The 288358-nt window shown below is 37.3% G+C and overlaps 2 protein-coding genes, 1 non-coding gene and 1 pseudogene across 4 annotated transcripts in view; 1 reads left to right on the forward strand and 3 right to left on the reverse strand.

Moving 5' to 3' along the window:
- Nucleotides 1-26504, forward strand: part of LAMA2 (laminin subunit alpha 2) — a 536992-nt gene extending 510488 nt beyond the window's left edge. The window contains exons 55-63 of the mRNA XM_054697817.1: nucleotides 2136-2312; nucleotides 2533-2698; nucleotides 13795-13907; nucleotides 14207-14396; nucleotides 16566-16721; nucleotides 18013-18166; nucleotides 20676-20806; nucleotides 22686-22908; nucleotides 24268-26504. Of these exons, the coding sequence (XP_054553792.1) occupies nucleotides 2136-2312; nucleotides 2533-2698; nucleotides 13795-13907; nucleotides 14207-14396; nucleotides 16566-16721; nucleotides 18013-18166; nucleotides 20676-20806; nucleotides 22686-22908; nucleotides 24268-24425 (1468 nt within the window). The 3' untranslated portion in view covers nucleotides 24426-26504. The remainder of the gene's footprint in view (nucleotides 1-2135; nucleotides 2313-2532; nucleotides 2699-13794; nucleotides 13908-14206; nucleotides 14397-16565; nucleotides 16722-18012; nucleotides 18167-20675; nucleotides 20807-22685; nucleotides 22909-24267) is intronic.
- A 36434-nt stretch (nucleotides 26505-62938) lies between these two features.
- Nucleotides 62939-235612, reverse strand: ARHGAP18 (Rho GTPase activating protein 18). Of its 2 annotated transcripts, none has more exons than XM_054697818.1 (15): nucleotides 235248-235612; nucleotides 120159-120352; nucleotides 117128-117363; nucleotides 113240-113303; nucleotides 108413-108588; nucleotides 97644-97809; nucleotides 95467-95558; nucleotides 91591-91668; nucleotides 88310-88469; nucleotides 86650-86732; nucleotides 83879-84085; nucleotides 82434-82565; nucleotides 69292-69416; nucleotides 65583-65644; nucleotides 62939-64418 (listed from the first exon to the last, which is right to left on the reverse strand). In XM_054697818.1, the coding sequence occupies exons 1-15, from the start codon at nucleotides 235289-235291 to the stop codon at nucleotides 64327-64329; spliced, it is 1911 nt and encodes a 636-aa protein (XP_054553793.1). In that variant the 5' UTR covers nucleotides 235292-235612; the 3' UTR covers nucleotides 62939-64326. The 2 variants fall into 2 exon arrangements, with proteins under 2 accessions (XP_054553793.1, XP_037376267.1); XM_037520370.2 differs by lacking the exon at nucleotides 235248-235612 and adding an exon at nucleotides 185952-186205 and having other exon boundaries at nucleotides 62940-64418.
- LOC119253584 (U6 spliceosomal RNA) lies at nucleotides 106329-106435 on the reverse strand. Its single transcript, XR_005127122.1, has one exon. It is a non-coding gene; the product is annotated as a U6 spliceosomal RNA (small nuclear RNA).
- A 13034-nt stretch (nucleotides 235613-248646) lies between the features above and the next one.
- Nucleotides 248647-249086, reverse strand: LOC119251531 (NADH dehydrogenase [ubiquinone] 1 alpha subcomplex subunit 12-like; annotated as a pseudogene).
- Nucleotides 249087-288358: the final 39272 nt, after the last annotated feature.

Consider the following 288358-nt stretch of genomic DNA (forward strand, 5'->3'; position numbering starts at 1 on the left):
CATATGAAAAATAAAACAAGATTTAGCTGTAGTCTTTTAGCAATGCCCTTATTTAAGTATTGCAGCTCAGTGAAATCCCCTACTTAATGTTTTCCAATGTTTGAAGAACAGTAGATCCTTGAATAGTCACATTACTCAACATCATTTTTTTGTAATGTTGAGAAAAAGGATATCCCGGGCAGTGTTGAAAGAAAGTGCATTATTGTAGGATCTGGTTTTTTTATATGTGGTTTTTCTTAAAGAAGCAGTTTCCAAGAACCCATCAACAATGAGTATTAATCACTAGCCTGAGGATCATGAATGGATCACTGAAAACTTTCTTCATATCTGGTGAGAAAACCAAAGTATTTAGGTGGAAAAGTCTGTCCTAAAATGCCATCTTACTTGATTTCACAAAGGATAAAAAAACCACACATCTAACTAGAAATGATAAATCAGGGCACAGATATTCTAGGCATTTTTATCCTAGTTTTATAAATAAATGAAATGAGACTAAATAAAAAAAGCGAGATTAAATAACTTGCCCCAAATCACACAGCTAGTAAGCTTCCACACTAATACTTAATTCCAGTCTCTTCCTTCTGAAAGCTCATGTTCATTCTACATCTACATCTTACGATCTAGTAAGAAAGGACCTGTAGTATGTGATCATTGGAGCAGAATCAGACAAGAGTCTATTTAAGAAGGAAGGGAGCCTTTGGCTCTTTAAAAACTCTAATCAAAGAGCAGAGACTTGCTCTCCTTGGACAATCTTTAATGGCTGCTTAAATCCCTCACTAAAACCCTTAAGATATACCCCACTGCTATATCACATTAGAAAGACGGTTGCTTTTGGCAAAAGAAAAAAAAAATGATGTGGGTGGGAGGGACTTCTCAGTGAGTCACTTACCCAGAAGTAAGTGGTTTTCTAAATGTCTCATATAACCACAAACATCTTTAGCAATGAGGTTTAACCTCCTAATTTTTTCCCAACATGCTCTTCCAGAGACATAAAATAACAATATGCCATTTCCTCTTATTTTCCCTTTGAAATGAAATCCAATCTACCCCCTCCACATCCTTGAACAATGACATTTTGAACCACAGCAAAATCAGGGTTTTTTTTTGTCCATTCTCTAATATTTCAGTTGTCCCAAAGCAGACAGATTACTCAGTGCTATTTCACAGCATCTGTGCCCTGATTTATCGTTTCTAATTAGATGTGTGGTTTTTTTTTTCTCTTTTGTGAAATCAAGTAAGATGGCATTTCAGGACAGACTTTTCTACCTAAATACTTTGGTTTTCTCACCAGATATGAAGGAAATTTTCAGTAATCCAGTCATGATCCTCAGGCTAGTGATTAATACTAATGACTAATAGCATCCATGCTGAATTTTAGGACTGAAACTTAAAACCTGTTTCTGTAACAAAAGAGAAAATGCCTTTGGTCCTTTTCCTCATCAAAACTCTGTCTCCTTCTGATTCTTTGCCCTAGGACCCAAGGATTGTTGTGAATAAGTAGCATGAGGTTCTCAATTAGTAGTGTGTGAATTATGTCTCATAAGCAAATTAAGGAAAGTAATGAAACAGTCACCAAGGAAAACCATTGCAAGGGACAATTAGCCTGGTGTTCTTGCTTGCCTCTTCTATTCAAAACCAGTTGCTACATTCTTTATAAAATGTCCTGTGTATGCTATTGATTCCTGCAATCTAAGCTCTCAGGAGTACAGTTTGTCCCCTAGCAAGAAGATAATAGCGCAAACCAAGAAATAAAGAGCCAAACAAAATGTGACCCCATGCTGTGCTAAACCCACTGAGCCTTATATGATTAGACATTACTACACAGTGCAGAAGCCTCTGCTCTATACACTCATGTGTTGGACTGTAGGCCACTATTGTCAACGCCACCAGAGGCTAATGTTGAAGCTACACCATTGCCTCATTTCAGTAAGTTCTCAGGGAGAGTTAATGAGGGAGGCAGATGGACAAGCTCCAGAGAAACTATATTGTTTGTTTTCGTGTAGAATTCCTAATCACCAAATATTGACTCACTTAAAAACTACAAGAGGGAGGGGAGAGGGGTGACAGGAAGCAATATGATTTCCAATGTATTGGACATTATGGTCTATACTTGTTTGTTTTTAATGTTTTATCAGCATCTTTACTGTTCAAGTGGATGAAGACAGAAGGCATATGCAAAACCTGTCGGTAGAACAGCCCATTGAAGTTAAAAAGCTTTTCGTTGGGGGTGCTCCACCAGAATTCCAACCTTCCCCACTCAGAAACATTCCTCCTTTTGAAGGCTGCATATGGAATCTTGTTATTAACTCTGTGTAAGTCAATTTCTTTTTTGTCTGAGTAGCACTGTTGCTACCTATACTACCTAAACCCATGGAGAAAGGAAATAATGAATATCTTCCAGTCAGATTTAGAAAATTGCATTATGAGCTTTAAAGGGGGTGGGGGACAGGGGGACTTGATTTACATGTAAGGAAAAAAGACAATGAAAAATAAAAGAAGTGTGAAACCTTAGTTTTAATTATATTTCATTAGCCCCATGGACTTCGCACAACCTGTATCCTTCAAGAATGCAGACATCGGTCGCTGTGCCCAGAAGCTGGGTGAAGATGAGGATGCAGCAGTTCCAGCTGAAGTCATTATCCAGCCACAGCCAGTTCCCACCTCCACCTTTCCTACACACACACCATTTGTGACACATGTAAGTGTTTATATCCCATTGCTTTGTAATTTTTACGCACAGGTTTAGCCATTTTCAGAAAGAAGTTTATCCAGGATATCTGGTATGGTCTACTGCTAGAATTAGAGGAAGAGAACTTATCTATAAAACACTTATTCTCCTTACATCTTCCTTGGATTCATTTTACTTAGATATCTATTCTTTAATTTTCCAGTTTATAAAATAGCATGTGTTTTCAGGTAAACAGAAAGCACAGAAATATCCATAAATCTCAAGACTAAAATTTGCCTTTAATACCACCACACAGAGGCACCCATGTCAATACTCAATCCCTTTCATTTGCATTTTACACAGAACTCATATCATATATAAATGTGGTTGTAGGATAAGTGAATTGGGCTGGCCTCTGTGGCTATCACCTGCAGCCTTGAATGCATAAGGCGCTTGGGAGCGTGGGCGTGGGGCATGCATGCCTAATGGTGGGCCCTGGGGTGTGTTGTGGGCAAGCATAAGTGGGCACACTTGGGCCTGGAGGCTGAGGCTATGAGGGTCGAGTCACTCAGAGAGAAAGGACAACTAAAGCAGAATGGCTATGAGACGAGTGACTACAGAAAGGTAGGATCACAAGGTGATGCCAAAGAGCCCCAAGAGAAAAGCAGTCAGATTCTCTGGGGGCTGGGAGGCCAACCTCCTGGCCAACCCCCATCTGAAGGCCTCCATGTTTTGCCAACTGGGAGCTTGCCCTGCAACAACTGGCATAGAGAGAATTAAAGCCTGAAAAAAGCCACTGAGGTCTCTAGAACTCTTCTTTATCCATGTGTCCAAACCACTAGAGAACCTGCCCTGTGCTTGCTGCCAAAACAATGGAATTCTGCCTTTAAAAATGATTTTAAATAATGAAATGGTTTCTAAACATTATGTAAATCATATAATCTAATTACATGGGTTTGTACATAGGCACACAGGTGTGCACAAGTACAGACACAAAATTTGTCATAGCACAGGGGGCAATATATACTTTATTAGAACTTGGTTAGAGCTTGATGGGTCCCAGGGTCTGCCTGCCTGGGCTCAAGTCCCAGCACCCTACCTGACCATCTGTATGAAATTGGCAAAGCTACTTGCCAATCTATGCCTCAGCTTCCTCATTTGTACAGTGAGGATATTAACACCTACGACAAAGAGTTATTCTGAGAATTTTAAAAGAAAATGTTGGGCATCCCTGGTGGCACAGGTGGTTGAGCGCCGCACTGTGAAGCTGTCTGCAGTCTCTGCAGCACGGGTTCAATCCTGGCCGGCCGGGGAGAAACCCACATGGGGACCCATAGCAGACCTCTCCTGTCTTGCCCGCTGCTCCCCTCAGCAGTGTATTTTGTCAGTCTGCCTGTTCTGTTCCCCACTCTGTCTCTGGTGAATCCTCTCACCCTCCTGCACTTCTGGCCTGGTTCTTGTATAAATAAATCAATCTTTAAAAAAGAAAGAAAAAAAGAAAATGTTAAATACTTGGCACGTAGTGAGTATTTATTAAGGGCATACTTACTCTATAATAATGTTCGTAATGACAGATTTTAAGTGCTTACTCTGTGCCAGTCATCCTAAACAATATCCATTCAATATCATATATGATTCTCATAACAGCTTCATACAATACAAATTGTCTCATTTTTAGTTAAGTTGATAAGAATCAGGTAGCCTGAATAACTCACCCACTGACATAATTAGTAAATAGTAGGTAAGGAATTTTATTTTTTTTAAAGATTTATTTATTTATGCATACAAGAACTGGGGCAAAGGCCAGAGGTGTGGAGGGGGTGAGAGGATTCACCAGAGACAGAGTGGGGAGCAGAACAGGCAGACTGACTGAACTACACTGCTGAGGGGAGCAGCAGGTGAGTCAGGAGAGGTCTGCTGCGCCATGTGGGTTGCTCCCTGGCTGGGGATTGAACTCATGCTGCAGTGGCTACAGTTAGCCTCATAAAGCTGCGTCTTAACCCCTTGCACCACCAGGGAGGACCCTAAAAATTTTAATCAGTGGGTTTGATGCTATCATCTGGCTCCTTATCTCTGCAACACTCTTTATCTTTACAATTTATTCTCCTGTTTCCCCTTTGTGGGCCATTTTGAATGTTTTTTGTTATGATAAACTATATTCTGTTGAGTGCCTTTAAGCACCAAACTTTCACACCATTTCTGATTTTCTTAAAATAGATTCTTAGGGAATTATGAGAACAAGTGATGAGTATGTTTGAAGTTTTCAACACATATAACTGAATTGCTTTTCCAAAAGATTAGACCAACTTGCATCTCACCGCCAATTTATCAAAGAGGGTGGAGCTTACTACACTTTTGACAGCTAATGCATCATGTTTATAATCTTTGCCACTTGATGGGTACAACATGTCTTGAGTGCAGATTTTGAAAACTCTTACATATTCATTCTCTTCCTTACTTTTCATGATGGTTTCTGTTGTTCTGTAGTAGAACAATATGTTCTTTGTCACTAGAAATATTAATTAAATGAGAAGTTAAATGATACTATTTCAGGAAAACTGATCATTCATTCCAAGCATCATTTGATACTCCACAAAATACGAATATTATATCTACCTTGACTACCACCTGGAATTATAAGAATCACATGAGATAATATAGGTGGAATTTCTTTGACAAGTGGAAGGAGGCTACATAGAGGGGCCCCTTCTATCTACTGAGTAGATGGTACATGTCCAGTACTCTTCTATGCATTTTCTATCCATTCTTTCATTTGCTCCCTACAAGCCATAAATTATTTTATTTATATTTCTTTGTATTGTTAGAAATATTAGTACCATTTCACAGAAGAAACCACCCATGACCATAGAGTTTGCAAGTGAGAGGCCATCACAAGGAGATTCCTTTGAGGCATTGAGTTCTTCCTAAGCCACCCCTGAAGTATGCCAGATTTCGGAATGTTTCCTCAATTCTTTCATAATATGGCATCATGCTTGATTTTTCCCCAGGAAAGGGAAAGTAAATGATCCTCTTTTTCTTCTCTTTCATATACCTTCAAATATCCCCTAGCCTCAAGAATGTGTTTTTAATTGAATTCAAAACCATTACTGATTGAAAAAAAATTTTGACCCTGGATCCAAATGTTCACATATATAAAATTAATTGTATGAAAAAATGACCCTAATTTCTAAACAACTAATTTGGATTTATAAATTATACTTGGCAGAACTCTAAAGATTATCTGGTCCAATCACCACCTTACTACATGAGCTCTTTTTATATGATACTCGATGTGGACTTGAAGCTTTCCCTTGAACACTTCATTGGCATGGGTTTTCCAGTGTTATGATGAGGTAGGCTTCACTTGTTAGAAAGCCATTGGTTATGGTGAGGTAAAACTATAACTTTGTAACCTCTGTGTAACTGTTGTAGTTTGGCAAACATATCAAGTATATAGTATCTCTGTCTAACACTTCAAGAATTTATAAGTAGCTTAATCTCCTTCCCCAGGCTAAATATTCTATTATCTCAATCATTCTTCAGATGACCTGATTTCTAATTTTCATGCCCCCTACTGATCAATATTCTTTATATAATTAAATTGATTTATTTTTATACATTGTTGTTCATTTTTGTACAGTATTTGGATTCTCCCCTCAGATGTAATTCCTGTATTTCTCCAACCCCTCAGCACCTGTGAACTATCACCATAGTGCCTGTGCTCTTCCCTCCTCTATTTCTAGACCTTTCTTCTCCTCCCCTGCTATATGCCTCAGAATTAATCAATATTCTTAAGTTTAATATATCTATTTCAAAATATTGCACCTAGAGTAGACCACACTACTCAAAATAAAGGGCTCAGTTCAGATAATTGCAGGATTCCTCCTTCTGTTGGTCTGTCAATGTATTTTTATTAATATACCTGAGAATGTTTTAAGATTTCTAATAAATGGATCATACCATTAGTTCATCATCCGGTACAATATCAAGTCAATCCAGAGCCTCCAGGAACCTTGTGTTAATCCAACTTCTCTTTACTCAGGCCCAGTCTGTGTGGAATTGTGTGGTTTGCTATTGCAGACCCCTGGAGGTCCCCAGTGATCACTTTTCCTTTCTAAGTGCTCACACAAACTTTGCTTTGTAAGGTGTCTCGAGCATATTCCTCTGTTGTTTGCAGAGATCACATTTTTCCCTTTTTCTGAAAATAAAGATAGTTGCCCATCTGGGACTGGAGATTTTAACACAGTTAAGTTTTCTTATAACCTTCTGTTCTAATTCAAGTTTCCATTTTCTCTCAGCAGTGTATGTTTTAACTTTTCCAAAACAAAGCATTCCACTTAGTAGACAAAACAAAAACAAAAGAGAAGTTGAGTAGCAACCCTGTGGGTTGGATTAGAATAAATCATAGAACATTTGAGCTAGAAAAGATTTAAAGACCTGAAAGATTTTGGCTCTTAATTTTCACATGAGGAAGGAAAGTCCTAGAATGCATGGCATAGCCTAAGGTTTTACATGATATTTATAGTTAGTACTAAAACCCAGATATCTCAATCCTAGCTGTCATTTCCTCTTCTCTTACACATTTACAATTATTTATGACTATGTGATCAGAATTATCATTTTTACAATTTTCCATCTCTTTTGAGTTGTATTGTATTTCAGCGTTTCAGATTATGGAATCAGAGAGAGAGAGAGAGACCTGTCTTGTCATAATTTGATTTTTCTCATTTTCTTTGCCTTTGTTTAAAGCATGTCTACTTTTTAAAGATTATAAAAGGTTAAAGGTTTGACAATTTACAACTAATACTTATTAAGAGCTTATGAAATTCAAAGATGAAAAGATATCATCATTGTTAGCCAGAGAAAGAGAGAGAGGAAGACAGACAGATTTGGGAAAACAGATATTAACATAACAGAGAAAGCGAATATGTAGAGTTCAGTCAGGGTAAGTGCTGAGTGTGGGCTGCAGACAGAACCCACTACCTTTCAAGGAACATTGGAAGCATGGCAAGGGATGCCATCAAACTCCATCCAAACAATGGTTAGTCAGTGGTGCCTAAAAATATAAAAACAGGCAGATCAAATGCAAATTTTAATTTTACCACACTCTCATTTTTTAACTCATTCCATTGAAACAATATAAAATGATGTCCATAGGATGTTTTGTTAAATAGGGACAGCAGGATGTAAAGTTTTATATACTGCATGTCACCTCTCTATATTGATAGAAAAACATAAGAAAACCTTTGCAAGAAATACACCAAATGCTTAACAACAGATACATTATGCACTAGAGATACTTTTCATCATTAAAAAATATATTATTTTATGTTAAAAGATCAAATTGGCTATATTAAACAATGCATGCAATGGGCCGCATCCCATGTAGCAAGTGAAAGATGCTGCAAGCATTGGCCTGTAGTACGTGGGCTTCCCTTAGGAACAGAGTGGGTCTATGTGGATTACCTCACTAGCTCTGATCTGGAAGTTCCAGATGGAATGGCTTAAAATTCCAGTTTTGGGAGAGGCTGAAAGTGAAATTAGATTAGGTATTAACTCTCAGTGGGGGTTGGCATAAAGGTCTATTTTTTTGGACCTTATTTAAAATTCTATATTTTTCAATAAGTTCTGCTTTCATAATTTGATTTATTTTTATTTTTAAAAGATGAATTGAAAGCAGTGGTTTTCCACCTTTATTCTTCCACAAGATACATGTTATGTAAGTGGGTTTCTTCACTGAAAAGAGAGACATGATGGAGTGAGCCTGTCTTGACCCACACCATGTTGAGTCACTGTGGAAACAAAATGGGCCTTGAATCGCATGATGCAAGACTCCCTGCTTTCCTGCCCAGCCCACCTACCTGGACTCTGAACTCTGGCAGATTACTGGTCCCCTCAAATATAAAATAACCCATTAAAAAATAAGGATAATACCTACCTGCAAAGATAGTGGTGACGGAATACATTATACATTGTATATGCAAAGCACTAGCACAAGGGATGACTCATCTTAACTTTCCATCATTCTTCTGTGGGAACTAGTTAATTTAACCTTGCTCCCTTTTAGGGCAAGGATAATTGCTAGGGGAAAAAAAGGGGGGTGAGAATTCCATTTTCAATTACACACTGCACACTCCATTTCAACACGATGTGGTTATTATCTCTTGACTCCCATCATTTTCAATTCACACCATTTTCTTTTCTTTTTTTAATCAGAACTGAGAATTTGTCTAAAAATTAGACTTGCAAGTTAGTAATTCCTAAAGGGAAATTAAATTTTTTCACCTTTAAAAGGCAGACACCCTCTCACAAATTTCTGCCGGTATTTGAGTGCCCTGTTTGTTTTGACACAGTTTGCAAGAAGCATCCCCTATTCTCAGCTCCCATCATTTCTTATTTACACCCAAGCCCCCAACCAACAACAACTTAGAGCACACAGATAACACTCACTGTAGTCCAGAATAATTTAAGAATATTTTTGGGAAGCCCTACCTTGTGAAATGGATTGTGTTGATCGTATTATTAATACATGTCAGAACATCATAGATCAGAGAGCTTTTTATATGCATCTCTTTGTTCTTTCCTATTCTTTAGCCTATATAAAAGGAAGTAAAATATTTCTACATATTTATTCATGGATATTTCTCACAGAAGGTAGCAGGGAATAGGGGTAGATGAATGTAGGTGTCAAATATGACAAGTTCTCTGCAAATATATGCAATGTTTATAGCAAGTCTTCATAACCAGCATAACTGGGTGGATTTGTACATAAGAAAATGGCTGTATTTTTTTTACTTGAGTTTTATTGGAAAGGTGAAATTTGAACTTCAGTGTTAAAAGTGGGTAAACTAAGAAGAGTGATATAAGTAGCCAAGAAGCATCCCTATGTTGATAGTTCTTTGGGAGTTGGAAAGAAGTGAGTAGAGAAGAAAGAAAATAGCAAAGAAAAGCTTTTCTCTAGTAAACTGTAGTGCTATGACTTTAAAAGTTAAGTGCAAACCAAGCCAAAGGATAAATCAACTGGAGACCTATATGTATTTAGAGGGGAAACACACTTTTTCCATACCATGAGGACTCTGTTCAGGAATTAGTATGTAAATTACTGCTGATGCCCAATACTTACCAAAAGAGCTCATATTTGGGAAATTAATACAAGTTAGATTCTCAATAAATAGTTTGAATAGGGATTTTGTATTTCAGAACATTAAAGACAGTGCTGGAAAATGTGTCTTCTACTTAGCATTCATCCACAAAGATCACAGAGAAGCATCCAGCTCCTCAGATAGAATTTTATCCCACAATTGTGAGACTACTGACTCATGAAAGAAAATGAAGCAATTTTTATGATCATTTGTCACTTAGTGAGTTCAAGAACAAAGGTGCCAGTTATAATAAATGCCATTTAAATCACTGCTCTGCACCAATCTAAATTCAAGGAATGCTTATTCACCAATCACATGCTATCCTGAAACCAAGAACTCATTTCCAAATGTCAGCCAACAACCAGCAGTTGGAAATGACCACTGCTTAATCCTGACCTGAAATTAAGTGAGAGGTGGTGTAGGGTGAAAGCAGTCTTGCTCCATTGCTAATCTGCTGCGCTAGGCATGAGCCTCCCCCTGACTTTGGGACACTTGGGCCTCCAACCGCAGCGCTGCTCAAACCAGCAGGTGTCCGGCCAAAGTTAGACTCCCCACTCAGGTGCTGTCTGTCCACAGCCTATCACCTGCCAAGCAAAGATCTAGAAGCCAGCCCTGTCCTTTCCTGTCATTTTCCCCCTTATACACTTGTAGTACTTTAAAGAGTGCCCACAAGGTGGCAGGATTGTTACGTGTTGAGATTGATGAGCTTCTACTGAGACTGCTTTTTTTTTCTTCTTTTATTATCAATGCTGTAACAATTTCAGGGATCAGGCTTCCAAAATAACATAGATGAAGTATCATGTCCTGAAAATGATGATGCCCCTCAAACCTGCATTAGCTTGGAAGAGAAAGATTCATCTTGCAAAGAGCATTCTTTAAAAGATTCTTAAAATTACCTCAAAAGAATCTTCCTCCCACCTCTTTCTTAGCTTAGATTTCTTTGAGAGCAGGGTTGAAAGTCCTTAATGACAGGGCCATTTTATCCATACACAAACCTCTGGCACGTTCTGTTCCACATCACATGTTCCTGTTTAAAATAGTAGAAGGATAAGAGATGCTCTAGGGGCAGGCAGGTGAGCAGCTTTAGCCCCTAGGGGTCTGAGGGAGGAGGAGAAGGCAGCACTGCAGATAAATTCTTAGGAACAGCACTGCCCAGCTCTGTCCCAAGGAAGACTGGTTTCAGATCCTCCCAGGGGAAAGGGATACGGACCAGACAAGATCCAGTTCTTTCTTGCTTAACCAAAGAAGATGAAAGATAGATTTTCACCAAACACATTACTGAATCAGAGTTTGGAGAATTGTCCTTGCACTAAAACCCTAAAGGAGATACATGTAAATGTTCTCTTCTAACTGCCTCTTTTGTAAAGGAAGGTGATAGAAGTTTTATTAAAGCAATATCATAATATCCATCGCACTGCAGTGTTGGAAGTAAACATCAATTCAAATGTGTTTAAAGAACAATGAACTTTGTATAACATTATGTTTTGATGTTACCCAGTGGAGTGATCGGTTCATCATCACCCTCTTCCATAACATCAGCCAATCTGAGGACACTTTTATTAACCACTTTTGCCTGCTTCTGAAGACCTGCCTGTTGCAGGTGGTGGCCTAGGGGTTAAGTTTCAGAACTATTACCACTATAGCCTGAATTGGATCCAGACAGGTAGCTAACCCAGACAGGGTGCAGCAGACCTCTCCTGCCATGCCCACTGTTCCACTTAGCAGTATATTTTAGTAAATCCGCCAGTCCTGTTCCCCACTCTATCTCTGGTGAATTCTCTCATACCACCCCCAACACCTCTGGCCTCCACCCCTGTTTTTCTATGCCAAAAAAAAAAAAAAGAAAGAAAAAGAAAAATCCTGCCTGTTGCAAACAGGACTCTGCTACAAAGTTCCTATTCTTTCCTTGTCTAAGGTTTTCCTAAAATAACACAAGCATCTCCTCTCTCATCTAGAAATCTTTACTATATGCTAGGGAACCCTTTTTCTCAGGGCCTGTTTGGAAATACATACCTGCTCAGTCTACCAGCAAGCAAGGATATGGTGTTCTGGCCACAAGGTAACATAAAGACAAACGCTTGCCACCACACACAGCTGCTGCCAATTAAACACCTAATCTCTACAACTGCCACCTTGAAAACTTTAACGATTATATTTAAAAGTTACTTTATATTAACATGAGTATATAGTAGAACAGCCAAAGGCAGGCAATATTAGCAATAGTAGGGAGATAACCTGCTGGTGGTATCTTTTAGGCTACAGTTATTGTTCCTGTTGCCTCAGCATCTCTTGACCTTTTCTACCCTTCAATTTTCAGAGCTGAGGGTTTAGAGATGTGGTAGCCAATAGACTCACAGCAGGCTAGATTCTCTTAGAGATTTCTGAGGTCTGCAATGGGCCTCCATACAGAAAATGTCGTGAGAGTGGATAAATGAACCCAGTTCTATTAATAGCATTATTGAAGGCAGCAACATTAAGCTACCAAAGCTGTTCCATTTGGGCTTTTTTTTGGAGGCATGTAAGGAGAAAGGTGCCACACATTGATTCCAGAAAAGCCATTCAGCTGTGCCAATAAAGAGCCATTTTCCTGTTCTACCCACTGGGTTTTCACATATCTGTGTGAGTTTCAGCCACCGGCTACTCTTTGTAACTGACCTTCTCCTGGGAAGTAAGAAGGGAAATACTCCATGAAGACCAATTTTTAGAGCATTTCAAAACACTTAAAGACTTTTACCTGCTGTGGCAGAGTGCTCCGTTTGACTAAGCTCAAGAGAAAAAAGAGCAGGGCTCTTCCTCATCAAGTAAAAATTTCCTGAGTGCTGATGAGTCATCTCTGAGGTACACTGTTTGGAAAGAATATTCTGCATCCAAATGCCTGCCTCTGGGCTGCTTGAGAACAGCTGCTGAGTCAGCGCTCAGTGGGGCAGTGGCCCATCCAGAGCTATTAAGTACAGATCTTAAAAACAGATGTGTTGTTGAGAGTGTGAGGATTATTTATTTTCCCATGTACTGCCTGTCCTGAAAGACTTCCTATGCAGCCTGTACATTGAGTTATTTTGTGAAAATAGACAATAGGGGGAAGAAATTGTGGCTTTTGGTAATTTGAAGAGCCTTGATTATCTGAGCTAAGAGTTACAGTAGCCAAATAAGGTCACCTGCCCAAGGCTGCTTGTATAATTTGCAGCACCCAGAGCAAAATGAAAATGCAGGGCACCTTGTTCAAAATCATTAAGAATTTCAAGATGGTAACAGAGTAACCTTAAAGTAAGGGAGTGAACTGGTAGCCTGTCTCTGGAGCCAGCCTGTACCCAGCTCTCCCTGGTAAGCTCCCTAGCAAGTTGATCTTTGAACAGTGGCAGTTGAAATGGTGTATGGTAGGTTACATTTTAAAATGTGCTGGGTTGCCTAGCAACTGACAAAGGGCTTGAATAGGCTGACTTCAAGTTTAGATATACCATCTTGAAAGTCTAAATTCATGGAAACCTTCTAGTAGACTGATACTTTTCACAAAAAAAAAAGTAATATAGTAGGAGATAGAAATGGGGAGGGCAAGAAGGAACATATTTTTCTACTCTTATAACCTGTGTGGCTAGCTTGTCATTTTCCCTGTTCAATCTTCCACAAATAAAACTACTCATAAGTGAAGTAAAAGTGAAAAGGAAATTCCAGTTTTCTCAGAGATATAAACAGTATTTTCCTTAGAGGATAATAAAAACATGATTAATCAATACATGTTTTTGAACACATTCATTTGGCAATTCAAGAGTACAATTTAAGAAAATTGATTCACACTCATTGAACATGGCAGTAGTAAGTGCCGACTATGTAGTAGACTACAGACATGAACAAGTCAGGTTTTCTTCTTAAATAACTTTAATAAGACTATGTGAGACCATTCAGCCAAAGTGAAAGCAACAATTAGCAGCATTACATTTTTACAGAACAGAGTTTATGATCTCTCTTTCTCTTCTTGGTATGGTACAGGGTCCTTGTGCTGCAGAATCAGAACCAGCTCTTTTGCTAGGAAGCAAGCAGTTTGGGCTTTCGAAAAACAGTCACATTGCAATTGCATTTGATGACACCAAAGTTAAAAACCGGTATGTATTCTTCTGAGATAATGGACAAGAACTGGTAAGCAAAAGTACCCAATATTTGCATTTATTCAAGTTTAATCAACTATATTTATTAATTAACGAAGTGAGCTTTTTTTAATTCACTGATTACAGTAAAGAACAGAATTATATTTGTCTGAGCCTGAGTAGCCTAGTTTAAGAAATCAGCAGACCTGGAAAGTCCTCACTCTCCTTTATGAAAATGCACCCATGATCAGATGTCTCTATTTTAGAATAAGAGTCTCTTACTCTTGTGTTTTACTTTGTGTGCTTTTATTTCACAGCCTCACAATTGAGTTTGAAGTACGCACTGAAGCTGAATCGGGCTTGCTTTTTTACATGGCTCGGATCAATCATGCTGATTTTGCTACAGTTCAGCTGAGAAATGGCTTGCTTTACTTCAGCTATGACTTGGGGAGTGGTGACACCAACACCATGATCCCGACCAAAATCAATGACGGCCAGTGGCACAAGGTAACAGTCCCTGGATGCTGGCAGTGCCCTGGGAGGGAGGTCTAGGTGGCCCGACCAGCTTTACATTGGTGCCAGTTCTCTTCAGCCAGTGCAGACACTGGCTCTGATCCTATTGGAATGTGGCCAGTGCTCAAAATAAAGCAAGTGTCATATGCAACTTCCCAGCCTTGGAAAATGTGATCCAAGGACAGGTTTATATCTGACCACTCATAGCCCTCACCATGGTATTCTAAGGGTCAATCATAGCTATGCAGTGTGGCTCCCAAACATCTGTTCACCAATGAGGGCCAGGCAGTTGTAGATTAATGGGTAAACATGGGAAAATAGAGGATGTTAATGATAAAGCTTTATGTTTTCAATTTATCATATTTAAAGATTTATTTATTTATGCATGCAAGAACTGGGGTACAGGCCAGATGTATGGAGGGTAAGAGGATTCATCAGAGACAGAGTGGAGAACAGAAAAGGCAGACTGACAAACACACTGCTGAAGGGAGCAGCAGGCAAGACAGGAGAGGTCTTCTGTACCATGTGAATAGCTCCCCGGCTGGCCAGGAATTGAACTCATGCTGCAGAGGTTGTGGATAGCTTCACAGTGCTGGGTTTACCCCCTTGTGGCACCAGGGAGACCCCTACATTTTCAATTTAAAGGAATAATATTTGTTCTAAATTTATGTCTTCCTTCTAAGACACTAAAATGGACTTTTTTAATGAAAATAATCTTTGAAAAACTTAAAGCTGGCAATATGAAAATGGGCTCTAAGACACCTTTGCCCCATCGTGGTCTGTGAAAGCAGAGCCTGTGTTTGAAGGACACTAGGGTATCATTTCCACCAACAGTCATTTGGAACAACTTTTAAAACATTGGCCTTACACCCAGAAACTGTACTATTATGGGCACAGAAGGCTTAATTGCCAGCTTACTGTCCTCTTTGGCATAACTGCAAATAGATAATATACTGTGTGATTAAAATGAAAACTCAGAATTTGTCTCTGCACCTGTGATAGCCTATTAAGTAAATCTTCCCTGGGTACCCTAATAAAATTTTTAATTTTTAGAGTAAGCTATTATTAGATGCTGCATTTGATATATTAACATACTTTGACTTGTCATATCACACAGAAAGTTAAAGAACCTGAATAAATATAATAAAAACACAAAGTAACCATTTTGCTCTTTTAGAAATAAGAAATGGAATCTTCATATTTGCTTGGGAGGTTCCAATTGGAAAACATATTTATGAAGCAACTATCATTAAGGTTCATTCTCATCTCTGTCTAGTTGAATAATGAGTGTGAAATGAGAGTAAAATAGAAAGTTGGGCAGCAGTGAGGCTGGGATTAAGCAAGAAAGCTTAAATACTATAAGTTGCCAATTGAAGGAAGAATTTTATTTTTGAAGGCTTATAAAAGTTTCTTTCCAGGCCAGAATAGTTAAATGTAAAGTGGGGTCTTAAATTATCCTAATCCTGCTGTAGAAACATTTTGAAATCATTATTATACTCCAGCATTTCATAGGTCTACATACAGGCTCTTTTTCCTAAATTCAGGTTAAAAATTCTTATGCTCAAGCCAGTCTTCACGCCCTCTTTTCACTTTGTCTCAGATGATAATTACTCCACTGCTGCAGTTTCATCATCACTCAGCTCTCCGTCCACCTCCCTGACTTTGTCCTAATCAGCTGCTGCAGAAGCAACTGTGCTGTGTGTACTTCTTTCCTCCACTTCCACCCAACAGGGACCTGGTAGGCAGGAGGGAGCTGATCTGAAATTGTGTTGGAGAGATGAGGCTTTGCTCAGTCAAATTAATACATTTTTGAAATCGGACATGAATTTTGCAGCCCATTAAATTTGTGACAGCTCTCGGTATGCAGGGTGCTTTAACACATGCCTACGTCTTGATATTTATGCTTATTCGTCAATTTAGGGAAAAGTCTTCCATAAAAATCACCCAGGAAGATTTTGAACTCTTTTGGAGATCATAGTAATGGAAAAGACAAAGCTTGAGATATTTTGTAAGTAGGTTTAATTTCACTTAGGAGATTAGCGCATAGGAGGCACTCAGTAAGTTATTTTGCTTTTCCTAATATCCTAAATGTTCTGATGTCTTTGAGATGTCTATTTGAGATGTATCTGTCATTGGCATGAATGACTCCTCCTCCTTTTGTAGATTAAAATTATGAGAATTAAGCAAGAAGGAACTCTTTATGTAGATGATGCCTCCAACAGAACGATCAGTCCCAAGAAAGCTGACATCCTGGATGTTGTGGGAATGCTGTACGTGGGCGGGCTACCCGTCAACTACACTACCCGGAGAATTGGTCCTGTGAGTATCTAATTTGTTTCTTTGTGGCCTAAATGACTGCCTGTGTCATGCAGGTGTTTTGAATTTTTCAGCAGCATGTGACCCCATATGTGCGAATAGGAAATCATCTTTTCTGAGAAGTAACAGAAGGTTTTCTGGACACATTTGACTGGGAGAAAGAGAAGCAATATTACAGAGATGGATCTGGGAGCCCTTCTCTGTCAATTTGAATACCTACCTACCTATTGATCAACTGTGTGATCTTGATCAAGTTACTTAATCTTTCTTTGACAGTGGTTCCACTTTTGAAATATAGGATGATGATAATAATAATACCACACAAACAAGGTTGCTGTAAAATTAATTATTTAAAGTAGTTAGCAGAGTACCAAGCATATGAAAAGCACTATACAGCGAGGAAGATGATAATGATGGTCTATCTTTAGGACCAGACATTCAGCAAATATTGGAGATGCAGTATTTAGTGTATAGTTATCCAATATAGATTCAGAATTTAAAGTTTTCACAATTTTGTAAATTAATATTCAGAAAATAATTGTTAGATCATGTGTGGTGGTTTGCTTTGGAAAGCATTTTTTTTTTTTTGAAAAACACATGAGACCAGGATTTTTATAGAATATACTACGTACAAATGGGATCCAGCTCTATACTCAGTTTACAACACATAATATAGAATTGTTCTTCATCAAAAACACTCATCTATTATAGCTATGATTTTCAGCATTTAGCTTCTCTTGTGAGTGATCAGTATCACTCCCTTTCATGGCTATTAAATACGCAATCTAGGCCAATCAAAATTAGTCCCTGAAGTTAGTGTCGAGAGTGATTAACTTGCATCCCTAAAACCAGATGAAATGGAACATAGCAGAGTTAGACTGGATTTCAAATAGAATATGAACATAGATTAATACAAAATGTGCATATAGTAAGGGTAATAAACTATTAATAGGAACACAAAATCAGGAACATGAGAAACTAATTAGTTATGATACCTATAGGGGAACTCATAGGTCTGTCAAAGTAGTGGTCCCCTTATGGAAATAGTGGACAGTATTTGGCTGGTCAGAACTACCTTATTCCAGGCTAGATACATGCTAGTTGAGAAGCATGGCTCCTCTGTATCTGCGTTGTGAAGCCTGGGCTTATGGGATGGATCCCAGCAGCTCCTGGGGATGCCTTAAGACAATTGCCAGTGATTATATCCATAGAGCAGCACCATCTTATTGTGTTCCACATAAAGGCAAAGATCTGCTAAAACCTGATGTTTTTTTCTTCTGACCTAAATATGTAGGTGACCTACAGCATTGATGGCTGCATCAGGAATCTCCAGATGGCAGAGGCGCCTGCTGATCTTGAACAACCAACCTCCAGCTTCCACGTGGGGACATGTTTTGCAAATGCTCAGAAAGGGACATATTTTGATGGAACAGGTTTTGCCAAAGCAGGTGAGGCTCTGCCATTTCCTTTCTAGTGAATATTAAATAGGTACAAATCTTAACTTCTTGCTTATACAAAAAATAAAGTCCCTGGGATCATAAGCTAGTATCCTTTATGTAAACCAGAAATAAAAACACATAGAAAAAATTTAATTGCCTCTTAAAAATTAATATATCTGATTCTGATAGGAACTAATAGAAGAAATAAAATAAAAGGTTATTTGGAGAGTTTAATCTCCTTCCCTGGAGATTAATAATGGCAAAATAAATGTAATTCTGGAAAAAAGTTAATATATTTATAACATATAATTTATCTATTCTGTAGTCTTCTCTATCTTTCTGGAGATGAGATACCATTTTTCTTTCTTCTCTTCAATTCCTTGCAAGGCTCCATTTCATGGTCTCCTCATCATCACACAACAAACACATACTGGTGTCCTTTTCTTGCTAATGGTGATGGTTGGTACCTTTGCCTCAATTTCTTTAAATATCTTCTCTTTCTAATAATATTCACTGATAGTGAATATACAATTAAGAAAGAAAATTATGAAATAACTTCATAATTACAAAAAAATCTGACAAAATACTTTAAGATGGAATATTCAGTACCATGGTTACCAGAGACTCCTGCATTTGTTCATAAGAGAAAAAAAAAAATCAATGAGAGCTGAATATGTAACCATTATCATGGTAAATAAAAATAAATGAGATGTTGCTTCCTTCAATACTATACCATTAATAGATAAGATTCAATGTGCTTAGAAATCACATGAAACAAGTAAAAATGATTTTTAAAAAACAATGCAAGACATACAAGCAAGGTTATGTGGATATTTGGAAGATTGATTGGCTGAGGAAATGAAAAGAAGCCTTAGGAAGTATTGTCATTTGAGCTAGGATTTAAAGTATGAGTTGCACATTTACATACAAAGGTCAGCAGAGATGGAAGAACAGGGTCCTCCTACAGGATCCTGTAAGAGTGTCCTTTCTAAAAGAGTATAAGGTAAGAAACTTCACTTATGCAGAGGCACAGAACAGAATATGTTCAATATTGGAACATTGGGAGTTATATGACCTTCCAAATTACATGTGCTATAAAAATCCAAACACTTAGCAAAGATTTCTGCAAATTCACAGATGGCTAGCATTATTTTGGTCAAATTTTATGGCAAGCTTCAGCTTTAACTTCTGCAGTTAATAAATTGACTTGCCATCCCACCTGAGTTCTTTGGCTCTGGATCAACTGGACTACATGATTAGCCACTTTTCTAGTTTCCAACAACTCCCTCATCCCCTAATAGTCAATGTGATGCAAGCTTCCTAAGAGTTGGGTGGTTAGGAAGGAAGGTAATATCTTTTGAAAACATACACCTTTAATTTAAATCTTTCATAACTTTGTCCTTAAAAATCTTTCCAGCCACCCAGTTACTGGGGCTTTGTTAGCCCCTTCACTCACTCTGTTCTCAGCTTAACTGCCACATGTTCTTTATCTCTTCTTCTTACTTACCCCTTTAGGAACAGAAACAAAATCTTCCTGTTTTCTTGAGAATTACTTAGCTTCTCCCACCCTTTAATTTTAAAATTTGTTCTTAACCTGCCTTTGCCCATCCAAACCCATAAAAGTTCTCAGGAGAATGAAAATTCTTTCACAAAACAGGGGCTGCCCTTCATTGGAAACAGTTATGTTTCCATATAACATCTATTTCATATCTGAAATGTAGAAAACATGAGTTCCTTCCTAATACTTCATGTATATGATGTGGTTTAGCTTGATCATGATAACTCATTTTGTGTCCAAGAGGCCTGTCTTAAATACTTGCTAAAAGGTTGAATAAACAAATGAATTAAATATGGAAAAATACACAGAAAAGGATGTGCTGTTGAACTAGGAAAGTCTATATACATATATATGTATATGTCTGTATACATGTATGTGTATATGTGTGTGTGTGTGTATGTATGTTCCAGAATCTTCTCCTTCAAAATTGTACTTGCAACTTCTTTAATTTGTAAAATGTTTTGGAACTTTTGAATCCCTTCATATCACTGTAGTGCCACTTAGAGCACCCCAGTAAAATTTTACAGAATAGTCTCTGAAATACTTCTTTCTACAGCAAGGGTTCTAACATAATCATACTGACTGTAAAGCACTTTGAGTAACTATGTTTTTATTCATTCATTTATTCAACAAATATATATTAAACCTGTATCATATGCCAGATATTTTGGGTGAGCACAAGGATATAATGGTGAGCAATACAGTCAAATTCTCTGCCTTCACAGAACTCACATTCAGGAGGGAAGGCAGCCAAGGAAATAAGCAATAACTATATAGTGTGTTATATGATACAGTAGTGGAAGTGGAGGCCATGTGAGCATCTGGAACTTAGAGTTATTACAATTGGCTAACACCTGAATTGAATTCTGGTAAAAAAGAAACATTGTTTTGTACAAATTTGAATTAGCAATCCTTAAATTCTAATCCGCAATTTAAAAAAAAATATTCTTCATTTTACAGTTGGTGGGTTCAAAGTGGGATTAGACCTCCTTGTGGAATTTGAATTCCGTACAACTAGAACCACTGGAGTCCTTCTGGGAATCAGCAGCCAGAAAATGGATGGAATGGGAATTGAGATGATTGATGAAAAGGTGAGCATTAGCTGTCTAAATATTTCAGAACACTTTGTGATATCATTGTTCACATGTAGAAACTAATTTGAAGCCTTGCTATATTCTTTGTTGTATCTTTTCATCTTTTTTGGATTATCTCATTTCATGTGTGTTTTCAACACACTTATTCTGCAGATCGGTATAAAATGTAAAAGCACTAATTTTACAGTATGCCAATTGTGTTGACTAATGATGAACCAAACACTTTTAGATCCCAAGCTCTTACTGTGTTGCTAAAAGTACAGTTATTCTCTTCTTTGTGGTTATATAGCCTGTGACACAACTAATCCCAATGGAGAAAAAAGACTTAGATTGTCTAAAATCAAACTTTGACCTAAAACAGTATAAGCATGTCTCAAGTCAAGGTGGCTAGCTAACAGATCAGTTTCTCAATGTTTAATTAAAAGCATCCAAATGCCATTTCAAAAATAGAGCAAATCTATGTAAATTTATATTGTACAATATAAAGTATTTGTCAGTTTGCTCCCAAAAATGGATAATCTAATGCAGTGTCACTCATCTCATACCTATGAATAACAATCTGCAATGAGATGACCTGTCTATATATACTTTGTACTGGAGGAAGGAGGTAGAAAAGCGCAAGACAAAGAAATACATTTCACAAGTGTCCTAGTTGGCTATTGAATCGGAATCATATTGAATTCTGGCCATTTTTCTACTTGTAAGGAGTTTTGCTTTTCCATTGCTTCCCTCCTGCCTGCTAGTCTTCAAACCCTCATCAAAGGCCATAAAGCAAAAAGATCCAGGAGCAGAGAGGCAAAAGGGAGGAACAAATAAGCAACACAATGGTTCCACCAGATTTTCAAAATCACTTTCACTTCATCTTTCAGTAAACTTCATTTCATCACCTGCTTATAACCAGAGTTACTGTCAACTTGTCAGTTTATCAAGTTCTATTACACTGCATGTGGCTTTCTCTCAGCTCATTTATGTGCAAAAATCCTATTATTACAAACTCCACCCAAAGAGCAAACTCTTAACTAGTATTTATATCATTGTATAGTTTACAAGCTTTTCACCTATTTATTTACTCTTAATCTTCTATTAAAAATCTTTTTCTTTTACCTTGTCAAATGTGTTGCCCCTTGACTAATGTTTTTAATGTTTCAATATGTTTCTTTTCTACATCAGCTTCAAAAGAATTCTGTCATCTTGAATTTCAGGACCATTCTATGTAACTCAAAACAGATTTTTCTCATTTTGACAAGAACTTCCAATCTAAGTTCTTCATTGTTAAGAATTTAACTGTCCTTCTGGCTCAAAGTTCTTGGCACCTGTGACATAAAGCTTGCCAAAAAAAGTAATTTATATAACTCTCAATCCGTTATATGAAATGGAATCCATGGAAGGAAAAAAATGCAATTACAACATCAAAAGCTTAAATTAAAATAATCTTTAAAATGATTTGTAAACCAAATTAATGTATCATGCTCAATGACATAAGAAAATGTTATAAGGTTCACTAACAACTTTTACACTCTAAAAAGATCTCTGATAGAATTTTTTCTCTGGGTATACTAGATTCTTTTTTTGTCTAGGGGGTCTCAAATTGTATTTCACATTTTCTGAAAGCAGAATTATTACCAGACTCACAAATCTTGTCTATTGTTCTCAATAATGCCCTAACATAAAGAACATAATTTGTGATTCCTGGTCATTAAAATTGTATTTTAGTTTTTATCACATTATAAATAAAAATTTTAATAGCTCCATATATGTTTACTCCCAACTATTCCAGCTGAGGTCTTTCCTAGAGACCTGACAATTTCTACTACATGAGCCATGCTGATAGCTGCTATTGAAACCACATGTGACTATTCACTTTCCTTTGTTCTAGCTTATGGTTCATGTAGACAATGGTGCTGGCCGATTCACTGCTGTCTATGATGCTGGAATCCCAGGACATCTGTGTGATGGACAGTGGCATAAAGTCACAGCCAACAAGATCAAACACCGCATTGAGCTGACAGTGGATGGGAACCAGGTGGAAACTGAGAGCCCAAATCGTTCCTCTACATCAGCCGATACAAATGACCCTGTGTTTGTTGGGGGGTTCCCAGGTAGGCATCAGCTATCCCAGAATTTCTTTGCTCTATTATGTTAGTGGTTTTGGAAACATTCCTATTTCTATAAATATGTCCAAGAGTAGGTGCTTAAGTGTACCTGTTTCCTAGCTTTAGACGCTGTTCCCATAAATAACACCTTGCCTGAAATTTCCAGTGTGTAAAATGAACATATTATTTATAAAGAACACATAGTTCTGAATGTTTCATGATTGTCCCTCCCCCCTCCCAGAATTTCATTCATGAGGAGATGGAGGCTAGAGGAAATGAATTTGGCTTATAAAAGATATGAGGTATTTAACAGTAAATGGGGCCAAAAGTTGGAATTCTTTCTGATATTTTAAAAATTAATATGCCAGAGGAATAATAAAATGTTATGGAACTTATTACTTTAAGTTCTGGATATCATTGGGTTAAATGTGACTAATTTCCCCTTAGGTTATTATACAGCTTATATTTATATTACAAAGAAACCCAAGCAATAAATCTGAATTCAAAATCCTTCTCCAAGCACATTAAATATAATAGGTGAACCACAGAGAGTTACCTAAAGTGCCCATAAACAAGAGTACCCAATTTGATGAGAAATAAGCCAAGTGCCTCTTAATAAATACTATAATAACAGAGACTCCTGGAATAGTATTTCAGTATTTTGGCAAGAGAAACTTCTGTCCTCATTTTTATAAAGCTCATCTGCTTCACAAAATAAGCAAAATGTATATTCAGAGGTGGTTGATTGAGAAAACATATAGGAATTACGGGGACCAGTTCAGAACCCTTCCTGAAATGCTTTTAAGTTTTTAAAAAGACCTACTTCTCCTTAAATCAGGATAATCCTCAGGCTGCTGTGAAGGAGATAATATGCTTCCCCATTCACAGTCCATGAGATGGAATCCTGGTCATCACCTAGTCCTGTTAAAAGAAGGGATCCTCTCCTTAATAAGAGAAAGATTTTGCTTCAATTTTCAACTAACCTAAACTTTTGGGATTTATTTTTATAATGTAGGAAAGTAATAAAGTGACCACTAAAAATCCATGTCTTAATTAAATGATTTGATCAGTTGCTTTGTTTCATTACCTAATAATTTTAAATCACAACTATAAGTTTGTTCTTCCTAAACAAATTCTTTGTCTGATGTCTTAAAGTGTGTAACTGTCCATATTTCGTAATACATAACTATAAAAATATTGATCTTTTGCTACAAGTTTTTACTGTTAGTCAAGTTAAGAACAGAATCACTCACTTCACATAACACAGCCTTCCCATACAATCTCGAGCTAACAACTGACTTTGAAACATGCTCTTAACAAAGCAGCTACATTTCAAAACTGAGTCCTTTTTGTTTTGTTTTTCAGATGGCCTCAACCAGTTTGGCCTGACAACTAATGTTCGATTCCGTGGTTGCATTCGATCCCTGAAGCTCACCAAGGGCACTGGCAAGCCCCTGGAGGTTAATTTTGCCAAAGCCCTGGAACTAAGGGGCGTTCAACCAGTATCATGTCCAGCTAACTAATAAAATAAGTTTTACCCCAAGAAGGGTCTTTTAAAACAAGTTTATCAAGTAAAACAAATATATGTTACCTGTGTATGCTAGTGAAACTAATTTGTGCATGTAAATCGAATTCTTTCTGTATTCAGATGGTGCTAATTCAGATCCAAGGCTGAATTTTATTTCAAGTGCTTTCTCAAATTCATGCATATTAAATCAGTTATTTCATTCTAAATAATTGTTTGTGTAAATTTTTAAAGATAAAAAACAACTCACCATAAATTATTGAATTTTCAACATGTCCCAGAGTCATTTCAAGATGAACTCAGATATATATTTGTGTGTGTGTGTGTGTATATATGCATATGCATATGTATTTTTTTAACAAACTCTTATTAATACTTTTATCATTATTTTCCATGTATGTCAGCTTTGGCTTTCTGTCCAGGCCACTTGGAAACAACAGTGGATTTGTCATGTTTGATTGGGAACAAATCAGCTCCCTGACTCCTCATGTTTGTGAAAGCATTAGCAAGTCATTTCCCTGATTCAGGTTCATTATTAGAGAGTTTAACTAGCCGTAAGAATGAATACCTTTTTATGCTGAAGGCAGAGAGTATAGATCAAATTCAGCCTGAGAGCTTAATGACTTGATTTTCTTGTTTGATAATGATTTATAGGCTTTGGGGAAATACCAGAACCAAGTTCCAGAATGACAAATTAAGCATACATTTGATACTACAGTACTAAGGCTTTGGGCTCTACATTTTCAGTGAATATAGCAATCTACACTTAGGAGGAAAGCAGTAATGCTGGAATGTGCTTTTACTTACCAAGGAACAATAAACCAGGAACTTAAAGGCATTCATCTTTGAGTCTTCTTGGAGTTGTAATTTCACCTAACTTCATTTCATTCAAAAACTTCTATTTTGTTGTTCTCTTTTTGCCCACTATTTCAATAATCTTCAAAGGGGTCTGTAAGAGTAGATTATATTTATCACCTTAAGAAGGAAACATTTCATTTGCCATCTTCAATAGAATATTTTAGTCTAATAATGCAAAACATTTAAAAGAACAGACTTACCCCCCAACAGAGTGATAATTTTAGCAGAAGGGTAATTCTCTCTGACAGTGTTGTCTGTTGGGGAAAGAAGGTGCTGTTTCTAAATCAGGAGAGAGGCAACACACTCAGCATTTCATCATTGATTAGTGGCTTGATATGATTTGCTCATACAGTGCATTCTAGAGCAGGTGACTTTCATTTTCCTCCATTTTGAATTACCTGAGAAGCTTTAAAAAGCTGGTGCCTCCATAGTGATTGGACCAGTTTGCACTCCCACCAGCAGTACAGGAGAGTTCCTTTTTCTCCACATCCTCGCCAACATTTGTTGTTGCTAGTTATTTTAATATGTGCCATTCTCACTGGTGTAAGATGGTATCTCATTGTAGTTTTGATTTTCATTTCCCTGATTACAAGTGATGTTGAACATTTTTCATATGCCTGTTGGCCATTTGCATTTCCTCTTTGGAGAAGTTTCTTTTTAGCTCTTCTGCCCATTTTTTTGACTGGGTTGTTTCATTTTTTTTGTTGTTGTTGTTGAGTCTCCATTATGGAGAGCTGTGTGGAGATTCCTTAATCTGCTAAAGATGGAGCTACCATATGATCCAGCAATTCCACTCCTATGTATTTACCCAAAGGACACAGAAACATTACTTCAAAAGGGCACCTGCACCCCTATGTTTATAGCAGCACTATTTACAATAGGTAAGCTATGGAAACAACCCAAATGCCCAAAAATAGATGACTGGATCAAGAAGATGTGGTACATATACACAATTGAATATTACTTAGCAATCAAAAAAGATAAACTCATGCAATTTGCAGCAACATGGATGGAGCTGGAAGGGATCATGTTCAGCAAAATAAGTCAGAAAGAAAAAGAACAATACCAGATAGTCTCACTCATAGCAGGAATTTAGAAAACCTAAATAAAGGACGAGGAAAAAGACTAATTATAATAAAGTAAAAATCAAAATCAACAAGCAACTATCAACCAGCGACACACTGTGGGGTGGTGGGGGGAGACAGGAGTAGGATCAAAACAAGGGAGTGGGAATTGTATGGGGACTATAACCAAGATGAAAATGCATACGTTGTGCAAAAATGAAAAATGATGTAAAAAATATATAAAAGAAAAAAATAAAATTGATAATAGTAAAAAAATAAATAAACAAAAAGCTGATGCCTGATCCTGTAATTCTGCGTTGGTCTAATAATATAGTTTGGGCATGAGGATTTTTAAAAAGCTTTCCAGGCGATTCTAAAGAGCCATCAGGGATGAGAACAACTGTTCTAAAAAGAAAAATTACACAGCCAACAAAGAGTTGTAGGGCACTTGAAAATCTTACTGTGAACATTGGCTTGACCATTTTCATACACAGAAAAAGTTATATAATATTGGTTAATGTCTTTTAAACAACCTTTAAGCAGTATTACTCTTGAAAACCAATGTGTTTAGAAAGTGGAAACGTTACTTCTGCACTGAACACAGATATGATTTTTTAACTTACAAAAAATGAGTGGGTAAACAGGAAAAAAGATGCTAGGTTCCTAGATGAAAAGCTAATGCCTTTCTTTCTTGGATTCCACACAGAAAGACACATAACAAATTTGAAAGCAAAGGTACTTAATTGACACGTATCAAGTTCAAGTCCTGCTGAAGTCAATTTGCAGTTAGGTGCCTTAGAGCAGTAGTGGTAGTTGGTACAATTGAAAATACCCTTTGAGATCAATAAATACAGAGATTCTCAATGCTAGTTAGATATTAAAATTCCCCTGGGTGCTTAAAAAGACCACTTACCTCTGGATGTCACCCCAGACCAATTAAAGTATAATCTCTGAAGATGGCATTGACATTTTCTAAAGATCCCCAATTGACTCTGGTTTTTTTTATTTTTTTAAATTTATTTATACAAGCACTGGGTACAATCAGAAGAGCAGGAGGGTGAGAGAATTCACCAGAGCCAGAGCAGGGAACAGAACAGGCAGATGGACTGAAATACACTGCTGAGAGGAGCAGCGGGCGCGGCAGGAGAGGTCTGTCGCGCCATGTGGGACCCTCGCCCGGCAGGCGGGGTTCGAACCCAGGAGCTGCAGAGGCTGCGGGCAGCTTCGCAGCCCAGCGATCAACCGTTGCTCCACCACCAGGAGAGGCCCTCCCCAATTGACTCTGATATGCAGCTGAGACTGAAAACTTCAGGTCTTCTGCTCTCTCCATATTTTTTTTTCCTTTTTTTTTTTTTTTTTTTGTGGGACCCTCACCCGGTGGCCCGGGGATCGAACTGGCACTGCAGAGGCTGCGGGCAGCCTCGCAAGCCTGCACTCAACAGCTGCACCACCAGGGGAGGCCCTCTCCATATTTTAAGGAGAGTGGTTGGAGAAAACTTGGGGAGATTTGGTGGTGTTTTCCAAGTCCCGTATTAAGCTTTCCAGTGTACAACCAAGAAAATTGTATCTGGACTTAAGCAGAATTTATTGAATCAAGTGTACTTCTCCCTCAGACTCTATATTCTGCAGTGGCTCATATATACATATGGACAAAACTTGTCCAAGCTGTAAGGTGAGAAATAAGGAAATTTTATGAAAGGGAAAAATTTCCCTAGCATATTTTAATTTTCTACCTCAAAAATCAAATTAATTTTTATAACAAAACAAGATAAAATGTTTCCTTTACCCAACCTTATCCCATCAAATTTCCTCACCTGCTGCCACCCACAGCAATCATGAAGAAGACAGAATACTTTTCCTTTATTTTCCAACACCCACTTATACCAGCTTGTCAGCGGTCTTCTTTAAGAAGGTGCTTGGCACTTTAGAAGAAAAACATGTGTGAGGGGAGTTTTATTGAAGTTACCATGGTGAACACGGCTGACAAAGGGAAAATAAGGAACAGAACAGATTTCAGCCCCAAATCACCAGAATACTGCCAGACACTTAAAGCTTCAATTAGTTGTTTTAAAAATCATAATGATTTTCTCCTTCTTTGATTTAGCCTATTGTCCCCAACTCTTCTAGAGTTCTGCTTAACAGCAGAGGAAAAGACTACTTTGACAAACTGAAAATCTCTTGATTTTATGTGAATTATATACTGAATTATTTTGTGTATAAAACTGATATCTGCAATTAGCATGAAAACAAAATACAATAGTCAGTTTTCACAAGTACAGAATTTGGTCTTTTACTTTTATAAAAGATCTGACTTACTGTCAAGACAACTCTTTACCTCTGTTTTTCAATGTATTTTAATCTCTGATGAATCAAGAAAGAAATAAAAACATAGGTTCTACACTCATTTGTTAGACTGAGGTTAACCCGCATCTCAGACTGCAGGAACACCTGAAAGGAAGGGAGACTGCAGAAAGGTCCTGAATTCCATTATTTTGGAATCTTATCATACACAGTGGTAGCTCAGATTCACTCTTTGATGTTTGTGTCAGTTTCCTGACACAAGTTTGACATTCCTGTGCATCCTGAAGAATCTTATGGCATGGTCCATTCGCTCCTAAATTCACATATTAAAGTTCTAACTCCCAGTAGCAGAGAACACGAATGTATTTGGAAGATCTTTATAAACCTAAGCATGGTAAAATGAGTCATATAAGTGATCCATAACCCAACATGACCAGTGTCCTTATGAGAAAAGGAAATCAGGACACAGACCAACAGAGAAAAGACTGTGTGAAGACCTACAGACGATGGTCATCTATAAACCAGAGAGCAGCATCTAGAAGAAACCACCCTCTGGGCACCTTGATTTCGGACTTGTAGCTTCGAGAACTGTGAGAAAATAAATTTCTGTTGTTTTAGCTACCCCATTGTGCATTATTTGGCTATGACATTCCTAGAAAACTAATACAGAGACTTTCTGCATTAATTAATAAATATGTATCTGAAGCAGCAGCACATTTTAGGTATCCTGAAGAGTGACATGCACATCAGAAAAATCTATTTTTTTGAAATGCATCTATTACCACGTACATAAATGAACAGAAGACACTGAGACATTGACACCTTCTAAAAGGTGTAGAGAGGCCAGCTGATCACTTTCTAGATAAATGTATGGAGATGACGGAAGAGAAAAAGGAAAGAAGAGAGGAAGAGTCAGAGAAAAAGAGAATATAATAAAACTTTGGCAGGAAAAAAAAAAGAAAAGAAAAAGAGATATATCTCATTTTAAAGGTGATACCCACGATAATTTCAATGTATAAGTAAAAAAAATTAATAAAACTTTTTGGACTTAATATGCAAAATGTATACTCATATTTTTATCAAATAAATTTGTTACTATATAAGTTTCAGGTATACAGGATGCTATCCTGGTTTATTTATATATGATTGCTGATGAAACAATATTTATCACATTATATGAATATAGTAAAATATTATTGCCTGTATTCATTATACTATGCACTAGATCTCTGTGGTTTATTTACCACTTGTTATAAGTTTGTACTCAAATATGATCAATCTTATTCTTTCCTCCTTTGTATGCTAAAATTTTTATTGAAATTTTAGCAATGTGTTTTACATCAAAAATAGATGAAAACTAATTTAATTATCTGATGTTTGAAAATTTATATTTCTGTACCTTAAAATATCAATTGGCTTATTTTGATACCGTTCATTTTATGCTTCTTGACAATTAAGAGGAATTTTTACATTATTACATACAGGCACTTCTCAAAAATAGCACATTATAGTCTAGTCCCAATAAATAAAGTGTATATTAGATATGCTTATTTCTCTTGTAAGTTGGTTTTTAATGGTTTAGAGGTAATCATGAGGCATCAGATAACATTTTTTAATCTGGATCTGATGGATCTGATTGGATCTGATGAGGCAAATTTGCAGAAATTAACTTTGTAATAGTCAAAACATCAAGGTATCTAAAATCACTGTTAGGCAGTAAACCAACTGAGTAACTGATTTATAATAATATATGCATTAGCTGGTATGCAATCTCACCTGTTATTCACCAGTTTAAACTTACTATGTAATTAGTAAGGGAGAGGTTTTAATAATTATTTTATTTTGATAATTATAATGCCTTTTTAAAATGACAATAGAAATATTTGCCATTTTGCCTTCATGGAGACAAAAACTATTTTGAATATAATCATAAAACCCTGTGAGTATAAAAACCACTAGTGGAAGTACTGTGTTAGCTATAATTTTTAAATTGTTAGACAATCAGTAGATTGTGAAGTCAAATTATGGGATTGTGAAAAAGTAATTTCTACTAAAAATAGAATGGAATAAAATAGAATAGAATGGAATATACTAGACAGCATAAGGTATGTTGTGCAGAGTACATATTATTTTGTGCAACTTTCTTTATATATGTATGTGTGAGTATGTATATATACTGGGCTACAGTGTAAAGGGTAAGTAAAATGTATTTATTTTTATAAGTTATAATTTTTTAAATTCAAAGTACATATTTTCAGAAAAAATAGTATGGGGAAATAAAATGATGAAAAGGAATTTAAAAAGATTAATAGAGAAATGTTTAGGGAGATTAGAATTAAAAATTATGAAAATCAAATATTAACCTGCATAATGCTGGTTTAAACCAGTGTAACACATGGTATTAAACTGAATTGTTAAACTATACTAGAATAAGTAGTTAAAAAGCATAGTTTGATAAAATAGCTTCCCATATGGAACTGTTCTGACTCTACCAGAGAAGACTCTGAAATGATGTGGCAGCAATGAAGAAGAATCATGACAGTCATGGGAGAAGAAAGCTCTGGAAGTAATAATTGAATAAGACTAGAACAGGAATTAAAGACATCAAGATCCAGTGACTAGGATGAAAACTTATATTTTTTAGTTAAAACATTCCCAAAATCCCACTTTCTTAGAAAACTCTGAAGAGTTGAACCCCTAACAAAAGAAAAAGAAAAAAGCAAATAAAAAGATGAAGAGTAAGTTGTTCAAATCAACCTTTCATTTTAGGATAAAATATTTCTTAGGATGTCATGTTGAAACATAGCTAGTGAACATTTATGCAACAAATTGTAGGAGTGCCTGCATGATAAAATATTGGGGAAGATGATATACTCTAGTTGCTTAGGTTTTCACAAAGATAAAAGAAGGGTACATTTATTGAACTTATTGAGTTTTAGAAGATGTCTGCCCCCAATCTATTCCCTTTACTCCTGGGAAAAATTCCTTACATTTCCCATTGTCTCTTCTGCAGAAATGGGTGATTCATCAGTGAATCCATCCCATCCTTCTGCCTACAGTAAAGGGAATGATAAGGAATTCAATCAGCACCAGTGAATTTCCTGTGAGGCCTATTTGAAAAGGGGCACTTCCTCCCTGAGCTAAGGCAGTATGCATAAGGATGTGACAGCTGGGGCTGTTGCATCCAATTTGTTACTAAGTGGGGAGAACTCACTTCTGTCAAGAGATCCTGGGATGGAACCTGAGGATAAAGCTGGCATTGCAAAAAGCAGAGTGGAGAAACTATCTGAAGGCTGTCATAACTCTGGCCTTTTCAACTACATGCACCAGAATAGCTTATTATTGTTGTTAAAGCCAATAGTAGAGTTTTCTTTCACTTGTAGCATTCAGTTTTCACTGATAGACCTGCCAGTTATATGCTAAGCACCACACACAATCTCCAGTTAATCTTCTCAGTCCCTCCATGGCAATACTGTTATCATCTCACTTTTAGACATGAAAAAAACAGAGGTTTAAAATAATTAAACGAGTGGTTGCAAGTCACGGACAGGAAGTCCCAGAGCCATGAATTTTAAACTGAAACATTTACATTAGTTTCAGTACTTTCCAAAAGTACAGTCCCAGACTGTTATTTTTCTTACACTTACCTGACTTTTAAAAAATGGACTTTCAAGATTAAATTTAAATTTGAAAGTAGTAATTGTGAGAATCCAGGGCTGTTCTCACTGAGAAACAAAAGCTATCACTCCTCAGATTTCTTTCCACAAATACTTTGAAGCTCTAAAATATACACTCATTGTTAAGATGATAATCATATATCTTATACCATTTGTTTTAGCTTGTAAGTAAAATGGTTAAGCTCACCAAAGCAACAAAGTTGTGTATATTATCAAACACCAGAAGTTTTCATGGAACCCAAAGAAAAACAGCAGCCTTACCTCAGAAGGACGTGGAGTCAAGGACTGAAAACCATCAGGTTCCCCAGCAGCTATTCTGTCTCCATCTCTGCCTCCTACTGTGTTGCTGCTAGGCTCCCTTCTCTCCAGATGGGATTCCCTGCTATGGCAGAATGTAAATAGACAACTTCTATTACAAAAGTTATTTTCAAGGAGTCCACAGAGGAGTTGCTGCTCTCAATCCAAATTTCAAATTCTCTAAAAAGAAAGCAGGATTGTTTGAGCATAAATAGAGTGTTGACTGCTTGTGATCAAATCATCTGGCCAGGGGAAGCATCAGGTAGTGTAAATATCCTACAGATTACACTGCCAGGAGGATGAGAGGTGGGAGCAACCCTGGAGAGGAGGGAAATTGACTAAACAGAAACCCAAACACTGAGTACAGGATAGCAGCAAGATAAAACAAAACAAAGTCAATGCTAAACTCAGATGCATAGAATATCAGGGGAGAAGGGATTGTGTGGGGTCATCAGAAGAGGCTTTGAGTCCATGGTGGGGATTTAAGATTTTGATTCTGATTCAATTTCTGATCACCAACTAGGATTCTACACCAAACTTCGTATGTGGACACCCCCAACTCCTTCCCCGGCATATCATGAAGCAATTTTCAGATACCAGCAGGCATCCCACAATTTAATTCTGACACTATCAACCTGGAGATAGTATCAGAGCTTACAAGCTAAGGGCTCAATCCTTAAGACCATGCCCCAACTCTGACACCCCCATCCATCCACCTTCAGACCAATCACAAGTCTAAGTTGTCTCTGTGCTTATGACTGGCTATAGACTGTTAGTGCCAATGAGTTCCCTCCTTGGGTTCAATTAATTTGCTACAGTGATTAACAGAATTCAGGGAAATAATTTGTGTTCTAGATCAGTGACTTTTTAGCAAAGGATAGAACTCAGGAATGGTCATATGAGTGAGATAAGTCAAGGTCTAGGGAAAAAGTGCAGAACAATTAAATTCTTGGGATGCACCACTATCCCCCAATCTCCATATCTTCACTAACACAAAACCTCTTGGAGAACACCATCTTTCCACATTTTTATGGCGGTTTCATTATCTATTTTTGATTGATTAAATCACTAGAATTAGCAGTTGATCCTACCTCTAGAGCCTTTCCCCTACCTGTAACAGGGTGGTCCCAGGTAAAGGGGAGTTTCCAGGTTCCTTGACCCACCCAAGGGAGGGTGGAGCTGAGCAGGAAAGGGAGGAAGAAACTGGAAAGTGGAGAGAGAAAGAAAAGACAAAGGATGAAGAGTCAGAAGGAGACCTGAAGGAGGCACATGGAGCAGAGAGACTTGTGAAGAAGCTGTGTTTGCTTCTTGGTCCTGGGTTGATACCAGAGACTTGGAAAAATATGGAGGGAAACACTTGAAACAGAGAGACCCATGAGGAGGTTATCAATGGCAGCGTTTATCTTGATTTTTATTTTGCTCTTTTCCTTCCAGACTGACTTTGCCCTTCTGCCTCTTTTCTGTGGGTCCCCACCAGAAGATGCCTTAGACTTGTGGCAGGATTTCGGGCCTCAGTGGCCTTACTTTGCGCCAACCCTGTTTGGCTGGGCATTTACCCATGAGGGGATGGGTAACTTTGGGTGCTTGATTTGGAAACTATTCTTTCCCATTCTTTTCCTATTCTGTATCGCATGCTAATTATAACAAAGTTCCTTTCCACTGAAGTCTTATGCACTGGAGTATATTTTGTCTTGATGCAGCAGACGGCAGAACCTATTTAGAATGGGAGTTTGGGGGTTCTGGGGTGCCCCTTAGCCCATCCTGTAACATACTCACTGGTAGTGGGGGTTGGGGGGAAAGCTAAAAGTTCCAATCCTCTAGTCACCATCTCAGATTAACTGGGTATTTTCTAAAAGTCACCTCATTAACATAAAAAAACCTTTGTCACTCTTATCTCTTAGGAAATTCCAGTGGTTTTAATAGCTCTGTGCCAGAAACAGGAGAGGAAGAAATAGATATTTCCTACTATAAATTGTAATATCACAACCTTCAACTTGGCCATAAGTGATTTGGGAAGCAGAAGAAAAGGTAATCCAAACAGGGAAATTTGAAATCTGGACTCCCATGACCTGGTGAATGAAAATATCATATTTTAATTAAGTATGTAGCAACAGAAACAGACATTGGGAAAAAATGAACTGATATGTCAAAACTGAACTTTTTGATATTCCCAAAGAGGTTGTAAGAATTATATGATGTCTTTTAGAATCCTTCCAAAAAAGACAGATGATAAATGAATTTCTAAACTAAGCATCATTTTGAAGTGAGTTTTATCACCACAACTAAAGAAATATTTAGTCACTGATTAAAGATAATGAGATTTTTTAATTTATTTATTTATACAAGCACTGGGTACAATCAGAAGCGCAGGAGGGTGAGAGAATCCACCAGAGCCAGAGCGGGGAGCAAAACAGGCAGACTGACAAAATGCACTGCTGAGGGGAGCAGTGGGCGGCAGGAGACGTCTACGCACCATGTGGGACCCTCGCCCGGCTGCTGGGGATCGAACCGGTGCTGCAGAGGCTGCGGGCAGCCTCGCAACCCAGCGCTCAACCACTGTGCCACCGGGGAGGTCCAAGATAGTGAGTTTTTAAGATCCGATCCTTCTTTCTCTCCCTGCTTCTAAACAACCTCATCTGCCCAATAAATCCCTAAATTGTTCCATAATTAAAAGGCCTAGTGTCTACTCAAAATATTTGGTTAATGTGTTTATTGAAATCCACATAATCCAGACATGAAAAAAAAATCTAGTATACTTAAATGATTTAACCTAAAATATCTCTGAAACATTAATAAAGCTATGTTTACTTATGGCAATATGATAGACATTAAATAAAAGCACCTCAAGTGTGAATAGTAATTCTATTTATCTTTTTCTCACTACCTGCAGACACTTTAGAAACACCTACAAGTGGATCCATAGTCACATCTACTGACCTATACTTGATTATAGTCCTCTGAAATAAAATAAAACTTATCAAACTAATCTAATGACCTTAATTTGTAATTTCTAGATCAAACAGGATTCTCAGAAGTGATATTTCAATTCAATTCTAAAATGAGATGCAAATAGCCATAGCATGTTGATTTATAAAATGTCTCCTTCCTCCTTCCCCCTTATGACTTGACTATATGACATTCTAAAAAAGGTAAAATTAATCAGTGGTTGCCAGAAACTCTGGGAGGGAGGGGTAAATATACAGAGGACAGGGGATTTTTAGAACAGTAAAACTATCATGTATGATATTCTCATGGTGAATATATGACATCATGCATTGGTCAGAGCTTGCTCTTTACAACACTACTGTAAACTATGAACTTCAGTTAATAATAATTTATCAATATTGTTTCATCGTAATGGACCACACTAATGCAAGATGTTACAACAAGAGACACTGTGGCAAGTAGGGAGAGGTGAGAGTATGGGAAGGGGTACATGGGGATTCTGTTCTTTCTCTCAATCTTTCTGTAAACCTAAATATGCTCTAAAAACAATATATTAAAATAAAATAAAATCCGATTTCTTCCAGTGAGAAATGTAAGATAAACTAAGATGCATAAGTGGCTAATAATGTATACAGTGGGTGAGAGAAAGAACTAGTAGTTTTCCATTTAATTTGAGATATGAAATGTTACATGTCTATGTCAGTAGGCTGCTGGGTGTGTGAATCTGACACATAAAGAATATATCCAGATGACGTATGTAAGTTTGGGAAGCAAGGACTCAAAAATCCTTGGACATTAGTAAGATCTCCTTCAGAGCATGTGTAGAGAGAAAAACCCCACATTTAGAGATTGAACATAAAAATGACATTGTCAACAAAAGATAATGAGAAGGAACAGAAAATGAAATTTCAGGAAAATGAAATTTCAGGAAAATGAGATTTCAGGAAAATGCAGCATGGATGAACATGACGTGTTTAAAAAATTGAGGTAACATTGGTTTACAACACTGTGTATGACTTAGGGGAATAAGTTCACACCTCCCCAGAGGTAAGACATACTTCACCTACCACCAAAGCAGCCATAGTTCTTTACCATAAACAATTGGCCCTTTTACCCCTCCCGTGATAGATATATTTTTTTGAAAGATAAAGAAGATAGTTCTTTTGTAGACAACATGATGAGCTTGACAAGAGCCATTTCTGTAGATACATAGAGAAGTGCTTTAAACAGTAAATGGAAAGCAAAGAATTAGAGCATTTAAAGACAATTAAATGATTCCTATTTTTCTGTGAATGGGTTATTTTGTCAATTCAATTTATTGCATGTAAATTTTCCTCACACATAAAGTAGAACATTAAATTATTTGAAAACTTCTGATGGAAGATGCTAAACAAGTTTAAACTACTCCACAAAAGCTACAGGTTCTCTGGAGGTGCAGCTCCAGTGAGAGACTACTAATCACATCACATTTGCTTTCTAACTCAGAAACATTTAGCCAGGTTCTGGCTTGGGAATAGAAGGAAGAGCACAATGTTTCCAGATTTCTAGAGCTTAAATAATTCCATTAAAATACATGACTCTCTCCTATACACAAACAATAAATCTGAAGAAGAAGAAATCAAGAAAACCATTCCTTTTATTATTGAAACAAACAAAAAAATCAAATACTTGGGAATAAACCTAACAAAAGAAGTAAAGGACCTATACAAAGAAAACTATAAAACACTGTTAAAAGAAATAGAAGTAGACACAAAGAAATGGAAAGACATCCCCTGCTCATGGATTGGAAAAATTTACATTATCAAAATGGCCATCTTACCAAAAGCAATCTTCAGATTCAATGCTATTCCAATTAAAATTTCAATGTCATTCTTCAAAGAAATAGAAAAAATATTGATGAAATTCATATGGAACCACCAAAAACCCCAAATAGCCAAAACCCTCCAGGAAAAAAAAGAAGGGAATGGAGGCATTACTCTCCCAGATTTCAAACTATACTACAAAGCCATAATAATCAAAACTGCATGGTATTGGAACCAGAACAGATACATGGACCAATGGAACTGAATAGAAAACCCAGAAATAAACCCACAGATCTATGGTCAACTAATCTTTGACAAAGGAGCAAAGAATATGCACTGGAGCAAAGAAAGTTTGTTCAATAAATGGTGCTGGGTAAACTGGGTCACCACACGCAAAAGAATGAAACTTGACTACTCCTCACCCATGCACAAAAACCAACTCAAAATGGGTTAAAGAACTAGACGTAAGACCTGAAACCATGAAATATATAGAAGGAAATATAGGCAAAACGCTACATGACATGCACCTCAAAGACATCTTTACAGATGCATCACCCAAAGCAGTGATAGTGAAGGCAAAGATAAACAGCTGGGACTACATCAAATTAAAGAGCTTCTGCACAGCAATAGAGACAATAACCAAAACAAAGAGAAACCCCACCGACTGGGAGAACATTTTTGCACACAACACTAAAGATAAAGGACTGATCACAAAAATCTACAAAGAGCTGATGAGACTCAACAAAAACAAAGAAAATAATCCAATCAAAAATGGGCAGAAGGGACTCCCCGGTGGCGCAGCGGTTGAGGGCTGGGTTGCAAAGCTGCCCTCAGCCTCTGCAGCACTGGTTCGATCCCCGGCTGCTCCCCGGCCACCGAAGGAGGGTCCCACATGGCGCGCAGACCTCTCCTGCCGCCCGCTGCTCCCCTCAGCAGTGTACTTCGGTCCTTCTGCCTGCTCTGCTCCCTGCTCTGGCTCTGGTGAATTCTCTCACCCTCCCGCACTTCTGACTGTACCCAGTGCTTGTATAAATAAATAAAAAAATAAATAAATAAATCTTTAAAAAAAAATGGGCAGAAGAGCTAAAAAGAAACTTCTCTGAAGAGGAAATACAAATGGCCACCAGGCATATGAAAAAATGTTCAACGTCACTTGCAATCAGGGAAATGCAAATCAACACTACAATGAGATACCATCTAACACCAGTGAGAATGGCACATATTAAAAAAATTAGCAACAACAAATGTTGGCAAGGATGTGGAGAAATAGGAACTCTCCTGAACTGCTGGTGGGAGTGCAAACTGGTCCAACCACTATGGAAAGCTGTGTGGAGATTCCTCAACCTACTAAAGATAGAGCTTCCATATGATCCAGCAATTCCACTCCTAGGTATTTACCCAAAGGACACAGAAACATTAATTCAAAAGAGCACCTGCACCCCTATGTTTATAGCAGCACATTTACAATAGGTAAGCTATGGAAACAACCCAAATACCCAAAAACAGATGACTGGATCAAGAAGATGTGGTACATATACACCATGGAATATTACTCAGCATTCAAAAAAGATAAACACATGCAATTTGCAGCAACATGGATGGCGCTGGAAGGGATCATGCTCAGTGAAATAATCCAGAAAGAAAAATAAAAATATCAGATGGTCTCACTCATAACAGGAATCTAGAAAACCTAAATAAGGGACCAAGAAAAAGAATAACTATAAGAAAGAAAAAAATCAAAATCGACAAACAACTATGAACCAGAGACACACTTTGGGTGGGGGGGGGGCTGGGAAAGGAGGGATTGGGGTCAAAATCAGGGGGTTGCAATTGTATTGGGAATATAAAAATAAAAAAATAAATTAAAAAAAAGATAAAATACATCACTCTCCATCCACCAATAAGTAATACCTTATACACTTAATAGAGTAGACTAAAAACAATCAAGATCAAACATCAAAATAAAAAAAATATAGCTAATCTAATAAAAAGTAGCAGACAAAAATATGGAGTCGAATACAGTATAAGCACTAGTCCTGTTAACCATATGTCTCTCATCTTCTCCACAGACCCACACACAATATTTAGCAGGGCTCTTTAGGATGAGTTGACTGCAGAGAGTGAATGACCACAGAGAGCTTTTGCAAACTCAGCTCCAACTGGAAAGGATAACAGGTAAGTGGAGGTTTGTTGGGAAACTCTACAAAATACAGCAAAAATCTCCTCAGAGAGGGCGTCCCCTGGTGGTGCAGCCATTGAGCGCTGGGCTGCCAAGCTGCCCGTAGCCTCTGCAGCACCAGTTCATTCCCCGGCCACTGGTGAGGGTCCCACATGGCACGCAGACCTCTCCTGCCACCCACTGCTCCCCTCAGCAGTGTATTTCGTCAGTCTGCCTGCTCTGTTCCCTGCTCTGGCTCTGGTGAATCCTCTCACCCTCCTATGCTTCTGACTGTACACAGTGCTTGTATAAATAAATCTTAAAAAAAAAAAAATTTTCCTCAGATAACTTCAAAAAGTATAAATAAAATTGAGTTTCCAAGCAAAGGCCTTACTTGACATCATTGAGATTCCATCTTGACACTCATTGACCAGGTGCTGTGCTAAGGGCAGCCTGTGAGAGAGGACACATGTATTGGGGGCAGGTCAGGTACAAGGACAATTGACAAAGTTCCTGCTTCATGCAGAGCATTTTGAAGGCTGTGTCAAGCCAAAACACCAAGAATTAAATTAGACAATTGGATGAAGAGAAAATATTTGAATGGAAACTTGCTCCGAGAGCTATTTTGGAATCATTCAAAAATAGCCATGTGTCAGATATATTGCAGAGTATTCCTCTCTGAAACGGAGATATTATAGCTTTGTGTGATGGAAAGGTAACCAACCAAAAATGTAAAGACCAAGATTTGGTTTCCTCCACTTAGATATCCGATTTTAGTGATTTATTTAAACTCTTTGAAGTTCATCTGCCTCATTTGTAAATAAAACACTGCTGGGCAGGACACAGAGACTTAAGTTAATTCTTAACCTTAAAGTTTTACAACTTAAAGTTTTATATTTGATTTTTAGAAAAGTCTAAAAAAAAAGTAGAAAGCTTCATCTTAATCCTTTCCATCTTATGTATTATTTTGTATAGTGTCTTGGTCCTACTTGTTTTAAACTCATAAAAATTGGTTGTTGCCAGTTTTTGGCAACTATGTAAGTTTTCTTTTTTTTCCCCTCTGGTAGTTTTTAAGATACTGTCTTTGTTTAGAATATTCTATAGTTTCACTATGATGTTTTTAGGTAGAAGTTTGATGTACTTAAGTAGAAGTTTGTTTATATTTGTGTTGTTTAGTACCCAAGTACTTTTTGAACATGACTTGTCTTCTTGGAACTCAGGGAAATTTCGTAATATCTCTTTGAATATTGCTTCTTCCAAATTCTACTATTTTCTCATTTCAATCCCATTTAAATTAAATTGGAATGTCTCATTTTATTTTCCATGGACACATCTATGTTTGGGGATTAGAAATTCATAAAACCTGGGACATTTTTTAATACTAGGTGTGACTTGAAAATTAGACATGAAGATTTCTTTAGAAAGAGAAAAATAAATCATGCAAATTAAAAACAAAAAAAATACAAGCATAATAAACTCTACAAAAATATAATTCTTATATTTACTGTTGGAATAACTCCACAATACTTTTCTAAAGTCCTTCATTTTAGGGTGCATGATCTTTTATGATTATAAAATTTATGTAATATCTTTCTCAATTGAAGTAGCAGAAATATTTAGGTCTGTTCTCTTCTTTCATTCTTATTGAAAGTTTGTCTTTCATAAATATTTCTCTTGGTGCTACAACTCATCAGTTGTATCTGTGTTTAGGATTGTTATCAAATATAGGGAGAACTCAAGCAAGTTTCTTTTATATGTAAATTATAAGGCCTCCTATTGACCACCTATATATCAAATCTGATTACTATCTCACTGTCATGTGCTATAGGCTATTTTGTGTCATGAAATGACCTCTGACCCTGACCTTCTGTGATATGACGGTGATAGAAGTATTCCTAGAAGCCATTCTTGCTCTTGAAAGCTACAAGAACTTAGCTACACAGAGAAGTAACTACAAACTACACAAGTACATCTCACCAAACATAAACCGAAATATCCCAAGATAACTTTCTCTAAAATGTACATAGCCATTCCACTGCTACCCCAATGTAAGGGCAGTGTGACAGAGACCAAGTGGAATGGGAAGATCTTTAAAATCTCACTTTTGTAAATCTTATAACAATATGAACACAATAAAAAAAAAAGGTGTGTTGCTGGAAAGGGCCCATGCAAGTAGGGCATAGACCTTAGTATCATTATTTCATTAAAATCTGATAAATAGGGCCTCCCCGGTGGCGCAGCAGTTGAGCACTGGGTTGCGAAGCTGCCCGCGGCCTCTGCGGCACCGTTTCAATCCCCGGCTGCTTCCTGGCCACCGGAGGAGGGTCCCGCATGGCGCGCAGACCTCTCCTGCCGCCCGCTGCTCCCCTCAGCGGTGTACCTCGGTCCTTCTGCCTGCTCTGCTCCCAGCGCTGGCTCTGGTGAATTATCTCACCCCCCGCGCTTCTGACTGTACCCAGTGCATGTATTAACAAAACAAACAAACAAATAAATAAAAACATGCCTCTATTAAAAAAATAAAATAAAATAAAAAAATCTGATAAATATTTCTCTATATTTCCCACTTGTCTCCGTTGTATTCTGACTTATTCACCATTATTTTATATTTCATGAACTTTCTTTTTAAATTGTTGATCATATATTCCATCCATTGACTTTTCATTTCTACAATATTACTTTGAACAAAGTAAGAGACATTTTGGGCCTTCCTGGGGCACAAGGGTTAAGTCTCAGCACTGTGAAGCCATTGGCAGCCACTGCAGCATGAGATCCCCAGCCAGAGAGCAACCTACATGGTGCAGCAGACCTCTCCTGCCTTGCTTGCTGCTCCCCTCAGCAGTGTATGTCAGTAGGTCTGCCTGTTCTGCTCCCCACTCTTTCTCTGGTGAATCCTTTCACCCTCCATCCCCACACCTCTGCCATTAGGGCTCAGCTCTTGTATGCATAAATAAATCTTTAAAAAAAAAAGTAGGGCCTCCTTGGTGGCACAAGGGGTTAAGACGCAACCTATGAAGCTGTCTGCGGCCTCTGAGGCACAAGTTCAATCCCCAGCCTGCCAGGGAGCTACCCACATGGTGCAGCAGACCTCTCCTGTCTTGTCCACTGCTCCACTCAGCAATGCATTTCAGTCAATCTGCCTGTTCTGTTCCCCACTCTGTCTGGTGAATCCTCTCACTCCCAACACCTCTGGTCTGTACCCCAGCTCTTGTATGCATAAATAAATCTTTAAAAAAAAAACAAAGTAAAGAAATTTCTATTTCATTGTTTTTCATACCTTCCTATAATTAAAAAAATAATCCATACCCTCTTCTTGACTTACATATTCGATTTTTTCTTCTTTATCTCTAGGCATGTTAAAGATATTTCTATTTTAATTTATTCTAAGTTGCTCTACTACCTACAATTCACCAAGTGGGCCTGTTCCTAATTATTGTGGCAGCCAAGGATCTGAGGGTGGTAGAGTGCCTTCTGTGTCTTGTCATTTTCTGTGTTTGCCATGACAAAAGTCTTAATCCCTGGAGGCATCCCTATGAGACAACATCCTTTGTGAAGAGAGCCCAGATCTGCCACATAGAAGTTTGTAGCCTCTGCACTGATATTAAACCCCATCCCCTTGTTGTAAATAGATATGGGACAATTTGATCACTTCGAAAATAGCAAACAACAAGGGCTAAATATTGTTATCTTTCTTTGGATTGAGATAGGCAGCAGCTGATATATACATATATACAAATATGTTTACCACATATATGCAACCTCAATAACATGTCATGAACCAAATTCTGCTCACTAGCTACCCACAAAAAAAAAAAAAGAAAACAAACATTTATTAGCAAGCTAGCACAAAAATAGCTACATGCTGTGTTCTCTTTCTTACCCAACTTTGCCTTGCAGCACCTTGCATGAAGAGCTTGCTCCAGTACAGAAACAATATTCCCATGGCAGAACAACTTCAATTTATAGTCAAATCAGTTGATTGGATCCCCAGGAGCTGGAGAAATAGGATCAGTGGGGTTGTTAGACCTCAAACACTGCAGTAATTCTAGAAGGTCTTCTGAGTTATCTGGATTTTTATACTTTGTACTTGTACAATGTTAATAACCAAACATGACTCATCTTGAACCTGGGTCATTTCACCAATGAAGATTTTTTCCCCTATCCTTTCATTTAATAATAATCTCCCTGGTAAAGATTTCATTAATATCTAAGCACCCACCTCTAACAATGTGGATTTCTGATGAAGGCACTTCAAATACTGACCCACCATATCTGTCTTTATATTTGTTAGCTTTAGTCTCCCATACTGCAGAAAATTATCCCCATACAACAGGAAAGATGGCCACCAACTCCAACTGTAACATTTCAATGGCTTCATTTCCAGTTTCAGCTTGAGAATTACAGTGCACATATTTTTCTTAAACCAAATGGCTTGATATAAGCCAAAGGTCATCAAAGAAACAAGGTTCTTTACCCACTGAGACAGATATCCTATTCTGGTTACATGATCACAATTTTTTTAGCAGCTATTTGATCTTGAGTATTTAATCACCTGTTATTTTTCACATATGTACAATGTGCTCAAGGTACAAATGTAATTGCATAATTAATTTTTTACTACTAAATTTAGAGTTATATTATCTCTTTTACATTTAGTATTATAACTTCCCCTCTACAATGTCCAAGTTTTGTTTTATTTTTTTAGAATATTTATTCAGCCATCTGCTTGAACAGATGGATGAATGGATAAAACATTTAACATCACTCCACTCAGCAGACCATGCTTTACAATCAGCAATGTTGTTCTAAAATTATTTCAAGCTCTGGATCTTGCTTCTATTATTTCCCTATCATTGCCCCACTTTCTCTGTTTTTTGGATAGAGCTAGCAGTCACTACTAGCAGCCAAGGAAATTTGCAACTCAAGAGAAAAGCTTATGAAGATAGTAATTTAGGAAGTGGTACCCCAGTGGCCTGGATTATTACAGGTTCCCAAGGAGCCGAACACCCTTTGGGGAAGCAGCTTATCCAGTAGGAGAAGCTGATTCAATGCATTTCTGATTCTGCATCCTCTCTGGTGCTGGGTATTCTATAACCAACTCTGCTAAGTGATCAAGTTTCGTGGTACATGTAATGATAGCACAGCAGGACTTCAGCAAACAACAAAAATTAGAGGTAGCTCGGGAAAGCAAACAATATTGGAAAAGTTAAGGATCAGAACGAATTAGCACCTACAACAAAAAATTCTTCCTTCAGTCTTGAGACAGGGGAAAAGAAATACAGTGGTCTGTTGTATACCTGTCCAACAGTAATGGGTTTTTGTCACTACTGGCCCAGAAAAGTTGGTATCAGTCAATCCTAAAAATAATTCAGCCAGTTATTAGTCCCTAAAGCCATCTTGTCTCTTTATGTTAATAATAATAATTTCAAAAGTATTGCTTGCAATAAGATTTTGTTAAATCAGCACACTTGAACTCCTAGCAAAACAAGAAGTGATAAGGGATATAGTATCAGATTACTCATCTCTCAAGTGGTCTTGAGATATATATAGTGTTATCCCCCTGGGTATATGAGACTACAGCTCTGTTAAATGAATTCTTTCCCCAGAGAATAGCTTAACAGGTGTTAAAGACTTGATTCTTTCATTCAATGACTTTTTTCCCTCACAATGTTAAGATCTCCTGTGTGTATATTTAAACTGTAGAATTGGTTGCATCTCCTTTTATATAATCACCCCAAAGGGGGGGAAAAAAAGGCCTGTAAAACCTACCAATGTTCTCTCTTTGTTATCTTCATTTTTTTAAAAGATTTATTGTATTTATTTATGGATACAAGAGCCGGAGTGGTGACCAGAGGTGCAGTGGGTGTGTGAATTCACCACAGAAAGAGTGGGGAGCAGAACAGGCACATCAACTGAAATACACTGCTGAGGGGAACAGCGGGAGAGATAGGAGAGGTCTGCTGTACCATGTGTGTAGCTCCCTGTGCTGCAGATAGCTTCATAGTGCTAATATTTAACCCCTTGCACCACCAGGGAGGCCGTTTGTTATCTTCACTTTTGCTGATGGCTCTTCCATGTGTCCAAAACTTCCCCATTCTAAACTTTCCTTTCCCTCTGTTTTCATTTTACCTTCATCATATCCATTAAAGGATATGATGACTCTGTAGAAACCATTCTTTCTTTCAAAATAAACTGACTATTTAGACTGAGAAAAGAAATCATTATCAATTTTTAAATACATACAAAACCATGAAATCACAAATCCAGAAAAATGGCCTGATGTCCACCAGAAACTTTTAAATTTAATTTTATTTTTTTAAAGATTTATTTATTTATGCATACAAGAACTGGGTACAGGCCAGAGGTGTGTGGGGGGGGGTGAGAGGATTCACCAGAGACAGGGTGGGGAACAGAACAGGCAGATTGACTGAAATACACTGCTGAGGGGAGCAGCGGGCGAGACAGGAGAGATCTGCTGCGCCATGTGGTTTGCTCCCTGGCTGGCTGGGGATCGAACTTGTGCTGCAGTGACTGTGGATAGCTTCATAGGTTGCATCTTAACCCCTTGTGCCACGAGGGAGGCCCAATTTTTTTATTTTTAATTGCCTACATTTCCATTGCCTCTTTTTTCTCATAAAATATCTATAACAAAACATTTACCATGTTTTTGAACTACCATTTGTTTTTTGCTACATGCTTATTACTTTGAACAGCTTCTTCATGGGTCTTAGTTCATGTTTAAAAGAAAGCTAACCAAATTCTTTTCTGAGGAAGATGGAAATTGTTTCCTCTGCCTTAACTCTGGGTTATCTTCTTTACCCTCTTCAGGAGTAGTGAAAGCAAGGAGACTGGACAAGTCAATCAACATGTGTAGACCAAAGCGTCCCAGTTCACATGGAACCATCATGAAGGCCTCCAGTTCACATGGAACCATGCGTTTACATGGGTATAGTGTTATACCCAGGAACTGGTGGTTTTCACATGGTTCCAGTTCATGTGGAACCATCATGAAGGCCTCCTTGCTACCGACAGAGGGACTAGAGGCACAGCACCTGACCTGTGGGGTTTCCTTCCATAGTAACACCTGCACATCCAGGTTTCTCATCCAGGCAGTGATAGCCAGAGTCGTACTCTTCTGTGAGCACATGAGTATATTGGAGCAGGATGCAGAGAGGTGAGTTTTCAGCTCAGAAACTGATGAACCAGCAAATACAGAGAATAAGTATTTTCCCCAAGTAGACAGGTAAGTACGATATTTGATTTGATTACAGGTTGACTAAAATCATATCAGATAGCCTACATTTCAGTTTTTCATTAAGATGAAGAGCCTCTTCTTTCACATTAAGAAATATAAACAGAAAATAAATAAATCTGAAAACTATGCTGACCTAAATAACTATATTCCTGGTCTTCTACAGATGTAATTTGAAGGCGCTGATAAAGAAACTGGCATTCCTTAGAGACTTCCATGTAATTACAAAGGAAACACTCCAGAAAACTAAAATGGCAAATATATTTAAGGTAATTCCCCGTGAATAGGCTGTGGCTGCCACCATCCATTTCATTATTGCTTTTCTAAATTGCTTTCTTGCTGTTCTCTACCAGAGTCTCAGATCAATCTCTGGGTATTGTTGTGAGTCCTTGTCCAAAGTAATAACATCTGGCACAGAGGTGTAATTGTTTTATGTGTAGGGCAAGTTATGCTATGTGCTGTGTCATTTTCTTCATTAAGAGACTTTGAATCTCACAGTAGGCATTTAGCACAAAAGAGGGCACCTTGCAGCAAATGTTTGAGTTTAAATAGATTGTCTCCAGAAAGCAAGGTGCTCAGGGTCACCCTCGTTTCAGGGAGTGAAGCATGTGACCAGACATCTAGAGCACAGTGTGAGTTACCAATTTATTACTTCTCAGTTCCAAATCCACATTTCCGTCCATGATCTACAATAATGGAACTGAATTCTGCAAATCTCTCCCCATTGCCAGCCAACCCAGTGTTCAACACTGTCGGCAGAGGGACTCTGGAGGAGGAAGACATTCCCTGCGTGGTCACTGGCGCTCAGCTTGTTGGGCTCCTGCAGAGCATGAGATTTTTTTATCTGCAATGCCTAGGGTCAGCAAAAATGGCCCCCGCTTGTGGCAGCTTCCCCTGCATGCTCCCTTCCATGGGCATCACAGAGGGGTGCCTGCGATGGTGTGCCTTTCCGGGACCTACAGTCTCCTAAAGGAGGACCACTATACAGCAACTCCCCATTAAGAATTTGTCTACTCTACCCACTCAGCTTCACAGCGGTGCCAGTGGACATAGCTTCCCCCCATAAACATCTTTCCAATCCGGGCCTCTCTGGTGGCACAGGTGGTTGAGCGCCACACTGTGAAGCTGTCCGCAGCCTCTGCAGCGTGGGTTCGATCCCGGCCAGCGAGAATCCTACATGACAAGCAGACCTCTCCTGTCTCACCTGCTTCTCCCCTCAGCAGTGTATTTCCCCTCAACAGAACACTGCCTGTTCTGTTCCCCGCTCTGTCTCTGGTGAATCCTCTCACCCTCCCGCGCATCTGGCCTGTAGCCCGGTTCTTGTATAAAAATAAATAAATCTTAAAAAAAAAAAAAACCTCCCAATCCCACACCCCTGCCTCTCAGAATTCTGAGAAACAGCCCCTCCAGAACGACGGCTTGCACCACTGCTCCAGAGGAAAGATTTCTACAAGACTGTAAGCCAAGACTGTGTCATTTTAGGGAAGGTCTGTGCCTCTTTCTCGGGAAAATTGACCTTCTCCTGGGTGTCTTGTCTCATAATCAGAAGTAATGGTTGCTCCTGTATTGACTAGGTCTGTATTTGCTAACATTCTCTTTGCTAGGATTAGCCAATCCCCCATAACTGAAATTCACTGTGAATCCTTTATGCTAAGCTTTCCTTATTTAGATTGTTAGTTTTCTGCCTCCCTTGAACTCTGGCTGATAGGATCCCTTAGCAGGGAAGGAGAGAGGGGTTCCCAGTGCTTCACAGAAAGTAGAGCTCCTTTATTCATCCCAGGTATTTCTGTTCCACGTGCCCGTCCTACTAACATATCTACTCTCTTGGCCTAAACCCATGGATGGCTGGCCTCCTAGAGCTCTTACTTCACTCACTCCCAGAGTTTCTCCAGATCTCTGCCCATCTTAGATACATCTTAGGAGGGTGAATACAGAAGAATCTCCTTAATTTTTACCTGAAATGTACTAAGGTAAAACATGTACCTTGATCTGTAAAAAACTCACACCTTGATTATTTTGCAGCAAATACTTGAGGAGAACTCTGATTTGATCAATATTGCAAAGTGCTAAGTTAGTGACAGTCCCAGAAAATCATGATGAGAAAAAGCAGAAATTTGTTCAAAATATGAAAGTCAGTCAGGAATTCTAGATTGTAAGGGATAGTATCACAACAACCGTGGCCTGATTTTGACACTGTAATCCATCTCAACCATGGCACCAGAAAATTAGAGCTCATTATAGAATTTTCCAGTGCATAACCAGATAGTGGTAAATTGACTTCCCTTGATGCACTATAACACTTGCCTTTGTGTTTTCAAGCATTGCTGTCTACAGATAAGCTAGACATTAGAATTAGAGGTTCTAAAACATGCACTGCATTCATTCTTTGAGGTGATTCCTCTCTTGGCCACTATCCTTTTAGCCCAAAGAGAAATACATCCCCATTATTCCTCTAGTTGTAGGTAACTTTAATCTCAGCTTAAAAAATTGATGGATTCTTGTATAAATAAATAAATCTTTAAAAAAAAACTTAAAAAAAGATGGATTCATCTGAAAAATTAAAATCTGAGCATAAAACACAAAATGAAAAAATGGACTTTTGCCTAATAACAGAAATGTGTAGTCAGATTCTGTTTCACAAGCAGGCTGTAAAGGATAAACTGTATTTTACTTTTAAAATTAGTTCATGTAAAACTGTAGCATGAAATCTTGTTCCCAAAGTCAACAGAGATGTGATGGATGAGGCTCAGGGCCTTGGCAATATTTAGAAATACCAGTTTCCTTTTTGCATCCACTATATGTTTGTTGAGGCTTTTCAATAAGACTCAGGCCCATAAGGCTCCTCATGTGGTCCTGCCTAAGCAAGGGCCAAAGTGCAGTATCTTACCTGATCCAATTCCAAAGAGCACCATACACACAGGACACACTGGAGCACCCCTGAAGTTGCCGAGGCCCCAAAGAGGGGATGTCCGTCACAAGGAAAATGAGGACCAGATGAAAATTGCTTGTATTTTTCGCCAGGGGCCCTTGAAGGAAGAACTGCTATTGCCTGAGATGGGGATGATTATCATAGGAAGAAGCAGCTGATGCTGAGAAAGGTAAAAAGAGATGAGGTTTTCTTCATTTAAATTCACTTTGCAAACTTTAAACTGGATATTTCTCTAATTTGGAACCCTAAACAGTCCCATTCAGGCTCAGATTTCTAAATGACAATCATAAGCTCCTTGAACTCTCATCATCCAGTTCCCTACACCCAAGACGCCATTTCTGTAACTTTGAGCGGGGTTGTCAGGTTAGCTAATTTAATTCTCTCCCCCTTCCAAAGACAGTTATAGAGAAGCAGCTACTCTGTCATCCTTCCAGGGGGAAACATTTCTACTAGCACAGAGAATAGAACGCCGCATGATCAGGCACAGCAGCTCACAAAGATTACAGCCTTTGATCAAAGGCGTACTTCCTCCTGAGACTTAGTTGTTTCCTTTCTTTCATTCTCAAAGACCCGTTGTCTCACATTGCACAACTCCCCAGTGCTCTGGTCCAGCTGATTTGATATCTGCCGATCAGAGCTAGGCTCCCATCTTCATGGCACATTGGAAGAACATGGAGAACTCTGGACATACTAAACTCTGGATCTCATTTCAAAGGTTATAGTTTCTGATAAACTCAGTAGTTCTGATCATTTGAATTACCTAGAAAATTAAAAAATAAACAAAAACTAATGCTATTTTGATTTGAATTAGAATACTTGGGAAGAGACCAAGCATTAATATAGTTTTTTAAGTTCCCTAAGTCATGATAGTTCATAAGCCAAGTTGAAAAACACTTGTATGAGCTAGTAGTTAGGCACAGATATGAGTGATCCAACACATCTGAGGATATTTCTCTATTAAGATACTGATTGCAGATTTGTTATGAGTTCTTTCACCAGTACAATGGAAGATGAATTGTTTGCCTCTCATCAGGTTTGGAAGAAGAAACCCCCAAAATAACAAGAAAGCCTGAGTGGACACCCCTAGCATGAGCTGTTTAATGAGTGGTGACATGTAATCATTTACATGTATATTGAAGACATCAAGAATTAAGATAGGAGTCATATCAGAGGGAGATGTACTGAGCCAGAAATAAGAGTCACTGAGACATGGAAGGAATGACAGGTTGGGGAGGAGCAGAGAGAGTGACAGAGTACACTGTCGATATCCAAGTGCATTTGTCCTTCGGGAAGAGATGATGGTCTGGAAGCAGCAGTCTTGGAGGACACCTGCCCTGCTTCTAGAGCTAGTGGAACAATAGCTGTGGGGGAAAAAGCACTCCATTTAAGGATACTTCAGGGGAATCGTAGTCCTTAGGGGAGTCTCAAATTTCCCTTAGAGCAGGATGGTAAAGAGATGGTTTTGAAAAGTGATTGAAGGCACAGGAGATTTTTTTTCTCTTAACTTTTAGAGGGCGAAGAGGAAGGGCTTCAGACGTGAGTGAGAATGAGAGGTGGATGGAGCCAGAGTAGGGGATGTACAGAGAGTTGGATTAGAGAGCTGCTGATGAGAATGACCTTGGGGTCTGGGGCTCTCGATGTGATCAACATAAAAATAAAAGGCACTATAAGGCTAATCCAAGTGTATTAGCAGGCAGACAGCAGGATAAGGCTTTATGTATTGAAGGGTAGAGTTTTCCTTTTATCTCACTGTTTAATTTTCTCTTTTCATTGACTTCTTAAAAGTTAGAGGGTTCTAGGTCTGTTTTATCTCTCATCTCCTTTAAATTCATACTCATTTTAATGATGTTTACCCAGTCTTATGAGGAGAAAGATGCTGGTGGCTATCAAACTTACATCTCTATCCCTTGTCTCTCTCCCAAACTTCAGATTCACGTTTCTTAACTGCCTGACACCTCACTGAAATCAATAACATCTCAAGTGTAACATATCTCAAACTGAAACAGATGAGCTTCTATGACCCCATTTTCAACCTTCCCTCCCTGAAATCTCTCCCATCTTAAAAGATGGTGAACATATCCTTTCAGATTCTCAAGTTACAATCTTTGGAACCATCCTTGAATCTTTATTTCTCTCATACTGCATCTTTAGCCTATTGGAAAAATTCTGTTTTTCCACTTTCAAAATATATCTAGATTTGCATGTGGCTTGTGAATTTCTGCCATTCTGCAAGTGACAGCTATGACTCTTTCCTGGCAATTTCTCTCCTAGAGTTGGTGTTTTCAAAATAACCGAAAAAGAGGGAAAGCTAATGAATAAAAGGGCATGGAGTGGGTGTGAAATTCCCATTGCTTCTTAGGACATCTTTGTTTTTAAGGAAATTATGCTTAGAAACATAAACAATTAACAGGAAGAAAAGTTAGAAGTAACACTGTAGATATCATACAATGACTTAATGTTATGTTCTGTGCAAGGTGAATCATAGTGACTAACGAATGCTCTCCGACCCAAATAATAGCATCATACCTTTATATAATGGGTTGTATTTGCACAGTGTTATTAACATCCACCTCATTAAACATATTTACACTTTATAACAACTCTATCAGACTCTGAATCCCACAAGAGCAGAGATTGCTTTGTATCCACAAAGGCTAACACAGGGCCTGCCACACTGCAGTTTCCCAGGAAATGTTTGCTGAATGGGTTGAATCACTAAAACAGGCTTATTGTTCTCATTTTACAGATGACAAAAATGAGACTCAATGACATGATTCACTCAATATTATCAAACTAATAATTGGGAGTAAATTGTCTGCCAATTCCTAGATTAGTGTTCTCTGCCTTAATCACAAGGTATGTATAATTTACAAATGAGTTATGACATCTCTATAAGGTGGAATTTAACATGTTAGAGTAATAATCTAACACATGAGAACTACTAAAGTTAAATAAGTTTGAGGTAGGTATATACTATCAAAACAAAACTAAATGTTTGAACTGTATTTTAGAAGAAATCTTAATTTATTTGCTTTGGATCAAAGGCTCCTAACCCATAGAAGTATCCAAAAGGATCTTCTGACAGATGGGCATTTCATCTCTGAATATTTTCTTAAGACAGCCAACTCAATGTTGTAATTTTTCATTGTTAGAAAGATCTTCCTTATTTATATAACACATGCCTGGAGATCTTGCTATCTTTTTTTGTTTGTTTGTTTTTTGTTTTTGTTTTTCAGAAACGTTCTACTCGCTGGCCTGAATTTCTATTCTTTGGAACAGTACAAAATAGATATTATCCTTGCCTAGCCTTCCCCACCACAAATAAACACACACCCCTCTTTAAATATTTGAAAACTGTTATCAGTAGCCCTATAATCTCTGGGGTTTTTTTCAATCAGGTTTCATGTGATATCATAACCACATTCCTCACCACTTACCATTCTGGTCCTTATCCTCTGCATACATATTACATTATTCCAAGTTCTCTTAAATGTGTTTAGAAGAATTTAATGTAATTCCTCAGGATGGTCTGAAAATCCAAGATTTGGAAGCTGTCTTCCCTGTACTTGCCTCTCCCTACATGTACTTGAATAGCTAAATAGGCGACACCTGAGATAGCTAAATAGGAAACCAGGTTTTATTCAGCTAAATTGGAAGACAGGAAATACAGGAGCACATATTGGGGATGGAAAGGAAACCAATAAAATTGGGGTAGAGAAGTTTTGAGCCAAGAGGCAAGATATGAGAACATGTCAGGGGTGAGATGTGGCAATTCCTTAGGCCCAGTAAGGATTTTGACCCACAAATTATAAGCTTGGAAACCACTTAGGGAACTGATAAAGGGAAGTGGTATGATCAGATTAACATTTTGAAACATAATACTCTTGCAATAATGTGGGGAAAGAATGAGAGAGCAAGAGGAAATGTAAAAAGATTGGGGAGATGATAAAATTATCCAGGTAGAGTGGCTTATTATACTGTGCTTTAGTTTCCTCACTATAAAATTAAGTTGTATTATTAGCAACCTCACCTGACCACAGCAATGATTAAATGAGAATACACATGTGCTAGGCATATAAACTGCACTGGCTACTGGCCTTATAGCTCTGAATCAGACTTAAGCAATCTACTCCTAATACAACTATGGAGATACTACTTAAAAGGAAATAAGGTATTGATTACATCTAACACAAAGTATTTAAAAACCAATAAAACATTGACATGAGCATAGTGGGATAAGGAGATGGCTTCTCCAAGTCTGATTAGGTTGAGAAGACGTGTCTATAAACACCTGCTAAAGAAGGTAAGCGATGACCAGGAGCTCAGAAAGAACTCTAGATCACGAATTTACATAACAATGAAACAAAGAGAAACAAAAAATCACCAGCAGGCCATTGGAAGGCCAAAGACCGAATATTATAAAAATGAGCAAAATGCTGTGAGTTTCAGAAGTGCTTTTCTTACTGTCACCAAGCAGGGAATTATAACAGCACTGTGTACAGAAGCACCAACTTGGGCATGACAATTGGGTTCAAGTCCTAACTCTCACTCGGTTTACCACAGGAAAAGTTATGTAAACTCTGCGAGTCCCAATTACTCTTTCTGAAAATCCACATAGTTAGAGAAATACCTCACACAAGGATCTCACAAAAATTTCAAGAAAAAAAAAATACTTGTAGAGTGCTAACACAGCACATGGTACAGAGTAAGCCAAATAGTTGTCACTGTTATTGTTATAGATTCCTTTTTTGCAAGTGAGGGGACTTATATTTATCAATCCATTGCCTTTCAAGCAATTATAAATCTCATGCTGTGAGTTAGGAGAGGCAGGAAAGAGGCCAGCAAGGAAGAAGCACAGGGAATGTTGGGTCAACACTAAGTTATCTTCACCAAACACAGGACATACACCCCTATGACTCCAGCAAGAATTGTGTTGCAATTGGAGCAGGTCAGCAAAGAGCAGATATGATCAGACAAGGAACATGTCAACATGAGCAAAGGAGACAGAACGAAACTATCAATGTGCCAAGAAAGGCTCATCTCCTGGAGTGCCTGGAACAGCACCCAAGGAAGGGGTGTACTCTGCTGCAGCTGCCCTCTCTGTGAATACATGGGGACAATGACACTCCTTAAATGGAAAAAAAAAAAAAAAAGGGACAAAACCATTTGCAGCTGACTTCAGAGGGCATGGTCAGAGTATGAAAAAGAACCACTTAAAAATAAAAAGCCTGTTATTGTCAACAAAAGCCATTCTGAAGACAATCTCATTAGGTTCTATAAGACAGTAGGAGTCCATGTTTCAGAGCTTTCCACAGATTTGAGCTATTACAGTTTATAAGATGCGTGTGGTTAGGAAAAAAGCTAAGGAGATAATCTACTTTTCCAAAAGCCAAGGAGTAAGTATAAGTCAAGGATGAGAAGGGAAAGTGACAGCTACATAACCGAGCCACCTCAGAAAAGGAGGCTGGGAGAGCCACAAGGCCAACGTTTTGCCTTTTGGTGCCCAATGAACTCAAACTGAGACAAATACATTTTATCTCATGTGAAGGAAGTATTTTAGTTTCATCTCAGCAAAGCATATTAAAGCAGGCACTTGAAATGACTGCCATTTTAGCAATTTTCAGAAGTAAAAAATATTAAATGTCTTCAGAAGACTGTATGTGATTGTGTCATTCTCATATGAAAAAGATTTCAGTGGCTCTGATGAACTACCAATCAAAGCTCCTTGCTCTGATATTGAAAACGCCGCCAATTCTCTATTCAATCTACACCATGGGATAGGAAAACCCCGAGTGCCCCGAGATCAATCCCACCTATGTGTGGGAACCAATAAGAAAATGCTCAGTTTAAATTCTAAATTCCTGGGGGGCAGGGGGAAACCCAAAGGACCATCTGAAGTGTCCAGATTTGTTCCAATCAGACATGGCAAGTCATATACCACAATCATGACTCAGCAAAGAAGAACATGAAATGTGTCCATGCTACTCTTTCCTCTCCTTAGCTCCTGTTTCCTATACTCAGTCACATTAGACAGCATGTCATTCCTTCTACCTCAATCCTCTGGATTTCCTCATGATTTTCTCATGGTTGGATGTCCTTTTTCTATAGGTCTATCTATGGAAAAATAAATCAGACACAGGCTGCAAGGACTTTTGAGGACTGGTCAAAATTCACAGTCAGAAATGTAGACAAATTCTTTTTCACCATAGTCAGCTTACGATCTAAATAAAGATTACAAGAAAACATTGAGTTATCTTGGAAATATCAAGTTTCCAAATTAAAAACCTAAAATTACCCATCCCCTTGTGGGTAACTGCCCAGACAAACAGGGTTGGCCTAAAGCAAGACCACTGAGGCCCAAAAGCTTGCCACAAGTCTAAGGTGCCTTCTGGTGGGGACCCATAGCAAAGAGGCAGAGGGCACCAGACAAGACCGGAAGGAAAAGAGCAAATCAAGAATCAAGACAAACGTTGCCATTGTTAACCTCCCAACGGGACTCTTACCCACGTCTGTTTCAAGTGACTCCTTCCATGTCCCCCAAGTCCCTGGTATCAGTCTAACGATGAGAAGCAAGTGCAGCTTCTTCACATGCCTCTGCTGCACGTGCCCCAGATCTCCTTCTCTCTCCGCTTCTCCTCAGCCATGTCTTTCTCTCCTCTCCCAGTCCCTCTCTCAATCTTTTCCAGCTTCGCCTCTCTGTCCAGCTCCACCTTTCTTAGGGTATGGTGATTACCCTGTCACGCTGTCAAATGCTTGATGAAATGACACAGACATCTTCCTGATGGCAGCTTTAACCAAGATAAAGATACCAACTTCTTTTATTATTATGCCTCTGTCATAGCTAAACTTGCCCATATTCTTTGAACCCACTTAGATTCCTATCTACATACATGTGCCTAAGTCCCAAGTGTTTATTAACCACAAACCCACATTGAGCAGCTACCACTGTACAATAAACAGTGAAGACACCAGATGAGAAAAAACTGGCTGTCTCCTCAATGTGCTAAAAATCTCATTCCTGGATGCATTTTCTGCCTTAACACACACAAATTACTTCACCCTCATGAACCCACAATTTACACAACTTAATGATTAGTAATGATTTCACCTCTCAGTCTTCACATATTCAAACCAAAGCAGCACAATGTGTTGTGTGGTAATAGTCATCATGCCTTCACTGCAAGCCCGATTCTGGTTACATCAACAGAACATCAGCACCTCTGCCATTATCATAACTGATATTCACAGACTGATGGAGACAATTTACAAGATATGATGAAATGTATTATCTCTCTTCCTGTACCCATACTTCACATACAGATTCACCATAGTTTGATGGGGTATAGTCTCTACTGGTTTTGAAAAGCCTAGACACTCAGCAAACTTTTTGGCCATCCCTAGGTCTTCTTCAGTGAACAGCTTACATAGTGTCTACAAAGTTTATACTCTAGGTTCTGACCCAGGCTAATACATTTTACTTTTAAATTTGAACATTTCTCACAACATTTGGCTTTGTATTTATCATCCTTGAAAGTCATTTGTTACCTTTGCACCCACTTACAAATCTGTAAGTTCTTTGCAGTCTAGAATCAGGTGTCCAAGGATTTTCATTACAGGATGATCATATGTTCCCCAGGACTAAAGGGCTTTACTTATTTATATTTATAGTAAGTTTTACTCACTAGCCATATATCTCTGGAATCTTAGTTCACAGTGTTTATCTACCAAGAGTTCATTTTCCTTATTCATTAATGAACCCATAGTCCACAAGAACTCTGGAACACCAAGGTAAAAATTATATAAGGTTTTATGTTTAAAAGAAATCAAAATATTTAAAGACAAATTATGGGAAATCATTGGTAAGGATAATGCTGGTTAACTGACATGTATTACTTAATGTGGGTCAGGCATGCTCCTAAAAAATTGTATAATATTATATAACACATTTATATTCATTCAATGTAAAAATGATAGATCTAAGGGTCTCAAGTACATAGTTTATGTATCAAATATAAAATATACAAAACTATTGCTGTAATAGAAAAATACCAGAGATACCTTTTCTGATTTAAAAATTCATTAATAAATATGAAACATGATTAGTCTCATAATAGTCATGCAATGCAAATTAAAACACCAAAATGTTAATTCTTCACCCATGAAATTAATGTTAAAGAAAATGATGGTGAGAAAATATGGAGATTTTAACTTTTCTGCCATTGATGAAAATATTAATATAGCTTTCCTATAAAGTTATTTGACAACATTGCAGTGAGAGTTTAAGTATTTTTATACTTTGAGCTAGTAATCATTCACTGGCATGCTTCTCAGAAATTGACAAAATGAATGACCACACAATTGGATAACAAATCCCTAACAAATTAGATTATTCCAAATTGTTTGCTTTCAACCATTATGAAGATGGACCTGAAAGCTGTTAAATCATCACAAATATGATTTGGGGATGTCATGATCTTTAAAGGCATTTTTAAATATTGGATCACTGATAAAGCTAAATTTTAAAATTTTAATCTACACTTATACATAAACAACTTTCTCAGTCCCTATGTACACATAGCTAATTGAAAAATAAGTAGAATTGGTGCTGAATTTATTAAGAAAAAATACTAGCTATTCAATGATAGTTAAAATGAGTAAAAATTAAAAACCCAATTCTCATGAAGTCAATAAAATTAAAATTTTGTATTAACAGTAACATTTGTGATGTATTTTTTACCAACAATCATTTTAATAAATATGCTAATTTTCTTGCAAAAAGTATCAGATTTGCACCACTTTGATATAAATTCCTAAGGAAAATGTACAATGGAAATAGGAGTTTAGGAAGAAAAGCGTAAAATTTCTTTCTGTTAATAAAGAGCTCTCATGAAATTCTTTTCAAATAGACAAGGTATCACATCACCATGGTATTAAAATTTCACTTCAAATATTTTGAAGTATTAGAATGTCCTTTGCAATTATTTAAACTTTTACTTAAATCTATATTATTATTTTTATTTCAATTAAAGATATGCAAGGTATTATATAATTCAAAAAATTATTTAAGAAGCCATGTGAATGAAAAACTGTAGAACAGAATTATAGAGGACTTCAGTGCCTTCTGCTTACCTCTTAAAAATTAGGATTTGGAAACAAAACGCACCCTAAATCTTGTTTCACATAGAATATTTCCCAGACTATCTAATATATAGTCCTCAGTTCTGGTATATAGATTACAGTGGGCAGAGCAATGCTTCTTACCACATATGGCATTGCAGAAAGGCCGTGTGAGACCTTAGAGTAGCCTCTCCCAACCACGGGTATTTTTGAGAGTTGCTGATGACATGGAACAAGCTTCAATTTACCAGTCATCAGTTACTTCTTTAACATCAGCTTCCATACTTATTTTAAAATCATTTGCTAATTTACCAGTCATCAGTCACTTCTTTAACATCGGCTTCCATACTTATTTTAAAATTATTTGCTTTAAATTCAGGTGTCAAATTTTAAAGTCTTACACAAACAACATTAATGATGTCTCTTAAAAACTGGCAAAATTTAGGGGGAATTGTTTACCTATTCAATTTTCTTCCAAAGTGACTCAATAATTTTGAGCATTATCCTGGAAAGTAGAAACCAACAAGCTCTTGAATTAACTACACATAGAAATATAGACACCAGATATTAGAAATTGTGTGAAAACTATTTTATGATCACGTTCCCCCTCAGCAAAATATCAAAGAAAATAAAACCCTAATAATCATTATTTCTTCACCCTAACAGTCTCAACTAAATTAATAGCTTCTAATTCCTACTGATAGCTTGCCTATGGCAATAGGTTTCTGCTGTCATCACTCCAAAACAATCTGCTCTATAGGTCAGTCCTGAGCTTATAAATGTCAGCTCCAATGGTTTCTACTCAATCTTCGTCTGGTTTATTTTCCCCAATTATTTGACACAGTTGACCATTTCCTCTTTGCTAAATAATCTCTTATCTTCCTTGACATCTGATTTTTTACTGTTCTGGCACTATTACTATGGTTGCTCTTTCTAAGGCATGTCAATCCTTGCAGTGGTGGGAGTCTTACTTCAAAGTTGTTCTTAACCTCCTCCTGGCCCTTCACTTTCAGGGGACCATCCCTATTATTCCAATAATTTCAGCACCTCCATGCAAATATTTTCTAAATCTACACCTTTCAAAGGAAATCTTACCTAAAATATATCTCATTTCCAACTGCTCATGTCCTTCATGCACAAGTTCAACATATCCTCATTTTCTCTCTTTCATATCCATACCACAACCTTCTCTCTTGCCCTAACACCTTCATCCCAAAACCCAGTACTTTCCCTGTTCTGGGAACCCCCTGCAAAGCACTATGACCTTCTCCTGGGGGCGGGGGTGTCTTTAAAATCTCTCTCTCACTCCTTTCCATAAAAACATCAATTCCTCTTGACCCCAATTCTGCAATATCTATATAACCCATTCTCACCCATTTCATTACCACAAGCCTAAATCTCATCTTAATCTACCTGGTTTCCCATCTGGGTTTCCAAATTAAACATTCTCCTTTAACAATCACCCCATTAGTGGCCTCCTTTCTCTCTGCTCCCAATTTGTTTTATCCACAATAGGCTGAACCCATTGTTGCCCTCCTCAAACCAGAGCTCATTTGCTGACAATATATCCCCAGGCTGTTTCAAGGCTTTGAACACATCTAAATCCAATCTCCTGTGGAAATGCATCATGTTTGATTTTTAAGTCACAATATAAATCACAGTGCAGCATATATCAATAGCAAGCACTAAAAGATTTGGAAACATAAAGGCAGGGAAGAAAGAGGAACAAATGGAGAGCTGTGATTCTTAAAATTGTTCCTTATCATAGTAACATTTTCTAATGAACTTTTGCATTCTTTAAGGAGTACACTTAGTGGCATCTAATAATGCCTAATAATTCCTTAACAATGATGAATGTGGGGCCTCCCCGGTGGCGCAGCGGTTGAGCGCTGGGTTGCGAAGCTGCCCACGGCCTCTGCGGCGCCGGTTCGATCCCCGGCTGCTCCCCGGCCACCAGAGGAGGGTCCCACATGGCGCGCAGACCTCTCCTGCCGCCCGCTGCTCCCCTCAGCAGTGTACTTCGGTCCTTCTGCCTGCTCTGCTCCCCGCTCTGGCTCTGGTGAATTCTCTCACCCTCCCGCGCTTCTGACTGTACCCAGTGCATGTATAAACCAAAAAACAAAACAAATAATAAATAAATAAATAAGACATGCCTCTAGAAAATTAAAAAAAAAAAAAAAAAAAACAATGATGAATGTGAATTCCTTTCCCTCTTTAACAGCAAGATAAGCATGAGGGTGAATGAGGTATGTTTTAGAATGTGTTTCAAGATGACTGGGCAAAAAAGTAATTATAATAAAGTAAATATCAAAATCAACAGGCAACTATAAACCAGAGACATTCTATGGGGGAAAGGGGAGTAGCATCTAAACAGGGGTGGGAAGAGCACAAGGGACTATGGTGATGGTGCACGGGTGAATTGGTGGTGGGAATTTCATGGGCACTATAACTGAGATGAGAAAGCATACATTGTACAAAAATGAAGAATGATGTAAAAAATTATAAAATTATAAAATTAAAAAAATAAATAAAAATTTAAAAAAAGATGACTAGGCAAACAGTGATGCAAAATATTTCAGTGGTAAATTCTTTGTATTCCTAGAATTCTCTCTTGCCAAATACAAGAGTTAACAAGCAAGTGGGTGATAACAAGCAAGTAAAGCTAAGATATCCCATTATTTCTTCCATTGAAATGAGTTTTACACAATGATTCAATCACTTTCCTTTTAAAACAAAGTTACTGTCAAGTGAAAAAAAATTTAACTGATGAATTATTCAGATTTGAGCCATCTGTGACTCTCTCTTCTCTCCCCACTTAACAGGTTAAGGATAAAAACAGACTGATTGAACAAAGAAACTGTAACTAATTATTATTTACAATTTTCAGAATTAGTAATCAAATTGAGAGATCCATGTTGATCTTACCAAACTGCCTTGCACTCAGTAACCTATGAACTTGGGTTCACTTTTAAAATTTCCCAGTTTTGATGCAAAAGAATCCCTGACTAATACTGCCACCTACTGATCGGGAGATGAGAAACATGACGATGAAATAGAACACAATCCAGCTTAAGGAAAACTAGGAAGAGACGATATAAAATACTCCAAAGTTGTAGAATAAAGTGCTTCTCTCAAGAGTCCAAGCAAAAAAATTTACACTGAATTCTACAGCAGAAGTTTTAAACACTGTGTAATTTTCAAGAATCATAATTCCTTCAGAAAAGAGGAAGCATCTCCAAAATATTTACAGGGTAACCAACATTATATAAAAATCAGCTTCTTTGGCTTTTCAGCAGAAATTTTAAGAGTTAAGATATCTGAGATTTAAAAAAAAATACCCTTGCTTTTATTTCCCCCTCACACAAATAAAAAGTAATCTACCCTGAGATTTAACATTTGCTAGGAAAAAAAAAAATAAAGAAAAGTAATTGGGTTAATTCCAGAGCATTTATACTTGAGACCTTGAGACTCTATATTTCTTCTTTTTAGAATTGTAGATACATATCTTTTCTTGGTTATTAAAATGTAATATTGCTAAACACCAATAAATGTGAGTCCAGAGACAAAGGACTAAAATAAAATGGCATTTTCATATTTACTAAGCTTAAGAGCTGATACTTTTCATTATCAAAACCCTCATGTGCTTCTTTTCTTCTCCTGTGGGTAGTAAATTTGATGAAAATCAGTTTACAAAGGCTTTAGGAGGCCATTTATCTAAATAATGACATTGACTCCTGTCTTTCTCTGAAGTTACACACCCCTAAAATGTTTTAAACATGCACTATTGGTTTTTATATTGTCAATTGTTTTCATTAAATCAAGCCATTAGTAAAAATTTGCTAGCTGGAAAATTAATGCAGATTGTCAAAATCAGAACAGAATACGGTGTGTTTTGAAAAATCCTAAAGAATAGAAATTTGCATAAGAAAAAAACTAAAGAAGAAAACAAGGAAACATACCTCCTACATCTTCTCACTTTAAAAATAACACAGGAGCAATAGGAGCAATAAAAGAACAGAAGAGACTTTTAACAAAAACAAAAGTAGTTCATTAGTACACTTGCAAACACATACTCTTACAAGTAAAAATTCCAAGAGAAGATAATTTAGAAAAAAATGCATTTAATTATTAAAAAAATTTAAATAAAAAAGCAATGGCACAAATTACCACAAAGTTATTTAAGTGATCATATCCACAGGCTGCTCTTGTAATTAAATGCTAAAAATTTACTACTGTTCTCATTAACAGCATTTTTCCTCCTAATTAGAATGACATCAAGAGCCTTTGAGAATGTGTCATTTTTTCCTAAAGTACTACTAAAAGTATCATAAACTCAGTTTGTGCAACATTCATTTACATCACATTTTATTTACCACTCTCTAAACGCATATAATATTGAAGATTTCTTTCTCACTCATTCCTCTTATTTACAATACAGAGGCTTATCTTTTATCACAATATGGTTTGTGCATTAAAATCCCTGCAAGTAGCCCTTTCCACAGCATTTTAATAAAGTTACTCTGATTATTTAAAATAAGGACACAAACAAAAGCTTGTTTATATGACTGTGTCATACCCAGAAGAATAATTCTTCCTGCAGACTTATTTATGAGTTGAAAAATGCCCATCTTACTAGAATACATTCTCAACCATTACTGGATTATAATACCATGCATATTTATACTGTGAATATGACAATAGGTAGAGCCAGCTATGACTTTTTCGATTTCATTTTGGAAGAGAACTTCATACATGAAGCGATTTGGCTTTCACTCTCTTGGTATCTATAATCCAGTTATTCCACATGGATGTATTTTATTTATTCTTAGTATATAAGTAATTGGTTCAGTACTAATTGGCAGTCTCTGAAGGTTCTATTTTCTTCATAGTGGATACAGTTCTGTGCACATATGTCAGATGAACTGAAAAAAATGCAAATCACTTCATGTGATACAGCAGGAAGGGGGATATTATTGTTTGAACAAATGACTCAAAGAGATGAATATTAACATTTGATAGTGACAGGAAAATTGTTGAATTCAGTCTAAGATGTACTGTCTTTGCAACTTGCCATACCTGGTATTTATTTTCTTTTTGGTTAAGAAGCAAATCTAATTGGGAGAAGGCAGATGTGAGGAAGAGAGAAAGGTGAGAAAGCATCTATATGATTGTTAGAGAAAAAAGTGAAAAGGATGAGAGCATATTTTCATGTTAAAAAAAAGCTGTCACATCTGGGTACATTTGACTACAATGAAAATAGCCTGCAAGCTAATTAAGCCCCTTTTCCTCTCACTTCAGAAATATCTGTTTTCTAATAACATAATAATAATTATTAACATAATTCTGGCAGCAGCACAAATCTTTAACTTTTTAAGACTTGAGAATGTCACTATTCAAGAGTTGGATACATTTGAATAATGAAGGAACCCTGCCATTCTTTTTATTTACACTCTTGACCCAGCAAGTATTATTAAAGAAGTCCTTGTGGTTATCTGTAGCTTCTATGATGGCTTTGACTTTATAACCCAGTCAGCATTTGGGTTGAGCTGATATAAGTCCTTCATGTGAGTGTCTTCATCGAGGCAGCGTTCTCCTAGAAAAAAGATGTATAATCAGTTTGATACAACAGGTAGATTGCAATGCAATTTTAAACTTAAGTGTAATGGTGCAATTGAAATCTTAGGCTTCAAAATATTTCTCATTCTTTCCCGTATCCTCTAAAGTTACAGACTTGGCCAAAATATTGGAAAATCAATGCATTAGTCTTTTTCTAAATGAACAGGTTTCAGATTAATTGAGGAAGTTGAAAATATTTTGTGTGATAGGACTTTCTAAATGGTTTCTTGAAAGTTCATTGGGCTTTATAAAGAATGGCAACAGTTTAGAAGCCACCTAAAAAAGAATCCACACTAAATTCCCAATGTCTAATGGTATAATGCAAAATCAACTGTGCTAATATTAAAATATTTCTGTTAATAGAGTTAATGATTCCAGATTTCTAATGGAGCTCTGGCTTATTTAAATTTTATGAAAGGTTTCATATTCCTCCATTCAAATTTCAATATTTAATAATATTTTGAAGTTTCATTAAAAATTATGAAAATCATCTTAAAATATTTTCATTAGTATTTTTAACTAACACCATTTCATTTATTTGCTAACAAATTCAGCCATACTATTTTCAAGTACGAGAAAAAGAGAAAAGTTATTTTAATTTTAATAGTAAGATGAATACAGTCCATTAATGATTGTAAGTGATCAAATAAATACAACATAGTCAAACTTAGTCTGTTTATCATATTTCTATTTCCTGAGTTACCTCTGTGTGTGTGTGTGTGTGTGTGTGAGAAATCAATTTTAGTGGCAAAAATAAGTTCTACTTTCACTAAAAATATCCAGTACTATACCATAATAAATGTGTTATCTTAGTCTTAAGAAAGCTCAACTATTTCCTTTACCAAGATGTAACATAAGTGTGTAAAAAAGAAAGCAATTTTTCACTTCATTAACTATTCTAGAAGTTATTTCTATTTTAAAAAACTTGCCTTTGGTGAAGTTTAACATAGCTAGGCATTTTTATAAGGAGCTCAAACAGAACTTGAAGAAAAAGGTTAGATCACTAAACAAAATCACAAAATTTCTGCACTATTTATAGCATGCTATATTTTACTTGCAATTTCTTCCCCTACCTCCAAGGACATAAATAATAACCATTAGCAATGTCATATCAACAAACGGAATATAAAAGTGTGCTTACCAATATTTCCTCCAACTTCATACAAAAAAACTTCCCCTTTCTTGAGAGTCTGGACAATCCCACTATTAGGGATATAACAAACTGATTAGTTGTATTATCATCAAACAGTTTGCAAGTAAATCACTTTAATTGCTTAGGGAATCCTGGTTGTATGGAAAATTCATAACTTAGACACACTGTAATTATCTACATATTTGTATTTTCCCATCTGTTAAATGTGCTGAATAGTAATAAAAATGTCACACCTGTAAATTAAAATAAACAAGTGCTATCATGTGTCTGAAGGCAGAATCATAAATCAGTAGCTAAATTTGTAAAATTAAGAGTTATATAACACTTTAACTGTCAATAAAATTATTAATAAGATCATCTACTTTGCATAGAAACCAAAAAGGTCCTCATGAAACTATAAAGAGAAATGTTTGCACCTTCATTTCACATTGCATTAGTAAAAAGAAGTATTTATCACGGGTTCACTCTGCTAACAACCCTAATACTATAAAGATGAATATAAACAACAGGACATGGTTCATAACCCTCCCTGTGTTGGCCATTCAAATATGGAAAGTATACACTTAAAGTCAAAGCAAATTGTCATTATGACGACGTTAGAAGGATGCCTTTACACATGCATACTCTCATAGAATAAACTCTTCTAGAACATTAAGTTGAAACAATAAAAATTGGTACAATTCAGTGATTTTTCAAAACTCATATATAAATTACCTAAGAAACCTAAATAGATCATTGAATAATAGTGTAAGATGAAACTAAAAAGCTGGCATTTGGATCCAGATGCGCTATAGTGGATTCTAAGTCGTGGATAAGATTTATGAGCCACTGATGAACCATTTATAAGGCCCTGAACACATACACCCTGGAATTGAGAGGAGAAAATCAGGTTGGTCTTCCATTCAAATGTTTTTTCAAAGTATTATAAGGAGAAGCTTTCCCAACTAAGCATTTAAGGATTCAGCTGGTTCCCGTGCGGTGTGCCCTCATACTCAAAATCCACCTGTTGAATTGTATCCAAACCAAGAAGTAAACTTATTTTGTTTCCAAACTGGTGTACGCTTGTTTTTAAATTAAATAATTTTAATTTATTATTCTTAATATACTACATCGCCCAACAACTTATGAGTCTAAAAAGGAGTCATTTCTATGAAAACCAAATTGAATGATATGGAAAAGTTGATGGGAAAAAAACTAGTCACATATTGCCCTCAGACTGCTCTTCACTTTCTATAATCTTATTGCACTATACAGAAAACTCAACCGAATTTGTTGGTATATACAAGATTTCACATAATGTTCATCAACAAACCTATAAATACAGAGAAAATGATAAACTTTACTAAGACTGGAGAATGAATGTCCAACTTGCTGTACACTCATTTTATGTCATTTTCTGCTCATTGGACTTAACAGAGAAAGTAGGAGAGAAAAAGAATGGAACGAACTAGGGTTTCCAACGGCCCCTACCCAGGAGGAATGCATTTGGGAAGAGGGGAAATGTTGTCGAAGGCAATGATACATATGAACATTTATTGTCACTTATTAAATGATCCAAATAGATGGTGTTCATGTACTTCATGTTAATTATCACAAGACTATAATGTAGGTCCTATTATGGTCCACTTTTATAGCTGAGAAACTTTGGACTTAAATAGATCATTAAATAATAGCGTAAGATGAAACTAAAAAGCTGGCATTTGGATCCAGACCATGTTTCCATATCCCGAAACATAAGGAAAGGGGCTGAGAACTGGATGAGAAAATAGAGGCAAAGAGAGAAAGAAGTTTACCAGATTCCCTTGGGATGGGCAGGTTGGGGAAGAGGGAGGAGACGGAAGAAGAGTTCCCATGCCAGGGGATAGCATATGCTTATTTAAGAAAAGCCCCACAAGAAGAAAATGCAAATATGCTGAGGACAATTGTCAAAAAGCTGGTGTTTTCTATAATATGCCCATAGTGTCTTGCTACACCCTAAATATTGAAGTCACATTCCAAAATATCGTACAATTTCGTTGTCATATCTTGTGCTATCTGCAAATAGAGGGACAAAAATATAGACTAGAGGAGCACTTGGGTTCTGAAAGTGAATGCTGTGTAAATTAACCCTGTGTAGCCTGGAAGTCTCTGAATGAAGTCTCGCCATGTTTTCAAGGACACTTCCTAGGGGAAGATGGGAAGTCTCCCCTGGTGGAAGAATGACAAAGTGGTGGCTATGGAGGCACAGCAGGGAGCAGTCTTTGTCTAAACAAAGACACCCTGTAAGAGGCAAAGATGTTTAAGAAATCCCAACTGTTCCCCATACTTAATCTGGAATAATTCTAACTATCTCAAGACTTAATCAAGAAAAAATTCCATCCACTTCCACTGGCTCCACTTCCACGTCCAATGGCTCACAGATCCAGGGTACCCTCTAGATCCATGGGTCAGTGTGGAGAATGGTTAAGGGGCTGGTTTTGGAAGCAGCATTCAAGTCTATCACCTGTGAAGTGTGTGACCTTCAAAGTGTGACCTTCAAAGTTTTCTTATTAACAAAACAGAAGTAATATTAGTACTTACTTCAGAGTGACTTTGGGAGGGAAGTATATGCTGGCTTACTGAAAGCCCAGATATTACAAATAAGCTTCTCTTTTATTTCATCACCATCTGTTAGCTGCACAGGCGTATACCCTTCACCCCCAATTTATAAACCCTGAGGGAAGATACTTTAAAATATGTTTATACCCCCTTCAACATTTGGCAAAGTGTTTTAAACAAAGCAAAGTCATCTTAATACTTGCAGTACTGTACTAAGTTGGAGATATTTGGGCAGAAACTTAACTGAAGCCCCTGAATGTTAGAATGAAGAGATGGAAGTCTATGGAAAGTAACACAAAGTATTTTTAAGCAAAAAAGGTCAATGCCCTCCAATTCCCCTGTCTCTTATAAGAACTGGATTATCTTATTTCAATGAATAAGAGGAAGCGGAAGAGCATTAAAATTTCATTTGAGCTAAAAATCAGATTTCAATGGATAAAAACTGAAAATCCAATACACTTGCTTGAACTTCTAAAATTTAAGAGGTTTCAGATACTCAGGAAGCATCTCCTCTCATATTGTCAGAAGGTATGCTGATGGCTTTACAAAGGACTCCTCCTGCCTCAGCAGGCCTGGAATAGAGGGAGCATTTGGTTCCCTAACAAGGACAGTGAGCTCTTTATCGAGCCTGCCGAGCTCCAGGGAGAGGCTGGCCTCTTTCAATTCTTCATGTCTTCAAATTAAAGCATTTCTTTATATTCGTTCTATTTCATAGAAAGAGTTGTATCTTTTATTTGTTTGTTTTAATCCCACTCTATCCTAATTAATGACTCTCCTAACAGCCTACACATAGTAATTAACCTCCAATCAACACATTCTGGAAAGAATAGTGAGTGGCCTCATGTGCCAAGCCCATATTAGGCAGTGTGAAGGTATGCACAGACATCCTGCTTCAAACAGGCTCAACTTGAACACAAACTACATCAAATCAGCTCAACTCATTCCCGCAGTCTAATTGATGAGCCTGCTCTTCTTTTCAGCAAGGAAGACACATTTTTAAACACTTCAAAATACCCATGGTTTTTTTTGTTGTAATTGTTGTTGTTTTTTTTAAGAGGAGAGGGAAAGAGAGCTAGTGAGTTATACCAAGGAATAATAAAAAAACAAAACAGGCCTCTACCTTTCTTGGCTGAGAAACCTGGCAAGTACATCACTGGCTTTTAGTTCTTCAGTTAGCTGTATTGCCATGGAAACTTTCGAAAGATGGGGAGCTTGCACTCGAATCACTCCCTGAGGAACGTCAGCCTGCAAAGCAATAATGACACTGGAACAAAGCTGGCGGCAGCTGGAACATGTAACTCTGTACAATGCATTACATGGTAAGTGTGCTTAACTACGACGCATTTTACTTCACTACATAAAAACCTTAACTACTGTATAATGTAATTTGCTAAATTACATCAAACCTCAAATATCCTCTTAATGGTGATAGGGGAACTTTATAATGCCTGTGTAGTAATGCTTAATTATTTTTAAAGATGTAAAGAATGACAGCAATAACCATTACTGCCATATTAAGTGCTGATTTCTGAGTATTATCTGCTAGAGGGTTCTTCATGTAGCAATTTATGAAATTGAATCAGAAAGAACTTACATTGCATGATATTGCAATGTATGCATTTTTAAAATCTTTCTGCATGTTCACAAAATTTCACAAAAATTGTCCCTGAGAATAGTAAAAAAAAAAAAAAAAAAAAGAAATAGCTTTCTCTAATACATTTGTATTGGACTTGTTTCTTATTTGGCTCATGAGTTTACACTATGACCATACAGTTGGAACTTAAGATAAACAATCTCAATCCTTTTCCATGGATATTAAGCACATTTTATGTTTTGGGGAGATGAAAGTGAACGATTTGGGGGGATAATAAGGTCAAAATGTCAGCTTTCAAATGTTGCCATTTGAAATATTAGGTTTAATTAATTCCTAAATGGTTCTGCTAAAATAAACACTACTTTATTATTTATAACCATATGTCTTGAACAGATCTTAGAACAAATAGCATGCACAATTATGTTTAAAGATAACACCTTAAACACTACAAATACCCTGTTTAATTCAACCCAAATTTACTAAGCATCTATTTACTACAGGCTCTGTGCTAGTTGTACTTACCTCATAGATAAATAAGACATAAGTTACTGTACATTATTGGTTTGGGACTCAGTACTAGTTTTTAATGTACATGGGCTTGAGTTGCTTTTTTAAAAAAAAAAAACATAAAGCACGATCTGTCACAAGCAGAATTAATAAAATTCTCTTTCTTTCAAGGTTCAGCCAAAGTAATGTAACTTAGAATCAGGTAGCACAAGAATGTAGATAGCCCCAAAAGAGTGAAAATTGCCTCTCAGCAACAGTGAGATATGAGAGAATAACAAAGAAATAATACTACATAAGGCTATACAGGCATCAGGGATTGTGTAAGGCCTTGGCTTTGTTCTAGAAGAATTGCAAACACCTGTTATACCTCTGGAGACACTAGAGGGCTGGACACCAACTGCAGGAACTCTGCCTCCCCCACCTGACCACTCATATAAAGGGCTGTGGGGTTCATTCCCTCCAACCCAGGAAAAGACAGACATAACAATCTAGGACTGCCCACCTCCATCCTGTTGGATGAGAAGCCACATTTCTAGCATTGCTTGTTCAACTTCTACTGGACTATTGTGTTCAACCTGATCCCTGAAGGAGGCCCAATCCTACCCCACACCCACACTGTTCCTGCTTCATCTCTTCTTGATTTCTTGACTTCCAAGTTGACCTAATAGTAGTTTGTAGTTTGACCTGATACCTTATTCTAGTCTCTGACTTCTACCTCACTCTTAGGACACAAGTTTAATTTACTTTTGACCTTGATTCTAAGCCATATTCTATTTTTATTTGTATTATTTCAATAAATGACATGGTTCTTAAAGTGAAAGGGGAATTTCACATGGTAGTGTTACTCCCTTTTTCCTCTCAAAGCAGGTATTAGGAGGTATAGCTCAGTGGTAGAGCATTTGATTGAAAAGCAGGTATTAAATCAATGGTCTAATACCTAGTAACTAGTTTATAATTCAACAGTTATGCTACATGTACTTCTACCTTTGCTTCCATTTCTAACCTATATCCTGCTGGCCTAGCCTCAGGATATCTCTTTCCTCCTAAGAGATGGAAAAAAATAAGCTGGTCCTGATAACTTGAAAGTCGGAGTAAAAACTTAACAGCAACAGTGAAGCACAGAATCTGTGTTCAAAAAACTAACCCGGGGCCTCCGTGGTGGCGCAACGGGTTAGGCACCGTACTATGAAGCAATCCGCAGCTTCTGCAGCATTAGTTCAATCCCCGGCCAGCCAGGGAGCAACCCATATGGCGAGACAGACCTTTCCTGTCTTGCCGGCTGCTCCCCTCAGCAGTGTATTTCAGTCATTCTGCCTGTTCTGTTCTCCATTCTGTCTCTGGTGAATCCTCTCACCCTCCCACATCTCTGGCCTGTACCCCAGCTCTTGTATGCATAAATAAATAAATCTTTAAAAAAAAAAACTAAACTGCTTTGTCTATTTGGGAAACAATTATTGGTATTTTAGATGCTGTTAGTTAATTATTATATTATTGTTAATAACTCAGGGCCCTGAATGGCAGGCTGGGGTTTGCAAATAACCACATGTACTTCATATTGATTCAGAAAATTCTGTTGACGTCATAATGTCAAATATCCTTGTATATGCGTTTTCTATGAAAAGAATAGTGACCAAAATTCTCCTCATAATTACATCTTGACCAGACCTAGAATATCAAAAAGGCGTGCAAATCCTCGCTGACATTTAAAGTGAAGATAATATGATTAAGTTTGTATATGTAGACAGTCCATAATGAACAAGTCACAAAAACAAAAGTGATCTAGAAAAATAACATGTTACCATGGAGAATTCAGTAAAAGGGAACCCTAGAGAGTGCCTGCCTTTCTCCCCACTAGTCCTTGTGGAGCATCTATAGTTTGGGTGAGACAGTCCAATCAAAATCTGCTACAAGCACCCATGCTTTCTTATGTTTACATGTCTTAATAACCAGCTACCTATTTCTCAAGACCCAGATGAAATATCTCAAACACAATAGACACTTCCATGCACAGAGATTCAAAAGGCATTTCCTTCCCCCACTGAATTTTCCTCTGATCTCCTTTCTGGTGAGGATGTTAAATGACACCTATATTCTAGTCACATGCCACATGCCACACGCCTGTCATATCGATAACCATTTATCAACATACATTGATGAGATGAATCACTCAAAAAAATTTGTTACTAAAATAATATGCCAATCATGGTGATATTTCTCTAGAATAAAGTACTAATAAATAATGTATTTTCTTAATAGCAAAAAAATAATTTAAAAAACATTGTCTATTCCATGGTGTTCTTTTAACTGCTGAGATAAGACAAAAAGGGAAAGAGAGGTAAACAGAGGAATTAAAGATGTTACAAAGCATATTTCAGTCATTTATTCCAACCTGGAGCCAAGGAGAAAAGCCAGGACCACCAACATCAGGATGTATGAACTTGAAGAAGCAGCTACTTTGTCCCCAAGCCCCTCATAAACAGCTAAAGGCCTCTAATAATATGATCATAGGTCTATGCTTTCTAAATGAGTTCAGGGATCATGCTTTGGAGAGTGTATCCATGCTTCCTTAATAACTACAGCACTGAAGTTAGCGTGGACATCACTTATGACACAGAATCTAGAAGTGTTCTAATAGTTTGTGTTTGGAAGGAAGACAAGGCCAGATACTAACTTTTGAGGGTACTTGAGAATTCTCATACGTGTGTGTGTGTGTGTGTGTGTGTGTGTGTGTGTGTGTGAGAAATGTCAGGAAATTGGCACTTTGTGATTTTTGCCAGCATGGGAAGTAGCATGGGTATAGGTTCCTTATGCCTATGAAATAAAATATTCCCCACAATCCATCCTCTTTGTGAACAGGGATGAGGCTAGGCCTGCTGTGGTTCAACTTTGACTCTTCTCAAATTAACTATACTTGATTTATTTTTTGTGGAAATGGATTATCAATGTCTTTGAATGACTTTCATTAGACCAGCAATGGGAATAGCACCTTCCTAGATGGACTGACCACATTCCCTAACCAGTAAAGCTGTGTTCTAACACAGGGTATGTGTGGGTTTTCAGGTAGATGCATGTATTAGGGAAACAGAATAATCCTCAGCATGCTTATTTCTGTAGTAATATATCCCATAAAATTTCACAACAATATAAAAATTGAGGATTGACTCAATTTGCATCTACCATGTCTTACTGTTGGAGTTGACTGATAGGTGAAACGGTTAAAGATGAAGCATTAAAAAGTTGTTTCTGGAAAGATTTTTCTGGATATCTTCATAAGGGTGGCCATTTAGTAAATATTACTAAAGGTGAGAAACAATAAATGACACCAAAGTTTCATTTAAAAGGTGTATTACAAGTACTACTAAGTTGTAGAATCATGTTGTATCAAACACTAAAGCTATTGGTATGCTAATTACATTGAGCTGCCAACCTTTGAAAAGACCCAACACACCTGATCATTAAGCCAAAGAGTCTACTCTTAACTTGAGCCACAAATAATAACTGATTCTGTGAATGAATCTTTGCAAACCTTCCTATTACACTTTTTTAGACTAACATCTGTGACTCTGTCTTTATTTATTTATTTTGGCATGCTTCTGAGCTGAAGTTATGTGTTATGCAAGGAGACTGGAAAAGAGTAGCATTTGACTAACACCATTAAAGTTCCATCACAGAGGATTGTACAACTTAAGAATGTTAATTTCTTATGCATGCAAAGACTTATAATAAAGAAAATGATCTCATATGGCACTCAAATATTTTATATCTTGAACTAGAGTATATTTTTAATCTGATATTATTTCCTACAGTTGGTAGGCAATGATTTTAGTATTTTTTCAGGAGTTTTGGATAAACACTACTCATATTTTTGTACTCTGGAGATTAGAAATTTAATGGCAGAGACTTTAGAAGGACATTATTTTTTTCATTAAAAATTAATTTAAGGGCCTCCCTGGTGGCGAAAGGGGTTAAGCACAACATTTTGAAGCAATCCACAGCCTCTCTAGCATGAGTTCGATCACCAACCAGCCAGGGAGTAACCCACATGGCACAGCATACCTCTCCTGTCTTGCCCGCTGCTCCCCTCAGTGGTGTATTGCTGTCAGTCAGCCTGGTCTGTTCTCCACTCTGTCTCTGGTGAATCCTCTCACCCCCCACACCTCTGGCCTGTACCCTAGTTCTTGTATGCATAAATAAATAAATCTTTAAAAAAAAGTTAATTTAAAAGTAAAATTGACATTTTTAATGTCATAGAAATCTCTGTCTTCAAAAGGGAAAAATGGAAATAGAGCTTTCTCAAAAATAAAAAAAAAAGCCAGATGTGACCATGTTTTAGGAAATTAAAGATATTTTAGCAAGGTATCTTAAAGTGGCATATCCATCACCTTAGTTTAAAGGTGGAGATATGGAAGGTATCCTCTACTATCCTAAACTATATTCTGATTATAATTGATCTTTTGTTTATCCACATGCTTAAACTTTTATCCAATGCACAGATTTAGAGAATTTTAAAGAAGGACATGAAATAATTTCCATGGTAATTAAGCATTTAATTTATAATGAAATAAGTTCTGATACTTTTATCTTTTAACATGATATTTTTATAACTATGAAAAAATCAAGAGAATATTTTAAAAAGAAACAAGATTTTGTGTTTGATATTGTAAATTGATTTTCCAAGTCAGTCCCCCAAGTAAATCCAGTTTCCAGACTTAAAACAAATGATTGAAACAATACCTGCAATGATGCTCTGGGTCAGAATTGTTAAATGAACCAAAGATGAAATTCTGAACAGATTTGTGGCTAAATTATAAACAGAGTTGTGACTAAAGCCATGCAATCCCTTCAGTGCAGAGTCTACATTGCTCAGTTGCCAACTCCCTGATTTTTCTGGTGGCAGATCCAAAGCTCTAAACTATAAAATGTTACAAAATCATTTTGGAAATAATAGCAAGTCACATAAACTCTATAAAACCCAAGAGTTCCAAATGTAAGTCAAGAGTGTGATACTAGGTCATTCTGAATTACCACCAAAGTTAACCAGATAAGAGAGAACTTTTGTATGCTACCAATCAGGGCAGAGCTGCTAAGCAGCGTGGCATATTCCGTGCCCCTACTCTTTCATAAATGTACAGCTTCTCCTTACTTTGAGAGGTGAGCCTGAATGACAAAAGAAAAATCATTCAAATCTTAGTTCACAATGGATCTTGAAATCAGCACAATTCAGCAATTCATAACTAAATGCTCATCAAAGCTACTCAAGGTCTTTAGATTGAAAGAAGTAATCTGAGGTATTAAGGGTGAAATGAAGGTTTGTCTAAATTCTTTATACATACTAAAAGGAAAAAAGATGTGGAAGACCAGATGGAACAAGGTCAGAAAAATGGATTTGAGGGCCTCCCCGTTGGCGCAGCAGTTGAGCACTGGGTTGCGAAGCTGCCCGCAGCCTCTACAGCACCGGTTCGATCACCGGCCGCCGGGTGAGGGTCCCAAATGGCACAGCAGACCTCTCCTGACTTGCCAGCTGCTCCCCTCAGCAGTGTATTTCGTCAGTCTGCCTGTTCTGTTCTCCGCACTGTCTCTGGTGAATTCTCTCACCCTCCTGCGCTTCTGACTGTATCCAGTGCTTGTATAAATAAATAAATAAATCTTAAAAAAATAAAAAATAAAAGTCTTGAGAATAAGAAAAAAAATGTATTTGATTATTGGTGATGGATTTAGGGGGTGTTCATATACTAGTCTATCTTTGCATATGTTAGCAAATTCCTACAATAAAATTAAATATATGTGCACACATACACACATATACCAAATAGGGGAAGGGAAATCACTCTTACAGTGTATACATTACACATGCCCAGATCAGTCCTGCTCTGAGAGACTCTGATTCAGTGGGCAAAGGTATGTTCCATTCCTGTGTTTATTTGTTTTAAATAATAAAACAAATTCCTATTGCTCACTTCTGGTTAAATATCATTAATTTGATTCTACTCCCTTCATTTTATAGAAGAAACTGAGGCCTAGAGAAATAATTTATCATTAATGCCTTATTAATGGTAGATATAAGCCTATTCAAGTCATGTGACTTTTGGTGTGTGATGTGGTGTGTGTATACACGTGGATGGTCATGAGTGTGGATGATATCGATCCCACGTACATGGTGAAAGATATCAGAAAATAGTCTTATTTAATAGTCTACAATTTTGCTTTTTTTTACCAAGTGTTTCTTCCTGCATTAATTAACAGATAAGACACATTAGGATTTAAGAAAGTAAGTCACATTTGTACCAATTACTATATTGTAGCCATTAAAAACACTTGTCTTAAGTAAGTAGATTGAGTGTGTCCCTTATAACCTGGCTCAAACTATTAATTTACCTAGCCAGACTGACTTAATTATATGACCCCCTGATTATACAGTTAGCATTAATATCATGCAGAATGCTTTAAAAAAATACTACCTTAATAAATTTTCATGGTCTGCTCTCTTGTGTCTCATTTCAATACCGGGGTATTCTGGCTTCTTTATCAATAGTTAATGAGAATACTTTGTAAAAAGTAACAACTGGGGCCTCCCCTGGTGGCGCAGGCGGTTGAACGCAGCGCTGTGAAGCTGTCTGCAGCCTCTGCAGCGCAGGTTCGATCCCGGCCAGCCAGCGAGGGTCCCACATGGTGCAGCAGACCTCTCCTGTCGCACCAGCTGCTCCCCTCAGCAGTGTGTTTCATCAGTCTGCCTGTTCTGTTCCCTGCTCTGTCTCTGGTGAATCCTCTCACCCTCCCACACATCTGGCCTGTACCCCAGTTCTTGTATAAATAAATAAAAATCTTTAAAAATAAAGTAACAACTGACATTTTAAGTGTTAATCCAGTGGTCTTTTATCCAAACGCAACACTATCACTCTGTAGCATTTGGTACTACTAACCAAGCAGTTCACATGCTTTCCTCTTCAGAGGTTTCCAAAACACTGCAATAATAACTTTATCTTACTTCCTATTATTTCCTGGTGTCTTTTGCCAGCTCTACTTCTATGGACCACTATTAAATATTGGTATTTTCACCTTTTTATTTCTTACCACATATGTCTACTTTGTGTAATAGAAACTACTTTGTGACTTCAACAACAATATCTATGCTAATGTCAAAGGCAGGACTCTAGATCTGACTGTCCTCTGAGACCATGTAGCCAACTTTCACACAGGCATGCCTGCCCCTGATGTCAAAAACAGACTTTTCCTCAAAAGTCTTTTCCTTTTGCATAATGTGTTATCTTCATAAAGTCACCTAAGGTAAAATCAGCCAGTTATTCTACATTCCTCCTTCTTCCACATTCCTCATATCGAATCAGTTTCCAGTGGGTCCTACTGGCTCACTTCAACATTTCTTTCCATTCCCATTGCTGGGACTTGGCTCAGCACAAGACTGATTTAAAAGCAAAATATTAAACATATTTTGTAATGGCTATAATACCTGTTTACTGTACTACCACACTTAAGTCCAGGATTTTCTGTGTATCCTTCTCAGAGTTTATCTGTGATCTATGGGGAAATAGAGGATAATAGTAAAGACACCTTGATTTAAAGTCATGTAGACTTGGTTTTAGATTCCAGCTCTATAATGTTCTAGCTAGATAACCATAGGTTGAGACTGATCTGTACAACATGAGAAAATGTGTTCCAAGTAAATTATTATAAATATTAAATGAGATAGTTGCAAAATGTTTACTTATCATGCCTGACCCCTGGTAAGCAAACAAAATAATGAAAGTGATTACTCCTTACAAATATGACAATATAATATTTGTAGCTTCTTTCTTCAACCTATCTTGAATATCTTCTAAGGGCAATATATACACTTGTCCATTTTCATGGCAATTCATTACATAGATACGCGATCACATATTTAACTAATTACTTCTACCCTTTTGGATTATTTCAAATTCTGTTCAGTATAAAGGGAATGGCGATGAATTTGAGCATAGCTATTTGCATGCTCATCTTATTCCCTTTGAAGGAATTTCTGAGTCTACAGAATACATAATTTTAAGCCTTTGTCAACTGTTCTCCAGAAGGACTCTACTAATTTACATACTCGCAAGAAAAACAAAATTAGCTAACATCCCCTACCTAATGGCCTATCTTACATTCCTCCAATCTTTCCTTTACTTGACATTATATCAACTGCTGTAAAATATAAATACAGTTATGTAACTCTTGGGGTACCAACTTCCAGCTTTTCCCTGCTAAATAAAAAAAGGCAGGCTTCCCCTGGAAGCCCGTTCCTGCCTTTCTTCTACTCATGCTCCTCTACACACCTTCCAAGTATCTTTCAGACATTCCTACTTAGATATCTGATAACTCAAAAAGCCCCAAATTAAAATTGTCAACTTCCCTATACAAGTGTCAATTCCATCCTAATTTCTCTGGTCAAAACTTTTGAAGCATCCTTAACTTCTTTTTCTTCCAACCCATATCATTTCCATCAAGAAATTACAAAGGCTCTAATTTCAAAAAAATTCCTGGAACTGATCATGTTTCCACCTCCAATGCTAGTACTCAGGTTTCTCCTACTTGGATGACATGAGACTCCTAACCGGTCTCTCCCCTGTTCTATCCTTGTTCTCAAAGTCTATTCTTCACACAACTAGGAATCATTTTTTAAAATAGTATATTTTCAGGCCTTTGCTCCAAGCCCTGTAATAACACTTTGCACCCAAGTTCAATTCCTAATAATAGCGTTAAAAAAATGCTGCATAATCTGGTCCCATTGATCCTCTGATATCATTTCATATGGACAGCCACTGCCCCCACCCCTGGCCCCGCCTTTGCTGATTACACTCCCAGTCACTAGCATTCCTTGGCTTGGTAGCTCTCAAATATCCCATGTAAGTTTCTGCTTTTAGACTTTTGTGTAGACAATTCCCTCTGCCTGGAATGCACTTTCTTAGATATATATACAGAGATCTTTAGCTCCACATCTTTAGCTATAAGGGACTTCCATTTCTGATTCCCCTTTCTCTGCTCTACTATTTTTATATTTTTGGAGTATTTATCACAGACTAAGATACTGTATAATTAGCTTATATTTATCTTTAAAGAATTTAAGTAGTACAGGGCCTCCCTGGTGATGCAAGGGGTTAAGCACAGCACTATAAAGCTATCCGCAGCCTCTGCAGCCAGCATGAGTTTGATCCCCAGCCTGCCAGGGAGCTACCCACATGGTGCAGCAGACCTCTCCTGTCTCGCCCACTGCTTCCCTCAGCAGTGTATTTCAGTCAGTCTGCCTATTCTGCTCCCCACTCTGTTTCTGGTGAATCCTCTCACCTACCTCCCACCTCTAGCCTGTACCCCAGTTATTGTATGCATAAATAAATAAATCTTTCCAAAAAAGAATTTAAGTAGTAGGAGAGAAGCAATCCTTATCTTTTTTGTCCAATAATGTATTTCAAGTCTCTAGAATATGTGCCTGGCATGTATTAAGTACACATCAAATGTTTAGGAAATAGATAAAACATCTCAGAAAGTTTCATGCTCTATAATTTTGTGCTGCATATTCATATGACTTTCGGAAGGAGTCCACAAACGTAAACTAAACTAGACAGAGTAGAGGGTTGACTTATAGCAAAGTGCATGCCCAGGTTTCATCCAAGGGAAACAGCTGCTACTCGGATCCAGTCAGTTGTTACCCTGCAGGAAAAGAGGTAACAGGCAAATCCCTACATCCAATTTGTCAAGAGGGAAGTCCAGATTTTTATCTTAAATCCTTTAGTTTTAAATTTTTAAATTCTGGAAACTGATGGAAGCCTAGGTAGAAAACTCTGATTACTTAAAAACTCACCACATGCCCACAGTATTTCATGTTATCTTTAAGAGCTATTGTTTGTGATGGTTTTCTGTGCATATCTACTATCCCTAAAAAACATCATAGCAACTTAGAAAAAATTCTGGCCATTGATTAAAATTTTCAACCAAAATGACAGGCCAAGTGAACCTCCATTGCGGGCCATGATCACCCATGCTCCTCCACTCTGCCAGGAAGCTTCCTCTGCCTGCCAGATGTATCTTCTCATCTGCTGCCTGAGGAACATGTCTGTGCCATCCCATATCTTAGCTCTGCTCTCCAGTGTAGCCTCTCTGATGCCCAATGCCTACTTTGTAGCCCTGGTTCCCTGGGTCAGGCTTCTATCCCCGACCTCCAGCACCTCTAAGCTTAGTCCTCTGCAAACTTCTCCAAGCTCCTTAGGCTGAGCACTGGGCTCCATTTCCTTGGAAAAACTAACAAGGAGAGGGGGCTTGGCACCCAGCAGGTTATTGTTAAATAATTTGCTTAACTGATTGTTAAATGAATCACTCACTTTCTCAGAAGACAAAACCAAAACTAAGAGAGATTAAGTGACAACTAATACATGATAAGATTGAGATTTAAATACAGGTTTTGGGCCTTCCTGGTGGTGCAAGGGGTTAAGACACAACCTATGAAGCTAACCGCAGCCACTGCAGCAAGAGTTTGATCCCCGGCCAGGGAGCAACCCACATGGTGCAGGAGACCTCTCCTGACTCACCCACTGCTCCCTTCAGCAGTGTATTTCAGTCAGTCTGCCTGTTCTGTTCCCCACTCTGTCTTTGGTGAATCCTCTCACCCCCTATACCTCTGGCCTGTAACCCTGTTCTTGTATGTATAAATAAATCTTTAAAAATAAATAAATAAATACAGGTTTCAATCTCAAACCTTCAAGTGACAATACAGCTTCGCATTAGTGTAGGGATAGTTCTTGGACCAGCCCATGCCTAATTAATCCAAAGTACAAACGACTTAAATTCAAGCTAATTCTGCTTTTTCTGTAAATGACAAACTTATTTAAATGCTCCATCTCTAAAATAGTCCATTTTTAATTTTGTTTAAGGATTTATTATTAAAAGGGTACAGTGCAAATTTTGTTTCCTTAGATACATTCTGTGCCTCAGAGCATCACTTTCAAACTGCCTTAGGTAAGACTATGAAATTAATATGAATAAACAGATACACAAAAAGAGATATGCACACATAGGCGATGGTTTTAGAGGTAAAAGAACACAAGTTAAACAAATATAATATCTCAGAAATCTTTTCTAACCTATGGTATCAAGTCATTTCTAAAAATTAAACACAATTTACAATATCCTTCATTATTTTCTTTTTTAAAGACACTCAAAGATTAACCAAAATATCTAATTACAAGAAAATTTTACTTTGTAAGAGAACTATAAATAAATATAGGAGAATTTTTTTAATATATTCCCTGGATCCCTAAGTAGGCCAAAGCAGAGAAATCAGACAAAGGCTGATAATTGCATTTCCACATTATTCCACAAGATGTCAGCATGTAACTGAGTAACCTCCATGGAGGTTATACTGATTGCGGGGGAGGTTTGTCTTCACGGTAAATAGAACAATGGAAACCTTTTCATTTAATAATCTTAGGGTAGAGCTCTGGGATCTCACTTCATAATTGTGTTTTCATGTAATTATTTTATTTGTTTAATTATTTTCATGTTATTATTTTAAACCCAGTTCTTAATATATTCTTATATCACTTCGCAAATGTTTATATTTAGATATTTTTGAAACATTTAAATTTTCATCATTGCAATGTAACTCTCTCCAAATTCTTCATATAATCTAATTAAAAATCTTTAAGTATTCACTAAGGTCCAGGAAGGAGATTCAATAGAATACAAACATTGACCTAGTTGTCTATATGGGTGAGCTTTTTCCCCATTTCACAGATGAGAAAATTGAACAAAAAAAGGATTGGTGGTTCACACAAGGCACTCTACTCACATTACAAATTCAGTGGGCAAGTGGAGTCTCCATGGAGTCCTTTGTATGTCTGTGTTTGGGTGTGTGTGCGCGTGTCAGAGAGAGAACATTCCAGTCTTCTTTTCTTCCTTTGTTGCCCATTAACAGCACTCATGGTAAGTCACCCATACCTGAACAACTGTCAATAAGGATCCCCAATAGTAGTAGGAAGTATAGTTATCATCTCTGAAGCCTTTTACATATAGGTAGTACCATGGCCTACTAGATATAAAGTCACAGCAAAAACATATATAACTCTTTGTTGTGTGTGTGATATTCAAAACAATACTAAAATCTGCATAAAAACATATCTTCAAGTTTTTCTTACATCATTTGCAATCTTATCTTGCTTTTCATATTTTTCGCGGTCATAGGCCATTTTCTTCAGCAATTTCTTCATGGGCCTTCTATCTTTTTTCTGATTTTTTATCCTCACTTGATTGACAATGAACTTGGGGATCTATGGAGAAATAAAATTAAGTTTGCAGAGGCAAAATAAGTGGGCACCATTTTAAACTATCGAAATAATAATTTTTATTTTACATTTAGAAAGAAATAAAGGCTTGTCTATTTGATGACTATGTCATTTTACATGCACTGCTCGTTAAATCTGGGGGGGGAGGGAAATGCAGGGTTTTTTTCATCCATACACCACAAGTACAGAGTATCCACATGATGTGATTTAATATGCAGTGTAGATACAGTTCCAAACAGGCTTGGTGAAATTTAAGGACACAGTCATTAGATGCCTTCCATGCCTCCTCACCTGTAACAGGACAGGAGTCTCCAAAAGGCAATGGCATTAGACACAGTCCTATAGTGGCCACTGAGCTACAAACAGCTTAGCTCTAATCACCTACATTCCCATTCTAGTGGCCAGCTGGCCTCTACTGTCAAATGAGAAAGAAAGCCTCCTCCTCAATAAACAAGAGCTCACAGACATCTAGCAAAATCCTGGAAAATTTGAACCCAAAGACTACATTAGCAAAATTTGAGATTTTTTTAACTTTTATTAAGAGATCTTTTTATTTATTTAAATTTTCTTACATTATTGTATATTTTCGTACAATAGATGATTTCTCCACTCATATGCAGTTACCATTAACTTGAAATTTTTTTAAAAAATTACCGAACATTTCATGAAATAATGCTGGCATTTTAAAAATTGGGATTCAATAAAATGAAATTTTTGAAATTTCATTTTTGAAATTTTTGAAATCACCTATTACCAGCTACCTGTTTATAAAGAATATGATGCTGGATTAAGAGGATTTCAGAATCTAGACGTCATTATTCATTAACAGAGCTGTAGGGTACATGGTTTGGTAAATGGTTTTCAGGTTTTTCTGCCCTCCCACCATTAGGATTGCCCTGCCTGATGGGGCACCTGCAGTTGCTACATTGTTACAAACTATCTTGATTATTTCTGTGGGCCATGGGAGGGGTAATTTGAGATAGTCACCATACTCACTGATAGAAGCAGAAGCAGGAGAGAGAGGCAGGAGAGAGAAGGGGAGAAAGAAAGCCAGAAGAGAGAGACAGAGAGAAGTACAGAGTGAAGACTTGCCAGGTGCTTGGAGGCCTACTGGCCTCCTGGCACCCCTGGCACCCTTGCCTGCCGTATACCTGTTTGCCACACTGCATGTAAAGCTCAATGAAAGCCTAAGAAAGCCACCGAGGGCTCCAGGACTCCTCCTTTACCCATCTGCAGAATCACAGACATCCTGCTCAGTGCCATCCTGCCCCTACTAGAGCTTAAATATATATACTTACTGTCCACAGATCCTTCTGATACTTAATCAATAAGAACATGGTAGACGCTCTCCCGGCTGCCATTACAAGTTCTTGCTGTTCATTGCCCTTTGGGCACAATGTGTGAAACATGAAGAGATTTGGAGCCATGATGACTGCTACATTCATGGCGGTCATCTTATTTTTCTCTCTCTTGTCTATTACTCTTTGAAGAAATTCAAGCAGGGCCTGAAATAGAAATGACTCTTTGAGATTTGTGTTGAACATGAAGATAAGAAATGAAAGCACTGAACATACAGGGATTTTATTTATAAGTAGCACATAACCACAATCCGGAAGAGACATCTGATAGACCACTTGGTCAAAGTGTCCCCACTTGGTTAATGAAACACTTGGCAGCGTTTAGTTTCTATTAGGAACTATGGTGATGGGGCTAAAGCAGAGAAGACACACAGCAAAAGAGGTGGTAGGGACAGAAATGGAGACATGTCAGACCTCTAGCCCACTGAAGTCACTGAGCACTAAATTTAAAATCTTATATAAATATTCACTTGCTTCAGGAAGTGCAGTGCCTTTATCTCTAAGAATTTTTTTTTTTTTAAGATTGCTTTAAAAAGACTCATTCAATCCAAGTTTCATTTGTATTTAAGGGACTCAAAAGTTAGTTGACAGGAAATCTAAAATGAATGGGAATAGTGATAGAAGAGGGAGAGCAGTGACACACCAACAGAAGAGAATGCTTTTAAAAATTGAATGAATGAGTGATGAATGAAAAGAAACTTTTCACTAGAATAGGACTAGATAGTGCTTAGTTTGACTACTTCACATCTACTTGTTGATTTTTGGTCTAGAACAATAATAACTGCACAAATATTCAATATTCACTATGGGTGAGACATTGTTTTAAGCACATCATGGAGAACATCTGGTTTAATCTTTACTCAATTATCACAATTATTGCCATTTTGCAGAAAAGAAAACAATGTTTTAGCAAATATAAATTTCTTAGCATAGGTCATGTAATTAGTGTATGTTAGAGAGGAATTTAATTACAGGTCTAATTTGGCTTTTGTTTCTGAAATCTTAACTACTAAAGAGTCACATTTTCAGGTTTAGTTTAAAAAAGGGGAGGGGTAAAAAAAGAAAACAAAAACATAAAACAAAGCTGTGTTAATCTCTCAGAGAATTTAAAAACAGGTGGGGGTGGGTAGTGAGGTAAGGGAGGTGGAAACAGGGTGGATTCCCGTAGGCACTAACAGGGTGATCATGGATCAAGTTTGGCTGCTTTATAGACCTCAAAAAATTGAAACACACTAAAGGCTTTAGTATCTCGTAACCAGATTTATGCATCTAATTTCTGGTACAGTGCTCATAGAATTAAATTATAATCTATATACAATTTCATAAAAAACAATACATTCTCAAATGAGGATGAAAGATTACTTAGTGAATTTTGGAAACAAATATTTAATTTGTTCTAGACACCCAAATAATAATTTTGGGACCAGTATATCCCTTCTTTACAAGCATAAATTACAGCCATTAGGTAATCAACCACTTTAACTGTGGTGTGAATATGCAACAAGTTATTTAAAATATTACTCCAGAATACTAGAGTGTGTGTATATATGTGTAGATGTGTAACTAATAAAATAGTTTTGATTTTTGCATATAAGGTAACTGGAAGAACACTTTTATAAATAAGGTGGGAAATTCTTTGGGGTAAAAAACTGGAAAATACAAGTAAGTAAAGAAAATCAAGTAATATTATTTATTTAATCTTGCATAGCTTAATTAGCCAGTTTTAATGAAAATTTCAGACAAGTATTAACATCCATTCCATAGGCATGAGAGAATGATCACTCACCTAAGTTACAGATCAAAGAGTCTGAATGAGGAACAGGGAAAATTCCTAAGATTTACCAACTGGTAATTTTGTTTTCCTCACATGAAATTTCTTGACATGAACTTTCATTTTAAATAGAAAGAAATATAGTGGGTAAAAGGGCAAAGTTTCTAACCTTATCTGTATAAAAAAATCTCTAAGGCAACAGCAAAACTTAAGGTAAATATTCTTTCTAAGTTATATTTTTAAAGTTTTCTGTTTTTCTTTATAAAAGTTTATAATTAAATCTTTTATAAATACTTTATTAAATGCTCCCCATTAAAGCAAATGAATTTGTGTGGAATACAATGATTATTATAAAAGCTTCACCATTTTTAAATCACTTTGATATAATGACATAAATCAGAAACTCCATGTAAGCCATTAGAAAAATAGAACAATTTGTTTGAGTTGGTCCATCTCTTGGCTAACCCAACATTATATAATCATCAGAACTTTACTTAAAATTCTACTGCTTGACAATACAAATAATGGTGACATTAGGCAAGAGTGGGTTATATTTGATGATGTTGGGGGTTTTCTTAAACATTCATTTTTTCCTTTACTAATATAAATGTATTTTAAAAATTAGAAAATACAGAAAAATAGAAAGATCCAAAAAGAGTCTACATTTCTATTTACAAATGAACCTCAATAATCTGTTTTGGTAGAAGAAAATCATAGTGAAAATTAAAAACCAAAACACCCTATAATACTAGCAACATGACTAACCAGACAAATAAAGAGTTAAAGACCTACTCTTACCATCTGCCCTTAAATATCGGTCTTTTCTTCACAGACTATTACTACCATTTCCATGATAAACATTGTATTGTTTTGCCACAAATAATGAAAATTCTCTCTGCACAGTTCTAAGGGATATTTAATGTAAATGAATCCAGCTGACCTTTAGTGTATCTCTGTTTGCATCGGGTAGGAGGATGACAAGAAGGTTCAAAGCCTGTAGCTGTTGTCTCCTGGTTGGAAGATCTGCAGACAGATTAAAGATATCTGAACTCTTTTCTTTACTGAACATTTTTCCTTACTTTCCTTTTTCAGTTTTTTAAGAATAAAAGTTATTTGGCATAAACATCATTGTGAAATGTAAGACACAATGACTGAGCAGTGAGCCTTGCTGAGACTGTGTTTGGGGAAGAGAAGGAGCTGCAGCTGTTGCTTTAGAACTTCCTCTCTCAGAATGCTCACTTCCAACTGTGATCATATGATGAGTGGACTTATGTTTGCAGACACACAACCGTGCTTTGGAAATACTTTTAACTTCTGCATTACAATTATCCCCTAATGAAAGCACGTAGTGGCCCTTCCATGATATGGTCAGTGTACATCTGTAACGATTAAGTTTGTTTCTCGTAAATGGTGAATGAACAAACTGCAGGGTCAGAGTCCATATATTCCAACAGAAATAAGTCAAATAGAGCCTGGAACATAATAGGTACTCAATGAACATTTGTGGAATGAATCAGATAACCAGTGAGCATTAAAGAGTCAGAGAGGTGTGTTATTATCATTGGGACTCATCATTTTCAGTAGCCCCATTTAAGCAATGCTTCTAGATATTTGGAGTCATACTGGCATTTGTATTTCAGGGACAAAGTTTGGCCCTTTTATCCCTATCCAAAGAATATATGAAAAACAGCAAAACTTAACCATTAATAAAGTTTTAAACAGATGATTTCAGACATGTTTTTCATATAAATTCTGAAATGAGCTCATAATACAGGATGAGACTTGGGAATCAACTTAATAACATATTTTTAAGATTGTCTGGGGAAATCCTAGTTAACTCTGTAGCTTATCATAGTCATTAGTAGTACTCCCAGGCCCCCTTTTATTCTCAAATGTCCTAATTTGGATAAAGACATGGTCAGTGGAATGTAGTGACAGCATTTTTCCCTTTTGATGACCTCTAGGAGCAAAAGGGATAACAAGGCTTGTACATCAACCTCGTGAGATTTCTGTGCTCACTGAAAAGGAATCAAGAATTATTCAAGAAACTAATTTGGAGCTTGCCCAAGACCATGAAATGGGAAGACATAAGCAGTTTGCTGCCCTCTACCAGTGAGGCAGCCAAATGCTTCCTTCCATGCTTCTGCATGACAATTTTGGAATTTAACTTTTCAGGAAATAATCACAGACTCTGTCGCATATCCATGCGCTTTTATGATAATTGTTAATCCACAGTTTCTCTAGTAAGTGTTGCTTTTAACACTTGGCAAGAAAAATGTATCAGAAATCTTATGTGACTCATTCTATTGTAAAAGAAATGTGAAGTTTCCAGGCTTTAACAGTAAAAGATATTGTATTACTTAAAGGGAATGCAATTAAACTATACCCAAAGAGAACAATCTGTTATCTATTTACTCAAAGATGTATATTTATGAAGGCAAAGAAAGTGGGGCATTTGAACACCCATTAACATCAATGAGTCAGTATGTCTATCCAAATATAGCTGGCTATTGTCTCTGTGATGCAAAATATCATTAAAACAATTAATATGGATGGCACCAGTACAAGGAAGGACTGCTTCAAAGAGGGATGGCACTTACTCTGGACAGCCTGAAAGGCTTTGAGGTATTCTACACTGAGCAGCGGCTGAGGAAGCTCCCGGATGAAGAGCTTCAGCAGGCTGGCTGTATCATGCTGCTGGACACATTCCCAATTAAAAGTCCCTAAATAAAACTTTGTTTCCAGTTCATGGCATAGATTCTGAAAGATAGAATTAAAAAAAACACATACACATGACCAGTAAGTGCATATTCTTCCTACTGAGAGTGAGACAATTCCCAATTTACAAGAGATTCTATCTCTAGCAAGGACATCTTCACGCACTAAAAGCCAATACTTCTCTGTTACTAAGAAAAATACTACTCCTCCCACCCAAAGTGTACTTTACCAATAAAGATTGAAGTCAAAAAAATTTTAAATACTTTGTGCATTTTTCTGGACATTCAATAAACCTTAAGAAGTTTAAGTTTAATTAAAAGATTAGTTAAAATGAGCTTTCCATCAGGGACCTTACTTAGATACTATAATTTTTCATTCAATTTCAAAAAATCATTAAAAAACAAAGCTGTGCTTTAAATTATTTAGAAGTATATTACATAGCAAAATATATAATCAATTTCTGGCCTGAAGCAGAAGCTATCTCTGATTAGTCACCTCGGGAAACGGATACCCAAATTCTATAGCAAATAAAGCATGAAAATACATCAATACACCTGTCTTTAAGGCATAGGCTGTAAGTGACATGGCCATTTAATGCCAGAAAACAGTTTGAGCCCATTGTAGAATTAGAAATACCTAGAGCTCATTTACCTCAAGAACACCACAAAATTTGTCAGGAAAATTATTATTAATAAGTCAATTTTGTTTCATAATTACTATTTTTCTGCATGCTTTTTCACTGTGGCATAAATCCTATTATGTTAGAAATCTTTCCAAGTTTCTGTCACTTCTTCCTACTATTTGGAATTATTCTCCCAAAGAAGGTCCTTTGTTCTTCATGTGACACAAATTATTACACTTTCTCTTCCCAACACAACCCCATCCTCTACCTCAATTATCTTTGTAAATTGGTGAAATACATAAATGAGAACCTAGAAATGAACAGTGGGTGAGAGGGACAGTGAGGGAGGGAGGGGGAGATAGGAGGAAGGACAGGAGGACAAAAAAACTTGGTGACTAGGGGTGAGGAAAGGTAATCAATAACTTAAGCTATTATCTTTAGATTATTTAAAATGACCAGCTGCATAATTTGGTATGTGACAAGAGGCTGGTTTGAGGAGTTGAACCAGCTGAATTCACTTAATTGACCTTAGAAATTGCATTTAGTTGGACTTGTCCTGCCAGCCTTCTCTTCACAATGTCAAATACACACAGCACTGACTTGTCTGTGTTCAAGTGAAAGTGTCCATGACTCCTGTGAGTTGGCCTCCACAGCCTCCAGCGAGAGTTCTCAACAGGGAACTGAGAACCGGGATTCTTGCTGATCTGGATAATATGAAGTCACGTTATCTATTTCTGAGGGATTGTTTCTCTGTAAGAAAGTGTACACAGGGCCTCCCCGGTGGCGCAGTGGTTGAGCGCTGGGTTGCGAAGCTGCCGGCGACCTCTGCGGCGACAGTTCGATCCCCGGCTGCTCCCCGGCCACCGGAGGAGGGTCCCACATGGCGCGCAGACCTCTCCTGCCGCCCGCTGCTCCCCTCAGCAGTGTGCTTCGGTCCTTCTGCCTGCTCTGCTCCCCGCTCTGGCTCTGGTGAATTCTCTCGCCCTCCCGCGCTTCTGACTGTACCCAGTGCTTGTATAAACAAAACAAACAAACAAATAAATAAATAAAACATGCCTCTATTAAAAAAAAAATTAAAAAAAAAAAAAAAAGAAAGTGTACACAGAACTTCTCTCAAAATCATACCCCATGTCCGTGATAGACTGGTGGTGAAAGTGCCATGGATTCTCACAAACGAAGTGAGACAATGGCAACTTATCAAACTTACAAGAGCTTCAGAGTGGTTTGGGGACCTCTGTGCACCAGATACCAAGCCCAGGGGACATAGGTTGAATGGAATGTGTGAGTGGGTGTATCAAATTACTGGAATCTGATTAAACTAAGTATTGAAGAACAAAGTAGGCTGAAACTAGCATCCTACATTGAGGGATCTTATCAAAATAAACAGGAGGTGCAAACTGGAATGTAGGCCTTGGAATTATCCTGGCAGCACCACTGCCATAATCACAGGCAAGAGAGGCTGCCCCTATCAATTGTCGTTTCTTCTTGATTCAGCTCTAAAGATTTCATAAAGAATAGGTCTTCAGGAAGTAGAGCCTCTCCCTTCCTTCTGCCCTATTTTCTCTTAGACATGCACATTCAGAAAGACAATATATTGGATATAGGCAGTGACATACTATCTCAGCTATAGGTAAAACCAGATTTGTAAGAGACAACTAAAAAGTATAATGACTGCTAACCAAAACCCTTCCCTAGATATATGTTCCAGATAGAGTGAAAATTTCAGGTAGGAGGCCCCAGGAAAATGCAGGTCCTCTGGGAGGCATGCGCATTAGGCATCACATCTAAGGTTATTTTCCCCTTATTACACATCAGTGGAATGTGTTATTTCTCAGAGCAGGAGTTGGGCAAGAGAGAGAAGGAAGGAGGACATGCAGCACCCTGGGAGAGTGCAAAGGAAAAGCTGTGTTGAAAGAAAAGAAAGGGAGGGGGTCTCCAACTGTGAAATCAGGGAGTCATCCTGCCTCCTTCACTAGCCCCATTCAGTCACCCTGAATCCAGCATGATAAGGAGCTGAGAGTGATTGAGACAGAGTCTCATCTTGCCAGCTCATTTAGACTAATAATGTTTGGGGACTAATGTCATGTCTCACATTCTGCTCACCTGGTGGAGTTTATCATTCTTCCTCTTCTTTTTTTTTTTAACTCAATTGTTATTGTGCTAATTAAGTCTATGCCCAGGCCCCATTAATTAATATTTTGCTCTCTTCTCTTTAAATGATGGAAACTCTTGCCTTTTGTTTACTTTTGTCTCTATTTTGTGCTTTCACAGTAGAGAAATTACATTTTTGTTCCTTTGCCTTTTGATTTATCATAGTGCTATTACAGGTTAAATGGTAATTTTGAAAAAAAATCAAAATTTACAAAGATCAGAAGATACTGTAAAGTATATATGAAAACCAAATGTTAAAAGGTTTTCTTTTATTAATATTTTATGTATTTTATGATCAATGGGAAGAGAAAGGGGAAGACAAGTTAGTATTTAAAATACAAAAAATATAATTAAACAATAAAGTTTTACATTAATAGAACCAGAGGTCACCTTGATCCTAGCGGTAGCACCAGGTTTTCTTAAGAGGCCTTCAGTTTCCAAACTTCCCTCTTCAATTTGAGAAATCAGCTGTGTATAAACAAAAGAACATTCTGATTTTGGTATTTATAACAGGTACGATTCCAAATTTCACATCTGTTTCACATATAAATAAATGAAAACTGATTACAATGACATGTAAACTGGATTTTGCCAAGTTTTGAATGCTATTGCACTACCACGATCCTTTAAACCAATAAGCTCCAAAACTTCAGTTACAATTTAGAAAAAGTTGGGTTTTATTTTCCTTTATGACCAAAGTCTATAATTTCACACAACAGCTGTGTTATTCCAAACAGAGAATGAAGATGTTCATTGTTTAAAAGCAGCTAAGACCATCCATTTCTCCTATTTTTCCAAAATTGTACATTCTGCAATCAAAGAGATCTCATGAAATTCCAGTATTTGCACTTTTACATTTCATTTTTAGTTCAAAGAAAGAATTATTTATGACATGAAGAAAAAACTGTTTGCAAATATTAATTTTTAAGTTTTTAAGCTTGTGGTGGTAAACCTAAATAAAAAGGAGTGCTTATATAAGACTTCTAAATCCCAATAAATACATACAGATCTATCTCCAGAATCCCACTAAAAGAACAAAGATTTTTTTTTTTTTTTAAATAAGGAAGAAGCCCATGACTGTTAACATTACAATGACTACTGTTGGAGTTAAAAAGAAGATAAAAGATTGGATAGTTTCTTGGAAGTGATCTTCCAACTGGAATGTGCATTCCCTGTGCACAAAGGTTTCATAGGAGTATACTGCTATTTTAAGAGAATTTCCTTGTCCTCAGTTTAAATATAAGGCATTTCTAAAATCAATATAGGATTTTCTTCCTTCCACTCCTCATCCTTTCAGAATAACCTTCTCCTACTTATAAAAGAAAACCCTATTCTTTACTCATTCCCAATCTTACTAAACTTTCTGCATACCCTAAGGCATAAAATCCTCTAGAGAGCCAAGAGAATGGAATTTCAATCATGGAAACCCTTACTGATCAATCAAGATCCCACAAACAACATAAAGCTTACTGTTTTCCCCTTGTTTATAAAGTGTCTGTTGGAAAAAAGCATCACATAAAGGTCTTTTGACCTTTGCCTAGATGTTCTGAAATATTCTGTATGTAACATGCAGACATGAGAAGAGATGGCAATTTTTCTTTAATGTTCTCACCTCATCTATCTTAGATTACAATCAAAGAATACACTGATCTTGAAGGAGACAGGTAAGAATAAAGCCTACAGTAGTATCAAAATTCTCCAAGGATTTATTGTTAGCTGAAAAGAGAAGCATCTTTAACCATACAAAGCTGAAAATGACTTCTTAAAAATTCAACTGCAATTATTTTCCAAGAACATGTTTTTTTCCAGTTACACTGTAAAAAATCCTCAACCAAAAAGAAAAAAAAGTGCATGAACTATATTGATTAAATGGGCATTTATCAATAAAGGACTTAATACCAATTTATCAAATAATATGCAAAACATATTCAATGTATAAGCCATTTTATTTTTATTTTACCTTATGAAATTTTACCTTATGAAATATAAAATTATATGCTAGCTGCTAGAGCAAATTTGATTTTGGCAGGATTTGCCTTTTGCTTTTACTAAATATACAAGAAAAATTGATGATTTCTAAATAACTGAATGGAGTAATTATTAAATTTTTAATATTTGAATTATTATCTAATTAAGCTGAATGGGCACATTCAATGGAGTTATGTACATATACTATCTGAAGAATGCCATATGTTTTCTCAAATTTTTCATTTTGAGTAACATTTTTAGATACTACTTTATGTTGCATTATTAAAATAAAAATAATAAATATTTTACAGTTTTCCTTTCATATTTAAGACAAAATAGAAATTGGAAAATAACTTTGTATTGATCAACATATTTAATCATGTAGTTTATCATAAAAGTACATCCTAAAATTCATCAGTAAATTTCATAGAATACATATATTAATATATTAGCATACATACATAGCATAAATAACACTCATACAAAATGTATACTACTTGGTTATATGAATATACAAATGAATTCAAAGTGAAGTCAAACTTTTTTTGGATAAAAAATATTTTCTTTTTTTAATGAAAATGTCAAACTCGTAAGTTTGACAGTTAGAATAGGAATTTTCCATAGATAAAATATGAAATCATTTATATTTTCCTAACCCTTTCTCAGTATATGGTGCGAACAATGTGCCTCTGAGGCATACAAGAAAAACAAATACAATTCACAGATATTAGATAAGCATTGTGAAAGTCCTTTGTAGGTATTTTTTTGATAATTGGGAAAGTATCACCACCTAATGATTAGAAATGCTTTTATAAATTCTTCCCTTTCTATACATTTGAGGGAATATCTAATTGAGTTGTCAGTTAAATCAAAACTATTTTTGATAGATTACTGTGATTTTTTGTTTCAGAGGGAATGCAAGAAGTATTTAACAGTAGACTTTTATATTCCCTTTTATTTTGTTTATGAACAAAAATATTACCCAATGACTTCAAAATGGGAGGCACTGACTCTAGAACACTGAATAGATCAGAAATAATGAACTAAATAAATTAGAAAACATAATACATTAGAAAACATTTCCAAGAGACAATGACAAGAAATCTGATGCTATCCTGGCCTATGCTATTACTATTAATACCTATGTATCTATCTACCTATCTGTCTTATTGATTCTGTTTCTCTAGAGAGCTCTAACACATATAGTGCATTGGACTTCTAACACATTTGGAAAGGATATAGTGGAAACACCTGCTTTGTACAGTCATGTGTATAGTAATTTACACCTCTCTTGACATTAATTGAATTTAATTACATGGCCTATATGGCTAGCATCTCTCTATTAATCAGAGACATTGTTGGTAACTATCAGAGATGGTTCAGAGATGGTTCTACAGGCAGTTCTTGCAAAGGTTGGTGAGTAGGAAAAACTGTATAAAACAAAGTTCATCAGAAGAAACATTAATGTACATACTTGTCCATATGGTGAATATGAGAAATAAAAGAATCAGTGGTTAGCAGGTATGATGAGTAAATCTTCGAACAGTAGAAGAATTGCTGCCAAGTGGGTTGAGTTTTAGTGTTGGATGAGGTTGTTGAGGAAATGAATTATGTTCCCATTGCTACTTTTGCTATCACCAAAACTTTGGGAAACTGTGATCTGCCTGGAGTATCTACAACTGATTTGACCTGCCTTTGTTACCATGCATTCCTGGTCTTTATCAAATGCAATCTGTGTGTCTGAACAATGATGACTTGGAGGTTAGATGGAAATTTTTATATTGCCATAGATAATCCCCTTATAAATAATTGAGTGTTGACTACACAAGTGACTTGATAGCTTAGCAATCATTTTCTAATTCTACTTTATGGTTTCTTTGCCTACTTTAGAAGTAGATACTGGCAAATTAAATTGGACATCCTCACTGTAAATAGGAAAGCTTGGGAAATACATACTGGCATGAAATATTCATGAGGATTCTATTCCCTAGAAATTTATAAGCAGTTCCCACTCCTATGTGTTATAGAATTGAAATCTCAATTATACAAAGCCAACTAATATAAGACAGGAAAATGATGCCAGGTAATCACAGTTACAGTAATAACAAAGAAAGCATCATGGTGAAATAAAAATTACGAGCCTTTGAAACAAATTTGTTTCCTAGATTGAAAATCATAGTACAAAATATAAGAGCATATCAATGGGAAAACTGTAATAGTATGAATGCAAAAAATAAAAACAAAAACAACCATTAGCTTAAGTACATTCTCTATGTTGACCCATTCAAGCTTACTTACTTTTTGGAATATCAAGGGTATTCGAGTTCCTGGAACTTTCTTTTGATCTTGTTCTAGTAATACTGTCAATGGAACACCAAAAAGGCCAGAATCTGCAAAAACAACAACAAAAAATAAAGTCTTGTCACATGAATCAAACCATATAATACATTAATCCAAAACTGTTAAGACATTAAGATGTCTGATATTATCATCCAATTATACAAGCATTTATTGAGCACCGACTGAGTCAATGACATTGTCTACCTGTTAGGCATGCACATCCCCAAAATTCTCACCCTCACTTATGAAGCAATCTAGTAAGGAAAGACAACTAAACAAATGATTGTAAATAATCATCAAAATAATTTGAAAAGCATAAACTGCTATATAAGGCAAACAAAATTCTGTGGAAGTACTCAAAATATGCAAATAGCTCACAAAATGTAATCAAATTAAAAGTTCTGACTAACAGCAAATGTCACTCATCTCTTGCTTAATTATACTTTCTACAACATAGCAAAATATGGACTTGCTTTTTGAGAAACTGTCCAATGTCATGGCCTTGTCATACAAATGGTTCTCTTTGCAAAAGACAGTAGAAATTTAGTAATTTTGAATTTAAATTTGTAGTTTTATATATTTGAGAATAATTCCAGAAGAAATGGCAGGTGAGAAACGATAATTTTCTAATTTCAAACCATATGCCTTAAGTCTCATATGAGCATAGCTTCTAACCAGAAACTCCCAACCGCCTCATCACTAAGTAAATAGTTAGCACAAATGTGTAACACACATTATCAGGGGAGACAAAAATCATTTGTGAACCTAGAAAAGGAGATTTCTTGTGATCTGAGGACAGACAACATTGTGACATCAATTGAGACATCATTCAATAGAGTAATAGTCTCCCAGTAAATAAGACTTGGTTTAAGAATTAAGATGCACTCTTGAAAAATGTCAAAGTAAAACTTATAATAAACATCTTGAATAAGATACAAAAAAAAAAAATAAAGATAGAAAAGCTATTCTACTAATGGTGATACTCTTAATCAGAATGGGTTAACATATTATCTCTGCCAGGATTAAAAATTAAAAACTTTCAAAGCTAGCTTAAGTCTCAAGCACTGTATCACAGCTGTTTACAGTATATATCTATTTCATATTTGGAGATGGCTTTGTGATGAACTTCTTAAAAAGCATCTGAAATCTTCACTATCCATAAAGAATGTATGGAAAACTAGAAGCACTGTTTAACTCATGAATTCACCATCCCAAGCCTTAAGCTAAAAACTAAGAGAGAACTGAACACAGAATGAGGTCTGCAGGGGCCCAGCATGGAAGACAGAACTTGAAGGGAAGGTACACTTCAGTCCTACAGAGAAATTGCCTCTAAAACTTAAATCAGATGAATACTAGGCTTTGCTAATGTTACCATAGCAACTCACTAATCCTCATTCTTGGTTTCTCTTTAACACATACCTTTAAGGTAAAAAAAAAAAAAAAAAGAGGACAGAGATTCCTAAATAGTAAAGCTTTATCAAAGAGAATTACCTGGATTTCCAGACCAAAATAACCTTGAAAAAACAAAAACTGAAGAGATGTCTATTTTCTATCATGTTATAAAAAACAGACCTGTTTATGAAATGGTTACAAGCTAATTATAAAAGAAAAACTACATAAACCTATGATGAATACAATTAGCAGTTTTGTGTGCCACAATGGAATTATTTTCTTAATAAAGAGTGTTTTTACAAAATAAAGTAGAATGTAAATGAATAAAGGGACAGGCTACAAATAACCTTATGTATTTCCCATCAAATGAATAAACAAAGGTAATCAATAGGATCAGCCATCTTAAAGTCATTTTTCAAGATCTGCTTTTAGAAATAAACATACAAACCAAATATATTTTTTCAATTACATGGATTTTTAAAAAGACAACATATGAATTAGGATACATTGATACAAAAATTTCATTATGGTAATGAAATATTGGATCATGCCTTTATTTTTCTTAGTCTAGAAGAGAGTACATTTTTATCAAGTTATAAATTTAAAAGTAATGTTTTAGTATCTGAACTTCAGATGTAATTAGGTGTTGATGTAGTTTGTAGGCATTCACTTTCCTGAAAATATGACTAAAAAGTCAAGATCATCCTTGCTACTATAGAAATAAATCTGTTTTTCAAGATTACCTTTTGTTTTGATTTTCGCAGCCTTTTGTTGTTTCAATTCAACACCCAAAATATCATAGAAGGCAGTCAGCTCAATTAGGGCTAATTGGCAAACAATCTTCATGTCCTGCGGAGCTAGATCACCAATCCTGGTGATGCCTGTTTTGTCATTTGGCAATCCTAAATTCTAAAATAAAAATCATTAATATAGTCAGAGTTTATATTTATAGCATCTACTTCCTTTTTTAAAATAAAAGATGAACGACTGTAACTATAGAAAGAAGCTATATTCAAAATAGTGACAATGCAAGTTTTAGCAGAATTTCCTCAATCAAAATGAAAAGCAATCTCCCAATGATGATCTCCAAACCTGTGGGGAGTTCAAAGGTCTGAAGACTGACAATGGAAACAGACCAGATAGCAAGAGTAATAAGACCAGTGACTAAAGGGACAAAAGACACTAAGCTCAACAGAGAAAAGGAACTGTAGTTAATTAACTTTCAAAAACCAAGGAAGATTAGAAGACAAACACAAACCATGACAGGAAAGGAGTGGAGACATGGAAGAAAGGAGAAGAATAGTAGTGAAGAGTGCCTATAATGTACCAGGTACCTGTCATAAAAATTCAAATAAGGTAGGTTAAGAGGACTGCATAATATTGGTTGGGTAGCAGAGGGAGAATAGGGGCATAGATTTTAGTCAGAAAGTTTATCAGTCATCTAGCTTCTAACCAAATGTTTGTGATCTGGCAGTTGCTTAACCTTTATTTATTTGTTTGTTTGTTTGTTTATTTATTTTCCTGTAAAACTGAGAGGAAGAGAAAGGGGAAGAGGGATAGGAGAGCGGGGAAAGCTAGATGGGGGAGGGTAAGTAGCATAAGACCACCTAATTTAGAAGACTATTGTGAGGTTACTCTGTTTATCAAAGTTTTAGCTCTGGGGTTTATCCTTGACTTCCTCATTTAGAGATCAAGTATGTTCAACTGATTCCCTTTTATTCCCTGTGCTTTGCTCCTTTTTGTTCCCTTTGTTTTGTTTCTTTTTCCAATTCTCAAAGCATAGTCCTTGGAACCATGACAGTGCTAATATCCTTTCAAGGAACCCCGGAGGTGAAAATTATCTACTCTCATTCTCTTGTGACTGTACAAAGGGGTTTTCTGGTGCAGTAAATGTACAAGTAGATATGCAAGTCCAACTAGCTTCTACTACAGTTGTTAAAATGTAAAATGATGCCACACTTATTAATGATTATCTAAAAATGATTATTTTTCATAAAAGTGTTATTCATGTTAACTTTAATATTTTTAAATGTACTAAAAAGCATTTAAAAGATAAACGATTCCTTAGTCTACAAATGCATATTTCATAATTCAGGAATACAGGTCAGTGATGAACTTCCATGGATGTCAATCAGAAGATATTCAATATTCCATAATGCTTTACACCAGTCTCCAATTCCTCAAAATATTTCATGATTTATAATTTCTGCAGAAAAATGCAAATGCCTTCTTTCTTTGTTCAGCCACACAAATTTATAGAACACGGCAAAGGATACAGCAATGTGAAATTGCAATGTTGGTCCAGATCACAAATCTGGGCTTTACCAAAGCACTGGAAATCCATGAAAGTTATTTTTCTCAATGTCACCCACATGACCTTCCTTGCTGACTAAGCAAAAGCTCTTCGAGGCTCTCAATGATTTTTAAGAGCCTTAAGGATTATGAGGCTGAAATGTTTGAAGAGTTGCTGTCCTAGAAAATTTATAAAACCTGCAACTTTTGATAATTGAGCAGCTAATTTGTTTCAGGAAAAGTCAACTTCAAGGGAATTGCCTACAGTTCTCTAGAACCTTCTTCTGCAGAACCTGCTATATTCTCAAGAGAATCCACTACTGGAAAAAGACAATGTTCTCAACTTTTTTCTGAGAACATTAAATAAAACAGCAATATACATCATTATACATGCAGCACAGTGAATTTCCAGCATGTAGTAATGATGTGGTGCAGAGGGGTTGAGAATGTGGTGTCAGATGGCTGGTGGCAAATCCTGTCTCCATTCATCGCTTATTAGCTATGTTATCATTGTTAAAATATATCTCCTCTACGCCTTAGTCACATCATTTAGAAAATGGGGAAACTGAGGCTCAGTAAAGAGACTTAAATATGGTCACAGGCAATGACAAGAGAAGGCAAACTCAGATCTTCTAAATTGCTCCACTTTCTGTTCTGCTCCACTTTCTAGGTCCACCAGAGCAGGTGAGGAGAAATCTCTGGTTTGGTTAAGGGTTGATATAGGAGTGTGAGCCTTTTAAGGATAGAAGTGATGTCTGTATCACTTTGTAACCCTACTGTATCAGTTCTCTGACACATAACAGGTTCCTGTTGCCTGAGTATTCAATGAATGAAAATGTATAGTGTTAAAAAGAAAAGCACAGAATGAAACTCAGTGAGTTACATTAATACTGTCTTGATGTTCTCATCTCCTGTGATTTACTCTGAGTTCTTAAAATCACACAAAAACTCTTCTCATTTTCCTCATATCTGGTCTCATTGTTGTGCTTATCGCTTTGTTTTTGGAAGGTCAGAACCAACCCTGTTGACCAACACTTATTTTTATTATTCTTAAATGTTTCACTAAAATCAGTTGCTTTGGTCTGATAAGCCAAACACATGTAATCTAATTATTAAAAGCATTACTCAAGGCAAATGTTTAGAGAAATCTGAAATATTGTTAGTTCAAACAGTATATTTACCTACGATATATGTCAGGAGCTTTATTTATTTATTTATTTAACATTTTATTTAATGAAAGGAGTTCGTTCTTTATCCCAATGTTTAATTCATAGCAACAGCTTTAAATATTTATGAAGTTTCCTGTAGTTTTTTGTTTAGTTAATAGACTAGATGGTTCAGTTCCTTGGCTAAGAGAAGGCAGTGCAATTTCAGGAAAAGAAAAGCTCTTACCTTTTAAAAAATGTGCATAAAGGGTGAAATAAAATTTTTCAAAATGCATGAGGTCATTGGTTCCACATGCTACCACAAATTAATCAGGTAACTCTCTTAGACTGCACCCCTTGTTTGCAGGTCTTGTACCAAGGGACCCTTAAGCACTTCATCAGTAATGATGGATTTGACTTTTTACTCATCAAGTCACTTGTAAAGCAAGAGAATCTATTCTCACCTGCTAGCTTTCAACAGATGACTTTTTCTGCTTGTCTGCTAGAAAATTCATTCTTACCTAAGATTTTTCCATGTGTAAAATGTGATTTTATTATAATGTCTCTTTTTTATAATTTCCAAAAGATGACTTTTCCAGAAAAATGGCATTTTAGTAAAATACCAAGTTTGTGGTTTCCTTAAATATTAACTAACTTATTTTAATGGATAGCAAGAGCCATAATTTGACCTTTTCTTGACAATTCAGGATCGTAACCCTAAATATCTAATTTTGTGTTGTGAAGAAAATTTGTGTCTGCCATAGGTTTTCAGGTTTCTCACTCAACCCCCAAATGATCTTTTTTTTGTGATCCTTATTTTCTTTCAGATGTGTATCTTTTTCTAGCAAATTCTCAACTTGGGACTCTATTGTCTAGTTTTTTGTCCTTAAGTATACACAAAGCAGTGTTTCCAGATAACCAAAGGTGTTATAAAATATGAATCTACTTGCATTAAACATAAATTAAGGAATGCAACAACACCAAATAAAGATGTAAGAACTACAGTGTAGGCATAACCCAGTATATGGGTTTTACGATAGTTATTCCAACATTTCTGAATAAATTCTTAATGTTTTTAGTCTCCAAGGTAGGATAAAGAAGTGTTATTAAAATTCCATTGTATATGATAGACCCAGCAAATCAGAATCTTCGATAAATAATATCCTAACCTATGCTCTAGGACAAGGTCACAAAACTAAGATAGTAGCCTATCAAAGGTTAGTTTATTATGCAGATTATAAACTTAGAGGAAGTTTTGTTCTTACGTCTCTCTAGTAGAAATTAATTTATGTTTTATTACTTGAAATTCAACTTTAAAGCTCAACAGAGTCTTCACTTTAACTCTACAACCAGTCATTTTAAATCCTTTTCATCTGTTGAGATAAAGACTGTCACTTTTAAAAGATACTTTTGCTAAAAATAGTCTGATGGCATGGCTCATCTAAATCAAATCATACATACTCTTTTCACTTTTCCCACTCAGTGTAAAAACATATTCTTAAAAATACATCATAAAACCTGGAAATAACCCAGATGTCCCCCACTACAGGATTGCTTGAATAAATTATAAAACATCTTCCCAAAGGAGGACAGTTATCTATAAACACGAATGGGAAATATTCCTCTCTACACTATGGAGCAATCTCCAGAATATACCAGGAAGTCTAAAAATGATCAAAATGGAGAAAAATGAGTAGTGGGCTATCATTTATCTAATAACAGAAGGATAAACCATAAAGTGAAAATATAGAGAAGTTTATCTGGCAAGGAAGGAGGAAATAGAATAATTGCTAGACTTGCCATAGTGTGAGATTTGAGTTTTGGATCACCTAAATATTTTACATGCTTACAAAACAAAATTAAATATGAAAAATGCAATGCCTAAAAATTAAAAATGAAATGAAATAAAACAGCTCTACCAGGTATGCATTTGGTGGCTTAACTTTATGAAAATAACTATCATAGGCAAGCTAAAGCACAATCATTTTATTGTTACACACGTTTTGGGATATATCCCAAAAACAGAAACAACTAAAGAAAAGGAAACAACTTTATTTTCTGGGAATCACACTGTTGGTATTATGCTGGTGGTGTTATTCTGAGAATGCTGGGCATCAATGGAGTATAAAACAAATGAGTCATTATGTGATATTCTACTTATATTATCTGCTGTTTCCTGAGAACCAATATTCTCAGCAAAGAAAAAAGAAGATAAAAGTATACTCTATCCTCTGAAAAGGCTTTAAGCAATGACAAACCTAAAGGGAAGAACACTCCTAATATTCTCATCATAGTCTTAAAAGTACTTTTCCTTTTTTTTTCATTGATTAACTCTTTTTTTCTTATATCACTGCAGTTCTCATAGTTCTCCCACCACTGTATCACCTGTGAACAAGCACCATATTCCCTAGTGTTTATCTCTTCCCTGCTTTGCCCTCCTCTCCCATGCATTTTTCAAAATGCATGAGGTCATTGGTTCCACGTGCTACCACAAATTAATCAGGTAACTCTCTCAGACTGCACCCCTTGTTTGCAGGTCTTGTACCAGGGGACCCTTAAGCACTTCATCAGTAATGATGGACTTGACTTTGCTGTGTGCCTCCGTTCTATGGTCAGCTTCTAGTTTTGACTTTTTCTTGACCTTTTGTTTGGTTTCTCTATATTCCACAAAAGTGAGACAATCTGGTATTTATGTTTTTCCTTCTGACTAATTTTGGCTAGCATAATCCCTTCCAGCTCCATCCATGTAGCTGCAAATGCACGAGTTTGTCTTTTTTTTTTTTTTTTTTTTTGATCACTGAGTAATATTTCGTTGTATAAATATACCACAACTCTTTGATCCATTTGCCAATTTTGGGTCATTTGGATTGTTTCCATTTCTTGCTATTGTAAATAGGAGTACAGATTTCCTTTCAAATTAGTGTTTTTCTGTCCTCTGGGTAGATTCTGAGGAGTGGAATCACTGGATCATATGGAAAATCCATTTTTAGTGTTCTGAGGAAACTCCACACAGCACTCCATAGTGGCTGGACCAATTTACATTACCACCAACAGTGTAAGAGTGTTCCTTTATCTCCACATCTTCTCCAGCATTTGTTTTCATTTTTGTTTTTGTTTTTAATGTGGGCCATTTTTACTGGAGTGAGGTGGTATCTCATTGTGGTTTTGACTTGCATTTCCCTGATAACTAGTGATATTGAATATTTTTCATATACCCATTGGCCATTTGCATTTGTTCTTTGGAGAAGTGAATTATTAGTTCTTTTGTCCATTTTTTTGACTGGGTCATTTGCTTTGTTTTTGCTGAATTGTGTAAGTTCTTTGTAGATCTTTGATATCAGCCCCTTATCTGCCATATGGTGTGCAAATATTTTCTTCCATTCAGTAGGATGTTTCTTTGTTTTGATTATTGTCTCTTTTGCTGTACAGAAGCTTTTTAGTTTGATGTAGCCCCAGCTGTTAATCTCCTTTGTTTTCCTTGCTTCTGAAAAAGAATACTCAAAGATATTTTTGAGGTTTACGTCATGGAGTGTTTTCCCCATGTTTTCTTCTATATATTTTATGCTATCAAGTCTTACATTCAAGTCTTTTATCCATTTTCTGTTCATTTTTATATCTAGTATGAGATAGTAGTCTAGTTTCATTTTTTTTTGCATGTTGCAATCCAGTTTTCCCAACACTATTTATTGAAGAGATTTTCCTTATTCCAGTGTATATTCTTTGCTCCTTTGTCATAGATTAGTTGACCATATGTGTCTGTTTTTGTTCCAATACCATACCATTTTCATTATAATGGCTTTGTAGTATTATTTGAAGTCTGGGAATGTAATGCCTCCATTCTTCCCTCTTTCAGTCAGGAGAATTTTCACTGTTCCAGGTTTTTTTTTTTTTTGTTTTTTGGTTCCACATGAATTTCATCAATATTTGTTCTATTCTTTTGAAGAATGTCATTGAGATTTTTTTTTTAAGATTTATTTATGTATTTATTTATTTATTTGTGTATTTATTTATACAAGCACTGGGTACAGTCAGAAGCGCAGGAGGGTGAGAGAATTCACTAGAGCCAGAGCGGGGAGCAGAACAGGCAGAAGGACCGAAGTACACTGCTGAGGGGAGCAGCAGGCGGCAGGAGAGGTCTGTGCGCCATGCGGGACCCTCCTCCAGGGCCGGGGAGCAACCGGGGATCAAACTGGCGCTGCAGAGGCTGCGAGCAGCTTTGCAACCCAGCGCTCAACCGCTGAGCCACCAGGGAGGCCCTCATTGAGATTTTTATTGGAATTGCATTGAATTTGTAAATTACTATTGGTAAGATGGCCATTTTTTATAATGTAAATTCTCCTGATCCATGTGCAGGAAATGTCTTTCCATTTCTTTGTGTCTTTTATTTTTTTAACAGCGTTTTATAGTTTCCCTTGTATAAGTCTTTCACTTCCTTTGTTAGGTTTAGTCCAGTATTTAATTTGGGGGCACACTATTGTAAATGAGATATTTTTTTTAATTTTGTGCTCTTGAGATTGATTGTTTGCATAGAGGAAGGCTACTGATTTTTGTGTATTAAATTTGTTACCTGCTACTTTATAAAACTGGTTTATTCTTTAAATTAGTTTTTTGGTGTATTTTATAGGATTCACTCTATATCATCATATCATCTGCATTTCACTTCTTTCCCTATTTGGATTCCTTTTATATCTTTCTCTTGCCTAATAGCCCTAGCTAGGACTTCTATTATTATATTGAAAAGTAATGGTAATAGTGGACAACCTTGTCTTGTTCTAGATCTTAATGGGAAGGGTTTCAATTTTTCTCTATTAAGGATGATATTAGCTGTGGTTTTGTCATATATGGCTTTTATTATGTTATGTCTCTTTTATCCTAAGTTTTTCAAGGACCTTTATCATAAATGGATGTTGGACTTTATCAAATGTTTTTTCAGTGTCTTTGAATATGAGCATATGGTTTTTATTTATTTATTTGTTTGTTTGTTTATTTGTTTGTTTTTGTTAATGTGGTCAATTACTTTCATGGATTTTCAGATGTTGAACCATCCTTGTGTCCCTGGGATAAATCCCACTTGATGGTGATGTATAATCTTTTTGATGAATTGTTAGATTCTGTTTGTTAAGAAATTATTGAAGATTTTTGCATCTGTGTTCAATAGGGAGATTAGTCTGTAGTTTTCTTATTTTGTGTTATCTTTGTTTGGTTGTGGTATTAGTGTAATGCTGGCCTCATAAAATGAATTTGGTAGTTATTCTTTTTTCTCAATTTTTTGAGAGAGTTTTTGTAGATAGGCATTAGTTCATCTCTGAACACTTTGTAGAACTCATTTGTGAAAACATCTGGTCCTGGGCTTTTGTTTTTTGGGAAGGTTTTGATTACTACCTCAATTTCACTGCTTGTAATTGGTTTAAGTTTTCCATTTCTTCTTTGTTCAGCTTTGAGTGATTATATAGATCTAAGAATTTATCCATCTCATCTAGATTGTTGAACTTGTTTGCATATAAATGTTCATAGTAATCTCTAATTATCCTCTGGATTTCCACTGTGTCTGTTGTCATCTCTCCTCTTTCATTTATAATCCTACTTATTTGGGCTTTCTCCCCTTTTTTGTGAGCATTGCTAGGGGTATGTCTATTTTATTTATTTTTTCAAGAATCAGTTTTTGGTTTCATTGATCTTTTGGTTTGTCTTTTTTATTTGTTTCATTTATTTCTGCTTTAATTTTTATTATTTCTTTTCTTCTACTGGCTTTTGGATTTTTTTTTTTTGTTCTTTTTCTAGTTCCTGAAAATGGGAGATTAGGTTATTTTCTTTGTGTTATTTCTTGATTCTAGATATAGGCCTGTGTTGCTATATACCACTTTTGCTGAGTCCCATCTGTTCTGGAAAGTTGTGTCATTTGTCTCAAGGTATTTTTAAGTTTCTTCTTTGATTTCCTCACTAACCTAATGGTTTCTCATAGCATGTTGTCCGGTTTCCATGTAATGGACAATAAAATATGGCCACTTCATGACTCTGTGTATCATCCTTGTGCAGGGGCCACATTAATCTTCTCTGTATTGTTTCAATTTTAGCGTATGTACTGCCAAAGCGAGCCCACAAAAGTATATTTCTATTAAATGGGACCAGAATTCCCTGAAGAATAATTTTATACTGTTGGGTTGTTGGAAAAGCCCTCACACATTTTTGCTTAAAAAACATAGAAAAAAATATGTCATGAATTATCTGACAACCCAACAGATCTGGGTCCAACAGATCCAGATAAGCACAAGGAACTTTCTAGGATCGGGTCACATATATATAAATCTATGAGTTAAGATACTATTTTGACAGAAATTTTACCAATTTTTTTTAAATAAAAGAGGAAGAAGAGTGAGAAGAGCGGAAGCAAAGGAACAGAGTGTGGGACTGAAAGAGTTTCATAGGTTATATCAACCAAATACATTGCCTGAACCTTATTTGGATGTTGATTCAAAGTGTAAAAAATAAAATCATGTGATGCAATTTTAATTTTAACACTGACTGGATATTTGTAATTAAGAATTACTGCTTTTTTTAAGTATGGTAAAAAATTATGGATTTATTTTTAATCACTCTATGTTTTAGAAATACACATTGAAATATTTATAGGTGACAAAATATAATTCAGAGATATGTTTTAAATTGATACCGAATAAAGAAACAGTTTGGGATATAAATAAGTTAGAATTAATTGTTATAAGTTAATGAATGTTTCAGGCGAGGTAATGAGTATTGAGTTCATATACTATTGTTTAAACTTCTGTACATGTGAAATTCTACTAAATAAAAAATGAATGTAGTTTTATCTATCATATATATGATAGATAGTAGCAATGAGAACACTCAGTACATAAAGATTTGTTTCTAAATATAGTCTGCTACTAATAGGAACCAGGGCTCCTTGAAGAACTAGATTCCTTCAAAGTTTTAGGGGAGGAAAGTACAGGGTGAGCCTGGAACATCTTGTGTTAGAAGGCAAAGAAGTAAAAGAATAAGGAGAAAGCATGTTACAAGGACATATAAAATAGCTTATAGGGCTCCCATTGGTTAAATTTTAGTAAAATCTAATGTCAAAGAAAAAATGATTTATAAATATTGGAGGAATAAAAAGTAAGCCAGCAGTTCACAGAACTATTCAAAACCAAAAAAAAAAAAGAAAACAGAAAGAAAGCAACTGGTACAGAAGACTGCCAGTAAATCAGCATAGAAGGAATTCCAGAACCAGAAAATCACCATTTTGCAAACATCTGGTTATTTTTTTTGGGCAAAGATTACAAATATAGGGTGAAATCACTGGTTGATAGATTTATTGTTAAAGACAAATAGGGTAGTCAGTCTCTTGGAGCACAGATCAGTAATTAATTGCTCACAAAAAAAGATCTCTTTACAATGGCAATTTACTGAACATCTATCTTCACCAAATCATCAAACTTCTATCACCTATGGAGAGATCATGTGATGTCATTGCCTTTTTCTGATATTGCAACTGGAGGCATATTTGCCTGTCATCCATTTGACTAGAAATGTTTGACTTGAATCCAGTCATGAAGCAATCAAGAATCTGATTTGGACTCTTCAAAAATATTAAAGAAGAAGCAGGATCTTATCTAGATTCAAGGAAACCAAACAGACATTACCCTTGTTTGAATCCCAGATGAGGATGGAGAAGGAAGAAGCTACAACAGGACAATATTTTAATGACTGAGCACATTTTAATATGACTGTATAGTAAATGTAATTTTGTTTTAGTGTTCACATTTTTTAAGTATTATATCTGCTTTGTTTTATATGTCCTTGTTGAGATAGAAAGTGAGTGCATATCTGATAGTAGAACATACATACACAGATAGATGTGGAAAGAGAAAAATGATTATAAAATGCTAACTGTTGACTAGATCTACATAAAATCTTTGTTATTTACATGGGTATTTGTTATTCTACTCATTCAACTTCTCTATGGATCTGAAATTCTCAAAATAAGAAGCTAATGAACAATAAATTCTTTGAACAATATACTGTTATGCTTAGTGACATCTGAATATCTTACTACGTACAGATAATGGAGTATCATTGCCTTTGTTCCGATGACTCTTATCCTTGGAGTTCTCTTTTTGATTCCATGCTTGCTCTGCAAATGACACCTCTAGGTTCACATCTGTTTCATAGACAGGTGACTTCTCAGGTACTGGTGTACTGAGATACTTTTCACCAACTAGGCTAGGTGCCTGGCCTGGAAGAAAAAAACAAGAGCTCCAATTCATATGCTCTGTTTATATCTTTTGTTTTAAATTCTAATATATCAACTCTATTAAAATCTTTGTGAAAAGCACTATTTACTATAAACAATAATTAAAGTTTATTTTACTGGGGCCTCCCTGGTGGCACAAGGGTTAAAGACACAGCGCTATCAAGCTATTGCCAGCCACTGCAACATGAGTTCCATCCCCAGCCAGGGAGCTAAACCACAACGTGCATCTTGTCTTACCTGCTGCTCCCCTCAGCAGTGTATTTCAGTGTATTTCAGTGTACTGCCTGTTCTGCTCCCCACTCTGTCTCTGGAGAATCCTCTCACCCCCCGAACCTTTGGCCTGCACCCCAACTCTTGTATGCATAAATAAATAAATCCTTAAAAAAATAAAATAAAGATTATTTTACTAGTGAAAAGTACACTCCACAAATCCCATAATGATGCGTGGGTGGGGAGAGGATGTGGTGACTACCAAGCCTAAGTTCAGTTGTGAATCCTTCTCTGGGGTCACAGTTCTTAGACTGGGTCCAACTTCAAAACATTGGTAGATGACCTCAAAGTCTGAGTAAAAATTAAAAATCTCATAAAAATTTATAGAATTAATTATTGATTTATTTTACATTAGGGATTAAAAGCAAAAAAAGCAAGGAGATTAGTGGTGATCTCTCTTAGAACCAGAGATGAGGACCAGATTCCTGGAGTAAACTCTTCCACACCCTGCATTTCCTTTCTGAATGTTGCCCATCTATCACAGGAAAAATTCCAAAACAAGAGTTAGTGCCAAAACCTGATCACTGTGGGAGTTAGGTGTAGATGTACCTGGTACAGGAATCAGTAATTTTGAACCTGATTATGAAAGTTCTCACTTTCATAAACCTTTTTTTCAGATACTTACATCAACATTTCCAGGATATATTTTGCTTAACTTTGGGGGTTTTTGTTTGTTTTTTTTTATTTTTTTTTTGGGGGGGGGGTGGTGATCTGTTTGTTGTTAGTCCCCCAGGAAAGAAATAACATGCAAAAACCTCTCTGAAAACACCAGCTTTAAAATTGGAAGAAAGTATTTTCAAATATTATTATTTGGTAAGTTTTGGGTTCTAACTCTAACATTAAGAAAACCACGGAGCCAATGACAGGATTACTTATATTTATTCACTGCAAGCCTTTAATTCATGGTGAGTAGCTATGAATTGAAATAAGCTTACATGGTGTACCTATATGCTTACATAATAACAATTTGACAGGAAAGAAAGGTAACTAATTTTTTTAAAGGTATGTACTGTGTACATATTATTAAAACTGCTGCCTTCCCCCCAAAAATGCATATACTCATTTATATTAAAAAAAAGTTTTACCCCCAAAAAATTCTTAAGTAAATATAAATCTAGTCTTATTCATTCCTGTTTAGTAAACAGGGTGAGTTTTGTACACAGGCAACCTGTGCAGTCACACCAAGATTCCATGCTCAGAAGGTCCCCACGTTCGACTTAATGCTCTACTGCTGCAGAATTAAAATTTGAACACAAAGCCCTACATTTTCAGTTTGCACTGAGCCGTACAAATTATAAAGCTGATCCTCAGGGAATCTCACAGCTAAGTAAGTAAATAAAAATTTACCTATGTCAATGCTAAAAATAAGAATAATTTTGAAGCTCCCTGATAGTAGCTATCTGCAGTCAGTAATGCCATTTATGCTTTTCCAGCAGCCATGACAATTCTTTTTAATTAGAATAACTATGCTTTTTTACGATTAATTTTTAAAGCATTAACTTAAATGTCAAAGCACAATTTTCATTTTATTTTCCCACTCGTTTACAGTGTTGTATGTTTTACTGTGAATATGTTTGTTGGTTTCCTAGGAAACCATTCTAAGAAGGGCAAAATGATTAGCCATAGTCTCAAATTAGAAGCTACCTTTCCAGAATATATCTATTAAAAAGATTGTTTGCAGACAAGGATCTTAAAACTTGTCTCTTTTCTCCTAAACACCCCCATGCCTCAGTTATAATCAATACCAAATGTCCTGTGCTGAATTTGAAATGGAGTAGAGAAATTATAATGAAGCTAGAACACATTTAAAACAAGGCAAAAATGCTGAAGTATGATACTTGAGCATCTAAAGGTTCAAATGTTTAAACAAATGAAGGCAGATAGAATCAGATTCAGAGGTGATAGCAGGGTGTTGCTACAAAAAATGGATAGTTACTTGGCCAGTAAAAGTAGTGAATCAGTTATCTATTCTCAAAGAGAAAAAATTAATAGTAAATGCTAAGATAAAGTGCAAATAATAAATTATTTTCTCTTCTAGTTTTCAAGAGGACAATGGCGTTGGGTTATAAATATATTATCAAACTCTTGCAAGTTTTTCAGTCTACTCCAAATATTCTGAAGTGCCTTTGTTTTTTTTTAAATTTTCCTTTCTCCATGGAAACCCAAAGAAGATAAGAAAATGTATATATTAATGTGAAAATATTTTAAATTATATGAGCATTATTAGTAATTAATATTATTAATGTCTCTCAGACAGTGGTTCTTTCAAATTGTATGGAGTTGTACAATTTGGTGAAGAGTTGATCTGACATTCAGTAGATTAATTAATTTGAAATATGACAACACTTGCAACATTAACATTTTGTCACTTTTTCATTTAGAATAGTATCTTTCACTGAACTTACATAAAAATGTGGGTAAAATGTTTAAAATAGACTGTATCTTCCACCCCTGCAGATTTCAAGCAGAAAGCACTCCACTTCTGAACTGCACATAATGTTTTACATTCATTTCATTCTGAATCTCTGGAGGTTAGCCTAACACTGGTTAATTCACCGGCTTGCGGGAGAGCATGGCATTGGCCAGAGCAGGTGCAGTAGCAAATACTCAGTGACTTGGATGGCTTTACACACATTCTTATTATTTGGATTGGAGGCTCTATGCCCACTTCATAGAATACCAGCAAAAGCAGATGTATATCAGGCATTATGCTTGTCGCATTTTACTGGCCTGCTGCAAGCCAGGCTGGAAAGTACTCATATAACGAACTTGTCTTCCAGAACTTCCATTTATATAGCCTACATCATCATTTCTGGCAAAAGAGGAAAACAAGGAAGGACAATGTTTTCCCCAGTATTCATTTAGAACTCTCCAGTCACTCTTCCCCAAAGCATATTGATAGTGGCATAAAAGGTTCATCTGTCTCTCTTGATGACCCAGCACTCTAGCAAGCCAGTGCTGACTATTCCAGCTTGCTTGCCACTTCAGTGTTTGCTGGGACACAGACCTGGGGAAACACCCAGTAATTTCATTCTGATATAAAACATATAACTAAAGAAACCTCCACAGAATAGTAGAAAGGAGAAAGGAAGTGCTTTTACAGATAAAAATATAGAAGCACGCCTATATTTTAATTTTTAAAGGTACTTGCTATTTACAATGTTTTTCTCATAGTTATATGTTTTATATCAGAATGAAATTACTGGATGTTTCCCCAAGTCTATGTACCAGTAAACATTGATATGTTATACACACATACCCATAGATATATGTGTGCATGTGTATATGCACATATTAATATATAATGCAATATTACTATTAAAATTTTATATATATGTAAGTGTGTGTGTGTATTATAGGCAGTGTTGCAGGAGATAAGTTTTGAGAAAATGTATGGAAGGAAAAGTACAGATACTAGAAACTCAAAAATGTCTCACATCACTTTGGACCAATCCCTGATTTTTATAGGAATATTGGGTAGACTTTCCGGTCTTCCACAGTTTAATTATACTCTTCCCTCACTGTTTCCAATCCAAATACAACACTATTAATGGCATTAACACTGCAGGTAGAAGTCTTAAGAACATAAACAAGAGAAAAGGGCAAATTTCAAGTTGGAATCCACCAGCCACAGATCAGCTTTATTATAATGTGCTATGTAAGAACACGTTAAAGATTAAATTTTTCAAGTTATATAACCCTAATTTAGGAAATTTTCCCTTTTTGTAATCAAATGAAAGTTTTAAATTCTTTCTTGATAAGTACAAATTGAGCCTTCATATTTGCTTTCATACATGCCTTGAATTTATAACTCATCATTGTATTAAAATATATAGCAAAGGAAAAGCATAAAAAGGAAGTTATAATAAATTGCTAAAGGAATATTAACTTTTTTTTTTAAGTTTTCCTAAACTTTCTGGAAAGCAATCCACTTATGAATTAAGAACTTCAGATTTGAGAATGGGGCTCTATATTCACTGGCTCTACTTACTAGCAAAGCCCTACTAGCAATATATAAACCTCAGTTCTCTCATCTGTTAAACATGTTAAGAACAGCACTACCTACATAGAGTCACTGAGTATGTTTAATGAGGTAAACATTTCTACATAGGACCTGGGCACATGGTAATTGCAATGGAGAGAGACTGCAAAGAGATACACGGACATTTAAAAAAAAAATCCAAGTTCTATTATATGTTCTATTATATGTAATTTTCCACTTGAGCACCTTATATTAGTATTTTGAGAGAATTTGCTTATTTTAACAGAATTTGCTTGAGAATCAAAAATGAATGTTTTAAAAAGTTATATCTGTTTTTTATCCTAATAAGTGGGGAAATACAAGAGAAGAGACTCAACATACCATCTTTTTCTTGATATTTGTTTTCATGTGTTCTGACTGACTGCGATTCAGTGCCATCTGGAGCCTAAAGATAGAAAACAGGCCATTTAGTCATCTCCAACTTACAGCCAGAGAAACAGTATTGTAAATAATTCCATTGCTAACCTTTAGTGTACAAAAAATGTACTCAGAATGCTAACAATCACAGAAAGAAAAGAGCTATGGCTATTCTCATCAAGCTATCATCCAACAGATATTTAATTACCCACAACTTGCAGGACACAATACTAAACCCTGTGGGGAATATGAAAAACATTGAAAGTGTCTCTGCCATCAAGAATGCCACTGTATAGTGTAGGGAAAAGATAAAAACATATCAGAAAGCCAGTAATATCCATCAACAGAGGAGTGGATAAACAAAATCTAGCTTAGCCATACAATGGGAAATTATTGGGCAATAAAAAGAAATGAAGTGGTGACATGCTACAGCAGGGAGGAGCTTGAAGACCTTTTACTAAGTGAAAGGAACTAGTCATACAGGCTATTTCACTTAAGTGAAATATGCAGTTCAGGCAAGTCAGAGATAAAAAGAATGGTTAGGGAGAGGGAACTATGGGGAATGACCCCTAATGTGTGTGGGTTTTCTTTGGGGGATGATGAAAATGTGTTAAGATTGATCTTGATGATGATTCATAATCTGTAATATGTTATTATCTTTACTAACCACTGAATAGTAGACTTAAATGGGTGAGTTAGATGGTACGTGAACTGCTATTTCAAAAATATTGTTATAAAAGCAAAATTACAAGTTGACATGTAAAATAGAATTATTCAAATCTTTAAAAAGCTAATAATAAAGGTGAGATAAATAAAGGTGCTCCTTTTCAAGGGGTTGAAGCAATGATCTCAGTATAGCCCTGCAAGGGTTTATAGATGAGATAAAACATAGCGGGCTCCCTTCACCAGTAAGTACAGCCAGGCAGTACCTCCTCTTTTCCAAGTAGGCTTTAGAAGGAATTCAAAATCAGAAAGGGGAGTCTAAAGCAATGAGGCACAAAGGTCCTTTTGAATCCATTATTTTAAAACTAAAGCATTTTACTGGATTTTCGCCTCCATACAAACGAAGGTGGACTTTCTAATCCCCTGATCACATATTTCACCTCAAGCTATTGACCAAGAACTCTACTCTCCACTGGGTGCCTCAGAAAAATCTAGAAAAGCCCTGGGGCAGGTACATAGAGTCCATTAGTGTATCACTTAGAGACAAGACAGCAGAGAGTTCACCCCTGAACAAGATGGGTTAGCTGCGCAAGTACACTTAAACAAAGATTTTCTGGTAAACAGACAACAAACTTACAGTATCAATAAATACAGTACCATAAATGTATTTTTTCTTCCTTATGATTTTCTTAATAACAATTAAGAGTACAGTATGTAACACAGACAACACATAAAATACAGGTTATGTTATCAGTGAGACTTCCAGGCAACAGCAAGCTATTAGTAGCTAAGTTTGGGGGGTATCAACATTTGCATGCAGATTTTACACTCTATGGGGGTCAGCACCGCTAACTCCTACATTATTCAAGAATCAACTATATCGCAATGACCACCAAGTCACAGAAGTGGTATGAGGTGATGGCACTACTTCAGTCCCTTCAGGACAGAGCAATATTATTCTCCTTGCCCTGCCCACAATCCCACTAGTCCTCCATAGCACACTAAACGTGGTAAGTCTAATCTGATCTTACCTATGAGCACATATTTTGGAGGATGTGGTCAAAATTGTTTTCTGTAACAATTGAAGATGACAATGCAGATGGTATTCACATCTGTATTATATTACCTAGTGTCAGCAGGGACTTCATGGGGCAGCATTTAAAATGGATGAGCTGAATATGTACTTATTTGAGAACGGAAGAACTACAAGTGAAGATGGCTGGCCCCTCTTTGCTTGAGAGATGCAGATACATTTCTAATGTGCTGCAGTGTTTCAATTAAAGGCCTGCAGTGTAAGCAAGTTAACATTATTTTAATTTACTTGTGCTATTTCTCTACTAATGACTCCATCAGATGATACAATTCACCAATTACCTTGGACTCAAACCATGTGGTTTAGACATTACCAGGAATTTACTAAAAAATTGCTGCTTATAACACCGAGTAGCAACATCTTCTTGGAGGCTGGCAGGAATCCCACAGTATATATTTTGCAGAAACTCAGCTCTCTACCCCCTCTTCCTTTTAACTTCCTCTTAACTCCCTCAGGGAGGGTTCTTTAATTGAGAGGGAAATGTCATACTACTATATATTTTTACTATTCATATTTCCACAGCTGGAAACCTTGTCTAGTCCTTCAACTCCAGTGAAATGGAGTTGGATGGTTAGCAGTTTAACTGCTTCACTGCAGCAAGAGATATGCCTGGAGCAATCCAGTCACCCCCCAAACTCCTATAAAATGGACTGGATTTGATCCACAATTGACCATGCAAATAGAGTAGAAATCTGCAGCAGTGCAAGATTTTTTGGAAGAAGGAAATATCCACAAAAAGCAAAAAACCTCTACATGACAGAAAGATACCTTAAATAGAAGCCCTTTCATTCTCTCATTTCTTTTAAGGAATCTTAAACTTTTGATTGTCCTTTATAGCTAAATATCATCTTGTGGTTGAATTACTTACTATCAGAATCATGTATGGAAACCAAACTACAGTAGGATGCATAGGCATTAAAAGCACATACTTTATAGAGTCAGACAAATTCAGGGTTTCTATCTATGGGACATTGAGCAAGTTACTTAAAATCTATGAGCCTCAGCCTCAAATGGAAATGATAATGCCTCCATCACAGGACAGCTGTAAAGATTAAATGGAATAAGGCATGAAAAGCAGTTAGCACAGTAATAGTCAGTAGTGGTGACAGCAATTATTATTGTTATTATCAAGACAATCTTTGTTCAAGATTCCTTTTCTTTGTTCTCATTCCACCCACCCACTGGGTCTCCTAGGCCAGAGTTATTCAAAGTATATCTGACAACAAGCCACATTGTAAATCAACTTTGATCCTAAGAATGCTTTTTTTCTTTTTTTAAGTAGCAAGACTTCCTGATGACATCAATCTATACTTTGTGCAAACACCTTGTGTCCTCACGGACAAGCAATGAAGAGTTCACAAACTAGCTGTTTTGAGCAGCACTGTTCTAGGTTAAGTAGATCTCATACTGGTACCAGGTCTTCCTTGATATCTCTATCAGTCCCCCAGCCTCTACTGTACTCCAACTGCTTCTGCTAATAATACATTAATCATCATGACAAATATTTATTGAAGTCTTCTATGTACAAGGCACCCTGTATGCAAAGAGGAATTATTTCAGGGTTCCTACTTTATATATCAGCCACAACCAGCTCCCTCACATTTCACTTGCACTGATCCACAAATGAGTCTAGAAAAAAGCAAACATTGCTACAATGGTTCACAGATAAAGAGAAATGCTCTACCTCTGCTTCTCTGTAAGTGACACTTGGCAGTTGTGTCCTCTGGGAGGTTAGGGTCACTTTTAATGCCCAACCCTCATCTCAAGTATTACTGTACTGAATTTCAACCTGTGTAATTTGCTTTGCCCCATCAACATATATTCTAGAACAGCCATTAAGTCCTTCTTGATTGTGGCCAGCATGGAGATTTAGTGCTTGACATATAAGTGCCCACAGATTTTCAGTCATTTGAATTAAGTTGGATTAGTCCAGCTGATTCTTAGGAATTATTTCTTTGCTTTAACATCAAAAAAGAAAACCTCAAAATCACAGACAGTGTTGTAAACCAATGCTATCTCAATTTAAAAAAAAAAGTTAAAAAAAAAAAGTTAAAAAAAATAAAAAAAAAAAGTTACTGGAAAAAAAGAAAACCTACTTTTTTACTTGACTCTGTCTGTTGAGCAAATATATCTCTGACATCAGGAATCTGATACTGTTTGTTTTTTTTCCTCATGGTCTGGGAGACAGTTTCTATTCGTTTCCGAACAGCTGCTTCCTGGGTCCTGGTCAGCGTGGAAAAAAGCATTATGGTTTCTTGGGGATCTCCAGGAGATTCTCCAACAAGACTGGAGAAACCAGCCTCCTTAAGCCATTCTTTTTCCAATTCACCCTCTAAGACAGTAGAGAAAAAATATTATTTCAGTTACAAAATACGAGAACATTTATATTTTTTAAGCTGCTCCAAAATTCTCACTGAAACTCTTCTATTGCTACCAAACCACAGTGCTGAGAAGCTTGGACAAGTGCCATAAACTCCAGCCACAAAGATATCAAATTTTAGATCCATTTCACATATACCAATTAAAAATTTTAAATGACTCCACATGAAATTAACCTCTACAACTTTCCAATAGATTAACTAGAGGAAGATAATACTGTTCCCTTTTCAGAGATGAGCAAGCAATGAAAAGATAACTTTGTTCCATCAAGTTACAGAAGGAAGTCAATGCTGGGGATATCGATGCAAGCCGTTTCTTGGCTCAAATTCAGCACTACCCCAGAGTTCCACACTAATTGATGGAAAGACATATTTTCTCTGTTCACTATTGCTGACGTGGAGTGTAACAAAGAATAAAGAGCATCTGGACATCAGGAACTAATCAATTTCAAATTAATTTTTAATTCTCCTAGTCAGCGTATCAGTTGTGTTTACAAATTTAAAAAAATACATTTAGCAAAAAAAATAACTTAATATAGGAACCTAATTAAATAACTGAATCAGTTCAAAATACTAACAGCAGGAAACAGTAAAGCAAATACTGTATGAGAGCCAATGAAATTATTGAAAAGCATGAAGATAATGAAGATATGATCACTCCAAACTCCAAGTATATGGAGGAAAGTGGAAGACCAAAGACTTGGGACACAAAAGACCTGTGTCCATACCCCATATCTTTACCTTAATAGCCCTGTTGCTTAGCCTCAAGTCAACTCTGCTCATCTAGAAACTAAAGCATAGCTCTTCTGGCAGCTCATAACTAAATGTTATATGGAAAGAGCTTTGCTGATCTCGATTGGAGCCTATGTCACATGATACAGCACTGACCCTTTGCCTGTCTATCTTTGTAGACTATATAAACTCCTTGGGGGCGGAAATTAATTACCTTGGCTTCAGGAAGTATAATAGTACCAGGCATTCTGCATGCCAAGCAACACAAAATGTTTACTGACATGAAAAGTCAGCCATCATTATTAGAAGCTGTTAAGGTAGAACTCAATATAAAGTAGAACTCAGAACTTTGATACATAAAACCTAATCACCAGGAAAAAGCTGACACTGTCATGAGGAAAGCAAACAAGACTGCATTATGGAATCACATGTTCCATTGAGAAGCAGTTAAACTCAAACAATTTAAAGTGAAAGAAAAGATATGGGCAAGTAGAAACATTGCTAGTTCTTGATAATCACATTTATGAACTATAATCTATGCATTCATTTTAATCTTGGAGAATTATAAAATTGCTAATGACATGGCTATGTATGAGGCTTGAATGTCATTTCCTATAAAATACTTTCTCCTTATTCAGCAAACTGCCAGAATACTGCTTCCATCTTAAAACACTGAGACACAAAGGTCAAGAAGATTATTAATTACCACAACCTAGTTCAACTTCGTTGGTAACACATTTGAGAAAGAGTGAGAGTAAAGTGGAAAAGAACACAAAAGAGCTGATTGTAATTTTCCTTAACAAGTTAAAGAAATGCTAAATTAAGAAAAATCACAGCTCTTTTTAAAGTATTATTGGTAGATTTTTCAAGAAATACATAGCAAGGGAGAAAACCTATATATGAAGACTTTGCTACTTAAACAACTCAATCCTATATCATTTAGTTGTGAGTTCTTTGTTGAAATGGAGGTCACTATTCATTGGGTCAGAAATGAATAGAATGTATGATACTTTTTTGACATTTATGTCAATGTACACATCAAATATATACAAACGTCTGAATGGCACAAGGTATAAAAAGCAAGCTAATATAATAGATCCCAGAATTGGGCATCAAAAACTTAGTGAAGATTTGAATTTAAGAGACTGAAAGAAACAGAATGAAATTTAAAAGGGGGTAGGGCATAGTTAAGTCTTTCATTTTTCTTTCAGAACATCAAGTTTAGTCATTGAGACACTAATATAGTGGAAAGAGGCTTGAGAGAAAATACAAACCAAATATAAGAAAGAAGCAAATACAAATATAAAAAAAGGTTATGACATCTTCCACTGTCCAAATCTATACCCTTAGATTAGCAGGCCAAACTCATGCATCCAATCTTAAGGACTGTGTTTTGAAAGATAAAATGACCAGGAATGGGATAGATTTGAAAACCACCCACAATGAAGGACAGAATCGTCCTTCTAGAAAGGACTTGGCTAGGAACTTTTAAAAATAGACTTATTCTGCTTTTTCAAAGGGCAAAATCCTAGCAAGGGAGTCAAAGGTAAATTATAGTAGATTTTATTTAAGATCATGATAACTCAACCTCACCGACAAATAGAAAATCAGTATCATTGCAAAGTAGCAAGTTTCCAATCAGCATCTAAACTCACTAGAAGCCAAATGACCATGGACTAGGATACCACAAAAGGAAGTTAAAAGTTTAGATGATTTCAAAGATCAAGTTTAACACATTTAACACTAAGAATCAATGATATAGCAAGGTTAGACCAAAGATTCTAGCCATATCTAAAACTGAGTGAACTTATTCATTCCATTCATATTTGGAAGTTGCATCCAAAAATTTGCAACAAACAAGTGATTTCCAAGGTGAAAGTCAACTTGCATTAGCCTTTTATCAGTTGTGTTATCTTTGTTTATTTACATAGTTTGTTCTCTTTCTTTCCATGCATTCATCTCTCATAAATAAATGCCTATACAAACAAACAAAAAGTTTCATTTATTTAATTATTACCATCAGGTTCTTTGACAATTACCACCTCTTGATCTTGTTTGTCTTCACTAGATATATTCATATCTTCCATTGCCATAAAGTAGTCCTCCATAGGCAATTCGTGCAAAGAATCCTGGGAACTTGATCGACCAAATGGGCATTTTTCCGTAACTTTGGTGACTTCCTGATTTATAGTATACTGGCCGTACCTGTGACTATAAATTGAAAAAAGTTATTCATTTATCACATGCGTAGGTGGTACAGTTTCTAAAATAGCATAACTCCCTAAGTTCTACTTAATAAAACCAAATGTATATCATGACACCTTACCTTGAAGTGCTACTGAAGTATTCTATACTTCTAGAATAAGAAATTTCATTTTTTACAGAAAAGTACAGTGAAGAACAAAAAACAATGTGATAAATCATTTTTCCATTCCCACTTAAATCATTTTGACTCCTTTAAACCTGAAACTTTGTCCTTACGAAGCAACAGGTTAAATTGTGATTACAGATGATTATTTTGGGGTTAAGTTTTACATAATATTTCATTACTTATCATTTTTATCTGTAAACTAAATTCATATACCAAATATCTACAATCAATGAATGAAGTACTAATTAAGATTCCATTTTAATTCTGAAACCAAAACATAACTTTAAAAAATGACATATTAAATTCTGTTATAGCCTATATTGAAAGCAACTTTTAATCTTTACTTACAAATATACCCATCAGTTATACATATTTTAAAACATTGTAAAAATTCATTTATTGGCAATTCTGGATATTTAGAAATAATCTCCTAAAAAGCTATGTAAATAGAATCTATTCTACCTGTTACTAAAACTGAATTAAAAGAGCTGACAACAAAACCCATATATAAAAATTTTTTACAATTGTTAACATTGAGATAGAAAGCGGAGAGCCTAATTATTAAAAAGGCAAACATTTTCAGTTATGATGCTTCCCATAATTGAGAATATCCAGTAACTATTAAAATATAACTTTAAGGGCCTCCCCTGGTGGCGCAGCGGTTGAGCCTTGGGTTGCGAGGCTGCCCGCTGCCTCTGCAGCACCAGTTCGATCGCGGCCACCAGCGAGGGTCCCACCAAAAAAAAATAAATAAATATATATATATATATATATATATATATAAAACTTTAAAATACAAAGGGTGGGGAAAATAATAGTTGGTGAATTAGTGTTTGTTATTTTAGTCAAATTTTTCCTTTATCTTCCAAGAGGACTTTCCAAGAATACTTTATGAAACTGGGTTTCTTAACTGAACATGTAGAAAATAAAAAGTAATGCAAAAAATTTTCTTTAGTAGTATGTGAACATTTTCACATATTGAACTTTCCCCATAATTATTTAAATTAATAGAGACTACATCAGGAAGGGGGGAGGTCACAAAACTCTGATAAAAACTATCCAACAGATTAATCCTAAGTAATTCGTAAGACTAACTAACGCTAAGAATTTAATTGGCTACTGCTACAAATAAATGCAGTAACTATAATAACCTAATAGGACAGCTTTCTGCTTTACCTTGATTAAGTTCTTTATTAATGCTGGTGACATAAATGAATGAACAATTGCTAATCTCTTTCAGGTAGTATCCTGGGGTGGTGATGGGGGAGTGTTCAGACTAGGGCCAACAGGAGGACGTTTAAACACGTGTTTGTGTAAATCTCTTACCTCTATTCTCTATCACCCATAATTTGCCTCCCACAACCCTTAATTCAGGGGTTACTTCCTCCCCCCGACCTCAAGCTTCTGGTCTATATTCCACTATCCCACCTCACTCTGGTCCCCTTTCTCTTGCCCCAGTGGCCACTATACAGTCAGATTTTTTTCTTGAAAATTTACAGTTGTTTCTTAAAATGTGAATTTAATTTTAGCTCTCTCTTAAAAATGAAAAGTTACATATATATATATATATATATACACAACTATATTGATTTTTAATTTCTATGAACATAACCATGGGTCATATTCCTTATTCCTGCTAAATGTATCTGCCAGATTCATCTTTGGTTCATTTCATGTCAGATATATAAATGCCCTATCTTACTTTTGTTTTAGTCCTCATTAGAATGTAAGATTGTCTACCTTAGTCCTATCTCCTACAATCCTTAGCCCCATGGAGACCACAATAAGTTGCTTGGAATGTGTGAAGTATAATGACTAATGCCAAACGATTTGGCTTATCTGCTCACCAGAAAGAGGTGCAGTTGAACTAACAGTACATTAAGTCTTTTACTCCCGAAGGAATGTGTTTATTCTGACAAGAATTTTCCAGTAAATTTCCATTAAGGTAGCATGTGCAGAAAAATGCAAAGGCACTGAGCAACAGCATTGTTACAGAAATACATCATCTATATCAAGCCTTGCTTTCAAAATCAAATAACTTAATGCTGATGAATTAACTCAATATTTTGACATGATTAAGGTTCAAAATTTGAATAGGTTTGTTGTGATAACCTACAGATACTGAGTCATAGAAAAGAGGATTTTTTTTTTAATTACTGGTAAGTGTTCCAAGAACACATTTTTTTTAAATATTAGAGAATGAAGAGTGAGAAAGAGGTAACTATTCCATAATTGACAACCCTCCTTAATCAGTCTGCCATATATTTAGTAATTTCTCTGAAAATTTAACAACCTTAATTATAGTTTAATCATAGTTTATATCAATAAACACATCATGTCACTAATTCTCTTCTTAGAATGTACTCGTTTTTCATGCTTTTATACTCCAGACTGACAATAGTTGAAAGTCTTGCCTATTTAGTCCTGGTAAGAGAACAGGTAATCTCACTTCTGGTTTTCAGGTGCATACTATGTTACCTTATTTATTCTGTAAATTAATACCTGCCAGGCATAACAAAATGTAAAACAGAACTATTTCACCAAAAGATCAAGTCAACACATAATGCTGAAATTAAAGCAAGTTTGTGCCACAACTCACTACCAACAACCCCCCAATTCCAACTTGGTGACAAATGACTGTTCTATGTTCTTTCCTCCTCACCACCCTCCAGAATCCTATGTGCTAAACACCCCACAGCCACTCTTCAAAAATCCCTGCTTTTCTCTCCATTTACAACTCTAATAACAGAAGTGAATGCTGTTCTCTGAAGGACACTGCTTCCTAGCTAACTGCACAGGTTATGCCCCTTCCAACACATCACAGAATTATCACTTAGCCTTTCTCTCGTGGGCACTAACATCACCAGCAAATACTCACTTTACAGAACCTTAGGGACTTTCATGGAATGTTCTTTCCTTTTTACCTTGCTAGCAGGCTCTTATGCTTTGTTTATAAAAATGGGGTGTTGTTGTCTTACACAGTTATGCATTGTTTAGCAATGGGGATACCCTATGAGAAGGTGTCACAAAGAGATTTGTTGTTGTGTGATCATCAGAGTAATTACACAAACCTCAATGGCATAGTGCACTACACACTACAAACCTGGCATCCATGGTGTAGCCTACGGGACCATCACTCAGTGACTCACAATTGTTTCCCCCAGATAGCATCTTATCCCATTTTACTATGACATTTTTCTACCTGGTTTGTGAATTTCAAATGTTGACATCAGGGAATTAATAATGCCTTTTTATAATTTATTTGTGATAGAGCATGTTAAACTAGTCTGACACCATTTGTTTTTCCCAAGGAAATAGGGATACCCTGCATTCTGCTGTGTTCTGCCAAGTTGACTGATGCTTCATTCAAGACCAATCCAGTGTGCAACACAACACAGAAACAGATGTACAGGGAGTCATATGTAAGTACCAAATTGTTCCAGGTCTACCTCACTTTCCTATGATTTTGGAAAATCACTTCTCTAATCCTCATTTTTCCTCTACATAAAATGGGAGGAATACCAGCCTTACCAGGAATACTAAGCCTTGAATGCTTTGCTGTGAGTTATCAAATAAGATTCTATACCAATCAACTTACAGGAAACCATGAAGAGGAAACTTGAGTTGGCATCATTGCTGACATGTCCATAATTGGTAACTATATAGACCTGCTCCTCCCATACTTTAATAAGGACTCCTATGCCCTCTTCTACAGCTCAGAGAAATTCTCTCTAAAACCGCCATTCTCAAACCTTTTGGTCTCAGGACTTTTTGATAAACTTAAAAAGTTTTCAAGGATCCCCAAAGAGCTTTTGTTTATATAAGCTATGTTTATAGATATATTATTGATGTGTACATTATTAGATATTAACTATTGATATGGACATCATTAGATATTAAAACTGAAAACATTAAAGATATTTCATTTCATAAGATTAAACATCTTAACATAAACATCCTTTTTGGAAAAATATGTGTTTCCCATATAGAAAAAAATTATTGAGATGAGCAGATTGTTTTATATTTTTTGAAACTCTCCTAAATGTCTGGCTTAACAGAAGCTACCTGGATTCTCACATCTGCTTCTGCAGTTGGTATTTTTTGATAGTGTAGCTCATGCAGTCTCTGGGAAACTCCACTGTATTCTAGTATGAGCAGGGGGAGAGTGAAAGGGATCGAAAAGGTCTTGGTGTTCTTATGAAAATAGTTTTGATCTCCTACACCCCTGAAAGGGTCTCAAGACCCCTAGGTGTTCTTGAACCATCCTCTGAAAATTATTGTTCTAGGATTTCTCAAAACAACACCTAATGGATTTGAAAAAGCACTTTTCAATTCTGTGGACAATACTCCAGAAAGCCTTACTAAAAGCAACAGACAAGCTTTCCTAGTGACTCTTGACTTACTTCTTTTGTTTATTTTAGTTTAGTTTTACAACCTTTCATCGAAACTGGGACTTATTCCAATGATACATCCATATTTAATTTACTGTTAATGACAAAGAATAAAAATGTCCCTAAAAACCCCTGATTTGCCAATGCCTTTGATCATTTGCTTTTATCCACCTTCTATAAGGGGCAGATTTATCTCTAAGCTTCCCCTTTTGGTCAGTTTATTTGAAAATATGTATCTTACTTTGTGTTCCGTTGCCATCTGTACCTCTTCCTACCACCATCTCAAGGCATATCCATTTGGAATTAGAATGTTTCTTTGAACTCATATATTTTTATCAGCTCCAGCTCTACTTTGTGTACTCTACTCATCAAGAGTCCTATTGTTACATTTTATATCCAATCTGTCTTCTAGCTCTGCCCCCTCCAAAGTCATTTTTGCTGCCCAAAGTCTCTTTCTTCAAATCCTTTGATGCTAAGTCATATATGCCTTTGTTTTGTTTTCTTATAAAATCCCTTCTAAAAGAGCTCCACATTCGTTCAATAAACTACATTTGTATCTGATAGAAGAAAAGAGGTGAATAGACTGGGAAATGCAAGACAGAATGGGTTTAATTTTTTTTCGGGTTTTTGTCCTTACTCAGATCATAACTTATCTACCATAATAATCACGTATACTTTAAAGTCCTACTTATTGAATCATAAAATTTAGAATATCACTGCACCCTAAAGGTTTAAACCTAGCCCATCATTTTCTAGATGAGTCAATGAAGCCCCAGGATTAAGTCTTCCCCAAAGTTACCCCGTAAAAAAATGGTGGCGCCAAGATTAGTGTCCTCATTTCTTCTACAGCAGTCATTTTGTTATAACAAATAGGCTAGAAAGTGTTAAATTTATTCTTTTCTTTCACATCACATATTGCAATCTTTTTGAGTTTGTAGTGCACATAGTGAAACCAAAAGTGGCCTTGTTGACAAAGTCTATAATTAACATTTTAAAACTGTCCACTACACTTATCTAGAGGAAGATATATTCAACAAACCAACCATACCTCTTTCAAATGTATGAGAAAACTTTTCCAATGCATGTTCTAAATTATGTCTTGTGTCATTCTTGAGCATGACCTCAAATTTACCCACTTTTTAAAAAACTTCATTTGAGGAGTCTTCAAATTTTTTCAATATTTTAAAAATTCTTTCTGCTTCTCTATCTTGGTTAAAAAAAATGTATAGACGGATATGTAGATTTTTCTCTTTCATTTTGGCAGTGATATGAAAGAAGTAATCACTGCCATCATGAGCTGGTGGAGCTATTAATACTCTGAAATGGCCTTGTCCATCAGAATACACTGACTTTGAATGACTAGAAGAGCTGTAGCCTATGAATGACCCAAGTCATTTTTTCCCCTTGGCAGTGAATGCAGACTATTGTTTAGCTGAAAGCAGTAATTATTAGAAGTGGCTCTGACATCCAAGAAGAAAGAATACGGACAATGCCTGCAGACAGTAAGAAGTTGATTAGAAAAGCAATACCAGGTGGGCCACCCCCCCACACTCAGGCTGCTTTCAGCATCCAGGAATAGGATTCCTCCTCTCTTTTATCTGACCATTATAATTATAAACTGATCATTATAGTTTTAAGTATACATTAAGCTAATTTTCACATTTGAAGTAAACTTATTTTAATGATGTGTATATAATACGTCTTTCATTTGGGGAAGAAAATTAAAATTTATTCATTATTTCCTTCAGTTTTTCCCTTCTAAAACAAAAGTAACTTAATATATATAGGTATGAACACATGGAGATGTTCTATAGAACACTTGGTTGTCTTTCAAAGTAGTCACAATTTTTTTAAAGATTTATTTATTTATGCATACAAGAACTGGGGTACAGGCCAGAGGTGTGAGGGGTGGAAGGATCCAGCGGAGACAGAGTGGGGAACAGAACAGGCAGATTGACTGAAATACACTGCTGAGGGGAGCAGCGGGTGAGACAGGAGAGGTCTGCAGTGCCATGTGGGTTTCTCCCTGGCTGGGGATCAAACTCGTGCTGCAGTGGCTGTGGATTGTTTCATAAGTTGTGTCAACCCCTTGCACCACCAGGAAGGCCCTATTCACATAATTTTGACACACAGAAAAACAATGAGCAAATGATCTGACTGTCCTCTTGTGCAATATCATCTAAGCAAAACTCAGAAATCAATCAACTAATTGGCACTGTTGAGGGTTGGCTTTGAAAACTAAGCTCTATCACTTTTACAGAAAAATATGGCAAGACTAACTCACATATGACCAACACTAAAAGGATGGGTTCCATACAGTGGCCACCACCAGTCTAGAGGGAAGCTTGGGTGGGGAGAGACCAGACAGATAGGCACATGTGTGGGAGTGTCAGGAGGCCATAAAGTCACTTGGAAACACTTCCCTCCCTTTTAGGTACAGACACAGGGTGCATAAGAGGGAAATTATGGGCTGTCACTGGCCAACAGACATAGGTCTTTTCTATTTCAGATTCTGGTTCTGGACATAAGTAAGATTATCTTTGTTCCTGAGCTTTCTGAATCTCCCTCAAGAGAGGTTTTTTTCCTCTTCAATTAGAGATAACTCAGTAAGTATTCAAATGGGAGCCACTGGATCCTAATGTCAAAATCATCTTCTGAGACAAGGGTGAAGGGGTTTGCAGTGGGGCTCTGACATTAAACATCAAGATCATGGAACACTGGTTCAAAGCAAATCAAACTGAGTTGGCATAGGTGTGCCATTCAATTCTCTGTCACTGAGAGTTGTATCCTCTACCTGACACCCTATACCTGCTGTTCACCTCCAAACCACTTTTCTTGTCTTGCTCTGGTTAGCTGAAGAGCCACCTGGAAAATAAACACCAGCAGCCACTTTGCATGCTGAGAGAAGCTCTCCAACAGAAACCTGTTTTCCAGTTGTCTTCTTGAGGGTTGAAAAAAGAGCTATTGCCTCATTGCTTCAGTCTCCCCACACTGTCATGCCATGCGGCACTGTGATACTCACACCTGTGTCTCTATTACTAAACTATGTTTCTTGGAGCAAGGATCATAGGACTTTTAATCTTATCAACCTTGGGCTCCACAAGTTGCTTGTGATAATCGACACTTGGGAATTGTTCAATATTAATTTTTAATTATTACTCTCTCTAAAACAATAACCTTTTTTCTGTGGTGGTGTTTTTTGTTTTTTGGTTTTTTTTTTTTATTAATTGCACAAAACTCCAAAAAAGAGTACAGTCAGGGACAGTAAGGAAATTAGTCAACAGACAACCCTATTATTACTGAACTACTTAAAGGTATTTGGTAGGTAATTGTTTTATGTCTCTGGAACTCTTGGGTTTTTGGTCTGAAAGTTGGCTTCCTTACAAGAGAATAGGAACATTTAATGGAAAGGGCTGATTTCATATCAGGTTGCACCTAATAGTAAGTCACAAACAAGCCCTGGATTGTAGTTTGTGGAGCACATATTCCCTGTTCCATCCTGTCAACTCAATCTCTAAGACAATATTCAACTGTTATTGAGGGCCTCACATGTATATACGGCATTTTATCAGATGTCTACTCAACCAAGCTACTCAAACCTTTACCATAAGATAGATTATAAATGACACTACACCAAGTATTAGTGGAATTTTACAGTTCCTTGCTGAACTTGTGGCCCAGACAACTCCAGCTTTGTCCTCAGGGTCACAGCCTCTACTTCAGCATTGTGTGTAACTCACTTCAAGTCCTGCTGTGGTTCACCATTCCTTCCTCAGTAAGTATTTCACTTCCTCTCTGATTGCCTGCTACCCACTTACCCTTAGCTCACCCACAGCTCAAATAATCATTTTCTGGCGATTCAGACCAGTAATTTGGGCTTACCTACCAGGCCTGCCTGGGGATTCCTCCCTTTTCCCTGGTCTGTTTCTCACAGTTTTTCTGGGTTTGCCTGAAATTCACTCACTGGTCCATTATTTATTTATTTATTTATTTTTAGATTTCTTTATTTATTTATACAAGCACTGGGTACAGTCAGAAGCGAAGGAGGGTGAGAGAATTCACCAGAGCCAGAGCAGGGAACAGAACAGGCAGACTAATGAAATACACTGCTGAGGGAGCAGCGAGCACAGCAGAAGAGGTCTGTCGCGCCATGTGGGACCCTCTCCTGGGCCCAGGGATCGAAGTGGCATTGCAGAGGCTGCGGGCAGCTTCGCAGCCCAGCGCTCAACTGCTGCGCCACCAGGGGAGGCCCCACTAGTCCATTATTAAAGCTGCTCTTTACTGAGATGGAGTTTAGTTTTGTTACAATGGGAAATTTGTCGCTGCTTTGCACTGGGAACGCAATTAAGGACACAACAGTTGTGGACCAGGTGTGAAAGGCAAGACTCTGCTATTTGAGCAGAAGTTCTTGTGCCATTTATTGAAAGCACACAGGCTCATCATGTGACAATGGTATGAGGAATAAAGTCCGAAGGGTGGGATTGGAATGGGGGACAGAGTTTTACAAAGAAGGGGACATCATGCAAACGATGATGTTATCACAGGCAAGAGTTATCCCAAGACCACTATGGAGATAGCCACGTAATCAGGTCAACAGCGGCCTAGGGGTTCCCAGGCCTGCCTCCTGATATGGGCTATACTCCGTAGGTAGCCAAGGAATTCGCACTGTGTTTTGCAGATAGCAAATAGGTCACAGTTTCCCATGAGTGGCCAGCTCATAGGAACCCACACAGCTTCCTCACCACAATTGTTGATACCCAGTTCTTGTTTCATATGACTTCAGAGGTAGTTATCAGAATCTAAGATTTCCATCAACCTTTTACCATTTATGTTTATTACCCTTGACAAATTTGTTTTTTGCCTGTCCCATTTTAAAACTGTATTTCTCTTATCTTTCTTTGGAAACCATTCATTTTCAGCACGTTTTCAGAGATGAATTGAAGAGACTCACTAAGAAAAACTAAAAGTCTTTGCATCATCTCTGATGGTATTGAACTTAACATTTAACAATCTATCATATCTTGCACTGGCTACTACCATCACTGCAAATTTACCAAAACACCTTAAACATACATGAACACAGATAAATTTTCACCAATGTGCAATTCTCTCACCAGACTTAGCGATATACTTCAAGATCTGGAATCCAGGAGAGACGTTTAACTGTTTACTAGGCATTTCATTTAGGTACTGACTGATTACAACTCACAAATTACAATTACCTGATACCATTTGGCAGTTCATAAAAAGATTTCTATTGATTTATAATGCCTGCCATCACATAGGTTATAACAAAACATTTGTTAATATAAAACAAGATTATGAACATAATATGTTTAAATTTAATATTGGAATAGTATTGAATATTGGTTTTATTTATTTCCTGTGAACAAATCTCTTGCCCTTCTGAAGGATTTTTACATACATGTGAACATCACCTTGCCTATGCTAAAAGAAGCATGGACAAAAAGTGAAATTCAATATAAAAAGAAAAAAACCCTTTTGCTAATAACTAAAGCAAAATGATGGGCATAATGTGGAAGAAATGTGAACATTATTATTAAACTTTTTGGTTCTTTGTGATTCTCTATTGCAATAAGGTAGAGAAATCATCTCATCTCAATGGGGTGATAGGGATGTAAAATGAATCTTTCGGCAGTCAGCAGAAGGATGTCATAGACAAATAAATACTAGAAGAAAATGTGAAAAGTAAAAGGATACCTATGTTTGTTACATAATAATAAAAAATGAAGAGGCTATTTATACATTATTTCAAAGCAATGCTAGTGAACAGTAATAGAATAATTGAAAACAGCAAGAGCATGACAAATACCTGGGGAGGCAAAAAGAAAGCTGCTTCACTTAGGCAGCAAAGCATCATTTTACGGAGAGTTCAGAATGACCTTCAAATACTATAATGCTCCACTGCTAAGTACTGAAGGCCAGAAAATATTTTTATAAGCCAGGTGCTAAAAGTCAGCTCTACTGAGGAGATAAGAGAGGGTGGAGAAATAATTTCCAGCTAATCAAATAATTTAACCAAGCTTAGAAACATTTCATCCATAATATTTTCCACTAAATGACTTCGACAGTCAGTTACAAAGCAGAATATGTGAATATTACAGGATAATTTTTCCTTTTTAAATAAAACTATTTAAGGCTATTTTTCTTAATGTGTTTTAGAATCAGAACTGACCCAACAACATAAGACAGATGTGAATGCAAATAGCCTAAATTATACAAGAAATATAAAACAAGAACCTGGGAAACTAAATGCAACTTCCAGTTGGAGAGTATTGATTGGGGTTGAAGGCTTGCACCTTAACATTTGAAGTATAAAACAAAACAAAACAAAAATCCCTCCAAACAAGTGCTTTCAGGAAAAACCACTGATTCCTGATTGGAGGATAGAAACAGGGTAGATAGCACAGGGACACCTAATGTAACCATGAAGGGTGAGCTAAAGTTTTAGAAGAAGGAAGAGAATCCACATGAGAAGAGGGGAGAAAATGCAGAAGATAAGGAAAACACATTTTAATAAGAAGCATAAATACTGTAATTCCTTTACATTACCACATCATCTAGCAGTTACAAGCATATGAGCCCTAAGAAATGCCAAGCATAGCACAGCAAATTCTAAAAGAATTAAATCCCCTAAACTGAACCTTTAGGATCATGGCCAAGTTTCATTACTACCCTGCTTCTCTTAGGACACCCTGAGTCTCCAGTTTATCACAGACCTACCCCTAATCTGTTACTTACATAAGGCAGGAAAATTTCCACTTACCCAAAATCAATTTGGTATCTAATTCTAAAATGCCACTCCATGTGGGAATTTGAAACAGGCTAAGAAACACAAGAAGTTAATGTCCTTAAGAGATCCCTCCCTAGTCATAGCCAAGACTGCTGGCACTCAAAAAAAAAAATAGGTATTTAGTTCAAAGATTTCCACCTCTGCTCTTCCTTTTTTTTTTTTTTTTAAGATTTATTTATTTATTTATACAAGCACTGGGTAGAGTCAGAAGCACAGGAGGGTGAGAGAATTCACCAGAGCCATAACGGAGAACAGAACAGGCAGAAGGACCGAAAAGTACACTGCTGAGGGGAGCAGCGGGCGGCAGGAGAGGTCTGCGCACCACGTGGGACCCTCATCTGTGGTGGGGGATCAACCTTGCGCTGCAGAGGCTGAGGGCAGATTCGCAGCTCAGCACTCAACCACTGCGCCACCAGGGAGGCCCCTACTCTTCCATTCTCATCTCTCTTGTCCTCCTCTGCTTTCCTCATTGTTCCACACCTGAATTTTCTTTCTGCCCCATCCCTAACAAAGAAACAATCTAGAATGATAAATTTGTCCTTTCCCCGCCCCCAACATAAACCTACTTACTGTATCACCTTCCTGTGAACCAGATTCTGCATTGGCCCAGATTCTCAGGACCTCACATCCGAGTCAGGTCTGATACCCATCAACCCCTTGTCAGGAAAGAGAGATGGAAAAAGAACAATTGTCTAGGGAAGTAAATGCCACATAAGAGATTAACCAATGGGCTCCTCATCAGAGAACAGAGCCACGAGTGACCAGAACTGACTCTGTCTAAGTTCTAAAAGGAGATGAAAGGATTCCGAGAGAGACTGCCCCCTAGCCAAAAGGCAGTATTTGTGTCATGGCACTTGAAGGAATGGTGGGCAGGGTAGATGATGGCATCAAAGTCAAATGTCCTTTACTATCTTGTCAGGATAAGTCATCAGAAAGACCCCAGTTATCAGACACTCTACGGTAAAGATCTAAGACTTAGAAGACTTGCCCTATTCTATGCCTGTCTTTTAATTTTTTAAACTTAGGTATTTGAAAGTCAGATACTAGGTCTCCCACCTCAGAAAGAACTTCAGCCATTTTTTGAAGCTGTCTCTATAAAGTAAAAGGCATTTTCAGAAGAAACACCTGTAAGATTTGTAAGCTTATGCCAACCAATCTAACACAGGAATGTTAATGTCTTAATTCAATAGCTTTGTGTAGAGAAAGTTTCACTAAACAACAATGCTTATATATTTATCCATCTGTTTTCCTTCTTATGATATCGGTCAGAATTTTGGAATTGTTTTGTATTTTTCTTAATTGTTCTTGTTATGGCTTAACAATGAAATTAATCTACATAATGAAGTATGTTTTCCTTTTGAAGTAATAAAGTAGGCACTGGGAAGAAATGGAATTGAGAGAAAAATCACTATTTCAATGTTTTGGTAGAGTGATGATCAGAAATTGTGTCTTGTTAATAATAAAAATATGACTAAATTGTGATCATATATTCATTCAACAAACACTCCTGTTTAATTGCATGGTTCTACACATGTTGTTATCCAAAGTCATAGAAGTGATAAAATATATAGGTTAATAATACATGGCGCCTTGTTATGCGTGTGGCTGATGGCAGGTGCTGTGGTTCTCACTTCCAGTTAAACAGATGCTAGGAAGTGCAAAAAACAAGAGTAGGTGGAGGTAAGAAGGGAAATTCCAGTCTTTTGCTATATTCCTCACTCTAATTTTATAAAGCTCTCCTCAGAGTCAACAATGTTTTCCTGTTATTGGTTCAACTTTACTTCCCTCTAATTTAAGCCCATTTCCTCAGAGCAAATGAGTATTAATCAGTGTCTTCTAATGTAAGTTCCTTGTTAGGAATGGCTTTAAGTAAGTCTTCTACTATACATTGAATTGGCCAATGAATAACATTCTTTCACTTTTTTTTTTCCTGCTATATTTTAAAAGCACTTTCTTAGAAAAATTCCACAGCATCTGAATCATAAAGAACTATCTATAGGTAGCAGCATATACTCTTTGTTCTGAAATTTTCCTTTTGGACTTTTGTCTGACTTGACTATTGCTCTGAGAGCGAATCCTTCATGTTGATATTGGTTTTAGAAGCAATTCCCTGTTTAGGACAACGTGGTGGTCCTTGGCTTTATCATAAATGTTTTTTCTTCTTCACTTAGTAAGAGAACACTGCTATTAATTGCGTTCCATGGTTCGTTCTTTTTAAAAAGCCTTTGCTGATCATTTGCATTAATATTATGCTAATAAAAGTAAGGGGATGCTAACTAATTCAGTCTCTTCAGTAGTAACTAAGGATCAAAGAGAGGTGATTTGCATATTTTCATGATTGGCATTTCAATATTCGCCACCATTTTTGAAGAAAAATAATAATACATGTTGAACCAACCTGGGAAGAAGTAATTTCTCCTGTGGAACCATCTAAAACTCAAGCATTTCAAGAAATATTTTGCTTCTAAACATGAATCTCCAATGACAAGGATGAGCATTCAAACACGGGGCAACCATCTGCATCATAAATACATTTCAGTTCCTCTCTGCAGAAGGAATTCATTTACTGCTGAAGGCCATTCACTTCCACTTCTGAGTGCTTATTTCTCAAAAAGGCTTCCAAGTATTGTGAGAACAATGATTAAAAGAGGATCTTTCCATCTGCACTGCATTAGGCTGCAAGACAGCCCCTCCTGCAGAAATAGCTTTTGCATAATTCATTGTGCCATTTTAAACACTAATCAGTGAATTGCAATAAGCTATGGAGTGAGTACAGAATAGGAAAGCGTGACACTGACTGGCTACCTCCTAAGCATTTTCCTAGCTCTCACTTGGGTTTGTTCCTGTCCCATGAATACTAGTACATGTGCCTTCACTTAATCTCCAGTAGGTTCTTACTCATACCTGAAGCGCTATCATCATTCTTAGGTCACAGCAATGCCTCAAGAAAGAGAATTTCTTAAGGTTATTATCAGAAAATAGTGTAGGAGAGATGATTTTACCAGCAGACAGAGACCTTGGGCTTTCTCCCACTCCACTATTGGTTGTGACAGATACATTTACCCTACAAAAGACAGGCTGAAACCTGAAGTCTCTTCCAATACTAAAAATTATATTTTTGTTCCCTCCGTTTTTTGTTTTGTTTTTTGTTTGTTTGTTTTTTACCTATAAAGTGTTAATTCAGCCTGCCACATGGCCTGGGGTCACATATTTCAAAAAAAGAGAAGCTAAGTAGTATGGAAGGGCCTCTCTGGTGTCCTTTCCTTCCCCCCAACCCTCAGTTAACCCTCAACCATAGCAGCTTTGCTTTGATTTATGTGTTGTTTCGAGATCCATGTAAGAATGCAATGGGAAAAAAATAATGCATGGGAAAAGAATTCTATGACTATAAAAAATGAGAAAAATAACTGCCTTAGATATCAAAAGTTAAAAAAAATTTAAAGTTCTAGAATCCTTAAGTCTTAAACACTGAAAATTAATTAAGCAGAAGGTTTTAATGATGGTATGCAATGGATATGATTCTGAATTTTAAAAAATAGTGAGAAACAATGCAGACACAATGCAAATTTTATACTAAATTTCTCGCTTTCCATTTCTTATTACTCCCTAGAGCATGGTAAAAAGTAAATAAATGAATATACAGCTTGAGTTTTATACTTATAGGTACTATCAACATATAGGGGACATATGGTAAAAGCTCCTGAGATTTATCTGGTAGTTCAGTAATAATCAAAAGAATCATTTCAAAAGATGCTACAACTCAAAGAACTGAATTTGGTGGTAGTATCTTCACAGAGATGATTTTACTTTTAATCAGTAACTCATAATAATTGAAAGCTTACCCTAAATATTAAATACTTGAAAGAATCTTAGAAACTGGGGAGAGGGGAGGTGGCAAAAAACCTTCCCTTGATTTGAATATGACAATAAATGTTATTTTACAACAGTGCTACCCAATCAAAATAAAAGGTGAGCCAAGAAAGTCATTTTAAATGTTTTAGTAGCCACATTCAAAAGATAAAAGACACAGGCAAAATTAATTTTGATAGTATACATTGCCCAAAAGATCACTGAAACATAAAATCAATATAAACATTATTATGAGATCCTTCACTTTTTGGACCAGCCACACTACAGGTTTATTGATTTGGCAAATATTTAGTAAAAACTAACTTTGCTAAATGCAGGTGTATTTCAGATAAGGTAAGCCTAGAAATTAATGGCCAACAAAGGCATGTGCAATGGATTCCAAAATAATATTGCAAGTGGTAACTGCAATGGAAGTAAACGTCAGGGGAGTCATAAACTCTAGGGAGGGGAGGGCTCACTGGTAAGTGTTATGAGCTGAATCTTGACCAGTGAGTTGGATGCTGCTAGGCAGAACAGGATGAGAAAGTCATTGAAGCCAACAGAAGCCATAGGATCAAAGATATATAGCATGTGCCAAAAATCTGGGGAATTGTGGGTGGACCAAAGTAAATAAACTGAATTGAATGCCAAGAAGGCATGCCCATTTGGGGTAGGGGAGATGGTGTTAGGCTTTGGAGCAAGATAATTATATAGAAGCAACTTGTGAAGGGCTGTGGTTGTCACATTGAGACGCTTAGAATGCAACAGTGAAAGGTTTTTAAACAACTTAATGTCACTACCAAAGTAGTGTCTTCTAGCAACATAACTTTAAAAATTACAAATATGAGACAGCCTGGAGCTATGATAGCCTTGGCGCACAAGGGATTCCTAAGAGATAGCAATCTGTATCCAGAGTCCACTGCAAGAAAAAAGAAATGAAAAGTCAAAATTTAAAAGCTTTTCCCAAGTCCACTCAAAAGACCTGGGGGAACTATTAGGTAAAGCGGATGAAGGAAACAGAAGAAATCAAGATTGATTCCACAAATTGTTCTTGAATGGGAGAGGAAATATAGAACAAAGAGTCGGTCTGGCAGAGAATGTGATGGGTTCAGTTTGGACCTGCTGAATTTGAAATACGTTAGAGATCCATGGGTGACTTTGGAATACCCACTGTTCACACCCATCACATATAAGATTTATTTTTTGTCCACCTCTGTGCTATACTGGTCCTCCAGGTACAAAGTGTGTCCCTGGACCAGCAGCACTGGCACCAAGCTTGTCAGAAAGGCAGATTCTCAAACCCTTAACCCAGACCTGCTGAATCCCAATCTGCACTTTACCAAGAATCCCAAATGACTGCATTCTCTCCACTGAGGGAACTGGTGAAGTATCTGGGAATCCAGAACAGGAGCCCATGAAAGAGGTATTGACTAGTGGGAGAATAATTTTAGAAGCCATCAGCAAATACATGAGAGTCAACACTGGGAGTAAAAGACAGTTTACAGGAAACAAAAAATCTTCAATAGGATTAAAAAAAAAAACAACTGTGGTTAGGAGGAGGTTGCATGTTGGGAATTAAAATAAAGAAGCATTATAAAGGTAAACAAAGGCTCTCTCAGGTTAAGTACATTAAATAAAACCTGAACCAAGGAGAAAAGAAGGAAGAGGAAGAGAAAAATGAAACATAACCTTTAAAAATAATGAAAGAACCACAATGGTGAATCCACATTAAAGCTGTAAGGAACTATTTATCATTAAGATAAATTCATATTAATGTTCCTTAATATTCAAGGACGCTAAACAACAAATTTGTTTGTTGAAAAACATATCTGATGTCAGCAGAAGGAGAATAAATGCCAAATTTAGGGGCCAGAGCTTGCCAGGGCAGAAGTTACCAGAACCTGTGAGAGATCAGAAGCCTACTAGGCCAGCTTCCCCAGGCGTCACCTGACTTTAGTCAGGACATCTTGTCTCTGCACACACACAACCTTCTCAACTGTGTAATTAGGGGGCTTCAAGAACAAGATAGTCTTTTATAAGATTTCCAGCTGTGATTGGCTATGAATTAATAAGGTATTGTTTGTTGCCTCCAAACACACCTGCCTCTGACATGAGGAATGTTCCATCTCCTACCCTTAGCCCATTCCAACCACTTCATCTCACCAGCTCACCCATCCAACAACTTCCTGAAATTTTGTTCAGAACCCAACAGCTGTTGAAAGCTAGCCTCCAGTCCACCAAGTGGACTTCTGTGTCCTCTGTTTCCCGGGTGACACCAACATCGCAGCCTGGTGCCACCCACAATGCACACACCCAGAATGTCACCACCTTGCAGTCAGGCGTCCTTCCCCAGATTTGCACAAACTGCTACTCCCTCTGAATGCTGCTTGGCAGATGCCAAATGATTAAAAACTACTATACATATTTACCATTCCACGAAACAGTTTTGAAGTATTTTTTAAAAAATTTGGCTTTACTGCAGGTCATAGACGCAAAGCCAGGAATAGCAAGCTGTGCTTTTATGTGGGGGATAAGTGCACATGAATACAAATATGGCAGAAGATGAAAGTGCAGCAGACAGGGACAGGCTGCTCTTTCAGTAGCACCGGCAGCCCACTCTGAAGGGGCGATCAGGGCACGATGCCTACTTCTTAGCTCCTCAGAACAAAAACTCTGTGTAAATCCAGACTCTCCTTTTGAAGTAAGTGTATTCATCGATTGTTATCCTCTTGCCTTAAATTATGCTCCAATATGGATCGAGAGAGTGTTTTTATTCTTCTAGTGCAGCTGCACTTCACATTAGCACTTTAAAGTAAATAAAGCATCTTCTCAAGTAATTAGCTCTACCCTCCCAAGCAAAGTTGCATCGGATGGTCTCCTTGAGTGATATACCACATCTAAAGGCATGTGCAAACCTTCTTTCCCTCCCACTGTGCAAGGATTCACAAGCACACTTACCTAGCCACATATCCAAAAGTCAGCTCTTCAGTTAACATCAGGTTACTGACAGCTCACACCCATCTTGTATACTACGATTCATTTTTCACTTTTGTGCCTTAGTCAACAGGTACCATTCAAAAAATAAGAGGCATACTGTCATGGTATCATTGCTAAATTTAAAAACCCAAGCCCCATTCCTCACCCAGCAGACAAGTTTGGGGGGCTTGAATGGATAAAGGGAGGAGATGGAACTACCATGGTAACCTGGACATTGACCTAACCAGTCAATGATGCCTGGAGTATAAATAGAGCCTTGTCTTGCCTGCTGTTCCTCTTAGCAGTATATTCCAATAAAGCCACCTGTTCTGTTATCTGCTTGGTCTCCAAAGAATTCTTTCACCCCTATGCCTTGGCTGACACCTGCTTCTCCCCCATAACACAAACTATCCCTGCCTCATTTGAAATATCCTTTTTTTTTTTCTAAAAAGAAGAGTCAAAATCCAAAATTTGCTAAGAAGGTGGGGAAAGGGGCTATATTTCACATGAAAATTTAAATTAAACTTTCATTATCTATGCCACATAGATAGCTGCTCCATCATAAGAACAAGATCATTGGATAATTTACTAGGAACAATGATCACAATAAGACTACTATTATCCCCACCTTAAAGAGGAAGAAACTGAGGTTAGAGAAATAAATCAACACACCAAGAAAACCAGAACACCACCCAGGCCATGTGGTCCAGAACCTAAGTCATTAATCTCTAATGGATAAATCCTTTGAAACTTGCTCTCAGAGAGGGCAATCCAAGCTCTGGTGGAGTTTACAGTTGGAATCACCCTAGAGATCACTCGGTCAAATCATTCTCAACCTGACTGAGTTTCATAGCTACTGGGAGAGCACAATCCTACAGCAACACCCCTCTAATTATCAATATGCTTTACATAAGTGAGAAATATAAATAATCCAACCCCTGTTCTTTCTGATAACAGACTTTTTTTAGGAGACAAAGACAAAGAACTAGGTTCAAGTCCTGCGTATCATCTTCTGAATCCTTTATTTCCCAGGTCTCATAAAATCGAAGCCTTCATTATTCAAATGTGACTATGGCAAAGAAGAAAAATTGGGTGACCTGCCCAGTGACACATAGAAACCTAATAGTTGTGCCAAATCTCTCAGGTTTCCGGATTCCCAGTCAGTAAATAGCATGACCAAGTACCTTCCATTAGGACAGATGGTGTTATGACAAAGAAAACACATTACTCTTCAACTTTATCACCAGGGTAATAAAGACAGGAGTTAAATATTTTTTATTGGTAATTATTTTCTTTCTGTGAACTTTGACAGCCCAACCCACTGATCCTTTGGCTAGCTGAAAGAACAATTAGCCACTGTCACACAATTTCAAATACTCTCTCCAATATATCCCCCCTTGCTGGAATCTAATCCTTTGGAAAGAAAAGAACTGTTAATAGTGAGTCTTTAGGATTCACAAACTGGGAACTGCAGGGTAGATCTGACTGGTAGATATGTTTTGTTTGACCAGTAGAGTGTTTTGAACAATTTTAAACTGACTTTTAGACCACATTTTTCTGCTGTAGCACATTCCCTCATGCCAGCAGCAGGTGCGGCAGGCTGGACACTTTGAACAGTCACATGCAGGTTTCTCCCTCTACCCGAAAGTGGAATGTTCTTATGAAGCCATCTATAAGCCAAATTGGTGTAAAGCAAAGAAGCAATTGCCATTAGCTTATATGCAAACATTTTTTAGCATTCCCTGACCCATAAAATAACTAACCAAATCATACTAAGTAATACATTGAAGGAATGATACTAGAAATACACAATCCTATATAATAATTTCCAAGGAAGGTGCTTGGCAGTATCATTCTTGCTGGTTGGGCTGATGCTGTCCCTAGAATGGCAGCTACAAAGCATATGCTGAATGTTATATTTTATCTTTGTATTTTGTCATAAAAGCCAAAATATTTTCAGATTTCTTTTGGTTAGCCTTAAAAAAAAAGGTACTTAAATAGGTCGTTTGTACAAGTGGTCTAACTCAAACTTTCAAAACTCAGGAGACTCCTGTACTTCCTCTTTGTCAGTCTCCATGAGAGTGACCTGAATCTGCTGGTCCCTGCAGGCAACTGGTTTGCAGTCTCTTTATTGCATTAACATTATGGCATCAAAATAACATGGCCCACTTTTTCAAAATTATCACCAATGATTGATATTTGAATCTTGCATCAAATTATCAAGAAGAAAGTGAAAGCAGTAGGATATAAGGTGATAGAACTGAATTTGGAGATCAGGTAACCAAATTCCGGCCTTTCCTCCTTCAGTAAATGCTGCTATTTCTTTGATCAAGTCATGTGAATTCAATGGATCTTGGTTATTAGTTGCACTGAATACTTAAGATTTTTTTCCCCAACTAAAAATTCCTGTGAGATGCCTCTTACCCCAAGGATGAATATATATTTTTTGGGGGAGGGGGTTAGTGAAAACAGTGAAGGGGGAACATAGAAGATAAAATTTAGGAGGCACATTGACTAGAATTTGAACACAGTTCAAGCACTTACCATTGCTTCTTCACAAACTAGCTAAAACCCTAGGAAACTCGGTTTCCTCTATTTATTGATTTACTCAAAATGGTTTATTGAGCATCTACTATGTTTCAGGTGCCTCCTAAATGTTGGGGATTCGCCAATAAACAAAACAAATTCACTGTTCCCATGAAATTCACTTCTAAGTGGTAAGGATAAAGAAAATAAACAAAAATGCTTATATTCTGCCTGGTGGTAAAAAGTGTTATGAAAATAAAGGGGCGGCGAGGTTGGGCAGAGGAAATCAGATTATTATCAATGGGAAAAGATGGCCTCTCTGAAAAAGACCATTAAGCAGAGAAATGAATGAGGGGTGGGGATAGGTGAAGGCTTAGCTATGCAGACGGTACATGTTGTTGTTGTTGTTTTTGTCTCAGCAAAATACCCAGGATATGCAAAAATTTAATGATGTGACAAGCACAATTCTTGACAGTCGTTGTGATACACCACTTTACCTATCCATCTTTTCCCTCCCCATTCTCCCTTCTCTGAATATATATAGGGCCTTCCTGGTGGCTCAGGCAGTTGAGCGCAGTGCTGTGCAGCTGTCCACAGCCTCTGCAGTGCCGGTTTGATCCCGGCCGGCCAGGGAGATAACCACATGGCGCAGCAGACCTCTCCTGTCTCGCCGGCTGCTCCCCTCAGCAGTGTTTTCGGTCCGTCTGCCTGTTCTGTTCCCTGCTCTGTCTCTGGTGAATCCTCTCACCCTCCCGCACATCTGGCCTGTACCCTGGTTCTTGTATGTATAAATAAATAAATCTTTTAAAAAATAAAATAAACACATATAGAGTAAGTCCTCACTGAACATCGTGGATAGGTTCTTGGAAACTGCAACTTTAAGCAAAACAACAAATAACAAAACCAGTTTTACAATAAGCTAATTAATATAACCAAGAATCAAGTCCCTAGGGCATATTTCTGGTCACAAAACATCACCTATCTTCTAAAGATCCAAAACACTTCTAATGTGAAACAATCATTTGTATTTTTTCATTTATTTTCTTATTTCATTTCAATGAATCTATTTCATTAGTTCACTCAATCTGCCTTTTCCAATTCAGGATCTCAGATGGCCAGAATCTAGTCCAGCAACTCAGGGAACAAGGTGGCGCCAACCCTGACAGGACTTGCTGCCATGCATGGCAGGGCACCTTCACACATCCTCACCTCAGACTTGAACACACAGACAAGCCAGGGAACCTCATGTGTGCAAATCATCAGAAGGTGGGAGGAAAGCAGTCCCCAGAGAAAACCCACATAGACACAGGGACAAAGTACAAACTCCTCATGGACAGTGGCCCTAGGAGGGAAGTGATTTTGTTTTCTCATCAATGTAAAATGCAATCACTTGAATCAAACATAAGAACCTGCTACAGTCTTCAGGATCTATAGCCTGCCTTTGTATCAGCACCAAACATATCCAAGCAAAACAGGACATGGGTGAGAGAACTTCACCTCTAATTCCATGTTCCAGTGAATGATGATCCTTACCTGTCAAGTTTTATTTTGATAATTACGTAAGAGTCAAACACTTCCTCCACTGTGTTTTGAGAAAAAATCCCTTTGTAATAAAGGATTCCAAAAGGCATACAAGTAGTTAATATTTATGATCTTCTCTCCTTGGAGAGTGGGTGACAGAGCATAAGATCACAGTCTCTATGTCAGAAAATCCTGGATTACTCCTAGGCTCTCTGTTTGTTGCCTGTAGGACCTTAGTCAACTTACTTAGCTCCTTGAATCTTAATTTGCTCATCTTTGAATTAAGGATTAACAATATTTCCTCCTTTCAGAGCTGTGGTGAGATCTCAATGAGCCTATGTACATAAAACACATGGAATTTTCTTGGCACAGAGGAAAATACCCAATTTTACATTTGTATTTTATCAGACTTTCGATTGCCAAGTTACAGATATCAACTCTGAGTAAGCACAAGAGAATTTTATTATAAAGGTACGAGGTGGGTCCCAGAATTTCCAGTAGCCAGAAATAATGCCCTAAGTCATACAGGGAGTGTTCCATAGAGACTCTGTGCAACAATAGATATAGTGTTGTTCACACTGTTAATGCCTGCCACACTACATATCGCCTTATTTTTCAATGAGAGGAGAGTTCTGCCTCCTGAAAAAGCTCCAAAAGGATTCCCCAAACCAGAGAGGGCTCAGATGCTAATTAATCAAGAGAATGACAGCTGCCCAACCACACCATGGTGACACCATATATATGGCCTTTGGACCATCTACTAGTTGGCTCACTCTACTTCCCTTGCCAAGAATGCCCCAACCTTCTTCATGCAGTTCAGCCTCAACCTGGAGGCTCCTTGTTCTGGGAAGCCTTCCAATCTGATTCCAATGCCAGCTTCTTTCCTTTCCCAGCTGATTCTCTTACAAGGCACCTCATTATAAGCTGATTTATTTCCTGAATATACATACTCATATACCAACAGACAAAAAAATCTCCTGGGAATTCACAGACTGGAGATGAAAAACAAATGCATCTATGGTTATAAATAACACTGCTAGGTTCACTAATGATTTCATGTGTGCATATCTCAACCCACAAATGAGGTTATAACTCCTTGTCGACAGAGAACACCATCCTTTTCTCCTATACCTATTAGAGGTCTATTTCCTATTCTTTGCCAATGCTTAATATCGCCTCTCCTTTAAATCTGGAATGAAGCATAGTTTTATGTCTCATTCACCTACAAATAATCATTTAAGCATAGAAGATTCAAACTCCCACATAGAATGGAGGAAAGCAATCAGTGTCAATAAATTTACAAAAAAATCAAAGCACTTATAAATTATACTAATCATTTTATAAAATCACTATTACTCCTTATTTTAAAATTTAAAGAACTACTAACTTCCCACTCTGAAAAGTGGGGCTCCCATAGCACCCCAATTTTACAAAGGGGAAAAAAGCAGATTTTTTTTCGCATGGAATAACATCCCCATCTTGTGGGCACTATTGCTCAATGTTTTCAAATATGGAGACATTTGCAGAACTGTGACATCTCATATTGCTTACCAGGGAATAGATAGAATCAAACTATCACACCTATTTGCCCCATATGCAAGAAGTTCCCTACACATAGCACTTATAAATTTTAAATGTATGATATAGAGTCAGGTATAAACCAGGTTTACAGAAAAATAAATCAAATATATAATATATAGATATCTAAAGAGAAAGTCATTCCATGAAAGGGTTCTCTGTTCCCAAGACATAATGCACTCACTCAGGAAACATTGGGATCCAGAGTGTCTAGAACAGTGTAGACTAATACCCTCAGGTCAGGATCTGCCAAGCAGAATACAATACAAACATAAAGGACAAAGTGAAACTGACAGGAATTTTGATCAGGCCCCTGGTCAAGGGCAGGAGGCTGATAATCTCTGCCTGGGCTCTTGGCCAAGAGAAGAAAGGCTAGCTGACATTCAGAAAAGTTGCATAAGCAAAAGAGTTGAAAACAAGAAGGGAGAGGAAGGTGGAGAAACAACAGGACAATGGAAAAACAACAGGAGGAAGCACCAGTGGAATCCTTTTCATCAAGGGGGAGGAAGGACATACCCATCCATCACAAAGAAGTTAAAACAATGGAAAATGACAGAATCCAAGAAGGGTGCCCATCTCTCTTCTCCCTCCCCTTCAAATGTGTGCAACTTTCAGATACAAAATATTTAAAGGTTTCCTACTCACTCCTTCCACCCTGTTGGAATTATAATGCAACATGCATCATGCCTTGCTTATATTGCATCTCCCCCCATTCAAATAGTACCTTTCCTGAGATGGAGGGAATCATGCTTCCCAAACCAAGATACTGACTTAATGTGGGTTGACATAACCCACTATTTTTAGCTGTCATTTATTGAATAACAACCTTTTTCTTTGAAGAATGTTATCAATGCATGATGACATACATCAACAGTACAAATGCAGTGTCCTCAAACACGAGTCCCAAAACATCAGTTTATCTAAGTAGTCACCAAATAATATATCAAAACATTTTGTAGAAACAATTAAGAGTGATTATTTCCAAATTCTCTTTTACATATCTCTGCAAATCATAAGAGCAGTCAGTACAGAAGCAACTTGGTTTGGTCTATCCATAAACCCTTCAGTCTGCCATGCAAGACTCTGTGAGCACTGCCTCCACCCATCTCCCACTTTCCCCTTCAATACACAACTGCACTGGCTTGCTGAGCCCACCATACACCATACACAAGGCTCTTTCAGCACCGAGAGCCTTGTCCACACAGTGCCCACCTAACCTGTCTCCTGGTCTCCCTTTTCTCTCTAGTACCCACCCCAGCAAATGATGTGGTCCCCTCTTCCAATGGGGCCCCTGTCATGAGAGTCTGATGCCAGTTTTGGAGGTCAACGACCAGCCACTGAAGGCACAAAGAGCTTGTGGCAAACCATCTCACCTCCAGGAACATCCACTTTTTAATCTATAAAAGGAAATAACAATACCTCCCTTGCATGGCTGTTATGAGATTTGGAAATAATTCATGTAAAGGTCAAAGAGTACATAGTAGATATCCAACAAATTAGTATCAAAATTGAAAAATGATGGCATCATGTACAGAAATAAAACCATCACATGCATGGCTGTGCAGTGCAAGCTGTGGGCTCCAGAACAAATGTGTCCATTCCCGCCACCTCTTCTTGAACTTAGTGTTCCAACCACTGTGCTTCCCATGTAGTGGACACTTTTTAAAGAGCAATAGGAAGAAATGACAAAAGTAATGTGCAGCAAAATATTAATGGAACCCTTTCAGGCACTAGTTTCACAGGCAAATTGTTCGGTGCTTATATTTGTCCTTTTCAATATTTATTAACTTTTCTCTTGTGACAGGGTCTTTGTTGATGCTTTGCAGCGGAAACCGAATGAGGGACACAGCAGCCATGGAGCAGGTTTGCAAGGCAACACTGCTACTTGAGCAGAAGTTCTTGTGCCATTTGTTGAAAACACACTGGCTAGTAAAAGCTGATCATGCAACAGTGGTATGAGGAATAAAGTCCCGAGGGTGGCATTGGAATGGGTGACAAAGTTTCATGAGGAAGAGAGAAGGGGACATCGTGAGCATATGTCAAGAGACATTTGCGTCAGCAAAATATTTGATGTTATCACAGGCAGAGTTATCCCGAGACCACCATGGAGATAGTCATGTGATCAGGTCAACAACAGCCCTGGTGTTCCTGGGCCTGCCTCCTGGTACTGCTATCCTGGGTAGGTAGTCAAGGAATGCGCAGCTGTGATTTTCAAATAGCAAAAAGGTCACAGGTGCCCATGACTGGCCAGCTAGTAGCCAGCTCATAGGAACTCATACTTTAGAGAATGAACAAATATTATAAAAATCACACTAAATACATTCACTATCACACCATAATTTGGGGGGGCCCACTCCCATTATGCATTATAAACAGAAATTACATGAATGATTGTTTCCTTTTTCACTTAACTTTACATCTCTCTGTCCCTTCATTATTTAGTTTTTCTCCTCAAGCACTTATATAATGCAACTTTTTCTAGAAACAAGGAAAATTTTTATTAAAATTTACCTTAAATTCAACTCCAAAATATCCCCTCAGAATTTCATTTGCAACTATCATGAGCATTAATGTCGGATATCAAGTTCAAAGTTTCTCTGGGCTAAAACCAACTTTAGGGGAAAAAAGGAAGCAGACCTCAGAAATCTCATGATATATTTAAGGAGTGTCTCATTATTTTGACAGTTATACTTTTTCACATGGCAGGTGTCTACTGTCAATGGCAGTTTTAATATTTTAACTATTCTTAAATATATTACACAAGCTTACAAGTAGAAGATAGAGAAATTCTCCCATTCAAAACTGAAAAGGCAATGTGTTTGAAATAAAAAGGAGAATGACATTTCATGGGTAACTTTCTTCCTGCATTCTGATGGAAGACCTTCACAGGAATGATGGATGATAGTGCCATGTTGTAATTTAAAAACAAAATTAATTGTCAGTTACATTCATGGGTAGCTAAATTATTTGAAAAACCTCTGATATCACATGTGCTTCACACATCAAAAGGAAAATCACTCAGGTGCAGATTAAAAAAGGAGTGTGAAAACATTTTTTTTAATGCCTTACCCACCCCACAGTCCACCAAAACAATACACCCTCCTCCCTTTCATTCCATCTGTCTGCTTCAGCAGGAACTACACTCTCCCCAAGCACCCATTCTCCACATCCCATCCCTCTTCTCCACGTAGATCTCAACCACTTCAGACTCCTTGGATTGACAAAAAGTGGCTGAATTCCACTCCCTTGCAAACCCGATGCTGTCAGTTTTTGACACTTCTAGGATTGAAAACCTACCTCTTCGTCACATTCACAGAGGCCCAGAATTTTAGAGATGACAGGCGTTAAAAATCTTGGAGATCATCTAGTTAAGTGGTTCTCAACCTTAACAGACTTATCCTTAATTAAACTCATATTTTATCATCTCCATCTTTACCACATTGAAGTGAACTCAGATCATTAAACTCTACATGGTTTTAATAAGATATATGTGTATGTGCATATGCCCCTTGTCATGATATTAGGCAGAAATAAAAGGAAACAGACTTTTATTTATCTCAATAAGTGAATTACTGAGTGGACATTTAAGGCCATAAAATGGTCAACTACTTATATCTACTTATGAGTGAGTTGACTTTGGAGAAAAAACAAGGTCAGAAGACATTCCTCATTAGAAATACAGAAAATAAAGCACAAAGGGCAGGTGGTACATGGAATTAAACACTTAGAGTTAAGATAAGCAGAGATGAGATATTTTTATATGACATCCTCAGGAAGGCCACGGGAGTCATTCTAAAGTCACGAAAGACACCAGATAATTCCTAAAACTGTAGGCCATCTAGTCAAGCACGATGCTGGCCCCACTGAGAAGTACTGACACAATTCAACTCTCTTTACCCTCGTCTTGCCTCTGAGAACACAGAGGCCTTTCCAGGTTAAGTGACTACACTCTCAGCAGGTAACTGAGGATGACACAGCTGGTTTCAGAAACAAGCCTCAGAGTTAATACACATGCACACATTTCCACCCCTCTTATCTCTCTTCTACTTGTGGTTCAGATTTTTCACCCCTGTCCTAGACAATCACCACCCTTAAAATTAAAGCATCTGTCACACCCTGACCCCACATCTCACACATCCTTTCCTAACTGTTGTATGCTGACTAGCCCTACTGCTCATCAAGTCTCATTAATGTGGTCACAGCTTGAGTCTAATTAACTCAAATCACAAAGATCTCTAACTCAGTGTTCTCCTTCCAGAACTTCGGCCAACCACTATACTATTTCTGAGACCTCCAGGTCCCTGTCATCTCATTTTCAGTTCCTCGCTCCCCATATCTCACTCCCTCAGCACCCAGGAAAAGCCATTAGACACTGCTCCCTCAACAGCACCCACCACATGTATCTTGAATCTTGGCTCATTTATTTTTATTGGTGGTCATTAAAGGTTTATATCAAGATTTTTTTTTTTTTTTTTTTTTTGCTGAGATAGCATATACAACAGTATATGTGACTCACATACATAGGATCACACCTCCTCAAATGCAGGTCACCACACCACATCCACCACAAAAGTATCCTCTGCCCTCCACCACAGTCTATTGACTCTTGGTTTAATGCCCCACTCTTAACTTTTGCTTTAGTCCTTGCAGACTAAGGAAAATACATATTTAAGTAGACCTGTGATTCTTTTGTATTCATCAGCTAAAATATAATTGTATTCAATGTAGTTCTTTTTAGCTGCTGAAAATTTCTTTCAATCACTGTCCTGAATCTGCTAAGCCAATCACTGATTCAACCCACCTATAAAGTGAAAGATTTTGTTTTAGCACTCAGTCACTAAGTTGAGAGGTACACCTTCCAATAGTCTCAGTTCATGCCATATGATCATGTGGAATGTCCTCCACTTGCTTTTTGAAAAAATAATGTATATTTCCTTCAAAATCTGGTTTCTGTTAATATCCTCAATGAAACTTTCAAGCTTATTGATCTCTGAATTCTCAAATTATTAATAATTACAGATTTGCAGAGACAAAAAAAATTACTTAGTCAAATCATCTTACTTCACAGATGAAAGAATTAGGGCTCAGACAGGCAACCAGTCTTTGGTCTTGTAACTGCTTATTTGTAGACAAGACTGAAACTCTGGTCTCTCTTCCTTCCACAATTTCCTTGAATACACCAGAGAGTAATTTCATAATATTTATATACCTTTCAAAAACTGAGAAAAAAAATTTCTCTAAAAACATGCTCTTGGACTAATGTTAGGAAGATAATTTGACTATGCTTCATATTGTCATTTCAGTACTTAAAAATATTTTTATTCACTAAGCATTTTCAGAATACATGGAAATTTAAGGCAAATATCCTTGTTTATTTCCTTTTTTTTTTCCCGAATCAAATCCCATCTTTATTTTGCTCCCCAGAGCATCATGGTCATACCACAGAGTAGATAATGAATGTCCTCAATGAAGCTCTTCAGGTATTGCCTCATTTTGGCTTCAAATCAGCTTTATTTTCTATGTGTTTTACCTCTATTTTTATTGATTATATAGAAAAAACAGAGGAAAGAAAATCATATTTAATCTGAAATCCTTTCTAAAATTTCTAGAGTGTGCCTTTACATGTATTAATTATTGGTAATTAGTCAACCACGATACGCAGCATCTCTGGGCACATGATATCTATCTCCTTACAATTTCTCAGCCTTCAACCATTTAAGAGGAAAATAACCAATTAGGAGGTTAGGTTATTTACATTATTTTTATGAAGTTATTCTTACTATTTGCTTCTTTGAAATTAATATACCATCAGTTGACTCTTTTTAATAGTATTTGCAGCTCCTTTTAATGATATCCCACTAGAGAAGAGCACAGTCTAAACCAGAATACCAACCCATCTCAGACGTGCAAATACATATTACTACAGTGAATGCACTTCAATGGCCTCAACAGTCTGATGTTTCTATCCTTTGAAGAACTTCTATCCTTTGAAGTTATTTTATGCTCTATTTTAAACACGATCAAAATGTGGAAAAGGAAAGTGAATATTCGCCCAAAGCCACTCAACTGAATGACAAAATAGGAAAAGGTTGCAAAGGTACTGACTTAAGTTTCATTTTCTTAATCTCTAGCCCCACAGAACACACACACACACATACAGGCACTTCTCTCTTTGAAAAAGGTGTTAGTCACTGATCTGTTTTTAGCTTTTTCCCAACTCTGCCTCAAGCTTTTAATCTCTCCTTCATCATTAAGGAAATATAGCTTATTGAAGTATTTTATAAACTGTCTAAAAATTTCAATTAACTATTTTTATCTACTTGAAAAGTGTTCGGTGAAAAATGGTCTCAATCTAGAAACTAAATAATTTATAAGAAAGTGAAAATCAAAATCAACAAAACTATGAACACTTTAGTGTTCGGTGTAAGAAAAGTGTTCGGTGAAATTCTCATCATTACAATCATCCAGTATTGAAGCAAACTAGTGTAAGATGTCACCGAGGCAGGTGATACACATAAAGATCTGTAATACATGTCTATGACTTAAAGGAGAAAGCCATAGGATGATGCCTGGCTCTATTATTAACTGTAATCTTCAGTATGTCATTTATCTGGAAGATTTCCTTCCTTGTAAGTCAAGGGAGTAGGGAATATACGCATAATGCCTGAGTTTCGAAATTCTATGGTTCTAGGAAAAGGCAAAAAATATAATTAACATTTGTTGAAACATAACTAAAGAAAATACACACATAATTGTCTTAATATATACACACACATACGCATGTGTGTATGTAGGGGTTTATGCTTACTAGATGAGTAACATTAAAGATAACATGATTAATCACCAAGCCAGATAGCAACCAATGAGAGCTGGCCCATTAATAGAGGTACTGCTTAAAAGCCAAACTATGAATCTTTGTTTATAACACTAGCTCATTATCACACAGTAAGTGTGGCTAATTGCATTTACAAAAAATTCACATCTTATTTTTGTAAGGTATCGCTTCTACTTTTCCAATTTAAAAATTTTAACAAAATGACTAGCAAGAGAGCAAAATGTTCAAGAGGAAACAGAAAATAAGTGCTGCCGGCAGTCTGTATTCTTGAGCTCTCAGCATCATCCAGTAACTCGCATGCACATCTGCACAGGTGTTTTTGTTGCACCTACTCCTCACAACCTTACTATACTAACTTGTCAGTTGAGAAACAGGAGCAAAATTACTAAGTAACTTGTTAAAGATTACACCATCATCAATAAGAGAGCTGGACTTAGACACCAGGCAATACACTTGCAGGCCACTCAGGTGCTAACCTCTTCACCTTACACACTCTGATTAAGAAAGAGACTGTGGGCCAATACGAAGGTTATTTTGCCCTGACACAAACCAGCTATGTAACCCTGAAACTCATTTTCCACATTTACAATGAGACTAGATGTTCCAACAGCTTTAGAATTCCACTATCTGGTGTTGTAATCTGGAAAATCATATTACCACAGTCATTGGAAAATGACTGGCATTTCTCTCTGGGGCATCTCTAAAAGCAGAGCCAACTGCCCTTTGCCCTACTTTACATAAATAGATCTATAACCAAGGAAGCAGACTTTGTTCTCAGCCCTAGGAGATTGAGAGAGTGTTTCATAAGGAATAAGAAATAGACTTAATTGTTTTCCCTACCCTTTGTTCCTTGGATGACACATGTAATCAATTCCCCCTACCATGTCCCTATGACTACCATTATTGTCAAGAAAATAGCTTTCAATTCCATACCAAGTCTCATGCCAAGTTCAGTCAATAGCCACCTCACACCACCCTCTTCTGTTCGTGTTTGTCCATCTCTACAGGAGCAACTGTTTCCCAGGTAAGGACCAGCCAATCCCTGGCCAGGATTCATTGAAAGGGCAGCTCTTATTTCTGCTGAAAGTATAACCAGAGCCAACACCAACAACAAAAACCTGAGGTCAGGGCCCATGATCTAGTTTACTGAGCATCCAACTCTGATTGTTTCCTGGCTATATTCCAGAAAAATGTTTTGAATGGTGAGAAAACTGGGAGAGGGAGAGAATGAAGAGCACAAATGAGCACAGTTGGTCAGAGCTCCTGGTGTAGACCAAAAAAAAAATAAATCTGTGACAAAAGTAGATATCACTTTATATGTGAAAGTGGTAAAGACTGTTATTTCTCCTTTCTGACCACCTCAAAAGATTAAATGATCCTCATGAGCAGTCAAGGGGAACAAATCAAATCCCACCACCAGAGCTTACCTCACTGAGCAATCTATTATCTATTGATATTAAATAGAGTTTAAGGTAATCAGATTGCTATAATATACTTTAATATGCCTGGAAATAAGATGCAAGCAGAAAGTACCGCCATCCATTATCAGGATTTCCACGTGCCAGGTTCATTCCAGGTTTCCTGGAATGCATCAGGAATTCCAGGTTCTCTTCCTTCTGTCATCAGTAGGATGCGAGTAACCTTGAGCAACCATTAAGCAGGCCTCAGTGATTCTAGTCTCTGTTCTTGGTCCCATAACCAGCTGGTTACCCTGAGCAGCCATTTCACCTCCCTCTCTCACTGGATTTCCATCTCCTCTTATGTAAAAGGAAAGAAACCAAAGAATATGCCTAGTCCCTTAAACACAAAAATCCGTAATTACAAGGTAAAAATATTATCCCTGAAAATGACCTAAGAATCAGCAATTTTATCTGAAACATGGAAATTTGTTTGTACCTATTTTTTAAAAGGAAGAAAATAGAATATTCTGGGACAATACCATTGCTGAATTTTTATTTTATTTTTTTAAAGGTTTATTTATTTATTTATACAAGAACTGGGTACAGTCAGAAGCGTGGGAGGGTGAGAGAATTCACCAGAGCCAGAGAGGGAAGCAGAGCAGGCAGAAGGACCGAAGCACACTGCTGAGGGGAGCAGCGGGAGGCAGGAGAGGTCTGCGCGCCATGTGGGACCCTCCTCTGGTGGCCGGGGAGCAGCCAGGGATCGAACCGGCGCTGCAGAGGCTGCGGGCAGCTTCGCCACCTAGTGCTGAACCGCTGCGCCACCGGGGAGGCCCATCTGCTGAATTTTTATATTGCCAAACCTAGATAAATAAATTACAAGCCAACTCAAACTAGAAGAGATTATTAAGTTGCTAAGACCAAAGTCAAGTTTAAATTAAAAGAAAAAGAAAAATACCGGATGGTCTCACTCATAGCAGGAATCTAGAATACTTAAATAAGGGACCAGGAAAATGAATAACTATAAGAAAGTGAAAATCAAAATCAACAAAAAACTATGAACCAGAGACACTTTTTGGGGGGTGGCGTGCGGGAGGGGAGGGATTGGGGTCAGAATGGGGGGATTGCAATTGTATGGGGAATATAAAAATAAAATTTATTAATTAAAAAATAAATAAATAAAAATAAAAAGCAGAAAAAGAAAAAAAAAGTTAAAAGCAATAAAAAAAAGTTAAGTGAAATACTCTTCACTACCTTATTTTGCTGTTCATAAAAATTATTTTTGTGTATAATTATGAGTAGCTAGTTTTATCCAGTGAACTTTTACTCTCACTAAACACAACAACTTAAAATTTTTACTCTAAAATATCAGGCTCTGTGTTAAAAGCCTTTAGATTCTTCCTCTTGGTTAGATTAGATTTATATGTGCTAATCATCAAACTCCTGTAACTGTGCTAAAATGGAATATTGATGCTTACAGAACATTCAGTGACAAGCACAAAATGACAATGGTTGGAATATTTCTCAAACTTTTATCACCACTAAGCATACACTGAAAGCCTCACTGGCTCTTTCCCTAGTCTCACATATTCCCAATCTTGTTGTCTTTTACCAATGCCATTGACAAGTTGCGTCTTACCTTAGCAAAAAATCTTTGCTGTCAAATTTCACCACTTCTAGCACCAGACAGAATTTAAGTTTCCTACATCAAAATACTACTATCATCAAAACAATGAGTAATTTTAATGCATGAAGGGGGAAAGGAATGCAAAATAGCAATTAACCGAAAGATCAAAAATCAAAGTTGTATATTAAGGGTCATCCATATTTTCTGTACCAGTTATGCTTCACATTTTTACAAAGTGGAAATAAACCTGCTGTTACAAGAAAACAGAAAGGTAATTAATTACATGATCACAAGAATACTAGAGCTCACCTTTAAGTTTGGACAGCTTTAAATCTGGAGGGGTTACAACCTGCCTCACTGAACTGTACCAATCTATAGGAGTAGGCCCTTTGGGTTTCTGAGTCATGTTACACAAGTCACAAAATAAAATTCCACCTTACATCTCTGCCCACATATTTGAACCTAAATGAGTCCTTGATTAGAAATGTGTTGTTCTCCATCAATCTTTTCCTAAATCCAGGTGACACATTTATGCTCGAGAAAAACTGTATAGGTAGAGACATTCAGACACATGAAATAAAAAAATGGCCTGCAAAACACTAACACCATTAAGTTCATGCAACATACATATATTGATCAATTATGTACTCTGCACCAGTCTCTCTTCCAGACACTGGGGATATAGCAGTGAATATTCCCTGAGCAGAAAATATTCCCTGTCCTTGTGGAGACATAAAAACTAAATACACTGTAGTTTAGAAACAAAAGTAGCTATAAATGGTTTCTGGGAAAACACTGTGTAACTTTATTATGCACTGCATATTAAACCATAATGTTCTTGGAGTGAAAATGGTATTATGCGGAGGTTCTCAAACTTGTCTACACATTGGAAACACCCAGAGAGTTTAAAATAAAATACCGATGCCTCTGACCCTTTGGGGATTGAGACTTAATTAGTCTGGAATGTACCCTGAGCTTTGCAATTTTAAACTTTTAAAAATTAAAACTATAAATCCAGATGTAAGATGTATATTCATTGTCTTTTTTTTTTTTTTTAAAAAACTGGGGTAACATTAGTTTACAACACTGTAGTTTCCAAGATTACATTTTCTTCTTTTTTTTTGAGATTTATTTATTTATTTACATAGCACTGGGGACAGTCAGAAGTACAGGAGGGTGAGAGAATTCACCAGATCCAGAGCGGGGAACAGAACAGGCAGACCGACGAAATACACTGGTGAGGGGAGCAGCGGGCGGCAGGAGAGGTCTGCGTGCCAAGTGGGACCCTCGCTGGTGGCCAGGGATCGAACCGGCGCTGCAGAGGCTGCGGGCAGCTTTGCAGACCAGCGCTCAACCACTGCACCACCAGGGGAGGCCCTCCAAGATTACATTTTCTTAACATGTCCACTACCACGTGTCCTGTCAATATCTACCAACAACCATTTGGTCTCTTGTACTCATTCCCTCCTCCCTCATACCCCTCCTGTTAACTCCTATCCTGTTGTATGAATCTAAGGTTTGCTTTTGTTTTAGTTTGCTTTATATCTCACAAATGAATGAAATCACAGTATTTCTCCTTCTGAATTATTTCACTCAGCATAATCATTAAGGCTGTCATAAATGGCAAAATATCATCCCTTTTATGACTGAGTAGTATTCCACTGTGTGCATATTCCACATCTTCTTTATCTTTACATTTGTTGTCAGATACTGGGGTTATTTCCATATCTTGGCTATGGCAAGCAGTGCTGCAATGAACCTATGTTCTATGCCTATGTCTTTTCAAGTTAGTGTGTTTTCATATTCTTCAGGCAAATACCAAAAGTGAGATTATTTAATCACATAAAAATTCTGGTTTTGATGCTATTTTCCATGTAGTTACACCATATTACACTCCCACCAATTGTGTACAAGTGTGCCTTACTCTCCACATCCTCATCAATATTTATTATTTCTTGAATTTTTGATCATGACCATTCTAACCAGTTGAGGGAAAATCTCATTGTGGTCTTGATTTGCATTCCCCTAGGATAAGCAATGTTAGTATCTTTTAATATATCTGTTAGTCATTGTTATATCTTGTCTAAGGTGTCTGTTCAGATTCTCTGTCCATTTTTTTTTTAAAAGATTTATTTTTATTTTTATTTATACAAGCACTGGGTAAGTCAGAAGCGCAGGAGGGTGAGAGAATTCACCAGAGCCAGAGCGGGGAGCAGAGCAGGCAGAAAGACCAAAGGACACTGCTGAGGGGAGCAGCGGGCGGCAGGAGAGGTCTGCGCGCCATGTGGGACCCTCCTTGGTGGCCAGGCAGCAGACGGGGAGCAGCCGGGGATCGAACTGGCGTCGCAGAGGCGCGGGCAGCTTCCCAACCCAGCGCTCAACCACTGCGCCACCGGGGAGGCCCTCTCTGTCCATTTTTTAATCAGGTTGTACGTTTCCTTATTGCTGAGTTTTAGCAGTTGCTAAAGTTTTGGATAATATTTTCAAATATATTTCCCTATTCAGTTAATAGCCTTTCATTTTAACAGTAGTTTCTTTAGCTGTATAGAAGCTTTTTAGTTTGAGGTAGTCCGATTTGTTTATCTCCTCTTTTGTCTCTTTTTTTCTGTTGGAGACAAATCAACAAAGACATCATCAAGATTGTAGTCAAAGATTTTTACCTATATTTCCTTCTATGTATTTTATAGTTTCAGGTCTTATATTCAAATCTTTAATCCATTTTAGGTTGATTTTAGCATCTGGTTTAGGATAGTGGTCTAGTTTTCAGTCTTGTGTATGTGGCTGTCCAGTTTCCCAGCACTATTTACTGAAAAGACCTTTCATTTTCATTGTATGCTCTTGGCAATATTGTCAAAAATTAGTAGCCCATATTTGTGTGGGTTTTTTTCTTAAAGATTTGTTTATTTATGCATACAATAACTGAGATGTAAGCCCGAGGTGTAGGAGGTGAGAGGATTAACAGAGAGAGTGGAGAGCAGAACAGGCAGATCTACTGAAATACACTGCTGAGGGGAGCAGTGGGATGAGATAGGAGAAGTCTGCTGTGCCGTGTGGATTAGCTCCCTGGCCAGCCAGGGATCACACTCATGCTGCAGTGGCTGTGATAGCCTGATAGCACTGTCTTTAAACCTTGTGCCACCAGGGAGGCCCATATGTGTGGTTTTATTTCTGGGTTCTCAACTGTATGCCATTGATCTGTGTGCCTTTTTTTATATTCTGGTACCATACTATTTTGATTACCGGGGCTTTGTAGCATAGTTTGAAATTGGGAAGCTTGATACTTATATTTTTGTTCTTTTTTCCACAGAACTATTTTGGCTATTCAAAGTCCTTTGTGGCATAACCCATTATAAAATATTCTTAGGTGTTTAAATTTTTCACAATAAAAGTTGGGGAAACAAAATCAATTACTTTATTCACTTGACCTTCTTAGGTAAGATACAGTCTTGAATATAAAATTCAGCAATTCACAAATATAAAACTACTTTCAGATGATGGAAAATATTTCAGAAATCAGCAAGCATCTTAATTTCAATATAACTGAAATTTACTATAAACTTTTGGTTTCAAAACTTATTTTAAAATGTTTTTAACAGATTTAATATGAAATCATCTCATCTTTGAAAGAACAGTGCCTCACTAACATTATTCTGAATATTAATGGTTTGTGTAGAATGCTGCAGGCATAGGGTGTACTTGCATTCTATCTGCACCAATGCACAAACACAGTTTCACATACAATTAAAAATAAATATACATTTATTTGTCCTATTTTGTCTCTTTCTTTTAATAATGGAAAACTTTCCAATTAATATTATACAGTCTATTCTAATGCCAGCAATTATTCATAAGGGAAACTGTAATTATTCATTATTCATATCTCACCAACTTCATTTTTTTTTCTGGCAAGGATATAAGAGAGAAATATAGTCGGAAAAGCAGATTGGAGTCCTGATTAGAAATGTATTCATAGTTAAGTATATATTCATTTGTAAAGTATTACTAAGAACCTACTATGTGCTAAGCAACACGGATATACTTATAAACAAATCAAACAGGTTCCTAAATTTATAGTCATTCTTGGAATACAGACAAACATGCATGCCACAATAAGAGTGTTGCTTTTGAAAAGCTAATCTGATGATCAGAATTAAAATAAACAAGACCAGACTTGCTTTAAGTGAGCATATTATGCACAAGCAAATAAGAGGGGATGCTTTCTAAAAATTGAATTTGGTCATCTAGGCCTCCTGATAAAGTTGCTTTTCATTACATTTTCCTCTCGTTTCCCTGCTATTTCATGTGCCTGAAAATTACCACAAACTTGGTGCCTTAAAATAACAGCAATTTAGTCTCTTATTATTCTGGAGACAAAGAGTCAAAGGTAGGATGGATGAGTTCAAGGTGTCGGTGGAGCTGTTCCTCCCTCCACAGCTTCTAGGCAACACATCCCTTGACTCCACTTTCACATGCTTCTCTGTGTGAAATCTCTATCTCTCTCTCATTTGAACAACTGTGATTGCATTGGGGTCCAACTGGATAATCCAGGATAATCTCCCTTAATTTAATTGCGTTTCCAAAGGCCCTTTTCCCAAATGAAGGAACATTCATTCACATATTCTAGGGATTAGCACCTTAAATCTTAGGGAGCCACTCTCAGACTACCACACCAATTTAGGAAGCCTAAGAGGGAAAAAGAATATGAGGGAAAAAAGTCAAGTTTGACTAAACCAAAGCACTTACAGTTCTGCCCCTTATGTATCTGAAGAATTTATCTGCTTCTAAGCAGGGCCCTCAATAAAAGGTCATTTAGGGCCTCCCTGGTGGCCGAGGGGTTAAGTCTCAGCACCATCACCACTATGGCTTCAGGTCAATCCCCGGCCAGGGAGCAAACCCACATGGCACAGCAGACCTCTCCTGTCTCACCGGCTGCTCCTCTTAGCGGTGTATTTCAGTAAATCCACCTGTTTTGCTCCCCACTTCGTCTCTGGTGAATTCTCTCACTCCCCACATCTCTGGCCTACACCCCAGTTCTTCTATGCAAAAATTTTTTTTAAAAGTTCATTTAATCCTCAGCTATTTCATGTGCTTATGCTTAATCAGACTGGAAAGCACCATACAAACTGAAAGTAGTATTTCTCTCTTTTGCCTTCTTAGCCATAACTTTAAATTTCTTTGCAAAACAGCTCCCTTAATTTTCCCTTACCTATTTCAGGTTTCAGGCTTGATTTTTCACTTTATTAAACACAGGGAGAACAGCCACAACAAAGTTCAGTAAGACAGAGCAACACAGGGTTAGTCCTCAGGAGTCTTTGGGATCCCAGGTGGAACAGGACATGGTCCAGACCTAGACTTGGGCTGAAGCTACAAGAAGACCTAGACTCCAAATCTAGAATCTTTTGTCTCATTATCATTACTGAATTTAAAAACTAAGCCCCAGCTCCTTGCCAGCAAGCAAGTTTGAGAGGCTTGGATGGATAAAGGGAGTGGACGGGACTGTCATGGGAACTGGGCCATTTAAGCTGAAGATCTGTTAAGCTAGTCGGGAACATGAGTCAGAACACACCCAAGACTAGTCACACTACCCTATCAATCACCAATGCCTGGAGTATAAACAGAGCCTAAGACCCCCCTTTAGTGAGACAGACCTCTCCTGTCTCACCCCTATACAGCTCCTCTTAGCTGTATATTTCAATAAATCTGCCTTTTCTAGTCTTTAGTCTGTCTTTGGTGAATTCTTTCACCCCTGTGCCTCTGACCTACACCCCTATTCTTCTCCACAACACCTTTTCAGTCTCAGAATCAGAAAAGCGAGTTGAAATCCACCCTGGGAGTAGCATAGTTATAGTCCTTTTTCATAATTACAAAAGTCAGTCTTTAAAGATGCTAAGTCTAAAATTATATTCATAAGAAGAGGTATACAGGATTGGATGGGTAAAAAATAATGTCAAGATTTCCAGTAAAAATACTGACAAGCCATTATGCTTTTGGTAATTAAGCAATTACAACAGGGGAGGCCAGGCCACACCTTCACTTTCCTGACCAAACCACGTGACTATAACTATATTGCTGGTCACCCTAATCCTCACTTGCCTCACCTCTTCGTTCTCTAATCACCTAGGTGTGGAGAACTGCTTCTATTTTGAATCCATTAAGTCAATGATTCTTCACTAAAATTCTTCTGAACTTCAGAAGTATTCTTTGATATTGTCAACACAATATTAGGTTGTCCTCTAAAAACAAAAACACCTCAATGAAGAAAATTTAACATGAATCAGTAATTGCTTAAACACAATTCTATCTACTTCCTTCCCACTCTAGATTTGTACTAACATATAAATTCAATCCTTCGCCTCTCAAGCAACAATAAAAGTACCACTTCACATGCCATGATGCCATTGCAAACATATTTTCATTTTATTTGAGCTATTAACATATTTTGCTGTTATAAACAGAATAAATAGAACAATCCATTTCCTGACTGCATTAGCTTAAAATACAGCAACATGAAAGCAAATTCAAAATGAATAACTAAAATTCACAGAATATTCATCAACAGTCGTCTGATATAGGGCAAGCACTCTGTGGCAGTGGGAAGACATAAAACATTGAATTTCACCTTCTTGTTTTCCAGCCAACAAGGTGAGGAAGCTTGCTGATTAGGCAATGCATTATCTCCACTTCCCCATCTGCCTTCAGGTAGCAGATGTCCCAGACAGCTACAAAATAAATCTATTGTTTCCCCTCCATTATCTCATCATGCAATATCCTTCCCCTACAGTGAAAAGCCTGAATTCTCTTATAGAACTCATTTTAACATATTTAATTTATAACGCAAAAATTGTGCCAATAGAACACACTGTAATTACACAACCACAGAATTTTTAAAAGGAAATGTCAATGGAGAGTCAGTGTATGAAAGCAGACATTGCATCAATCCCCATCATACTTTCTGGACAAAAGTCTTTCTTCCCCTTCCCATGCCTCCCCAGCTTTAGCTGAAGTAAGGAAAGGACAATATTGGTGTCCTTAAGTATGAAGAAATGCCAAGGTTACAGAAGAGATAACTCCAGTTTGGGAATATAAAACAATCCATGCAATTTCTGTTTGCCAAGGCAAAACACTGACACAAACAGTGAGGCATGCTTGCTCATTTGCATGTGGCCTCAGGCCACCTTCCCTTTCTGGCCCAGTCCCCTAGGCAAAAGATGAAGTCTTAGAGCCAAGCAGCAACCCAGAGGAACCAACCACAGCCTCCACCAACAAGGGTTCAAATGAAATCTCCTCCTGGACAGCCAACTGCTGTTATCTGTAGGCAGTTGATGAAACATGGACTATTGGCACTGGTGTTAGAACGTCGTTAAACCCTTTCTACTTGGGTAAAAATAAACAAAAAACCTAGAAATAGAAAGATGATGAGGTCCTCAAATACTGTCATATAATCAGCAATTATTTTTTGACAGTATATAGCATGGCTGGCATAAGTAGATGTGAATTTTTAAGGATAAAGAAAACAACATGCTCAATGTTTCTATATTTATATACTAGGTTGGATACAATGAATGTACACACGTAGCTGAAAAGAAATGGGACTAATAAACAGTAAGACACGTAGCGTATGTTTTTTTAATCACATATGTTGTGCATTTTTTATCAAAGAAAAACACACTCATAATAATCCATCTTTTATCACTGGACATGACTTGATACTACTCCTCTCTCATTCTTTCCCTTGTGATTCTCTTTTCTTTTTTTACTGGCATGGTTTAAAGGAGTTATTCCCAAATATACATACTCCATGGAAAAAAGATATTTTTCATTTGGGATGGAGGAATCAGCACAGTTACAAACATTTTATTTGCCAAAGAAGGGCATTCTTAAATGAAAAGTTATATCTATTTCACTAGCTTTGTTTCATTAAAGATACTTGATTTCATAAAAGAATATGTGATCACATTCATTCAAGTACAAATTAACAATATCAGACCTTTTCATGTTTGATTAGAAATGTGAATTATGGAGCCAGAAGAATACCAAAAGACAAAGAGGAGGAAAGAAAAAACCCTGCTGGGTCAAAAATGTAATGGAGAAGAGAGGTCAGAAATGAGAAAGACTTCCCTTATTTCACACTGAGTCAGTCTGATCAAACTTTAACAATGCAATTAACAAAAAATCAAGGTGCACGAAGTGGATGAGATGGAGCAGGACACCAGCAAGAGTATTAAAACAATGTAGGAGTGTCGGGGAACTAATATAAAGGTGTTACAATTGGAGGGGGGGTGGCTGCTAGAACAAGATGCTGAGTAAACGCATTTACCTAGAAACGCGTTTACCTAGAAATAGAAAGATGATGAGGTCCTCAAATACTGTCATATAATCAGCAATTATTTTTTGACAGTATATAGCATGGCTGGCATAAGTAGATGTGAATTTTTAAGGATAAAGAAAACAACATGCTCAATGTTTCTATATTTATATACTAGGTTGGATACAATGAATGTACACACGTAGCTGAAAAGAAATGGGACTAAACGCAAAATTGTAAACGCAAAATTGCTTTTTGAAGTGTCAATGGAAAAGAGAAAAAGCTAGAGGCCAAGAGACAAACACCGACAGCACTGGACAGCTGGAGTGCAGATCAGGGCTGCAGGAATGAAAAGTCAAGTATAGAGCAGAGAAATTTCAGAGAGGAAAAAAAAAAAAACAGCACAGCTCAGCGACAGGCTCCCTGAGCAGGCCTGAGGAGAGATGTCAGTGATGACTCAGATGTCATGAGTGGCAAGCGGGCAGGCTGGCATGACTGCCAGTGACACGGAGGAAGTAAGGAGAGGAAATGATTCATGAGGTAGCTGAGAATCTATAAATGGTTACATATCAGTGGTTTCTCCAGCCAAAATGCATGTGAGAAACATTTCAAATTCTCTGTTGAAATTTAACTGGGCATGTTAAGACACAAACTATTGCTTTAAGATAGCATGTCTAAGAATATGCAGGTAGGAAGAAAAAGTATTGAGGGAAGGGAAATTCAATAGTGGTTGGCTCTGAGGTAGTAGTATAGTAAACTTTCTTTCCTTTTTTTCTTTTTTTTTTTTGCAATTTTTCCCCCAAAGTTTCTCCAAAGATAATGCTATTTTGTTGCACTGTTGACATTTCATAACTGAATATGTACAAAGGTTGTGTTCTTCCACAAGTTTCATGGATATACATGTGCACACACAAAATAGGTCCAGTACTCTGGAGCTTCTAGGTACTGGAGACACATTCAGACATCACTGACACAGCCACAGAAGCTAATGTGGGTCTTCTGGCTTGCCATCCAGTGAATCTCACAGGTTTAATTTATATCAGAAGTGCACAGACTGACCACACTTCAGCCAAAGTTAATCCCAAAAGCCACCCAGAAATAAGCTACTAAAGCCTAAAGTCTGATATTATCAAAGACCGATATCGCCAGAGTTTTACACTGAGATCCGTAAAATGTCCTTCTTACTGATAATCAGCATTAAGATGTAGTGTTAAAGAAGGCACTCATGATCATAAAGAAGTAGAACAGGTGCTTCCAAAGTAATTTGAGCAAATCCTGTGCAAGTTCCCGAAAACAGAGAAGAGACATTTTTCCACTCAGACTCAGGCTTGGATAGTAGACACAGTGCAGTCAAGAAGAGAACACTCTGGAAACCAGACTGTTAGGGTTTTGAATCCAGCTCTAGGACTTTTCCAGCATGTCACTTTAAACATGGTTTTTAATGTCTGTGCCTGAGTTTCCCTAACTGTAAAAGAACATATATTGACCTTTGTATTTTTTGGTATTTTGTATTCCTTTTGTATTGGGAAATATATAGGAACTGATATTCATATCTGGAAACTGTAAAGCACAAATGGCGTTATTAGTCAAATACAGAGCACTGTGTAAAGGTCAGCTATTATATATATATATATGTATTTATTTATGCATACAAGAACTGGGGTACAGGCCAGAGGTGTGGGTGGTGAGAGGATTCACCAGAGACAGAGTAGGGAGCAAAACAGGCAGATCAACTGAAATACACTGCTGAGGGGAGCAGCAGGCAAGTCAGGAGAGGTCTGCTGCACCATATGGGTAGCTCCCTGGCCAGGGATCAAACTCGTGCTGTGGTGGCTGCAGATAGTTTCATAGTGCTGCTCTTAACCCTTGTGCCACCAGGGAGGCCCACAGCTATTATATTTTTTTTTGTTTTTTACATACAAAGGTATTGAGCAAGCCCAGCCTTGTTAAAAATTATACTTAAATGCAACAAAAACTGTGCGAGTCACATTGGTGATCTTTAGATATAGTTTTATCATATTCAAAAATACAAAGTTGCTTTTTTCCTTCCTACTTCCTCTTATTTCCAATCCTCCACCCCACCCTACACCCAAAACTTAACTGTGGCTACTTTGAGTTCCTCAAAAATAACAGCATCTCAAGAATGAGAGACCTATATGGTTTCTTATCTCTATCATGTGCCTCCTTTACTCAACAATCCAGTTGGCAACAACTTCCAAAAAATCAGAAACAAGTTGACTCACTCTAATTGAAAAAGTCTGTACTAAAGGAAAAAAATGTTATGAAAGGCCATATATAATAACTAATCTCTCATAGTGCAAAACAGCCTCTCAGATCCTATCCTCGACTATTTCCTCAAGTCCTTTCTCTGGATGAAGAATTCTTTCCTTGCAGCACTGACCATTTGAGCACTAAACACCCCCGCAGTCTGAACTTCCCCTAGGGCCAAACACCACTACAGTGAAGGGCTCCTGTCTCCCCCAGCCACAGTCATTTGTACTAGCCCTCTATAAGCTGGGCGGTTCATCTCCTATGAACATGTCTTTTCCCAGCCATTCACACACGATTCCCTGAACATTCACACATGATTACCAAGGAACACAAGGAAGCCCTCCCCAAATCCTAATCTGACCAATGAGAATAACTTCCAGCCTAGAAATCCACCAATTAGACACCAGTTCAAAGTTTCCCTGTTAGGTAAGCAGACAACATGGAGAGGCTTATCCAGAATTCCCTTGGCCCCTCACAGGGAGCTAACATTTTCCCAGCCCAGCCTCTTCACTGGCATCCTAAGGAAGACAACCATCTGGAAATTCCAGATATAATGGGCTGATAATAGTTTCCAGAACCCTCATATTTGTAACCGTAGAAATATTTAGAGACTTCTGGTTTTCTCCAGATTCACATTTCATTCAGAAGTCAGAGGAGTCACCTTGTGAATTTTCACTGAATTTTTGCCCTAAAAAGCCATGTTTTATAACATTCAGTTGTAAATTCAGTATAGCATTCAGTTTCATCACTTCAGGATGACAACTGGCCACAGGTGCTGAGCAGGTATTCTGCTCACAAGCTGGGGACCAGCTCCTACATACCATACCATCAGGACAAGCAGCTGTAGTTTGTGGGGCTTAGAGAAATTGTAAACTACCGCATTTTCCATCCTTCCTAATTACTGCAAATGGTAGAAACTATAAATATTAACTCTGGAAGTACTAAGAGTCTGAGGACTGACAGAATCTTATAGTTGAAACCTCCCACCCACCCCCACCCCCACCCCCCACCGAAAGAATTAAGAAGGTATTTTCTGTCTGTTTGGGGCTGACAAGTCATAATCTTTTCCTCTCCTCAGGCCCCAAGTAGGCGTCATCAGTAGTAGACCTGAGCTCAGACTCAAAATCCATCCAAGTTACCCTTTGTTCTCTTCCCCAAGAATGGGAAGGAGGTAGGCGAACATCTGTTATAGCTAGACAAGCTTCAATACAGAAAATGAACTTATAAAGGTAGCTACGTATATTTCATACACAAACTCATCTTTTCTCCTACCCTACAGCTTTACCCGTGTTGACTTCCCCATTCTCTTCACCTCATTCTGTCCACCTCTGGGTTCTGTCACGGACATATTAGGAGCTACACTCATGATGGGACAAGTAGGGTAAATGAAGACTATTTCAGGAGTAGAAGTTTAGTAGGAACCACAAATGCCTTTCAGTTATTTGTGATGGTCTGTTTAATCTTCATGGCTTGTATAATCTTCACACCCTGACTGATACACAGAGACATTTAGACACTTGCCCAGGGTCACTTAACCAGGAAGTGATCGATCTGAGATATGAAAGCATCCTGTCTCACTATCCAGAGTCCCTCTTTTCATTTCAGTGCCATTCCATGACACCTTCTCAGTTCAGCAGATTCAAGTGTTCATGATGGAGTTGTTGGGTACTCTGAAAAGTGGGCAGGTTACCCCAGACACTGATGGAAAGAAACCCCGATTCTCCAGTAAGAATTAACCTCTAAGTGTCAACCTTCCCATCCAGTCTTTCGCAAGTATCCTATCCTCTAGTTAAATTAGAATCATAGAACTTACCCCCACATTAACCTCCCTCTCCAAAGAATGCATTTATCTTCTTCCCCTAAAGCTGAATCCTACTCAAGCACTAAAACAAGATGAAACTTGAAACTTTCTCTGATCCTCTTAGCTGAATGTTAAGATGTCCTTGCTCCACAAACACTCATAACAAGGTTGTTGATTTTTTTCAACCTTTACCATAGTGATTGTAACTTCCTGTCCAGCATCACAGATGTGACATAGCTCATCATTCCCAGTAGAAATTTGAAAACTCTTTACAGGCATTTAACTTAGAATAGTACAGTGTAGGTAGCACAAGACAGAAAACAAAGTATCTGTTCATCAAACTTTAAGAGGTTACCATAGCACAGCTTTGTTTTGTTTTTAAAGATGCCTCATCATTAACCGCTGCTACATAGTAGATAACGAAAACAAATATAGCTGCTACCTGTGACCACGAGTCCATCTCTGAAAGATTCAGAGGGCTGATTCCAAGTGCACTGCCTCTAACTATTGTCCAATATAATAAAAATTATATATTTTCTTTCTACTTTCTTGAGAATTTTCGTGTTACAAGACCAAGAAGAGCCCGATTCTAAATAATTCTTTAATATCCCAAAATGTGTGTATTGTTGTTCTTCTGAATCTGGAATTTACTGTACAAGCATAACCAAGGGATCTAATCATAAATTTCTAGAGGAATAAAAGATTGTAACCAGCAATGATCAATCTCTAGTATGGACGACAACAAGGAAGGTAAAGATGGAGCTTTCAATAATAAGAAGAAATAGGTAAATGATATTTTTACTTTTGAAAACTTCACCAGAGTACTTCCATAAGAGATTCAGGAAGGATTATCCACTTACACAGAATCTGACATTAATATATCCTTGTGGCATAGTTTCAAAAACCATTGCAAGTATGAAAGCAAATACATACATATAGATATCTTTGTATGCCTCTATTTCATCACTTGGGAAAAAAAAAAAAGACAGTTTTCCATTTGCTTTTCATGGGGACCTGACAAGGCAGTATCCCTGGGGAAAACAATTCTTTCTACATCCTTCCTTACTCCTGGCATGCCCGTCTTCAAATTTCCATTCAGAATTCTGAAACTATAGTTTTGACCATTTAAGTCAAATTGTCATTTAGTTTTAGAAGGTGGCTAGTTAATTACTGTTTTTAAATAATTTTGTGAGTTTAAATTACAACTAAAGTGCTAAAAACAAGAAAACATACAATTGATTTGGCTACACAGTTCAATTTACACCATTTTATTCATTGCAAAAAACAACACAAATTACCTGCTTGTATAGTAAACCCATAGATACATGTGTGAAAAATGATTTGCATGGAAAATTTATATAAAATTAAACCAAATGACTTACCCATATATAGTAATCTTCATATATGTGCAGTGCCTAAAGTGATACCTGCCACAAAAGTGAATAAACCCACTGCTGAACTAAATATATGCTCATCAGATATATTCTACCAAGGGGCTTCCCTGGTGGTGCAAGAGGTTAAGTATCAGCACTGTGAAGCTCTCCGCAGCTACTGTAGCAGGAGCTCCATCCCCAGTCAGGGATGACCCACATGGCGCAGCAGACCCCTCCTGTCTCACCCCCTGCTCCCCTGAGCAGTGTATCTGCCTGTTCTGCTACCCGTTCTGTCTCTGGTGAATACTCTCACCCCCCTCCCCCACACATCTGTGGCCTACACCCCAGCTCTTGTATGCATAAATAAATCCTAAAAAAAAAAAGATATATTTCACCAAATGTTATGCTTAAAATGGGAAATAAATATCTGATGTGACTTAATCAAAAGTGGTAGGTTTTTACCCTAGTCTCAAAATCATCTATCATTATGTACAACATGTAAATCCTCTGAATGTAAAATGATTCATGTTCCAAATATAATAAAACATGATGACAACTCAAATAAAGAAAAAAGTAATTGTTTACATTACTCACAAGGATATTTTTAGAATCTATAGATAAGGTTTATTTTTAAACAACTAATTAGTATTGTCCTTATTTACTTTTTATTTAAGATGAATTGCAAATAATATAAATACTCACTTTGAAAATATTCACACATAGAGGACACGTATCAATAATATATTATGTAGATTTGTCACATTTACTATTCCTCTCGGAAAGAAGGAAAACATTTCATACTTGCTTTCATGAGCTTAACAACATATGTCACAATTTAGAAGATTCATGGTTATTTCATGGACCGCATAAATCGTATATGCTTTCACAATATTTGCAAGTTTTCTTAAAATCTCTGAAACTGTAAATTCAATGCAATGCTATTATCATTTATTCACCATAAACTACTTTTGAGTGATGGAAAATAAGATGCTAGTGAGATGCAAACACAGTGTAGCAACTGCTATACATCTTGATCATCTAAATCTTAGGCTCAGTTTCAGCAGTTCTTTGATGAGTCTCCTGGCTTAACAGCTGATTCAATCATTAATTTAGTCCACTAATACAAATGAAATGGGGGGAAAAGAGGGGAAGAAAAAGGGAAAAGGCATGAGTAGACAGAATGATCACCTGCAATAGATACACAGACTTTTTCCCTCATTCCGCCTTTGAAAAGGTCTACACAGACTTTGGCCCCAGCTTTTATCAAAACAGGGCCCAGGGAAGTTCAAGGAACCCTACCATTTAAGGACAAAGAGATAGGGGCTGGGGGTGTGGAAGGCACTGAAGCAGTTTCAACCATGTCCATGGATAGATCTCTCTCAGGGCCTCCCTGGTGGGAGCACTATCAAGCTATGGCCAACCACTGCAGCACGAGTTAGATCCCTGGCCTGCCAGGGTGCAACCCACATGGCACAGCAGACCTCTCCTGTCTCACCCGCTGCTCCCCTCAGCAGTGTATTTCAGTCCATCTGCGTGTTCTGTTCCCCTCTCTGTCTGGTGAATCCTCTCATCCCCTACACCTCTGGCCTACACCCCAGTTCTTGTATGCATAAATAAATAAATCTTTAAAAAAAATCTCTCTCAACATATAATGAATACTGTGCACTTTCACATTTTGCTCAGTAAGCTAGCTTTCCTAATGAAATTCACTTTTAATAATTTATTTCAGATGCTTGGGTTATTAGGATTCCAGGAGGGAACTCAAGGACAGGCTCTCTCTGTCCTTTAAAACTTACTGACCAAATTTTATGAGATTTCATCTTTAGTACTATCACTTTAAAAACAAAGGAGGGTAGATCTGAACAGGCATTTCCCTGGCCACCTACCCAGGAAGCATAATTGAGGAAATGTGGAAGCCCATAGTGGCAATAAGCCATGGTCTCTGACTGATACCCCACCCAGAGCAAAGACCCAGGTCCCCCAAAGCCTGCCCAGGACCATCCTGATAGTTAAGAGCTTTGTAACTGCTCTCCCCACACAAGTCAGTCCACAGGTCCCTGGTAGACCCTGCAGGCCACCTTCAATGCCTCAGGTGCCCCCGGCACAGCCACCTCTCAAGCCACCTGGACCTGGGCCTGGGCTGCTTCAGTGCCTAGTACTGCCAGCACCTAAAGTGACAGCAGCATTTGTACATTTCTTCCATAGTTGCTCTCTTCTTCCATGTCTCTGCCCATCTGATCTTGATCTTGAAATCCAGGATTCTCTTTCTTTCCTACAATGAAACCTCTGGGCCCCCTGACTGATGACGACAAGGGCTGGACAGCCTGGGCTTCTTCACCAATTTTGCTTTTACACAGCAAAATATTTTTTTGAAAGATTCATTTATTTATGCATACAAGAGCTGGGGTGTAGACCAGAGATGTGGGGGGTGGGGAATGAGAGGATTCACCAAAGACAGCGTGGGGAACAGAACAGGAAGACTGAAATACACTGCTGAGGGGAGCAGCAGGTGAGACAGGAGAGGTCTGCTGCACCATGTGGGTATCTCCCTGGCCAGGGATGGAACTCCTGCTTCAGTAGCTGCTGATAGCTTCATAGTGCTGAGACTTAACCTCTTGTGCCACCAGGCAGGCCCTACACAGTGAAATATTTCACTTTTTCCAAAATGCATACTTTTTTCCTTTCTTCTCCCCAAGGAGGCAGATTGTCCAGGGTGTTAAGCTGGACTGAGTAGGCTAAGCTGGCCTGAGTAGGCCCCTTTCTCCAGACCATTCATCACACCCAGCTCCCCAGCAACACATGGGTTCCTATTTTCCCTCTCCTCCCTGCACTGAATGTGCAGACTTGGCAGTTTTGAAGATTGCTCCATGCAAACCATTTGCTCAGGTACAGAGAAAAGACATAATGCCAAGGAGCTTAAAAAGGCACAGAATGTCAGGAGACAGACAGGAAAAGATGCAGATGACACCAAAGAATCGTACCCAGCAAAGCTACCAAGGGAACGCCATCCTGGGAAGGCAGGAGTGCTTTTGGTGGACACAGCACTCTTTTTGCTAAGATTAGCAATTTGTGGCAGCAGGATATTTGTGGGAGCATGTCATGCAGGGACACCTTGGACTGAAAATCAACTATTTATAAAATAGGTCTAGGTTTAGGTCTAGAATCAAGCAATCTTGAACCTTTGGCTTTCTGACAAGATTCAAATGACTCTGCCTAAAAATGGGGAAGTTCCCAAAAGTGCAGAAGTAAGCTAGCCACTTGCTAAATAGTTATAAACTAAGAAAATCTACATGCTATGAAAAATAGCCAGAGCTAAAAGATAGTTACAAGTATTTGCTCTCCAGCCAGCTCTCTCTTTGCCTTCTTAAATGTTCTCTGCAATTTAACCAAAGGCACAATGAAACACCATTTAAGTGATTTCATTTTGGGGTCTGTGGTGGGCCAAAACATTAAGGTATATATGGCGTCCTGAAGTATTTGAATGGCTTCACCAAGTGAAGGGGAGATTTCATTAGCATCTGGGAGCACTTTCACCATTAAGGAGAATTGCTCATTTGTCTTTCAGTAGAAAGTTCTCATGCAACAGAAAGGAAACTGCGGCCATCTCAATTGTTGGGAAAGATGGCAAACAGTAGAGACACACAACTATCTCATTGTCCTATTTCTAGAGCTAGGAAAATCCTATTATTCAAGCTTTATAAAAAAATACAACCTCCTAATGGTGGTGAGGATGGTTTTGATGATGGTGATGGTGGCGGCAGTGGTAGTGTTGTAAAGGCACCTCTTCTTTTTGTGTCATGCTGATTCTGGAAGAGTCAGAGAGCATTTGAAGAGCTTCCAGTTTATAAACGCCAACTGATGGAAAGAGAAGAGAGGCCCCAGCCAGGGCTTTCTTCTCCCCTCTATCTACAGGAACCTTTACTTCCCCTGCAGCTCCTACAGCCCCCACTCCAGTCACAGCACCCCCACACTGCTGCTTTGAAAAGCCCAGATCAGAGCCTATCAAAGAAGATATCCTTCCTGTGAAGGGAGCCCCTACTGTCTTCCGACAGACATGCTTTGAAGGGAGAAAAACGATAAAGCATTTACTATGCACACCTCACAATAGAATGAAAATGACCAGTGTTCCCCTCAGAATTGATCTATCTATCTGTGTGATCTGAGACCCATTATTCCATCTACATGAAATTTTTCCTTAAGACAAGGATAATAATTCTTACCTTGTGAGGATTAAACAAATTCCATTTTAAGGGGCTTTAAACATAGAGAGCACTCAATACATATTTGTTTCTCTTCTCCTCTACGATACAATTTGCTCCAGTTACTAGAACAGCTGACCACAAAAATGCCAGTAGACACCTCAAGGCCACACAAAATTATTTATAAATGGAAGAATTAATAAAACTTTTTACTACTTATTGCTGTAAAAGTTATTTGGGTCCTAAGAGCAGTTAAGATGATTTCCCCAAGTGCTTATTTTACTACCAGTAAATTGCTAAGAATCCAGATTGGCATGACCTTCTCTCAATACTAAAAAAGAGCAGAGTTTTTGTTATTATAAGCATGAACATGAACTAGCAAGCAATAAAACATTCTGTTGTAATTTAGCTTGCTCTGTGTACTTCTAGAAATCACATTCAGTTTACAAATGTTGGAAACAAAATTTCTATGAAAGGCATAGTGGTGAAGTCCCTGTCTACAAAAATCCCAGGTTCCAATCCCAGCTGTGCCTCTTAATGGCCCTCCAGCAAGTCACTTTACCTCTTGTGCTTCTGTTTTTTCCTGTGTAAAATGGGGGTGAGTTCACCAAGGTACATGGATTGTTATGAGGTTTAAATGAGTTAGACGCAGCCTCTCAAATTTAAGTGGTAGTAACCCTTACCCAAAAGTCAACATTCTGCAAGAAAACACTGAGATTGCCATATTCTTTTTTCCCACTATTCATGTATTATTTTACATTGTTGCCATATTCTTTTAAATGGAAAGAATAATACATGAGATATCTACCCCCAAGATGCTCAATTAGTTTCCTAAAAGACAACACACAGCAAAACTCCAATACACAATTAATAAACTGTTATGCTGAATATAAAATGTTTCAAATGCTGTTTATTGAAGACCAAACAATTAGTTCGATTGTTATTTCTAGGTAATGACACACATCCCTATCAATGGGAATGTTTTTCAAGAATCCACATCATGCTAAAAATATAAGGAGACATTTCTCCCACATTTGCTTTGAAATGTCATAATGGAGGCATACATCTAAGTTTTCCCATATTAACATAAACTAAAAGATGTTTTATTAAAAGACTTTGTGTTCTGTGAAGCTTGGGTATTAAAAAGCAAGAAACAGGTTCACCAAGGGGAGATTCCGCAGAGGATATCTGGACCAGTAAAATGAACAGCAGAGGAGAGGCGATTTAAAAACAACTGCACTACTACAATGTTCAAAGTCCTACTACCTCTCCTGCTCCTCCTTCTCGTCCCAAGTTCAAAATAGTTCACTAATTCTAAAGTATATGATTTTTAACTATTTTCCACATATGAAAACACAGCAATATTTTGGAATTTCACAAATTGTATTTCCTGGAACATGGCTTCTTAAAACATTAAGTTCTTCAAAAGAAGGAGGGGGTCCCTAGATCAAATTCATTTGGAATATGCCCCTTGATACAAATCTTTTAGGGATTTATAATACATGTCAGCATATTAATTGCTACAAAAAGCTCTGCAGTAAACTTTGTTGACACCAAAATATTAGAAAACAAACCTCTTTTTAATGGAACACATAGTAACAGTGCTCAACACATAATTTAGGAAACAAAGATCAAATGCTTTGGTTTATTTATTAAAGAAACTTTGCTTTACATGGAGGAACCAAGTATTAGACTTCATTGAGATGTGTAAGGTTAGTAGAATGAACCTTTCATTTCAAGGACACCAAGGCTAACGTTGCATTCAGGATTTAGCCTTCAGACCAAGCTCAAAAGGGATTAGTCTTTTCCTTTGCCTACAAAATGGGAAAGCTATGATTTCCGATCCATAACAGGGGAATAGGAAAGTTGGTGAAAAGGTTTTTCTCTAAATGAACCTAAAATCTTCAAAACTGAATAATCTGACAAGCACTGACATCATTCCTATAGATAAACAATTTAAATTTATGCAGCAGTTTCTCACAAAAACAGTGGTAGCCCTCAACTGGAAGTACAAAATATTTTTAAAGAATTATAAACATAACCTAGTCTTAAAGTAGTTTTAATCTTTTTTGCATTCTTTAAGAGAAAAATCCTTTCCTTCCCTCCTCTCCCTGCCCCCTTGCTCCCAAAGTTCAGAGGGCATCTTAGCTACTTATCTTCCTCCTTGATTTGAAGGAAGTGTGACAAGGCGCAAACAGAGTTTAGTAATAGATACAGCAAGGTGCACTTCTGAACAACTAAGGAAATCCTACAGTAATGCTCTTTAGGTATGCTCATGATCAAAGATAACAGTTATTGGATGACAGCTAAATGTAAGTAATGCACTGGGAGCAGGAAAACCAAGTAGCTCAAATACTGGCAATTAATTTTTAGATAGCCTCTGGGATGTTTTCCATATGTACTATGTGATCTCAAAAATATTATGTACTCCCAAATACTACATCTGTGTCCAATAGTCCCTTAGAGTAAATATCACTGGATGTAAACAAACAAGGGCCTTTGGCAACTTCACAGCTGTCAAATGGAGGGAATGTTCTTTATAAAGCGTATCTCATTTCTCAGTACTCTATTCTTCCCAAATTCAAATTCCTTTGTGCTAAAAATCAAATTTAAGTTTAGATCCTTTTCTGAAGAATATTTTTGAGAATCAAGTGTAAATTTTTGGTGGGAAGAAAAATGGTTCTATACTAAATTGTCCTGCAAACAATAAAAAAAAAAAAAAAACCTAAGCCTCCCAAGATATCAAATACCAATCCATTCACAAAATATCTGAATTCCTATCATATACAGGGTACTGAATTCATCTAGTGTTCAGGATAAAGAAAAATTAAGCCCCACTTAAGGCATTTGTGTCCTTGATGATTAGAAAAAATCCTCCAAGGTCGACTTACTAACACAGAAGGATAAATATGCACACAGGCTGTGCATATACTAGTAGAGAATTATAAAGTCTAGCCCCAGGGAACAAAGGTTTCTATAAAAGAATAGCACAGAATAATACCAGGAGGAGGTAGGTAGGGCCAGGTACAGAGACCAAAATGATAATAGAGTAGTTTGTTGCCTACTCCCTGAGTATAAGCCATTCCCTCACTGAGAGGTGAAGTTATTACTCTATGCTCTTGAATCTGAGCTGCCCACTTCATTGGTCAAATGACCAAATGGCACTGTGTAGCTTCTGAAACGAGGCCTTAAGAAATCTAGCTTGTAGGTTCCTCCTAGTCTGCTGGGACGGAGGCAAACCAGCAAGAATACGGGACATCTGATGACCTGAAACTGCCATACTAGTCATGTGGAGGAGCTTTACAGGAGAAAGAGATGACCTACCAGCCCCGGTGTCAAATTTATATGTAAAGAAGCCTCTGTCAGCTCCACCTCAGTTAATTTGCTTGATGGATCACAAGACAAAATTTGTGATTCCCAAAATCAATAGAGAAAATTATTTTGAGTAACAAATTTGGGCCGGATATATTACAGCGCAATAGATAACTGAAATAAGCACCTTGACCTTCAGATAGAAGGCACAAACTGGGATTGCCTAAGTCAGATTCAAGAGCAGCTCAGATTCAAGAGCATAGAGGAATAGCTTCACTTCTCAGTAAGGGAATGGCTTATACACAGGGAGTAGGCAACAAACTACTCTATTATCATTTTGGTCTCTGTACCTGGCCCTACCTACCTCCCTCCTGGCATAATTCTCTTCCTGTAGGTTTACAGACAGTATTTTTAGCTTTCTCTATGTCAGCGATTCTAGCCAAAACCACCTACCAAAACCAAATTTTTTCTGAGACCTGCACTTTCCAGTCATTTCCTTCACTCATTTATTACATAAGCTGCCAGGCATCTACTGATTCTTAAATATAGGGACCCTTCTCTCAAAATGGGGAGGAATGTATTAACACAAGTACACAATTACCTAAACACAGTGATGATGTTGTATGATTACACTATAATACACAAAAATTTAAAATGCTAGTTATCATTCAAAAGAATATTAGGATGGAAATACTGAAGCACATATATCCCCATTTTCAATGATAAATTTTAATTTACAATGATTTGGGAAAAAAAAAGACACTATACAAATTTACTGCTACATTAACCCAAATAATTTCTAGCAGATGAGAGGCCATAGCTTTAACTGTATTATCTGGACCAGAGAGAAATAACAGGCACACACTTAGTAACATTAGTAAAAACATTAATTATAGAATAAGTTGATTGAGTTACATGTTTCTAGACCACCTATAAATAGCCAAAGATCCTTTTAGTTTTCAATTACTAACTTACCTTTTCTAATTCAAACCAAAATCTTAATTACTCAGTGATGATTTTCTCTTTTCAAAAGAGAACCATTCCAAGCCTTCTAAATAATGATAGTGGAAAAAGTTGTTTTAGAATCTCTTTGAATTAGACTGTACACTCTTTCACAACAGGAATTCTTGTTTATTTTATTCTAGGCTTATCATTTATACCCAGCAAAGACTTTCATAGTTATTTAAATACACACTGAGATTCATTAAAAGAATTAAAAGATATTTTCAAATCATCAATGACTTTCTCAGTTAACCAAATCTCTTTTAAGGTAGGATTCTAATTTTATGCTGTTCATCATCAACATATTGTCAAAGATGGCCTACCTCCCATTTTCCTCAAAGTATGGATGGCATCTGACAGACAAAACATTCAGAGATAAATCAGGTCTCTGCAACCAAACCTCATATACATCAACATTTTCACTAGCATGAATTCCAAAATGAATCCAATTCCCAAAAGTATCATGTAGAGGTATTTTCTACTTCATTCATTATAGTTCTAATCTAATTCAATGAGGATCACAAGAATATATATTCCACTTTTTTAAATCATACAAAATTAAGACAAATTTAGGCAAGTGCATGATCCCTAATGAAAGCCAGATGCACATTTAGAAGATGTTTAAAGACACAGTGGGGTGTGCAGAGCTCGCATGCCTCTTGAGAAATGCACTGCACTGCAGTGAATCCATATGCAGCAAATGCCCAGTTCACTCACTTCTCAATTCATAAGTGTCCTGAGAGGCAACAAATAGTAACCTTCAACTTAGTTCAAGTTTTATTTGGGTTTGAAAATTTTATTTCTAATCCTGTTGTTTTATTTCTAAACATGTTTTCCTATAACAATAATGCCACAACTAAATGACATTTTGAGTGTTCTGGCTCAGGGAAAGAAATCTAATCCACAAAATGGCATGGTTAGAGAAGTTTGAGCCCTGTGGAACTTCAATATCACTTACACTACTTTTTCCCCTATGGAAAATGGCTCTGGCATTTCTAATTGGCATATATTTCCCCACTCCCTCAGTTTACCATCTCCATCCTTCCTCTAATTACTTCCACCAAAAAAAATTCCCAGGTTCTAAGAAGTGGAAGCTAAACAGCCTGCTCATGTGAACCAGTCTGTAAGCAGGCACAACTGAGTTGATCAACTCAGGTACAGGAAGTGCAGTAGGGTTTCAAGAAGAACTAGCTAAGAAGACAATGTTTCCTAGCTGAGGGCCAGTGCACACTAGGCACTTACATTAAATTTATTATGCATGATGTGAATGGAGAGAAAAGCAAATAGTACTGTTTTAGAATCTTTGCACTTAATGGGAATGGGGTGGGGGAATACATCTCCCTAGATCCATAGATCTAACACTCCCCACTTCTTGGTTATGAGATCAAAGTTTTTCATAAAATACATAAATAGGGAAAAAGGATATACAAATTATCCTGCCTTCAAATAGTTTACGTTAGCTTTAATGATATACCAGTACTCTTACTTGCAGATATTAAAATAACCTGAGAAATATAAGCAAATAATTTTTCTTGCTCTACACAACATGATTTTCCATCTTATTAACTAATGATTTACAAAATTACATCAGCCCAAACTAAACTATAAAAAGATATTCAAACCAACCACCTGGACCTAACAAGGGCTCAATACCTTTATACCCTTCTTTTTTTTTTTAGTCTGTTTTATTTTTATTTTTATATTCCCCATACAATTGCACCCCCTTATTTTGGCCCCAATCCATGCTTTCCCCGGCCCCCATGCCCTTTTTTAATATATTTTTTTCAGTTTACTTGGAAGTTATAAAATTTATAATACTGTGAGATGTAACTTATTCCACAAATATTATTTTAAGGTACAGAAGTTACAATGCCTATGTACTAAAGCAAGCATTGTTTTCCCAAATCATTTCAAATTAATTTCAAAAATGCCTTCTGCTCCTATTTCCAAATTAATTTACCAACGGGAACATCTTAGCTACCTTCCATCACTACAGAAAATTGTTGTGTTCTATGTAAGCATTCTTTTAAGTATGCTACATATATTAACTCATTCAATTCTTATAATAACTCTTGAGTTAGGCATGATTATGCCAGCTTGCTGAAAGAAAAGGAAGATATGAAATGCTGTGTCATTAAATAACTGGTCAATTTTGAATGAGTGAAATAACCAAGGAAAAATTGAGATATTGTATTTTAAGTAAATAAGGATTTACTTACAATATTCCTCATCTGCATATTTTTTTAAAAACTCTTAAAAGCTACATATTTGATCTTTGTAATTAAACTTGTGAAACAGACCGACCATTACTGTGCTCATTTCTTAGATGAGGAAACAGATAGAAGTAAAATGTCCTAAACATCTTAGCAAAGATTCTACCTCCCTATTATGGGACTCTTCCTACCCATGCACATTACTTCTCTAAAAAGACCCCAAGTGATCAAATCATAATCTGAAGCTGATCAAGGCAGTTCAAAAAGATTAACTGGGAGAAGTGATTCCATTTGAAAAATCTGAAATGAAGACATAAATAGATTAGTTTACCATGAGATGGAAGAATACAGAAAAGAATAAAGTCTCAGAACAGAAAAGAATAAAGTCTCAAAGACAGAACACACATACTATGTGACCAGTCACTAAGGGAAATGCGTGGCAATGCTTCCTTTCTGTGACCCAGATGAGCCAATAAACCTCATTTTCCCCAAAGAAATTTAAGTGCTCTTTGCAGCCAAAGAACAGCTACCAAACAGCATGTGTAAAAGAGATGATGTTTTGCACAATTTTGACTGAAATCCAGATACTTAGCAAACTTGAGCATGGAGGAGTCAAGATGTTGTAACTGGCCAAACAGTTCTCTACAGCTTCTGTTTACTTCTTGCAAAAATCGGGATAAACTTGACCAACTCAGAAGAAGCGCAGAAATCCAAAGAATGCATTTTTCAGAATTACCAGGTATCATCCCTTCTGTTTCCTCTGCCTTAATCCACTCCCAAGACAACCCACCCCACAATCTTCAAATAATGAGACTTTGTAATCTCTATCTCCCCTTAGCAAAAGCAAAAAAAAAAAAAAAAAAAAATCATTTAGTATCAATGCTGACTAAAACTTTTATAACAAATGATTTTTATCTCAGAGTATTTGTTTGAAATGAAAGGTCTAGATCAGGACAGAAATCACCAATAGGAGAGATCTACAGAGTATCAGCATCACACCTAGCTTGGCATGCCTTCTTCCCAAACAAAGCTTGGAGATCAAACTATTAACTTCTGCCTCCATCCCTCCCAGCACACCACTACCATCAAGCTACAGCTGGAGGCCTCAACTTTCTGCAGTTCTGGGCTCTCTCCCAAGGACACCGTGAGGGCAACAGAGACAGACAAGAAAAGGCAGGAGAGAGAAGGTGAAGAATGAGATCTCCTAGATTCCAGACCATAAAGCACAAGGAACTTAAACTTGGACCAGTAAAGTCTTGGGCTGTAGGTCCTTTTTCTAATGTACGAATAGTACAGATATTATAGCTAATGATTAATTAAAAAGTTAGAAAAATGTAATTCATTCTGGTGTTCAAATTATTAAAAACTATGTAGGCCTAATTGCCAGGCAATCCAGGAGCAATCACGTACATCATTAAATGCATTAATTTGTAAGAGTTCATTTTGTTGCAACACTCTTAAAAGCATGATAAATACTACAAACTTAAAATATAAAAAGAATCATAAACCTTTGAATAAGCACAGGTTCTACTCAGAAAAGCAAAACAAGAGTGGAGAGTGCAAGTGGACAAATTGCAAGGAACCAGTGAGATGGAAAGTAAGGAAAGCGTCCCTCAGGCTTTTGGAGGGGACTACGGCAGGTGGTTCCTTGATATTTATAAATCCTTTTATTTCAAAGTCATAAGCATAATATAGGTTCCATGAAGATCACTTTAAACAGGCCTACAAAAATCACATGTCTCAGATAAGGATAGTTAGAAGGTAAATACCACATAACTCTAAAGGTAAGACCTGCCCAGTAGGTGTGTCTTTTAGTAATTACACAAAGAAGTTTGATTAAGGCTTCTAAACTATATGGTAAAACACAAGTTTTCAGGAAGCATGTCTATGTCAAGAAATAGAGAACTACAATGATTTAGAAAACAATTATCTGGACCTCCTTGGTGGCTGAAGGGGTTAAGACACAACCTATGAAGCTACCAGCAGGCTCTGCAGCACGAATTTGATCCCCGACCAGCCAGGGAGCAACCACATGGCGCAGCAGACCTCTCATGACTCACCTGCTGCTCCCCTCAACAGTGTATTTCAGTACATCTGCCTGTTCTGTTCCACACTCTGTCTCTGGTCAATCCTCTCATGCCCCCACACCTCTGGCCTGTACCCCAGTTCTTGTATGCATAATAAATAGACCTTTAAAAAAACAATTATCTAATAGGTTAAACATGCATTTTGCCACTAAATATTACAAAATTAAAATGAAGACATATGCCTTAAAAACTACAGTTACGAGGGCCTCCCTGGTGGCACAGGCGGTTGAGCGCCGCACTGTGAAGCTGTCCGCAGCCTCTGCAGCATGGGTTTGTTCCCGGCTGGCCGGCGAAGGTCCCACATGGCGCGGCAGACCTCTCGTGTCGCACCCGCTGCTCCCCTTAGCAGTGTATTTCATCAGTCTGCATGCTCTGTTCCCTGCTCTGTCTCTGGTGAATCCTCTCACCCTCCCACGAATCTAGCCCGTACCCCGGTTTTGTATAAATAAAAAAAATCTTAAAAAAAAACAACAAAACTACAGTTAGGAAAAATAAAATGAAATGTTACTTCACCAATAATTATGTCGTAAGAACCCCTTACCATTCTGTTCTTACCAAAAATATACACAACTTTAGTAATACACAAATTCAGAGCGAAAGAACTCAATTCATGAGATTATATACGGATGTGGGTAGAAACTCTCATCAAGAAAGATGACCACATCTTTCCCTTAATGCTTCTCTCAAAAAGATGTTTCCAAATTTTACGTCCAAAATGAGTTTCAGACTTTCCTCGACCATCCTTTTACTCCAGAAATCTTCCCCATTTTCATTTATGGAGTTGCATAGGTCAAGCAGCACAACAATCCTTAACTATTCCTAGTGGCTCATATACCACAGTCATCAGGGAATCACAGAGGCTCCACCTTCAAAATATTTCACTGCTCACCACCTCTACTACCTAAACAAGTGAAATTTTGGCCAGAGCCACAATCACCCTAACCTCCTGACAAGTGTCCCTACTTCTATAGTCTATGTTCAGCACAACAGTTAGTGACCTTTTAGAACCAAAATACGCTCTGTTCCTCCCATGGTAAAATAGCTCCCCATTCACTGGCTTTCCATTTCACTTGAAGCAAAAATTAAATTCCTTGAGTAACCTAGAAAGCTGTAAGATCTACTTGCTCCACCTTTGCCTTCTCCTCACTCACACTCACTCCCAACCCTGTAATTATGCAGGGCTCTTTGTCCCTTGAGTATTGGAACAAGGGCTAACTTTAACCTTCGGGTTTCTATACTCCTTATTCCTGCTCTGTCTCAAAAGCTCGTCCCCTAATTTTATCCCCAAGTATCTGGGAAACTCACCTTCTCAGATCTTCATTTTCTACTCACACCCAGACACAAAGGTTTTTGAATGTTCTGTTTCCTAATAAAACCCCAGCATCTAGACAAATAACTGTCTAACACACAGTAAGAAGAGTTCAATAATTATATGTGGAATGACTGAGTGACGGAATGGCTATGCTAATTATAGAACCTAGAAATGGAGAGGACATGAAAAGCCCAGGAACTAAGCTAAATTTATGAAGATAGCAGCCCTCTTCCATGCTGAGCAGTAGTAGTCTCTAAAGGAGGAGCTGAGAAGATTGGAACACCCATAGTTGGTGGTGCCAAAAGAGGACACACCCACATTCCTTCTGCCCATAAAAGTCAATGTTTGCAGACCTCATTGTGACCCATCTATGCCCCAAGGCTGTCACTAGTTTAAATTGTAAATGTTGTTATGGATCAAAAGGACATTTCCAAGGTCTTTCAAACTTCAAAGGGACAGTACTATACTTTTACAGATGGTTAATTTTCAGTTAAGCCACTGTTTAATTAATTTTTTAAACACTGCATTATGACACTATTTGAGTCATAGGTGTGCACCACTAAGAATCAACATTTGTATATACTACATTAAGCTCAGCACAAAAGCCATTCTTAGTTATGCACATGGATCACATAGGTATCTTAACATAGACAAAAAAAAAATTATGAACAGGCATCTGAAATGCGAAGGACTGTTATATGCGTCAAAGTTCTTCCTTTTTTTAACCTGGCACTAAGGAAACTTGTAGTCAGCTATAAACTAGGCACTGTTCTATGGACTTTCCTTGGCTCATTCCACTTACTCTTCCCAGGGAAGTAAACTCTATCATGACTTTCAATTTAAAGGTAAAGAGTTAAATGATCCCTCCAAGGCCACACTGCTGAGTGGGAGAATCAGGATGTGAACCCAGGCAGGACAATCCAAGAGTCCAAGTGTCAGGGTTTATGTCCCTGTAACGTGCTGCCTCTTAATTCTATTTGCCCAGAACCAATGCAAACGGATCACAAAACCTTACCTGATGAATGCTATTCATTTATTAATAAAAGCCATAAAAATACCTCATGTCAACTAGAGTTAGGTCCAGGAAGTCCAGTAAGGAAAATATCATTTGACATCAATATTTATCAAAAAAAAGGAAAAAAATACAGAGCAACAATCATTTTTTCTTAAAATGGTAGGAAACGCAAGGGAGAACATTAAGAATAGTCAAAATGCTGTATTCATTTAAAAAGTACTTTGCAAAAGTAAACATTAAGAAGTCTACTTGAAAATTAGCAAGTAAATAAAGTCATAAATATAGCTACTCATAAAAAGTGATTTCCTTTGGAAACATTTGTGCATGTCAGTCAGAACAACTAATATTAGCATGAGCATGTTCTGCAAATTCTAATGTTTTGAGGAGGAAATATGACCAAAAGAAACTGAAAACAGGATTCTGTAAATATCTGGCAGTTTCTAACCAAAAGTAAGAGGAATTCCCTAGTCAGGCAAAGAATATGTGCCCTGATAAAGAGGAATAATAGCATGGACTGGAGGGAATTTTAGACTAACAGATGATTTACAAAATATCAATTCCCTACTATCTCAGCTTCCTCCAGAGACCTAAACAACAACAGGCAAAGCTAAAAATCAAACATTTTCTGTGAAGAGCCCACATAATATGCATAGCCCCATATACTTTTCAAATGGCATATACATGAGTTCATCATATTAAACTAATAAATATTGCATCAAAATGCAGGTTACTTAGAAGACACAAATCTGGAATTAAGAAAGTTCGACTTCTGTACTCTCCCCAGAATTTTTTTTTTAGTTAGTAGAGAATATCTAACTTGGCCTCTTCTTAAGAGTTTTGGTTTGGTTTGGCTTTGCCTTTTGACGTGCTTTTAAAAATTGGAATCAACCATTAACCTTGCACCTGAGAGCAGCTTCCCAAAGCAGCTACCAATCCAGTCCAAGCTGAAACCCTAAGTAAACTCTCTTCCCCTCCTCCCACCCCAACCCTCTTAATGGAATCACTCCTGACCCCATCCCACCCTCTATTGTGGTATCTTAGTGCTCCCAGGCAAAACCATCCTCCCTCCATCCTGCCACAATTGCAGTATCTCAACCCTTCCAGGCTAAACAGGGTGCCTCCCAAAGTAACACTAAACTTATCTGATAAATTCATTCCAAGATTAAGGGTAAAAGCTAATAGGGACTGTCTTTTCTCCTTCCTCTCTGCTTTTCCTTCTAGACCTCGAACCCTGGATCTTCTCCAACCAGCTGTCCCTAGGACTTTAGATCAGGGGTGGGAACTTGGGGGAAAAATGGACAAGCGATACGTCAGCCAGCAGGGGAGGTACTGGGGGCAGACCTAATGCAGCAGCTCCAGGGACAGCACTCACTGTGTGAGCAGCTGCCCACCCAGCCACCTTTGTATTTCTCAATTCTTCTTTTGCATAGATTGAGAATGATCCATTCCCCTTTTGTTCTCTTCAACCCACTCAAGTATAAGCCACCCACAACAGGCTGCAAAATTACAAATAGGATAAAGTCTCCAGAACTGGATATGTAGCCCCAGGCAAAGCCCTAGAAGGACAGTTCTTGCAACAACCTAATTCCTGGGCATTGAGTCTCCAAGATAAAGATGACAGACGGGATTCAAGTCCCTAATGTTCTTTCCAATCTCACAAGTAAAATTCAAGTTTTGGATCAGATGCTCAGGCCACCCCAGAATAAAGTCACTAGGGAATGAGTCAAGTTTGCACAATTCTGGCGATTACAACTGTCATGTGGAATCCAAATTAAGGGCGGTGTGGAGTTGGTGTTCCAGGCTATTTACCACTGAAAGGATATCAATACATCAGTGCTCTACAGGAAAATGGATGAAACACTTTATAATACTGAAAATATTTAAAGCAACAGACAATAAAATGGCAATACATCTAAAGCACAAGAAGCAATTCCCTTTTGTCTCTGGAAATGAATTCATTCAAAAGAATATAAATTGTGATTGCTTTGTGAGGAAGGGGGGCTAGTCAGTCTGGAAATCTAACAGCATTACAGCCACTCCTTAGATTGAGTCTTCCTCCCCTCCCCCATATCTGGGGATTTTACAACAAATGAAAGAAGGCATTATTTCAGTTTAAGGCATAAGCCTAAGTCACCTAAACAAAAAAGGCTTTATTATCACATTAATTATGAAGGCGGAAACACGCTCACTGGTAACTAATTTAGTGTTCTACACCACTAGGTTAGCATTTGCTTTTTGCAAGCTTTTGGACCAATGTTTACAATTTCTAACTGAAGGTAAAAACACTCAGCGAGGGAGATCATGAAGGAGAGGGAAGAAAAAAACACCCCTGGTAAAACAGAGCAAAGTACAGATAGAGAGAAAGTACCCTCTGTCTCTCAGTGGTCTATGCACTAGCCTTTGCTGCCTACAAAGCAAGTTAACATCAACCACGTTTCACTCCAGCATCAGAGAACTAATTCTTGACAAAACTTCCTTTTAGAAAGCGCCCACTGGCTCCAGTGGAATAAAAAAAAAAAAAAAAGATTGACCAAAGAATGTGAAACATACTGACATACTGCCACAGGCTAGTGTCCTGGACTGTTTGCCTGAGAGGTTTGTTTTCAGCGTGAAGAGGCGGGTAAAAATACACTCTAACAGCGCCCTGGCTTTGGCACGCTTCCCCAACTGGCAATTTCAGCGGCTGTGCCTTCAGCCCATTCAAGAATTCCATCTCATAGGAAGTGCTTCAAATATAGTCATTTGATCTTCCAGCATTTGCAATGCACCTGCTGAGCAACAAGTCTGATTGCCAGATCCCAGGTTCCGTCCTACCCATCTCCAGCAGTAATCATAGGGGCTATTTCAAAGTTGAACCAGGGGAGATGCAAAGTCTACAAAAGCCCTGCCAGACACTCAGCGGCTGCAAGAGGTCCGGCAAGCAGCTCCTTTTTGTCTTCCTTTCTCCCCACACCAACTTCCCCGTCACTTTGTCCTGGAGCAGGTAAGAGGTTTTTGTTTTGTTCTCAGGCTTCCAAATGCCAAGGGCTTACCTGGAGATGGCTTGCTCGCCTCCCTCAGCTTGGCTCCCCCCCACGGCCTGGTCCTTGCCGCTCGGGTGGTAGGCAGTTAACACCACTCCCTGGGAACTGGACAGCCAGCTCATGGTGAGAGAAGGGGCATAATTTGTGAGATCCTGACAGAAGGGGAATGAAGTTCCTGGCTCACCCGGCAACTCCACTCATTAGCATCGCCAGCTCCGCCCAGCAAGTTCTACGTTTCACTCAGGAGGGTGGGGACTCCCCAGAGAAGAGCTGCCCGGCCGTCCAATGAGAAGAGCTGTGACTCAGTATTGTTCCAAGCCAGGGAACTCCAGGCGGAGCTGCGGCTCTAGTTAAGGGGGAGGTTAACTAGCTACACTGGTTGCCAGACCCTAGTTACTCTGATCTGATTAACAGGCCAAGTTGCAGAATCATCTCAGCAAAGTGCAAGCCCTCTTGGTTACAAAAGAGTGAGCTACTGCAGGCCTCCACCAACCCGCCCCCCCCCCAATTCCTGTTTCCATCTGATAATGTCTGCTACTTCTTGTAACATGAGTATGGCCATTTCTTAACCCCTTCACTTTCAGCATCAGAATGAATCATAGCAAAAAACAGTGGCCAGGAGGCAAAACTTGTTAATTGCGATACAATTAACAAGAAAGTCTTCTCCTCGTGTCAGTTTAAAATGTTCTCACGAAAATGATCGTGTTCCCTGGAATATCATTGTATTTCACACGCAAAAATTGAATGCCAAGTTCACTTCTTTTATCAACCGCCCTCAATAATTACTAATATCCTGTTAAATCTGTTAAATGACACTGCTGAAAATAAAAATAGAACTTGCCACTGTTGAGTCCCTACTACATGTTAGGTGTCTCTCTGTGACAAGTGTTTTTACAGTATTTGCTTATTCAATTCAGTCTAAATCTCCCGCCCCACACACACACCTCTCTCTCACACACACACGCGCACACACACAAACAGCATAGAGTGTGCAATAAAATGCATTATTCTGTTATTCTGTATTTTGCAAAGTATAATATAAGGAATATGAAGTCCAAAGGCAGGTTAACTAATTTGTCTAAGATAACACATTTGTTTCATGTTAGAAATTGGATTTTAGGGCCTCCCCTGGTGGCGCAGGCGGTTGAGCACAGCGCTGTGAAGCTGTCCACAGCCTCTGCATCGCAGGTTCTATCCTGGCGGGCCGGCAAGTGTCCCATATGGCCTGGCAGACCTCTCCTGTCTCACCTGCTGCTCCTCTTAGCAATATATTTCGTCTGTCTGCCTGTTCTGTTCCCTGCTCTGTCTCTGGTGAATCCTCTCACCCTCCCGCGCATCTGGCCTGTACCCCAATTCTTGTATAAATAAATGAATCTTTAAAAAAAAAGAAATTGGATTTTAGCAGGGCTCTAGATTAAACTCTATTATTTTTAACCCACATGCTGTTCTTTTTCTTGTACATTAGAAAACATGTTCTAAAGTTATGACGATACAAGAGACATTTCTGTTTTTTCTCCCTCCAAAATATTCCACTCTTTTCCATATACCTAGTAGTCTGGGTTGACATTTTGTTATTATCTTCATTATCTATTAATCTAAAATTCCTCATAAGCAAGTTTTCAACTTCATCATTCCATAAAACTACTTACACTATTTTTATTATTTAAAATGATTTGATTGGGCCTCCCCTGGTGGCGCAGCAGTTGAGCACTGGGCTGCGAAGCTGCCTGCAGCCTCTGCAGCGCTGGTTCGATTCCCGGCCGCCCACATGGTGCGCAGACCTCTCCTGCCGCGCAGGCTTCTCCCTTCAGCAGTGTACTTCCTCAGTCTGCCTGTTCTGCTCCCCACTCTGGCTCTGGTGAATTCTCTCACCCTACCGCGCTTCTGACTGTATCCAGTGCTTGTATAAATAAATAAATCTTAAAAAAATAAAAATAAAAAATAAAATGATATGATTATTCTCAAAGTATTTTTTTAAAAAGTTAATTCTCTTTTGTATCTACAGTGAACTCTCATTTATAAAAGAGTTCCTTAAAAAAGAGGTTATTATAGTTTTCTACTGTCCCCTCTACAACTAGGTATTCAAACTTCCTGTTTCCATCTCCATAGGGACCTCTTTGTTACTTCCTGTCTGTTCCCATTGTCTGAGTTCCTTTCAAGTCCTATAGTTAGTTACATCTTAGTTCCAATCTAAATAACCTGTTAACTCATTTTTATTTTCAGATTTAGTTATTTATGCATACAAGAACTGGGTTACAGGCCAGAGGTGCTGGGCGAAAGGATTCACCAGAGACAGAGTGGGGAACAGAACAGGCAGATTAACCAAAGTACATTGCTGAGGGGAAGCAGTGGGCAAGAGAGGGGAAGTCTGCGGCAGGATGTAGGTTAGCTCCCTGGCAGGCCAGAGATGGAACTCATGTTGCAGTGGCTACAGATAGCTTCATAGTGCTCTACCTTAATGCCTTGCACTACCATTTCTTTGCCTTCTCCTCTAAATTATTTTGCACATTATCAACACCCAAGCACAATTATAATGCTATCTCTATTCCTGGCTTAAAACTTTACTGGCTCTGTCACAATCAGAACCAGATCCAAACATTATTACCTCATAAGTCTTTTCATTTCATTGGTCAGACACCATTCCTGCTGGTCCCAGTGTCATTTCTTTCCCTCTGTACATATCTAACTTAATCCTTGCACATAGTAGGGCATCACTGAATGTTGACTGAATTATTAAATGAATTTACTGTGCCTTTAGAAAGTATACTGAATGTTTAAAATTAAAATTGGTGACACTGGACAAGTGATTCCCAGGAATATACCACTGGTATATGTTCACTGGTTAGAGCAAAATAAAATGTTCACTGGTTAGGGCAAAATGAAAAAATATAGAAAGAGAGGTAAAAGCTAAGTCTATCAGAGGGCATGAGTTCTGTCGTTTAAAATGACCTCATGTTGCAAAATGATTAATGTTCCCCACATTAGCCTTCTTTTTTTATGTAGCTGCTCTGAAATGCAAGAAGATGGGAACCACTCTCTACCTAACACAATAATTGGTGGTCAGCCTCACACTCTATCTTTTGGAAACTATTCCTCTCGTTTTCAACTCCATCCCACTCTTTCCTTTTGTTTTACTTCCCAGGACCTCCTTTTTTATCTTTCTCCTTTATTTCTCTTTGTTTCCTTCATCCTTTGCTATAGCCTCAGTCTGTCAGTGTCATCAATACATGTCCACAGCTAGGAGTACTTTCAAATCTCATGAGACAATTCATGATACAGATTCAAAATGATGTTTAAGTTGTATTTTGCCTAATCACACCCTTTTCCCTTGCTTACTAACAAACAAATCAGAATATGGATCTGGAAATGTAATTATTTTGCAAGTTCAAAGTAATATTTGGGTTCAAAGTAGTCATGTTTTTTTTTAAGATTTATTTATTTATACATATAAGAGCTGGGGTACAGGCCAGAGATGTGGGGGATGAAAGAATTCACCAGAGACAGAGTGGGGAACAGAATAGGCAGATTGACCGAAGTACACTGCCGAGGGGAGCAGTGGGCAAGACAGGAGTGGTCTGCTATGCCATGTGGGTTGCTCCCTGGCCAGCTGGGGATTGAACACGTGCTGTAGAGGCTGCAATTGCTTCATAGTGCAGTGCTTAATCCCTTGCACCACCAGGGAGGCCCTGTACTCATGTTTTTTTGTTTTTTGTGAGGCAGAAAATAAAATGTTGTACAAATTGGTTTGCACTGTTTAGTATATAAAATGTGCATCTGACTTACATAAGTTTCAGGGACATGGAAATCTTCTGGATTCCTCCTTTTCATCCACTAAGCCTTTTGTTACTTGTCTGAGGATCTTGCCTATCAGAAGGTAGAGAACTAATAGGATTGTGACCTGGTATACATAGCCTCACATATAACCGAGGTGGATTAAAAATGGTATTCAGAATTTTCTTATGACCATCATAGAAACAAATCTTACTACTAAAGTGTTCCTTGAAACATTCTTCATGTCTCATACCCCAAAATCCACTAGGATTTAGCTACAGATTATCTCTTGTACCACATCATCCATTCTCATAGAAACATTTTTTGGGGGAAAAATTGCTATATTAGTCCATTCCACAATCTCTTTAAACAAACATTAAGAACAAAATATCCTCGAAGATGTTATGTATTGGGTTATTGATTGCATACCAGTTTCCTGTTATGAAACATTTTACAAAGCAATTAGCAACATCAAAACAGTTTAAACATTCATTCCCTTTAAATGGGGTGTAATAGATGACAAAAGAAGGAAAAAGGAAGCTGCAATTTATGCACCTAAACAGGTTGTTAAAAATAGGGCACAGAGAGTACTATAGCCTTAGACAAAGTGACAAGCGAGTTCAAAAATAATGGAAAAAAGATTCTTATGTTCTATGCTTACTTACACATTCTGATAGGAATCTATTTAGTAATCTGGAATTATATTTGCAGGGTACCAAAACTGTGATGGAATCAAGACATTTATCAAAAATCTTTTCGATCAGTATCTGTCACTTTAAAAGGAATTACCTGAAGAGAATGTGTACACTCAAACAGCCTCCCTAAGAAGATTGATAGCTTGTGTAGGAACACAAGGCTATGTGAAAAGTGACCTTTCAATTGCCAAAGTTAAACTCAATTCACAATAATATATAACAAGAACTTGAGTAAATTAATCATCAACTGTGAAGTTAAAGTTTTACATAGGTGATAAAACATGATTTAAAAGGTAGCGCTGACTAATGAAGAGGGAGTATTCTAATATCTCCTACCTAATGTTTTATCAAGTCTTTGTATGAATAATTCTTGAGAACTTACAAGTAAGCCAATTCCACATGGGGACTGTAACTGCAAATTATTCTGTATATAGAATCTGTACCTACTTTGTGGAAATTCATTCATTGTTACTAATTCTATCTTTTGAGCAATGAGGAAGAAGTCTTTTCTCCCTCTGTGGGCAGCTCTAAATTTTCTGCATTATTTCAAAGTTATTTTCTTAAGTGCTCCTCCAAGGAGAAAATACTGGCTATGCTTAGGATAAATATGTAATTGCTATAGCCAGAAGCTAATTTGGGCTTTTTGTCAAACACCTAGCAAAGATCTTTCTTATAGCTGGAGGTCATTATCCATAAATAATGCTTGCTAATATTTGAGTGCCTACTCTTTGGTAGGCATGGTATACTGTCTCGGTTGCCACTGCAACCCTGAAAAACAGCTATTAGAATTATGTCCACTTTAGAGGTGAGGAAATTGAGGTCATCCAACTAGTAGGTGGCAGAACCAGGACATGTTTATATGAATTTTTATGACTATTGAGCCTGAGCTCAAAGATTACAGCTGTTACAGATCTGAGTCTATTTTTCTTATGAAAAAAAAATCCACATGAATAATAAATAAGGTAAAATAATCTACCACAAAACTAAAGTGTTTACCAAATGAAATATTGATATAAATGCAATGTTATGAAGAACAAGTCAGACACTCACAAACACACTAGTTTCTTTTCTGGAATTTGGAAACTTGCTTATGTCAAATTACTAGGGAAACATGGCATAGTATTCATACAAGGTCATTATCATTCTACCACCCTCTGTAAAGAAGTTCCTGCTTACAGAAATGAAAGCAAGTGCTCTAATCCTTCTTACTATAAATATCCTTTAAAAAAATATATACCAACAAAGATCAGTCTAAGGGTATATACCCCAAAGGTTATGGAATTTATTAGATGCAGGGCCTTGGTAATGGCCTGGCAACAGCAAGGGTTCAGAAGGTTTAACTTCATTTAGCTCATGCTAAGCCCATCTAATATTAAAACTAGCCTAAATTGGAAATTTTCCAAGGAATGAAAGTTCAACAACGTTAATCTTTCCTTTTCTCTTTGTTGCAGAATACACTGTGACCCATGTTGCAAACTCTTTGAACTTGACATATGAAGTCAGAAAGAGTGAAGTGTATTCTGGAGGCAGTACATTCAGGAAAGGTAATATTTTACTTATGAATATACAGAAATGTTATTATCTTCACTCCACTAAATTATTTGACTAGCCAGCAATTACAAAGACTCAAAAAGCACAGCTATAATCATGAGGACCTTGGCCTTCTGAAATTTTAAAGCAGACTTAAAATTATAGTGTTGAGTTTGTCCAAAGTTTTCTGTATCTAGCCCGAATAACTTGTTTTATAGAAGCAGCTGCTAAGGGGGAAAAAAATTAGGCAACAGCTGGTCATGCAGATGGTTACAGAGCCAGAGTGTTAAGATTTGAAGAAAATGCCAAATCCAGGCACCAGATTGCTTTTTGGCAGTATAAACTGCCCCAGTTCAGAGACTGCCTCACCATAACCCCTGGCTCAATCAAATTGTCTATTGTAAGGACTAATGTCTAACGCTTATAAATCATTCCTAAATAATATCTTAAAAATTTCCCACCTTGCCCCCAAAAACATCCCACAAGGTTCTCTACAATTCAAATAAGGAAAAAAAAAATTGAATGTCACTACATAAGAGTAGAAAATAAATTGTTTTCCATCAACTTGTCTTCCTAGTAACTATATTTCAATACTGTATTTTTCTTTGAAAGTATGAAAGATATATTTATCCCTCCCCAATAATGAAGTTATATGTTTAATATCAGATATGTCATATTTCTGGAGGTAGAGATTAATAAGCAACAATAAATATAATAAAGTTCCTTCTAGTCACCATCCTTCCAAGCATGTCACAATATATTTTACATATACATCAAATACCCACAAATACTGTTGACTAGATCTAGTCATAAAGTACAGCTTTTATCACAAACTGGCACCAAAGAGAAGAAAAGCAGGAAGACAAATGTGCTGATGTGACAAAGGTAGATTATTCTTTCAGAGTTTCCACATACATGTTATACCACATGACCTTTTCCTCTTAAACAGAAGTAGTTCTTAAAAATTTTTCCAGAAGGTGAATATAAGCTTCCAAGCCTTTGAGTTTAAATCATATTCTCATGTTCTGGGTAATTTATATCACTGTTAGTTATCAAGAATTCAAATCAAGGCAAGAGAGTCACAATTTTGGTGATGAAAATAAGTTATAAGTCAGAATTCTCTTTACTGCCAGCCAGTCCCTTTCAAAAGTAATAATTGTCTTACCTTGAAAAGACAATCAAAATAAACTTGTGAACAAATGAATCCATAATTTGGGGGAAACAAAGTAAAATGGACAGCGGCCTCTCAAATTTGATTTTTTTTTTCAAGTAAGACTGACTTTATAGTATTCCATGTAGTCTCTATTGAGGGTTCACATGAATTAGAGAACATAAAAAGAAACTTGATAGAGCACCATCAAACATAAAGACATTTTATTTAAGTCTTCAATCCAGAGCAAACATTTCTATCACCTCCACGTGAACTAGCAGCACAAAATGGGAACTGTTTGGAAACTCCTTGCAAGTTCTAAGAGCTGGTAATAGGCACCAGCCATGGCCTGCTGGGGTCCTTTGAAGGAGACTAGCAGGCCTACTTGTAAAAACACATAATTCTCCACCAGCCCACAGTTACAACATCAAGTGTCATGTGGGGTTCTAGTGCATAGTCATTGGTTCACATGACCTGAAGGTGGTTTACCTGAGTCAGACACAAGCCAAACCCTAGGGCTTGTTTTCACTAAGAATAGCCAAATACAGGGCCTCCCCGGTGGCGCAGCAGTTGAGCGCTGGGTTGCGAAGCTGCCCGCAGCCTCTGCGGCGTCGGTTCGATCCCCGGCTGCTCCCCGGCAACTGGGCGAGGGTCCACATGGCGTGCAGACCTCTCCTGCCGCCCTCTGCTCCCTCAGCAGTGTGCTTCGGTCCTTCTGTCTGCTCTGCTCCCCACTCTGGCTCGGTGAGTTCTCTCACCCTGCCGCGCTTCTGACTGTACCCAGTGCTCATATAAATAAATAAATAAATATTAAAAAAAAAATTTCTTTAAAAAAAAATATAAAGAATTGGATAATAAATGCAAAAATAAATATATGCATAAATCCTAAGGGAACAACTCAAGGACATAAATAATTCCACAGTCTATTAAGGTTTCAAGGAAGAGGACATAATGCAAGCCAGGTGGGTATGTGAGTTTCCCTTGAGCTTTCTGTACTAAACATTTATTATTTTACAATTAGAGAAAATAATAGTAAACACATACCGAGTAATAACAACCCATTAGGTCTTAAATTAGGGTGAGTCTAGCAGAATTTCCACAAAGAGAAAGAACAAAATAAGCTAAGTCACAGATTCTAACCAACTGCTCCCACAAAGCAAAAGCATGTTCACAGCCAAGTGCTGTGAAGAATACATACAGGATGGGGAGACCCAACATTAAAATTATAAATTCATACCATGTGTTTAGGGAATTCTAGTAACTTCCAAGCATATAACCTGTATTCCACAAGTAGTGAGGAATTATTAAGGATTACTTGAGCTAGGGCCTCCCCTGGTGGCGCAGTGGTTGAGCACTGGGCTGCAAAGCTGTCTACAGCCTCTGCAGCTCTGGTTCGATCCCCTGCCAAGCAAGGGTCCCACATGGCGTGACAGACCTCTCTTGCTGCACCCGCTGCTCCCCTCAGCAGTGTATTTCATCAGTCTGCCTGTTCTGTTCCCCACTCTGGCTTTGGTGAATTCTCTCACCCTCCTGCACTTCTGACTGTTCCCAGAGCTTGTATAAATTTAAAAAAAAAAATTACTTGAGCTAGATAATGACATAACCAGCTCTACTAAAAGAAAGAACTGTTACGGTGGCTGAAGAATAGCTGGGATGGGAGGGTGAAAATGGAACAGTCAGATAGGAGGTGTTATATTGTTACAGCAGTGGGACACCAGTGTGTTCTTTTTTTTTTAATTTAAATTTTATTTTTATATTCCCCATACAATTATAACCCCCTTATTTTGACCACAAGCCCTCCTTTCCCTGCCCCCCAGCCCCCATAGAGTGTCTCTTGTTCATATTTATTTGTTGATTTTGATATTTTCTTTCTTATAGTTATTCTTTTTCCTGGTCCCTTATTTAAGTTTTCTAGATTCCTGCTATGAGTGAGACCATCCGGTATTTTTCTTTTTCTTTCTGGCTTATTTTGCTGAGCATGATCCCTTCCAGCTCCATCTATGTTGCTGCAAATTGCATGTGTTTATCTTTTTTGAATGCTGAGTAATATTCCATGGTGTATATGTATCACATCTTCTTGATCCAGTCATCTATTTTTGGGCATTTGGGTTGTTTCCAAAGCTTAGCTATTGTAAACAGTGCTGCTATAAACATAGGGGTGCATGTGCTCTTTGGAATTGATGTTTCTGTGTCCTTTGGGTAAATACCTAGGAGTGGAATTGCTGGATCATATGGAAGCTCTATGTTTAGTAGGTCCAGAAATTTCCACAAAGCTCTCCATAGTGGTTGGACCAGTTTGCACTCCCACCAACAGTGCAGGAGAGTTCCTTTTTCTCCACAACCTCGCCAACATTTGTTGTTGCTAGTTTTTTTAATATGTGCCATTCTCACTACACCAGTGTGTTCTTTACCTTTTAATGCCTCCCGCATTATATCCAGCAGCAGCAATACAGAGACACATTGTTACAGTGAAGTCTGTAGGACCTGGCAGATATATAAATGTGGAATTTGAAGAGGAACGGGTTCAAAATCACCCCATGATTTCTAACTGAGATGAAAGGAGATACCAAGCAAATGGTTAAAAACAGTTGTTTTGAAGCCAGGTTCTGATATGTTCCCATAGTGGGAAGGCCTCAGGCAACATGAGGTTGTCAACTACTTGGAGCCTATTGTCAACTACTTGGAGCCTATTGGTAAGTTTCAACAAGGTGTTGAAACTTCCTTTTCATACTTGAAGTTTGGGATCTCTAGCTCCCTTCCCCCAGAGCAATAGCTGCCTAAAGGCTTTTTCCTGAGTACAGCATGTACTCACTTCTCGGGGAGATTTTATTTCCATACTGGGAGTCTACTTAGATCCTTTAAACTTCAAAACTGTTTCAGACAATGAATTTTTAATGAAGGATGAAGAATTGAACAGGAAGAAGAAAGATGGCAATGCTGCATTTATTGAGCACCTATCAAGTGTCAGCTACTGGACAGACCCTTTCAAACATGTCCTGTCCCTGAACTCCTCATCATCTATACAGAATGCTAAACCTCTAAGATATTATCAGGGCCCAACTCACACAGTGAGGCCTTGGTAATGTCAGGAAGCAAGCTAGGCTGACTCAGAAACCTAACTACAATTCTAAACAACAGGCAGTCAAATCCTCTTCATGTAAATTTGATGATATTTTATTACTGAAATAAGTCTATTCCTTTATTATATGACCCATTCGCAATCCAATTAAAGATGTGATTGCCAAATAGGAAAAGAAATGCTGACGCTAATAAAGAGATCATGTCACTGAAATTTTTCAGGCCAAACTGAAAAAAATGTAAAAGCAATTCCACAGCACCAACCAGGGAATCCACCTGGCTATTTAAGGGCTGAAGGTCTAGGGCCTCCCTGGTGGTCTAGGGGTCTTAATGCTACTGCCACAATGGCCTGAGTTTGAACTCCGGCCAGGGAGCTGACCCACATGGCGAAGCAGACCTCTCCTATCTCACCCACTGCTCTCCTCAGCAGTGTATTTCAGTAGATCTGCCTGTTCTGTTCCCCACTTTGTCTCTGGTGAATCCTCACACACCTCTGGCCAGTTCTTCTATGCAAAAAAAAAAGCATTGAAGGTCTTATATTCACTTTCTGCTGGTTCATCACAGGATAGCACTGAAATTTTGCCTTTGGTTTTACACCAAGCCCTGAGGTTTTAAGTACTGATTTTTGTTTTCAATCCATTCTCATGCCTTTGTTCTATTCAAACAAAAGAATAGTATAAATTGATTTATGGATCATAGTATTTTTGAACATTTGGTTTATACCATCTTGAATCAATTTTCTGTGAACAATGAGATGAGGAAAACATCTGCTCCCAAAAATGCTAGGCCAGGTGATATAATATCCTTTTCCCTCTTCCTTTTCCTTTTCTTTAAATAGAGACTCATCCTTGTTTACAGGATGAGGGCAAGAGGTAAAATCCTTTCCAAAGAGGATGCAGTGTGTAATATTGTTATTAAGTTATTGTGTTACACAGGCTATCTAAGGAAATCTATCAACAACAAAAAGAAGTGCTTGCATGCTTACCTGTGTTGCTAGTTACCTGGGAGAAGCCTATTTAGGGGCACTAGGGATAAAGGAAAATCACAGGCTTTAGGGAGATCGCTCTCCTAACTCATGCTTCTAATCCTCTGTTTCTGAACCTATAAAATGGAAATTATGTATTCCTACCTGGCAGGACTATCCTAAGGTACAAAGAAGATGGTAGAGGAGGTAGAGAAAAAAAGAAACAAGCATTTACTGAATTTGTTTACCAAATATCTATGTAGAGTAAGCCCTAATATGCATGCTTTATTCCATTATGAAGATGAGAATACTACAACTCAAAGATTAATGTCAGGACATGCTTTTTTCTCAGATTAAAAAAAAATGGCAGAGCCAGGATTCACAATAAAATTCCTTTTATATAAAGTCCATGCTTTCCCTATTATTATATCATCTGTAAAAGGCAGCATATGCATTATTAAGGTGAATTTATAAATATTATTATCATAGTTTACCAATCTAAGATATCTATCCCTTTGTAGATTCACTATTATTTTGCAAACCACAAGAAAAAAAATTACCAATAATTTTATGAATGTCATGAATTGTAAGTTGCATCCCAGCTTCAGAGATATACATGTTAGCATCAATGAAATACAAAAGTAAAATGACCAAGTAGAAGCCATTTTTTAAATTTTACCAGAAAGTCACACATTTGGTTCTTTTATGTGTTACCATGTACTTCAAATTTTTATTCACTTAATAACTGACACATTTATTTAACTACTATTTGCTTAATGCTACCTCAAAACCTAAAAAAAATGTTAATCAAAAAAGTTATCAATAAGTAACAATCAAGTTTTACAAAATAGTTACCCAAAACATGTTACCAGAAAATAGCAATGTTCTAAAAAAAAAAAAAAAAATAGTAATCAAAGAAGTGTTCCACCTTGGGGGTTAAAAGACTGCAGCAGTAATGGGGAACTTACTGCTACATAGTTACGTACTATTACATACTACGTAACTAGTGCATAGTTATACTACTGTTACTAGCAGGCACTCTTTCAGGAGTGGGATAAACCTGTCTCACAGAGAACACAAGACTGAATTAGTTTGAGGTAGTTAGCTGCTCTTCCTTCTCACAAATAACTCACTTCAAATGCAAAGCTCCCATATTTAATAAGAAAATCCCTCCTTTAGATTTCTTTATTTTGTTGTCTAATTACACTTTTTCATGTTTAAGAAGGCTCATTTCCTTTCAGGGTAGCATAGAAGTCCTCGCAAGGAACATGGTTTAATTGGAATATACCAGGCCTGAATTCTTCCAGACTTTACATGTAATCAACTCTACTCTGCCTTGGTTTTTAAGCTCCTGGAAAGACTGGAATTGTCCCTTGGCTGACCCACACCTTAGCATTTTCACTGGATCAGTCCTGCTGGAAAGACATTCTGTGTTATTTCAGAGGACACATGAACTGCCCAGAAATGTCCTGGAAACCAGGTGATGTTCCCTGGGTCCGTTGGCAGGGACACGGCTTACTTTCTTTCAGATTTTGGTTTTGCACCAGTGAGCATATTGCAGCCTGACAGATTTCAGATAGAGACAAAGTCATTCATTCCTCCACACCAAAGTCCCTTTCCTGTTCCATTAATCAACACAGTGAACTTTAGTTAATAGAGTGAAGAAAATTCTTAACTACCTTTAGATAGTTGTTGAATTTTCACGTAATTCTCCATTTCTTGGATTAACATGAGGGTCATTCAACTGGCCCTAAAATACCACTCATAGAGCAAATATTGCCAGTTCATTTGTTTATTGTTCTATGAGAATGTTTTCTTTGGCCACTCATAAGTTTATTCTTTCAGCAAATACTTTTGCCATGTACTTCCTAGTACCAAGCACTGTATCATAGATAATAATACATTGACGAATAAAAATGAAATGTTACCAAAAGTTAATGGGGCCAAAATCCTAGATCCCTCAGTTGAAATAAAATGCATTTGTTAAATGCCAATTCTGTGCTATCATGTGCTATTTCATTTCTGTTATCTCAATTGATCCTAATCTCTTTGACTCTGCTTGGCAAATAAGGAAACTAAAAGACTAGTTAGATAAAGCAATTAATGAGTGCTTGAGCCAGCCGGGCTCACTTTTGAACCCAGGTCTCCTGACTTTAAATCAAAGATACATCTGCTTTCTAAGGCAGGTTGATCATGGCCTCTTTCAAAAGGAATATTATAGCTCAGTCAGAAGTTCCAACCTTAGGTAGATTCATACAGGGTTAGCTTGAGCACTGTTGTGTCACTAATGGAAACTTGAAGCACAAATTGCTAGCAACTGAGCAAAGTACTAGAGCTACCATACCCCAAACACAATGAAGACTTTCAATTAAATAGGGAGATAACTAATATACTGTCATATTTCTTTTCATCTGCCCATGGAAATACCAAGTCTCCATATTTTAAACATAATGTTCTCTCTAGTGAAATAGTTTCATCCCTTAAAGAAAAAAGCTAAGGTTTGTATATGTTAAAGTTACAGTCATTGGGACCTCATTATAATGAGCTCTAGGTTGAAAATGAAGGGTTGCACTGAAAGTGACCTACTCTTACACTGAGATTTTACTAGGTCCCAAATAGCTAAATTGCCATAGAGCAGTCAGCTTTGTAGCCAAGCACTGCCTACTTGCTTCCTTTCCTTCTGTCTCTGTGCCCTGTCTCACTATAAGAGGGATCTAAAGCTGTTCTATTAGGCATTTTAGTTAAATGTGTATAGCTAAGACACATGCATAGCCTACCATTTAAAAAAGTAAAAAGCCTTTATTCCTCACATGGAAGAAGTAGGTATTAACTTATATCTCCCTTGGACATTCTATCGAAAGATCCAATTACTGTAGTGTGAACAGCTCTTCAATATATGATAATTTCACCTATGTCACCATAGAATATGTGAGACCCTTTACCACTGATCCTGCTATACTGTAATCATTTATATTTCTGACAGCTCCTTCCCCTATGCATAAATGAGAATTTTTCCAGATTATATGGTCATTGAGGCAAAAATTTCTAACCATGTCTGTACTCTCAGTGTGATGTCTTATCAAAGCCAATCATTAATATTTGTTGATGAGATCTGCTGAAGTCCCCATGTAAATGCCACTCATCTGGTGAAGGACACAAGTTCAAGCTTCTGCTTCCCCACAGAAGGGGGCTGATAATTCAGTGTGAATCTTCAGAACAGCACAATAGAGAAATACAGTCGATTTGGACTCCTGCTAGAATAGTTTTTTGGCTGGCAAGATAAATGCTGGAAGTGTGTGGTAAGAATAAGCTATTCTACTGAATCAGTCATTGTTAATACAACCTTCTATCACCTATGAAGGAACAATGTTAAATATGCGTTCTGTCAGAGGAAGGAAAAAATAATCATTTTTCACTCCTTTACTTTCTTTTTTCTAAAGAAGCCAGAATTGCTATCACACTAAAATTGACTAATTTATCACTAGTCTCAACCTGTCTTTATCTTACTCAGCTTCAGAATACATGATAAAAATGCATCAAGAGAAGAACACAAAGTCTGTAATTCCCCACAGCACAGCATTAAACTACCACTAGCATCAGTAATCAACAACTATAATTAAGCCTAATTATAAATTACAAGTATCTAATTTTAGAAGACCTTTGCTTTATAAATCCTAGACATTAGAGACATTATTAACTTAGCTACTTGAAATTACTCCAGGGCCGGAAACATCCTTTGTACGCACTTGTCTTATGTATCTGACCTAGAAGCGTTTCTGTAATCAGGGTGTTTTCATCAACTTTCTAGGGGTCAGGGGCAGTGATCCACGTTGTATGAGCTGAGAATCTCTGAGAAGGCAACTGTATGTACTCAAATCTCTTCTACTTCCACCTGAAACATCCTCTAGGCTTTCAGATTTTCTTTTAATTGCTCCCTTGTGGTTCTGATAGGATTTTTTTATATCAGCAGTCACAGGAAATGTGTTTTATCCAAGCGCTATCAGTTTAACAAAGACCTAATAAGACAGAATCCTGACATGGGAAAAGGAGTGTCAGAAAAGGAAGAAATAGGGCCACTGCAGAATATATACAAGTGCATGGCAGCATAGGTAAATCCCTTGCTTCCAGCTTGGAAACATCATCATTTTACATTTTGGTTGGGTTTTGAAGATTCCCAATTAGTGTTGAAATGCCTATAATACCAAAGTATTATTTCTGCCAGTGTAATATTTGCATAATAAAGGAAGGAGCACTATTATGGTTATTCAGGATGTGATGGTTCTATGGTGTCCTGTGGAATTTTGATTTTTACAATGCAGATTTGCATAGCACATGCAGATGTTTGCATTCCTTTCTGCCCCAGTGTGATTGGTCTCTGGTGTATCACTGCATGAACAGCCTGGCAGTGTAATGGACTACACCTCACCCAGCTTGTACAGATTAGATGGTGACAAACTGATTCAAAGCATGGTGTCTAAAAATCCCTGACCTTCAGAGAGAGTGGATGGTCAAGAATGACAAGCAGCAAGCTAAACACAAAAGAAGTGTTTGTGCCTTTGGCCTCCTACTCCTTGAGAGGCCTCTCCTGGGAGACTGCACATCATTAAGTGGAGTTACCGTGTGGTAGCTTTAGCCAGTGAGCTTCACTCTTTCCCCTGGAACACAGGTGGTGGTGGTGACTTTTAGCCACTGCTGACAATCACAGGATGCTGAGCTTCTATCACATACAATGGCTAGTAAATATGGTCTTCCTGTTAGAGAAAGGTGGCATCGCAGGGACTTGCTTTGGAAAAGGAAGCTAGTATTAGGGAATTTATCTTCCTGTTTAGAGTCAACTTTATCTCAAAAGATAGCAGCAGTGTGTACCATGTGACAGTTATTTGATGATGACATTTCTTCTAAATGTAGTCATCCCAGTAACTCCCACACCCACCACCCTGCCCCAGGACCTAGAAAAGCAGCAGTTAATCCTCAACAGCAACCATCCTGTACCACACTCCTCCTATGAAAGCTAACGACTAACCCAAGGGGAGAGGTATTAAAAAGATCAGTGTCTTTAAGAGATGTGGTTTCAAGAACTGATGTTGGTACTAATTTGTTCTGTGACTTAGTGTGAGTCAACTTTTCTATGCCTCAATTTCCCTATGCAACAATGATAGGGCTTATTGGAACACATGGGATCTCATATCTCCTTCCACATTTAGTGATTCTGTGATAATATAAATCATCTCAGTAGAACCATTTATCACACCTAGTCACTGTTTACCGTAGCAAGTGCTTTTCATCATCTACTTTTATCCTTACAACAGTATGTGATGATGATATTATCTCCACTATATAGATATAAACAAACAAAAAACTAAGACAAAGACAGGGCTTACAAAGGGTTTGATTTTACTTATAAATTTTTAAGTCTTTTAAGTCAAAAGTTGTGCTTGGTTAAAAAAAAAACACATGCAATTCACAATGGGCAAACCCCCCAAAAGTCACCGAATACCAGAATAAAAATAAAATGAAACTCTTTCTGTAACCATTATGTTTTATCAACTGATGACTTTACTTTTTACTCTGCTTTTTAAACTGCCAAATCAAGTGAACGGGTTCATTATTTTAAACACAATGTTGCATAAATCTCAATGATTCCTCTGACAAGTCTCTTGAAGATGTATGACTATGATAGTCGGATGCTAAAATCAAAAGCCGTCTTAGGAAAATTAATCTTCTGCATCTGGGGTCTAGTGATAAAAAAAGCCTTAGTCAGGGGTGACTCAACTTTATTGCCAAGTGGTTTTCATCCACCTGTCATTTCCATCAAGTTTTAATATGAAAAATTTCCCCAGTCATCATAATGAGGTGAACTTTTAGCTTTAATTTGGTTGCCACCTGCTGGTTAAAAGACAAAATCTTCCCTCTGTGACAAAAACAATTTAGTAATTCAGATCAATGTAAAGAAATGAATTCTCTACTATTAGCAAAGCAAATTGGGATGGCACCAGGTTATCTTTTCAAGTAGAGGGACAAATTCAGATATGTTATTGCATTAAACAGTTCCATATCTGTGACTGCTCAGTATCAAGTCCACCATCTTAAAGAAAAAAAAAAAGTAACTGACTTCAGGTTTCACAACCAAAAAAGCAGCAATGAACTCAAAGCCAGGTCTCATTCAAACATGTTTTTCTTCACTGTCAACACATGCTTTTTAAATTATTCCATAATTCTTATCTATCATGGTATGCCCAAATTTCACACTGTCCAGAAAATACCGATGAGCTGGGGTTTAGAAGCCAAGCTACAACTCACTGTACAAATTTACATCATCTATATGATGTCACATGTTAAGCAGAAAGCCTGTTAAATCCTTCATAAATTTGATGAGGAGAACCATTAATGATAAGTCAAGGTAAAGTAGAACAAAAATGGGAGAGCCATCAATAAAAAGCAATTTCAAGGAATCAGAAAGAAATAATGAAAGTTTAAATTATAATTTAAAACATTTAGTCTTTCAGCAAAAAAGTTTTAAAATTTTGCTAATTTGAAAATTGGGTATTTTTTGAGGATCTACTTAGGAAATACTCACCTCCATGCCTACCTCTCATGACCATCAGTGTACTGGGTACCATGTGGCACAGGCACAATCCTACTCCTGGCCACAAGGAGCTCACAATTTAGCTTGCCGGACAGCAATAGAAAAGAAATTTCCATACTCAAAGCCCCTTTCTCCTCATTTACCACTTCCTTTTGTCTGAGAGACAATACCTTTGAAAATAACAATAACTAGTATTTGAGTGATACTGTTCTAACCACTGTATAAGTATATATACTAACTTATTATATATTAACATATATTAACTTTATACATACATACATATTAACTAACTTAATCTTTACACAATGGCATTAGTTAATGATAACTTTATCTCACCCTTTATCATTGAAGGGTAAACAATTTGCCTAAGGTCACACAAATCTCTTAAATTATCAAGGTAGTTTTCAAACACAGGCACTTTGCTCCTTAGTCCGTATATTTACAGATAGCTGTGTAGCCTCTAAAAGAAGTATGATTGTCCTGGCTTCAAGGAACAGAAACAAAGGCTGGTTACTTGCATATCACACAGTGAAGGATCAGAAGTGGAATGTGCTCTCTAATCATTAGTTCAGTTTGCAAGTACTGTCATCCTGTCATTTGTAAAAATAAGAATAGTCATATAACTAGCATGATGTATATTAATCAATGGTAGTTCAAGATCAGGTTGTTGGGAACAGCCTGGAACAATGATGACTAAATTGGGCTTAATCCAAATGAAGTGCCTTGGAGACTGTTAATTCCAGGCCCAGTACATCAGACTACGAATTCCTTGTCTATTGTGGAAGTACAGCTTCCCAGAGAGTCCTGGAACAAATTAACAACTGTAAACGAAGGGAAGTGATTAACGAGACATCACAGATCACCCCTTTACTTTGAGGAAGCATATTAACGCCATTTTGATGGTTTATAAAATTAGAATGATCATCAACTTCAAATTTAAATTCAATGGTAAGCTTAATATTCTGGAGTCATTTAGAAAGATTTGAGAATTACAATCCATTCCAAACATCACTCTAGGAAGGATGCCTACACGAAACAATTATATTCAGAGGAAATTTTACTTGAAACTTTCAGGAACAATTGCCATTATTATTTAATAATCATTTCTCACATTCATCTAAAAGTGCTGTGATTGGAAGATATAGTTATAACTAGTATTTACTCCCAAACAGTTCAATTGACATTGAACACTGTCTATTATGAAACACAGAATTCAGAGAATTAATCTGTCCAGAATTAGAAAACATACTGATGCCTAAAAGTTACCAATGAGTAGACCTAAATTTAGGGATCTGGCAAATGCGGCTTCTTTGGATGATACTTTTTACTCAATTTCTAAGGTATTAATACTTGTATAACTCCATGTTTTCCTTTTTTCCCAACCATAGAGTAATGTGTTTAATTTTTCTTCAGTGCCTTTGTGTAGTGGGTGTGCTATGGTAACACATCTGAAGAATGGGAAATTATGCTCTGAAATTAAATACAGTGGTGTAAACCAATGTGACCTCAATTTAAAAAATACAATAAAAAATAAACATGCATGATTCCATGGGGAATTTTATGAAATGTGTTAGGATTTTCATTGTTCTAAAATACTTTATAATTATTGGCAGTAGTTTGAAGATTATGCTCTTTCCTAAATAAGCTGTGTTTTAACTTCCAATATCACATTTTAAGCAAAATATATATCTAGAGGATAATTGAGATGATATGAAATTTCTAAATTATATCATGATCATGAGAAAAAGGAGGATGCTTGTCATCAGAAAGAAAATAAAATTCAGAAATCATGATAGTAAATATTTTACTGAATGTGTGCTATATACGAGGTATTGTACTACATAGCTTACATGATATACCTTACAATAGACGAGCATTATTACATTTTACAAAGAATAGAAATACTCATCCAAGATCACAAGTTGACAGTAGGGAAAGGTAAACCTCTTTCTGCAGATCTACCCTACAGTAAAGCTGAGCATCTTGTTCAATCTGATATAGTGACTGCAATGTATAACCATTGTACTCTAAAAACTAAATTATTGCATCTATGGAGATGACAGGCAGACTTGATTTCAATTCTCCATTTCTTTCCATTTCAATGTGCTTGTTTTGCACTTCTGAATACTTGCTGGAGATCTCTGCTGGGCATCCCCTCAATATCTCAACTCTTTATACCCATGTTGTCAATCTGGAGATTACAAAAAATGTCCCAAAAGAATTTTTTTAAGAGCTAGCAAAGAACAGTCGTTGGTTGATTGATTCAAGTAACCAGAAGGACAAGTCAACATTTAAGACAGTAGAACAAACTTAAACTGATTTAACATATCTGAAGAAAGATCAAAGGGTGAGGGAGGAGAGGTTTTGGACACGGCAGATAGGGCAGACAGATGCATAGGAAAATGCAGTATCTATTCAAGGGACATTCATGAGGTAAACAGTTTCACTAACCGAGCATGGAAGCTAGCTAGACCTCATGATTATGAGAAACATCTCAAGTCTAAAACATCCAGCACACCTTGACCCTTTGTCCATATCCTATGGAATCAGTGATGATGTTATATTGCACAATGAAAGGGAAATGAAGGAAGCAGAAGGAATAAAGGTTGCTAATCAGTAAATCCTAAATAGGAAGAGTATCCTTGATTATTCAGGTGAGTCCACTGGCACTACAAAGCTCCTTAAAAGTGAAAGTGGCATAAGAAGAGAGCAGAAATATACCACGTGATAAGGATTTGATTACTGCTGTTGGCTTTGAGATAGAGGAAGTGATCCAAGAGTTTGGAAATGCTGAAAGTCTAGGAGCTGGAAAAGGCAAATTGTCCCCTAGAGCTTCCAGAAAGCAATGAATCCTACTAACAAATTGATCTTAACCCAGGGAGATCTATACTGGATAGCTAACCTACAGAACTGGAAGTTAAATTCATACTGTTTCAAGTCACTAAGTTTAAGTTGTTACAGCTGCAATAGAAAATGACAACATATGTTTAGGTGGCAATTCTACAAAAAAAAAAAAAAAAACCTAAAGAAATTGATTTTCATACCAATTTCTTAAATTAACCTCAGATTTGCATCAAGGTTACTCTGATCTCATAAAAAATGCTGAATATTTCCTCTTTCTTCTACTGTCTCAACGAGTTAGAAAAACATTCATGTTATTTTGTTTCTTAAGTGTCTTATAGAATTCATCATTGAAGCTATCAGGGTCAAGGGTATTCTGGTGTAAAGGTTTTAACTACAAATTCCATTTATTTAATAGTTATAGGATGATTAAAATGTTCTATTTTGTCAGTTTTGTTAGATTTTACTTACTAGAAATTTATGTTTTATCTAATTTTTAAATATATTTTATAAAATTGTTCATGATAGTCCATTTAAAATTTTATATTGTTTAATCTTTAATTCTTTTAAAATTATGCTATGTCATTTGCTTTATTGATATGGTTATTTGTGCCTTTTCTTAATCTTAATTTCATCAGGTTATTCCTAATTGTATTTTTGTTTTTCATGTCATTAATTTCTCATAGTCTTTATTTCCTCTTTTATATTTTTAGGCTAAATTTTCTAGTCTTTTTCTAATTTCTCACATTGGATGTGTAGCTCATTGATATTCAAGCTTTATATGATTTCAGCATATGCACAGGAAGCTATACATTTCCTTCTAAACAGGACTCAAGTTTAGGTACATCTCACTAATAGTAATATGTAGTATTTTAATTATTATTCAATGAAAAATATTATCAATTTTAAATTAGATCTAATTATTATGAAACCTATTTTCTTTTTTTTCACCCACCCTGAAATGTATTTTCAACCATAAGGAGTTTTCTAGTTCATTTTGTTGCTGATTTCTAGCTTATTGGAATAGTGATCAGAGAACTTCCTCTGTAGGATTTTTAGTTCTTTGAAATTTGTTAAGATTTGTGCCTGGACTGCTACGTAATCAATTTTAATAAATGTTTGCATGTGCTAACTGAGGCATATGCTGCAGTGTTGGGTTCCATATATTCTTGTTAAGTTTGCTAATCATACTGTTCACATTTTCTACATGTTTACTGAGTTTTTTTGTTTTGTTTTGGTTGGCTGTTGGTTTTTTAATATCTGCATGTTCTATTGGCTACTCAGAGAAATTTGTTAAAATCCCCCACTTTATTGGTAGACTGGTATATTTCTCCTTGTAATTCTACAAATTTCATGTGGTAGTTATTTCTTATTGCTAATTGATGAGTTGGCATTCTCATCTGATCTGATCTTTCAAATATGACTTAGATAAAATGAATCAGGTACTGAAAGTGTGGTGAGTTCTGAATACCCACAAATATATCTGGGTCAGTTGTTCTCAGACCGAACAACTGAAATCTTTATTAGTCTGGTGAAATTTATTGACAGTGTCTCAGAATAATTTTTAATGCATAAAATAAATAATAACAAGTAAAACCAATACCTTTAAAATGTTAAAAATAATTGTTCCTTACAACACACTTATTTCTTTATTATTTCATTCATTAAGGAAATATAATGGCAATTCTTATATCAATGACTTCCATAATTTCAAACTAGTGATAAAAGTATAAAAATCAAGACCTCCCTGGTGGCTCAAGGGGTTGAGTTTCAGCACTGTGAGGCTATGGCCAGCCACTGCAGCACAAGTTCCATCCCAGGCCGGGGAGCTGACCCACATGGCACAGCAGATCTCTCCTGTCTCACCCGCTATTCCCCTCAGCAGTGTATTTCAGTAGATCTGCCTGTTCTGCTCCCCAATCTGTCTCTGGTGAATCCTCTCACCCCCCCACACCTTCTGGTTTACACTTCAGCTCTTGTATTCATAAATAAATAAAATAAAATCTTAAAAAATAAAAGAAAACAAAAATTTTTCAAGATATTTGCAACAACTATTATGTGATATGAAAATATCTGTGACATTTATTTTGATAAGGTAAGAGGTTCTACTAATGCTATGATTTATTGCCTACATTTTAATTAAAAGTTCAGCTTCTGTGAAAATAAATTTGTAATCTTTTTCTATTCAAGGTCATAGGCACACAATTCTACTCGTTTAGGGGATCATGTTTTGGACCATATGCTAATAACCGCTGCTTTAGATGAACAAATCAGAGGTCCCTGTTTTAGAACGTACTAAGATAGTGTTCTTACCTCTAGTTTGTTAGTGCCTGTTGAGTCAATTCTCCTTATATTTTCTTCCCCCCTGAACTTGCTATTTTTCATTTTTCAGTTTATAATAAAAACTTCATAACTTCCCCATATTCCCTAGGCATCTTTTTTCCTCCAACTTTACTCTTCTAGTAAAAGACAAAAAAATCATTTTAAGAAATGACTGTTTCCCTCTCTCAATCTTTATAGCAATGTATTTCTCTTATATCATTTATCATATTGTGTTTTGCATTACAGATATTGGTATACTAGCCTCATCTACATTACTAGATGATTAATTTGTATAAAGCTTTAATCATCTATTTCATGCATGAGTACTGTCTGTGCTCAATAAATATTTATTGAAATTATATAATTAACTTTGTATCTGAAAAACACTACCTTCTAAAATGTTATCCATTTTTAAAAGATAATCTGAATTAAAATTCTTTTGTTTTGACATTTCCATTTTTAATGTCCTATTTCTTTTTTGACTAACCTAGATCTAGATGTGAAAGTCTGATTTTGTTTCTATTAGCCAAAATCAGGAAATCATTCTAGTGCCATTTACAGCAAAAAGGTGGTAATTTCATACAATGAACAATAACAAAAGAATTCACTTCTGGTACATAAAATAATACAAGTGGATCTCAAAAACATATTATAAAAAATATGAAAACACATAGCTTGAAGTGCAAACAGAAAGAATCCATGGTGGGCCTCCCTGTTGGCGCAAGGGGTTAAGTGGAGCTGTCTGCAGCTCCTGCAGCACGAGTTCAATCCCAGGCAGGGAGCGACCTACATGGCACAGCAGACCTCTCCTGTCTTGCCTGCTGCTCCCCTCAGCAGTGTATTTCAGTCAATATGCCTGTTCTGTTTCCCACTGTCTCTGGTGAAACCTCTCACCCCACCAGCTCCGCACACCTCTGGCCTATACCCCATTCTTGTATGCATAAATAAATAAATCTTTTTAAAAAGATTAAAAAGAATCCCTGGTGATAGGAATCAGAATAAAAATAGGATCAGGACTTGCCTGAAAAGAGCACAGGGGAACTTTCTGAGAGAACAGATATGTGCTTTATCTTGATCTGCATTGATGGATACACAGGTGTATACATTTGCATACACTAATCAAGCTGCATACTTAACATTATTATTTTTTTAATTATTTTTTAAGATTCATTTTTTATGCATACAAGAACTGGGGTACAGGCCCAAGGGGTGGAGGGTGAGAGGATCACCAGGGACAGAGCGGGGAATAGAACACACAGACTGACTGAAATACACTGCTGAGGGGAACTGCTGAGGGGAAATACATTAGCGAGCGAGACAGGAGAGGTCTGCTGTGCCATGTGGGTAGCTCCCAGGCCGAGATCGAACTCGTGCTGCAATGGCTGCAGATAGCTTCATAGGCTGCATCTTAACCCCTTGCGCCACCATGGAGGCCCTTAACATTCTTATTTTTACCAGAGTTAAATTATGTCTCTAAAAAGTTAAAGGAAAAAACCTGCAATATTTAAAAGAAAGCCTACTATTAAGCGCTATCCTATACACTGCAGATATGGCAGTGAACAAAATACTGTATGATAAAGAACAAAATAATAATGCACTGTGATTATAAGCTTCTTTGGCCAGAGTAAAATCTATGCCTGGTAACATAATTTGAATGGTAAATTTCAGAAACACTCCTTGTTGACTTCTTTTTATTACAGGCTAAATGTCTTTATTAATACACAATCAGTAAATACTCATGGTAGAAAATATAGAAATTCCAAATGAGCCTAAAAAAATTACCCACAGTTCCACCACAGAGAATATTTTCTTTTCATATTGCCTAAGTTAATTATTTGTTCTGTTATTGGGCTATGTCCAAGTAACAAAGAGCTTCTAAGCATAAATTCCAGAATCCCTTTACCCTGTCCTAATCAATATGTCTCTCATTAAAAAAAAGGAACTCTAGGATATGTTTTATTTACAGCTTTTTTTGGAAATAGTAATGGTAATATTGATATAAGCAACATTTACAAAATATATACTAATATTATTAAAAATGCACTAACTCTAATGAGAGTTGTCTGGTCTTCAGAATCTTTGATTTTTTTTTTAAAGATTTATTTATTTATTTATACAAGCACTGGGTACAGTCAGAAGCGCGGGAAGATGAGAGAATTCACCAGAGCCAGAGCAGGGAGCAGAGCAGGCAGGAGGACCGAAGTACACTGCTGAGGGGAGCAGCGGGCGGCAGGAGATGTCTGCTAGCCATGTGGGACCCTCCTCCGGTGGCCGGGGAGTAGCCGGGGATCGAACTGGCGCTGCAGAGGCTGCAGGCAGCTTCGCAATCCAGCGCTCAACCGCTGTGCCACCTGGGAGGCCCCCAGAATCTTTGATTTTAGTCAGTGGTCTCTGATAATATCCAATACATAAAGAATCCATAGTCTTGTAGAGAAAGTGGGGTGAGAACAGATTGAATATTAATAATAAAGTAGTCTAATGGGTTCCCAAGATCTGCAGAAACATCCTCCTAGGTGGGGGACAGTTCAGTTATCCCGTGGTCAGTATATTTAGGAAACAAGTCATGGCATTTCTTACCCCAGGCAAATCAGAACTCACATAGTAAAGTGATATTCTCACATGTTCTACAGTAAAAATAAAACCCTGGTTTTTAAGGAATATATCCCAAACTTATTTGGCTACTTAAGCGGCTTTCCTCCCACTAAGAGCAACTAAGAACGTCTCGCATGAAAGACAACGATTTAGAAACACCAGCAAATCAGTTCACCAGGTCAGGCCTAATGGTCCCCCATCCAGCCTCTAACCTCATCTCTGTGCTGCCACAGCAAGTTCACTGCCATTCCCTGCAGGCACCCCATTGGCCTTCAGATACCACCATTGCTACCTACTGTTACCTCAGAACAAACACTCTGCTCTCTTTAGGTTGCCCCAGCTGGTCAGTGTCAACTCATCCCTGGAGTTAGTGAAAAACCTGCTCAGCTCAGCTTTGCTCTGCCAGGGAGGCTTCAACAATCCTTCCTCAAGACTGCCACTCAGTTCCAATTTTCTTCATATATTATAAATGGTTGTCTTTTTATGTGACTCCATGCACACAAGTCTAAATGAGGTCCCTCGATGATAGGACTTTTTAATCTTTTACTAAGGTAGACTGGCAGATAGGAAATTCTTATCAAATACTGGTTAAATGAAGAGTGGGTTATAAGCTCTTTTCAGGAAGGGGATCAAAATAGAAGATTAAGGTACCCATATTCTTTTTTCATCAATACTATAATTTATGGTGTTAGAATTCTTATAAAAAAAAAAATAGAATTCTGGGCCTCCCCTGGTGGAGCAGTGGTTGAGCGCTGGGCTGCGAAGCTGCCTGCAACCTCTGCAGCGCCAGTTCATTCCCGGGCCATGGGCAAGTGTCCCACATGGAGCGCAGATCTCTCCTGCCACACCCGCTGCTCCCCTCAGCAGTGTATTTCCTCAGTCTGCTTATTCTGCTCTCTGCTCTAGCTCTGATGAATTCTCTCACACTCCTGAGCTTCTGACTGTAACCAGTGTTTATACAGTGCTTATATGGATAAATAAATACATCTTTTAAAAAAATAGAATTCTGAATTTCAGACTACCCACTTGTTATCCAGTGGGGGGAAAAAAAAAACAATGAATTTAATGCCACACTTAACTGAACACTTAAAAATGAAAAAGTGATAAAACTTTATATTATGTACATTTTGCCATAATTAAAAAATAATGGAAACAAGAAGGATTTTGAGATTGTTCTCTGAATGTGGGAGGCAGTGGTAGGAACACAGGATAATAATGTAATACCTACAATTTCTTGTACCAATTTCATTGGCTAGACTAGCAATTTTTAAATGTGAAGAACTGAAACTAAAAACAAAACAGGGTTAAAAAATGTTAAACACATGAAAAAATTATGAAGGCGAAGACACATGTTTGTATTATGAAACCAAAACACCAAGAACCCGTAGGAAAATAGAAAAGCATTACTGCAAATGACGTTCCTATTGGAACCACTCTAATTGCAAGGGACAGCTTACAGCTCGCATGTGACTATAAAGTAAGTTAAATGGTTTTACCATAACACACATTCCAATAACACATAAGAACTGTCTATAAGAGAGATTGTTATATGGCTCATAAGCCTATTCCAAAAGATATCCCAGCAGAGGGGTTCCTCACCTGCTTTGATCCATGATAGACACTTGTAATAACAGATCCCTATGGCATTTACTCTCATAAATTTTCTTCAAAGGGACAACATTTCTGGTTTGTTTTAGAATAATCCGTAGTAGCTTTATAGGCAAGCTACTTCTTTAATTTAGAATCTTAATCAAAAGCTCTAGTGTTTATAAGATATGTAGAAAAATCAACTATATTCAAACTTGATCCATCATTCACATGAGTTCCAGATATACAGAAAAAGATACATTCTGGTTCTTTTTATCTTTGTCATCCTTAAAAGCAAAGCACTTTTTAAATTGGTTTAACTAAGGTTTTTTTAGGTTTTTCCTTGTAAATAAGGTAATGGAGCTATGTTGTAAAATGATCAGTGAAGAAATTAACCCAGTTAATCATATCAAATGTGCCAACCCAAGGAAGAAAAGACACTTCCTAGAAACAGTTGCAGTATGGCAGCTAACAGTGTTAATAATAACGCTCTAAAAAAAAATACACACAAAAATTCTAGCTTTTTCTGTTTCTATCTTATAGCTGTTATTTTTCTTAAATGTGAAATAGAAAAAAAAAAACTATCAATTTGCTTTCATAGTTTTGCAGGAGACAAATTCAATATTTTCTGTTATAATATTTTTATTGAAATTAAAAGCATAATTTCTGTACTTATAATCTTTATCTCATAATTGAGTTAAGGGATCTAGTTTTCCCTACTTTTTTTTTTGTGGAAAGATAATCTAGGATTATAGAACAGGGGAAAAAAAAACCAGTTCATCTAGAATGACTGAGAATATTCACCAAGGAACCATCAGTGATGGCTTTTCCTCTTTTAGCAGCTGCTAAACAGTCAAGTTTTATAAACACTTATTGGACACCATCACCACCTCTCATTTTTCTCTTGTTTCTCACTCTTTTAAGATTTGGACTACAGACCTAAATTTTCCAAATACCTAAATAACTAATGAGGGGAATAAAGTAAAATCTATTTATCAATTCTTACATGAACTGATAGACTCACTAACTCATTTATGGAGACATCACATTTCTCAAAATACTCCAGTATCAAATCCCATTATTTTGCTGCTACTTGAGCTCCTGGTAAAGTCTGGTCTTTAGATCCTGACACATGAACTTGTTAAACAGATCTTTCATTGTCCTCACCATGCAATTTCTCTGATTAGTTCCATGATCATCTCTCCACAGGATTATAATAAAATGAATTTCTGACACTTCCCTCTATTGATTTCTTGGAGTTGACACTTTGTTTGCCTGGGCATTGTCTTTCACAACCTAGTCAGCTTCCCCCAAACTTGACTTCTGACAAGCCAGGCTTATGTTATCAACCAACCTGCTATCTAACCCTGTCCCAGACATTCCTCACTCCCTCCAGAGCCCAGTACTTAAACCATGAGTTCTAGACTGAATGATCCACAAAATAATAGGTATGATGTTATTTTCTCAGTAATACTCCGAGGTACTTTGAAAGGTGGGAGAAGAGATATATTTGCACAGCCAAAGGCTCAGACTTGATAATAAGTTTGCAACTTATTTAAAACTATGCAAAGTTGGTAAATAAAGCATAAATTTGGCAATTTTCAACATTTTTTTTCTTCACATAATCACCAATATAAAAGAATCTTTGGAAACTATCACAGGGGTAATGGTGAGGGAAGACACAGAAGAGCAGGTATAGTCTACTATTTTAGCAGAAACCATTTATGCTTAGAAAAAAGCCATGTTCCCAAAGCGATGTAAAACTTGCAAAATTCACTGACAGAAGCTGAATGCTTGCCACAACAGAAATAATTCTTAGACTCTGAAAAATACAGAGGGAGTAGGGTTGGGGACGAGGGGGTAGGAAAGGTGATCGGGCACTGGCTTGAGCTTTGGTGGAGGGTCATCAAAGCATGTGCATATATCCAAGTGTGGAGTTGTTTTTTTCCCAAAAGTGTAGTTACTTAAATTACTGGAAATTGAATAAAATGTAAGGAAAAAAGGGAGGAGAATGAAACTTGTTGGCTTCTGTCTAGACTATTAGAGCTCATCTCCCACCATTTTAATTATATATATTTACCAGGAATAAGTCAGTTATTAGATCTATATTTTAATTAACTATTATTCAAATTGTCAAAATAATGAGTTTAAAAAGAATTGTTTCTGTGAAAACTAAGTTGAATGACTTAGGAATCCTTTATAATGGCAAACTAGCAAGAAAAATGCTGTTGAATTATGTGAGAGTGAATTAACATTAAAAAATTAGAAGGAAATGCAAAAAATTTAGAATTCTACACTCAGAAGAGGTCTTAAGGCCTAGTATTATCAGATTATTTTTTATAAAAATTAAAGCACAGTAGTGCTTTATAAAACACTAAACCTCAAAATACATTCTACTCAAATGTTTTTATACAATTATGTGAGCATAGAAAAAATTATAAAGAGCTTCACAGTAGGTTGTAAATATGGGCTTCTTTTATACTACTTTGTTTAAAAGCAGTTATGGGGGGAAAAGTTTGGGGAAAATGGCTGTATATGAGGAAAATGTTATAAATAAATAATACATATTTGTATATATAGAGAAGCATGACAAGGCAGTCATTAAAATATTAAAAATGATTATCTTGGAACCATTTTAACTTTCATATCTTTCTTTATATTTGAATATTTTGCAATGAGTATTATTTAAACCATCACTAGAAAAATGAAACTTTCTATTGGATTTGTTTACTATTTTAAAAAGAAAGATATTGTTAAGACTAATTTTAGAAAGAAAAATCAATGACTAGAAATTGCATGAAACTTTTGATCCTTGCTGACCTACTCTTAGAACAGGGAAAAGACTTCAGTGAACCACCTCTGCCACCCAATCTCTATAACCTAAAGTTTCATTCTCCAAGGAACCAAAGTACCTCTTGTAGCAAACCAAGGACATTCTCAGTAACGCTTGGCCTTAACCCTATGTTTTGTTGTCCACCAATAACTGCACCATTTTAATTGAAAATTAGCACTGCCTTTTATGTATCTATAGTCCATAGACCTACTTACAACTCCCAGTCAGCGTGGCTTCTGGCTGATTTTCAATATTTAATTCCAGCTCAACGATTCATTCAAACATTACCTCGCACAAATTATAGTTTATTTGTAAGAATAATGCATTAGCCTTTGCCTTCCCAATAGATAGGGAGCTTCAGTTTGGAAGGAAATATCAGATTGGAAAATGTTAATTGTAAGAGTTCGGGTCTTTAAGCTTCAATGATACATTCCTAAGTATATAAGAGGTAAAAATCCTAAGTAAATCTTTTTGAGATTGTAGGAGGTGAACATTCATGTAGTCTTGAATAGTTTTTCTTGCATATTTTCTCTTTTCCAATAAATCTCAATCCTTAGATTGAAGTATTGCTTTTTTAAAAAGGTCACCTGTATATGTATGTATATATATATATATATATATATATATATATATAAATAAAATAAAGGTCACCCTTCTCACAGTCTGTTCTTTATTTATTCAATTATTTACTAGACAAGCTAAAATAGGAGTTTCCTTTCACATACATGGTGTGACTATTAACTTGTATAGAGAGAATTCATGCTCACAGAAGGTACCAAACTTGCCTATGTTTTCCATACAGATAGTAAATGGTGAAATTGGAATTCAGACACATCTGGGAGCCACAGGATTCCAGGTTAAAGAAGCTAAAAAGTGTCCAAGACAAGAATATGAATCCTCCAACCCTTCATTTTGCTAAAAGTTCAATCAATGAAAATCTTACTTATGAATATATTCCATTGATTCAGATTGCTTTGTAGGAGTTCTATCACTTTGGTTGCACTCTATAACAGTTTGTCTGTAAATTTCCCCACTATGATCCCAGAAGTAAAATAGAATATTATTGAACTACTATAGGCTGACACCAATTTTTCAGGTCCACCTTAAAAGTGCATCTGTTCACTCCAAGTTAAAAGGATCATGACTGAGAAGAAATCTTCCTGATGTAGTACTTAAGTTCATATCAAACTATAATGAAAGCTATTTCATTTAAAGGCTCCTGGCAGAAGTAACTGGAACACATCTTAGTGCTGCAGCCTTTGGCTTATGCAAGAGTCCTCACAGATACCCATCTTTCATGTCTAACATCATGGCTCTTCTCATCCTGTCTTAATAATTCATTTGGTTTTACTTTCACTTACATACAAATGCACACACCACACAAATGTATCACTAGGAGTTATTACTATGTTTAATATTAATGCGAAGAGCATGCATTCTACACCCTCAGAAAAATGCAATTATTTCCCATTGGGAAGAAAATATGACTAATTCCATACATCTTTTCTCCTGAAACTAATAATTAGGTAACTCAGGTACTATATATACCATAATGCCCCAAACCAGACCTCCCATTCCAGTCTCCCCTTCACAGCTCTCTTATCCAGCCTATGAAAGAGCTTCCCTATATGAACTAGGACTAGTGGTGAATTTTTGTTATCATCGGTGTCCAGCACTCATACTAGAAATATCACTCTGTTACAAGATTAACCAAGAATCTGCCCAACTAACCAAAAATTTATGGAGATATAATTGAAATATAACATTGTATCAGTTTTAGGAGTACAACATAAAAAATTGTGGATATATTGCAAAATGATGACTTTATTTGGATGTTTAGTTAACAAACATCACCTCACATAGTTGCAAGGTGTTTTTTTTGAGATTAGAACTTTTAAAACCTACTTCTAAAAACTTTCAAATATACGGTACAGTATATTGTATATCACGCGGTACATTATAGACCCAGAATTTACCTATCTTAAACCTGTATGTTTGTACATTTTAAGATCCTTTGCTCATTCTCCCCACCCCCAGCTACAACCAATTTGTTCTATTTCTATGAGTCTTTTTTTCCTAATTTCACATATAAGTGAGATCATAAAGACAATAAAGAAATATAGAACCGAGGAAGCAGGAAAGATGGAGCACTCCCAACCTCTGTGTGAAATGAAATTTATGGTTATTTGACACTGTTGACAAAGGATGTTACAAGGTTGTTTAGAATCACAAATGAAGTTAGAAGTATTATTAGACATTAAGCAGATTCTACTTCACAATAATTAACAAGCATAGAAAACTATGCATGCTAAATCACATCAGAAATTTCCTTTGGCTCTTTTAGGCCAGGAAGAATTTAAGTTGCTTTTATTGCTTAGCCTATTCCAGTGCTTTAGAAGGGGGAGGAGAGCAGGAGGATGCGTGTTAGTCATCTGCAATTAATTACTCATTGAATTTTCTAAGCCATGATCATCTTTCCTTTTGAGCTTTCATCTAAGTATCTCTAAGAACTCTTGAATATTAATTATAACAACACTGCCCTGAAATAATTTTTGGCTTTGATTAAAATTACATGCCCTACTTTTGGTTATTCTCTTCAGGTGCAGAGCCTAAGAAATCCTCGAAGGCAAGAGCTGGGGCAAACATTAAAGCACCTCAAGCTCCACCCCTTCACATTTGCATAGATGAGGCTTTGGAGAGGGTAGGAGACTGCCCTGTTTCACCTAGCCAGTAAAAAAGCAGACTTAACATACAATCAACCACATCCTGTTCTCTAAGGCCTCACTTGAGCTGTGTCAAAATAAGATTTCACAATAATTGTTTCCCTATTTACTTCCAAAGTTACCCTCCAGAAAATGTATAGAAAACTTTCTTAGACACAAGTTCAACACATGGGTGGAAATACTGGTCTCTATATAAACCTTGATATAGGAACCTAAGCAAAACATTTTCCTTTCTGAAATATTTAATGTTATATGTGTTATTCTCTCAAAATTAGTGTAACCAAGACTAATCATCTTTATTTTTTTTTTTTTTTTTTTTTTTATAGAGGCATGCTTTATTTATTTGTTTGCTGGTTTCTTTGTTTGTTTTGTTTATACATGCACTGGGTACAGTCAGAAGCGCGGGAGGGCGAGAGAATTCACCAGAGCCAGAGCGGGGAGCAGAGCAGGCAGAAGGACCGAAGTACACTGCTGAGGGGAGCAGCGGGCGGCAGGAGAGGTCTGCGCGCCATGTGGGACCCTCCTCCGGTGGCCGGGGAGCAGCCGGGGATCGAACCGAACCGGCGCCGCAGAGGCCGCGCGCAGCTTCGCAACCCAGCGCTCAACCGCTGCGCCACCGGGGAGGCCCGACTAATCATCTTTAAACTGATGAGTTACACGCAATTTTGGAGATGAGTAAGATGAACTGAATTAAAGTCCAAGAAAGTAGCCCCTGAGCCTCAAAAAGTCCACTGAATTTGACTAGTAACATTAGAACTTGGGTTCAAACATTACATAACCTATCAGATAACAATAATTAGTGAAATAGCCTTTTATTTTAAGTGTCTTAACAATGTCTAATTTTCTCTGGGAACCAGTGGTTAAGAGATGAGAACTATGGAGGATGAATAAGAGAAAGAAACAAGAGAACACTGATAGAATATTTAAACAATACTTCAGTAAATTCACAATATAACATAGGTCTGACCCTCAAATTCCACACTTATCTTGAGGGAAGGCCATATTAATATGGTCTTCAAGGTTCAAAGTTGGACCATAAGACTGATCTGACCCATCTTCTCAGTAGTTATGAGACCCTGAGATAGTAACTTTATATCCCTAAGCCTAAGTTTTCTCATCAATAAGTTGAGGATAATAATTGAACCCCTTTTATGAAACTGTTGGAAAAACTGAGATAATGCAAACAAAAAACAAATGTTAGACACAGAGTAAGCACTCAACAAACTTGACTGAGCATTCAATACTCAATAGTAAGTCTCAATAAACTCAATGAACTGTTAAACTTGCTCCCAATTAGCCCACCTTTACTCCAACTGGATAGCCCTTAATGGCTTATGTGGTTGTGATGAGCAAAGACACTCATGAGACCTCTTTTAAAGATGCTATTTTAAAAATTAGAATAGGCTAGTGTGCCCCTTTCTATTTTTTTCATTTGATGGGACAGGGCCTAAACTAACTAATCTCTACATTATTTTTTTTTTTAAAGATTTATTTATTTTATACAAGAACTGGGGTACAGGTCAGAAGCACGGGAGGGTGAGAGAATTCAGCAGAGCCAGAGTGGGGAACAGAACAGGCAGAATGACCAAAGACACAGCTGAGGGGAGCAGCGGGTGAGGCAGGAGAGGTCTGCTGCACCATATGGGGTTCTCCCTGGCCGGCGGGGAATCGAACCAGTGTTGCAGAGGCTGTGGACAGCTTTGCAGCGCGGCGCTCAACCTCTGAAACACTGGGGAGGCCCCTCTACATTATTTTTTTATTTCTTCAGAGACGCTCAGAAAATGAGCTGAAATTATACAGACTTGGATCACATTAGAGCATCTAATCTGAATACTTCATTCTTTGTCTCTACTCTTGTCATTTCTTTCCCTTGTTTTCTACCTTTTGCTTTACTCTGCCTGACTAGGTGCCACAAATCCTAAAGAAAGCATTGATGATCAAAAGAGAAATGGAAAAAATATATAAGTAACAGTTGAAAATATAACTAAATTGAGTTAAAAGAGCCCAGAGTCTGGAAGCTTGATGACCTAAAAACAATTCTAGAGAAAAAATGTATACCCTTTTAAGCTATGTTCCTTGTACCTCAAAAAATGTCACAAGTCTGCATTTCTGATTTTATATATATAATAATGTCTAAAAAAGCATAGAAATTCATTTTGCAGAGCTCATTGAAGTACCCTTTGACTATATCATATTTTCCAGCTATTCAACTTACTGTAATTTTGCTATGTCTATGACCGGGGTTACTTAGTAGAGATGGGATGGGAAATCTGTTTGGTTAATGTTCTGCCAAAAATAAAGAAATGACTTTCTGCTTAGATTTACCCAAGTTCTAGTCCAAACTGGAGACAAGGCAGAGTTTTATATTGACAAAACATCAAGTCAGATGCTCTTTACTTTAGTTATTGGTAATCTGAAAAATCAATGATTCAGTTCAGAAAATAAATACTGTTACAAATCAAAATAAGGGTTGAGTGTATCTTTTAAATGTCTCCTATCTCCTTTGTTCTCATGCGCCATCTAGTGTTACTTAAAGGAATATTTAGTTAAATTCTCACTCTAGCAGGGAAGATGAAAGCTTAATCTGAAAAGAGAACATCTAGTCCAAAGCCCTGCCTTCATTTTTCATATGAAGCAGATTCACTGATTTCTGGAGAAGAAACACAGATAATTATTGATAGATATGGTATTATATCTTACCCTGGGATAGTGGGAGACATTCTTCATAATATCCTGTTATCTTAATTTATTGTGCATTATCAGTATCATTTATTAACAATTTCAGTGACACAGGACAAAGATATACACAATATTCATTACAGAAGTGTAAGTACTTCCCTGGCTTTGAAGTGAGGCAAAAAAACTGGAATTTTAAAGAAAATTATTTACTTCACTGAGACGCAGTTCCATCATCTGTCAAATGAGCATCATATCTGTCATTACCATATCTATTTCAGAGGTTATGAGGGGGAAAAGAAGAATGTGCAAAGTCCCTACTAGAGTTTAGCATCCATGGAAACAATTAATGGCAGTCACTGATTGTATGACTATCCTTACAAATTGTTCTCAGAAGCTAATACTTGACTGGGTCAGCGCCCATCCAGCACATCAATTACAATTTTGTACAATAACTGGAGTATCCTTTCTTCATACCAGCAATTTTTCTCCTGTTGTATATACATAGAACAGGGTAATTAATGGGTAAGAGTAGTGGCTCCACCACTGACAGGTGGGGCTCAAACCCCAGCTTCTCTACTTACTAGCCAAATACCCACAGACTTTCCACTGGACATCTTTGTGATAAAATTCCAACATTTCTCACGTAGAGATGATAATGCCTATCTCATTGATTTTCTGTGATGATTAAAAGTGTTGATATAGGTATCTGGCACAGTCTGGAAAATTATACATATAGCTAGTGCTATGTAATTCATCTGCTGCTTAAATATTAGCTGCAATTTAAAGCCAAACAAAACAAAATCCATTTACTTGGTACACATACAAATAACAGTGCAGTACAACTAGTGTATTTTATATTTGTAATACAAGTTATTTTAAGACATCATCTAAAGAGATACCTTTGAAAGAAGCATTTCTATTTTGGTTTAAGCAATAATGATGACGATGTTTCCTGATTTTTTTTCTCTCTGCTGTATGCATGTGGTTCTTACAACTTAGTCCCCAGGGCACTCCTTTGAAAGAGGAGGACAAGTCCATTTTTCAGATTGTTCAGATAAGGAACTTAAGGCCTTGGAGAAATTAAGTACCTTCTTCAAGTTCATAGAACAAGTCTGTGGGGCGGGGGGGGCGGCACAAAAACAAAAACCCAGGATCCCAATCTAGAAATGTTTATCATCACTATGTTAAATGGCCTCTCCACTTAGAAAAAGGTTGAAACAGTATCCTAGACATGCATATTTACTGAAAAAAGACCTATATGTATATTAACCCACACAATTCAAACCTGTGTTGTTTAAGGGTCAACTGTATTTCAAAGCAAAATAATCCCCAGATTATAAAGCAAATTGCTTAACTTCTCTAAGTTTCAGAGTGACTGGATCAGATGGTCAAAGATACTGCAAGGCTAGCACTTCAAACAAATATTTTTACTAGTTGATAAATCTGGGGATTTCTTTATTTAAAATGTTTAAAGTACGTCTATTCACGATTTTTCATCTAAGTGGTGTTCTAAAGAAAGAATAGAGTTCAAAGGTATAAAGATTTATTTTATTCTTACATATGTAACAAATTAGTTCAATAGTTGGTCTTTTTCATGATTTCCAAAATTTCTATTAAGTCTAGAGTGAAAAAAAAAATCCACAGAATCTAACTTATCAATCAAAATGTGTAATTATTACATCTATAACAAAACTATATACTATAAAAATTGGGGAGGAAATTTGCCACATGTGAACCTTAATATTAGCAGAAGAAAACATTTCTTGGGCCTCCCTGGTGGTGCAAGGGGTTAAGCATAGCACTGTGAAGCTATCCTCAGCCTCTGCAGCAGGAGTTCAATCCCCTTGCTGACCAGGGAGCTGCCTACATGGCACAGCAGACCTCTCCTGTCTAGCCAGCTGCTCCCCTCAGCAGTGTATTTCAGTCAGTCTGCCTGTTCTGTTCCCCACTCTGTCTCTGGTAAATCCTCTCACCCCTTGCACCTCTGGCCTGTACCCCAGTTCTTGTAGGCACAAATATATAAATCTTTTTTAAAAAGAAAATATTTCCTGTGGATATTTTATTTTATTTTCCTCAAGTCAGTCAACATATTTATAAGAAAAGACAGTAATATTAGCAATGTAACACTCAATTAGCTCAACATCCTACAACTGCAAAGAGGCTAATTGCTATTATAGGGTTGACATAGTAAACAGTACTAGACTCAGTCTAAGCCCCCATAAAACATCCTATAAAACCAAGTCTATTCAATGGCCTGGACAAGAATGTGAATTGGTTAGTGCTTCCCAGGATAAGCGAACTGAGCTCTTTGACAAATTAACATGACAGTGCAGAAACTACATTTGTTGAAGAGGAATCATAGGACACCCCTGAGTCTTTGATCACCATTGTAATTTGCATCTTTCTTTCATATAACACTATTTACCTTCTCTTCATAGCATTATATTTACTCTGAAATGTTTATTAGTTCTCTTACCCAATCAAAATGCAGGTTCCATACATAAGGAATCAACCCACCTTATCACCCTATATCTTAGAGTCTACACTAGTGCTTGACACATAATAGGTTACAAAACCAAAAATGAATGAAATCATGCAAGTGGTTACTGCAGTTAGTTATTGCCCTTTCTACCTCTCCAGGCACTATAATTAAACTCCTCCTGTCTTGGTTAACAAGTATTTCATAATCTGAAAATTCTTCAGATGGACAAGGACAGTTTCGTGATCTTAGCAGCCTGCTCCTGAGCTCTGAAGATGCTTGCCCTCGAATGACACATCCTCTGGGCAAGTGACATTTCAAGATGGTTCCACCTCTCCTTTTGAAATGTTTTTCTTAGGCATTTCTCGTTGACTAGATGTTATCATTCAGCAAAATGTACTTTGTACATCTGCATCATGTCTAAAGTAAGAAGGCTCTTTATGTACTCAGAGGCTTGTGTCTTAGAAGTATCTTCATCTTTCATGAAGATGCATGTAATCCACACCGTTCTGATGCAGGTGGTGTGTAAGATGTATCCCACATCAAAAATTTCTTTTCTAAATGAAACCTGGTAATCATTCAGTATTTTGAGGGATAGATATGTCTATATGCACAACTCCCTTTAGACAACCTCTTCTCTACCCCTCCCCCAAATCAGTAGTAGTTCTGACCAGGCCCATGTCTAAATTGCCTATGAAGGCACTGTGCTGACCACAGGGGGCCTCCTATATCATATTTCCCTGGTGTTTCCTTGACTTGGAAACAGATAACATCTTACCAACCTGCAAAGAGGTGAGCGGATGGCAACAGGCTGGTATTTTATGCTGCGCAATGGTTTAGAAAACCAGCCTTCACCTCATGCTTTGGGAATTGATGAACATAAACCACACAAAGTATCACATCCCTTCCAAAGTTGGGTGGGGGGCAATAAGCAGTCAGACAAATGGTAGCCTTATTTGCATCACAAAGTATCACCCTGGACTTAAATGTGTTGTACTAATTCTTAGTCCAGTATCCCCCATTGCTTCATAAATTTCACAGGAAGCAGACTTTTTTCTTGACAACCTCTACAAATCAAAAACCCACATCCATGGTGTGAGAAGGAGCTGCAGGTATTAAAGAGTTCTGTGAGGTAACACAAGGTCCATGCACAAGCACCAGGATACCTAAGGCAGGTTTAAATACAAAGATTGCAGACCTTTATTCTCAGGAAATTTTTATTCAGGAGGATTGAAGTGGTACCAAAGGAACTGCAACCTTTAAAAGCTTATTATTACCACCTCTTTTACCCAACCACTGACAATGTCTGAAGCATATTTATTTTAAGAACCCACTGACCTAAACCACAGTCCTATGAGCTTGCAAAAAGTAACAGTATTTCACTTTGCTATTATGGGGTTGACATAGTAAACAGTACAATCAACTAAAAATCTACTGGGAAATAAAGATGAATTAAAATACACTTTTTGTGGGCAGGACTGACTACATTACATTTGGGGTCCAGGGCAAAATGAAAATGCAGGGGCCCTTGTTCAAAAAGTATTAAGACATTCATGACAGCAACAGCAGAGCATGGGCAAAGCATATTCATTTTTGGGAAGCCACTCACCTAAATAACATTCCTATGAGTAATGCAGAAATCAACAGGAAGTACTTTGTTTTGCTCTCAAAACAAAGAGAGCCCTTAGAGCTCAGTCATGACACTCGGTTTGCCTGTGGATGAAGGAAGAATCTAGAACATTCCTACCTGGGAAATGAAGTCTAGACAGGTAAAAAGTGAACTACTCAAAGAATATATATCATCATTAAAAGTCTCAATTTCAAGCAATTATTATAGTTGAAGAATTAGTTCTTGTACTTCCAACATGTTCTCATAAAATAACAATCACAGAATAATGGAGTACTCTTTCCCATTACTTTGGGCTTTTCCTGGCCACTATTGCTTTCTAGAAGCTGTAAAAACCCTTGAGAGTAAGGGGCTCCCTGGTGGCCTAGGGGTAAGTCTCAGGCTATCATCAATATGGCCTGAGTTGAATCTCTGGCCAGGGGGTTAACCCACATAGGGCACAGCAGACCTCTCCTGTCTCACCCACTGCTCCCCTCAGCACTGTATTTCAGTAAATCTGCCTGTTCTGCTCCCCACTCTGTCTCTGAGGAATCCCCTCACTCCCCACATCTCTGACCTATATCCCAGTTCTTCTATGCAAAAGAGAGAAAGAGAGAGAGAGAGAGAGAGAGAGAGAGAGAGAGAAATAAAAAAAAAAAATCTTTGATGGCCTCCCCGGTGGCGCAGCAGTTGAGCGCAGGCTTGCGAAGCTGCCCGCAGCCTCTGCAGCGCTGGTTTGATCCCCGGCTGCTCCCCGGCCACCAGAGGAGGGTCCCACATGGCGCACAGACCTCTCCTGCCGCCCGCTGCTCCCCTCAGCAGTGTACTTCGGTCCTTCTGCCTGCTCTGCTCCCCTCTCTGGCTCTGGTGAATTCTCTCACCCTCCCGCGCTTCTGACTGTACTCAGTGCTTGTATAAATAAATAAATAAATGAATAAATAAATCTTAAAAAAAAATCTTTGAGTAAAAGTTCCTTTTTGCAGAGCTGACTAAGCCAACATCAAGTGATATCCATGGGTTTGTGAAAAGGAAAAAATCATTTCTACTTAACTAACAATAGCTTTAAATTCCTTCCTAATCTTCTAATGAAATGCAAATAAAAAGTATGAATATTTTCACTCAACATAGCCAGAGTTTGAAACTTGAATTAATACACATGTACTTAATAAATGAGTTCTGCTATACTTCAGGACATTATTCTTGTTAAGCCAATTGTCAAACTCATTTTCTGCCATTTCATGTTAGTAATCATCATGAGCTCATAATACAAAATTATGTAGTTTAAGAAGCGGATAGTTATTTTGTTGTATAGATTTGGGGATCTATAAAATCCAAACCTTGTTATTTATTACTATGCTTTTCAATCCAAATAGTAAATAAAGTGTGCAAATTAAAAGCAGGACCAAAATGAAATGTTTACCTTTCATAAACACAGTGCTTAAGGGTTCTTTGTACGGTTCAAAATTGTTGAGGCTACTACATTAGCTGCCAAAGTGCCAAAAATTTGGTTCTTCTATATTTACTATTCCATGAATGCTTTGCCTTATTTATAGTCTGACATAAAACTCAACTCAGAGCATGACAAATAGCAATCAACAAAATTAGAAAGAACACTGCTACATAGTATGATGAAATTGTGAGAAAAGGAAAATGAAGTATATAGCAAAAGCACACACAGAGCAACAGGTCCTACTTTTAATCTGCACACTTTATTTACTGTCTGGATTGAATAGGATAGTAATAAATAACAAGGTTTGGATTTTATAGATCCCCAAATCTATACAACAAAATAACTATCTACTTCTGTTATAGGGCAGGGAGAGGGGCAGCACAAACCCTGCAAACCTGCCTATTTTAAATGGGTTCTGCCATCCACCGCATCAACACAAAACATATGAGACTTTAATGGGAAGGAACTTTAATAAAACTAGGAAACAATACAGGAAAGGCAGAGTCTAGTTTCTAAATGAAGCACCCAAAGTTACCCTTCCCCTCGTGGGCAAAAGTCCATCCATATGGGATTGGCCCAGAACAAGGCCCCAAAGCCTGCCACAAGTCTAAAGCATCTTCCAGTGGGGACCCACAGAAAAAGGTCAGAAACAACCAGACAAGCCCGGAAGGAAAAGAGCAAAATCAACATCAAAATAAAAGCTGCCATTGTCACCTCCCCACGGGTCTCACCCACATCTGTGTTACCCAGTCCACGACCAAAAGACAAGCGCAGTTTCTTCACGTGTCTCTAGGTTCCAGGCGCCTCCTCCAGGTCTCCTTCTGGCTCCATCCTGCTTCCTTCCTTCCTTATTCTCCTCTGCATCCTCTTCTCTTCCTGCTCAGCTCCACCATCCCTTGGGTGGGGCAGGGAACCTGGAACCTCCCCCTTTCCTGGGGACCACCCTGTTACACTTCTTGAACTACATAATTCTATATTATGAGCTTATGATGATTACTAACATGAAATGGCAGAATATGAGTTAAGAATAATGTTCTGAAGTATGGAAGAGCTCATTTATTAAATACGTATGTATTAATTAAAGTTTCAAACTCTGGCTATCTTGAATGAAACATACCCAGATGGGAGGGGCACTTTCTCTCTGTGGATAAATGAGGTAGAGTTATTCTCTCATGCTATTTCAACCTATTCTTGGAAAATACTTGTACATTTAAACTTGCTACTATGAAACCATGCAAAGGTAGCAGGATGTGAGCTATTTATGCTCTTCTTCAAAATAAAGCCTCACTCATTTTCAAGTAGAGAAAAAGAATTACAACTAATCTTGCACAGTAAAAAAAAACAAATTTAAAAACTAACACTTGAAATTTATTAAGAAAAAAACTTTTGCCAAATTGAAGATTGTTCATTTGTACTCTACTTTTATTGAAGCTCACAAAAATAATAAATACAGAAAATAAATAATATTCAAATTTATAGTTTTTCTTAAAACCGAGAATGTAATGAAATCTATATGGGATTATTGCTGCACACTTACTAGTCAAAACATCCTATGCATACCTTAACCAGCAATGGCCATCTGATAGTTAAAAAGTATTACAGCTAAAAATTAGTATTCAGACTCATTCTTGTTAAAATACGCACCAGCCCTGGGGATTCAGATTAAGTAAATCGTCTGGAGTAAGACACAAGCATTTCCTCTTTTCCAAACAAAATTTTTTTTAACTCCCTAAGAGATGATGCAACTAAAGCTCAGATCCATTGTTTGGGATTAATGGTTCTCAAGTCTGGTCCCCAGACCAGCAGGATCAGCCACATCTGGGAACTTGTTTGAAATACAACTTCTGGCTCACCACCCACACCTACTGACTTAGAACGTTGATGGGGAAGGGCCAACATTCTACAATTTGACAAGCCTTTCAGGTGATTCTGATTTATGTTAAAGCTTGAGAAGTTAAATCCAGAAATGGCTAAGCAACCCCTGAAAGCTGACTCTAGAACTGAAGCATCTAGAGGGGAAGGGATTAGGGTAAGAAGAAAGTGGTGAGGAGAACAGTGGACTATGGTGGTGGACTATGGATACTTTGGTGGTGGATATGCTAGCGTAACTATACTTGAAGGGGGATCCTGTGCTTCCAAAATACCAACAACATTGTAAACCAATGTTACCTCATTTTTGTTAAAAAAGCATTTGTCTTGCAATTTCCAAAATTAAGTGACCATATCTTTCACCCAATTTTCTTTCATATGTTCTATATTCAATACACAAATGAAAATAAATCCAAAAAATGTATTTATCCAAATGCCTTAATAACTGGGCATTTGAAAATCTTCCTATAAGTGATCATTTTTGCCACCTCTTTCCAGCCTCCAGCTCCCTTCCTGGATTGCCACAAAGGTCAGCAAGCTTTTGCTGTGAAGGCCCTGATAGCAAATATTTTCATCCCTGCAAGCTGTATGGTCTCTCTCACAACTGCCTAACTCTGCTATTCACATCACATATATGAAACGTGGTTGTGTTCCAAAAAACTTTATTCATAGAAACAAGTGCTGGGGCAGAATTGTCTGAAGAAATTTAGTTTGCTGACCACCAAATTTAAGAAATGATAGCAGATTAGTTAGGGGAAAAAATGAAATATATCTTCCCTCATCCATGAATGCAAACTTTCCACTGAGCACAAACTTATCCAATGTGAAAGTTTCTTTCAGGTGGAGGCCAGACTATACTGAAAAGAAGAGAAAGAGAAAGTAGTATGTCTCACTTATTTACTTATCACATATTCACAGGGTAAACATTCATTAAGGGGATACTATATGCCTGGAACTAAGTATTACATCCCTACCCCCATAGATCCAAGTCCAACAGAAGACAAAAAACAAACAATGCACTGTGGTACAGTCAGACAATGGGGCATTGTTATTCAGTGCTAAAAAGAATGAGCTATCAAGTCATGAACAGACAATGGGGAAAACTAAAATGCATATTATTAAGTGAATGAAACCAATCTGAAAAGACTATCTACTGCATGATTCCAACTAATGACATTCTAGAAAAGATAAGACTGGGGAGACAGTAAAAGTCAGTGGTTGTCAGGATTAGCAGAGAGGGAAGGTTGAGACAGTAGAGCACACAGGAATTGTAGGGCTGTGAAATTATTTAGGGCTGTATGATAATATAAGGTGGATTATACATGCATTATGCATTTGTCTAAACCCAAAGAATATGCAATACCAAGAATGAACCCTACTTTAAACTATATACTCTGAATGTGTCCATGTAGGGTCCATCAACTATAATAAATGTACAGTCTGATTGGAAATATTGATAATGAGCGAGACTATGTTGTGTGAAGGCAGGAAGTACTTAGAAAATATCTGTATTATTTTTTCAATTGTGCTGTGACCCTAAAAGAATTCTAAAAAATAAAGTCCATGTAAAAACAAAACCAAAAATCTCTATGCAGGGGATGAGAAACAAGATCTGATAGGACTACTCTCTGAGGGAATTTTATCATGTAAATATACCAGCAACACAGCTAATATTATAGTTTTCCAATTGTAATAGTGACAGTTCTATTTCAGTAAGTCACATTTTCTGGCCCATTAACTTCATGGACCTTGGCTCACAGCTTTAGGAATAAGTGGACTAATTGTTTAAGTGAGTTCACAGGATTAAAGAAAGAAGTCTGGGGCCTCCCTGGTGGCCCAGCGGTTGAGCGCTCGGTTGCGAGGCTGCCCGCAGCCTCTGCAGCGCCGGTTCGATCCCCGGCCACGGGTGAGGGTCCCCCCCACCGAAAAAAAAAAGAAAGAAAAAAAAACAAAAGAAAAAAAAAAAGAAAGAAGTCTGGTCCAAAGAATGACCAAACTTTATAAAAACAATAGCAATAATGCCCCCCTGCCCCCACCAAGTATTCTGCTTTCCCGCTCTCAAAATGGAATCTCTCTCTTTATAGTTGTCTTGATTGACACTGGACTGCACATTCATGGACAGCAAGGCCACATTTTATTCATCCCTTCTCAAGAATTAATCTGACACAATAAAGGCACATAACAAATATTTTGTGCTAAAATGGAATAACCATTAATTGGCTACTGAAAAAAAGTTTCAACATTGATCAAATTTTGGGGGGAATATGGAAAGAATGACTGACAAGCTCTGAAAAAGCCAAGAAACAGGTAACAACAGGTCTGGATATCCAGGAATGACTAGGATTATGTCACATGGAGAAGGAGAAAGATACTCCAGGTAGAGGAAAGAATGGGGGCAGAGGCATAAGTCTCAAGTTAACACAGTCAAAAAACAAGGAGATCAACACAGCTACGTGATGTAAAGGGTAAAGTAGTGGGAAAGAGAAGGAGATTTAGAAAATAAAGGAACATTGAGATGTACCTTGTATGGCTGCATGGTTCAGAGTTTATCTGAATTTGCAGTGTTGTATAGACTGGAAATGGTTATGGTCAAAAAAGTATAAAATAACCCAATAGAGTACTCTAGCCCTAGTACAGAGGAACAACTAGGAAGTGTTGCAGCATAATGCTTAGCAGATCTTGGGAAAGAGGCAAGAGTTGATTGAACCAAGAGTGTGATCTAGAAGGGATGGGAGGAAGAGAGGTTTTTCTGAATTTACCTTGACATTCTTTTTTGTTAGACAGAGAAAAAAGAATAAAAGAATTCCCCTTTCTCATTTGGGGGACTTTAGAAAAGTTAGGACTCTTACCAGAGACAGGAAATAATACAGTAGGAGAAGCAAGCTTGGAATACAAAGATAAACCTTATCTATCCTGTGGTGACTATATTGATGTTTGTGGATGGACAAAGTATAGCCTCAAATATGTATTTAATAGAGTAAATTTATGTGAGAGTACTGTAAAAGCTTGAAAACAGAATGCAAACAGCACTAACGTGTTTAACAAAATCAAGGTATAACACACCTATACAATCAATGTATTTTGAAACCAGACTAAGAGGTAAAATGGGCACATACTCAGGGAGCCACAGGGGGCATTGTAAACTTTCTCCTTCCATAATCATGTGTCCACTACCTGAGGTCAGAAGTCCAGTTAATTCCTTACTGATAAGTATCTCTAGGAAGGTGAATGCCCATGAGCAATAACCTAAAAAAGAGGAAATGTTTCTCCTAGCTTCAAGATTTCTCTTGGGCCACTCCAGGCTGAGCAGGTCTACCAATTCAGCCTCTTCTATCAGTCATGAACTACCCTTATTCCCCAATTGCTGAGCTCTTCCACAGAAAATAGTGTCATAGAGAAACAATTCCAGACTTATTCTCACATCTCAGGATGTGTCTGTGTTCAGAAGCGCAATTCCTAGCAGTGATAATCTTAAAATTGCTGGTTGTGGTGAAAGCTAGCTATGTCCTTGAAGAAGACACAGAATCCCTGGAATTTTGGACCTGAATATATAAACCTTAGAAGTAGTTTTGTCGGGGGGGGGGGGGGGGGGGGGGGGGGGGGAAAGGATGTCCTAAAGCTAATTCCATACAGGCTTTGTGGACTCCACCCCCACCCCAGGCCAAAGCCAAAGACACTGGGAACTCCACATCCCATCACCACCAAAGGGAAGGTGGCTGGGACCTGAGGGTTGGTATAAAGCCAGACATGTGGGCTTTGGAGGGGTCCCCCATTTTGACTCTCCGCCAGCTCGCAGCATCCGGCCAGCTCGGAGAGTGCTTTTTGGGTTTCCAGGTCGGCGGATTGGGTAGGACGCATTAAGCATGGGTGAGGACCCACAGCCAGGCAACCTGTTCAATATCGGGGCTGCCCTATAACAGCTTGATATTTTTGGGCTCTTACCTAGATGTCAATCAATGTTTGATTATTTCTAATTTTATATAGGTACACTAATTCTTTGCTTAAATTGCTAAAACCAAAGCTAGGAGTTGTTTTGAAGTGGTTAAAAATACATTGATCAAATCAAAAAAGATCAGAAACTAGGACTAACACTTTTTCATGCAATACAACAGAAATAGGTGATTGGCTTTTTCTAGACTGCTATAAAAAATCTGATTGGATAATTGAAAAAGTTCTATCTTTATTATTATTTTAAAAAGCATTTATGATCATGTTTCTCCTCTACTGAAAATACTTGGTATATTTTGGTCTAAGTTTTGAGAATTAACCGATTACAGCTGAACCATGTTTCAATCCTAAACACTAGTTGAGTCTATTTCAAAAACAGTGGTAGCTATAAGGAAGCAGATGTTGTTCTTCCTTAATGAAAGAAAAGGCAAGGAAAATATACATACTAGGTCTAAAGTTCTACCACAATTTGATTGTAAAAAGAAAAAACAGAATTCATTAATTTTCAAGCATTTGCTTCAAAAGCTGTAAAGGAGTTTTACAAAATCCCACTTATTTTATGATATAGAAGAGAGATCATGTTATTAGTGGGGCCTAGACTCTTAAAAAGGAAAGCTAAATGATTTGAACTCTAAGAGTTTCATTCGTCATTACGTGTGATGACTGCACAGGGGGCTGGGAAATGAGGAAGGTACAGGACTGGCTACCTGCTCCTAGGTAGCCAAACATGGAAATCACTTTCTCCCTGTCTCCTTTGGACTCATGATTGAGTCACCATTCCAGATGATTGCTGACTGCAGTTCTTAACATCAGAACAAATTTTATGCCTAACTAGAACAGGAATGATTACAGTGATGGGGGTCTGGAGCAAAATTAGACCAAAACCAAGCAGAGGCAGTATAGGTCTTGGGAGAACTTTCTTCTCAAAAATTCCTGAGTCACTGGGAGCTTCTGAAAAGGTTACTTCTCATGTTAATTGCCCTGAGGGAATACCTGGGCTGGGGGTGTGGGCACTCAGCTGGTGCACAGGTAAAGGTCAGAGGTCAGGCTATTCACATAGGAGTTGCCTGGGCAGCTTTTGTTTTGCCAAGGGTCAGCAGAGAACTCAAAAGTTGGGGTACTTCAAATGTAAAAAGTCAGAGTATTCACACTAAAAATGGGAGGGAGGAAGGGATTTCTCCAAGTTCCCAAGCTAGTAATGAAAATTTCTGCAGAAAAAACCTAATGACTGAATACTTCTGGCTCCAGTACCTACAGAATAAAGTAGAAATAGAAATACTTAGCTTTGTAGGCTAAAGTATTTTTTTTATTGGAGACTGTTCCTGTGTTCATAGTTAAATAGGCCCCTAAGGGAATACATATCCAACACTAAATTATGTTTAAAAGAAGGCTTTAAAAGCAATAACCTGAACAAAAATTACAATTCTTTTTCAGTCTATTATTCCCCCACTCATTACCAAGTATTTCCTTGTTTTTTTCCTTCCTCTTTATCATTACAGCATTTGTGCTTTTTTTTTGTTTCAGTTATGCTAAAAAGTCCTTTGCCCTCTGAGAGAAATAACAAGTTACTATTTTAAGAGTTTTGACCTTTAGATTAAGGAGGAAATGAAAATGTCTAATGTCAAATTGGGAAGAAAACCTTTTTCTGCTCCATTTGACTACAGTTGTTAAGTGTTGGGCAATACATGTAATCTATTATTGCCTTATTCATCTGGAACTTCCTTGGAAAAAATGGTTCTCAAAATATCCGGGCAAATTAATAGTAATTAAAACTATAGCTATTATCACAAAGCATTTTGGATATATTTCCTTTGGAAGCACAGAATTAAACACATGTATTTGAATGTTCTTGGTTTATATTCCAAAAGTGTCCTCTCATTTTTTTCTATTACACAAAAAGTCATCTCCAAATGACTTTACAGTCTCACCAAAAATGTTAACTTGCAACCACAAAGCTACATTTTGAAAATGTTTATTTACTTTTGAACTGATAAGTCTGTGGAGAAACTATACAACACCCAGAGAATATGAGGGGGTGGGAATTTTATTTTTCTTTCAATGTGTGGGATCCTATTTATTTCTTAAGATAAACCCTGAATATTTGCTGTGATTTTACAGTGACATAACTGCAGCATGACTGTTTCCACTAGTCAGCTTAAGTTCCATGCTGATCAAAGTTGATGCTCATGTTTAATACTACAAAATATTCTCTTTTGACTGTAACTGAAAGCATAATCATCTCGGAAGGCTGTCAACCATGGGCTGGATCTGCATAGATGACATGAAGTACATTGCCCTAGCATATCCCAGGAAAAAACAAAGTATCCTTAACCTCATCTAGTAAATAGAGACCTAAATTTTACCAAGCAGACCAGGCATCCGGTCAAAAATGACACAGGTAAGAAAAAACACTAATGCTTGTCTTCAACCTCAACCCGAAAGGATTTTTTTCCAATGACACAAAAAAGTCCTTTTCCCCAGTCTTCCTTAAAAACAAACTTGTAATATGAGAAGAAGGCTAATAGTTAAAAGAACTTTCTCCGCGTGGATTGCAGAGTTAACGCACTGAAAAGAGAAAAGCACGCAAAGGTGCTCTCCTTACCGGAGGTGAAAACCGTGCACCAGCTTCGTTACTAAGGTAACCATCTTTCCCAGGGCAAGAGCAGGGAATGCCAGGGTGACAAGAAGTGAAGAAGACGCGACAACTCGAGCTCCTGCAAGAATCTTCCCAGACCACTTCCTTCCGCGACACACCTCCTTTCGGGCTCATAACAGAAGTGCCTCCTCTCACCCTTCACGGTTAACCACAAGAGCCTGTCGTTTCTGCTCAATCACCCAGCAGCTGCTGGAAGGACCGCGCTGGAGCCTGGGCACGAGGTGATGAGCAGAGTGGCTTGGGCTGGCGGACTCCCCAGGAGCAGCTGCAGTTGAGGATCCTAAAACCCTGCCTATTGGGCAGAGAAGATCAGCTCTCCAGGAAGGAGGATCAGGTGCAGCTCTACCCCTGAGCCTAGTGCAGCTGGTGCGGTGCAAGCCAACGCCTGCTTTGAGCTCGGAAAGCGACCCCAGCTACTGAGCATGCTCAGCTGCCCAGCGGTCCTCACAAGGGCCTTTCAGCCCGGACTTGTCTTCCTGATTTGAGAAAGGGAGAGTGGAGATTAGTGGTGGCTATCCTTGAGCAGGGTAATGACCTTCCCAGCCCCCTACCAAAAAAAGAAAAAAAAAAAAAAGAGAGAAAGGACACGAAGCACCACATTTAGCAAATATTTTTGATTCACAGCTTGATAGAGATGTTTGAAGCTATCAGTAGTGTTTAGTCTAACTCTCTCCCAGCACAATTAAGTTGCCTCTGGGGTCAAGTATGTGGTGTAGACTGTGAAAAGGGTTTTTAATCTTAACCTATTACTGTCACTCAAGGATTAGGTATGGAATTGACTATACTTGAAGGTCTGGGCAATAAGTCAGGAATTAACTGACCTCTTTATAAGAGAAATCTGCCTATAGACAAAGACTTTCTTAAGTAAAACAACAAGTAATTTATAAAGTAATTTGCAATTTTTGAAATTTAAATGTTAACAACCTATGTGACAATAACCTGAATTTTGAAATTTAAATCTTTCAGATGGCAAGCTCAGTGAAAGCAGGGAATGTTGTTTATTCATGACTGTAAACCCAAATCATTTCTCAGGGCTTGGTAAATGGCAAGTGCTTCATAAATGTTTGTGTAAGAATGAATTGTGGGTCTGTTAGACAATCTGGAAGTGGTACTTACAGGAAGGCTGATGCTCTTGAATTTGATATGGACCTAAATTCTGACTCTTGGGCTTTTTAGCCTTGCATATTGGGCTGGCCAAGTATTTGAAAATAGGAATACTCTGTGAAATTTTGTCTACAATTGTCCGATACATAAGCAAACTGACTTTAAAATAGGATTTGCAGTTGATGTTTATGTGACCCCCTTCCTTCTTTTTCCTCCCCTCTAAGTTACTCTTTGCCAAGATGAACCAAATTCAGAGCAGGTTCCTTCTGCGGCAATTGAAATCAGGGACATTGACTCTCCATGGTTTGCAGATAAGAAAATTATTTCATTTTCAAAAACTTCGAGCCAGTCATTTCTGCCATGTCTGCGGAGAGTGAATCCAAGAGACTTTCAAGCTGAAAGTGGAGCGATAGCCTGAAAGCTGCACCTTTGAGAGTCTGTACAGAAAACATGGGTGAGCCGAGAGTCTGGTGTTTCTTGAATCCTTCCTGGTTGCCTCCAAGGGCTATTGATTCAATCCCTTGGCCAACAAGGTCTCTCTCTTTCTCATTTTCCTTCTCCTCCTCTTCTTTATCTCTCCTCTGACTACCTTTCATGTTCCTTTTGAGAATCAGATGCTCCTTGTAGGGTAAGGTAAAAAGTATCAGGCTTTTCTGCCCTCCCACTGTTAGGATAGATGACAGAACCCTGTGGTCCTGAATGCATGCCTGATGACGGGCACCTAAGTGGGTACACCTGGGCTAAGAGACTGAGTTTATAAGGGCGGCATCACAGGAATGCCAGGAGAAGCCGAGAGAGAAGCAGAACCACGAGAGAAGCAGAGACCACCAGAGACGGCCGGAGAGCCCAAATAGAGTGAAGACTTGCTGGAGGCTGGGAGGCCTGCCAGCCGCCAGGCCCCCCAGGCCCCCGACACCCCATGCCTGCTGTGTACCGGGTAAATCCCAATAAAAGCCTGCAAAATCCACTGAGGGCTCCAGGACTCTCTCCCGACCCAGTCTGCTGGATCAGAGAAACTGCCCTGTGTCGTTCCTGCCCCTATACTCCTATTGGTGGTATAGCAGTTACCGTCACAGCCTTCCAAGACTCAGCTGCTACTGCAGTGTCACTAAAGACCAGAAACATTCCCCTGTCCCTTTCCACTGAGTACTTTTGTCACTACATTTTCTGTGTTGACTTTAAGCTAAATCACGCCCCACCTACCAGCCATGAATTCCTTAAAGGTAGAGACAATGCTAGCAGCTGTACAGTTGTGTAAACTCACAATGCTGGTTTTCACTTGCTCTCACATTAGAATGAACCCCAGTAGGAAGTCTAACTGTGGTGACCAATTAGAACATTGGTGGAGTTCGTTTAGGAACATTTCCTAGAAGAAGTCATTTCAGAAAGAAAATAATTTTTTCAATAAATATCAATCAAAGATTTCAGGTAGAAAAGGAGATGTGGACTTTATTCGTACAGGCCTATTTGTAGATAACTAGAGTGGAACTACTTAATGGTCTTCAATTCTTTGCTTCTATCCTGAAAAGAACTAAAAACAGAAGTAGAAACACATCTGCCACTGTCATTGGCACTTTAGAGCTGTTCATTATATTTTATAGCAGAGATTCTTCACCATCTCTCTCATTTCTCTCTTCACCCCCTACATTTATTTTCCTGTTCACTATATTGCAATGAATCTGGTTCTCAGAGATTACCCAGGTTGTCTTAATTATCAAAGCCAAGATTTTCTCAGTTTTGATGACAAAGTCATAGCTATCATTTCCTTGGCACTTTCTTCTCAGCTAGGGAATTTCAAATGTCTACCTTATTTCTTGATTTCTTAGGCTTTGAGCCAATAAAATCTGTTTTAAAATCACATTATATTGGGTTTTCTACTTGCAGTCAAAAATCTGTCTGAAATAAACTTTTTCTCTTTCCTATTGAAAATGCTAGAATAGTTAAGGACACATTTCATAGCACAGCACTGGAGAACCTTTTCCTGTCCTCCTTGTGATTTTACCTTTGTCTCCATTATAATCCACTGTGCCTTTTACATTCTGGCCATGCTGAACTGCTTGGTGCTAACCATGTGATTTGCTACCCCATATCTCAGATTGCCTTTGTCCTGCATTTCCTCCTGCTGAAACCCAATTCTTCCTTCTAGGTACAAATTAAAAGATTCTTTCTTTGAAACAGATTTTTAGAATTAATATTTCCACTTTCTATATTTTCATAATACTGCCTGTACCTCTGTGTAAGTCTGGGCTCTCAAAAAATAGTCAAGATGGGACTAAGTATGTAACAACTTTATTGGAGGAAATATCTGTGAAAGAAAACGGAGAGGGACTAGGGAGTCTGGATGAACCATCAGATTGTAGTCAAGTCTGATGTAGAATAAAAGGGAGAGAAAGCTGGATGCAGTGAGATCTAAGGAAAGTTCTGTGAGCTCATGGTGAATCCTCAAGCCAAAGTCTTCCATCAGATGAGTCTGGCCTCTTCTAGAAACAACTACTCTAGAAGCTGCTACTTGCAGTGGTTGGTGACAAGAAGTTCCCAGGAAATATGATTTCAGCATAAAAGCTTTGATAACTGCAATGTCTGAGTTCTGCAGATGCGCCCTTGGTCACTTAAAGGGCCTGCAGCTGGAGGGTTAGGAGGCACTTTTTTCTTGTCTCTCACATTCTTTACTCATCACTGATTTATTTGGTCTTGTCTTAAGTGCTGTTTGTCATAAACATGAATCTGTTCCTGGCTGAATTATGTACTTTTAAGATAAGTTTTATTTATTTATGCATACAATAGCTGGGGTGTAGGCCAGAAGTGCTGGGGGTGGGGGAGGTGTGAGAGGATTCACCAGAGACAGAGTGAGGAGCAGAACAGGCAGATTGACTGAAATACACTGCTGAGGGGAGAAGCCAGCGAGATAGGAGAGGTCTGCTGTACCATGTGCATTAGCTTCTGGCCAGCAGGGGATTAAACTCATGCTGCAGTGGCTGCTGATAATTTCATAGTGCAGCTATTAACCCCTTGCGCCACCAGGGAGGTCCCCTTCTTAAGGGCAGGTGCTGGGTTCATATTTGTGTTACACTTGTGTTTTATGTAGCAGGATCCAAATAGGTATTGATGTGGTACTAAACTTAATAATGTGTTGCTTCAAACTCTTCTTTAGTAACTCCTTAAAATATTAATAGGTATTCTTGGACCTCCCTGGTTGCGCAGCGGTTGAGCGCCTGGGTTGCAGCCTCTGCAGCGCCGGTTCGATCCTTGGCCACCAGAGGAGGGTCCCACATGGCGCGCAGACCTCTCCTGCAGCCCACTGCTCCCCTCAGCAGTGTACTTCAGTCCTTCTGCCTGTTCTGCTCCCCGCTCTGGCTCTGGTGAATTCTCTCACCCTCCCGCGCTTCTGACTGTACCCAGTGCTTGTATAAATAAATAAATAAACCTTTTAAAAAAATTAATGGGTATTCTATAGCTTTGCCCTATAGTTTGAAGTTTAAGCATGTAATTCTGTTCTTGTCAAGATTGCTTTGACTATTTGGGGTCTTTTGTTGTTCCATATATATTTCAGTAATATTTGCTCAATTTCTTTGAAGAATGGCACTAAAACTTTGCATTGAATTTCTAAATTGTTTTGGGTAGGATGGCCATTTTAAAAAATGCTTGTTCTTCTGATCCATGAGTAGGGAATATCTTTCCATTTCTTTGTATCTTCTTCTATTTATTTTAACAATATCTTATATGGTTTTTATTGTACAGGTCTTTCACCTCCTTTGTTTATTCCTAGGTATTTCATTCTCTCTGATGCAATTGTTTTCTTGATTTCTTTCTTTTCTAGTTCATTGTTTCTATATAGGAACACAGAGATTTTTAATATAATGATTTTGTAGCTTGCAACTTCATCAGGACCCCATGGGCAGTGTACTTCCATCTAAACTCAGCCCACTGGCACAGCTGCAGGAGGCTTCCAGCTTGTGAGTCCCACTGTAGTTTTTTAGTAGAATCCTTAAGGTTTTCTAGTTTTATTACCATGCCATCTGCAAACAGTGATAGTTCAACTTCTTTCCCAATTTGGATTTTTTTTTTCAATTTATTTATTTATTTATACAAGCACTGGGTACAGTCAGAAGCACGGGAGGGTGAGAGAATTCCCCAGAGCAGGGAGCAGAACAGGCAGAAGGACCGAAGTACACTGCTGAGGGGAGCAGCTGGTGGCAGGAGAGGTCTGCGCGCCATGTGGGACCCTCGCCCGGCGGCTGGGGATCTAACCGGTGCTGCAGAGGCTGCCGGCAACTTAGCAACCCAGCGCTCAACCGCTGTGCCACCAGGGGAGGCCCTCAATTTGGATTCATTTTATATCTTTCTCTAATTACTGTAGCTAAGGCTGAAAACTTCTCAAAATATTAAAAATAAAAATATGATCTAGCAATTCCACTTCTAGGTGTCCACTAGAGGAATGAAAAAATTAATTAATTAATTAATTAATTAAAAATTAATTCAAATCAATATATGCATGCCTGTGTTCATTCATTAAAGCACTCATTTATGATTGTTTAAGGTATCATATAGCACTAAGTATAGTGAAAAAACATATGTACGGGTAAGCATATCACTATACTTTATATAGTGTTTTATGTGTCATTGTTAATTTAGAGGCAATCAATTTATTATGGTTAAGATATAATAATAGTACTTATATCAGTCTAGGTCCAGTAAGGGGGCAGAAACGCTACAATAATCTGGAAAAATAGAGGGCTTACTATAAAGAATTATTAACTATGCTCAGAGAAACTATTAAAGAGGAATAAAGAGAATGCTGAAGAATATCCAAAGCTGAGGGCGTATCCCAGGAAGGGGGTCCTCCTTAAACCTAGGACTCAGCCATTTTTTAATGTGATTGCTGCCCCACTGCATGGTTGAGAAGTTTGCCAGGTTGCCTAGGACGGGGCTGGTCCAGCATCTGCAAGCTAAAGTTAAGGGCCTGGAGGGCTGGGACTCACAAGCAGGAAGCCTCCTGCAGTTGTGCCAGTGGGCTGAGTTTAGATGGAAGTACACTGCCCATGGGGTCCTGATGAGATTTTCTGGGATACTGTCTACTACAGTTTCTGCTGGATGGGCTGGAAAGCTGACTGGATACTGACTGGACTCGCTAAAAAAAACTGCCAAAAAGTCACTTGCAAGAAACAGTGTTAAAATCTCTGGGCACCCACAGACCCCGCCTATGAGGGTATGCCACTCAACTTACTGTCCTGAAGCTAGATGGAGTAATTACAGGCGCTGCTACCTGGAGATGGGGAGCTGCCATTGAACTGCCTCTAGGAGAGGCAGGTAAAATGACAGCAGAGCTCATCTGCAAAATGCCTTGGAAGGTATTGCTGCCCTTACCGCTGAAAAGTCTATGGGGCACTTTTGCAACTCACCACAGATTTATATAGGGGTGCTGCTGAAACTCAAGTTAAGTCAGCACCACTGGATGTGTTATGCCAGCTCAGCATTATAAGCAAAAATGCTGGAAAGCACAGCAAAAGCAAATCAACATCCTTACTTCCTGCAGTGCCCTCCAGCGCCCTCTACTGACAAAGCTTATCATTTTGCCAGCTGGCAAGACATGTTTCAGCATCACAAGGTAATGAGGCATGTATTTGGAGCTGAGAGATAATAAATTGATAAGTGACTGGCACAGTACCTTTGTTGAAATCACTATATTAGAGTCATATATTTAGTCATTCATCTTTCCCACTTGCAGCTGATCTGTAAGTGTTTAAAAGGTAAGGCTAATCTTTATATTTTATGCATTGCATAATGCTTGACACATATTTTGCATTTAACAAGCATTTGTCCAAATGTGGTATTGTGCATATAAATATTAACTTCTACGCTAAACTACTCACTTGGTTTGCAAGCTCTAGATGTACCCAAGTTTAGTTGGCAAGAAGGAGGCCATTTTCTCATTGTTTATAGAAGGAAGGAAAGTTGCAATAGTGACTGTCTATACATTGCACATCTGTAGAATCACTGTTTCTTAAAAATGAGATATTTATCATCCTGAGAATTTAGGTTGGGGTTGAATGACTGGAAATCCTGTATGAATCGGTAAAGGGTAAAAACCTCCCTTCTTTGAGAGGTAGATTATTCTACTGAGGAATTTACAAAGAAAATGGAAAAAGTGACTGTCCTATTAAACCGAATGATGCCCATTTCATATAAACTTTGTAAAATGAAAAAAAAAAAAACTACTAAAAATATATGGTAAAGTTTATTGTGTTTAAGCACTCATCAGTACAGTCCAGTCTGTGACATTTTCACTTAATAATTGAAACTCATTGTATGTTGAAGATATTATCTATACTGATTGAATTTGGAAGTTGAATAAAGATGAACTTACTTAGTCATAATCAAATATCAGATATATACTTCATATAGAATAGGAATTAAAATATATTTAAAATATAAGCTTAGCTACTACAACAATGAGAGCCAAACACACAGTGGCACAAAGGCAATATAAATGGATTTTTCTTTCATGTAAGAAACATGAAGTAGGTTCTGCTCCATAAAGTCTTCCAGGGATTCAGGTTCTTTCTTGCTTGTTACCTGACCATGCTATAGCTCCATGATGGAAGCTGAATCACTGGCAAAATTCAACCCATGTTCCACTGTAATATTGACTTACAGATAAAAGGAAGAAAGGACCATTTTTTTCATTATTTGGCCTAAAGGACCACTATTTTGAAATCACCCATCCAAGGGAAGTTGTTGGTTTTGTTTGGTTTTGGTTTTTACCAATTCAGTGGCATCATGTTGGGGATAAGGGCTTCAACATAGGAATTTGGGAGGTATAATTTAGTCCATAATAATATGTGAGTGCATGCACAGGTTTATAAAAGTGAGTTTGTGTGTGTAAACACACACACAGAATATTAATGCAGAAATCCATTTCTTTTAAAGTATTTATTCCTACTTAACGATAGATTGCCCTACATGAAACAATTACATACAAAAAAGTTATAAAATTGTCCTAGGTTTTAGATTGATGAATCAAAGAATTAAAACTCTCCAAATAATAAAATATGCAAGAGTTTTTATTTTTTTGTTGTTAAACATTTAGAGTAAAACAACATATTGAAATATAAAGATAATTAATATAATTTTAATCATATAAGCACATTTATTTTATAATTTGAGCTTGGTAATCCTATTCTTGGGGAACAGTCCAATAATATAATTTCTGCTGCTGTTGTTTTTCATGGTAGATTGTTTCCATATATATATATTTTATAACTCCAGATTATTAACTTTTCTTCCCAGGACTTTATATATAGTATTCCTATGTTATCTAATTTGAGAAATCCCAGGATTACAACTAGTTTAGTAACAAAATTTATGTTAATTTATTGTTATGTCGTTGCCAAACTGCAGAGATGATGGCAATCAAGCCTCACACTTAACATGATCAGGTTCACGATTATAAATTTAGAAGAAAAGAGTTGCTAATTTTTTCAACTAGAACCTTGACTGAGTTTTTTTGTCACCTATGTTGGAGACAGATAATTTTAATTCTATCCTTCTCCATATGTGTACATAAATTTTAATTCCTTATCTTAGTGTAAGCCCAGTTCCCTACATGCTATTTTAACATGAATTTGTGCTCAGTTAATTTCTGAGCTCTCTTTGCCCATCTAGAAAGCTGAAGCATGAACTTATATTCTTTGTGTGATTTCTTTCCATCAAATTTTTGTCCTCTGAATATTTCCATCACTTTTTGTGAATGTAGCTATGTACGGTAAAATGCTGCTGCTATCTTTTATTTGTCATATCTATATTTTGAATAGGTAAGATTTTCAGTTTATCTCTAAAGCCTTATTTTCAGAAAATCTTTTATTTACATGATATTATACCACATTTGCATGCTTATATCTTTACAGGCTTCAAAATATTTTGATATTTATATATGTGTATGTGTGTGTGTGTGTGTGTGTGTGTGTGTAACTTCAGGTAAGAGAAAATTATATAACATGGCCAGTGAATTATTTGTGTTAAAAGGCTAAATCGATGATGATAGATTTATAAGCAAATTAACAAACTAGAATTTTGCAACTGATGTATTTTAAAGAAATACAGTGAAGACAAAAATGGTTAAGATGAGGTCTTTATATAAATAGGTTGATTTTTCTCAGGCAAAATCTTTTATTAAGGCATCCCAACTTCAGCAAGAAAATTGGCACAGAAATTTGAAGGTCTAGTGTGCAAATTAATGGTTCTGGATATTTGCTATCCATCAGTTCTTAGAGACATAAAAATGATTTAGCTCAATGTTGGCAAGGCTGCAAGGAAATAAGTAAATGCTTTTATGGCTGATGGTAATATGAATGAGTGTCATTTTTCTAAAGAGCAAAAGGGCAATATGTAATAAGATCTTAAAAATATATCTGTATCATTTGACAAAAGAATTCTACTTTTGATTACACAACTTTCTTCTATTTTCATCCATTTATTCCTTAATTATTTTACTCATTGTTCAATAGTGTTTGGGGAGACAATTATGAATGAAGTATTATGGTTCTTCTGTGGGGAAAAAATAACCTAGACATGATGCTTTCTCTTGATAAACCACAGGTCTAATTATCAGACAAAGTTCACCTTCCACATTCACATTATCACTCTGCCTCGAAGGAGATGCACTATCTACAAAGTATTAAATGCTTGATTATTTATTTATTTTTTTAAGATTTATTTATTTATACATACAAGAACTGGGGTACAGGCCAGAGTTGTGGGGAGTAAGAGGACTCACCAGAGACAGAGTGGGGAACAGAACAGGCAGATTGACTGACATACACTGCTGAGGGGAGCAGTGGGCAAGACAGGAGAGGTCTGCTTTGCCATGTGGGTAGCTCCCTGGCCTTGGGGGGGTGGGGAATTGAACTTGTGCTGCAGTGGCTACAGATATCTTCATAGGTTGTGTCTTAACCCCTTGCGCCACCAGGGAGGCCCAATGCTTGATAATTCATGACAACAAAATAAATGTTCCACACAAGCTCCTCCAACATCTATTCAAAGGAATATAATAATAACATTAAAAATGAATATATGGAATTATACGTCTGCCATGGAGGAGAAATGTGGTCAAAATTAACTTCCAGCCATTAATCGCAAAATAATGGCAAACTATAAGTGAAAATAATTTAAATATTGGAGATCTCAGCACAGTACTGTGAATTCTGCAGTGAAAAAAAATATTTTCATGGACCTCCCTGGTGGTGCAGCGGGTTGAACACTGCACTGTGAAGCTGGCCACAGCCTCTGCAGGCAGGTTGGATTTCCGGCCAGCTAGGGAGATTCCCACATGGCGCAGCAGACCTCTCCTGTCTTGCCTCCTACTTCCCTCAGCAGTGTATTTCAGTCCTCCTGCCTATTGTGCTCCCCACTCTGTGTCTGGTGAGTTCTCTCACCCTCCCACATCTCTGACTGTACCCCAGTTCTTGTATAAATAAATCTTTAAAAAATTTTTCATATGTTAGATTTATTCCCAAGTATTTGATATTTTTTTTGTTTCAATAATAAAAGGAAAGGTTTTCTTGATTTCTTCTTCTTCAGATTTATTGTTTGTGTATAGGAAGTCTACTGATTTTTGTGCATTGATTTTGTATCCTGCCACTTTACTGATTGATTAGTTTAATTAGTTTTTCTGTGGAGTTTTTGGGGTTCTCTCTATATATTATCATATCATCTGCAAATAGTGATAGTTTGACTTCTTCCTTGCCTATTTGGATTCCTTGTATGTCTTTCTCTTGTCTTATTGCTCTGGCTAGGACTTCCAGTATTATGTTGAACAGAAGTGGTGAGAGTGGGCATTCTTGTCTTGTTCCAGATCTTAATGGAAATACTTTCAGCTTTCCACCATTGAGAATGATATTGGCTTTGGGCTTGTCATAGATGGCCTTTATGAGTTGAGGTATGTTCCTTGTATCTCGAGAATTTCAAGGGCCTTAAACATAAATGGGTGCTGTACTTTGTCAAATGCTTTCTCAGCATCTATGGATATTATCATATGGTTTCTATATTTCTTTTTGTTGATGTGTTGGATTACATTGATTTTCAAATGTTGAACCATCCTTGTGTCCCTGGAATAAATCCTACTTGGTCATGGTGAATTATCTTATGGATGCATTGTTGGATTCTGTAAAGGACCTATACAAAGAAAACTATAAAATACTGTTAAAAGAAATAGAAGGAGACATAAAGAAATGGAAAGACATCCCCTGCTCATAGATTGGAAGAACTAACATTATCAAAATGGCCATCCTACCAAAAGCAATCTACAGATTCAATGCTATTCCAATTAAAATTTCAATGTCATTCTTTAATGAAATAGAAAAAAATATTGATGAAATTCATATGGAGCCACCAAAAACCCCAAATAGCTAAAACCCTCCTAAAAAAAAAGAAGGGAATGGAGGCATCACTCGCCCAGATTTCAAACTAAACTGCAAAGCCATAATAATCAAAACTGCATGGTATTGGCTCCAGAACAGACTCACGGACCAATGTAACCGAATAGAAAACCCAGACATAAACCCACAGATATATGGCCAACTAATCTTTGACAAAGGAGCAAAGAATATGCACTGGAGTAAAGAAAGTTTGTTCAGGGCCTCCCCGGTGGCGCGGTGGTTGAGCGCTGGGTTTCGAAGCTGCCCGCAGCCTCTGCAGCGCCGGTTTGATCCCCGGCTGCTCCCTGGCCACCGAAGGAGGGTCCCACATGGCACGCAGACCTCTCCTGCCGCCTGCTGCTCCCCTCAGCAGTGTACTTTGGTCCTTCTGCCTGCTCTGCTCCCCGCCCTGGCTCTGGTGAATTCTCTCACCCTCCCGTGCTTCTGACTGTGCCCAGTGCTTATATAAATAAATAAAAATAAATCTTTAAAAAAAAAAAGAAAGTTTGTTCAATAAATGGTGCTGGGAAAACGGGGTCGCTACATGCAAAAGAATGAAACTTGACTACTACCTCACACCATGCACAAAAACAACTCAAAATGGATTAAAGAACTAGACATAAGACCTGAAACCATAAAATATATAGAAGGAAATATAGGCGAAACACTACATGACATGCACCTCAAAGACATATTTACAGACGCATCACCCAAAGCAGTGATAGTGAAGGCAAAGATAAACAGCTGGGACTACATCAAATTAAAGAGCTTCTACACAGCAAAAGAGACAATAACCAAAACAAAGAGAAACCCCACCAACTGGGAGAACATTTTTGCACACAACACTAAAGATAAAGGACTGATCACAAAAATCTACAAAGAGCTGATGAGACTCAACAAAAACAAAGAAAATAACCCAGTAAAAAAATGGGCAGAAGAGCTAAAAAGAAACTTCTCCAAAGAGGAAATACAAATGGCCAACAGGCATATGAAAAAATGTTCAACATCACTTGCAATCAGGGAAATACAAATCAAAACTACAATGAGATACCATCTCACACCAGTGAGAATGGCACATATTGAAAAAACTAGCAATAACAAATGTTGGCGAGGATGTGGAGAAAAAGGAACTCTCCTGCACTGTTGGTGGGAGTGCAAACTGGTCCAACCACTATGGAGAGCTGTGTGGAGATTCCTCAACCTACTAAAGATAGTGCTTCCATATGATCCAGTAATTCCACTCTTACGTATTTACCCAAAGGACACAGAAACATTAATTCCAAAGAGCACCTGCACCCCTATGTTTATAGCAGCACTATTTACAATAGGTAAGCTATGGAAACAACCCAAATGCCCAAAAATAGATGACTGGATCAAGAAGATGTGGTACATATACACCATGGAATATTACTCAGCATTCAAAAAAGATAAACACATGCAATTTGCAGCAACATGGATGGCGCTGGAAGGGATTATGCTCAGCGAAATAAGCCAGAAAGAAAAAGAAAAATACCGATGGTCTCACTCATAGCAAGAATCTAGAAAACCTAAATAAGGGACCAGGGAAAAGAATAACTATAAGAAAGAAAAAATCAAAATCAACAAACAACTATGAACCAGAGACACGCTATGGGGGGGTGGGCAGGGAAAGTAGGGATTGGGGTCAAAATAAGGGGGTTGCAATTGTATGGGGAATATAAAAATAAAATTCAAAAAAAATGAAAAAGAAAAAAAATTCATAACCAAACACTTTTAATCAGCCTTATAATCAATAGAAGTAGAATTACCTGAAATGTTCTATAGTTTACATGTTTATATTGTTTTTGTCTTTATTTGTAAAGTGTTGAAGGTGGGGCCCATTCCTGACTCTTCTAGTGGTGGAATAAGTTACCTATTATTCTGGAGTGCACTCACGCTGAATTTATGGTTTGTATAAATGAATTTAGGAGCAATAGGCGGTTTTCTTGTTGGAGAATCATGGGTCATAGAGTGAAGTCAGCAATGCCATTCAGGGTACCACTTTCATCCACGTCCCGGAATGTGTTTTTGCCCTTCATTTCAGTAGTATATACAACCCATCGGTGATGGCCAACAAACTGCTTGTTGTCTTCACAATATTTGTTTCCATATTTGTCTTCACCCGTGTGTGTGCAATCCTCACATCATTTACCCTGAGGAAAATTCGCAGATAGGCATTGACGTGGCCATCGCCACTGACCTGCATCAGGGACACTGAAGTGAAAATACTTGATGTTAAACTTGCTTCCATTTAAACTTTCTGCCCAGAGGTTTTCCACAGAATAGCTAGGAAATATTTTTAATATGTAGTAATATTAAAAAGGTGTATCTATATCTGTGTAAGTTTAAACATGAGTAAAGCATAATTAAATTTTTTAAATAATGGCTAGATGGGCATTCAGTGCTGGAGCTGCAAATAATTATAGCTTTAAAATTTCAATTTTTTGAGGTTTAAGTTGTATTATATTAGTTTCCCTCAAATAAACAATTTCAGATCTTATTTATATACCTTCATGTTAAAGTGTGTCATAATTATATTTTGCATTTTCATTTTTAGATATCATTATGAATATTTCAAGACATAACATTTTGAAAACAAAATTTTGACTTACATTTTTAATGAAAACACAGCCAAGCTGGGTTCACTTTGCCTTTTATTTCTTAACATTGAAGTTACTAAGAATGTGTTTCTGTTGTAATCATGTTAGAAGTAGAAAATAAAAATGTAGAACTCAGTGAGAAAAAGATGGAAAGATATAAACCGTATTCAGAGAAGCAATCTGTTTAAATTTTTCAAAAACTGGATACTGAAAGTGAGATATAGTGAACAAGAAACATTTAAAATTTACAAACCAGACCCTATAAATTCTTTGTTATAGTAATATTCTGACCAAAGCAATGAAAATGAACTAAAATTATTTATATTAGATCTACAACTTGAACAAATCAAATGGAATCCAAGAAATTTTATATAAATGAAGACTGATCACTACAAAGTGATAAACTTTTATACAATGAAATATTTTTTCTAAATATTTACTTATTTATTTATACAAACATTTATTTATACAGTCAGAAGCAAGGGAGGGTGAGAGAATTCACCAGAGCCAGAGCAGGGGATAGAACAGGCAGACCAACAAAATACACTGCTGAGGGGAGCAGCAGGCACAGCAAGAGAGATCTGCGCTCCATGTGGGACCTTCGCCAGTGGCCAGGGATTGAACCGGTGCTGCAGAGGCTGTGGGCAGCATCGCAGTCCAGTGCTCAACCGTTGCACCACCAGGGGAGGCCCTACAATGAAATATTTAATATAATTTTCTTTAATAATATTTAAACTTTGTAGAATTTTTTATTTCCAAATTTATATGTTAACAATTACATTATTAGTGTAATTGCTTTTCCTCAGCTGAGCAGTTTCTTTAAATATAAGTTAATTAAAAATACTCTAAAGCTATGGTGACCTGATTTGGCATAACTGTTAATAGGAAACAAATAATGAGAAAATTCTGATTTTAACAACGTATTAGTATTTTTTTTTCTGAAATGAAGGCAAGAGAAATAAATTATATGGAATAATTATGGAATAATTTATGCCTTATTAAGTGTTTCATTTTATTACTCTCTTAAACATGACCAGCCCAATCAGCAAAGCATTCCAATCTGTACAACAATAATAAAATTACATGTTCTCAAGATCTTGTTCTCTCTTAGCTACTTGAAAGTTAAATTTTGCATATTTAAAAAGTTATTGTTGTTAAAATATTTTTGTCAAGATAGGGAGAGAAACAGGTTTTATTTAACAGCTTAATTTTACCGGTTAGTTGTTTGGTTACATATTATATGTGTCCATTTGTACTCTGCCCACAGACTGTTTAGTAGTTAACCATGGACTAGAGGCAGGTCAGCAGTTGTTAAATGAGATCCATTAACTTAACCACAGTGGGCTCACTAATTTAACCCAGGGATTCTGGAGAACTACCTGAGAGCCTTCCCTAATACAACACTGAGATCATTTGGAAAAGCAACAATGGAAGCCAATGAGCCTAAGAGAATCAACCAGGGTGGAAGAAATCAGAAAGGAAGTTTACATGTAGTAACATGAACTCTGAATCATGAAACATTGAACAGGGTGGACAGGGCTAGTTAAAATCTTCACCTGGAGGGCCTCCCCAGTGGCGCAGCAGTTGAGCGCTGGGTTGCAAAGCTGCCCGCAGCCTCTGCAGCGCCAGTTCAATCCCCGGCCACCGGGTGAGGGTCCCACATGGCTCGCAGACCTCTGCTCCTGCCCGCTGCTCCCCTCAGCAGTATACTTCCACAGTCTGCCTGTTCTGTTCCCTGCTCTGACTCTGGTGAATTCTCTCACCCTCCCGCTCTTCTGACTGTACCCAGTGCTTGTATAAATAAATAAATCTTTAAAATTTTCACCTGGAAATTTTGGGGCAAATTATTTTTAGGTTATATAATAATGAGTTGCTTATTTATTTTTGTTATTACTTTCCTTAAAAATATAGTGGTGCTGATATGTGGAAGCATTTATATTAAAGCATCCTAGATATGACATAGTGGTAGAATCTTCTCATTGAAAAGTATCCCAACCTCATCCTATCTGTAATAGAAATAGAGCATTTCTTTAGTGTATATAATGGAAAAAAATTGCAGCTGTCAGAAATGATAGCCCAACTACTTTTATAAAGTATTTCCTTAAAGCTGTAAATCACCAGAGTTAGCACAATCTCGTAAATTTTCTTCTCATTTCTTTTTGATTCTTCTCCTTGTTTACATTTCTCCCTCCTCTTTCTTTTTATTGTCCTCCTTATAAGTGTTTATTCATGCTGTCATTTTGAGTAATGCTTCTCATAAAAATTTAAAAATATTTTTCACATTTTGAACATACTAAGCCTCAAAATATTGGAGAGTTGGTGATACAGTAATTTCTGTTTTTATTCACATGTTAGGGGAAAAGGTACTTTTAGTTTTGACTTTTAAGAAAATTTTTCTTTTTACCAGAATTAAAACAGATAATAATATTTATTAGCATTTTTATTTTAACATGAAAAAAACATAAGCAAGAAAATGAAAATGGCAACATTGAGTGCACTGGTCTAAGTTGAATTAACCACATTTTATCTGAGGTCTTCCTTTGCTGACTATGTGACATTGAACAATTAGTTGAACTGTTATGTACTAAATTTCCTTTCTGCTAAGTAGGCATAATAATGTCTATCTCATAATGTTATGAGGTGGTTTTTTTTTTAAGGATTTATTTATTTACACATACAAGAGCTGGGGTGTAGGCCAGAGGTGTGGGGAATGAGAAGGTTCACCAGAAACAGAAAGGAGCAAAACAGCAGGATCTACTGAAATACACTGCTGACGGGAGCAGCTGGTAAGACAGGAGAGGTCTGCTTCACCATGTGGGTCAGCTCCCTGGCCAGGGAACTCATGCTGCAGTGGCTGCGGATAGCTTCATAGTGCTGAGACCTAACCCCTTGTGCCACCAGGGAGGCCCAAAGTTGTGAATATTAAATAAAATTGTATAAAATGCTTCGAAATGTGTGAGACATAGAGATGGTCTTGTGAACATTATCACTGACTCCACTGCTATTATTTATTATTATTAACAGCCTCTGATATTTTATCAAATAAAGTAATACATTCCCAGTGTCAATAATAAAGAAGCAACAAGTGAAGTCAGATCTTGCTACCACTGTCACCATTTCATTGTTGTTCTTGCTTGTGTTCTAACCAAAAATTAGTCTGGGTACCTATATATATATATATATATATATATATATATATACACAACCCTTTCCAAAACCACACAGAGAGATCAGGCTTCACATCCTGTTTTGCACTTTCGTCAATTTATCTTGAATGTCTTTCTCCATGCACACCTATACGTCACATTCCTTCTTTGAAATGACTTGTATAGATGTATTATAATTTATATCACTGATCTCTTGCAGTTTTTGCTTTTGCAATTATATCTGCAAAGAAAAGTTCTAGCAGTAGAATTCTGAATTAAAGTATATGTGTGTTTTCTAAATGGATATGTTTTGTTAAATTACCCTCTCCAAAAGTATGACCTAATTTACTTTAGTAGTATTTGGATATCATCCCGGAAACATGTACGTAAATAAGTTGTTAGAAATAGATTTTTTAAATTAAATTCACTAGGGATGTGGTTTATGTTTTAGCAGGACCCATGACTTTTGAACATTTTTGGAAAATGTGGACTTTCATCTTTCTGACAGTGTGCATTCAAGGAAATACACATGTGCATATGAATTTAGAGGAAGCCCATCTATGGTGGACTGAACAATGATCTCCAAAATATTCACATCCTCATCCATGATTCTAGTTCAGTAAGACTGTTGTCAGACTTTAGATCTCTAGAGCCAATAATGAATAGATCTCCAATAATGAATATGGATTGTTTTCATCACTAATTTTATGTCAAGTTGTTATAACAGCAATAGGACATGAATACATCTTTCATGTATCACAAATGAGCATCCAGCTACGTGGTCATGTGCTCTGTACTGGAATAACAAAGTATAGCTTCAGAATACCAAACATCCTTTAGTACATGGACAGTAAAAGGTTTAGCTGGCCTCACCACCTCCCCTGCTTTCTTGCTGTGCTAGTCCCTAAGTACCACCATGATCCTCCAGTGTTTCAAGAAACAGGTTGAGAACTCTTTTAGAAACATAATAAGCCTTTCTCTGTGATTTCACCATGTATACAGATTTGATGTTTAGAAAAAGCATACATTTTTCAATTAGAAAGCAATGTTTGACTCCTATTTTAGGATAATTAATGTGCTTTAGAGATCCCTGGACATGGGCCTTCACAAGACACACTTATTGCCCTCAGAGGTTATGGTACAGTCAGGAATGTAAACAATTCCAATATAATGTGACAAATCTTTGATGGAGGAAGTCTGGGGAGCTGTGTGGATGCACAGGTCAGTATTGTCAGTTGTAAGATGTGAAGAGAGCATAGTAGACACCTTCCAGAAAAAAGGGACATCCACGCTGAGACCAAGCAGATTTCCTTAGGTCAAGGATGAGCCTGTGTAACTGTATAGAAAGGATAAAGATAAAGGACATGCTGAGACTCATTCTCATAGAAGGGACAGCATTTCTATAACCTGGAAATGAGAGAGTAAGGTAAATTAGGGAAGCTAGAAGTCCATTGTGGCTGATCTATACAATGCCATGAACAATAGAAACAAGTGAGGCTGAAGCTTCGGAGGAGTCTTGTTGCTTCTAGGAAGGTATTTCCATTTTTTTCTCTTGTGCAGGCAGAGCCACCCCTGTAGAACTATTCACATTTAGAAGACTTATTTTGGTCAGAAGACAGAGGACGCATGGGAGGGAGCAGCTTTGAAGTTGCAAGAATCAAAGTTGGCGACATAAGGGTCTCAAGCAGATACCTCAGAGAATGATCTGATAAGGTGTTCAGATTATATGCTTGACGTGACCTGGTAATAAGTGGCTACTGAAGGATGTGGCAGGAAGAGAGAAGAATCCAGAAAGACACCCATGTTCCTGGTTTCTGTCAAGGAACTCAGGAGGCTCCCATCCCACAAGTGTGGAGTTTGAGGATCTGTTGGATGTTCTTTTGAAGATTTCTAGTAAATTAATTGGTGCATAATTACACATGAAGTCCCAGAAAATAATTTGGGATAGAGATAGAGATACATACATACATACAATTAGCTTTCTAATTGTTAGAAGTAAAGTGAAGGGAGTAAACAAAAATCTCTCAGGGAGAGGATGTAGAAATGGAAGTGGGTTCAGATCAGGGCCCTGAGGAAACCAAGAATTTGTATTCGATTTTTTCAAGTGCAGTGCCCTATAAATGTCTATTAAGCCTATGTGATCTAATTATGTGTTTGAGGCTATTGTTTCCTTGTGTATTTTCTGTTTGATTGCTCTGTCCATTGGTAAAAGTGGGATGTTGAAATGACAGTGCCCGTTCACACATCTTTTTCTGTCAGTGGAATGGTAGGTTTTTATATATTTATTGGTCAGAGTAATTAAGCAGTTTAGAGAAAAGGGCATCATTTCTGTGATTACCGTGAATAGAAACATGCCCATTAGATGTGATGATGGTGGATCATTCTGCCCTTTGGCAACAACCTCAAACTTGATCTGTTTAGGAATTACAGTATATGCAGATGGTACTATTTTGCCCTGGTGAATGAGACAGAGCTTATATATCTACATTGTCAATACTGTAACCACCAGTTTAAATTTAAATAAATTAAATTTAAAATCATTTCCTCAATGACAGCAGCCTTGTTTTAAGCCACATGTAACTAGTGGCTACTAAATAGACTATTTCCATTATTTCCATTATTGCACAAAGTTCAGAATGTATGTTGCTCTACAACAAACAACGAGTGTTTTTATTCTAGCAGCAAAATGTGGCCCTGAGAAGGTACAAGATGTTTTTAGATAAAGTGAGTAATTTGGAAAGACATTTGGGATATGTTAGGGTAATACCCTGAAGGGGTATGATTTGAGAACAAAGGAGGTTGTCCTTCAGGCACTGATAAGAATTTTCTTTTGATTACTAGTATATATTGACTGTCATCAACATTTATTCTGTTGGAACCTATATGGAATTTTTAGAGACTATGACAAGATGATGTGGAAGCGATGAGAGAATTGGTAGTTGGAGGCAGTTAAGAGAGACAGCCAGATATCTAATGAAGAGGTGAGTACGTGTTCTGTGGCAAGCGCAGTTCAACCCTCTCCTTCACCACCACCCCCAAGCTTTTTTGAAGTATATGCTACTCACCTATGCTTTGGAAAGTGAAAACATTGTTTTTGCTGAGTCTGCTTTCAACATGACTATGGGGATGTGCAATGTGTCCAATTACCTTCAGTTTAAACATTTTATTCCCTTGCTTCTAGATATCTCCTTTCTCCAGGGGCAATCTGTGCATGTCCTTTCCTCATGACACTGAAGACTTTCACTGACTGAATCAGTATAATGATCAATACCTTTCCAGGTGTTCCAGTGTTTGACATGTCCCCAGAGTCGTCCAATGTGCCCACTAATTCAGTGGATTGTAGCCAACTATCTTGAAGCAAGGAAAAATGAATTGATTTTTTTCTCTTCACTAAAATATTTATTGGGCACTTGATATGCCTGATATGTCTCAGACACTGTTCTAGGTGTTAGTTATGTAGCAGTGAATGAAACCATATCCCTGACCTCAAAAGCTTAAATCACTTCTTTTATGCCCTGTCAGCTACTTAAAACAGTTAGTTAAAGAAATGACAACTACTAGATTATGTTGCTTTATTTATGTTACACTTGAACATCCCTTGTGTCTAACAGAATATTACAGAACTTAGCAAAATATTTGTTGTCTGATTACATGGTTGGAGAGATGACTGGGTGATTGGTATCCTACATACAGTGAGCATTTGCTATATCTGTGGTTAAAGGTTACTCCAGTATTAGGGTAAAATTAAATTCCTCTAGATTAGAATTGGCTTACTGACATCTTCATGTAGGTTTCAGTAATATAAATCATTTTGTTGTAACAACTTAGCAGTTGATAGTATTGTAAAGTATCATTTTAATAGAGTTAATGGACCAATAATGTTGGAAAATAGAGTAAAACAGGTACACTCAGACTTGTGGTGGGAGAATATGTTGGTTCAAGCTTTCTGAAAGGCAATTTGGAAATATTTTTCAATTATTAAAAGTCATTCATACCATATGACCTAATGCTTTCACTTTTAGTGATCCCTGTTAAAGAAATGTCAGGGAATGCAAATGAACATTTATCTAAGGTCTATATAATGTGAGAAGACTTATAAAGGACTTAAACATATTTTAGAAAAATGCATTGCCACTTACAACATATTTAAAATATTTTTAATAGGTATTTATAGTGTTTTTTTTTTTAAAGCAGAATTGAAAACTGTAGTTGCAATACAAAGTGCTCCAAAAGTATACACACACACACACACACACACACACACACTGATCACACTGGATTATGATATTAAGAGTTATTTTGATTTTCTTATTCAACTTTTTGCATTTCCTATTTTGAACAGATGGTAATTAACTCTGTTTTTATTTATTTTTTCAAATTAGGATGGATTTCCTTTTTATTTTATTTTTATTTTTTTAAATAAAGATTTATTTATTTATTTATACAAGCACTGGGTACAGTCAGAAGCGCGGGAGGGTGAAAGAATTCACCAGAGGCAGGGCGGGGAGTAGAACAGGCAGAAGGACTGAAAACACTGCTGAGGGGAGCAGCGGGTGGCAGGAGAGATCTGCACACCTTGTGGGACCCTCGCCGGTGGCCAGGGATCGAACCGGTGCTGCAGAGGCTGCGGGCAGCTTCGCAGCCCAGTGCTCAACCACTGCGCCACCAGGGGAGGACCTGGATTTCCTTTTTATTTGTTAATTGCTGAGCAGTGTGTGTGTGTTTTATAGTAACATTGATTTACATCATTGTTCGTGTTTTAGTTGTATAGGATTTTCCCCTTCAAATGTTGTTACTCCACCACACCCACCACCAAAGCTCCCACAGTCCATTCCCATTATCCTTTGTGCTCCCTCCCTACTTGGCTCTAGTCCCTTCCCCTTCCTCTCTCCCTCTGATTGCCTCAGCTCTATAGTCAGGTTCTCTGGGGTTTGTTATTAACTCTGCTTTTAAATATGATTGGTCATCTTGTTACTGAACTACCTGCAAATATTGGACGGTATAAAAGTAAAAAAAAATAATAACAGTACAAAACACAACAAAGGAAAAACAGACAATTATAAATCAGAGACATCCTGCAGGGGAGGAGGCTGGAAAGGGATCATAGGGTGGGAGGGAAGAGCAAGGGGACTGAGGTGATGGTGCACAGGTGCACTGGTGAGGGAAATTCTATGGGGACTACACCTGAGGAGATGGGGGAAGCAAATATTGTTTAAAAATGAACAATGATGTAAAAAATAAAATAAAATAAAATGTAAGAAAAAATAGCTAAACTAAGTACAGCATAATTGAAAAATTTATTAAAAATGTGAGATAATCTCAAAATTTTACAGTTTTTTGAGAACTATTTCTACAGTAAAAGTTTTCTATAGAAAAATTATCACATTTTCTTCATATGAACCAAATTATATTTCCTCTATTTTCTGAAAGTTTTTACCATAGCCACCTCTATGGAATCTTCTGCTGTGGATTTATTCATTTTCAGATTTCTAAAGTGTATAGAGCAGCAACTTTAAGAAGTACTATATTTTTCCTTTGGATATCTGTCATAAAATACAATTTTATTTTTGTCATTATATATAGGGATATAGTCTTACTACTGTAGGATAATTTCTAGAGCTTTAGAGTGATACCAAATAGCTTTTGAACTCACCACTTCAATTAGTTATGCATTTTAGCATTGTTATCAACAATCCTGAGTACTTGGTTCATTCTTTTGGTAAATAATTTTTTTAAACAAAAAGTTTTAGTTATTAAAGGCATATGTAAGTCAACTTACATTATAAGATAACACGACGGTATAATAACTTTATAATGTATTTATGGAAAGATTATGTGTAACATGAAAATGAGATCAGTTTTGCCTGAAAAGTATCCATCAATCTACCAGAGAGGATTCTTTCAATTTATGAGTCTATGTGGGACACTTAAAAAGTAAGTTAACTGGGCCCTCCCTGGTGGTGCAAGGGGTTAAGTACTGCACTATGAAGCAATCTGGAGCCTCTGCAGCACAAGTTCAATCCCTGGCCAGGGAGCTACCCACATGGCGCAGCAGACCTCTTCTGTCTCACCCGCTGCTCCCCTCAGCAGTGTGTTTCAGTCAGTCTGCCTGTTCTGTTCCCCACTCTGTCTCTGGTGAATCCTCTCAACCCCCACATCTCTGGCCTGTACCGCAGCTCTTGTATGCATAAATAAATAAATCTTAAAAAAAAACGTAAGTTAACTGGGCATGACTCTTCACATTTGAGAAGTTTATATCTAGCTCAAGGCAATAAAAACTAAAGTGAACATTTCATTGATATGTCTAGTACACATTATTTTAACCTAAAATGTGTACCCTATTTGCATTTTTAATTTTTGAGTATCAAGGGGTGTTATCAAGTAGATAATGATAATTATTATAAGGAGTGAGAGAAGAAAACCTCAGATTATTCTTGTGATCAGGAGAAAAGGTAAAGGGAAGGACTAACACAATAGTAATTACCTGAGCAGATGGATTTCTAATCCTAGAAATAAACATGCTAATTAAGCTACACTACAGAATGACAGGATATTAAGGTCTTCTGAGTCTGGAGAGATTGTTATTTTAATTTACTAATGTAACTTAATTCTCATTATATTAAAAAGTACTTAATCAACCAAATGTTCTTTATTATCAATTTTATTTAGGCAGTTTTAATGTTTCTGTAAAATTTCTTCCTTGTGTGTGAGTTTCTATATGGGTGGATTCTCTCGTCAGTGTATTCATGTTTTGTTCAATAGGTTCATTTTTCATGGAGCAATACTGAGCTTTGTTCTACCTCTAACAAAACACTCTTTTTTGTGTGTGCAGTTGGTGGGCTTTCAAGTAGGGAATCAAAGATTGCATAACCTGTCATAGTTTCTCTATGTTGCTTTCTTCAAAAATAAAAAGCCTACTAATAATTAGAATTCAGCCTCTTGATGAATTAGTTGAGTTGATGATTTTGATATTGCTGTCACCAAGTGTTTTGGAGGAAACTGACAAAAAGAATGAGAATAATGAATGAAAGATAAAAGTTTGTGTAAATAAGTAAATGTGAGAAAGAAGCAAGGGAGATAGTGTCATTTTTTCATACTTTCATGAGCATGGGAAGTTTAAATGACTTAATCAATAACTGATCAACACAGAATAGTTTTTGGAATATCTCCTGGAATATATGCAATCAGCATGGCATTTCTTAGTGCTTGAATACATGTCTATAAGGAAGAAATATATTTTAGAGTAATAACGACTCATCTAGGAAAAAATTCTAAAGATGGTTTTATTTAAATTTTAACTGTTTACCAAAATATTTGTGTGGGGGCGAATATGTGTTTAAGAGGATGGGAATGTTAATTTCCTGTCCTTTTTTCCTTATATTTTGGTTGTAACAATGATATGCACTTCTTTTACATCAGAAGATATTTTAAAGAAGATATATTAAAATTTAGTAAATATTTAGGAAAGTTATATAAATTAAAACTCAGTTTTAATCCAATTCAGTGAGCATTTATTGAGTAACAATGATAAACACATACAGAGAGAGAGGACTGGTAGTAAAGAGCATATATAACCTTAAAAAATACATATGTTCCAAAAAAAAAAAATACATATGTTCCCAACAACTTATACCCTTGTTACTAAAAGTGTGACCCATGGACCAATTACATAGACATTTGTTAAGAATTGTTAGAAATGGAGAATTCTGGCTCTATCCCTGAATTCTAAAGCAAAATCTGTGCTGTAATAAGACCCCACATAATTCAAATGAACATTAAATTTTGATAAACACTATATTAGAAGACTATAGTCTAAGGGAAAAAAAAATAGACATGAGTGTTTTTGAAAAGGGAAATAATAAGATATGGGTCATTAGCAGAGATATGAGGAGATATCTCATTGTGGTTTTGATTTGCATTTCCCTGGTGACAAGTGATGTTGAACACCTTCTCATGAGCCTATTGACCATCTGCTTGTCTTCTTTGGAGAAGTATCTATTTAGCTTTTCTGCCTATGTTTTGTTTATATTATTTGCTTTCTTGTTAAGTGTTAGATCTTGGATATTAGCTTATTGTTGGATGTATGATGTGAAAATGACCTACATCAAAAAATAAGAAACAATTTTGGTGAGGAAGTAGAGAAAAAGGAACACTCATATACTGTTGGTGGGAACGTAGATTGGCCCAACCCTCATGGAAAATAGTATGGAGGCTTCTTAAAATATTAAAAATGGACCAACCATTTGATCCAGCAATCCCATTCCTAGGTATCTACCTCCCAAATGCAAATACACAATGGAAACCTACTGAGATATTAAAAAAAAGATGAAATCTTGCCATTTGGAGGGGATTATGCTAAGTGAAATAAGGCAGAAGGAGAAAGATAAATATCGGATGATTTCACTCATGTGGAAATAAACAAAACGAAGTAACAGTCAAACTAAACCAAAATAAACCCTAGAAATCTGACTATTTTGGGAGGAGAGGATGGGTGATGTGGAATAAAGGAGGGAGGGGGCCCCAATAGACTGTAGCAGAGGATTATGGGTATGTTGTGGTGTGTGCGGTGACATACATTTGAAAAGGTGGGATCCTATAACTCTAAATTGTATATTTTGTTGCAAATCAATGTTACCTCAATAAAAAATAATACAATAAAATAATAAGAAATTTAATAAGAAATACTTTTTATACAGAAACATATACTGTGGAACAATAATGGAATCTAATTCTAGTTATATAAATTTGCTGTAATTTTGAATCTACTCTCTTTTGTGTTTTACTGCCCATATGGCACATCATTTCCTAAAAAGTGCCCCTGGTCAGAATATGTCTGAGAAACAGTGCATAGGGAATGCTGTTGCTTCCGGATGGTTTGTTCAAAATTGTATGTTAAAGTTTCTGAGAACTCCTGAAATCAATGTTTTATTTAAACCAAGGATTCCACAAATATGTTTAAATATGCAACTTTTCTTTTCAGGCATGGCACAATTAACTTCCTCCAGAATTTGTGTCCTATGGAACATGCAGTGGGAAGCTGAATTCTTCGGCTCTCCATTAATTTCTTTTTTTTTTTTTTGGTTATAAATCATCCTGAATAAATTCAACCTTGAATACAGGCATGAACAAAAAAGAAAATTTACCTCTGACACAATTAAAGTAATGATATAGTAAGCTTGAAGCAAATTAACTCAGCTTTTCTGCTAAAATCCATCCAGATCTGGATAGATAGTTGTCTTTGAACAAACAGTATGCTAGAGTCTGGTCTCCACATATCATTGAAATTAAGCTGGATCCTGCAAGTAATGAAAAGGAAGTTTTGGTTAACTACCAACAATGAATAATTCATTGGTGAAATTATGAATAAGAACAACTGTCATGGCTAAAATAATGTTCCTGAAACTGACATAGTATTTGAAATAGAGTAGTTTATAGATTCCGCTAAAAAAGAGTAGGTATATATTCTGTGCTAGTAAATTGTTGAAATTCAAAATTTCCTTCAGGGAAAGGTACATGGGTCTATCAAATTAATAGTAAGAAACTCTTAAACTCAGAAATTCAAAGACAGTGAAGTCAGAGCACACACCAAGGAACTCACAATTCTTAATTCTCCTTTTAGTTCTTTAGACCTGCCATTTGTTGCTATTTAAAACTATATTTTAAGAGGTATTTCCTCTCTAATTATGTAAGAAATATACTCACTACGCTGGAAAATATTTTTAAGCATAGAAAAGATTGTGAAATCAGAATTCCACCTACCTGCACTGTTAGGTTATATGAAAATTGCTTTGACTTGATTTCATTGGTCCCATAATTCTTGTTTATTTTAAAATATTGACCCTGTCAACAGTACCTTCATAAATCAGTTGTTCCTTGTATGGCAGTGGCTGCATAACTGCCAGGTAAGGTATAGTTCTCTAAAAGCCCTTGGTGAAGAGATCTGACTGTACTGCACAACTTTTTTTCACACAAAGATACATGGCTAATGTGAGACCATGAGACCGAATTTCCAAGCTGTTCAGTCACTATCCTCTTATCTAAATTTTTGAACAAAGAAAACCAAAGAAGTTTGCCTCATATGTCATTTGGCAACTGCTTCTTAGTATTCCAACCCTGACTATTGCAACTAAACTCATCACCCAAGTATTTTAGCAAATTGTGTTGGCCATTCCATTAAGCCACAGTGACACCACATTGGCATCGAGGTGGCATTTGGTAAGTGACTCAGCTATTTAGGGCTTAGGAAATTTTGTGGCACTATACATAAAATCCATGAGAGATAAGTTCATGTTTTTCATAGAGAGAAGATCATCTCCATGTACACATAACAAATTTCATTATTTTTTTTCTGACTTATTAAAAATTCACATGTCTGAAAGACTTAAAAAAATTACATCTTTGAAAGTAAAAAAAAAATTGTGCTTTCTGTGTGCACTAAACAATATTGGAGAAAAGTACACATCTCTGACTGCCAGATATGCAAAAAAAATGGAAAATTAAACTCCAATGAAGAAGGTAAATAATACAAATATTCCTGGTACTATAAGCATTTCAGGGAAAAGAATGTGGCAAAATGCCACATTTTTATTTCTCGTCATTAAGCATGACAATAATTAGATAAAAACAATTGTTAAATTTATTGAAAAGAAAAACCTGAAATTTTGTGGTCAATACCTGGCTTAAGTTAAAGAAAAAGCTTTAGGGAAGTCCATTTTCACTTGATTAACTTTCTCACTAGACATACGATTGATGAATTCAGTTGTTCAACTTGTGGGCAGGAAAAAAGAAATTAAATGTAACAGTTTCACTTCTTCTTGTACTACTATAAAGATAATATAATGCCACCTGTGTTGAAAACAGAACCAAAGAATATGTCACAAATATATATCCAGTGTTTTATGCCCTATAATTTTAGAATTACACAGCCTTTGGCAATCTTCTTGTCAAATTACCTGACCCAAATAAGAAATATTTTCATGTTCCTACTTTATATGTAAATGACATATCCATCTTTGTATGTATGTATGTATGTATGTATGTATGCATGTATGTATGTATGTATCTATATATCTATCTGTTTATCTATCTATCTATCTATCTATCTATCTATCTATCTATCTATCTATCTATCTATCTAGATAAGCAGCCTACCAATGTGTTGTAAAGGGGTATTCCTACACAATTGCAATAAAAAAAATATTGTTCATTTTCAAAACATACCTAAAAGCAACCCACCAATGTGATATCAAGGGAAATTCCAACATAACTGCCATAGGAAAAAATGGTTATTTTTCAAAATGTACATTACTTTTTTACTCCAGAAGAAATACTTCTTTGGTCAAATCATATCCACATAACAAAGAAAAATTTTTTGCACATTCATGAAGTTAAGCAACCCCAAAGCTGTATTTAAATCATAATCAGAAGGTGATTTGTTGTCAGATATTTGAAACTCCTCTCTCAGAAATAGTATTATGGATTGTCAGAGTCTCAGGTCAGCTCACAAATTTGTTTTGAAATGAGCAGCAGAGATGGTCCAGAGACCACTCTGAATCCTCAATGCCTGACTCTGGAGTTCTGAGTCCCTTTACTCTGAATTCAGTGATATTCAGCAGCATTTTTAAAGCATTTCTGATGTATTATATGTTAGACAACTAACATTGGGGGTACAGAATCTATTAAGAAATGGAAACACCAATGACCCCAAGCCTTTTGGTGGCTATCCTATGACTGTCTTCCAGGAAACATAAGCCCTAAAATAAAAGAGTTTGATATGGGAGCTTCAGGGGTTCTCAGATTTGCTAGGAAGAGTTTATGTTTGAGGAAAGTGGTGCTGGAATAGTACTCCCTAGAGTAATACTGAGCTATAACAATTCATTTGGAAACTGTGTGTTCTTAAATTGGAGACTGATACCATCAATAGACCAGGGTGTAGAAAATATGAATGATTTAAGTCAGTAATACATTACAATAACTTTGAATTATAATGTGTGATTGATTGCTACCAATACTTCAATTATGATACTTTAAAAAAATAATGGAAGACTGTAAGGTTACTTGATAAAGTTATAATGGAATAAATAAATATTTAAAAATATTTTTTAAATAAAAAATAATGAAAAATTCAGTTCTGAGTTTTCAGAAACAAAAAATGCAAATGTAAGAGTTTATTGAATTTAACATTACTTTGGTACCAATCATTGCCTAATGAAGTGAGTTCCTATGTGCCTTTATAATAAATGATCTGCTCAGATAGTCATCTGGTTAACGTAACTGATAACCATGGATGAATGAAAGTCTTGTAAGTGACTTGGGCATTCTTCTAAATCCTCTGGTGTTTCAGAGTGGTTTCCCTCTATGTGTATGTAGAGCTAGTTACTAACATTTCATATCAGAAACATTGGAACATGTGAAGGGTGATCCTTTGCCTGTTGCCTTTGATATGTATCTTTAAAATGATAGTGGCTTCAAATAAGGGATGCTTCAAACTTTAAAGTGACAAATATAAGCTATAACACCAAGGTCCCTTGTAAGATATTACTTCCCATCACAATCCCTTCCTTTCCCTTTAAGACACTGCAAATGATTGGTACATTTATACAATTTAGGAGTCAATAAATTGAGGCAGCATACACCATATTTTTGAAGGCAAAAAATGGAAAATAATTATATAATGTGCTATTGTGCAGGAATAATTTATTAACCATCAAGTCAATTACTACCTCATGGGTAAGATACTCACCAAATAAGCAAGGGCCCTTGCTGATCCCAGGTGCAGTCTTTTTAAAGACCTCACATCTATTCATCTTCCATTTTATTTAATTTAACTCAACAGGTTTCAAAAGTTAAATGGAAAAAAATCAGCTTCTTTTCAACTCCTTTTCTACCATGTGGGAATACAGTTCAGTTTAGCATGGACTGACCCCCCTAGGATCAAGGCTGTAGAATGAACCATAATGTTGTATCATAATGATGTCATGTCCTGCCCCATATTTCCACCCTTACCTCTACCAGTGGTTCCAGACTCTCCACAATTTTTATAGGAAATAGAGATGCCTCCTTTCTCAGTATTTATAGATTTTATAGGTTAACTTGCAGCTGCCTGAAGATAGTGATTTTAGTCTTGAACAAACTGCCCTTGCATATATCGACAAAGAATAGTTATGTTTTATTTATGATAGGAGAAAAAGCATGATTTGAAGGAAGTTGTTAGTAGAAGACTTAAAGTAAGGATACCAATATTCTGGTCTCACCTTATAGGTTAAGAGTTATAAGGCACTGAGTAGGATTCTAACTTTAAGGTCAATCTGTTTCCTTCTCTATAAATTGGGAAATGGAGTACTATCTTATCTACCTCTACCTCACAAAATCCTTGGAAAAATTTAAATTTAAAATGAAAGCAATTTGTAATTTATTCTCTGCAATGCAAAAAAAAGATATTAGTAATCAAAATGTTTTATTTATTTATTTTTAAAGATTTATTTATTTATACAAGCATTGGGTACAGTCAGAAGCGTCGGAGGGTGAGAGAATTCACCAGAGCCAGAAGGAGAATAGAACAGGCAGACTGACGAAATAAACTGTGAGGGGAGCAGCGGGCATGGCAGGAGAGGTCTGTCACGCCATGTGGGACCCTCGCCCACCCGGAGGCCGGGGATCAAACCAGCGCTGCAGAGGCTGCGGACAGCTTCACAGCCCAGTGCTCAACCTCTGCGCCACCAGGGGAGGCTCTTATCAAAATGTTTTAATTGGACATACATGTTCCATATTTAAACCTGCTATCCTAGATGACAAAATTATTGAAACAGACAAAAAAAACTGACCTTAAATACAAGTCCAAGGCTCTGAGATTACTTTTTTTATCTCCAAGAGTAAACAAGTGTATATCTCAAAGTAACAACTTGGAATAGTTATGGTGCTTATCTTCTCAAGTCCAAAATGGAAGATCTAATAGGCTATGGGTTTACAAATGATAGTGTTTTGAGAGGAAATACCCATGTAAACTGTGGCAGGAATCCTGGGGATCTCTCCTAATCTCGGTCTTCTGAAAACACAGACATCATTAAGCATGTTTCCTCCTACCTTTCATTGAATGACCCAAAGGCAAGAATTAAATAATAATTGAGTTTTAAATCTCCCCCCCACACACACACACAAGACACCCACTAACACATATTTCATTGTTTACTGTGACTATTTCTTTATCATTTGTGGATAGTCTTGATAAAACAAATAAGTTAATTCTATCTTCAACAGGGAAACACAAGAAAAGAAAATTAAAATAGAATGTTAGGCCTCTTGGTCCTCTTAGATCTAATTAGAATGAACGTGTCATATTTGTCTACCAAAATTGAATCAACAGTGGTCAAAGATACCCATCTGAGCAGGCAATGCTAAAACTTTTTATTTAAATTTAGAGATTTAACTGACCAAGTTTCCTGTACAAGTCATATTTGAAATCTAGTTTCTCTGACTTTAGGCAATATTTATATTTGCATATTTGTTCCCAAAAAGAGATGATCAGTGGTTTTCTGAAAAAACTGTGATGCTTAAGGAAGCCACAATTCATTAAAAAAAAAAAAGAGGACGAATTAATTTAGCAGAATGTTAAGAATAGTTATATCTAGAAAGTAACTTGTGGTTTATTTTCTTCTTTTTCTCCTTTCTACTTATAGGTATTTTCTAAGCCTTGCCTGTATTTCATAATGGAAAATAGTATTAAATCTTATTTTTCTCAAGACAAGGAAATGTTCACTCCGGACATTCTGTGTGATACAGATTCAGTACAGATACATATTATTACTAACATAACATTTATGGACATAGTTGGTTGTAATTTATTATTATTTTATCCATAAAATGAAAAATTTACAAAATATTATTTCTTGTGTTCTTTTTTTTATTTTTCCTTTACAAGTTTTATACTATTTGAGGGGAAGGGAAGAATCAACCTAAGCAGAAATATGCAAATAGAAAATGAAAGTCCTCTGTCATCCCAGCTGGAAGGTAACAGTTTGTTGCATAATGCTCCAGATTTTTTATAATGGACACTATGTCTTTTGCGCTCTTCTACAAAAATGAATAATTATACTATTCAAACACCTTTGTAGTCTTCACTTTCCATTTTATCTCTCATGAACATTTTTCTATATCAGTAATATGCACCATTATTCTTCCTTTTACTTGAAAAAAAATTTTTTTAAAGATTTATTTATTTATTTATTTATACAAGCACTGGGTACAGTCAGAAGCGCGGGAGGGTGAGAGAATTCACCAGAGCCAGAGCAGGGAGCAGAGCAGGCAGAAGGACCAAGGTACACTGCTGAGGGGAGCAGCGGGCGGCAGGAGAGGTCTGCATGCCATGTGGGACTCTCCTCCAGTGGCCAGGGAGCAGCCGGGGATCGAACTGGCGCTGCAGAGGCTGCAGGAAGCTTTGCAACCCAGCGCTCAACCACTGCGCCACCAGGGAGGCCCAACTTGAAAAACATTTAATGAAAAAAAACTGACCCACAATACTACTGAATAAAAACCATATAAGAATTCTAATTTCCTTCCTCCATTTATTGCATCCTATCCCATGTCCTAGAATGATCACTTTAAGATTTGTGATAATGTTTTTCCTTATTAATTTTTGAATTCAGATATAAGATACAGAAGGCTAACAGGAAGGTCAGGTAGTTTAAAAAATTCTAAAACAAACCATTTTCATTTTGGAGATACTTCATTCATTAATTGACAAAGACTTAAAAAAACAAAACCAATTACCTTTATAATTGATGTTGAGCCATGAGGGATTTATTTTGAAATCAAATGGTGCCCAGGTATCCAACTCTCACACTCTGAAGATGTTGCAATGAGAGTAGTTCACTGTGGAGGAGGCACATAGCCCGGCACATTTAGGCTTTGCACTTGGCTGTTCGCTTTTAAAGCTAAACCATTAGCTTCACCCAGTATGTGGCACATTTAAAACTGGCTGACTCTATCCACATTGTCTTCTCTCTTCAATGAAGTCTACGGTGTTCACCAACTGGACTTGATTTTTTTTTTAAAGATTTATTTATTTATGCATACGAGAAATGGGCTACAGGCCAGAGGTGGGGGTGGGGTAGGTGAGAGGATTCACCAGAGACAGAGTGGGGAGCAAAACAGACAGTCTAACTGAAATACACTGCTGAGGGGAGCAGTGGGCCAGACAGGAGAGGTCAGCTGCGCCATGTGGGTAGCTCCCTGGCCGACAGGGGTATTGAAATCGTGCTGCAGAGGCTGTGGATAGCTTCACAGTGCTGTGCTTAAGGCCTTGCGCCAGCAGGGAGGCCCTGGACTTGATTGTATCTGAAGTCTCAGCTGTAATCTTGGAAGTTCCTTCCATCATTGAAAGAGAAGCTAATTATGTGGCAAGAACAGATTTGGAAGCAAGAAGATGCAGGTTCTAATGCTGACGGTGAGGCCAACTGTGAACTCAGGCAAATCAGTTCATATTTCTAGGCTTTTGTTTCTTATTTGAAGGAAGTTGCCTTAGATTTGTTCTATTTTAAAATCTGAGTCTTTACATTTTCTACATGTGTGCCGCTGATCAGTCAATTAGCTACCTCTTATAGCTTTATGACCCAGTTACTTAAAATATCTCACTTTTTTATAAAAGATTTACTTATTTATGCACACAAGAACTGGGGTGTAAGCCAGAGGTGTGGGGCAGTGAAAGGATTCACCAGAGAGAGTGGGGAGCAGAACAGGCAGATCTACGGAAGAACACTGCTGAGGGGAGCAGCGGGCGAGGCAGGAGAGGTCTGCTGAGCCATGTAGGTTTCTCCCTGGCTGGCCAGAGATCAAATTCATGCTGCAGTGGCTGGTGATAGCTTGATGGAACTGTATTTAACCCCTGCACCACCAGGGAAGCCCCAAAATACCTCGCTTTAAAAAAAAAAGAGTTGTTTTTATTTGTGCATATAAGAACTGGGGTGTTGGAGGTGTGTGTGATAGGATTCACCAGAGACAGAATGGGGAGCAGAACATGCAGATGTAATGAAATACACTGCTGAGGGGAGCAGCAGGCGAGGCAGGAGAGGTCTGCTGTGCCGTGTGGTTTAGCTCCCTGGCTGGGAATTGAACTCATGCTTTAGTGGTTGGCGATAGCTTGATAGTGCTGACTTTAAACCCTGCACCACCAGGGAGGCCCAAAAAATTCTTCACTTCTGACTCACATTAACTACCAACCAGAGGGCTCTAAAGATTCTCAGTTTTTCACTGGTCTAAGAACACTTCACCATCTCCTGCCCAAAGAAAAGGCAAGAGAGTGTGTGAACATTAAACTTGTCCCAATGGGTTAACTGCAAGCAGGTCAAATAGCATTTTTCCCTTTCCAAAGTTCAGTATAATTATTTTCTGATACAAATATGCATCTTGAATTAAGAAAGTCCTAATTCCTGGCACAATAAAATTATATTGTGTAAATATTCAGCTTCTAGAAAATTATTTGTAAATATACAAAATATATTTCAAGGCAAATGATATATTGGCAACCTAAATTTTTAAAGACAAAATCCACCCATTGCCAGACAAAAATGTTAACTGAAAAAATTGGCTCATACTTACATAGAAATACCATTAAGAATACCTGTATTTGTTTTAAGATAACCCTCTTTTGGAGTAGTGTCTCCTTTTAGCAAATGAAAACAATTGAAATATGAGAACTCTAACTTGGTTGAGATGATCTAGGTAGTTAGTAAGAACCTGGGCCAGAATCAATATTTCAGTAGGCTGTAAATCTCTCTATATATTCCCTTCTAGTTCAAAACTACTATGATTCAGTGTCAGTCAAAGAGTAATTGCTTCATTTTCTTTCCATAACTACCCTCCAAAGAGGTAAGAGAAACTGTCCTGCCTCATTCTGTTCACTTCATTTCATGGTTGTTATTTTCTATCATTTTAAAAAATGGTTAACTTGGTTATTTTTACTTTAAAAAAGTAAGAAAATATACCATTAAAAAAATTCTTCACCCTGTATTCCAGAAAGACAGGTCCAGTATTTGATATACACTCCTTTCACATTTGATCTCAGATTATGGATTCTGTTTGCAGACAATGTGGTACTTACTTGAGTGTCATGCAGCCCAAGCTCAGAACTGCCTGAAACACAGGAGAGAAGAGGATGTCACATAGAAGGTTCTGCAAAACAACCTGCAGAGAACACAGGTGAGCTCCAGGAGCCTGGGATTATTCACATGGTTGTTGGTAAAGAGACTGACAGACAAAAGATGATGAAGGACTGCCAGGTAGTGTTGGCCAGGCTTGTTTTTTCTTGAGAATCCACAGGGAACAAAGGACTTCAAAGTACACAATGAAAGTGTTGCTGGCTGAAGAGGCAGGGACATTACACATATTACAGGTATAACCTATGTGCAGCAAGGATTACTGCATGATAGAAGCCTCTGCCATATACCTTACATCTACAACTTCCTAAATGCCAATATTTATCTTTTTTTTTTTTTATAGAGGCATTTTTTTTTTAATTTATTTATTTGTTTGTTTGTTTATACATGCACTGGGTACAGTCAGAAGCGCGGGAGGGTGAGAGAATTCACCAGAGCCAGAGCAGGGAGCAGAGCAGGCAGAAGGACTGAAGCACACTGCTGAGGGGAGCAGCGGGCAGCAGGAGAGGTCTGCGTGCCATGTGGGACCCTCCTCTGGTGGCCGGGGAGCAGCCGGGGATCGAACCAGCGCCGCTGAGGCCGCAGGCAGCTTCGCAACCCAGCGCTCAACCGCTGCACCACTGGGAAGGCCCCCAATATTTATCTTTTAGCTTGACAAAAATAGATTGTAAATCACAACTGTCATGATAGTAAAAATATGAGAACAGCTAAGAAATTTTGAAAAACATTCATAACAAATGAAAAATACATAAGGATTGAAAACATGCATAATAATTAAATGCACGTGCAAGAACTTTAGAGTAATTGACTGATACACTAGTCATGAAATGGACTCTGCTACATATGAGACTTAAGAAGGAAGCATTGCAGATTAACTGGGAGCAGATAGATTATTCAGCAAATAGTGTGAACATTAAAAATGGGCAATGTATACAAATAGGTAATTCATGTGAATAAGCATTTAAAAAGTCAGAAAAAAAATTGCAAATGTGCTGAACCTCACTATTAATCTTTTAAAATATATGCTTGTGAATATTATAATAATTTCAGCATTTTACATGGGGAATTTCAGTATATTATTTTCCACTTTGAATCTTTTCCACTTTAAATCTTGTTGGGCTTCCCCTGGTGGCACAGCGGTTGAGCGCTGGGCTGCGAAGCTGCCCACAGCCTCTGCAGTGCTGGTTTGATCCCCAGCCTCAGGCGAGGGTCCCACATGGCGCAGCAGACCTCTCCTGACTTGCCCACTGTTCCCCTCAGCAGTGTATTTCAGTCATTCTGCCTGTTCTGCTCCCCACTCTGTCTCTGGTAGATCCTCTCACCCCCCACAGTCTCTGGTCTATACCCCAGCACTTGTATGCATAAATAAATAAATCTTAAAAAACAAATAAACTACTCTGGGCACAGAGGGAACCCTCCACTAGAAGCAAGAAGAGAGAAAGAGAGAGCACAGGTAACACCACACCAGTTGGCTGAAGAAAACACATTTACAGATTTACTTCACCCTTCTAAAAATGGATGGCTGTCGGGTCTAGGAGGTTTAAAGGAAATAAGGATCGCAAGGAAATGAGACCTTCAGAATCCCACCTGTACCAACCTGATGTCCTCATACCATGCTGACCCCCTTTCTCGCCTTCTGTAGGATTTCTCCTTGCCCAACATGTCTCTTGTCTCTCTATCATCGTCATTCCTCTCTTCACCCCTGAGTGTCTCCCATTCTTTATGCCCAAATCTCCCCCTATTCATGATTCTTTCCTCATTCTCTCCCTAAGACCTGCTGTAGCCTTGTGGTTTCATGCAGACTGACCCACATTTTTTTTTAAAAAAAGATATATTTTATTCATGCATACAAGAACCCGGGTACAGGCCAGATGCGCAAGAGGGTGAAAGGATTCACCAGAGACAGAGCAGGGAACAGAACAGGCAGACTGATGAAATAACACTGCTGAGGGGAGCAGCAGGAGAGACAGGAGAGGTCTACTGCGCCATGTGGGACCCTTGCCGGCAGGCCGGGATCGAACCGGTGCTACAAAGGCTGTAGACAGCTTCACAGCGCGGTGCTCAACCGCCTACACCAGCAGAGGCCCTGACCCACACTTTTTAAGGGAAGAAATAAAAAAGATGCATGCAAAAGAGATCTTCTGACCATAGCTTTTTCTTTCAGCAGAGGAAAACAATCTTGCCTAGAAACTCCCATGAGATACTCCATTATGTCTCACCGATCATCACTGGGCCATATGCTCCCTTCCTGAACAATTGCAGGCCAAGAAGAAAAGTGTTTACCATGATAGGCTTTGAACATTGTGACTTTGTTTGTAGGCATAGGCATCTAATGCCTTAGTAAAATACACATTGGGGTTTATTAACAGGGAAGAAAGAGGGCCTCTCCATTGGTGCAGCGGGTTGAGTGCGGCGCTGTGAAGCTGTCCGCAGCCTCTGCAGCGCGGTTCAAGTCCTGGTGGGCGGGGGAGAGGCCCACATGGCGTGGCAGACCTCTCCTGTCTCACCCGCTGCTCCCCTCAGCAGTGTATTTCAGTCAGTCTGCCTGTTCTGTTCCCCATTCTGTCTCTGGTGAATCCTCTCACCCCCTGCATCTCTGGCCTGTGCACCAACTCTTGTATGCATAAATAAATAAATCTTAAAAAAAAAGATATATTCATCCATTTTTTTCATTTAACAAATAGTCATTGGGCTGGGCAACAACACAAAATGAACTGGATATGGTACCAGGCCTAGAGATCTAATCTAGTTGTGCTTTTCAAATATACAAGCATCAAACTCACCTTGAGGACATGTTAAAACACAGATTTTCTGGGCTCCAGACCCAGTTTCTGATTCAATAAGTTTAGGGAGGGCCATGGGGATTTGCATTTCTAACAAGTTCTTGGGGAATGCTGGGCCTGCTGCTTCTAAGACTGCACTTTGAAAACCACTGATCCCGAGGCAAGAATGATAGTAAATAGGGCCTCTCTTGGTGGTGCAGGTGGTTGAGTGTAGCGCCGTGAAGCTGTCCGCAGCCTCTGCAGTGCGGGTTCGATCCTGGCTGGCCAGAGAGGGTCCCACATGGAGTAGCAGACCTCTCCTGCCTCACCAGCTGCTCCCCTCAGCAGTTAATTTCGTTAGTCTGCCTGTTCTGTTCCCTGCTCTGTCTCTGGTGAATCCTCTCACCCTCTTGCGCATCTGGCCTGTACCCCGGTTCTTGTATAAATAAATAAATAAATAAATCTTTAAAAAAAAGTGACAGTAAATAGATGGTTACAATCCAAAGAGAAGAGGTGTGATTGAGGAGTGCACAGAGTGCTATGTAAGCCCTAGGGAGTGACTAGGAGGAGGGGAAGGAAATGTGTGTGGGTGAAAAGGGGTGGGGTGTTCAAGGAACATTCTTCCAAAAGACAATGCTTGGCGATATTTATCAAGAACTCTGTAAATATTACCTAATTTAATCCTTATAGAAATTTGGAGAGGTCGTTTCTATTATTCCTTATTTAGAGAGAACAAGTTTCAAAGAGATTCAGTAAGATTTTCAATGTCTGACAATAAATTATAGTGCTAAGTACAAAACCTGCTCTCTAACTCTTAACCATATGTGAAAATCGAGGGGTCCCTGAGCTGAGGGGTCCCTATAAGCAGGAGAAGCATCAGCACAGACAGGCTCCAGCCAAGCTTGGGGAAGGGCAGGGACAGTAAAACAGGGTCGAAGGATTGGGGATCAGCTTAGAAAGAGAATTTTATATCTTTTTTTTTTTTAAAGATTTATTTATTTATTTATACAAGCACTGGGTACAGTCAGAAGCACGGGATCGTGAGAGAATTCACCAGAGCCAGAGCGGGGAGCAGAGCAGGCAGAAGGACCGAGGTACACTGCTGAGGGGAGCAGCGGGCGGCAGGAGAGGTCTGCGAGCCATGCGGGACCCTCCTCCGGCGGCCGGGGAGCAGCCGGGGATTGAACTGGCGCTGCAGAGGCTGCGGGCAGCTTCACTACCCAGCGCTCAACCGCTGCGCCACCGGGGAGGCCCCTATCTTATTTTTTTTTAAGATTTATTTATTTATTTATTTATTTATTTATTTATTTATTTATTTATTTATTTATTCATTCATTCATTCATTCATTCATTCATTTATACAAGCACTGGGTACAGTCAGAAGCTCGAGAGGGTGAGAGAATTCACCAGAGCCAGAAGGGAGAGCAGAGCAGGCAGACTGATGAAGTACACTGCTGAGGGGAGCAGCGAGTGGCAGGAGAAGTCTGCGCGCCATGTGGGACCCTCCTCCGGGGGCCGGGGAGCAGCCGGGGATCGAACCGGCGCTGCAGAGGCTGCGGGCAGCTTCGCACCCCAGTGCTCAACCGCTGCGCCACCCGGGAGGCCCGAATTTTATATCTTAAGGAAGAGTTTCAAATCTGTACAGGCTGGCTTTCAAGGATTTATCTTGTAGTTTGTCTTTGTCTGATCTTTTGTTTGGTCTCTAAATTCCGCATATAAATAAAACCATCTAGTGTTCTGAGACATTCAGCCCGCAGGGAGGGGAGGAGAGCACAATGGAATGTGGTGGAAGACTGTGAGAGCTTTGGTGGTGTGAAAATCATGGTGACCACACCTGAAGGGAGAAATCCTATATAGTGAAAAATAGGCAAGGATGTTTAAATAAATAAATTAATGAATTAATAAGTAAAATCAACAAAACTCTAAAGGCTGTCGGAGGAATGAAACATTTGAGAAAAGCAATACAGATGGGAGAGGGCCACTAGGCAGGGAAGGCATTAAAGGAAAGGCTATTATATGGTGTGACAGGTGTATTAGCTAAGTTTGGCAATGTATAAATGTGTCAAATCAACACACTGTGCACCTTATGCTTACTCAACGTTATTTGTCACTTTTATCGACAATAAAAATGCAATAAGATGAATGGGTTTGTGGGGCTTCCCCTGGTGGCACAGGTGGTTGAGCACAGCACGGTGAAGCTGTCAGCAGCCTCTGCAGCAAAGCTCGATCCCTGGCCGGAGAGCTACCGACATGGTGCAGCAGACCTCTCCTGTCACCCCTGCTCCTCCCCTCAGCAGTGTGTTCCAGTCAGTCTGCCTGTTATGTTCCCTGCTCTGTCTCTGGTGGATCCTTTCACCCTTCTGCACATCTGTCCTGTACCCCGGTTCTTATATGTATGAATAAATAAATCTTTAAAAAAAGAAAAGATAAATGGGTTTGTAATACTCTAAGAGGCCAGACGTGGAATTGGAGAAGTAGTGGAGATGAAGAAGATGTGTGAACTAATAAGGAAACCAGAACAAGTGAATGGAGACAGTCAACTATACTCTGAATTCTTCACAATTACATTCTCTTGAGAAGAATTCTGCATAGGTAATACTGTGTATTTTCCATTGTATCTCAAGAAAAAAGTTTTGTCTCATTGTTGTTGATGCCAGTTTGATTATCTGGTTAAGATGCAGTCTGGCAGATCTCTTTATTTCAATTGTACTATTTGTTCTTTGTAATTAATAACTAATGGATGAGTTGGAGACTTTGTGGATACTTGTTCCACCAAAACGTTTTATCTAATGGTTTTTATATCCATTGGTATACTTTGTCTGAATCAGTCATCGCTCTTGTAAGATGGTGATTTTCTCATTTTATTTGTTTTTCTACATATTAGTGCAAACCTTTCAGAAAGAAATTTCCCTTCTTACCCTTGAATTATTTATTTATTTATTTATTTATTTATTTATTTATTTATTTATTTATTTATCTACTCTCCCCCCATGTTACAATGCATTAACTTCATGATTCTTGTTGATGGTAAAACTGTTCCAAATTTGACAAATTTCAGTACCTACAAGTTACTTCCTGTGTTTATCTTATATACTTCCTTGCTTTCTGCCACAATTTGACACTCTTATGGGATATTACTTTTTTCATTACTAGATTTCCATATGCACTTTTGTCTATCTGTAAATCTTCTATTTTCTGCTATGTTGGGTCTTATCTACCCATACATGGATCAATTTTATACTGTTTTAATTATAGAAACTCTACAGTAAGGTTTAATATAGTCAACACTCTTTCTCCTCTTTTTAGGGTCCTTATTGCTATTTTTATGTTTATTCTTCCAAATAAAATTCAATATCTACTCAAATAGCTCCATAAAACAACTTTATGTCATTTTTACTGATAGCATACAAAATTTACTATTGAGATGGGAATAAGCAATAGCTTTATAATGCTTACTTGTGCTATCTAGAAACAAGAAAAATCTCCAAGTTTATTTATATTTATTTTTGTATCTTTCAAAAATATTTTAATTTTTCCTCACATGGATTTATATACTTTCTAAAGTTTATTTTTAAATAAATTCTCTTTTGACACTAACATAATCCAAGTTTCATTTTCTGTTATATAACTAGCTATTGTTAGTGTATACACAGCCTCCTGATTATTGTTTTTAATTTAATATTCTATTACCTTATTGAATTATTTAATGTTTGTGTTAATGTTTTCATTGGATTTTCAAAATACACTTTTAGATTTTTAAAATATACTATAATATCATTTGTAAATATAGATAGCTTCACTTCTATTTCTTATGTCATTATTGCTAATTCATCTGATTTCATTAGCAAGCATTATATTTCTAAGTAATAGTGGAGTTACTGCTTGTCTTTGCTCGTGTTACTTTCTTCTTGGTCTAACTGTGAATGATTTTAATATTCTCTATTAAGTAGTATATTGTTTTTAGGACTGCAATGTGTGAATGTATGAGTGTTTAGTTTAGTATTGACACTAAAGAATTAATAATCAACGTCTACTTTATTTAGAAATGTTTGGCAATTTTTTTTTCTTTTTTTCTTTCTTTTTTTTTTTTTTTGGTGGGATGCTCGCCAGTGACCGGGGATCGAACTGGCGCTGCAGAGGCTGCAGGCAGCCTCGCAACCCAACACTCAACCGCTGCGCCACCAGGGAAGGCCCATGTTTGTCAATTTTTGTCAAGAGCCATTCCTGTATTTATATGATGACATATTGTTTTTCTTTTAGATTTAAAAACATGGTAAATTTTGTCAGTAGAAACCTAATACTGAACCATCTTTTAATTTTTGGAATGATTATTACTTGGTCATGATGTTTTATTTTTAAGATGAGCACTTGGATTCTGTTTACCATTATGTTATTTAGATGTTTACTTCTGTAGTTAATTTTTTTGCTACCATTATAAGATTTAGGTGATGATGTAATGCTTGTTTCATAAAAAAAATCTTGTGACTTTTCTTCTTTTTGTATATTCACAAACAATTTAAGTAGCACTGGAAATATATTATCTTGTAGATTTCCAAGAACTTCCCTATGGAACTTGGACCTGCATCTTTTATAATTACCACTCCATTTATTCTATGAAAAATGGAAGCCCTTATGTAATTTCACAAAGCAGAATGCTCCCATTGTCTAGAACATTTTTACTCTCCTCTAAAGAGAAAATATTTGGATGTTTTTCAAAGTCCAGTTAATGATTCATAGTCCCATGCCACCTCCAGTCCCCTACCCCAGAATAGAATATATCCCTTCTATTTCTTTGACACTCATAGTATTATGCATATGTCTTAAAAGATTTGATCACTTTGTCTTATAACATACTTATTAATGGAGGTGTCCATGTCTTTAGACTCTAAAAGATAGATACATTGGTTTAATTACATTGATTTTTTTTCAGCCACAAAAATATTGATTAGTAATTGGTGTCAGTAAATATATTTTAAATCATAATAAATGAAGAAAAGGAAAAAAATTAAGAAAGTCCATTTTGGTGGGAGCCATAGCCTGTTGATAACAATATGTGCTCTGGACCAGAAACAGTGGCTTCCTTTCCAGTTCATTACAGGCACATGTGTGACATTCCCCAGTTACTCTCTGCTCTTTGTTCTATGCATTTTGTAAAATATAGGGGAAATCTCATAGGGGTTTTGTATTCAGAACATATGTAAAATTCCCAGCTCTGAGTACTATATGTGCTCAATAGTTAATAACATGCTCTCCACTTGTCCCCATGTGAGGCCTGCTGCTTGGTTCTTTGGACAATTTCTAGAAAAATCATGACCTATGGCTCTCTCCGCTGTAAGATAATAGCATAGGATCTAGCCTACTTGTCAAAATTCCCTCTGAAAGTGTATGTAGAGGTGCAATTCTCCAGTTCAAGTGAACTACCACTGTTACCTGTGAGATTTTTACACATAACTACTTTTACAATTATAATTTTACATTAGTTTAATGTAGTTACAAAATGTGTGTTCTCCTGAACTTGTGAACAACAATACATTGTATTTTTCATAAACAACAATTCAGCAGTCCTCATACCTGGGCTTTCTTCCCAGTTCCTGTGCTATTTCCCCAGACAGCAAATTAATTAAATGGCCTTTGGCCATGACTCTTTCTCTTGAGTCAGCTTTTCTCTCACTTAAGTGTAGAGATAGGGGATCTAATTAGCCCAATGCCTGGCACAAAGCATGCACTCCATAAGTGTTCATTGAGTCCTAGAATTCTCGTAAGATGAAGGTCAGTTTTACTGTTATTAATTTTATGAGCATATCAGTAATTCCTGTGCTGATAATATTGACAATGAACAATGACTTAAGTGGACTTATAGGGACAGATCATGAAAATTCAGATTTTCAATAACTCGTCTATTTTGAACATATTCGCCATTGGTCTAAAGTTCTATGGCTGTGATTCTACATATTAATTTTTGGGATTCAAAAAAGTGAAGAACTGCAACAATTATCTGGATATTTCTAGCCCCAGGAGAGTGTGTGTGTGTGTGTCTGTCTGTTGGTCTGTCGGTCTATTCGTCTAAGTCCAGACTATGTATAGAGTCCTTCCTTATGTAAGCTACTTAAGGAAAAAGAAACTTTTAATTTTTATCTTCCAGCAAAATTATTATTCATCCAATCCCCATACTATCCAAAAAATACCAAGTCTAAAATCCTCTTTAAAATAACTTTCTATAAAATATTTTCCCTGAAATAATATTTTCACTGACCTAGACAATTTTTTTTAGCTGTTATCATACTAAACGTTTCATACTGATGGCTTGTGGGGCCTCCCCTGGTGGCGCAGCGGTTGAGCGCTGGGTTGCGAAGCTGCCCGCAGCCTCTGCAGCGCCAGTTCATTCCTGGCAGCCAGGCGAGGGTCCCACATGGCGCGCAGACCTCTCCTGCTGCCCGCTGCTTCCTTCAGCAGTGTACTTTGTCAGTCTGCCTGTTCTGTTCTCTGCTCTGGCTCTGGTGGATTCTCTCACCCTCCCGAGCTTCTGACTGTACCCAGTGCTTGTATAAATAAATAAATAAATCTTAAAAACAAAAAACAAAAAACATACTGATGTCGTGTGTTGTGGGGGTGAGCAGAGGAAACTTGAGGAACTATGCACAGTGCTTACATCTTACTAAAATGAGTACACAGTTTAATTGTCAAGTAAAAAATTTGACTTTCCAGGAACTCCCTGGTGGCACAATGGGTTAAGCACAGCACTGTGAAGCTATCTGCAGCCTCTGCAGCACAAGTTCGATCCCCAACCAGCCAGGGAGCTATCCACACGACGCAGCAGACCTCTCCTGTCTCCCCCGCTGCTCCCCTCAGCAGTGTTTTCAGTTAATCTGTCTGTACTGCTCCCCACTTTGTCTCTGGTGAATCCTCTCACCCTCCTACACCTCTGGCCTGTATCCCAGTTCTTGTATGCATAAATAAATAAATCTTTAAAAAAAATTTGACTTTCCAGAGTGTCATGGGCTTAAGACTGGCTCTTTATAGGCTCAAAGCCTGTGTGAATTTACACAGCTGCTTTGAGGTTTTTGCATATTTCCTTGTTTTAGGTGCTTTGATTTTTTAAAGAGGTATTTTTATACTGAACTAAAGCACCACTATTAACACTAGCCTCAAGGGAAAAAGAAATGAACAAACCTATAGCTTAAAATATTTCAATATTTTGCCCTTAAAATCTCGTATATCTTTTAAAAATTGGAAAGATAAAAACCACCCCTTGACAAAAAAAAAAAGTGAGGACAAACTGTCTTGATTTCAGGAAACGATAGCAGAAGTGCAGGTGCTAATACTAGAAAGCTTGCCTGTGAATAAAACGGTGCTTCTTAAACAGCCTCTGTTGAAGTGTTGGAGAATCATTTCCTGGCCGTGGATGCCTCTCTATTACCACCACGCCATGGGAGTCATGCTTCAGGAGATTTTCTGCTTGGTGTCCAGGCAAATATGAGACAAGTTGCCTACTGACAGAGAGGCCATATATAGAACATACTTGCTTATACCAGTGCTAAGCAGTTCCCGAAAGGCAGCACAAAGAAATAGATCTTTACCTTGCTTGGAACAACTTCCACCTTCAGAAGTGTGTACACGTCCTATGCCAAAAAGTTGGTAAAAGCCACACTCCTTATATGGACAACGTCTGGAAGAAGAGACAATTGTCAGGACAAGCTTTTCAATTACTCCTGAAGACTAAGTGTGAGACGCAGTAATGCAGCATGATTGGATTACACAAAATGAGACAGAAGCCATCTGTGAACCACGCGTAAGCTGCTGAGTGCCAAAATGAACATCCTTATTAGATGACTGAGTTCTCATACCATTTGTAGTTTGGTCAAGTTTGAAAGATGAGTTGATTGTTTTTAGGCAGAACTGTAAATAGGCAGGGACTTGAAATTCTCCCTGTTTGTCTGAGAAGCTACTGTCTCATACCTAAATAGAAACATGGTTTTCCGGCTAGGAGGTCCTCAGCTTATCTCCAAAGGCTGCTGCTGCCATTCATGTTAAATCGTGACCTGTTCTCTCTGTTTCATTCACAAGGACCACAGACTGTGGGACAAGGAATCATCAGACCCTTTCACATCATAGCTATATAAAAATTCTGACTTTCCCCTGGGAAGCAAAAGGGTTCTCATTCTCTAAAATAATGGTCTTTATATAGCCAGTGAAATGTTTTCCAGAACTGCCAGGATACAGTATCCAGAGCTGTGTGTTTCTCTGTGTCCCTAAGTTCCAGAATCAGTCCTTCGTTTACCAGGCTTCATCCCTGCACCTTTTGGCCAGCACCCTCTTGTGGATGGGAATTTACCTGTGTTCTGGAGTCCTTTTCCCATTACCAACTTCTATAACCACTACTTAGAGTACATTCTGCAATACGGCTCAGCTCTGATAAAGCAAGCCAGGGCTTGACTCTTTCTTCTGGATACATTTTATTTTTTATGTAATTTTTTATTGAAGTAACATTGCATGATAACATTATATAAATTTCAGGTGTGTGTCATTAAGTCAATGCCCATGCATACCATATTAAGTTGGCCACTAAAACTGCAGTTTTATTCTTCATCATACACTTAATTTTGACCTTCATAAAATATGTATTAATAATGCTATCAATACTCTTTTATTAATATGCCTTACTGTTTGCCTGCTAGTAACTTTGTAACTGTTCTCAGAGTCTGCTTCAGATTTAGGTAGATGATGGATTCTCAGTAAATACGGATTACCTGTTTGAATCCGTACAGTGCCCTATTTGTAAACTGCAATAGACCAGATTTTCTCCTTTAAAAGGGTGAGATTGCTCCCTGGGAGTCATAGTCAAAGTGCAGAGCAAAGGACCTGTATGTCACTTGCTCTGAGCCCAACATATTCAATATGTTTCATGTACAACTCAGATTGCATGGGAGTTATTGATATAGTTCCTAGTAGTCATCCAGAACCTATGCTCTTAGGGAGTTGGCACAATATATTGGAGCCAACACTTATTTCATTACAATTACTCCAATGGAAAAAATATTGAAACGTACCGGTTTCCTATAATTACACTAAAATTACTAGGTGATCAGAGTATGTGTGCATGTGTGTGTAGTTAACTCTACAATAATAAATACATTATTTGAAATATTACTATGATCTACGGTTAAGAGTAGGGAATGATAAAGAGACATACGTACTCATTCCCAAGCTTTTGTTTTGTTTCTAAGGTTGCAATTAAATTGATCAAATATATACATGTGTGCATATTGTATGCAGATATGTATATGGACATTTTTTTTTTATTATTCAGCACATCTATATGGAAGTTAATGAGTAAAATGTGGACAGTTTTTTACATTCTTTGGTTTTATTTTTTTTAAAGATTTATTTATTTTATTTATACAAGCACTGGGTATAGTCAGAAGCGCGGGAGGGTGAGAGAATTCACCAGAGCCAGAGCAGGGAACAGAACAGGCAGACTGATGAAATACACTGCTGAGGGGAGCAGCGGGGCGCGGCAGGAGAGGTCTGCGCACCATGTGGACCCTCGCCAGGGGCCGGGGATCGAACCAGCACTGCAGAGGCTGCGGGCAGCTTTGCAGCCCAGCACTCAACCGCTGCACCACCAGGGGAGGCCCACATTCTTTGGTTTTAAATTGTACCCTGGACATTTATCATTTTTAAGGATTTTTCAGTGCCTTTGTATCTATGATAGTACTTTGCTAAAACCTAACAACTATTTCCTTCAGTCTAGAGATATGAAGAAGCTTTAAGGCATGAAAGAGATTTCTAAGACAACCATGCAGAATTTAAAACTAATTCCTGATAAAATGATAAAAGAAGAGAAAATGAGATCAGGTTTACAATCACTAATCCTAAACCTCTATGTCCAAATATACTTCCAAATTCAGAAAAATTTGAATTTTAAACAGATAATAAAATCCATGTAATACATTATATCACACGCTCAAAGGGTCGAAAAATGCCCTCTTTATTCAAACACATTTGTTTGAGTAGCAAAATGTGTGAATATTCACCCGAAGTAGGATAATAAAATATAAAAATAAATTTATGTTAATTCTGATAAAGCTTTGACACTAAATTCGTTCAGTTCAGGTAATGTTCTACCACCAAAAACCAAAAAAGTTTCAAACATAGTTTTCAGTGCTTTTTTTTTTTTTAAAGATTTATTTATTTATTTATTTATTTATACAAGCACTGGGTATAGTCAAAAGCGTGGGAGGGTGAGAGGATTCACCAGAGCCAGAGCAGGGAGCAGAACAGGCAGAAGGACCAAAGCACACTGCTGAGGGGAGCAGCGGGCGGCAGGAGAGGTCTGCATGCCATGTGGGACCCTAGCCCAGCGGCCAGGGAGGGCAGCTTCGCAGCCCAGGGCTCAACTACTGTGCCATTGGAGAGGCCCAGTTTCCAGTGCTTTTTAGATTTTGGATTAATAGGTAACAAGTTGTGGATATGTATATATTTAATTATAAGAATCTGAAAATCGGTGTTGATGACCAAGCTTCAAAACAATTTTAAATGACATGGTAAAGATAAAGATACTGCTTTTACAAATTCAAATTATCCAAAAGCATTAAAAAAGTAATATTCCTTTGCTTCTAGTGCTAGAATGAAATAAAACCAGTTCCCACTAAAGCTTTCTTCACCTCCTATTATAGCCGGCTTTCCTTTGGAAGCCTGGTACTGTATATTTTTAGGTTTACTGATTCTCTCTAACCTATTTCTCTCTTTCACGGCCTCTACCACATCTGTTGTTCACTGCCTTTTTGAAATTAAAATAAAGTGCTCTACAGGATATCACTAAATCATGGGGGTGGGAAAGAATAAACAGGTTCTATTTTATTTCAGGGAGCCATGGAAATTACCGATGAAAATTGAACTAATTTTTTTTCTCTTGATAGTCTAGTGGAGTTTCCTTTTGGATAAGGCCCATGTTAAAAGAGACATGTGTGTATATACAAGTACATGTTGACTTTATCGTTTCAGACTTATTGAGTGATAGATTGTGTCTTGAATGATAAAGCCAGAACAAGGGACAGTACCTCTAAACAGTGACAGTAGAGTATCAAAAACACTTGAGTGGACGAGTAGTTGTTAACGTCCAAACCCTTATTAGATAGTAATTTTCACACTCCCTCCCATCAGCCTAAGTCAGAGTTATACTAACTGCAGGGGTGGACATGACTATCATTATGTCACTGTACCTATTTTTAAGAATTTGATCACAATTTTGGGTCTTAGGCTAGACACCTTAGAGGAGAACATTAAGAGGATATGGAAAGGAACTAAAGAATATACTCATTGTATGACTTGAAATAATGCCTGGGAGACAAACATCTATTAGGGTAAGTTCAAAGCAATGATCACCTGAAGGCCTTGTTAAAACACAGATTACAGGGACCTACTTTTAGAGTTTCTGATTCAATAGGTCTAGGATGGACCCATGACATGTAATTTTTTTTTTTTTTTTTTGCATCTCTGGGTGCCGTGTTTTGAGAACCACTGATTTAAATCATGTCCTTAAACACAACTAATGGTGGTGGAGGTGGGATGGAGGTCACTGACCAGCAATGTAAGTATGGGAATTATCCATATACAGGCCACTGTTGAAATTTTAAGTGGAAATTTCTGATTTATAGCATTTTCCATCATTTTTATATACTCTATCATCTATTTCCTTAATTATATTGCTGGCATAAAGTGAAATAATGTTTGGTCTCTGACAGTTGGGATAAAAGGGTTTAAAGTTTAAGAAATGAAAACACTCTTTGTGAAAACACTATTGTGAAAATAGACAATGAATATATAGGGGATGATCAGAACATAGTTTTTGAAGGATGCAACAGAAAGATTCAGCAGGAAATTGTAGTTAGGCATTACATGCAGGAGGAAAAGGGGTCTCTAGGTACTTGACAATATACTTTAGAAATTTCCTTTCACTCTCCATCAACAAGCAAAAAGGTGGAAAGTTAAAAGGAAAAGTTAATAAGTCTACTTTGTATTTTAATTATTGCCAAGTACCCAGGTGCTTCAGTGAAGAGTTTCATGTATGTATAAATTCTATGCTCTAGCATATTTGCAGAAATCTAAATGAGATGTTGTTCCATTTAAAATTTAAATAACTCCCTTGAGAAAATGCCAACCAGATTGCTTCTACTGGAAGCAATGCATAAACATGTATTTGTTATTTACTTGTTAATGTGTTCCGTACCTTGATGTATTTTGGTGTTTTTGCATGAAACCTAAAGTCCTCTGTAATGTGATTTGATGACCCTAAAATGATGTGTAATAAAGTAAACAAACAACATTGTGGTAGAGGCAGAGTCTGCTATTTATAAAAAGACTATCCCTGCCCCCCTTCAGAGATAATGATTACTAAGTGTGATACTCAATTGTTCCAAAAGGGTTCAGACTTGCCTCAGCTTATAAGTTTTACAAGATGGCAGGTTCAGATCCACAAGTGCAGCATTTTTAACTGGTGACTCAGCAGAGACGGTTAGCTTGAGACTCAACAGTGCTGAGGACCATTCAGGGAAGGACTTGGCTTAGTTTAGTTGGTTTGGGCTGATTGAGTCAGTCTTGGTTCTGGCAAGGCAACTGCTGGCAGAAATGTGCAGTCATTTCACATTCTCAATATTCTGATTGGAACTTACCTCTTACAAGAATAATTTGGAGTAAAATGGGGTGGAGGAAGTTCAAGTTCAATGCTTAATACTTGAAAATGTCCTACTTCCTTGTTCCAATTGGGGGAAAAATTTGACTAAAACCAGATTATATTTTTAAAAAAATGCCCCTAGGGTTTTTTGGACATAAAATTGTTTTTTGAAAACAACAGTATGATGAGTTAAGAGTGAATGAATCAGAAACATACGGATTAAATTTTCCCTGAAATTTGCATAGATTTGGATGTTGTGGAGAAAAGGGCACTTGGCAAGATGCATTTGAGATTTTACCCAAGCAAAAAAAAATTTGAGAAATAATCAGAGGTGCTTTGGTGGATACAAAACTATGCCAAAGTCTTTCATCTTTATTAGCAACATTACAATAAAAAAGGAATAAAAATGACCTAATTGTAATTTAATGAAGACATGGAATACTGTTAGAAAGCTTTGCAGATAACAACAGCTAGAAAGCTTTGCAGATAACACTGACTTTCCAAGGGATGGAGTTAAGGGCTGAAATTGTGCTTCAAGGGCCTTCCAGTAAGTCAGAGCCAGATTTACACAAACTTTAGCATTTTAGTAAGTCAAAATAAGTTTCAAGTTGCTTTATAAGCATTTACATAGTCATTAACAAAATGATTTGTGAGAAAAAATTGTCCCTAGGCATTTTTTTAAGTTCTCAATTCTATTATCTTTATTGTGCTATATATCTTTCAGCCTTAAGAAAGGTCTTAGTGTAACATTTTTTTTTTAAAGATTTATTTATTTATTTATACAAGCACTGGGTACAGTCAGAAGCGCGGGAGGGTGAGAGAATTCACCAGAGCCAGAGTGGGGAGCAGAGCAGGCAGAAGGACCGAAGTACACTGCTGAGGGGAGCAGCGGGCGGCAGGAGAGGTCTGCGCGCCATGTGGGACCCTCCTCCGGTGGCTGGATAGCAGCTGGGGATCTAACCAGCTGTGCAGAGGCTGCGGGCAGCTTCGCAACCCAGCCGCTCAACCGCTGCGCCACCGGGGAGGCCTGTAACATTTTTTTTTTCCCATGCCTTTATAGTGGATCAAAAACTGGCCTCCCATTCATATAGGATTCATATAGGATCCTATTCACTAACTACATTCATGTAACAACTTAGAGCTACACAGGTAAAGACAGACATTTTCTAAGCTTTCCCCCATTAGTTGAAAAGACTGGTAAAGAAATGGGATAGGATGCAGTGAAAGCTTTTATGGTGATGGAGACCAGAAAGTATGAGGATCTTGATAGTATTTAATCCACAGACCTAAAACTTAAATTTATGCCATGGACACAAGCAAGGATATCAGAAACCTTGACTTACTCCAGATTTGCTCATGACTCTGGGTAAGTGTATTCATTTCCTTACTCTGCTGTTCCTCAGAAGGAAGCCTCCTGTGAGCATAAGATCTATCCTAAGCACTTCACTTTCTGACTAATAAACTAGGAATAAGGATAGTTTTAAAGAGGAATCCAAGATAAACTGGGGAGTCATTTATAGAGCAGACCCTGCTGCGTGTGTACATTATTACTTGGGCAAACTAAATTAGTTGTATAAATAACATTTGAAATATTTGAAAGTCAGTCCCTCTGGCTGCTTAACTCAGGCAGTATCATATCATATGCAGGGAATTTGGAAAGAGCAAATAGTAACCAGATTTGGGTGGGTTTGCTCAAAAGATAATCAGAGAGAGACCCAGGCTGCAGATGCTAGCATACTAAAGTCTTTCATTAGAGAAAATATACTATCTTTCTGAGAGGCATAGGAACATTTATGTTTCCAAAGAGGATATACCGACCTCTTTGGGCATATCCAAATATGTGAATTCCACTAAAGAATACCATTTTCCCATAAAACAAATACAAAAGCTCATGTGAACTTCGATGTCACCCTTCAGCCACAGAACAATTTATCGCTTACTTAATAAGTACATTTTTACTGTTTCTGGTACTTTCTGAATCAATATTACAGTCTGCTTTTACTTGTTTCCACATAGAACCCACAGGGGAGCTCGTCTGACTCACAGAGCAAAGCCATTGTGAAACCTAACTTACCACTTTTCAATAGAGCAGAGATTTCTATTTTTCTGACTAAAAGCTGTTAATTTCTTATACCAGTTTACTTCATCTTCACTTTCACTATAGCCTTAAGGCCTATGTTTTAAAATAAACAC

Source organism: Talpa occidentalis, unplaced genomic scaffold (genome assembly GCF_014898055.3).
Source record: "Talpa occidentalis isolate TD23 unplaced genomic scaffold, MPIMG_talOcc4v2.1 talOcc4.2, whole genome shotgun sequence".
Classification (NCBI taxonomy): domain Eukaryota; kingdom Metazoa; phylum Chordata; class Mammalia; order Eulipotyphla; family Talpidae; genus Talpa; species Talpa occidentalis.

Bases quoted from the DNA above. Each gene is read 5' to 3' on its own strand.
- ARHGAP18 (XM_037520370.2), bottom strand. From the start codon at position 186,064: ATGAGCTGGCTGTCCAGTTCCCAGGGAGTGGTGTTAACTGCCTACCAC. The intron at 95,559-97,643 runs GTAATCTTGAAA...TTGTTTTTGCAG, and splicing joins TGCGAAAATCAAAACAAAAG to ATTCTGGCCTTTTTGGTGTT. The intron at 64,419-65,582 runs GTAAGCACACTT...TCTTTTTTCTAG, and splicing joins TGAAGTTGGAGGAAATATTG to GAGAACGCTGCCTCGATGAA.